The sequence below is a fragment of the Cetorhinus maximus genome, chromosome 2 (assembly GCF_964194155.1).
Source record: "Cetorhinus maximus chromosome 2, sCetMax3.hap1.1, whole genome shotgun sequence".
In the NCBI taxonomy this organism is placed as follows: Eukaryota; Metazoa; Chordata; class Chondrichthyes; order Lamniformes; family Cetorhinidae; genus Cetorhinus; species Cetorhinus maximus.
The window spans coordinates 14145458-14406468 of NC_135880.1; the positions used below are offsets into that span (position 1 = coordinate 14145458).

The 261011-nt window shown below is 42.9% G+C and overlaps 2 protein-coding genes across 9 annotated transcripts; one reads left to right on the plus strand and one right to left on the minus strand.

The window, feature by feature from the left end:
* The first annotated feature begins 4319 nt into the window (after positions 1-4319).
* On the plus strand, positions 4320-205193 carry clcn3 (chloride channel 3). Of its 6 annotated transcripts, none has more exons than XM_078561350.1 (14): positions 4320-4629; positions 66176-66351; positions 144989-145146; positions 153242-153341; positions 158961-159148; positions 160217-160339; positions 168485-168691; positions 171545-171625; positions 173491-174036; positions 177806-177992; positions 183823-184221; positions 188273-188489; positions 198410-198485; positions 202311-205193. In XM_078561350.1, the coding sequence occupies exons 2-14, from the start codon at positions 66192-66194 to the stop codon at positions 202467-202469; spliced, it is 2601 nt and encodes an 866-aa protein (XP_078417476.1). In that variant the 5' UTR covers positions 4320-4629; positions 66176-66191; the 3' UTR covers positions 202470-205193. The 6 variants fall into 6 exon arrangements, with proteins under 6 accessions (XP_078417476.1, XP_078417467.1, XP_078417493.1 ...); XM_078561341.1 differs by lacking the exon at positions 4320-4629 and adding an exon at positions 22933-23004; XM_078561367.1 differs by lacking the exons at positions 4320-4629; positions 198410-198485 and adding an exon at positions 22933-23004.
* A 7273-nt stretch (positions 205194-212466) lies between these two features.
* On the minus strand, positions 212467-237944 carry hpf1 (histone PARylation factor 1). 3 transcript variants are annotated; one of them, XM_078561420.1, is made up of 8 exons: positions 237775-237913; positions 232497-232662; positions 230296-230482; positions 229440-229538; positions 226782-226917; positions 221836-221923; positions 219023-219195; positions 212467-212793 (listed from the first exon to the last, which is right to left on the minus strand). In XM_078561420.1, the coding sequence occupies exons 1-8, from the start codon at positions 237835-237837 to the stop codon at positions 212662-212664; spliced, it is 1044 nt and encodes a 347-aa protein (XP_078417546.1). In that variant the 5' UTR covers positions 237838-237913; the 3' UTR covers positions 212467-212661. The 3 variants fall into 3 exon arrangements, with proteins under 3 accessions (XP_078417546.1, XP_078417535.1, XP_078417554.1); XM_078561409.1 differs by having other exon boundaries at positions 212469-212793; positions 226782-226932; XM_078561428.1 differs by having other exon boundaries at positions 212471-212793; positions 226782-226932; positions 237793-237944.
* Positions 237945-261011: the final 23067 nt, after the last annotated feature.

The window sequence follows — 261011 nt, forward strand, 5'->3', positions numbered from 1 at the left end:
GGGAAAATCTTCAACCAAATTCCAGAAAAGACTACAGTAAAGGAAGGCATGCAAAAAATCCTATGTTTACCAGAGTGCTTTGACAACATGGAAGGTCTGGACCAAGCCGAGAAGTAGCAGAACTGGCGTCACAGGTTTTTCAAGTACAGAACAGCATCAAGACCAGCAGAGATGACTAGCAAGGAGCTGGTCAGTAACTTACTCTACCCTATAGGCAGAACTGCAGACAACGTAATGGTCAGATTGGGCATTATGAAGGACAAGGCAACATGTAAAGTAGTTCTCAATACCTCTGATACTTCTTTTAGTCTTTGGAAAAACATTATCATAGGGAAAGCAAAATTTAACAGATGCACCCAAACACTAGGAGAGATCATAGATTCCTTTATAAACAAGCTCTATAGATTAATGGAAAATTGTGAATACAGTGCCCTGAAAGATGAATTAATTCGGGATTGCATTGTTGTGTGAGTCTTAGAAGAGACACTATTGGAATGTTTGCAGTCAAGGGAAGATTTGACCCTATCAAAGGCTGTGCAGATAACAAGGCAGAGAGAAGAGAGAAAGTAAAACAAAATTTTTATTCAAGGCGAAAAATAAATCTCGTGGAGAAAAGCAGTTAATAGCACATAAAAATTGCAGCCCACCTAACCCCAAACAGAAAAAGAGGAGAGGGCGCAGAAACCGCCATTATTCAGTGTTCTCATTGCGGCAGGAAAAGGCTTAATTGGCACAAAGAATGCCCCGCCAAAAATGCGTTGTGCCGTTCCTGCAAGAAGAGAGGCCATTTTAAATCAGTTTGCTGCAGCAAACATTTCTTAATAAAACAATTAAAGGAGAAACAGTCAAGAACAGATACCATTCAAGAAATTGAAGACATTCAGGAAGGTGAAGGAAAAAAAGAAACAGAATTACCATTCTAGGGAGAAATTACTGAATCAAATGGGAACTATTGTAGTGCAAATATTACGGTCAACAGACATAAAACAAACTTCAAATTAGACACTGGACCAGGAGTTTCATTCTTTCGGACACAGAAAAGTGGTTAATACAGGACTTCCTCCAGCTGTCGCCCATAAGACTCCACGGCCCAGGAGCCATTCAGCCAAAATCAAGAGACAGTTGACTGCTAAACTCCAAGACAAAGGAAGAGAAATCACAGAAACTTTGTATGTGATCCACAATCAAGAATGTTCACTGTTAAGTTGAGAAGCTTGCAGAGGTCTACAACTCATTTGGATCGGAGACAGAAAATTTCACTGTAACAGCAGGTGAAGGAACTGGACAAACTTGAGCAAGGAAAACACTGAGCCCAGGATCAAGCAAAGCTAGTATTAGAAATGCACCAATGTCAAAAGTTGCGTGAGGCCTTGTTCAGGAAAAACTGATCAGTTCACACATGAAAGATGAATCTGATGAAAAACGAGAACTCATGAGAACACTGGAGTGTCAGCCACAGAAAGTAGAACACTTAAATGAGGGCTTGAAATGTCATCTTCATATCTTGCTTGCAGGTGTCCTTGTAGTGAGGTACGGACACTCAGGAGCTCATGACCAAGTGGCCGATTCACCATACAGAAGCTCTTTGGGTAAATGGTTGTCATCCATCCGATGAACGTAGCCAAGCTAGCACAGAAGTCATTGATTTATCAATGAGTGTCTGCTGATGGAATCCGCACCCCCAGGACCTCTGAGTTGGTGACCTTGTCCTGCCAAGAGATGCTTTGGATATGTCTGAGACAGTGAAGGTGGAAACTGTTCAGCTTTTTCTCCTGCTTAGCATATGTTGGCTGTATAAGAGTGCGCTGAGAACACGAGCTTGGTAGACTCAGTTTCGTGTTCTCAGTCAGATTGCTTTTGTCCCACAATCTCTTACTCAGCTTGGACATAACAGCTACAGCTTTTGTATTGCTTTTTGTGTTGATTTCAGCGTCAAGTTACAGATTGTGATGATTATGGAGCTGAGATGTTTGAAGCTATCAACAACTTCTGGCGTCACATTGTCGATGCTCATAGATAGCAGTACGGCAACATCATGGACAATGACATTTGTCTCCCTGATGTTGATGGCTAAACCAAACTCTTAAATGCATGAGAGAGTCTCCCCATTCGCTTTTCCAGGCGTTCCTCAGTATGGATTATTAGTGCAACATCATCAACATAGAGCAACTCTCTGACGAGGACTTGGTACACCTTTGTCTTTGACCTTAGACGGGGAAGGCTGAACAGTTTTCCATCAGGTCTGGTATGTAAGTAGACACCCTCTGTAGATGACCTGAGGGCACAAGACAGCAGTAAAGAGAAGAATATGCAAAGAGGGTCCGTGCCAAAACACAACCCTGTTTGACCCCACTGCAGATCTTAAAGGGTTCTGTTGTTTCCCCATCACTGCTAACCATCACATTAAGCAGCTTTGGTGGGCAGCCAATTTTCTCCAGAAGCTTAAATAGACTGCTGCTGGGTCCTGGAGGAAACTATTACAGCCTGGGTTCAAACATAGACGAAACAGCTGAACTCCAGAGGTGTGGTGAGAGTGACTGCCCTTGACGTCAAGGCAGCATTTGACCAAGTGTGGTATCAAGAAACCCTAGCGACTGGAGGCAGTGGGAATCAGGGTGAAAATTCCCCGCTGTTTGGAGTCATACCTAGCGCAGAGGAAGATAGTTGTGGTTGTTGGAGGTCAATCATCCCAGTTCCACGACATCACTGCAGGAGTTCCTCAGAGTAGTGTCCGAGGCCCAACCATCTTCAGCTGCTTCATCGATGACCTTCCTTCCATCATAAGAAGTGGGGATGTTCACTGATGATTGCACAATGTTCAGCACCATTCGTGACTCCTCAGATGCTGAAGCAGTCCATGTCCAAATGCACCAAGGCCTGGACAGTATCCAGGCTTGGGCTGACAAGTGGCAAGGAACATTCGTGCCACACAAGGGCCAGGCAATGATCATCTCCAACAGGAGAGAATATAACCATAGCCCCTCGACATTTAATGGCATTACCATTGCTGAATCCCCCACTATCAACAGGGTTGCCATTGACCAGAAACTGAACTTGACTAGCCACATAAATACTGTGGCTACAAGAGCAGGTCAGAGGCTAGGAATCCTGTGGCGTGTAACTCAACTCATGACTCCCTAAAGCCTGTCCCTCATCTACAAGGCACAAGCCAGGAGTGTGATGGAATACTCTCCACTTGACAGGATGAGTGCGGCTCCAACACTCTAGAAGCTCAAAACCAATCAGGACAAAGCAGCCCGCTTGACTGGCATCCCATCCACAAACATTCACTCCCTCCACCACCGACACATAGTGGCAGCAGTGTGTACCATCAACAAGATGCACTGCAGAAACTCACCAAGGGTCCTTAGGCTGCACCTTCCAAACCCACAATCACTACCATCTAGCAGACACATGGGAACACCACCATCTAGAGGTTTCCCTCCAAGTCACTAAACATCCTGACTTGGATCGCCATTCTTTCACTGTCGCTGGGTCAAAATCCTGGAATTCCCTAACTAACAGCACCATTGTTGTACCTACACCACATGGACTGTAGTGGTTCAAGAAGATGGCTCACTACCACCTTCTCAAGGGCAATTAGTGATGGCCAATAAATGCTGGCCTAGCCAGCAATGCCCACATCCCGCAAATTAATATTAAAAAAAAACAGAAATGGATCGGGTGAAGTCGTGGGGGAATTTGGAAACAAGGTTGAGAACAAAAAATTGAGGTGCTGTTTATCTGGGAGCCAATGTAGGTCAGCGAGCACAGGGGAGATGGGTGATTGGGACTTGGTTGAGTCAGGACACGGGCAGCAGAATTTTGGATGACCTCAAGTTTTCAAAGGGCAAAACTTGGGACGTCGTTTAGAAGTGCATCAATTCTGATGGTAACAAAGGCATGGCTACTGTTCTTGCACATCGTTAACTCAGTTGCTCCCAACTTCCTCATGATCAGCTGAAGTGAAAGAAGTTAAGTTGATGCAAAAAGAACAAAACTACTGATTATTGTGAAAGACAGAGACTGCAGTGTGTCCCTCGCCAACAGCACCCCAACAAGAGTTCATTTGGTGACTCAGTTTATTGAAGTGGTATTTTCTTCAGTCAGCTGAACAACTCCTGGGACAGATTCCACGATAATCCTCAAAGCCTGATCAGCGTGTCACATGTTGACCCTCCGTTATTTTTACAATCTTTATTTTATAATCAGATGGACAGCATCAGGGTGCCCTGGAATCAAGTTACAAGCATGATTTGATGAAGCAGTCATACTCTTGAGAAGTCAGTATATTATATTGAGGTTTCAGTGAGGAGCAAAGCTGATTTTTGCAAGTTTTTGCAAAATTTGTGTGCATGCTGCCGGATTCAGTGTTTCTTGGTTTATCATTTATGCTGCAATAAGATGCTTGATTCAACAACCAAGGGTTAATAGTGTCTACTGATCTCATTAAGTGCGCAAAACCATTTTCTGAGATTTTTAGCTACTGAGTGATTAATCATTTCATGATTCACAAAAGCATTTTTAAGATAAACTACCAGGATATTCAGAACTGCAGATAACTCAGAACTGATTCTTCTGCAGTCGTTGTTTCAGGTGTCCTTCTGCTGTCAAGCGCCAATTTCTCTGGTGAGTTACTGATTCTTGTGGCTGAAATTAGGATTTGCATACTTACATTAAAGATGTTGAGACTAACGTCTCCGCTGACAATAATTTAGTTGCCATACTTTCTGGAGTAAACACCAAATGATTGATATTCCTGTGTAACACCTCGTCAAAGTATGTCGAAAAAATTTTAATCTTGTACTCCTTTTAAGCTTTCTTTTTTAAAAAAAAGAGCAGCTCAGAAAGACCCCTGCCTTCATATATTGCAGGAACTGTACTTTGAATTCTGCATTGAAAGCTTCAGAAATATATCTCCTTGGTGTCCAGTACAAAGTGAAAGCATGCAAATGTATTCTGTTTATTAAGATTTAGGACTAGTTTACCTCTACAAATTTGTTTTTAAAGATTGCAACAACAAAAGACAGAAGGACATTCATATGCCCTTCGTATCCTAGATAACACACTCTGTTGAGGTACAGAAGTCTATTTTTATAAATCTGATAGAAGTTTCTATTAGTATCATCATGCATGGATTATAATGGAAACTTATCGAGAGTGAAAACTTTATCATGAAGTAGAAGTACATACATAACTAACATGTTGGAGTTTGTAGCAAAATAGCTTTCCATCTGTGCATTATAGATTGATAGAAGTTCTTCATAAAATATGCTTTTGTCCCACTGGGGAAATATGACTAATAGCTTTCCATAATTCAGCAATGGTTTGCTACAGATTAATACGCATATGATTTAATCATTAATCCATAATTTATTTGAGTGGCATAGATATATTTTTAGTTTACTTACTCAGATTTTAAATTTCAGGGTTACATTAATACCATCCTGTCGATCTGCACTGTCAGGTTTCATCTTTAAGTGGGAAAAACAGCTTTGTATGAACAGAATTTTGCTGGCATCACCGTGAGATGTGAATGTCCAAATAACTCTTTTGCTGGATGGTACTTCAGAATAAAGATATGAACGAAGGCATGCTATGGTGATTAGGAGCTAGTGATGCTTACTTGGGAAAGGGTCAAGTCTAATTGCATCTTAACATGTATGTACTTTCCAGCTGGGATCCGTAGGCAACAGTGAGGGGTGGTAACACTAGATAACAGACCCTTGCCTGCGCCTTAAGGACCAGGAAAACTGAGGTCAATTGTTGTGCCTCACCCAAGATTGCCCAGGAGTCTAACTATAGTCTCTGCGCAGCTCAGTAGCAAACCAAGTTTGTAATTATCCAGGAATAAGAAGCAGACAAAAACATCATAATCTGGAAATTAGATAAGCACCTGAAGAGAAAACAATTTTCAGGGCTAAAGGGAAAATGCAGATGAGTGAGACGAACCGATTTATTCTTGCATAGAGCTGGCATGGACACAAGGGGCTGGATGGCTGCAATCAATTCTATGATGCCTTGAAATTTAATCAAATAAACAAATGAATGATTTCGGGGTGTACTGATAAGCATTTTATTCATGTGACTGCCTCTTTCAGTTAGTTATAGGCAAAGAAAGTGTGCTTTTTGATGACAAATGCAATAAGTTAGGATTATTTTTATATCAAAGAAGTTTCATAATGGTCATGTGATAGCAACATCCCAGTCTGCAAGGGCTTCGTTCCAGCGTAGTTATAAGACCACAGGAACCAGATTTTGCTGAAAAACTAATGATGCCTTAAACGATCATGCTGCAATTAAAACGCAAATCATCCAGAAGCTTTTAGGAAAGTAGAGAAACCCTCTGAACGGTGAATAACCAGAAATGGCACAAAAACATCATCTTGCACTTAATCTCATTTTGATTCTTATGGTTCTTGTATTTGCACATTAATTACCCATTTAACTCACCGCAGAAAGTTCTTTAGGGATTAACAATGTACGCACCCTTTAAATGACATGTAATTGGTCATGACTGCCAATCAACCTCTTTTGCCCAGGATGTAAACAATTATAAGTTTGGGGTCTCATTCCTTCAGGCGGCCTTAATTTTAAAATACTCTCTTCTTCCTTTCTGTTTCCTTCTTACCTTTTTCCGAATTCAACCTTTTTTACCTATTTCTCTTCCAGTACCTGATTTGACATTGGGTGAATTCAATCTAATTCACCCGGTATTCAGTTCTTCCATTGTTTATTTCTCAATTCTTAAATCTCGTTGGTTAAGTTTTACAGTTTGTCCTATTGTTTACCAAGGTCCCCGAGAGCCTATTCTCCTCACTGCACTGTTATCAGCTCACACTTCCAGCAACCTTGTGGGGGCAAAAAATATGAAACCTAGGTGTGCACAAACAAGTCTGTCAGACACACTGCAGAAATATACATACTATGGCCACAACAGCAGGTCAGAGGTGAGTGACTCAGCTCCTGACTCAGCAAAACCCTTCCACTACCGACATGGACCAAATGAGGAATGTTATGCATTCTTTTCCACTCACTTGAGTGAGTGCAGCTCCAACAGCACTCAAGTTTGACGCCATGCAGGAAAAAGCAGCCCAGCTGACTGGCACCCCATCCACTACCGTCAGCATTCATTCCCTCCAATCCCTGCACACTGTGGCTGGCGTGTCAACCATCTAAAAGATGCACTGCAGCAACTCAGAGGCTTCTTCGACAGCACCACCCCAACCTGAGACCTCCACCACCTTGAAGGACAAGAGCAGCAGGCACATGGGAGTGCTACCACCTCCAAGTCGCACACCAGCCTGACTTAGGAATATATCCCTGTTCCTTCATTGTTGCTGGGTTAAAATCCTGGAACTCGTCCACAGGCACTGCCCACAAAAAGGCAGCTCACTACCACTTTCTCAGGGTAACTAGGGATGGAGCATGATGTATTAGACTTATTAATGAGTAATAAGTCAGATTTACTTCACAGCCTAACAGTTATCCAATAATGATCATAATACAATCAAATTCCAACTAATGTTTGAAATCGTGAAACGTGGAACAGCTATTCAGATTCCAGTATGATAAGGCAGCGACCATCCACAGTAAACTGGGCAGTCTGTTAATGGCAAAATAACAGAAGATCAGTAGGACAAAAACAAATCAGAATTAAAAACACAACACGCTATAATTACTCACCAGGTCTGGCAGAATGTGTAGAAAGGAAATAGAGCTTATGTTACAGTTTTGTGACCTTTCATCTGAACTGGAAAAAGTTGGAACTGTATTAAGTTTTGAACATGTGAAAAGTTGTTCGGAGTGGGAGGTGCGTGGATGCAAGTAGCATGGAGGGTGAGGGTGGAAAGAAGGCAGCTGGTGGAATTTAAATTCAATTAATAAATCTGGAGTTGAAAGCTAGTCTCAATAACAATGACCATGAAACCATTGTTGATTGTTATAAAAACCCACCTGGTTCACTCGTACTTTGGGGAAGGAAATCTACGGTCCTTACCTGGTCTGGCCTACGTGTGACTCCAGGTCCACAGCAATGTATTTGACTCTTAACGGCCCTCTGAAATGGTGTGGCACGCCACTTGGTTCAAGAGCAATTAGGGATGGGCAGTGAATGCTGGCCTTGCCAGCGTCACTTGCATCCCATGAAAGAATAATTTTTTTAAAAATTGATAGAGGTGTTCAAAATCATGAGGGGGCTGGACAGAGTAGATCAGGAGAAAATGTTCCCGCTGGAAAAGGATCGAGAACAAAAGGGCACAGATTTAAAATGATGTGCAAAAGAAGCAAATGCGATGTGAGGAAAAAACTTTTTCACACAGCAAGTTGTTTGGATCTGGAATGCACTGCCTGGAAGTGTGGTGAAGGCAGGGGTCAGTGTTGGGACCACAACTTTTCACTTTATACATTAATGATCTAGATGAAGGAACTGTGGGCATTCTGGCTAAGTTTGCAGATGATACAAAGATAGGTGGAGGGACAGGTAGTATTGAGGATGCTGGGAGGCTGCAGAAGGATTTGGACAGGTTAGGAGAATGGGCAAAGAAGTGGCAGATGGAATACAACATGGGGAAGTGTGAGGTCATGCGCTTTGGTAGGAAAAATAGAGGCATAGACTATTTTCTAAATGGGGAGAGAATTCAGAAATCTGGAGTGCAAAGGGACTTGGGAGTCCTAGTCCAGGATTCTCTTAAGGTTAACTTGCAGGTTGAGTCGGTAGTTAGGAAGGTAAATGCAATGTTGGCATTTATTTTGAGAGGACTAGAATATAAAAGCAGGGATGTGCTGCTGAGGCTTTATAAGGCTCTGGTCAGACCATATTTAGAATATTGTGAGCAATTTTGGGCCCCGTATCTCAGGAAGGTTTTGCTGGCCCTGGAGAGGGTCCAGAGGAGGTTCACGAGAACGATCCCAGGAATGAAAGGCTTAACATATGAGGAACGTTTGAGGACTCTGGGTCTATACTCGATGGAGTTTAGAAGGATGAGGGGGGATCTGATTGAAACTTACAGAATACTGAAAGGCCTGGATAGAGTGGACGTGGGGAAGATGTTTCCATTAGTAGGAGAGGCTAGGACCCGAGAGCACAGCCTCAGAGTAAAGGGAAGACCTTTTAGAACAGAGATGAGGAGAAACTTCTTTAGCCAGAGAGTGGTGAATCTATGGAATTCATTGCCACAGAAGGCTGTGGAGGCCAGGTCATTGAGTGCATTTAAGACCGAGATGGATAGGTTCTTGATTGGTAAGGGGATCAAAGGTTACGGGCAGAAGGCGGGAGAATGGGGTTGAGAAACTTATCAGCCATGATTGAATGGCGGAACAGACTCGATGGGCCGAATGGCCTACTTTCTGCTCCTATGTCTTATGGTCTTATGGTCTTAGTTCACTGGTTGAGCACTTGTCTTTCAACGTCTAAAACAGATTTTCCCCTTTTCCCTCTTGACTGGGGTTTTCAGAGAGAAAGTGGGTTATAGAGATATGAGAAGAAAAGGCCTTCTAGCTATTATTGTGGATTTACTGGAATCTTCCACACACAGTCGAAAGAGGTTTTAGGTCTTGTGCCTTTCAGGCTAGGAGCTATTCTGCTACACTGCTTTCACATGAAACACTGGTCACCTGGTCAGGAGTCAATTAAAACATTGTTGCCAGGCAGCTCCCTTGGTCCAGGACTCCTTTTTGGCACCATCATGTCTTTCATGGCACACTGTGTTCCAGGACTGCAACATTGTATATATTTCTCATCCTGTTCCAGTGGACATGTCATTCAACCTGCAACCATTTAATTTTGTAAAATACACAATCCAACAGAAAATAAAAAGACATGTTCCTTACACTGTACACAAAAAGCAGGACAACTCCAACCCGCCTCATCAGACTGCTCTCCATCGTCAGTAAAGTGATGGAAGGGGTATCAACAGTGCAATCAAGTGGCACTTGCTTAGCAATAACCTGCTCACTGATGCTCAGTTTGGGTTCCGCCAGGGCCACTCGGGCCCTGGCCTCATTACAGCCTTGGTTCAAACATGGGCAAGAGAGTTGAACTCCGGAGATGAGGTGGGAGTGACTGCCCATGACATCAAGGCAGTATTTGACCAATTGTGGCATCAAGGTGCCCAAGCAAAACTGAAGTCAATGGGAATCAGGGAGAAAACTCTCCACTGGTTGGAGTCATACCTAGCACAAAGGAAAATGGTTGTGGCTGTTGAGATCAAGCATCTTAGTTCTAGGACATCACTGCAGGAGTTCCTCAGGGTAGTGTCCTTGGCCCAACCATCTTCAGCTGCTTCATCAATGACCTTCCTTCCATCATAAGGTCAGAAGTGGGAATGTTTGCTGCTGATTGCAGAATTTCAGCCCCATTCATGACTCCTCAGATATTGAAGCAGTCCATGTCCATATGCTGCAAGACCTGAACAAAATCCATGCTGATAAGTGGCAAATAACATTCAAACCACACAAATGCCCGGCAATGACCATCTCCAACAAGAGAGAATATAACAATCACCCCTTGACATTCAATGGCATTACCATCATTGAATCCTCCACTATCAACATCCTGGGTGTTACCATTGACAATAAACAGAACTGGACTAGCCATAAGAATACTGTGGCTACAAGAGCAGGCCAGAGGCTAGGAATCCTGCAGTGAGTAACTCACCTCCTGACTACCCAAAGCCTGTCCACCATCTACAAGGCACAAGTCAGGAGTGTGCCCACTTGCCTGGATGAGTACAGCTCCAACAACACTGAAGAAGCTTGACACCATCTGAGACAATTCAGCTCGCTTGATTGGCACCCCATCCACATACCTTCACTCCCTCCACCACCGACGCACAGTGGCAGCACTGTGTATTATCTACAAATTTTGCAGTCGAGTATCCCGCATTTGGGGACATCTCAGGCATCAGCAAACCCGAGGTGCAAAAGGCAAGCCTCGTCCTGGGAGAACCACCTTCATGATCATGGTCTTGCACTGCTGGAACTCACCAAGCCTCCTTAGATACCACCTTCCAAACCCATGACCTTCACCATCTAGAAAGACAACGGTAGCAGACACATGGGAACACCACCACCTGGAAATACTCCTGCAAGTCACTCACCATCCTGACTTTTTGTTTTATTTGTTCGGGATGAGGGCATCACTAGGCCAGCATTTATTGCCCATCCCTAATTGCCCTTGTTTAGAAAGCATTTAAGAGTCAACCACATTGCTGTGGGTCTGGAGTCACATGTAGGCCAGACCAGGTAAGGATGGCAGATTTCCTTCCCTAAAGGACATTAGCGAACCAGATGGGTTTTTATGACAATCAGCAATGGTTCCATGGTCATCATCAGACTTATAATTCCAGATTTTTTTTATTGAATTCAAATTTCACCATCTGCCGTGGGATTCAAACTTGTGTCCCCAGAGCATTATGCTGGGCCCCTGGAATACTAGTAGAGTGACAACACCACTATGCCATTGCCTCCCCTGCTACTTGAAAATATATCACTGTTCCCTCACTGTCGTTGGGTCAAAATCCTGGAACTCCCTCCCTAACTGTGCTGTGGGTGTACCTACACCACATGGACTGCAGCGGTTCAATAAGGTAGCTCACCACCACCTTCTCAAGGGCAATTAGGGATGGGGTATAACTGCTGGCCTAGCCAGTGATGACCACATCCCATGAGTGAATATAAAAAAATTTTTTGACCCCTTAAAACTGACAGCAATGAAAATAAGGAAATGGCGGTCATGTTGAATAATTATTTTGTATCAGTATATACTGTAGAGGAAAAGGTCAGCCTTGCACCTTTTTTGAACTACCTGGGAGCTTTCCCCATTGCTTTCTCCATGGCAATGCCTCAGCCAATGAAAGTCGACTTGTCAACCAACCAGCACCCTTTTCTCCTGTAATATAAATTGTTGTGATTATTTGAAATTTGGCATTCGTGTTAATATGTGCAAGGTGAAAACCTTCCGGAACATGTCTGTCTTTTAGGCAATACTCAGGTTCTGTATTACCAGGAAAAAGTGAAATCTTGTCCATCGTTTTTTTTCCCATTGGAGTTGAGTGAATTCTTTTCTTTTAAAAATGCTATTGGTCTCTATGGGGAATGTAATAAGGGTGGCTGAATACATTTAAAATTTTCAATTGATCAAAATAAGCCATTGTGGATTAGTAGAGGATGGACGATGCCTGACAAACCTGACTGAAGTTTCTGAAGACTGGATTAAAATCGTAACAGATGACTGTCTTTGGATGTTATTTATATGAACTTCCAGAAGATATTGGATAAGATCCCTCACAGGAGACTGTTAGCTAAAACTGAGACTAATGGAATTGAAAGCAGATTGAAAGCAAAATTGGCTGAATGGCAGGAGACAGAGAGCGGGGGTAATGGGTAGGTAGTCTAATTGGCAGGATGTGACGAGGGGTGTCCTCAAGATCTGTGTTGGGGCCTCAACAGTTCATTGTATTTGTTAACGACTTAGCTGATGGAATAGAAAGCCAAATTTGTTGTTGACACAAATGTAGCAAACATTGTAAGCTGTGTAGATAGAAGTATAAAATTACAAAGAGATATTGATAAAGTGGGCAAAATTGTGACAATTAGATTTGAACGTAGGCAAATGGAAAGTCATAAGGTCGTAAGAATTAGAAGCAGGAGTAGGCCATTTGGCCCATCGAGTCTGCTCTGCCATCCGATAAGATCTGATTGTGGCCTCAACTCCACTTTCCTGCCCGTTCCCCATTACACTTACTCCCTTTTCGATCAAAAAGCTCTCTAACTCAACCTTAAAAGGTCATCCACTTTGGAACTAAAAGCATAGAATTGAGTAATTTCTAACCGGTGAAAAGCTAGAAACAGTCCATAGAGACTTGGGGATCCAGATACATCGATCTTTAAAATGTCACAAACAAGTACAAAAAATAATCAAAAAGGCTAATGCAGTGCTAGTCCTTGTATCGAAAGGATTGGAATAACAAGTGGGTAGAAATCATGCTTCAGCTATACAAAGCTCCTGTTCCTATGCTCCACCAAATTCTGGCCTTGCCAACAATGCCCGCGTGCCGTGAATTAATACATTTTTAAAATCCTAAATTTTTTGCTATTCTTTAATGGGATGTGAATACCTCTGGCAAGGCCAACATTTGTTGCCCATCCCTAATTGCCCTTGAGAAGGTGGTGGTGAGCCACCTTCTTGAACCGCTGCAATGTGGGTACACCCTCAGTGCTGTTATGAAGGGAGTTCCAGGATTTTGACCCAGCGACAGTGAAGGAACAGCAATTTATTTCCAAGTCATGATAATGTATAGCTTGGAGGTGATCTTCAAGTGGTGGTGTTCCCATGTGCCTACTGCCCTTGTCCTAGATGGTCGAGGTTGCAAGTTTGGATCGTGATGTTGAAGGAGACTTGGCAATGTGCTGCAGTATTGTAGCTGGTACATACTACTGCTGCTGTGCGCTGGTAATGGAGGGAGTGCATGTTTAAGGTGGTAGATGGAGTGCTGATAAAGCAGGCAGCTTTCTCCTGGATGATGATGAACCTCGAATTGTTGTTGGAGCTTCACTCACCCAGGCAAGTGGAAAGTATTTCATCACATTCCTGACTTGTGTCTTGCAGATGGTGGACAGGCTTTGGCGAGTCAGGAGATGATTTAGTCATTGCGGAATTCCTAGCCTCTGACCCGCTGTGGTACAGTTGACCTTCTGGTCGATGGTAACACCCAGGATGTTGATGGTGGGGGATTCAGTGATGGTAATGCTCCATGAAGAGGAGATTGTTTGATTCTTTCTTGCTGGAGATGGTCATTGCTTGGTTTGAATGTTACTTGCCACTTGTCAGCCCAAGCCTGAAGGTTGTCCTGGCCTTGCTGCAAGCGAGCATGGACTGCTTCAGTATCTGAGGAGTCTCGAATGGCACTGAACATTGTGCAATCATCAGCGAACATTAGACATATTTTAAGTGAATTTTGAAAACTGATCATTTTTGAAAACATTTGAGCTTCATTTCTAATTATACTCAGCTGGACATTGGTAACAATGAATTGACTGCATCACAGTAGTTATAAATTGCATTTTAAATAAGAGCCTTCCTAATACACGGTTACAATACTACTGATCCTGAGCAATGCATTTTATTCCACGGTCCTTCTTGATTTTTAGCCACACCTTTCGATGCCAGCAGACTGCCAGTTGGAGACTTAGTGCAGCAATTTGGATAAGAAATTAATTAAGGCAATTATAAAATGATTGACAGATCCACTAACTTGTGTTAATCTCATTAATTTAATCCGTTGTATTTTTACAAAAGAATGAAATTGGAAGTAGAGTATCACATTTTTTTTCACAAATTGTTCTGATTGGATTTGATTTTGATTGGCTGATTGGAATGTTTTCCTTTTGCGAGAGATAATGGGAATGCAGCTCAGGACATTGGTGAGGTCAGATGAGATCATCCTCTGCACTTCTTTTGGTGGCTGAACAAGCCAAGTCTGGAAAGGCAAAGTTTGCCACAAGTGTCACACATGAAGTTGTCCTTTGCTGGTGGTGAGGGATGATCTCTGCTGATGCCTTGTTTCAGGTCTGACATCTGCTTTGGAGCTTCCAAAACCACATGTCGTGGTGGTGGCAGACTCCTATCCACAGTTGGTGTCAATATTTACATCAACCGTCAGTCAGATTTTCCCACTGGTCATGATTGAACTTTGCCAGAAGTGCGCCAGAAACCCCATTTACATGTGGAAATTGCCAGCCAATGTCTGAATTGATGTGGACAACTAGTGAACCATGCACATTTTTTTAAAGCAGCTAACATCAGCTGATTATACATAACAATCCTGATTACATGTAACAATCCTTATCCCAATAGAATTTAAGCTGCAAATTAGCAAATGAGAGCAACACTTGTGGACAGCTACAAAAAAATCAAATTGGTTTCTTGCAAACTTGAACAACTTCTGATGTTTCTTATAATGGTTTACGTTTGCATTCAGGGTTAATGGTTTTATCATTCTGCCAGTTTAACAATGTCCCAGGACAGTTACTTCTCCCAGTTGGTGTCAGCGATAGCTCAATTGGTAGCACTCTTGCCTCTGAGTCATTATTATGATACGGCAGGTGGTATTTGCCAGGCTGACCAAATCCACAAGGGAAACTTGGCCATGCTATCACAACGGTTTTGCAATTTGTATTTATTAAGAGAAGGTATGTGAATTGAATTCAGAAATAATGAGTCAATAAACACCTTTATGGATTTTAAAAATTAAATTAAAACATTTATTATCAAATGAAAAATGTTAAAACATATATACAAGATTACAGCTACACCGTTACTTAACATTATAACAAATCCCAAAATTCCTAATTAACCTGACTCCCAACTACATACTCCCTTTAAGGCAACACCGAAAATAGACTGTAAATGTAAAGAGGCAATCCAGCAAGGTTACCACAGCACCCACTCGACAGTGGAATTCCAAAGGCTTTTTAATACAACTTTTGTTACTGGAACAGCAGACTTCTGCAAAGTGACTAGAGGCTGTTTCCCCAAGTCTGTTTCACATGGTGTATCTTTTAGATCTTACATGGCCACCCCTGATGCAACCTTTCATCCTTCTTTAAATATATTCCTTCCTGTTTAATCTGTAAATCCCATTGTTTCCACGTGTCTTTGGAATTTACTTTTCTCATACTATAAAAATCTTTCATGTTGTCAATATGGCATTTTCCTTTCGGGAAAAATGAACGTAATAACCTTGCCCTATTTACCCCGTCAGTTGTAAAACTTTATCATGTTTCTTTGAGAACCAAACACCTCTCCACTTATCTTAAAATGCAAATTTCATTCACATCTTAAGTGCTGACTTTACCCTAGCTCACTCATTAGTATTGTAAATTTCTGACTCTAATTCAATTAAATCAGTCACACAGACAGGACCATCCACACACACACAAACATAAGCCGACTTTACAATACTTCACAATAATATTATGAAAGATACGGTAGTTTCATGATTTATATGAACGTACAAATTAGGAGCAGGAGTAGTCCAGTCGGCCCCTCGAGCCTGCTCCGCCATTTGATACCATAATGGCTGATCTAACTGTGTTCACAACTGTACTTTCCCACCTACCCCCTATACCTTTGGCTCCTTTGTCAATCAAAAATCTAACTCAGACTTAAAGATATTTAATGACCCTGCCTTCACTGGGCTGAATTTTACGTGCCCCCAGCGGGCGCGTTTCCCGTGGAGAGGGCATGTAAAATAGGGCGGGTGCCCATCCCACCACCTTCCCGCCCACCCCTGAGCTCTCCCCCATAATACAGGGGGGCGGGCAGGCACCAAAATTGGCAGCCCGCTGCCATATTTAAATGAATAATCAAGGGTCAATTAGGCTTGTTATCAAGCCAATTGACTCTGATAATACACTGCCCATGCCATAAAACACTTGGCGTGGGCAGCAAGGTGGGTGCGGGAAGCTCAATTTTTAAAATCAAACGTTTAAAGGACGGAAGAAAGGGTGTTCTTCGGGGCTGCCCTTTGCCGATCATGGGTGGCCCCCCCCCCTTAGGTCGAACACCCCCTCCCTTCCCACCTGCTCCCTCCCTTAAACCCACATTGTCCACCCCACCCCTCTCCCTGACCTACCCAAATCCTCCCATACACAAGACCCCGGACCTACTTGCTCCGGGGATTCATGGGCCTTGATTTTCTCCTTCTCCTGTAGCCCCGGTAGCTGCAACTGACACCATCTTGGCACTGCCGGGACTGATGAAGCTGCGGCCAATCGGATAGGCCAGCAGCTCCAGAGGATGAGACTTCTAAGTGCCCTGCTATAACCTCTTTAATAATAGATTCCAGATTTTTTGGTATGACAGATGTTAAGCCAACTGGCCTGTAGTTTCCTGCTTTCTGTCTCCCTCCTTTCATAAATAGAGGAATCACATTCGCTATTTTCCAATCTGATGGGGACCCTTCCAGAATCCATTTTAAGACCCAAGGATGAAATCCAGCAGGACCTTAGGACTTGACAGCCTTTAGTTCTAATAATTTTCTCAGTACTCTTTCCCTGGTGATTGTAATTGTTTTAAGTTCCTCTCTCCCTTTCATCTCTTGATTTGCAATTATTTCTGGGATGTTATTTGTACTCTCTGCAATGAGGCTAGGCACAAAATATCTGTTCACTACATCCACCATTTCCTTATTTTCTGTTATTAATTCCCCAGAATCACTCTCTAGTGGAGCAACGCTCATTTGAGTTACTCTCTTCCATTTTGAATACCTGTAGATACTCTCAGTATCTGTTTTTATATTTCTAGCTAGCTCTCCCACATAGACTAATTTCACCCTCATTATTTTTTAGTCATTCTTTGCTATTTATTTTATGTTGTATCCAATCTTTTGCCCTGCCACTAATCTTCATGGAATTGTACACTTTTTCTTTCAATTTAATATCATCTTTAACTTCCTTAGTTACGGATGATGTGTCTTTCCCCTGGAATATATCTGAGTGTTATGAAAAAGCTTTTAAATGTCTGCCACTGCATCTCTACTGACCTGTCCCTTAACCTAATTTCCCAGTTCACATTAGCCAGCTCTGTCTTCATACCCATATAATTAGCTTTATTTAAGTTTAAAACACTAGTCTTAGACACACACTACTCTCCCTCAAATTGAATGCGAAATTTAATCATGTTATGATCATTGCTACCTAGGGGTACATTTACTATGAGGTCATTAATTAATCCTGTCTCATTTCACATTCCCAGGTCCAGAATAGCCTGCTCTCTGGTTGGCTCTAGAACATGCTACTTTAATAAACTGTCCCAAGAACAGCCAATGAACTCATCTTCCAGGTTATCTTTGCCAATCCGGTTTGTCCAGATTATATGTAGATTAAAATCATCCATCATTATCGGCACACCTTTCTCACAAGCCCCATTATTTTTTCCTGTCTACCCCATCCTACAGTGTAATTATTGTTAGAGGACCTATAAGTACTCCCAGGAATGACTTCTTGCCTTTGCTGTTTTTGTCTCTACCCAAAGTGACTCTCCATCTTGATCTTTAGAACTAAGGTCATCTCACTAAAGTACTGATGTCATCTCTAACTAAAAAAACGAACTCACCTCCTTTTCCTAGCCTCCTGTCCTTTTGAAATGTCACATATCCTTAAATATTCAGATCCCAGCCTTTGTCATCTTGCAGCCATGTTTCTGTAATGGCTATCAGATCATATATATTTGTCTCTATTTAAGCTGACAATTAACCCGTTTTGTTATGAATGTAACGTGCATTCAGATACTGTCTTTTTACTATTTTTGCATCCTCTAACCTTATTTGCTGGCATACCTTTTTAAAAAAATTTGTTCATGAGATTTGGGTGTTGCTGGCCAGGCCCAACATTTATTGCCCATCCCTAATTGCCCTTCAGAAGGTGGTGGTGAGGAGTTGCTTTCTTGAACTGTTCGGGAGGGAGTTCCAGGATTTTGACCCAGCAACAGTGAGGGAACGGCGCTCTAGTACCAAGTCAGGATAGTGTGTGGCTTGGAGTGGAACTTGTAAATGGTGGCGTTCCCACGCATCTGCTGCCTTTGTCCTGCTCGGTGGTAGAGGTAGCGGTTTTGGAAGATGCTGTTAAAGGAGCCTTGGTGAGTTGCTGCAATGCATCTTGTAGATGGTACACAATGCTGCCACTGTGCGTCATTGGCAGAGGGAGTGAATGTTTAAGTTGGTGGATGGAGTGCCACTCAAGCGGGTTGCTTTGTCCTGGATGTTGTCGAGCTTCTTGAGTGTTGTTGGAGCTGCACTCATCCAGGCAAGTGGGGAGTATTCCATTACATTCCTGACTTGTGGCTTGTAGATGGTGGACAGGCTTTGGGGAGTCAGGAGGTGACTTACTCTCTGCAGAACTCCTAGCCTCTGACCTGCTCTTGTAACTCTTTATACTCTTAAGTTTGTAATCTGACCCTTCCTGCTACACTCTAATTATCATTACCTTTATTGCTACTTTGTTCTCTTGCCTTGTTCTCTCCCTGTAACTTATCACATCTTCCCTTACTTAATTTGTTGCCCCCACTATTTAGTTTAAAGCCCTTTCTGCTGCCCTAGTTATATGACTCACCAGAACACTGGTCCCAGGACAGTTCTGGTGAAGGCCGTCCCAATGGTACAGTCCCCACTTTACCCAGTGCTACTGATAGTGGCCCATGATTTGAAACTTATTTCTCCCACACCAATCTTTGAGCCATGATTTTCCCTTTGCCAATTTGCTAATGGCTTAGGTTATAACCCAGGATTTATTACCTTTTAAGTTCTGCTTTTTTAGTCCCTAGTGCTTACACTCCCTAAGCAGAACCTCTTTCCTCGTCCTATCTATGTTGATGATGACAACTGGATCTTCCCACTCCCACTGCAAGTCCCCCTCCAGCCGAGAGCAGATGTCCATTCAAAACTCTCAGCAAAGGAAAATTCCATTGAGAAATAAGGACTCTATAAGAAGGGTGCACCATCTGTGGCTAACTAAAGAAATTAAAGATAGTATCAAATTGAAAGAAAAAACACACTGCACTGTGAAGATTAGTGGCAGGTCAGAAGATTGAACAGTTTTTAGAGACCAGCAAAGAATGACCCCAAAAAAATCAAGGAGGGAGAAATTTGAGTATGAAAGACAGTGATCTAGAAATATAAAAAACAGATCGTAAGAGTTTCTACAAGTATTTGAAAAGGAAAAGAGTAGGTAAAATGAGCATTGGTCCTCTAGAGAGTGAGTCTGGGGAAATAATAATGGGAAACAAGGAAATGGCAGAAGCATTGAACAGATATTTTGTGCCTGTCTTCACTGTAGAAGGCACAAAAAGCATCCCAAGAATACTTTAAAATCAAGAGGTAAAAGGGAGGGAGGAACCTCTGGACCTGGTGACTTTTATCCTAGGGTCTTAAAAGAAGTGGCTGCAGACATAGTAGATGCATTGATTTTAATTTTCCAAAATTCCCCAGAATCTGGAAGCGTCTCAAAGGATTTGAAAATCGTTGATGTAACACCTGTGTGTAAGAAAGGAGAGAGACAGAATGCAGGAAACTATAGGCCAGTTAGCCTAATATCTATCAAAGGAAAAATGCTAGAATCCATTATTAAGGAGTAGGACATTTATAAAATCATGATGCAATCAGGCAGAGTCAACATGGTTTTGTGAAAGGGAAATCATGTTTGATTAATTTATTAGAGTCCTTTGAGGAAGTAACAAGCAAGGTGGATAAAGGGGAACCTGTCGATTTGGTGTACTTGGATTTCCAGAAGGTATTCAATAAGGTGCCACATCAAAGGTCACGACAGAAAATAAGAGCTCATGATGTAGGGGGTAACATATTACCATGGATAGAGGAAGAATCGGCATAAATGGATCATTTTCAGGTTTGGAAGCTGTTACTTGTGGAGTGCCATAGGGATCAGTGCTGGGGCCTCAATTATTTCCACTCTCTATCAATGATTTGGATGAAGGGAGTGAATCTATGGCAGGTAAAGTTGCTGATGACACAAAGATATGTAGGAAAGTAAGTTGTCAAAAGGACTTAAAGAGTCCAAAGTGATTTAGATGGGTTAGTGAGTGGGCAAAAAAATTGGCAGATGGAGTATAATGTGAGAAAATGTGAACTTGTCCACTTTGGCAGGAAGAATAAAAAGCAGTATATTATTTGAATGGAGACTGCAGAACTCTGAGTGATCTGGATGTCCTTGTACATGAAACACAAAAAATTGGTATGCAGGGAAGCAAATGAAATGTTGGGATTTATTGCAAGGGGAATCAAGTATAAACGTAGGGAAGTCTTGCTGCAGCTGCACAGAGCCGTTGTTAGACCATATCTGGAGCAGCGTGTTCAGTTTTGGTCTCCTTTCTTAAGAAAGGATATAGTTGTATTAGAAGCAGTTCAGAGAAGGTTCATTATACCGATTCCTAGAATGCAAGGGTTATCTTATGATAAGCAGGTTGGGCTGATACCCATTGGAGTTTAAAGAAATTAGAGGTGATCTTAATGAAACATTCAAGATCCTGAGAGGACTTGATAGGGTGGATGCTGAGAGGATATTTCCCCTTGTGGGGGTGTCTAGAACAAGGGAACAGTTTAAAAATAGGAGTAACCCATTCGAGACTGCGATATGGACAAATCTTTTCTCTCGTTAGTCTACAGAATTCTCTTCTCCAGACAGCAGTGGAGGCTGGGTCATTGAATATATTCAATAAGTTAGAGATTTTTGATCAACAAAGGAGTCAAGAGTGATGGGGCACAGGCAGAAAAGTGCTGACTCCAGAAAGGAGTTGAGGCCACAATTAGATCAGCCATGATCGTATCGAATGGCGAAACAGGTTCAAGGAGCTGAATGGCCGATTCCTGCTCCAAATTCTTGTGTTCTTGCCTTAATTTGATTAATTAGCTGCCTTCCTCTGTGGAACAAGCAGACTCCCTGATTTCCAGTCAGCTTCTAGGAATGTGCTGGCCGGCAATCCAGACATGGATCCTGGCTATTTTCCTGGCAAACCCCACCTCCAAATAGGTTTCCACAGGGTAGGGAAAATGCAGCGAAAGAGACTGGACAGTAGCAGAAGAGAAGTATTATTGCCCAGCAAGGGAGACTTTCCTTGATCTGTAACTTTTAATTTTATTTAAAAAATGCAAATTCAACAAGTGATAGGCTCTAAACAAGATGACAATAACACCAAAACTTATCACCAAACAGCAAAGACAAATAGCAAATACACCAGGGGCCTTTGGTGTTCAATTATCCTATTCAGTTACTCTGGAGCCAAACTGCCCTGTTCGGTTACTCTGGAGCTAAACTGCCCCGTTCGGTTACTCTGGGACTAAACTGCCCCGTTCGGTTACTCCAGGACTAAACTGCCCCGTTCGGTTACTCTGGAGTTAAACTGCCCCGTTCGGTTACTCTGGAGTTAAACTGCCCCGTTCGGTTACTCTGGAGTTAAACCGCCCCGTTCGGTTACTCTGGAGTTAAACCGCCCCGTTCGGTTACTCTGGAGTTAAACCGCCCCGTTCGGTTACTCTGGAGTTAAACCGCCCCGTTCGGTTACTCTGGAGTTAAACCGCCCCGTTCGGTTACTCTGGAACTAAACCGCCCCGTTCGGTTACTCTGGAGTTAAACCGCCCCGTTCGGTTACTCTGGAGTTAAACCGCCCCGTTCGGTTACTCTGGAACTAAACCGCCCCGTTCGGTTACTCTGGAACTAAACCGCCCCGTTCGGTTACTCTGGAACTAAACCGCCCCGTTCGGTTACTCTGGAACTAAACCGCCCCGTTCGGTTACTCTGGAGTTAAACCGCCCCGTTCGGTTACTCTGGAGTTAAACCGCCCCGTTCGGTTACTCTGGAGTTAAACCGCCCCGTTCGGTTACTCTGGAACTAAACCGCCCCGTTCGGTTACTCTGGAGTTAAACCGCCCCGTTCGGTTACTCTGGAGTTAAACCGCCCCGTTCAGTTACTCTGGAGTTAAACCGCCCCGTTCAGTTACTCTGGAGTCAAACCGCCCCGTTCAGTTACTCTGGAACTAAACTGCCCCGTTCAGTTACTCTGGAACTAAACTGCCCCGTTCAGTTACTCTGGAACTAGACTGCCCCGTTCAGTTACTCTGGAACTAAACCGCCCCGTTCAGTTACTCTGGAGTGAAACCGCCCCGTTCAGTTACTCTGGAATTAAACCGCCCCGTTCAGTTACTCTGGAACAAAAGGTCTAACGCTGACTGCAAGCAACGACTGTTGTGACCCCGCCCCCTCTTGCTCTTGCTGCTGCGCCTGCGTTATTCCGACGGGAACCGTGCGCCTGCGCATTACTAAGAGGAAGGCGCAGTGTGTGCTTTGCCCATCCCCAGCCAATCATGGGCGGGTCCTCGGAGCTTGGTTGGGGGGGCGGGGCTTGTGGGGAACGCGAGAGCCTAGTCTCGCGATGTCAGAACGTCAATTGGCCCAGTGTGCCATGACAACAGGAGCCGGGAGGATAATATGCAGAGTAGGTACAGTGCTGAAATGTTGATGGCTGTCCTTTCATGTGTGAGCAAACATGTCGTGCTGCTTTTACATTTTTTTTGTGTGGATGTTGTTCTCTTTTAAAAAAGGTGCCGGTTATGCATCAGCCCCTGTTTTTCGTGTCAGCTGGTTGGGGGCGGGTTAAAGTACTGTGTCTGGGGTGGGGGAGGGGCTGCTGGGTGCAGTGGGTTGTAAAACGGGAATAGTTTATATCGGGCAGGATGGCGTTGTACCTTGGACACAAATGCACCAGCAGAAAGGGGAGAAGGCCGTCCAGTTTATACCCCGACCCTCACACCCCACCACTGGGTACAGCTGTATGTCAGGTTGATTTTGCTCCTGCTGCATGAATGCAAACTGTCACTGCATTACAGCTGAGGGAGTAGCTGTCGTGGCTGAGTATGTTAATTAGTGTAGGGAACCAGTGCTGCCCAAAGCTTGGCCTTTCAGAAATTAAGAAAACAAAATAACGTTGTTCTCCTGTAAGTTCTCTTGAACAATGTTGGGCTGTGTTTAAAAATTCAGTAGCTTCCTTTCATCTGTATATTTAAGGGAAAGAAATGTTGAACCAGCTGAGCCACATTAATAATTTTTTTCAAAAGCCTGCATGTATTATAACTGAGTTCTGCATCCTTTGCAGATTTTTTTTTTTTGTTCGTTCATGGGATGTGGGGTGTCACCGGCTAGGCCAGCGTTGGTTGCCCATCCCTAATTGCTATTGAGAAGTTGGCGGTGAGCTGCCTTTTTGAACCGCTGCAGTCCATGTGGTGGAAGGTACACCCACAGTGCTGTTAGGGAGGAGGTTCCAGGACAGTGAAGGAACAGTGATATTGTTCCAAGTCAGGATGGTGTGTGACTTGGAGGGAAACTTCCAGGCAGTGGTGTTCCCATGCATGTGCTGCCGTTGTCCTTCAAGATGGTAGCAGTCATGCGTTTGGAAGGTGCTGTCTGAGGAGCCTTTGTGATTTGCTGCAGTACATCTTAGACCATAAGACATAAGAGCAGAAATTAGGCTATTCAGCCCATCAAGTCTGTGCCACCATTCAATCATGGCTGATAAGTTTCTCAACCCCATTCTCCCACCTTCTCCCTGTAACCTTTGATCCCCTTACCAATCAAGAACCTATCTATCTCGGTCCTAAATACACTCAATGACCTGACCTCCACAGCCTTCTGTGGCAATGAATTCCATAGATTCACCACTCTCTGGCTAAAGAAGTTTCTCCTCATCTCTGTTCTAAAGGTCTTCCCTTTACTTTGAGGCTGTGCCCTCGGGTCCTAGTCTCTCCTACTAATGGAAACATCTTCCCCACGTCCACTCTTTCCAGGCCTTTCAGTATTCTGTAAGTTTCAATCAGATCCCCCCTCATCCTTTTAAACTCCATCGAGTATAGACCCAGAGTCCTCAAACATTCCTCATTTCTTAAGCCTTTCATTCCTGGGATCATTCTCGTGAACCTCCTCTGGAGGTTCTAAATGTGGTCTGACCAGAGCCTTATAAAGCCTCAGCAGCACATCCCTGCTTTTATATTCTAGTCCTCTCGAAATAAATGCCAACATTGCATTTGCCTTCCTAACTACCGACTCAACCTGCAAGTTAACCTTAAGAGAATCCTGGACTAGGACTCCCAAGTCCCTTTGCACTCCAGATTTCTAAATTCTCTCCCCATTTAGAAAATAGTCTATGCCTCTATTTTTCCTACCAAAGTGCATGACCTCACACTTCACCACTTTGTATTCCATCTGCCACTTCTTTACCCATTCTCCTAACCTGTCCAAACCCTTCTGCAGCCTCCCTGCCTCCTCAATACTACCGGCCCCTCCACCTATCTTTGTATCATCTGCAAACTTAGCCAGGATGCCCTCAGTTCCTTCATCTAGATCATTAATATATAAAGTGAAAAGTTGTGGTCCCAACAATGACCCCTGCGGAACTCCGCTAGTCACCGGCTGCCATCCTGAGAAGGACCCCCTTATCCCCACTCTCTGCCTCCTGCCAGACAGCCAACCTTCTATCCATGCTAGTACCTTGTCTCTAACACCATGGGCTCTTACTGAGCAGCCTCCTGTGCGGCACCTTGTCAAAAGCCTTCTGGAAGTCGAAGTAGATAACATCTATTGGCTCTCCTTTGTCTAACCTACTCGTTACCTCCTCAAAGAATTCTAACAGATTTGTCAGGCATGACCTCCCCTTGATGAAACCATGCTGACTTTACCCGATTTTACCATGCACTTCCAAGTATTCTGAAATCTCATCCTTAATAATGGACTCTAAAATCTTACCAACGACCGAGGTCAGGCTAATAGGTCTATAATTTCTCGTCTTTTGCCTCACTCCCTTCTTGAACAGGGGGGTTACATTAGCGATTTTCCAGTCCTCTGGGACCCTCCCTTACTCGTGTGATTTCTGAAAGATCGCCACTAATGCCTCCACTATCTCTTCAGCTATCTCCTTCAGAACTCTGGGGTGTAACCCATCTGGTCCAGGTGATTTATCCACCTTCAGACCTTTCAGTTTTCCTAGCACCTTCTCCTTGGTAATGGCTACCATACTCACCTCTGCCCCCCGACTCTCTTGAACTTTGGGGATGTCACTCATCTTGTAGGTGTATACACTGCTGCCACGGTGCATTGGTTTAGAAGCAGTGAATGTTTGTCGATGGGATGACAATCAAGCAGGTTGCTTTGTCATGGATAGTGTCAAGCTTCTTGAGTGTCGCTGGAGCTGTACTTAGTCCAGTTCAGTTTCTGGTATTGGAAACCCCCAGGATGTTGATAGTGGGATTCAGTGATGGTAATGCCATTGAATGTCAAAGGGGTGACGGTTAGATTCTCTGTCGTTGGGGATGGTCATTGCCTGGCACTTGTGTGGCACGAATGTTACTTGACACTTTGTTAGCCCAAGCCTAGATATTGTCCAGGTCTTGCTGCATTTGGACATGGACTGCTTCAGTATCTGAGGAGTTGAGAATGGTGCTGAACGTTGTGCAATCATCAGTGAACACCCCCACTTCTGGACCTTATGATGGAATGGAGGTCATTGATGAAGCAGCTGAAGATGGTTGGGCCTTGGACACTACCCTGAGGAACTCCTGTCCTGGTCAACAGTGTTATCTGTGCAGGGTATGTGAGATGAGGGAGATCTGTAAAATAATGGAATTTAATCAGGTCTCTTGTCCCATGTATTCATCCATGCACAGAGCTACTTTTAATATCATTTTCTCCAGATTCCAAAAGGAGTTTGAGGGAGAGGATGTAGTCATTTGAACTGCACTGAATCAAGCTTCCTTTACACTTGACAAGCCACATGCTGGGTGAATTATAATATTCATTTCATTGTCAATCTAAAGAAAACATATCCCTCCTAATGTAACCTGCTGTTATTGCATCTGTTCTCCTGCTTTAAATGATGCAACTCATCAAGAAGGTGAAGGCATGTTTAGGTTTGGAAGCATTTCAGGGGGTTATAGATGTTAATAAAGTCCAACTGACCCCGCCCAGTCTAGACAAGAGTACTAAAAGCAAGTTTTGTGCGTGTGACTTTTTTTTAATTGGTGGAATTTAGTTGCTCTCTGGTTGAACATTTTCTACATTGAAAGTGTCAAATTTCGTGTTTGATGGTTTTAGCTGCAGTGACTTGTAACTTTGTGCTTTTGGCGAATTTGCTGTGCAAAGAGTTGATGGAAATTTGGTTATCTTAAAAAGATTTCTTGGCTTTAGCAGGTATGGTTTGTTGGTCAGGGTCGAGAGCGGGATAGGTGAGGTGGTGAGGTTTGGGTGATTCACTTAGACGTAATTAACATAACCAGCAATATTTGGAATAAGATTGGCAATTGTGGGAAGATGGTGATGTTGTGGTAATGTCACTGAATCAGTAATCCAGGAGGCCCAGGCAAATGCTCTGGGGACACGGGTTCAAATCCTGTCATGGCAGCTGGTGGAATTTAAATGCAATCAGTAAAAATAAATCTGGAATTGAAAGCTAGTCTCCGTAATGGTGATCATGAAACTATCATCGCTTATTATAAAAACCCATCTGGTTCACTCATGTCCCTTAGGGAAAGAAATCTGTCATCCTATCCCGGTCTGGCCAAATGATTCCGGACTCACAGCAATGTGGTTGACTCTTAACTGCACTCTGAAATGGTCCAGCAAGCCACTCAGTTCAGGGGTAATTAGGGATGGGCAACATCTGGGCCTTGCAGTGATGTCCACATCCCATAAAAGAATGTTTAAAAAAAAAAAATTCTCATGGGAAGGACTGGTAATGCCATTTTAAAATGAAGCTAATTTGATGATTGAACAACGGCTTGACAGGACAATGAAAGGAGTGTGCACGTTATAGGAACATATGAACAGGAGTAGGCCCCATAAGCCTGCTCAGCCATTCAACCAGAACATGGCTATCTCAATGCCATTTTCCTGCACTATCCCCATATCCCTTGATACCTTTCGTATCCAGAAATTGATCAATCTCTGTCTTGAGCATACTCAATGACTGAGCTTCTACAGCCCTCTGGGGGAGAGAATTCCAAAGATTCTCCACCCTCTGAATGAATAAATTCCTCCTCATCTCAGTCCTAAATGGCCTACCCCTTATTCTTTGTCCTCTAGTTCTTGACCCTGCAGCCAGGGGAATCATCCTTCCTGCATCTACCTTGTTATTACCACTTTTTATCAGATTAGATTAATTTTTGAAAAAAATCTTTAAGTAAAAGCTGGATGGGAAGAAAAGCCATGTTTAAAATTTACTGTGCAAGAAGTTTGGGACAGAATTTTGTTTTATTTGAAATTCCACAACCTTACACGGATGACCATGTGACCACAAATCTATGAAATTGTGCACTCACCGATCAATAGAGTTGATATGATGCTAAAGAGGTGCTGGAACGCTTATTGATTAGATGGTTGAATGGGCAGAAAAATGACACTGATTTCAACATGAGCAAATTTGATTTAATGAATTTTGATAAAAACATAAAAAGAAATCGTTATTCTTTGGGTGAAAGTTAGACGATGTGAAAGATCAGGGAGATTTAGGGATTTAGGTTCACAAGACCTTTTTGTTTCACCTCAAGTGGATATGATCATACAGAAATACTGAATTTTATAGCAAGGAGTGGAGAATTTAAAAGTCAAAAAAGAATGGGGAACCTGTCTAAAACTTTAGTAAACTGGTATTGGAGTAGTGTGTACAGTTTGGAGCAGGCACTCAGCAGCACCTAGAGGAGATTGAGAGGGGGACCCTGAGCCAGGCAATCAGCAGCACCTAGAGGAGATTGAGAGGAGGACCCTGAGCCAGGCAGTCAGCTGCACCTAGAGGAGATTGAGAGGAGGACCCTGAGCCAGGCAGTCAGCAGCACCTAGAAGAGAGTTGAGAGGAGGACCCTGAGCCAGGCAATCAGCAACACTTAGCACCTACCATTGCAGGAGAAACATAAGTTCATTGGTTGGTGAGAAACTGCTGTTAGGGAGTGTCATCAAGAAGCTGATAATTAGAAAAAACACATCCTTTTTAAAAGGGGTTACTTACGTTTAAGGAACAAACACAAGCAATCGGAAAATAAAGTTAAGTTGAGGCCAGGTAAAATAAAGTTGCTAAGTAAACCAAAGTAAAATAAAGTTAATACAAGGGAAGTAAATTGAAGCCATGGCAGGACAGTTTGGTCATGTGGAATGTGTGTCCTGCAACATGTGGGAAGTTGTGAATGCTACCAGTGTCCTAGGTGACCACATGTGCAGGAAGTGTCACCAAGTAGAGCCTTGAGCTCCAGGTTTTGGAGCTTGAATGACGGTTGGAGTCACTGCGGCACATCCATGAGGCTGAGAGCTATGTGGATGGTGCATTCAGAGAGGTGGTCACACCGCAACTTAGGAGCATGGAGGCAGAAAGGGAATGGGTGACCGCCAGGCAGTCCAAGAAAATAAGGCAGAGAGTGCAGGAGTCCCCTGGGGTCCCGGTCATCAATCGGTTTTCCATTTTGGATACCGGTGAGGATGTTGGTTCCCGAGTGCAGCCAGAGCCAAGTTTGTGGCACAACAGGCAGCTCTGCTATACAAGAGGGGAGAAAGAAGAGGGGAAGAGCAGTAGTAATAGGAGATTCGTTAGTCAGGGGAACTGACAGGCGTTTCTGTGGCCGTAGACTTGACTCCAGGATGGGATGTTGCCTCCCTGGTGCCAGGGTCAAGGGTGTCATGGGGTGGCTGCAGGACATTCTTCTGGGGGAGGGTGATCAGCCAGAGGTCATGGTCATTGTTGGTACCAATGACTTGGGTAGGAAAGGGAATGAGGTCCTGAAAGCACACTTTAGGAAACTAGAAAGGAGATTGAAAAACGGGACCTCTAAAGCCATAATCTCAGGATTACTCCCAGTCCCACGTGCAAGCGAGTATTGAAATAGGAGAATTGAGTGAATAAACACTTGGCTGGAAAGCTAGTGTTGGAAGGAGGGCATCAGATTTCTGAGGCATCTGGATGGGTTCTGGGGAAGTTGTGACCTGCACAAGTGGACGGTCTACACCTGAACAGGACTGGAACAAATATCCTCGCAGGGAGATTTGCCAGTGCTGTTGGGAGGGGGGGTTTAAACGAAATTAGCAGAGGGATGGAAACCTGAGGGCAAATTCAGAGCCAAGAACGGGAGATGCAGGATTAGTGAGTGACTCTGAAATACAGAAGCAGCAGTTAAAAAGTGTACAGCAGTGTTAATAGGTATATATGTAAATGCAAGGAGCATAATAAATAAAGCCAATGAGCTGAGGGCACAGGACACATGATGATGTCATCGCTGCAATGGAAACTTGGCTTGAGGAGGGGCAAAAATAGCAGCTCAACATCCCTGGATATAGAGTTTTCAGGCAGGACAGGGAGGGGGATAAGAAAGGTGGGGGTGTAGCATCATTAGTTAAAGAATCAATTACAGCTGTGAGAAGGGATGATATACCAAATGAAGCATCAAATGAGGCCATATGGGTTGAGCTCAGAAATGAAAAAGGGGCAGCCACACTACTAGGAGTGCACAATAGATCCCCAAATAGTGGAAGGGAGGTTGAAGAGCAAATATGTAGATTTCTGAATGCAAAAACAATAGGGCAGTAATCAACTACCCTAATATCAGTTGGGATATGAACAGTGTGAAGGGCACAGAGGGTGCAAAATTCTTGAATTGCATTCAAGAGAACTTTTTTAGCAAGCACACAAAAAATATATAAATGACTTAGATGAAGGGATTGAAGGGATGGTTGCCAAATTTGCTGACGACACAAAGGTAGGTAGGAAAGCAACTTCTGTTGAAGGGTCATTCGGACTCGAAACGTTAACTGTGTTCCTCTCCGCAGATGCTGCCAGACCTGCTGAGTTTTTCCAGGTATTTTTGTTTTTGTTTAGGTAGGAAAGCAAGTTGTGAAGAGCAAATAAGGAGGCTACAAAAGATATAGATAGCTTAAGACCATAAGACATAGGAGCAGAAATTAGGCCATTCGACCCATTGAGTCTGCTTCGCCATTCAATCATGGCTGATAAGTTTCTCAACCCCATTCTCCTGCCTTCTCCCCGTAACCTTTGATCCCCATGCCAATCAAGAACCTATCTATCTCGGTCTTCAGTACACTCAATGACCTGGCCTCCACAGCCTTCTGTGGCAATGAATTCCATAGATTCACCACTCTCTGGCTAAAGAAGTTTCTCCTCATCTCTGTTCTAAAAGGTCTTCCCTTTACTCTGAGGCTGTGCCCTCGGGTCCTAGACTCTCCTACTAATGGAAACATCTTCCCCACGTCCACTCTATCCAGGCCTTTCAGTATTCTGTAAGTTTCAATCAGATGCCCCCTCATCCTTCTAAACTCCATCGAGTATAGACCCAGAGTCCTCAAACGTTTCTCATATGTTAAGCCTTTCATTCCTGGGATCGTTCTCGTGAACCTCCTCTGGACCATCTCCAGGGCCAGCACATCCTTCCTGAGATACGGGGCCCAAAATTGCTCACAATATTCTAAATGTGGTCTGACCAGAGCCTTATAAAGCCTCAGCAGCACATCCCTGCTTTTATATTCTAGTGCTCTCGAAATAAATGCCAACATTGCATTTACCTTCCTAACTACCGACTCAACCTGCAAGTTAACCTTAAGAGAATCCTGGACTAGGACTCCCAAGTCCCTTTGCACTCCAGATTTCTCAATTCTCTCCCCATTTAGAAAATAGTCTATGCCTCTATTCTTCCTACCAAAGTGCATGACCTCACACTTCCCCATGTTGTATTCCATCTGCCACTTCTTTGCCCATTCTCCTAACCTGTCTAAATCCTTCTGCAGCTTCCCCGCCTCCTCAATACTACCTGTTCCTCCACCTATCTTTGTATCATCAGCAAACTTAGCCAGGATGCCCTCAGTTCCTTCATCTAGATCATTAATATATAAAGTGAAAAGTTGTGGTCCCAACACTGACCCCTGCGGAACTCCACTAGTCACCGGTCGCCATCCTGAGAAGGACCCCCTTATCCCCACTCTCTGCCTCCTGCCAGACAGCCAATCTTCTACCCATGCTAGTACCTTGCCTCTAACACCATGGGCTCTTATCTTACTGAGCAGCCTCCTGTGCGGCACCTTGTCAAAGACCTTCTGGAAGTCCAAGTAGATAACATCTATTGGCTCTCCTTTGTCTAACCTACTCGTTACCTCCTCAAAGAATTCTAACAGATTTGTCAGGCATGACCTCCCCTTGATGAAACCATGCTGACTTTGCCCGATTTTACCATGCACTTCCAAGTATTCTGAAATCTCATCCTTAATAATGGACTCTAAAATCTTACCAATGACCGAGGTCAGGCTAATCGGCCTGTAATTTCCCGTCTTTTGCCTCACTCCCTTCTTGAACAGGGGGGTTACAATAGCGATTTTCCAGTCTTCTGGGACCCTCCCTGACTCTAGTGACTCCTGAAATATCACTACTAATGCCTCCACTGTCTTTTCAGCTATCTCCTTCAGAACTCTGGGGTGTAATCCATCTGGTCCAGGTGATTTATCCACCTTTAGACCTTTCAGTTTTCCTAGCACCTTCTCCTTGGTAATGGTCACCATACTCACCTCTGCCCCCTGACTCTCTTGAACTTTGGGGATGTTATTCGTGTCTTCCACCGTGAAGACTGACGCAAAACACCTATTCAGTTCCTTCGCCATTTCTTTGTTCCCCACTACTACTTCTCCAGCGTCATTTTCCAGCGGCCCAATGTCCACTTTTGCCTCTCTCTTACCCTTTATATATCTAAAAATACTCTTGCAATCTTCTTTTATATTACTGGCTAATTTACCCTCATATTTAATCTTCTCCCTCCTTATTTCTTTTATAGTTGTCCTCTGTTGGTCTTTGTAGGCTTCCCAATGCCCTGGTTTCCCATTGCTCTTCGCCGCATTTTATGCTTTCTCTTTAGCTTTTATGCTGTCCCTGATTTCCCTTGTCAGCCATGGTTGCCTCGTCCTCCCTTTAGAATGCTTCTTCCTAGGGATGAATTTTTGCTGTGTCTCCCAAATTACTCCCAGAAACTCCTGCCATTGCTGTTCCACTGTCTTTCCTGCTAGGCTCATCTCCCAGTCAATTCTGGCCAGCTCCTCCCTCATGTCTCTGTAGTTGCCTTTATTCAACTGTAATACCATTACATCTGATTCCAGCTTTTTCCTCTCAAATTGCAGGGAAAATTCTATCATATTATGGTCACTTCCTTCTAAGGATTCCTTCACCTTAAGCTCCCTTATCAAATCTGCCTCATTACACATCACTAAATCTAGAATTGCCTGTTCCCTAGTGGGCTCCACCACAAGCTGCTCCAAAAAGCCATCTCGTAGACATTCCACAAATTCCTTTTCTTGGGATCCACTACCAACCTGATTTTCCCAGTCTACCTGCATATTGAAATCCCCCATGATCACTGTAACCTTGCCTTTCTTACACGCCTTTTCTATCTCCTGGTGTATCTTGTGCCCCACATCCTGACTACTGTTCGGAGGTCTGTACATAACTCCCATTATGTTTTTTTTAACCTTTGCGGTTCCTCAACTCTACCCACACAGATTCTACATCATCTGACCCTACGTCATTTCTTGCTATCGAATTAATTTCATTTCTTACTGACAAAGCAACCCCACCCCCTCTGCCAACCTGCTTATCTTTTTGATAGGATGTATATCCTTGGATATTTAGCTCCCAGTCCTGATCCTCTTGCAGCCATGTGTCCGTGATGCCCGCCACATCATACCTGCCAATTTCAATCTGTGCCACAAGCTCATTTACCTTATTTCATATACTGCGTGCATTCAGATACAACAGCTTCAGTCCTGTATTTCCCGTCCCCTTTCTCATTGTTGTCCCATTATCTGATGTGCTTGAAGTTAGATTCCTAGCCCTTTCCAAACACTCTGTCCTATTTTGTGTTCTGGGGACTTTAATAGCCTCTCCTGGACTCTCCTTTCTTTTCAGTTTTTTCATAATTTTCCATGTAGTTGAATCCAACCCCCCACACGCTAACCTGCTGCTTTGTTTCCCATTAGTCATACTTCTTGGAGTTTTACCCTTCCCTCCCCCACCCCCCACTTTCTAGTTTAAAGTCCTGTTGACCACCCTATTTACCCTTTTCGCTAGAACATTGGTCCCAGATCGGTTCAGGTGGAGACCGTCCCAATGGTACAGATCCCTCCTGTTCCAACACTGATGCCAGTGCCCCACGAAATGGAACCCCTCTTTCCCGCACCACTCCTTTAGCCACGTGTTTACTTCCCTTATTCTCACGTCATTAAGTAAGTGGGCAAAAGTCTGGCAAATAGAGTATAATGTGGGAAAATGTGAAATTGTCCATTTTGGCAGGAAGAATAAAAGAGAAGCATATTATCTAAATGAGAGATTGCAGAGCGCTGAGGTACAGGGAGACCTGGGTGTCCTAGTGCATGAATCACAAAAGGCTCATATGCAAGTACAACAACTAATTAGGAAAGCTAATAGAATGTTATCATTTATTGTGAGAGGAATTGAATACAAAGGAAGGGAAGTTATGCTTCAGTCGTACAGGGCACGAGTGAGACCACATCTGGAGTACTATATCCAGTATTGGTCACCTTATTTAAAGAAGGATGTAAATGCATTGGAAGCAGTTCAGAGGAGATTTACCGGACTAATACGAGGAATGGATGGGTTGTTTTATGACGAAAGCTTGTACAGACTAGGCTTGTATCCTCTGGAGTTTAGAAGAGTAAGAGGTGACTTGATTGAAACATATAAGATCGTGAGAGGTCTTGATAGGGTGGATGTGGAGAGGATGTTTCCTCTTCTGGGAGAATCTCGAACTAGGGGTCACTGTTTAAAAATAAGGGGTCGCCCATTTAAAACAGAGATGAGGCAAATATTTTTCACTCTGGGCTGTGAGTCTTTGGAACTCTCTTCCTGAAAAGGTGGTGGAAGCAGAGTCTTTGAATGTTTTTGAGGCAGAGGTAAGCAAGGCGGGTGATAGGTTATCGGGGATAGGTGGGATGCAGATTTCAGGTTACTGTCAGGTCAGCCATGATCTTATTAAATGACGGAGCAGGCTCGGGGGTCTGAATGGCCTACTCCTGCTCCTTCGTATGTTTGTACACAAGTACAACGAGAGGGGGTGCAGTTCTAGATTTAGTCTTAGGAACTGAAGCTGGGCAAGTGGATGAAATAGCAGTGGGGGACTATTTTGGAGATAGTGACCATAATATAGTTAGATTTAGCATCATTATGGAAAAGATAGAACAAGATTAAAAGTTCCAAATTGGGGGAACACAAATTTTACAAAGCTGAGAAGTGAGCTGGCAAGAATGGACTGAATACAGATACAAGAAGGGAAACTGTGTCAGATCAGTGGGAAACATTCTGCGGGCATAGTGTAGATGTCCCCACAAAGAAAAAGGGTGGTTCTGCCAAATCTAGAGCTGCCTGGTTATCTAGAAGCATACAGGCCAAGATAAAGCAGAAAAAGAAAACTTATGACAGAAACGACTTAATACTGTAGAAAGCCAAGAGGAAAGAAAGTACAGGGGTGAAGTAAAAATGGAAATTAGGAAAGCAAAGAGAAAATACAAAAAAATTATTGGCAGGTAAAATCAAAGAAAATCCTAAGCGCAATAAGCACAGTTGGTAAAGGCTGAGTTATTTAAAATCCCAGAGGGAAACTTTAAACAACTGTCATAACCTATATTTTCAATTGGTATGTTTTGAGCTGCAGCTCTAAATTCAGGAATAAGACCACCAGTTCTCAAGAAGTTTTTATATCAAACTAAATGAAACATTTATTAATTTACAACAAATTAAACACATACACACGGCTACAAATTACTACTGTCATAACTTTTTAACAAATTCTCAAATTAATCTCCACTAAGGCAACAATAACTAATGGACTTAACCAGACACCAAGCAAAGCACTTTCACCTTATGAATTCAAAATGAGGCTCCTTGCAATTTGATTCCTTTGCAGACAGTTGTAGGCTCACAGGTTTTGATCTTACATGCCTCTGCTCTACACACAGAAACTCCCTTCTGTTATACACAGCTCCTCCCTTTGAATGTAAATTCTTATTGTGTCACCAGGCCCTTTGAACACATTTCACAGTACCAGTTTTATTAGTAATATAAACATTACTTGGTGTCTCCTAGCTAGGTGCAAGATTTCATTCCCACTCTTGAATGCGCTATTGAACAAAATGCAAATGTACCTTCTATCTCTGTTTACATCTCAAAACTACAATACATCAAAGCACCCAGACTAACTGGCTTTAATCCAATTAATACACAGACTAAACCTCTATTTAATTTTTTTTCCAATAACATTATATACATTAACATCTCTTCCTGTCACACAGTGAGAGAAGTAGTACTGGAGGGACTGGCATCCTTGAAGGTGGACAAATCACCAGGGCTAGATGGATTGTATCCCAGGCTGTTGAAGGAAGCCAGGGAGGAAATAGCGGATGCTCTGAGAATCATTTTTGAATCCTCACTAGATACAGTGGAGGTCCCAGAACATTGGAGGTCTGCAAGCATTGCACCGTTATTTAAAAAGGATGTGAGGGATAGGCCTTAAATTATAGCCCTGCCAGCCTGACTTTGGTGGTGGGCAAATTATTGGAAACAATTCTGAGAGACAGGCTAAGTTGTCACTTAGAAAGACACGGATTTATCAGGGATAGTCAGCATGGTTTTGTTAGGCATCTTACTAACTTAATAGAAATTTTTGAGAAAGTAACAAAGAGGATTGATGAGTGTAGTGCAGTGGATGTTGTCTACATGGATTTCAGTAAGGAATTTGACAAGGTCCCACATGGCAGATTGGCCAGGAAAGTGAGATCTCATGGGATACAGGGGAAGGTGGTAGGTTGGATCGAAAATTGGCTCAGTGACAGGAACCAAAAGGTAAATGTCAATGGATGTTTCTGCAGATGGAAAATGGTTTCCAGTGGTGTTCCACAGGCCTCAGTGTTGGGCCCTTGCTGTTTATTGTATATATTAATCATTTAGACTTAAATGTGAGAGGCATGATTGGGAAATATGCAGATGACACAAAAGTTGATTGTGATATCAATAGTTTGGTCACGTGGGCGGAGAAGTGGCAAATGGATTTCAATCCGGAAAAGTGTGAGGTAATGCATTTGGGCAGGGCAAATAAAGTAAAGGAATACTCAATAAATGGGAAGTTAGTGAGTCCATGTTCACAGGCCCTTGAAGGTGGCAGGACAGGTGGACAAAGTGGTCAGGAAAGCATATGGAATGCTTTCCTTTATTGGGCGAATTATTGAATACAAAATCAGGGATGTAATGATGGAACTGTATAAAATGCTGGTTTGGCCACAGCTGGAATTTTGAGTACAGTTCTGGCCAGCACATTACTGGAAGGGCATAATTGCTGTGGAGAGAGTGCAGAGGAGATTTACAACAACGTTGCCAGGGCTTGAAAATTGCAGCTACGAGGAAAGATTTGATAGGCTAGGGTTGTTTTCCTTAGAACAGAGGAGGCTAAGGGGTGACCCAATTGAGGTGTACAAAATTATGAGGGGCCTAGACAGGGCATTCAGGAAAGACTTGTTTCTACTCGATGATGGGGTCAATTACCAGGGGGCAGAGATTTAAGGTGATTGATAGAAGGATTAGAGGAAACATGAGGAAAAACCTTTTCACCCAGAGGGTGGTGGGCGTCTGGAATTCACTGCCTAAATTGGTGGTTGAGGCTGAAATGCTCAACTCATTTAAAAGGTACCTGGATTTGCATCTGAAGTGCTGTAATGTGCATGGCTACAGACCAGGTGCTGGAAAGTGGGATTAAAATGAGCAGTTTCTTTTTCTCTCTTTGTGGCCGGCGTAGACATGATGGACTGAATGGCCTCTTTCTGCACCATAACTTTTCAATGGTTCTATTGAGGCAATAGAGAGGGTACATTACAGGGTACAGCTCTGAAGAAGTCATAAGGACTGTTTCTCTCTCCGCAGAAGCTGCCAGACTGGCTGAGTTTTTCAGCATTTTCTGTTTTTATTTCAGATTTCCAGCATCCACAGTATTTTATTTTAATTTTAGGATACATTATAGGTTCATTATGATGATGCATCGTATAAGGAAGCAGAGGAACAGGGGAGTTATTTAGTCTCAAGCCTGTTTTGTGATTCAGGATTATGTCTGATCTGTGACCTGATTCACTAAAGAGCTTTAGTTAATAAATATCCATCAAGCTCAGTTTTAAGATTAACAATTGATCTAACAATTGCTAATCTAACATCAATTGCTGTTGGTGGAAGAGAGTTGCAAACTTCTACCACCCCTGGTGTATAGAATTGTTTCCTAATTTCAAACCCGAAAGGTCTGGCTCTAATTTTTATACCTCTAGTCACAGACTCCCCAATCAGCAGAACTAGTTTCTCGTAATCTATCCTGTCTCTTACCCTTAATTAAACCCCTTCCATCATTGTCATCAGCTCTTATTTATTTTGCACACCCAAAGGTCACAATAAAAGGAGGCACATAAAAATTACAATATTAACAAAAAGTAACATTCTCATTTTCACTGTTCATAACTACAAACAAAAGATCGGAACAGCAGTCGATAAAAACATGTCATCTTCAGTTCAGCTGTTCCTTTCCCAGCAATTCAAGTTGCAATGTATTTATTTAATTGTCAGATAACAACAGGTGGAGGGTGTGGAAAAGACAGGGAACAATTTCATTTCAGAGAACAGTCTCAAAGGTCAGTGGATACGGTTTAACTACCACAATAACATGATACAAAACTTGGCAGAAATCGGGAAGCTTGAAGTTACTGTCAGAGTACTGAGTTGTGTTAGACCATGAGGCCTTGCAATCTGTAAGAAGTAAACTGATGTGTTCCCAGCTATCTCATAGGTGGATAAATGCAATTTCTCCATCAATCACGGTGGCAAGTAATAGAATTCTGAGTTAGAGTTTCTGTTTCATCCCAGTTGTTCCCATAGAATGACAGTCTAAGGGTACAATGAGCTAAAAGTAGCCCCTGAAAATGGGTGCGGAATTTGCAATGCAGAATTCACATGCAATCATTAAAATTAATGCAGGCAGTGTGCAAACTCTGTGCTACCTACTAATTTAAATCATTGTGGTGTGTAGCCCAGTTTTGAACAAAGGAAGAATTGGAAAAATTGGGTTTGTTTTCTCCAGAACAGAAGGGATTAAAAGGTGATTTGATGGTGGGACAGAGATTGATTGTTATGATACGACAGTAAATCCAGTATCATACCATGTGTCTACCAGGATGATTGAAGGCAAACTAGATGGACTCTGGTCTTTTTACATTTAGCAATTCCTATGTTCCTTTCAAGCAGATAGAAACAGTCATTTCTGGATTCTGGAATTTTCTGGATAATAGACGTCAGAATGTCGAACCACAAGTCTGTGAACCAGAACACTGTAGATATATTAACCTGAAACAGAAAACAATGATAAAACATTATAAAGCTAACATCTGGGAGCTTGTGCCAAAATTTGGAGAGCTATCTCACAGAGTAGTCAAGCAACAGCCTGACATAGTCATACTCACGGAATTATACCTTACAGACAATGTCCCAGTCACCACCATCACCGTCGCTGGGTATATCTCACATTGGCAGGCCAGACCCACCAGAAGTGGTGGTATACAATCGGGAGGGAGTTGCCCTGGGAGTCCTCAACATCGACTCCGGACCCCATAAAGTCTCATGGATCAGGTCAAACATGGGCAACGAAACCTCCTGCTGATCACCATGTACTGCCTGACCCCCGCTCAGCTGATAAATCAGTGCTCCTCCGTGTTGAAGGGGACACTGTTTTAAAATTAGCGATTGCCATCTTAGGACAGAGATGAGGAGAGTTTTTTTCTCAGAGGGCTGTACAACCTTGGAACTCCCTGCCTCCAAAGGCGGTGGAGGCAGGGGTCATTGAATATTTTTAAGGTAGAGGTAAATAAATTCTTGTTAGGCAAGGGAATCAAAGGTTATTGGGGGTAGATAGGAATGTGGAATTCAAAACACAAACAGATCAGCCATGATATTTTTGAATGGTGGAGAAGGCTTGAGGGGCAGGCTTGCCTACATCTGCTCCTATTTCATGTGTTCGTTATGTTTGGATGTAACACCACTTGGAGGAAGCACTGAAGATGGCAAGGCTGCAGAATGTACTCTAAGTGGGGGATTTCAATGTCCATCACCAAGAGTGGCTCAGTAGCACCACTACAAACTGAGCTGGCTGAGTCCAAAATGAGATAGCTGCTGGACTGGGTCTGCGGCAGGTGGTGACAGAACCTACAAGAGGGAAAAACATACGTGGCCTTATCCTCACCAATTTGTTGCCGCAGATGCATCTGTCCAGGAGCATCAGTAGGAGTGACCACCGCACAGTTCTTGTAGAGACGGAGCCCTGTCTTCACATTGAGGATACTCTCCATTGTGTTGTGTGGCACTACCGCCGTGGTAAATGGGATAGGTTTAGAACAGAGCTAGCAACTGTTAAGACTGGGCATCCATGAGGCACTGTGGGCCATCAACAGCAGCAGAATTGCACTTGAACACAATCTGTAACCTCATTGCCTGGCATGTCCCCCACTCTACCATTACCGCCAAGCCAGGGGATCAACTCTGGTTCAATGAAGAGTGCAGGACGGCATGCCAGGAGCAGCACCAGGCATAGCTAAAAATGAGGTGTCAACCTGGTGAAGCTATAACCACAGGACTACTTGCATGCCAAACAGCATTAACAGTATGCAACAGACAGAGCTAAGTGATCCCACAACCAATGGATCAGATCTAAGCTCTGCAGTCCTGCCACAACACTGGCATCTACCCGGCAATGTAGAAAATTGCCCAGGTACATCCCATCCGTAAAAAGCAGGACAAATCCAACCCGGCCAGTTACTGCCCCATTAGTCTACTCTTGATCATCAGTAAGGTGATAGAAGGTGACATCAACAGTGCTATCAAGCGGAAACAGAAATACCTGGAAAAACTCAGCAGGTCTGGCAGCATCGGCGGAGGAGAGCACAGTTGACGTTTCGAGTCCTCATGACCCTTCAACAGAACTAAGTAAAAGTAGGAAAGGGGTGAAATATAAGCTGGTTTAAAGGGGGGGGGGATTGTTGTCACAACAATCACCCCCCCCTCTTAAACCAGCTTATATTTCACCCTTTTCCTACTTTAGTTCTGTTGAAGGGTCATGAGGACTCGAAACGTCACCTGTGCTCTCCTCCGCCGATGCTGCCAGACCTGCTGAGTTTTTCCAGGTATTTCTGTTTCTGTTTTTGTTTTGGATTTCCAGCATCTGCAGTTTTTTGCTTTTATCATTAGTGCTATCAAGCGGCACTTGCTTAGAAATAGCCTTTCCACTGATGCTCAGTTTGGGTTCTACAAGGGTCACTCAGCTCCTGACCTCATTAAAGCCTTGGTTCACACATGGACAAAAGAGCTGAACTCCCGAGGTGAGGTGACAGTGACTGCAAAGGCAGCATTTGACTGAATGTGGCATCAAGGAGCCCTAGCAGAACTAACTGGAGTCAGTAGGAATCTGGGGAAAACTCTCTGCTGGTTGGAATCGTACCTAGTACGTAGGAAGGTAGTAGTGATTGTTGGTGGTCAATCATCTCAGTTCCAAGCATCACTGCAGGAATTCCTTGGGGTAGTATCCTTGGCCCAACCATCATCGGCTGCTTCATCAATGACCTTCCTTCCATCATAAGGTCAGAAGTGGGGATGTTCGCTGATGATTTCACAATGTTCAGCACCATTCACGATTCCTCAGATACTGAAGCAGTCCATTACAAATGCAGGAAGACCTGGACAATACCCAGGCTAGGGTTGACAACTGGCAAGCAATATTCATGCCACACAAGTGCCGGGCAATGACCATCTCCAACAGGAGAGAATTTAACCATCGCCCCATGACATTCAATGACGTTACCACCGCTAAATTCCCAAATATCAACATCCTGGGGGTTACCAGGGACCATAAACTGAACTGGACTAGCCATATAAATACTGTGGCTACAAGAGCAGGTCAGAGGCTAGGAATCCTATGGTGAGTAACTGGTGATATATTTCTGGAAGTGTAAACATGAAAGATACAGTATTTGGATAAGTAAAACAATTCTTTTTTGTTCATTCATGGGATGTGGGCATCACTGGCTATACTAGCTTTTATATACCTTCTGAGTCTCCAAAGCCTGTCCATCATCTACACAGCACAAGTCAGGAGTGTGATGGAGTACTTCCCACTTGCCTGGATGAGTGCAGCTTCAACAATACTCAAGAAGCTCAACACCAGTACAATGCAATCCACTTGATTGCCACCCCATCCCAAACATTCACTCCCTCCACTACTGATGCACAGTGGCAGCAGTGTGTACCATCTACAAGATGCACTACAGGAACTCACCAAGGCTCCTGAGACAGCACCTTCCAAACCCACGACTGCTACCATCTAGAAGGACAAGGGCAGTACATACATAGGAACACCACCACCTGGAAGTTCCCCTCCAAGCCACTCACCATCCTGACTTGGAAATATATCACCATTCGTTCACTGTCACTGGGTCAAAATCCTGGAACTCCCTCCCTAACTGCACTGTGGGTGTATCTACACCGCAGGGACTGCAGCGGTTCAAGAAGGCAGCTCACCACCAGCTTTTTAAGGACAATTAGGGATGGACAATAAATGCTAGTATAACCAGTGACGCCCACATCCCATGAATGAATAAAAAAGAATTGTTTTACTTATCCAAATACTGTATCTTTCATGTTTACACTCCCAGAGCACTGTATGAAAACGATGCCGATGATGTCAAGGGAACAGGTGATTGCATACATTGCTTTATTTCATCAGTAGTTGGAAGGGGTATAGAAGAAAGTGGCTGATCATCAACAGCAAGCGCAGTTTATTCAGGGTCCTGTGTTTCATCCAGTATCCTGGTGATGCTGATCAAGTGTGTGCACAAAATTTTCCAACTTCTTCAAACATTTGCTGCAGCATCATTTGTTTCATGTATTTTGGCTGTTCCTTTATTAATTTCTCTTGGATCCGGTGCATATGCATTACATCTTGCTGTCCTACAAAACTTCATTGCTCCAGAAAATGAATTAAGCGGGAGGCCAGATTTATTCCCTCCTCCGTTGTAATCTTCTCCTTATGAACATTATCTTCTTCATCACTGTTGTCACTATCCACAGAGCTAAGGTGTAAAACTGCCTCAATTACCTCCGAATATTTTATTTGTTGCATAACTGGAACCTCATCACAAATTCACCATATCACAATGTCTTCCTCGTCGAAGTCAATGCCTACATCGCTTTGCCTGTAGCAGCCTGACAAAATCTTTAGTATCTTAGGGCTACTAACTACAATGGATTGCAAGACTTGCATTATACGAACACAACTTTGGAGTTATGTTTAACAATTTAATACTGTACTTGATACCTGCCCTGCTTACTTTAAAACTGTACTTCAAAAAATGCTGTGCCCCGCATTAAGAAAGGGTTAAATGCTCATGATCTTTACTGAGCCCTAGGCTTTTTGATTTGTTGCAGCCCGAACAGTTGAGTGATGAGTCTGAGAGTTGCTTGGGTCTGATCAAAAATTTACAAACAATTGGTGTTTCTGAACAATAGATTTCCAGTCTGGAGAGGTTACAGTGTGTTAGGTTAAATGCAAAAGAATTACATCAGAAAGCAGAGGGTTGTGAAATTGGAATGCATGACCAGAATTAGTGATTGAAATAGAAACCATTTTCCCATTAAAATAGGCTGAAAGAAAACAGATTAAAGCAGAACAGAGCAGACGCATAGATTAGGACCGATGCTCGTGAAGGTTTAACAACAGGATGGACTTGGGCTGAATGGCCTGATACTGTATTGGCTAACCCAAAAGGGGATATTGGTTGATCCAGTATAATCTCCTCAAAAAGCTAACAGAAATGTTCTGACGTTGACGTGGTGTCTTTGATGAACGGACCACAGGAGACTCAGGTACAGGTTACGTTAGTTTATTCGAGCAATTGCAAGGAGGGCACCATCTCAATACAGCTTGAGACAGTACTCTGCTAAAGTACAAGTATTCAACATATTTATACATTATTGGTCACGTACAAGAACAGTTTCCAGATTCTGATCTCGTCAACACATAGGTTTACATTAAACAGACATCTCTGGTAACAAGTACATGCACTGTATGTCCCTATTTGTTTTCACCCAGGCAGAGACCTTCCCCTATCTGTTGAAGAGCAGACTTAATCTTAGTTGTTATTGCCATCCTCCGACCACAGTCCGGCTCCAAGGCCTTTCTGTTGTTTGCAGGCCCTTAAGGCTATGCAAGGTTCATCTGGTAACCTTTAACTGCCAATGTGCTTGGAGATTTTAAATAATTCATTCCCTTTCAATAAGTTCTTACTGTACCCCTATATTCCCCCTAATAATTACTGTATCCCTTTATTTCCCCCTAACAGTTCCATTTAAAGCAGGGCACAACTATTTTAAAAATAAAACCTCAAATCACCTGGTCTGGCCTACATGTGACTCCTGACCCACAGCAATGTGGTTGACTCTTAAATGCCCTTTGAAATGGGCCTAGCAAGCCACTCAGTTGTATCAAAATGTGACAAAGCCTCAAAAAAGGAATGATACCGGATGGACCAGCCAGCATCGAACTAGGCACCGGAAATAACAATGGCAAAATCAGGCCTGTCGACCCTGCAAAGTCCTCCTTACTAACATCTGGGGGTTAGTGCCAAAATTAGGAGAGCTGCCTCACAGACTAGTCAAGCAACAGCCTGACATAGTCATCCTCACGGAATCATACCTTACAGATAATGTCCCAGACACCACCATCACCATCCCTGGGTATGTCCTGTTCCACTGGCAGGACAGACCCAGCAAAGGTGGCGGCACAGTGGTATACAGTCTGGAGTGAGTTGCCCTGGGCGTCCTCAACATCGACTCTGGATCCCATGAGATCTCATGGCATCAGGTCAAACATGGGCAAAGAAACCTCCTGCTGATTACCACTTACCACCCTCCCTCAGCTGATGAATGAGTGCTCCTCCATGTTGAACACCATTTGGAGGAAGCACTGAGGGTGGCAAGGGTGCAGAATGTACTCTGAGTGGGGGACTTAAATGTCCATCACCAAGAGTGGCTCAGTAGCATCACTACTGACCGAGCTGGCCTGCGGCAGATGGTGAGGGAACCAACAAGAGGGAAAAGCATACGACCTCATCCTCACAAACCTGCCTACCGCAGATGCTTCTGTCCATGGCAGTATCGGTAGGAGTGACCACCGCACAGTCGTCGTGGAGACGAAGTCTCGCCTTCACATTGAGGATACCCTCTATCGTGTTGTGTGGCACTACCACCATACTAAATGGGATAGTTTTCGAACAGATCTAGCAACTCAAAACAGGGCATCCATGAGGCACTATGGGCCAGCAGCAGCAGCAGAATTGTATTTGAACCCAATCTGTAACCTCGTGGCCTGGCATATCCCCCACTCTGCCATTACCATCAAGCCAGGAGATCAATCCTGGCTCAATAAAGAGTGCAGGAGGGCATGCCAGGAGCAGCGCCGGGCATACCTCAAAATGAGGTGTCAACATGGTGAAGCTATAACACAGGACCACTTGTGTGCCAAACAGCATGAGCAGCAAGTGATAGACAGAGCTCAGCAATCCCACAACCAACAAATCAGATCTAAGCTCTGCAGTCCTGCCACACCCAGTCGTGATTTGTGGCGGACAATTAAACAACTCACTGGAGGAGGAGGCTCCAAAAATATCCCCATCTTCAATGATGGAGGAGCCCAGCACATCAGTGCAAAAGATAAGACTGGAAAATCGCTAATGTAACCCCCCTGTTTAAGAAGGGAGTGAGGCAAAAGACGGGAAACTACAGGCCGATTAGCCTGACGTCGGTTGTTGGTAAGATTTTAGAGTCCATTATTAAGGATGAGATTTCAGAATACTTGGAAGTGCATGGTAAAATCGGGTAAAGTCAGCATGGTTTCATCAAGGGGAGGTCATGCCTGACAAATCTGTTAGAATTCTTTGAGGAGGTAACGAGTAGGTTAGACAAAGGAGAGCCAATGGATGTTATCTACTTGGACTTCCAGAAGGCCTTTGACAAGGTGCCGCACAGGAGGCTGCTCAGTAAAATAAGAGCCCATGATGTTAGAGGCAATGTACTAGCATGGATAGAAGATTGGCTGTCTGGCAGGAGGCAGAGAGTGGGGATAAGGTCGTTCTCAGGATGGCGACCGGTGACTAGTGGAGTTCCGCAGGGGTCAGTGTTGGGACCACAACTTTTCACTTTATACATTAATGATCTAGACGAAGGAACTGAAGGCATCCTGGCGAAGTTTGCAGATGATACAAAGATAGGTGGAGGGACAGGTAGTATTGAGGAGGCAGGGAGGCTGCAGAAGGATTTGGATAGGTTAGGAGAATGATCAAAGAAATGGCAGATGGAATACAACGTGGGGAAGTGTGAGGTCATGCACTTTGGTAGGAAGAATAGAGGCATAGACTATTTTCTAAATGGGGAGAGAATTGAGAAATCTGGAGTGCAAAGGGACTTGGGAGTCCTAGTCCAGGATTCTCTTAAGGTTAACTTGCAGGTTGAGTCGGTAGTTAGGAAGGCAAATGCAATGTTGGCATTTATTTCGAGAGGACTAGAATATAAAAGCAGGGATGTGCTGCTGAGGCTTTATAAGGCTCTGGTCACACCACGTTTAGAATATAGAAATTAGAATATTGTGAGCAATTTTGGGCCCCGTATCTCAGGAAGGATGTGCTGGCCCTGGAGATGGTCCAGAGGAGGTTCACGAGAATGATCCCAGGAATGAAAGGCTTAACATATGAGGAACGTTTGAGGACTCTGGGTCTATACTTGATGGAGTTTAGAAGGATGAGGGGGGGTCTGATTGAAACTTAAAGAATACTGAAAGGCCTGGATAGAGTGGACGTGGGGAAGATGTTTCCATTAGTAGGAGAGACTAGGACCCGAGGGCACAGCCTCAGAGTAAAGGGAAGACCTTTTAGAACAGAGATGAGGAGAAACTTCTTTAGCCAGAGAGTGGTGAATCTATGGAATTCATTGCCACAGAAGGCTGTGGAGGCCAGGTCATTGAGTGTATTTAAGATCGAGATAGATAAGTTCTTGATTGGTAAGGGGATCAAAGGTTACGGGGAGAAGGCAGGAGAATGGGGTTGAGAAACTTATCAGCCATGATTGAATGGCGGAGCAGACTCAATGAGCTGATTGGCCTAATTTCTGCTCCTATGTCTTATGGTCCTATGGTCTTATAAGGCTGAAGCATTTGCTACAATCTTCAGCCAGAAGTGCAGAGCGGATGATCCATCTCGGCCTCCTTCGGAGGTCCCCAGCATCACAGATGCCAGTCTTCAGCCAATTCGATTCACTCCATGTGATATCAAGAAACGGCTGAAGCCACTGGATAGTGCAAAGGCTATGGGCCCTGACAATATTCCGCCAATAGTATTGAAGACTTGTGCTCCAGAACTTGCCCAGCTCTAGCCAAGCTGTTCCAGTACAGCTACAACACTGGCATCTTCCTGGCTATGTGGAAAATTGCCCAGGTATGTCCTGTACACAAAAATCAGGACAAATCCGACCCTCATCTCCGCCCCATCTGTCTACTCTTGATCATCAGTAAAGTAATGGAAGGGGTCATTAACAGTGCTATCAAGCAGCACTTGCTTAGCAATAACCCGCTACTGATGCCCAGTTTGGATTCCACCATGGCCACTCAGCTCCTGACCTCATTACGGTCTTGGTTCAAACATGGACAAAAGTGCTGAACTCCCAAGGTGAGCTAAGAGTGACTGCCCTTGACGTCAAGACCACATTTGACTGAGTGTGCCACCGTGGAGCCCTGGCAATGCTGGAGTCAATGGGAATCTGGGGAAAACACTCTTCTGGTTGGATTCATACCTCGCACAAAGGAAGATGGTTGTGGTTGTTGGAAATCAGTCACCTCAGCTCCAGGATATCACTGCAGGAGCTCCTCTGGGTAGTGTCCTCAGCCCAACCATCTTCAGCTGCTTCATCAGTGACCTTCCTTCCATCATAAGGTGATGATGTGGAGATGTTCACTGATGATTGCAGAATGTTCAGCACCGTTCACGGCTCCTCAGATACTGAAGCAGTCAGTAAGACCTGGACAGTATTCAGGCTTGGGCTGACAAGTAGCGAGTAACATTCGCACCACAGAAGTGCCAGGCAATGACCATCTCCAACAAGAGAGAATCGAACCATCGCTCCTTGACATTCATTGGCATTACCATCACTGAATCCCGCACAATCAGCATCCTGGGGCTTATCATTGACCAGAAACTGAACTGGACTGGCAATATAAATACTGTGGCTACAAGAGCAGGTCAGAGGCTAGGAATCCTCTGACAAGTAACTCACTTGCTGACTCCCTAAAGCCTGTCCAGCGTCTACAAGGCACAAGTTAGGAGTTTTTTGGAATATTCCCCACTTGCCTAGATTAGTGCAACTCCCACAACACCGAAGAAGCTTGACACCATCCAGGACAAAGCAGTCCGCTTGATTGGCACCACATCTCCAAACATTCGCTCCCTCCACCAATGACTAACAGAAGCAGCAGTGTGTATCATTCACCAAGGCTGCTTAGACAGCACCTTACAAACCCACGACCACTACCACCTAGAAGGACAAGGGCAGCAGATAGATGGGAACACCACCACCTGGAAGTTCCCCTCCAGGTCACTCACCATCCTGACTGGGAAATATATCGCCATTCCTTTACTGTCGCTGGATCAAAATCCTGGAACTCCCTTCCTAACGGCACTGTGGGTGTACCTACACTACATGGACTGCAGCGGTTCAAGAAGGCAGCTCACCACCACCTTCTCAAGGGCAACTAGGGATGGGCAATAAATGCTGGCCCAGCCAGTGAAGCCCATGTCCCGTGAATGTATAGAAAAAGTTAAAAACAAAAAACTTGGCAATGAAATATTATTTCCACTATTCACAATGCAGTCAAATCTCTGCATTGACCACAGCTTGTAGAAGGCCTTAAGTGTACGGGAGGATGCCATGTATTAACCCCAAGATGCTATTCAAAAGAAAAGGAAGTTGGAAGTGAAAGTCACCGTAGTCCCAGAGGACCATAGGCTGCTCACTCATTAGACAGAGAAGACTGGTGGTGAGTTTAACCTGAGGGTCACCACATCTCAGGTGAGGGACGAGGTTGAGAATGCGGGACCTTCATAAATGACCTCAGCCATTACGGGAATTGAACCCATGCTGTTGGCGTCACTCTGCTCGGAAAAGCAAGATATCTTTCCATTGCCTTGGCCAATATTCAACTGTCAAACATCACTAGAATAGATTGGCTGACAATTTTTCTCATCTGTCTTTAGAACCTTGCTGTACAGAAGTAACATTAGAACATCAGAAATAGGAGCAGGGGTAGGCCATTCAGCCCTTTGAGCATGCTTTGCCATTCAATGAGACCATGTCTGATCTTATACAACACCATTTTCCTGCACTATCCCCGCATCCCTTGATGTTTTTAATATGTGGAAAGCTACCGATCTCAGTCTTGAAAATACCCAACAACTGAGCCTCCACAGTGAATTCTAAGGATTCACCACGCCCTTGAGCGAAGAAATTCTTCCTTATCTAAGTTCTAAATGGCCTTTCCCTTATTCTGAGACTGTGTCCCCCCCGGTTGTAGACCACCCCCAGTCAGGGGAATCATCCTTCCTACATATACACCCGGTCGAGCCTTGTAAGAATTTTGTATGTTTGAATGAGATCACCTTTCATTTTTCTAAACTCCAGAGAATACAACCCCAGTCTATTTAATATTTCCTCATAAGACAATCCCTCCATCCCAGGAAATTAGCTGCTGTTGTTCATGAAACAATAATTGCACTTCGTCATATTCATTACACATAGAAGGAAGCTATTCGCCCCAAAAAGCCAGCTTTCTGTAGAGCAATACAATCAGCCCCATTCAACCAATGTTGCACATAGTGCTGCAAGTTTATTTCCTTCAAGTGACAATCCAGTTTCATTTTGAAGCCATTAATCCGCTTTCATCACCTTCGTAGGCAGTGAGTTCCAGGCCATTACCACTCACTGCGGAAAAGAAAGCTCTTCCTCACCTCACTCCCTGCAAGTCTTGCTTAAAACTTTAAGCCTTTGTCCCCAGCCATCAGCTGATGGGAACAGATTTTCTTTGTTTGTGTTATTTAATGCTGTCATAACCCCATGGCAGACTAAAGAAGTTCAAGGTTGTATTAGATCAAAGGAAGAAGCTTAAAAAGTTGCCAAAAATGTAGTAAGCCTGAGAATTGGGAGCATTTTGGAATTCAGCAGGGGAGAACCAGCTAAGCCTTTGATAAGGTCCGACATGGGAGACTTATAAAGAAGGCAAATGCACAAGGGATACAGGGTAATTTGATAACAAAAACAAAAATACCTGGAAAAACTCAGCAGGTCTGACAGCATCTGTGGAGAGGAACACAGTTAACGTTTCGAATCCGTATGACTCTTCAACAGAACTAAGGAAAAATAGAAAAGAGATGAAATATAAGCTGGTTTAAGGTGGGGGGGGGGGGTGGGACAGGTAGAGCTGGATAGAGGGCCAGTGATAGGTGGAGCTAACCAAAAGATCTCATAGACAAAAGGTCAAAGAGGTGTTGAAGGTGGTGATATTACCTAAGGAATGTGATAATAGGTGACATTAAGGGTAGAAAGCAGGACGAGCAAGGTACAGATAGCCCTAGTGGGGGTGGGGTGGGGGGAAGGGATCGAAATAGGCTAAAAGGTAGAGTTAAAACAATGGATGGAAATACATTTAAAAATAATGGAAATAGGTGGGAAAAGAAAAAATCTATATAAATTATTAGAAAAAAGGGGGATCGGAAAGGGGGTGGGAATGGAGGAGAGAGGTCATGATCAAAAATTGTTGAACTCAATATTCAGTCCGGAAGGCTATAAAGTGCCTAGTCGGAAGATGAGGTGCTGTTCCTCCAGTTTGCGTTGAGCTTCACTGGAACAATGCAGCAGGCCAAGGACGGACATGTGGGCAGGAGAGCAGGGTGGAGTGTTGAAATGGCAAGCGACAGGGAGGTCTGGGTCATGCTTGCGGACAGACCGAAGGTGTTCCGCAAAGCGGTCACCCAGTCTGGGTTTGGTCTCTCCAATGTAGAGGAAACTGCATTGGGAGCAACGAATGCAGTAGACTAAATTGAGGGAAGTGCAAGTGAAATGCTGCTTCACTGGAAAGGAGTGTTTGGGCCCTTGGACGGTGAGGAGAGGGGAAGTAAAGGGGCAGGTGTTGCACCTTCTGCGGTTGCATGAGAAGGTGCCGTGGGAGGGGGTTGAGGTTTAGGGGGTGATGGAGGAGTAGACCAGGGTGTCCCGGAGGGAACGATCCCTGCGGAATGCTGCCGGGGGGGTGAAGGGAAGATGTGTTTAGTGGTGGCATCATGCTGGAGTTGGCGGAAATGGCGGAGGATGATCCTTCGAATACGGAGGCTGGTGGGGTGATAAGTGAGGACAAGGGGCACCCTATCATGGTTCTGGGAGGAAGAGGAAGGTGTGAGGGTGGATGCGCGGGAGATGGGCCGGACATGGTTGATGGTCCTTTCAACCACTGTGGGTGGAAAACCTCGGTTAAGGCAGAAGGAAGACATGTCAGAGGAACTGTTTTTGAAAGTGGCATCATCAGAACAGATGCGACAGAGGCGAAGGAACTGAGAGAATGGGATGGAGTCCTTACAGGAAGCGGGTTGTGAGGAGCTGTAGTCGAGTAGCTGTGGGAGTCGGTAGGCTTGTAATGAATATTGGTGGACAGTCTATCACCAGAAATTGAGACAGAGAGGTCAAGGAAGGGAAGGGAAGTGTCAGAGATGGACCGTGTGAAAATAATGGAGGGGTGGAAATTGGAAGCAATATTAATACATTTTTCCAGGTCCAGACGAGAGCATGAAGCAGCACCGAAGCAATCATCGATGTACCGGAGAAAGAGTTGTGGGAGGGGGCCGGAGTAGGACTGGAACAAGGAATGTTCCACATACCCCATAAAGAGACAGGCATAACTGGGACCCATGCGGGTACCCATAACCACACCTTTTATTTGGAGGAAGTGAGAGGAGTTTAAGGAGAAATTGTTCAGTGAGAGAACAAGTTCAGCCAGACGGAGGAGAGTAGTGGTGGATGGGGATTGTTCGGTCCTCTGTTCGAGGAAGAAGCGGAGAGCCATCAGACCATCCCGGTGGGGGATGGAGGTGTAGAGGGATTGGACGTCCATGGTGAAGAGGAGGCAGTTGAGGCCAGGGAACTAGAAATTGTTGATATGATGTAGGGTGTCTGAGGAATCACGGATGTAGGTGGGAAGGGACTGGACAAGGGGAGAGAGAATGGAGTCAAGATTGCAAGAAATGAGTGCCGTGGGGCAGGAACAGGCTGACACGATCGGTCTGCCGGGACAGTCCTGTTTGTGGATTTTGGGTAGGAGGTAGGAGCAGGCCATCCGAGGTTGGGAGACTATGAGGTTGGAAGCTGTGGAAGGAAGATCTCCAGAGGAGATGAGGTCAGTAACAGTCCTGGAAACAATGGCTTGATGTTCAGTGGTGGGGTCATGGTCCAGGGGGAGGTAGGAGGAAGTGTCTGCTAGTTGACGCTCAGCCTCTGCGAGGTAGAGGTCAGTGCGCCAGACAACAACAGCACCACCCTTGTTAGCAGGTTTGATGACAATGTCAGGGTTGGACCTGAGAGAACAGAGTGCAGCAAGTTCAGAGAGAGACAGGTTAGAATGGGTGAGAGGAGCAGAGAAATTGAGACGACTGATGTCACACCTACAGTTCTCAATGAAAAGATCAAGAGAAAGTAAGAATACAGAGGGTGGGGTCCAGGTGGAGGGAGAATATTGGAGGCGGGTAAAAGGATCCGTTGAACTGGGAGAGGACTCCTGCCCAAAGAAGTGAGCACGGAGACGAAGGCAGCGGAAGAAGAGTTCAGCATCGTGCAAGGCGGATTCAAAATTGGCTTAGTTGTAGGAGACAGAGGGTGATGACAGAAGGATGCTTTAGTCACTGGAAGCCAGTGTCCAGTGGCATACCACAGGGACCTTTGCTGGGTCCCCTATTATTCGTCATTTATATAAACGACATAGATGACTATGTGGGGGGTAGGATTAGTAGGTTTGCAGATGACACAGAGATTGGCCGGGTGGTTAACAGTGAGGTTGAGTGTCTTGGGCTACAGGAAGATCTAGACGGGATGGTCAAATGGGCAGATAAGTGACAGATGGAATTTAACTCTGAAAAGTGTGAGGTAATACACTTTGGAATGAGTAATTTGTCAAGGAAGTATTCAATGAACGGCATGACACTAGGAAGTTCTGAGGAACAAAGGGACCTTGGCATGTGTCCATAGATCTCTGAAGGCGGAGGGGCATGTTAGTGGGTTGGTGAAAAAGGCATATGGGACACTTGCCTCAATTGAGGCAGAGATTGCAAAGGTAGGGAGGTCATGTTGGAGTTGTATAGAACCTTGGTGAAGCCACAGCTGGAGTACTCTGTGCAGTTCTGGTTGTCACATTATAGGAAGGATGTGATTGCACTGGAGGGGGTGCAGAGGAGATTCACCAGGATGTTGCCTGGGATGAAACATTTAAGTTATGAAGAGTGGTTGAATAGACTTGGGTTGTTTTCGTTGGAGCAGAGAAGACTCAGGGGCGACCTGTTCGAGGTGTACAAGATTATGAGAGGCATGGACAGGATGGATAGGGAGCAGCTGTTTCCCTTAGTTGAAGGGTCAGTCACGAGGGGACATAATTTCAAGGTGAGGGGCAGGAGGTTTAGGGGGGATGTGAGGAAAAACCTTTTTACCCAGAGGGTGGTGACGGTCTGGAATGCACTGCCTGGCAGGGTGGTGGAGGCGGGTTGCCTCACATCCTTTAAAAAGTAGCTGGATGAGCACTTGGCACGTCATAACATTCAAGGCTATGGGCCAAGTGCTGGTTAATGGGATTAGGTAGGTAGGTCAGGTGTTTCTCACGTGTCGGTGCAGACCTGATGGGCTTAAGGGCCTCTTCTGCACTGTGATTCTGTGATAAGAAAGAGAAAATAGAATATGAAAGTAAACTAGGGTGAAACACAAAAATGGACATAAAAGCTTCTATAGGTATGTAAAAAGGAAAAGATTAGCAAAGACAAATGTGGGTCCATACAGGTAGAGATAGGAAAATTTATGATGGGAATAAGGAAATGGCAACGAAACTAAACAAATACTTTGTGTTTGTCTGCAAGGAGGAAGATACAAAAGCCTCCCAGAAATACCAGAGAATCAAGAGTGAGGTACTGAAAGAAATTAGCGTTAGTATGAAAGAAGTACTGGAGAAATTAATGGGACTGTATCCCTGGACTGGATGATCAATATCCCAGAAAGAGGTGGCTTATAGAGATAGTAGGTGCATTGTTGATCATCTTTCAAAGTACTGTGGATTCTGGAACGGTTCCTGCAGATTGGAAGGTACAAAATGTTACCCCACTATTTAAGAAAGGCTGGGGTGGGAGGGAGAAAGAAAATCCGGAACAACGGACCTGTTGGCTTGACATCAGTTGTAGGGAAAATGCTAGAATCTATTATAAGGGATGTGACAACTAGATACTTAGAAAATAAAGGTAGGATTGGCCAACCCGGGCACTTACCGCCAGATCAGTCTACTCTCAATCATCAGTAAAGTGATTTGAAGGGGTCATCAACATTGCTATTAAGCGGCACTTGATTAGCAATAACCTGCTTACTGACTCTCAGTTTGGGTTCCGCCAGGGTCACTCAGCTTCTGACTTCATTACTGCCTTGGCTCAAACTTGGGCAAAAGAACTGAACTCCAGAGGTGAGGCGAGAGTGACTGCCCTTTGACATCAATACAGCATTTGACTGAGTGTGGCATCAAAGAGCCCTAGCAAACCTGGGGTCAATGGCAATCGGGGGAAAAGTCTCCACTGTTTGGAGTCATGCCTAGCACTAAGGAAGATGGCTGTGGTTGTTGGAGGTCAGTCATCTCGACTCCAGGACATAAGTGCAGGAGTTCTTCAGGGTAGTGTCCTAGGCCCAACCGTCTTCAGCTGATTCATTAATGACCTTCCTTCCATCATTAGGTCAGAAGTGGGGATGTTTGCAGGTGATTGCACAATGTTCAGCTCAATACACAGCTCCTCGGATACTGAAGCAGTCCATGTCCAAGTGCAGCAAGACCTGGACAATATCCAGGCTTGCGCAACAAGTGGCAATTAACATTTGCGGCACACAAATGCCAGGCAATGACCATTTCCAACAAGAGATAATCTAATCATCATCCCTTGACGTTCGATGGTATTACCATCGTTGAATCCCCCACTGTCAATATCTTGGGGGATTACCATTGACCTGAAGCTGAACTGGACTAGCCGCATAAATACTGTGGCTGCAGGAGCAGGTCAGAGGCTAGGAATCCCACGGCAAGTAACCCAGCTCCTGACTCCTCAAATACTGTCCACCATTTACAAGGCACAAGCCAGGAGTGTGATGGAATATTCTCCACTTGCCCGGATGTGAGCAGCTCCAACAATGCTCAAGAAGCTTGACACTATCCAGGACAAAGCAGCCTGCTTGATTGGCACCCATAAATATTCACACCCTCCACCATCGAACAGTGGCAGCAGTATGTACCATAGACGAGATGCACTGCAGGAACTCACCAAGGCTCCTTCGGCAGCACTTCCAAACCCACAATCACTATTATCTAGAAGGACAAGGGTAGCAGGTACATGGGAACACCACCACCTGGAAGTTCCCCTCCAAGCCAATCACCATCCTGACTTGGAAATATATCGCCGTTCCTTCACTGTCGTTGGGTCAAAATCCTGGAACTCCCTCTCTAGCAGCTCTGTGGGTGTACCTACAGCACATGGACTGTAGCGTTCAAATGCAGGTTCAAGAAGGCAGCTCACCACCACCTTCTCAAGGGCAATTAGGGATGGGCAATAAATGCTGGCCTAGCCAGTGACGATCACATCCCGTAAATTAATAAAAAATAAATTTATGAAAGGGAAATGATGTTTCACAAAACTGTTGGAGTTTTTGAGAAAGTAATGAGCTGAATAGATAAGGGGAACCTGTGAATGTGGTGGATTTGGATTTTCAGAGGCTTTTGATAAGGCCTCACAAGAGATGCGGAAGCAAAATTAGACCACATGAGATTGGGGGTAATATACTGACATGGATTGAGAATTGGTTAATGCGTAGAAAACAGACAGTAGGAATAAATGTTTGACTGGCTGTGACTGGTGGGGTACTGCAAGTGCTTGGGCTCCAGCTGTTCACAATATATGTCGATGATTTGGATGTGGGGATCAAATGTTATAATTTAAGTTGCTGATGATAGAAAACTACGTGGGAATGTGAGTTGTGAGGAGGATGCAAAGTGGCTTTGAGGGGATTTAGACAGGCTAAGTGAGTGGGCAAGAACATGACAAATGGAATATAATGTGAAAAAATGTGATGTTATTCACTTTAGTAGGAAAAACAGAAATGCAGAGTATTTCGTAAATGGTGAGAGATTGGGAAGTTTTGACCTAGGAGTCCGTGTGTCTAAAGTCACTGAAAGCTATTATGCAGATGCAATCAGGAAGGCAAATGGTATGTTGGCCTTTATTGCAGGAGGATTTGAGTACAGGAGTAAAGAAGAATGAGGTAATTTCTTACACGGCTCGACAGGGTAGATGCAGGAAGGATGTTTCTTCTGGCTGAGGGGATCTAGAACCAGGGGACACAGTTGCCGAATAAGAGGTAGGCCATTTAGGAAAGAGATGAGGAAGAAATTCTTCACTCAGAAGGTGATGAATCTTTGGAATTCTCTATCACAAGTCACTGAGTGTATTCAATACAGAGATTGATAGATTTCTAGATGTTCAAGGACTGGAAATTGACATTGAAGAAGATCTGCCAGGACCTAGTTGAATGGCAGAGCAGGCTTGAGTGGCCAAATGGCCTACTCCTGCTCATATGCCCCTTGTACATCTTTATCAAATCTTCCCTTAATTTCCTTTGCCTCAAGGAGAACAACCCCAGCTTCTCCAACGTAATCTTGTGGCTAAAGTCCCTCATCCTTGGAACCATTTTGGCAAATCTCCCCTGCACCCTTTCATCCTTTCTGAAATGTGGTGATCAGAACTAGATGCAATAACTCTAGTTTTGGCCTAACCAGAGTGTTCCACAGGTTCAGCATAACAGAATCACAGAATTGTTACAGCACAGAAGGAGGCCATTTGGCCCACTGCGTCTGCATTGGCTCTCCGAATGAGCAGTTTACCTACTGTCACTCCTACATCTTCTCCCCATAACCCTGCACATTCTTCCTTTTCAGATAACAGTCTGAATCTCTTTTGAATGACTCGATTGAACCTGCCCCCACCACATTCTCTGGCAGTGCATTCCAGACCTTAACTATTCACTGCATTTTTTTATAACTTCCCTGCGTTTGTATTCAATACCTCTATTTATAAAGCCCAAGATCCCTTGTGCTTTGCTAACCACTCTCAATATGTCCTGCCACCTTCAAAGATCCATGTACCCCGACATCCCTTGGTTCCTGTCTTTAGAAATGTGTCATTAAGCCTATATCGTCTCTCCTTATCCCTTCTGCCAAAATGTGTAAATCTCACATTTATCTGCATTAAATTCCATCTGCCACTTGTTTGTCCATTCTGCCAGCCTATCTATGCCTTATTTCAGTTTTTTGGTATCAGCCTCACTGCCTGTCACACCTCCCAAGTTTGATTTTATTGGCAAATTTTGAAATTTTACTCTGTGTTCCAAATTTCAAGCCATTTATATATATATAAAAAAAACCTTTGGGAACATCAATGTCTGCCCACCTCCAGTCTGAAAAAAACAACTCTTTACCATGACTTGTTGCTTTCAATCCTCAAGCCAATTTAATTTATCCAAGATGATACCGATCGTCTTATTCCATGAGCCTCAATTTTGTTAATAGCCTTTTATGTGGTACTTTGTCAAATGCTTTGTTAAAATCTAAAGCAGCAATATCCATTTAATTCCCTGTATCAACCTTATCTGTTACTTCATCAAAAAATTCAATTAGATTAGTCAAGCATGATGTGCCTTTTAAAAATCCATGCGGGTTCTCCTTAACTCATGTTACGATCCCAGCTGAGATTAACCCTGGCCAAGCCTGATGCCAGGGTGGAACCCAGCTATATAGATCCTAACTTTTATTTGTTTGTTTAAATATGTGGAAAGTTCCTACTGTACTGGAGTCAGCTAATGAACTTTTAACAAAAGAATAAAGCATTGATTAGACAAGAAACGATGAACTATATTACAATACTCCCTTCACCCACAACACTACCTATACAGATTTGTCAGGATAACACAAGTTACAAAACTATCTTATACTCTAATGCCCACAGTAAGTACACAGTCTATGTACCAGTAGGTATCCTGTGGTCAGATACACCACACTCTGAAACCAAGAGTGGTTTCAGCGGATGCCACCTCAACCAGATGCTATAAATCTTTCCTCAACTCCCCCCAGATGCTTGTCACACCATGAGCCAACCAGTCTCACTGCACTCTGTCTTTTACACGAGGGTTTCCAATCTCCACTCTCCAAGACCTCACCTTGAAATCTTCTCCCAAACCGAAACTTTCTCTCAGACACCTTCTGCAAGGGTTCACCTCCAGGGTTTCAGACTCTCCTTCCGATGTTCCTCTTCCCTGGGTCACCGCATGCATTCAAGCTGTCTTCCATGCACTCTCTCTCACCGACTCAGCCGTCACCAGAATCGCTGCTTCACATGCCCATAGCAAAGAGTTACAGATCTTCATTTGTCTCTTTGGACTTTCTTGCCTCTTGCAAGCTGTTTTCATTTAAAATCTGTTTTCTGCAGCTTTTGCCTGTTTAAATCTGAAGCTTGGAACCTTTCTCTCTACCCCTCACTCTTAACTTCACTTAATAGGTCCTTTTCCAGGTTCCTGTCCTTCCTCTGACTAGAAGATCTGCTTGGGAATTTTCCCTGTTCCTCTCCCCTGGATTTTTGGGTCTTTTCCTTAGCTTGGGACTGGCTACCCGTTCTTCTTGCTCCAGTCTCTCTCTGGCAGGTACTTCTAACCAGCTTTAGCTTGGAGCTGGCTATCTGCCTTTTCTAGGCTGTTTCTCTGGCAGCTATCTTCAAAACCAGCTGAACTCCACAGCTTCCAAATCAAAACTGCTGTTTCTAGCTTCTCTGTGTGTGTCTGTGGGAGGGACCTGCCTCTCTGGACTTCTGTTGCTAGGCAACAACCCAATTCTTCTGCTCTTTTTTTTTAACCTAGCTGCAACAGTCATAAAAAAACCTCATTAGAAATGCAGGCAGCTTTTTAAAGTGAAACTAAAATCCAATTTGACCATTCTTAACACACACATACAGAAATGCAAATCAAACTTAAACTTTAAAGCTAAAGCTCATTCCTAACATCCACAAATACCAATATAACTTACTTAAACTGTCTCTATTTCCTAACACTCAGGGGAGATAGTGGTGTAGTGGTAAAGCCACTGGACTAGTAAACCAGAGGTTCAGGCTAATGCCCTGAGGATATGGGTTCAAATGAAATTTAAATTCAATTGACTAATAAAAACCTGGAATTGAAAGCTAGTCTCAGTAACGCAGAATGATGAAATCAATTGTCATAAAAATAGGAACATAGGATTTAGGAGGAGGAGGCCCTTCGAGGCTGCTCCACCATTCAATAAGATCATGGCTGATTTGGTTGTGGTCTCAACTCCACTTTCCTGACTGCCTCCCATACTAGTCTCCCTTGTTTATCAAAAATCTGTCTCTGCCTGGAATAAATTCAATCACTCAGCTTCCATTGCTTTCCGGGGAAGAGAATTCCACTACTAACGACCCTCTGAGAGAAAAAAATTCCCATTTCAGTCTTAAAAGGGAGACCTCTTATTCTTAAACTGTTTTCCTAGTTCTAGGCTCCCATCAAATGGAAACATTTTCCTGGTATCCACCCGGTCAAGTCCTCTCAGGATCTTCTATGTTTCATTAAGAATACCTCTCATTTTACTAAACTCCAATGGGTACAGCTCCAACCTGTTCAACCTTTCTTCATAGTATGAGCCCTTCATTCCAGGAGTGAATTGAGTGAACATTCTTCAGTGAACGCAATTATATATTTTTTTCAAATAAGAAAGACCCAAACTGTACACAGTATTCCAGATGTGTCACCAATGCCCTGTAGAGCTACAGTAAAACTTCCCTACTTTTGTATTCCATTCCCCTTGCAATAATAAACAACATTCCATTTGCCATCCTAATCACTTGCTGTACCTGTGTACTAACTTTTTATGATTCATGTACCAGGACACCCAAGTCCCTCTGTACCACTGAGTTCTGCAATCTCTCTCTATTTAAATAGTATACTGCTTTTTTATTCTTCCTGCCAAAGTGGACAAGTTCACATTTCCCACATTATACTCCACCTGCCAAATTTTTGCCCACTCACCTAACCTGTCTATATCCTTCTGCAGACTTTCTATCTTCCCTTGACAACTTACTTTCCTACTTGGTGTCACCGGCAAATTTAGCAACCATACATAGCAACATTCGGACTCTTCATCCAAAGCATAGTTGAGGCCTCAGCTTCTGTCACAGCTTGCCAACCTGAAAAAGACCCAATTACCCCTGCTTTCTGCTTCCTGGTAGCTAGCCAATCCTTTATCCATGCTAATATGTTACCCCCCTACACCATGTTATCTTGTGTAGTAATCTTTGATGTGGCACCTTATCAATGCCATTTGGAAATCCAAGTGTATCACACCTACATGTTCCCCTTTATCGACCTTGGTAAAAACCCTTCTGGTTCACTAATGTTCTTTAGGGCAGGAAACCTGCCATGCTTACCTGGTCTGGTCTGCATGTGACTCGAGATCTGCTATTTGGCATGGAAGTGTTCAGTGCTAGTTGCTGGTAACAAGAGTTTTTTAAACTTAGCGAATGCAAATCCTGGGGTACCAAGTGATTGCTTCCTCATTAATTGAATTTATGGTGATTAGTCCACTTAGTCTGTAGAGGGGATACTCCTTGGTTATGAGGTGTCAGCTGTGGCTCAGTTCATAGCACCCTCGCCTTTGAATCAGAGGGTTGTGGGTTCATGTCCCACTCCTGGAAACCAAGAACTGTGAATGTACTCGAAAGAGTTACAATCTGTGACTGTTGATAACTCGAAAGAGTTACTCCTTGGTTATGTGCAGCATTGTTTGTGTCTCTCCAAGTGCATAACAAGTTTGTACTGGGGCCCCAGCTGTGGAGGTTGGCTGCAAAGGGACTCTGACTTGTCTTGAATCTATTTAGCAACGATCACTCCCACCGTGGTAGATCACTTTGACAGGTGGGGTTTGTCACAAGCAGCTCATTAGTGACTTTCTGTGTTTCCCATTCCTTGGTCCAAAGGATGTCTGCTGGTAGACCTTGCTCAGGGAGATTACTCCATATGGGGCACTGAGACAGAAGGTGGGCAGTAGGTGGATTGAATATATCATTGTGGAGTGGTAAGTGAGGTGCATCATGGATGTTTTCAACCAGCTTCTGGGTTTTTGTTGGTTGGTGGATGTGTGGGGGAGTAATGTTTGTTAGGACAGGAAGCCAGGAGAGTTGAGTGGAGAGTTCCAGTTATGATGTGCATTGTTGCATTCAATTGAATGTCAACAAGATGTGTGTGTGATTCCCTCTGCCAGACAGGTGCACAGTATTCTGCTGCGGAGTATGATAGGGAAGTGCTGAGGTCCGGAGTGTTGTGGCAGCTGCGCACCATGTAGATCCAGCAAGCTTGGTTAATAAATTGTTTCTGGTTGTGACCTTTACTGCTGTTTTCTTCAGATGTTCTTGAAAGGACAGAGTCCTGTCTAGAGTGACTCCCAAGTTTGTTGGGTTGGGTCATGCTTTAGTCTCTGACCATCCATGTAAATATGCAATACTTTTTTGACGCTGGCGTTATGAAGGTGGAATATACTGGACATAGTTTTAGAAGGATTTAATATAAGTCACCATGTGCTGCGGTAGTCTATCAACTTTGTAACATCTTTGTTAAAGGCCTGGTCCAGGGTGTAGAAGATTGGGGCTTGGGTGGCACAATAGATGTCGTCAGCACAGATGAATTTATTGGATGTGGTTGTTGGTGGGTCATTTGTATATATGTTGGACATGTTAGGGCTAGCACCAATTTAGCGAGGACACCATTGGATAAGAAAACAAAATGCACCATCTGTAAGAACTGAAAAAACAATGCCAGTAACATGCAGAACATGACAGTCCCGATCCCTTCAAGATCACCGAACTGGAGACAGCATTAAGGGATCTGAAATGTCGCACAGCAGCGGGATATGACAGCATTGCACCAGAATGCCTGAACGAACTCACCCCCGTGCTCGTGCCTGGCTGACTCAGTTCACCAATCTTCCCCATGCACTTCTCCCTTGTCCAAGATGGACAAAATCGCCTGTTGCGAAGGAGTGTTTCAACAACCGCCCTGACCCAGGTTGGAAGCGCTGTGGACAGCTTTAAGAGCAGAGCAGCGTGCCACACTGTATCATAGACAGCTGTGAGGTCCAGCAGCACCACGCCTATCTTCTTTTGAAGCCATTTTCGATGTAGGTGATGAGTGCCAGAACTGCACCCCTTACAGAAACCAGCTGGATCGACACTCAGGATGGTCTCAACTTCTGGAGATATGCGTTGCAGGATAAGATGCCCAAAGATCTTAAAACGAGCAGAAAGCACTGAAATTGGTCAATAGCTGGCTGCGATTGTGGGCTCTTTTCCGGGTTTTGGCATGACAATGAATTTTGCCGTACGCCATACCTTCGGGAGTGGGTTTATGCTGATGATTCTTGTGTAGAACTGAGTCAGCCAGGCACGGGCACAAGGGTGAGTTGGTTCAGGCATTCTGGTGCAATGTTGTCATATCCCGCTGCTGTGTGACATTTCAGGTCCCTTAATGCTGTCTCCAGTTCGGTGATCTTGAAGGGATTGGGACTGCCATGTTCTGCATGTTGCTGGCGTTGTTTTTTCAGTTCTTACAGATGGTGCGTTTTGTTTTCTTATCCAACGGTGTCCTCGCTAAATTGAGCAGATGGCGAGCAACTTGGTTTGGGGTGACTGATGGGTGATTTACTACAGTTGATTTATAAGATCCATCGCATCTTCCTTGCACTGTTGATGACTGGAAGGCAAAGATCAATATGGATAGGGTGACCATCAAGGGAAGTGACCCAGCAGAGGTCCAGTGAGTATTTCCGGCCCCATCTAGCTGAATGAAACATTCCCTGTTGCTTGGGGTCATGAATCAAGGTGAGGTCATTTCTGGAGGCCAACTCTAGGAGCTGCTCAGCATCATTGTTTGGTACTGAGTAACCCCAATCAGCGTGGTGGCTGTTGAAGTCGGCCATCAAACGAAACCTCATCATCCTGAGCACTAAAATCCACCAAAAATCTTAAATTTTGAGGTGGGGCAGAAATGCCATGTGTTACTAAAGGTCCAATATAGAATATAATGTCAGTTGCACACGCTTTAAGGATAAACACTGAACCAAATTCATTTTGGAATTAATTCATGTGGAAATAATTTTTTTAATTGCATGAGCGTGGTTAGGTAATGAGAAAGAAGGAAAAACAGCAAAGCATGTGACCTACGAGTGAATAGATGAAGATGGTATTGTGAAATGCCCGCTACAGAAAAAATGTCAGCTTACTGGGAGAACAGGGAGCATTCATCGGTGATGTGTTGTGGGAGGATAAAATTAAATTCCTCCCAGAATTGTGAATTTTTAAGGTGGAGCACTTGAGACAGGATTTGTCTTGCTTCGGTTTGTTTGCTGCTTTGCTTTGCCAACTGTTCTTCGCCCCATCCCTCCCCAACCTTCCCACAGATGCATACAGACAATTCTTATTGCTCACAGGCAGAATTAAGTGTTCTTGGTCAATTGTAACACTACTTGCTATAAAGTGGAGCCTCCTTTTCCCTACCCCGCCAGTGTGCCTCAAAGTTTATTTCAGGAGAGCACCACCTCCTGCCTGCAGTGTGAGTTTTTCCACTCCCTGAAGTAGCAATACTCAGGACCATCAAATGAAGAGTGAGGTTGCCAACCAGTGTAAATTTCTGTGTTATGGGTCCAAACTTGCTACCAACTTGTTTGAACCTGTTCCAATTCATTTCACATATGTTTGTCGAACTTGGTGAACACTTTACTTAACTTTGTGTGGCCTGGATTTAAATGTGTGTTCAGACTCTGTTTCCCCATATTTCAGTACAGTCAGTAAAGTAAGGAATTGCTGAATTCTTAATTTGACCCAGGACAAATTTCCCCTTCCTTCCCACCTTCATTTCGAGGTAGATTTTTTAACAGAGCCAATCTCTAGAAACTGCAGTTTGCTGCCTGATTTATACAGATTTTGTGATTTATAATTACTTTTAAGGATTTAAAATGTGGTATGTTTTTATATCGCAGCAGCTTTATTTTTGCTTTTGATGTAACCATTAGCAACTAACTGCAGGTGTTTTACTTGCCAGCTTTCCCTCTCTCTAGTGGCCAACTCTTTTTTTAAAAAAAATTAATTCTTGGAATGTGGGGGTTACTGGCATGGCTGGCATTTATTGCCCATCCCAGTTGATCTGGATTGATGTAATTGAGTGACTTACTTCCGGGTGCAGTTAAGAGTCAGTACTTCGTACTTGGTAAGGTTCCCTACATAGTCTTCACTAGGGAACTTCCATAGGAGGTGCACAATGAGTGCAGTCAATGGTTGCATTAATTAAAAAGGTTCAACAGATTTTCCTCAAATGAGTCTTTGGAGGGCATGGAAATTAAGGTTTGTGGGAGATTATTCCAGTCCTTAACTGTCCTTGGCGGGGTGGGGGGGCGTGGGGGTGGGGGGTGGGGGGTGGGGGGAGAGAAAGGAGTTAGCAAAGGAAGGGCATTGGGGTGTATACAGTTGGGACTATTGGTTGTGAACTTTTTGAGCTCAGTCACTTTTGGGCTCATACTGCTTAGAAATATTTAATGGACCATTGAAAATTTTATAGAGGCATGTCAACCTTTCTTTGGTTTTGGAGATTGTGCCAGCCTAATGATCTGACCAACTGGGAAACACTAGTATCTCTCAAGTAATTGTAACAAAACGAACTGCCTGGCATTGTACTTTCTTGAAGAGAATAATGTTTTTAGCAGTATATGGGTCCCAAGTGGCTATGCCACACTCTAGGTGTGGCCTTACTAGTGTTTGATACAGCATTTTGTTATGATACGCCAGGTGGTATTTGCCAGGCTGACCAAATCCACAAGGCAAACTTGGCCATGCTATTACAAGGGTTTTGCAATTTGTATTTATTACGAGAAGATTTGTGCACTGAATTCAGAAGTAAGGAGTTCGCTAACACTTTTAGAGATTTTGAACATTAAATTATATTTTCCTTCTTTAATCTGTAAATCCCATTGTTCCCCCATGCCTTTGGAATTTACTTTTCCCATATGCAAAATATTTTATGTTGTCATTATGGACAGCACTTTTGGGGAAAAAATCAACGTAACAACCTGCCTTGTTTATCTGTTAGCTGTAAACATCCTATCAGGTCTCTTTGAAAATCAAGCACCTCTCCACTTATCTTAAAATGCAAATTTCATTCACACCCTATCTGCTGAGACTTTACTCTAGTTCATTCATTAGCATTTCACATGCTCTTTTTACACCACACACACACAAACATAAGCCAACTTTACAATACCCCACAATAAAATTACAAAAAATATGGTAGTTTTGTGACATTTTCCATTACTGAGCTGAAGTCACTATATAAGTTCTATCACTATAGAAGTTCCATTTCATGAACCCAAGCACCTAGGATGCCTTGGAGGCTGCTTCTTGTCTTTGTACATTCTACAAATTATTATGGATGTGGATTCCTAAGTAACGGCATTCTTTAGTAATTTCGGGGGGGGTGGGAATCATGTATTGTGTAGTTGAGTACTGATGAACATTGAGCATTGCTGATTCACTTGAAGTTGCATTTCTCTGCGGTGAATTTCATTCCCCTTTTATTGCCCATGTTGGTTTGGGGCTGTTAGTCATGTTGGTTTGGGACTGGAGTCACATATGGGCCAGAGAGCATCGGATTTTCTTTCCTAAAGGTTTTTTTCAACAATAGTCCGACCACTTCATTGTTACTGTTTTTAAGATAGCTGCTTTTTATTTCCAGAATTTTAAACTTCCAAACTGTTATTGTGGGATTTAAACTCATGTTCTCTGGTTTGCTGGTTCAGTAACATGACCATGACAGTAAAAACCTGCCATTATTTTAACCTCCCTGTTCAAATGCTCACAAGCGATGTGTCAATTCCAAACTAATTAAGTATTTTCAGCACTGTTCCCTTTATAATAACCACATGTTTACCATGCTTCCAAAATAAAATGGACTAAGTTGTAGCAATGTTTGGACTTCTAGACAGCTCAAAGTTAATATACACTTTAGAATGATAAGTATAACTACATATTTCTCCCCTCTTCAGATCATCAAGGTACTAAATGGAGTCAGAACAATTGTTTTCTAGAGGATATTACCAGAACAGTTACAACAGTATAACCAGTGCGAGTAGTGATGAGGAATTGCTAGATGGAGCGGGAGTCATCATGGACTTCACAGGGTCTGAAGATGACAACTTGCTGGACGGTGATGTTTCTACAGGTGAATATTATGTTCTTACCCTGTCTGCCATTGCATCTGTGTAAAGTGTACCTAGCCTTGCATCGCTATTATGTTTGTTTTTGTTTTGCATCTCATCTAGCAATCTTGTATAATACTATAATTTAGTTTCCAACAAATATCATTTAATGGGTTAAAATGTACGTTAAATTGGTTGAACTTTGAGAATATTGTACTTCTAAAGTACGATTGCTATCACTCTTCATTGATTTATAATATACCTGAGCAGGCTTCCATTAGTTTTGCTCATAATGAGTCAGAGGTTTTATTGTTGCAACTGATGGGAGAAAACGTGCAAGTCTACTTTTAAACAATTTGGAAAGAAGTTTACAAGAGAACTCCTAGAGACATGGAAGTTTGATACGGTGCCATAAATAAATAAACAGGGGCTGTCTTTGATTTTTGTCTGAAATGGATGTTGAGTAACCTGCAGAAAATTGGCCTCAGGATTATGATAAATATCACAAATAAATAGATCTCAGCTTGCAACGTACTGTCCCGATGCTTAGAGCGGGTATGTTTGTGTGAACGTGATTTGCCCGCTATAAGCCATGGTTGAGAGTCAAATTAGGTTAAGTGAAAAGCTAAGATTATAGCAACTCTGGCCTGCCTCCAATAATGATTGCTGAGAATTACCTTATAAACCCTTTGTAGATGTAATGGAACAAACATTATTTTTAAAATGTCTCAGGAGCATAAACAGAGCTGCCTATCAAACATAAAAAATGCAGAGGACATGTAATTGTATTGAGTAGCTTGGTTTCTACTCGGGAATCTTCTATAGTATAACAAGTTCCAGCCTCTGAGTGAGAAGAGGTTCATGTCCCACTCCAGGGACTTGACGATTCAGTGTGCCATACTTGGGGAGTACTGCGCTGTCAGAGGTTCTATGTTTCGGATGAGGCGTTAAATCAAGGTCCCATCTGTCCTATCAGCTGAATGTAAAAGATCCCATAGCATTAGTTCGAAGAAGAGCAGGGGATTTCACCTTGGCGCCCCTCAATCAACGTCCCAGTCAAGCAATGCCTTGACTTCAAAATTCTCATCTGTTTTCAAATCCCCCTGTGACCATGTCCTTGCCCATCCCTGTCATCTCTTTCAGCCCGACAACCCTCTGATATATATGCACTCCTTTAGTTCTGGCGTCTAGTGTATTCCCAATTGTAATAGCTCCACCATTAGTAGCTGTGCCTTCAGTTGCCTGAGCCCCAAGCTCTGGAATTCTCTCCCTACAACTCCCTGCCTCTCTACCTCGCTTTCTTCCTTTAAGACGCTCCTGAAAATGTTCCTCTTTAACCAAGCTTTTGGTCAGATTAGCTAATATCTCCATATGTGGCTCATTGGCATACCTTAATTTATAATGGCCTATATAAGTGTAAGTTGTTGTTGTGTGCACATTCGTTACCACGTTTCCTTCCATTATAACAGTGACTAAACTTTAAAAGTACTTCATCCGTTGTAAAGTACTTTGTGATGTCCTAAATTTGTGATAGGCACTATATATATTAGTGCTTCCCAAATTATTTTAACATTTGAAAATTAATGTGACCCTGGACACCAACAAAAACAAAACTGCATTAAAGCAGCATATAATATTCAGTTTATAACTATTAAAGTTTGCATATTTTGGATAATATAAATATGAAAATATGTGTTTTAAAGCACTTTGTAAAAATGTTATTATTTCATGTAGTGATGTGGTTTTCATAGAAACATAGAAAATAGGAGCAGGAGCAGGCCATTCGGCCCTTCGAGCCTGCTCCGTCATTCATTATCATCATGGCTGATCATCCAACTCAATAGCCTGCTCCCGCTTTCTCCCCATATCCTTTGATCCCTTTCGCCCCAAGAGCTATAACTCCTTCTTGAAAACATACAATGTTTTGGTCTCAACTACTTTCTGTGGTAACAAATTCCACAGGCTCACCGCTCTTTGGGTGAAGAAATTTCTCCTCATCTCAGTCCTAAATGGTCTTCCCCGTATCCTTAGACAGTGACCTCTGGTTCTGGACTCCTCCACCATCAGGAACATCTTGCCTCCACCTACCCTGTCTAGTTCTGTTAAAATTTTATAGGTTTCTATGAGATCCCCCCTCATTCTTCTGAACTCCAGTGAATATAATCCTAACCGACTCAATCTCTCCTCGTACATCAGTCCTGCCATCGCAGGAATCAGTCTGGTAAATCTTCGCTGCACTCCCTTTATAGCAAGGACATCCTTCCTCAGATAAGGAGACCAAAACTGCACACACTATTCCAGGTGTGGTCTCACCAAGGCCCTGTATAATTGCAGCAAGACATCCCTGCTCCTGTACTCGAATCTTCTCGCGATGAAGGCCACCATTTGCCTTCTTTACCGCCTGCTGCACCTGCATGCTTACCTTCAGCGACTGTTTCAGTCAAGCTCTCCATATTCCCCAGTGACAGAAAACTCAGTGATGGCCCTATTCTCCTGCTTTCTGGCTCAGGATGGCTGCACATGCGCCCTGTTGCACTTTGCACCATAAAGATGGTGGCTGTGCGAACGCCCTGTTGCACATTGCCTCCCCTGTAAAGATGGCGGCCAGCAATGCATTCTGCTGCACGTTGCCCCCTATAAAGATTATACCTCCATTAATCTGGGCCTGTCACTGGGAGAAACCCTGCAGCTGTTGCTTTGCTTTGTGCAAATGCTGGACCCGTAGTTTCCTATTCGGGGCATATGGCCTGTACAAGATGTTTATGAAGCCTTCCCATCCACCCACTGGTTCATCGCTCTCTTCCATCACGCTTCGGAGAGAGGCAGAGTGAGGAGTAGGGCAAGGATGCCGCCTAGGCCTTGGTGGCGGTGTGGGGCACTGCCTCAGGAGAGCATGCTTGTGACCCCATCCACTGTTTCTGCAACCCCAATATAGGTCACAACCCAGAGTTTGGGAAATGCTGATATACCTGTAAGTTCTTTCCTTTTTTTTAAAGCCCTCAAGATGACTTGTCAGATATAAATCTGTACAAAAACAATAGGTGCATTAGTCATTTGCATATGAAAGTTTTCCTGATCATTAAGAATATAACATAAGAACATAAGAAATAGGAACAGGAGTAGACCATACCGCCCCACAAGCTTGCTCTGCTATTCAATACAATCCTGGCTGATCATTGGCCTTAACTCCACTTTCCTGCCCACTCCCCATATCCTTTGATTTCCTGACAGAGCAAAAATCTATCTATCTCTGTCTTAAATATATTCAACAATGGAGCATCCACAACCTTCTGGGGTAAAGAATACCAAAGATTCACAACACTTTGAGTGAAGAAAGCTCTCCTCATCTCAGTGGTAAATGATTGCCCCCTTATCCTGAGATTGTGCTGCCATGTCCTAGATTTTCAAGGCAGGGGAAATAACCTCTCTATGTCAAGCCCCTTCAAACTCTTGTATGTTTCAATGAGGTCACCTCTCATTCTTCTAAATTCCAGAGATTATAGGCCCATTTTACTCAGTGTCTCATCATTGGACAACCCTCTCATCGTAGAAACTAAACTACTGAACCTTTGCTGTACCGCCTCCAATACAAGTATATCCTTCCTTAAATAAGGAGATAAAACTCCACACAGTACTTCAGCTGTGGTCTCGTGAAAACAATGTACAATTGCAGAAAGATTTCCTTTTGCTTGTACTCCAACCCCCTTGCAGTAAAGACCAACATGCCATTTGCTTTCTTAATTGCTTGCACGTTAACTTTGTGTTCCTTGTAAGAGGAGACCCAAGTCCCTCTGGACATCAACATTTATAAGTTTTGCACCTTATTAAAAAAAATTCTGCTTTTCTGCTCTTACTAGCAAAGTGAGTAATTTCACACTGCCCCAAATTATACTCCCATCTGTTGCCTTTTTGCCCACTCACTTCACCAACCTATATCTCCTTGCAGCCTCTTGTATCCTCCACACAGATTACATTCTAACCTATCTCTGTAGTGTCAGCAAACTTAGATACAGTAAAGACTCCACCTTTCGCTACGTCCTCTTCTGAGAATTTGCTTATCTGCACAAAAGCCTTTGTCCACAGTTCACCCATTGCAGGCCCAAATTCACTTATCTGCGGGTTTTATAAATAAAAAGTGGAAGCCACCTTTAGAAAATGCTGAGAAAAGAAAAAGACACCTAAATAAAGTTTAAAAGAAAGGAAGGTATTTCCTGCAGTAGAAAGCGCGTGCTGCATATACATCGTCTGCTGTTGTTTGCATATGGGTGTGCCTTGTTGCTGCGATTTAATTCCTGGTCACCGTCCACCTCCACTCTCAGTTAAAGTGCTTTAAGTGTGACAAATTTTACTTTTTCTTGTTTTTTAAACAATTTCGCCAGTAAGTTTCTCTTTGAATTTATTAAAAACATAGTTTTTATTGCCTTTGATCCTTTATATATGTAAAATCTTAGGATGGCTGGAACCTATCTAATTGACTCCCATTGTAAAGTGTGTTCGTCATTCGCGATTTCACTGTTTGTGATATTTCATGGGAACGTAACCCTGAAAATGGCGGGACTTTACTGGACATGACTTTCACTTCGTCTAAGTCACTGATATAGATTATAAATAGCTGGTTTTGCGGCTGTCAGGAAGAGATATTAATGTATACAATGTTATTGGAAATTATTTTTTTCAAAATAGAAGTTTAGTCTGTGTGTGTGTTAATTGGATTAAAGCCAGCTAGTCTGGGTGCTTTGATGTTTTGAGGTGTAAACAGTAGGTAGAGGGCACATTTGCATTTTGTTGAATAGAGCATTCAAGAGTGGGAGTGAAATCTTGCACCTAGCTAGGAGACACCAAGCAATGTTTATATTACTAATAAAATAATTGGTACAATGAAAGGGTTCAAAGGATCTGCTGATACAATGAAAATTTATATTCAAAGGGGAAGGCTGGGTATAACAGAAAGGAGTTTGTGTGTGCGGGTCAGAGACATGTAATATCTAAGCAGCTGGAAGTCCACAATTGTCTGCAAAGGAACCAAATTGAAAGGAACTTCATTTTGAATTCATAAGGTGAAAATGCTTGTCTGTTTAAGTCTATTGACTATTGTTGCCTTAGTGGAGATTAATTTGGGAATTTGTTATAAGTTGTAATAGTAGTAATTTGTAGCTATGTGTATGTGTTTAATTTGTTGTAAATTAATAAATGTTTCATTTAGTTTGATATAGAAACCTCTTGAGAACTGGTGGTTGGTCTTATTCCTGAATTTAGAGCTCCAACTCAAAACATAACAATTGAAAATATAGGTCATGGCAGTTGTTTAAAGCTTTCCTCTGGGATTTTAAATACCTTTACATACCTCAGCCTTTACAAACTGCTGTGTCATAGCAGTGGCGCTCCACTGGTTACAGCCCGCCAACTTAAAAATGCCCCATTTATCCCTACTCTCTGCTTCTTGTCAATTAACCAACCCTCTATCCAGGCTAATATATTAGCCCAACTCCATGAGCCCTCATCTACCTATTAACCTTTTGTGTGGCACCTTATCAAGTGCCTTTTGGAAATCCAAGTATACCACATCTATTGGTTGCCCTTTAACTACCTTATGAATTACATCCTCAAAAAACTCTAATAACTTTGTCAAATACGATTTCCCTTTCTTAAATCCATGTTGTCTTTGATATTAATTTAAGACAATTTTGCTGAACTTAAGTCCAGTTTTTCTGCATATTATTTCAGTTTATATCTCTAAGATCAGGAACGGAAGAAAAGGAGGACAAAAATTGGAAGCTAAACCAATTTCTAGCTTTGTACACTCCTGCGTATAGTGGCCTTGCTGACAAATCACAAAAATGGCTTTGTAAGATGTATGCACAGATATATATATTGGGATTGTTGTTTGCTGCATCGTTGATTCTATTCAGCTGAGACTGACAGTGTGGGATCTCTTAAGTGTAGAGTTTATACTGATATCTTAATACATTGTGATTATTGAAATGCAATTTCCCAAAAGATGTACTCAAATGGTTCCAAAATAAAATGGAATAAATACATTAAATTAAATCAGGCTCAGACCTCTGACATGAAACATGGTTATGTGCAATTCAAACACTGCCATTATGTTAAGTTTAACGTTCTTGTGAATGTTTGTCGTCTTAATTTTGTAATGTTGCAAATCATATTTCTAGTACCAACTCCTCAGCTATCACAAATCCAAGGATTTTCAGAAGAATATTTGGAATGATATGTTTGATTCCCTTTTTCATTTTGGTAGATTTTGCAAACTAGTTTTTTCTTATTCACAGAACCTTAATGGCACAGAAGGAGGCCATTCAGCCCATGGTGTCTGCACCGGCTCTCCAAATGAGCATTATGACCTCGTGCCATTGCCCTGCCCTATCCCCGTTCCCCTGCACCTTGTTTTTATTCATATAACCATTTAATGCCCATGGACATTAGATGATTATTTGAGTACATTCTTTCATGGGATGTGGGCATCACGAACAAAGCCAGCATTTGTTGCCCACCCCTAATTGCCCTTGAACTGAGTGGATTGCTTGGACATTTAAGAGGGCAGTTAAGAGTCAACCGCATTGCTGTGGGTGTGGAGTTACATGAATGGCAGATTTCCTTCCCTAAAGGGACCTCAGGTCGATTTTGACAACAATCGATGATAGTTTCATCCTTATTGAAATTAGCTTTGAATTCCAGTTTTTTTTTTTATTAATTGAATTCAAATTCTACCAACTGCCATGGATTTGAACCCATGTTCCCAGAGCATTAGCTTGGGCTTCTGGATTACTCACCCAGTGACATTACCATTACACCATGGCTGATTTTAATTTTGCATGGACTTTGTAGTTCTTCACTGGAAATTTATTGATCTGCTTTCTTCATGTTTGATATGTTTCCTACTGGCTCAGGACTGATTTGTTGTTGATATTAGAAATTAAATTTGAGTCAAGTGAGCGGAATGAGAAATTTGCATGTAGAGAAGTATGATGTGAATATGTTAAGGTTGATAAAGCGCTCACTCAATGCAAGACTTTGGGCACGAATGTACGCTTGAGAGAGCAGTAAACCTTTCTATGGTATCTTGCCATTATTCTAAAGCAGTGCTTCTTTCTCTGAAGGTCATAAATTATGAACTTGACAGGCTGATAAATGGCACAAGACACTGAAAATTGAATAAAATGTTATGAGAGTGAAAACTTTGCCAATCTTAAGCAATTATTCAATTTGTAAATTCAAAGCCTGGTATGGGACCGAGGCATACATTCCAGAAAGATGCAGCCCTTGACTTATGTTGAAAAGGCCACCACAACCTTCAGTGCTCCTGAGCTTAAAAAAAAACCGACCATGGGTTCCAGTCCTGTATGAGATGACTTGTGTTGTGATACAGTTTCAAGAGCATTGGAGGCCCTTTGGTGCCTTGTCCCAGTGTCTGCTCTAAATACTCAAGTGTGGATTATGAATGTTGCCAGGCTGTTCGTTACCTGTGCAGGGGTTGAAATTGCAGCTAAGCTTGATCGTCTCATAACAAGTCACTGCATTTCAAAAATGATTCATTGTAAGTGAATCAGTTTGAAATGTTTCTGAGACAAGATGAAATGCTACATGAATTATAATTTTCTCCTCCTCTTCATTTAATGTCTACCTGTGTGCACTTTTTGACAGAGGTCACACGTTAGTGATCAGAAAGGAAAGCTGTGGCTGAATTTTCTTCAATCTTAATAGCCAAGAATAAGAAGCCATTTGCAGCACTTCAGGCCAAACCAGTGTAAAACCCAATGATCAGTGCTGCATTTATTCAGTCAGCCACTAGGGGAGTCCCTCGCACCACATATTTTGTTGCAGGACCAACACTGATAGGTTTGTGAACCCGTCCATCAGAGAAACCAAGTTGTTTGAAATCTGTAGACATCTGCAACATAGCTGTGCTTTTTAGAGATCCCATTTAAAATGTTCAGTAAGTATGACTGCTGCTTTTTAAGTTTGAGTTTTGAGGAAAGGCTGCACTTCTAAACATAGAATATTCTCCCTCCACTTAGACCCCTCCCTCTGGATTCTTACCTTCTCTTGATCTTTTTATTGAGAACTGTCGGCGTGACATCAGCCGTCTCAATTTCTCTGCTCCTCTCACCCATTCTAATCTGTCTCTCTCTGAACTCACTGCACTCCGTTCTCTCAGGTCCAACCCCAACATTGTCATCAAACCCGCTGACAAGGGTGGTACTGTTATTGTCTGGCGCATTGACCTCTACCTCGCGGAGGCTGAGCGTCAACTCGCAGACATTTCCTCCTACCTCTCCCTGGACCATGACCCCACCACAGAACATCAAGCCATTGTTTCCAGGACTGTCACTGACCTCATCTCCTCTGGAGATCTTCCTCCCACAGCTTCCAACTTGATAGTCGCCCAACCTCGGACGGCCCGCTTCTACCTCCTACCCAAAATCCACAAACAGAACTGTCCTGGCAGACCGATCGTGTCAGCCTGTTCCTGCCCCACGGAACTCATTTCTCGTTATCTTGACTCCCTTCTCTCTCCCCTTGTCCAGTCCCTTCCCACCTACATCCGTGATTCCTCTGACACCTTACGTCACATCAACAATTTCCAGTTCCCTGGCCCCAACCGCTTCCTCTTCACCATGGATGTCCAATCCCTCTACACCTCCATCCCCCACCAGGATGGTCTGAGGGCCCTTAGCTTCTTCCTTGAACAGAGGCCCCAACAATCCCCATCCACCACTACTCTCCTCCGTCTGGCTGAACTTGTTCTCACACTGAACAATTTCTCCTTTAACTCCTCTCACTTCCTCCAAATAAAAGGTGTGGCTATGGGTACCCGCATGGGCCCCAGCTATGCCTGTCTCTTTATGGGGTATGTGGAACATTCCTTGTTCCAGTCCTACTCCGGCCCCCTCCCACAACTCTTTCTCCGGTACATCGATGATTACTTCGGTGCTGCTTCATGCTCTCGTCGGGACCTGGAAAAATTTATTAATTTTGCTTCCAATCTCCACCCCTCCATCATCTTCACATGGTCCATCTCTGACACTTCTCTTCCCTTCCTTGACCTCTCTGTCTCAATTTCTGATGATAGACTGTCCACCAATATCCATTACAAGCCTACCGACTCCCACAGCTACCTCGACTACAGCTCCTCACACCCCGCTTCTTGTAAAGACTCCATCCCATTCTCTCAGTTCCTTCGCCTCCGTCGCATCTGTTCTGACGACGCTACCTTCAAAAACAGCTCCTCTGACATGTCTTCCTTCTTCCTTAACCGAGGTTTTCCATCCACGGTCGTTGACAGGGCCCTCAACCGTGTCCGGCCCATATCCCGCGCATCCTCCCTCACGCCTTCTCCTCCTTCCCAGAAACATGATAGGGTCCCCCTTGTCCTCACTTATCACCCCACCAGCCTCCGCATTCAAAGGATCATCCTCCGCCATTTCCGCCAACTCCAGCATGATGCCACCACCAAACACATCTTCCCTTCACCCCCCCCGACGGCATTCCGTAGGGATCGTTCCCTCCGGGACACCCTGGTCCACTCCTCCATCACCCCCTACTCCTCAACCCCCACTTATGGCACCTCCCCATGCCCACGCAGAAGATGCAACACCTGCCCCTTCACTTCCTCTCTCCTCACCGTCCAAGGGCCCAAACACTCCTTTCAAGTGAAGCAGCATTTCACTTGCATTTCCCCTAACTTAGTCTACTGCATTCGTTGCTCCCAATACGGTCTCCTCTACATTGGAGAGACCAAACGCAAACTGGGCGACCGTTTTGCGGAACACCTGCGGTCTGTCCGCAAGAAAGACCCAAACCTCCCTGTCGCTTGCCATTTTAACACTCCACCCTGTTCTCTTGCCCACATGTCTGTCCTTGGCTTGCTGCATTGTTCCAGTGAAGCCCAACGCAAACTGGAGGAACAGCACCTCATCTTCCGACTAGGCACTTTACAGCCTTCTGGGCTGAATATTGAATTCAACAACTTTAGATCTTAAACTCCCCCTCCCCCCATCCCCACCCCGTTTCTTCCCCCCCCCCCACTCTTTTTTTTCAATAATTTATCTAGATTCTTCCTCCCCCACCTATTTCCATTACTTTTAAATCTAAAACTAAAACCTTGTTAGCCTTTCCACCCCACCCCCACTAAAGCTGTGCTTTGAATATCCTGTCCTCCATTCTTAATTAGCACTTTTCTCAGACAAAACACCTCTTTGACCCTTTTGTCTGTGACATCTTTTGATTATCTGCTCATCTCCACAATCACCACACCCTCAATGTCTCTCTCTCTCTCTCTCTCTCTCCACCCCCCCCCCCCCACCTTAAACCAATTTATATTTCTCCCTTCTTCTAAATATGCTCCAGTTCTGCCGAAGGGCCATGAAGGCTCGAAACGTTAACTGATTTCTTCTCCGCCAATGCTGCCAGACCTGCTGAGTTTTTCCAGGTAATTCCGTTTTTGTTATAGAAAATCCTGACTTGAGTTTCAGTCTTTCGAAATGTTGTCCAATTTTAAGCACAATCCAATCCAGTTCTTTAGATTCAGTGTTTGGTCTGAATGTCTGATTTTTGCAGCCCAGAGGCCACGGTTAAAAGCAATATTGCTTTTCCTTTGAAATTTTAAAATCATTAAAGTCATTAGAATTTCTATAATTTTGAGGACAATTGTAATATTGTGATATTGAAGTAGAAAGTACAGTTGGGCAGCTTGGCTCGACGTGTTCTGTCACAGGATCTTTTTGGATTTTTGACACTGCGGAGTAGTCAAAGGCAGAAACATGATCATCTTTATAAGATTGCACTCAGAATTATTGTACATGTGGTCAACCTTACCATGGAGTGGGCCCACCATGCCTTAAATTCCTGGCCGACTTAGCGTTTTGCTAAAGCTTTGTACCGACAGGCAAGTGAGCAAACGATCTGGCTTTGAGATGGAAGTACAAAAAAGGCAGGAGTAGAATAAAGTGTAACCTACCCTGTAAGATAAATACCCAGTGTGCCATGATGTACCTCGCTCACTTTTGCTTAAAACTGTAAGCAAGATTAATATACTCCAAATCGTTGTTATTTACGAATTACATTTGGCTAATTGCAATTTTGATTAGTAAACTAAAAATGAGTAACAGACACCGTCATTGGACATTTGATTTCAATACCCATAATGGCACAGTGAATGTACATACGAACAAGGAGCAGGAGTAGGCCATTGAGCCCCTCCAGCCTGCTACGCCATTTAATAAGATCATGGCTGATCTGAAAGTAACCTGAAATCTGCATCCCACCTACCCTGATTTTCCTGCATCCCACCCCCTTGCTTACCAAGAATTTATCCACCTCTGCCTTAAAAATATTCAAAGACTCTGCTTTCACCACCTTTTCGGGAAGAGAGTTCCAAAGACTCACGACCCTCTGAGTGAAAAAACTTTGCCTCATCTCTGTTTTAAATGGCCGACCCCTTATTTTTAAACAGTGACCCCCTAATTCTAGATTCTCCCACAAGAGGAAACATCTTTTTGTGTACCTAAAACAAAAATTGCTGGAAAAACTCAGCAGGTCTGATGTTTTGCTTTTAGCTTATTTCTTTTTGTGTGTTTGTTGGTGAACTGGTAAGACAAAAAGCAGAGTGTGTTGTTGCCTGTGCTTTACTTCCTTGATTACTAAATGGTGGTTGATATTTGTTAAGCAAATGTACACCTGAAATACATTCATCTATATTGTGTGATTGTAAGTAAGACGTTTTTAATAAGATCAGTGTATCTTAAAGTGGTATCACCACAACCACAACTGTGGTTGGTTACTGTCATGAAGCTATTAATGTATATAATATTTTACAAAATATTTTTCTTTTAAAATAGAGGTTTAGTCTGCGGATATGTCTTAATTGGATTAAAGCCAGCTATTCTGGGTGCTTTGACATGTACTAGTTTTGATATGTAAGAGAGTGTGCATTTGCATTTTTTTGAATAGAGCATTCAAGAAGTGGGGTGAAAATTGACACCTTTCTAGTAGCTACCAAGCAATATGTTTATATTACTAATAAAATTGGTATTATGAAATGGGTTTTGTTGTTAAAATGTGAAGTTCAAAGAGGTTGTTGATACAATGAGAATTAACATTCAATGGGGCTGGTCGGTGTAACTTCAGTAGTTTTCGGGTGTGCAGGCAGAGGCAATGTAAGATCAAAAAGGCAGCTGCAAACCTCCAACTGGCTCCACAGTGCAAAGAACCTAATTTTGAGTTTGTAAGGTGAAAGTGCTTTGCCTGGTGTTTGGTTAAGTCTATGGGTTGCTGTTGCCTTATTGGAGAGTAGTTTGGGAATTAGTTAAAAGTTATTGTAGTAGTAATTTGTAGCCATCTGTATATATATTTTTAACCTGTGTAAATTAATAAAATGTTTCATTTAGTTTAATGTAAAACCTTGAGAACTAGTGCAAAAACAAAAATACCTGAAAAAACTCAGCAGGTCTGACAGCACCTGTGGAGAGGAACACAGTTAACGTTTCGAGTCCATATGACTCTTCGACAGGAGTTCTGTTGAAGAGTCATACAGACTCGAAACGTTAACTGTGTTCCTCTCCGCAGATGCTGTCAGACCTGCTGAGTTTTTCCAGGTATTTTTGTTTTTGTTTTGGATTTCCAGCATCCGCAGTTTTTTTTTATCTTGAGAACTAGTGGTCTGATTCCTGAGTTTAGAGTCGCATCTCAAACATAACACTTAAAATTATTGGTTATGACAGTTGTTTAAAGTTTCCCTCTAGGATTTTAAAAATAACTCTGCTTTACCAACTGCACCGGTCATAACAGTTACCAATTTCTAAAGAGCAATATCGAATAATGGAACAGATCAATCTAGGGGTGTAGATGCAATGAGAAAAAGAACTTGCATTTCTATAGCACCTTTCACAACCTCAGGATATCCTAAAGCACTTCACAGCCAGTGGTGCACTTTTTGAGTGTAGTCACTATTGTAATGTAGGAAATGGTGCATTGACCTTTCAAGGTGGGAATGTAACTGGAAAAGGCTACAGAAGAGGAAATGATTTCAGTTATTAGGGTTGTTGATTATAATAGCAAGGAAATGACTTTGAATTTATGAGGCATTGTTGGCAGATTCCTATGATAGGAATGGTATTAGAGCTATGAAAATATTGCTTCAGAAATTCATTAGCATGATACAAAGAATGGGTACCATCATGAAAAAAGACTCAATCGAGTATTGGTTGTAACAGAGAAAGTTAGGGGATGGTGAAGGGGTGTGGTCTAATATAAGTTTTCCAAATTACTAGAGGTGTTGAGAGAGTAAATAGTGAAAGATTGATGCCATTGGTTAGTGACTTGGTGCTAAGGAGATATAGACTCGGTATTATCGATAGAAGAATGTGGGAGAAAGTTATAAAAAATGTTTTCGCATAGGTTGTACTGGTTGAACTGAATGGGCAAAATTAATTTTTTTTGAATCTTTCACTTGACATGGCCTTTGAACATTTACCATGATTAACAAGTACCTTTGCTTAGCAAGTCCTCTGATCTCAGTGAGTTGAACTTGAACATGCAATCAAGGAGCTGGTTTGCATGGGGGAAATCGGGCATCGATATTACTCTGTCCTTTTCATCTTTAGGCCCTCCTTTATTCACAAATGGTTCAACAAGGTGCAAGCTGTCCTGCCTCTCAAGCTGTTACCTTTGTCTGACCTGTGAATTGCTGGTTTAAATCAGTTTCTTGATTCCTTAATCCTCTGCTGCACTCTGTGCTACTCAGTGTTGGCTGCTTATGGTCCATCCCTCTACTGAGGGGTGCTGTTGTCGAACACGCTATCACAGTCAGATCTGTAGTGCGATTGAGGGTTCTTATTTTGCTCTCAGGATAAATTGTCATAGATGTTTTTCACGGCGTTTAGTACAAACTCCCCTTCTGTGAAGGGAATTTTAATGATCTCTTACACAAGCTCTCTTGTGTACTGCATAAACAATGTGCAGTATTTTGTAATGCAGTCATATGCACACTATTGCTAAATGCATCTGCAGCCTTCACTCATGTACTTAAAAGCCACATAATTTTTCTTAACGTCCTGCTGTGCGTGAACTAATTTAAGAAAAATGAGGAGGCTGACAATGGTGAGAATTGGGGGAATATATTTTTACTTGCTGGCTCCAGAACCTGTGGATGTACTAAATAGGGTTGGAGAGACGGACAATCAAAGACTGTTACATTTGAAGGATGGATTCATCGTTCAATCTGTTTCTAGTCTGATCTTCTAATACAGTACTAAGTGCAGTACCACATATCAGAATGATCCAGCACAGAAGTAAGCCAGTCAATCCATTGTGCCTGTGCTGGCTCTTTAAAATTAGCCTCACTCCCCTGATCTTTTCCCATAGCCCTGCACATTTTCCCTTTCAAGTATTTATCCAACTCCCTTTTGAAAGGTAATATTGAACTTGCTTCCACCACCCTTTCTGACAGCGTATTCCAGATAACAACTCTGCATAATTTAAACCCCTGACCTTTTGCCAATTGCTATATCTTAAAGTCTATGTCCTTTGGTTACTGACCCCATGCCCAGTGTAAAGTTTCTTCTTATTTACTCTGTTAAAACCCTTCATATTGTGAACACATTTATTAAATCTCTGTTTAACCCTCTCAGTTGTAAGAAGAACAATCCCAGCTTGTCTCCAATTAACTGGTGTCCCTCATCCCTGCCATCATTTTAAAAAATATTCATTCAAGGGATGTGGGCTTCACTGGCTAGGCCAGCATTTATTGCCCATCCCGAATTGCCCTTGAGAAGGTGGTGGTGAGCTGCCTTCTTGAGCCGCTGCAGTCCATGTGGTGTAGGTACACCCACAGGAAGGGAGTTCCAGGGTTTTGACCCAATGACAGTGAAGGAACAGTGATATATTTCCAAGTCAGGATAGTGAGTGGCTTGGAGGGAAACTTCCAGGCAGTGGAGCTCCCCATGTATCTGCTACCCTTGTCCTTTTAGATGGTAGTGGTTGTAGGTTTGGAAGGTGCTGTCTAAGGAGTCTTGGTGAGTTTCTGCAGTGCACCTTGTAGATGGTACACATAACTGCTCCTGTTAGTCGGTGGTGGAGGGAGTGAACGTTTGTGGATGGGGTGCCAATCAAGCGGACTGCCTTGTCCTGGATGGGTGTTCTTGAGTGTTTTTGGAGCTGCACTCATCCAGGCAAGTGCAGAGTATTCCATCACACTTCTGACATGCGCCTTGTATTTGGTGGATAGGCTTTGGGGAGTCAGGAGGTGAGTTACTCGCCACTGGATCCCTAACCTCTGACCTTCTCTTGTAGCCATAGTTTTGATATGGCTAGTCCAGTTCAGTTTCTGGTCAATGGTAACCCCAGGATGTTGATAGTGGGGGATTCAGTGATGGTAATGCCATTGAATGTCAAGGGGGCGATGGTTAGATTCTGTCTTGTTGGAGATGGTCCCCAAGCCTTGATGTTGTCCAAGTCTTGCTGCATTTGGACATAGACTGCTTCAGTATCTGAGGAGTCATGAATGGTGCGGACCATTGTGCAATCATCAGCGAACATCCCCACTTCTGACCTTATGATAGAAGGAAGATCATTGATGACATTGATGAAGCAGCTGAAGATGGTTGGGCCTAGGACACTACCTGGAGGAACTTCTGCAGTGATATCCTGGAACTGAGATGATTGACCTCCAACAACTACAACCATCTTCCTTTGTGCTAGGTATGACTCCAACCAGCGGAGTGTTGTCCCCCTGATCCCATTGACTCCAGTTTTGTTAGGGCTCCTTGAGGCCACACTTGGTCAAATGCTGCCTTGATGTTAAGGGCAGTCACCCTCACCTCACCTCTGGAGTTCAGCTCTTTTGTCCATGTTTGAGCCAAGGTGGGAATGAAGTCAGGAGCTGAGTGGCCCTGCAGGAACTGAAGCTGAGTATCAGTGAAGAGGTTCTTGCTAAGAAGTGCCACTTGATAGCACATTTGATGACCTTTCCTGATAATCGAGAGTAGACTGATGGGATGGTAAATGGCTGGGTTGGATTTGTCCTGCTTTTTCTGTCCAAGACATACCTGGGCAATTTTCCACATTGCTGGGTAGCAGTGTTGTAGCTGTACTGGAACAGCTTGACCTGGAGCACGGCAAGTTCTGGAGCACAAGCCTTCAGTATTATTGCCAGAATATTGTCAAGGCCCATAGCCTTTGCAGTATCCAGTGCCTTCAGCCGTTTCTTGATATCATGTGGAGTGAATCGAATTGGCTGAAGACTGGCATCTGTGATGCTGGGGACCTCCAGAGGAGGCTGAGATGGATCATCCACTGTGAAAGTTTGAGTTTTTTTGAAAAAACTTTAAAAGAAATTTGAAATTGAATGCTCAGAGCTTTTGTTGATGAATTTTTATAAACATCATACTATAGTGTTTTGCTATTATGAAGTCTTAACATGTAAAACAGTAGTAACATGCATGATTAAGAACTGCTGTTACTATGTAACAGACATTAGAAGGAATAATTTGTTTGTGGTTTTTGCTGCTGGTTAGGAGGGACTTTTTGGTCAATCGTTTTTGTTTTTGTATATTTAGTTTTAAAAAAACCTGAATTTTTTGAGGCTTAATATTTTTATATAAAAACTCTTAACTCGATGAATGATAAACTTTAGTTCTCCCTGAGTTCCCCTCCCCTTCCTCATCTTAGAATGCCAAATCTGAGGGCCATCCTTAATGTTTGTTCATATCTGTTTTCCTGGTAATACAGAGCATAATGCCTCTTCTTCTAAAACATCTGACTTAATATGAGCAAATCCACGGGAGCTCTACTATTTGTACATAAATCTCCTTTCTCTTGAGCAAACTGTATAGGTGTTTTCGCATGTGTCTGCTGGCCAGTCAACACCGTATTTTGTTCATCATTTTTGTCTTATTAAAGTCAACTTCACCTATAACTGTTACTCCTCACGAGGTTTGCTGTCAAAATTTGTCTGATAATACATCTGTGAAGTGCTTTGAGGCTTTTTAGTATGTTAGAGGCACTATATAAATGCAATTTGCTGTTGAATTCCGATTTAACTTCAACAAAGAGAATAGAGAACTTCAAATGCGTAGCCCATGAACTCTAGTGGAGCCATTACTTTTGACGATAACTTTCCGAATCACTTCAGAGCAAAATAAACAAATGAAATCGAGACGCTTGGGTCTATTTTCAACAGGACTTCCAGACTCTGTTACAATGATCGGCCTCCACAGTAGGTCATGGAAATTTGTGGATAGTTGAGTTGATTCTTAAGTGCCTTCTGAAGTGACCTAACAAATCACTCAGCTGTATCTCTGGGAAAGGGCAGTAAATGCCCTCATCCGTGACACCCACATCCTGAGGGTGAAAATATATATTTTTAAACTTCTTGTTTTATTCACCAGTATAAACTGTGATCTGGATGCTAAGAAAGCATTATGTGTCATTTTCATGTGAAAATTGTAGGGGGTTTACTTTTCATTAAACCATAACTATTGGCAGAAAAACTTCTTTGGGGAAGTTTTTTTTTTCCCTCAAGAACTTCAACTTCTTGAGGGAAAAAAACCAGAAGTGAACAGATCCAGTTCTCTACTGTAGTTGGCCGAGCTCAGTTGCTTATTCAAGTAGACTTAAGAATTAAGGGTTGGGCATCATAAGCTTCCTGTAATATAGTAGCAGGTGCGCTTTCATCTCGCCCTGTGTATTGAAGTTGCTTCTTCTGCCCACCTTCGTAGATACTTTTATTGTGTTTATATAGATTGCAGATATTGATTGTTAGTAACAGTTGTTTACAATGAATGCTCAGATCATATTAGCATCATATGGAATTTGGGTGTGTACTCTAAAGATTTGCCTTGATGCTTTATATATCTATGATTTGGCATTTCAAAAGCAGTAGTTAGAGGGTTGCTATATATTGTAGTGTGGGTGGTACCAAGTGGTATAAAGGTTGGGAAAGAAGGGTTTATTTAGTGGTTTGAAACAAATCCGATCCTTTTTCAATTTTTATGAAGGTTTTACATTTGTTTCGACACAAGTTTCTATATAATTGCAATAATATAGCAGATGCATAAGTACAATGGAAATTAAAATAGGGAAACAACATGCAATCTGGAAATACAAAATAAAACTGCAAAATACTGGGAATCTGTAGCAGGTCAACAAAGTTTTGGAATTCCATCTCTAAACCTCTTTGGCTCTCTACCTCTCATTCATCCTTTAAGGTGCTCCTTAAAACCTATCTCTTTGATCAGGTTTTTGGCTATCTGCCCTTATATCACCTAACGCATTTTTTCTTCTGTCAAACCTTGCTTTATAATGATCCTGTGTGAATGTTCCATCACGTTAAAAGCACTATCATCCTAAAACATGGTAACACCTTGTATGTCGATGTCTCCCAGCTCTACCTCACCATCCTGCCTGTGTGTCAGACTGTCCAACGTGCAGTTTTGGATAGGCCACATTTTCCTCTAAATAAACAATGGAAAGACCAAAACCATTGCCTTTAGGTCGTGTAGTCGTGGCTTTCAAAAGGGAATTGGGTAAGCACCTGAAGAAAGAGAATTTGGAGGGCTACGGGGAAGGGGTGGGGGAGTGGGACTAGCTGAGTTGCTCTTGTAGCGAGCCAGCATAGACATGGTGGGCCAAATGGCCTCCTTATGTGCTGTAACCATTTTATGATTCTATAAATAGTTGTTGTCAGCTTTAGAAAAGAATGATGCATAAACTTATTGGGTGAAAGGTGTCCTGTTCTTATGCAGGGTCTGACCAGGAACAACTTACGTTTCTGTTTCAGATGTTGACTAACCTGTAGGTTTCATGTACTTTCTATTTCATACGAACATATGAATTAGGAGCAGGAGTAGGACACTCAGCCCCTCGAGCTTACTCCGCCATTCAATGAGATCATTTCCATTTTACATTAGCACAGTGATTGCCTCTATTTGGAGTGAAGCTACTTAAACTGCATCTGTTGATTTGCAACATAGAAGAATGGCCACTTGGATCCCATGCCTTTGATACCTTCATGCTTGAGTAATCTAATGCTGTGTTGGTCATCCTGCATGCTCTACTGACTTAGTTCATCCAAATCTCTGCTGCCTGAATTCTATCATGCGCAGCCCAGCCCCACTTATCCATCACCTCCAGCCTTGTTGACTCACATTGGCATCCAGTCTTCCTGCACTTCAAATGTACAATTTCTAATGTAAAAAACAAAATACCATGGATGTTAGAAATCTGAAATAAAAACAGAAAATGCTGGAAATACTCAGTAGGTCAGGTAGCCCCTGTGGAGAGAGAAACAGAATTAATGTTTCAAGTTGATGACCTTTCATCAGAACTTCTAATGAAGGGTAAATCAATCTGAATTGTTAACTTTGCTTTTCTCTCTTCACATATGCTTCCTGACCTGCTGAGTACTCCCAGCATTTATTGCAAACTCTTGTCATGCTTCTGTCCCTCCATGAAGTTGACCCTCCCTGTCACCATAATTTCATCCAATCGTTTAATCCTCCTCCTCTCTTCCTTTTAGGACTCTCTCTGAGCTAACTCTGCTAATGCTGGATATTTTTGGGTTCAAGCCCTGCCCTGGACTTGAGCACATAAAGTATTTGATGCATTCCTGTGGGAGCACTACATAGAGGTACAGGCCTTAGGATAAGGTGCTGTCTCAGTGGATATTAAATTTCTGCGTATTACTTTTGAAGAGCAGTGAGTTTTTTCTGGTGTTCTGCCCAACATTCTTCACTCTAGTAATGCCTCTAAATTAACTGGTTATTCATGTTGGAGATTTTTATGAGACTTTTCTATCTGCAAGATTACAGCTGCTTTTGCCCACGTACCAATACCATAGATCATGGCATATATAAGTCAACCTGGCATATAGACAGCCACATTTCTTTGGCCCAAAAAATCATGTTTAGGTCTACGCTTGCCATATACTTGTCCTCGGCCCAACCATCTTCAGATGCCTCACCAATGACCTCTTCTTCATAAGGTCAGAAATGGGGATGCTCATTGATGATTTCACAATGTTCACCATTCACAACTCCTCAGATATCAGCAAGACCTGGACAGCATTCAGCCTTGGGCTGATAAGTGGCAAGTAACATTCAAGTACCAGGCAATGACCATCTCCAACAAGAGAGAATCCAACCATCTCCCCATGCCATTCAATGACATTACCATCGCTAAATCCCCCACTATCAACATCCTGGGGATTACCATTGACCAGAAACTGAACTGGACTAGCCATATAAATACTGTGGCTACAGGAGCAGGTCAGAGGCTAGAAATCGTGCGATGAGTAACTCACCTCCTGACTCCCCAAAGCGTGTCCACCATCTACAAGGCACAAGTCAGGAGAGTGATGGAATACTCCCCACTTGCCTGGATGAGTGCAGCTCCAACAACACTCGAAGCTCGACACTATCCAGGACAAAGCAGCCCACTTGATTGGCACCCCAGCCACCACAATCAACATCCACTCCTTCCACCACTGATACACAGAGGCAGCAGCGTGTACCATCTACAAGATGTACTGCAGCAACTACCAAGGCTCCTTCGCTGGCACGTTCCAAACCTGCGACCTATATCACCTGGAAGGACAAGGGTAACAGATGCATGGGAACACCACCACCTGCAACTTCCCCTCCAAGCCACACACCATCCTGACTTGGAAATATATCGCCGTTCTTTCACTGTCGCTGGGTCAAAACCTTGGAACTCCCTTCCTAACAGTACTGTGGGTGTACCTATACCATATGGCCTGCAGTGGTTCAAGAAGGCAGCTCACCACCACCTTCTTAAGGGCAATTAGATATAGGCAATTAATGCTGGTCTAGCCAGTGACACCCACATCCCATGAAAGAATTTTGTAAAAAAGTCAACCCCCTTTTTCTGCCAAGACACGCTATACTCTCATTCGAAGTTGGCCTCAATTTTCCACCTTGAAATTGCATGTTTAACTCACCTTATTCATCGGCGCATGTGAGAAAGCAGGTGATATGGGCCAAGTTGCCAAGAAGATGTGCAGGAGTTTAAGACACATTGACACAGCAGATTGCGCTTTGTGGACGATGAACAGAAATGTGTCCTCCTGCAAAAAGAGTGACATATGAAGTTAGTTTCAATCTAAAAGTTGTAACTTTTGTTAACTTGTTAAATAACTACTGCCGTGAAAATTTGGTGTTTGTGAAAAACTGGTGCTAGAATGGAGGAAGAAGAAATCTGCCCTGAGGAAGATGCCCAGGCCCAGCCACTGGCCTGGTCTTGAGAAACATCTATTGGACTGGGTCCTCAAATCATCAGAATAGTTACATCATCACCAGAAATGCGATGCATATGAATGCACTTTAAGTGGGCCACATCAATCCTGAGTCCAGCAAAGATTTCGGAGCAATAGTTAGTTGGTCTAGCTGCTTTATGGAACGGAGACCAAAATCGCTCCGAGGTTATCAAAAGACGTCTGCCAAAATTGTCAGTTTCCAGTAATCCTTTATCAGACAGCAGCAAAAACATAAATACTCATTATGTCACATTGGCAACATGGATGAAACACCCATGATATTTGACATCCCCCAGCAACCGAACTGTGTGGTGGAAAGGTTCAAAAATAGTTCTGGTGAAAAGCACATGAGATGAAAAGACGAGATTCACAGTGATACTAGCTTACATGGCTAATGAAATGAAATTAAAGCCTATGATCATTTTCAAATGTAAAACTATGCTGTAAATCAAATTTCCTGCTGGAGTTATTGTGTGTGTCCATGACAACGGTCAGATGTGTGAGGATGGAGTGAAATTGTACATCAGTAATGTGTGGAATAGGTGTCCTGGTGGCCCATGTAAAGAACAGAGCTTATCAGTGTGGGGTGAGTTCAAATCCCCTAAAACTGATGAGATCAAGAGGCGCCTGTAAAGAAACAACACCCAAATTGCAGTTATACCGGGGGCCTAACGTCCGTAGTTCAACCTTTGTATGTAGCCCTCAGCAAGCCATTCAAGGATCATGTTTGTGCGGAATGGAATAGTTGGAAGGTGAATGGAGAAAAATTCTTCACAAAGAATGGAAATATGCATGCTGCCCCACTTGATGTTTTGTGTGGTTTCGTCTTCAAATTGTGGGATGCTATTAGTGCATAAACTGTCATTAGATCGTTCAAAAAATGTGGAATATCCAACTCAGTGGATAGAGAGGAAGATGATTTGTTGTGGAGGGATGATTCTGAAAATGAAAGTGCCAAATCTGATCCAGAGTGGAATCCTTATGATGATGCCTTGCCAAATTGACTCAATGGGTCGTAACTTCTGACGAGTGTCGGAAAGTGCTGATCCACAGAAATTAGAAGAAATAAATGCCTGTTCACCTGGTCTTGAAAATTGCACTGCCACTTCTGTTTGCCGGAGTTGTTTGAGGCCTGCATTGAAAGAATCCTCACAGGCCCCATGAAGTGTAGCTCCAGAGCATTCAAGGAGGGCACGCCCCCTTTTTTACAGCACTTGCTGCCGTAAAGCAAGTAAGTTTAATGGGCTAGGGAAATTGACAGGCCAGGGGCAAGGTGAGTGTCTAAGGTAAGTACATAGGATGAGGCGGTTGGGGTATTCGGGGGGCGGTTTGGGGATGTTCAGGGGGGTTTGGGGGTGTCCAGAGGTCGGGGATGTCGGGGGAGGTTGGGGGTGTCCAGAGGTCGGGTGGGGCAGTTGGGAGTGTCTGGAGGTTGGGGGTCAGGGATTGTCCAAGGGTCGGGAGTATTTGGGGGGTGTCGGGTGGGGGGGGGGGGGGGGGGGGGGAGGGGGGGGTGGGTTCTGGAGAGTGGGGGAGGTCTGTAGTGTGGGGGAGGACAGAGTCCAAAACCCCGGGGGTTTGGGGGGGGGGTGAGGTTGGTGTGGGGGTGAGGTTGATGTGGGGGTGAGGTGGGGTTGTCGGAGGTCGGGGGGGGGATGGCGGTGGGGAGTCTCGCGGGGTCGGTCTGGGTCATTATAATAGTTACCCAGAAGTTATAAGTGGCTTAATTTTTCTAACTTTTTCTGGGTAACTATTGGTGAAACCCCGGCAGAACCATCCGAAGTTTGTGATTTAAATCGTATTTTCAGATGGTTCCTAGAGCAGCGCAATTGTCCAGAGCAAGTGTGCAATCCTGGGGAGTTGCTGTTCAAACCCTTGCCTGGGAACTTGCCAGAGGGATTCCCCAGCGCATCTTTGGGGCACCCCCTAAATCCGACGCTGGGGAGCACGGAAATTACGGGCCAATGAATTCAGTGAACTCTTTGCGTCCAATGCTAAAGACAGTGAATAACGTTTTGATTGTGGATAAAGGTATCTTTGCACAATTAACTCAATAAAATGTGTCGCTTTGATTTATTTAATTTGAATTACCAGTGATTTTTTCACATTTCAAAATGGCAACCAACCAAGCCAACACCTGACGGTTCACATTTTTTACTTGGCGTATAAGTCGACCCTGTTTTTTTGAAGGATTTTTCGTGCCCTCAAAGGTCAACTTATTCGCCACGACCTACGGTAATTTGTTTTATGTTCCTTGGCTGTGAAGTACCTTGACATGCTGAAGAATGTTAGAAAATACTATTTACATGCAGTGTCTTTCTTTTTCTTTTCTCCATCTTGCCCTCAAACTATTCCTTGTTCATTCTCTCTCTCATTTTTTTCTAGTTTTTTCTCACGCTTTTTCTCTGCCCTGGAAGTTTATATAGGTAAGGACCCATAATGAAAATGTGAGCTCAACAAAATTTTACTGTGTGTTTAGTAATTGGTTTATTCTTTGACAGTAGAATACTGGTTGTATTCCTAAATTTAGAAAAGGTAATCTGCGTAAATTAGAACTGTCACCTTCAAAAACATTAGCTGACAGTGCATTTACTCTCCTGCTAAGCTTCTGTGATCAGTGAACTGGTAACCAGTAGCAACATGACAGGAGCAATTTCCTGTTGGTTACATCAATTTCCTGTTGCTTACATAGCCTATCACAGGACCCAAGCTCGTGCACAAGGCTGCATGCACACACAGTCTGTTTTCCTGAGCAAACATGGCAGCTTTGCTACTCTGCAGCTTGAGAGGGTAATGTGACGGATTTTCAGTGCAGCATATTTGCTTCTTTCTTGATATCGTATGGATATGCCTTCTGACCCTTACTTACCTTATGATGGTGGTGGTAGAGGCGCCATTCCTTTGCAAGAGATGCATAAAAGGGGTGAGTTCTATTTTCCAGGCTGTTTATCATTAGCCTTTTATAAATGTGGGAAAGTATACTTGACAGGCAGAGTATGTTGATGCCCTTTTTTTTAAGAGGGTCAGATTCTTCCTCTTTTACTGATCCATTTTGATGGCTTTGCTATTTTTACTCTGCAGTTGGAATCATTTTCACATTTCTTTGCCTTCCTGTTTCTAGGTATTCCTATTTTAGTTTGCATGAATGGTTTAGTCCTAACAGATCATGCTGGTCAGTTAGTGCCACCATCAGTGCTATAGATGATAGACAGATGCTGCTTTAATTCTTCAACACTTTCTCCTTAAATGAAATCTCTAGATGAAATTCAATATGTCAGACAGAAAATTTCACTGTGACTTGCATATCCACAAGGATATTCGTAAAGGCTCCTTATGATATGTATCCTGTTCATATTATTAATGTGCTATTGTTTTAAATTGTATTCAACGCCAGGCATTTTAAGTGCTGGACTAAAATGGTTTCACAAAGAAATCCAGTGTTCCATATTAATCTCGACACTGTAGCTCAATCTTTCTCTTTTCCCCTCCCACCTCCCTCACACCAGTGAAGCTTGGTTTCAGTCCAGAGGTTAAGAATTCAAATTGTATTTGCAGTATAAGGTGTGCCTCCTAGAGTCATACAGTTTTTTTTCTCTCTCTCTTAATTCTTTTGTTAATGCCGCATAAGCAGCATCATTCTTAGTCTGATATTGCGGATTTGTGCAGGGTTAATTCGGAACTGCTCTGGTAAAAATGACGCAGGCCTTGTTTGCAGTAGGTGGTGATTTAAAGTAGGTTAGTACGGTCCAAGATGTGATGCATTGTTGAAGTCTGGATCTTGGCATTTTGTTCTTTTTTTTTAGCATATCTGGCTTTGTTGCAGTTTATGGAGAAAATTTTCCGTTCAATAATTGATGTAATTTAGGAGTTCAAGTATTCACTGTATATGCAGGTCTCTATTCTTTATTTTGGAGAAGCTGTAGTGCCTTACATTATAATAAATTTGGTTAGTACTGGAAGATTGAGATCTGCTTGTTGTTTAATTGATCCAATTTGTTGACATGTAGTGTATTGTATAGTTCGGTGTTAACAATGGGGAAAAATAGATTTCTGGTTTCATTATTTTTCATGGACATCCTATTGGCTGATTATTGTAAGAATTTTTTTTGGTATTTTCTGCACTTTGTCTCTTTCTTTCAAAAGTGTACAAAAATGGCATTAGTTTTTTTTGCAGAAGCCTTTTCCTCTCGTGAGTGCTGATTGTTAATTTTGTACTGACTTCTGTCAGTTAAACCAAATGCTGTTTTCTTTGCAATTTTCTCAGCATCCATCGATAGTAGCAGTGCGTTGTACAACAAGTACTTGCTCTATGGAGTTTATAATTTGAAGTAACAATTGATACATTAATTCATTGAAACTGGTACTGGTGTTTAAAAGACAGAATTTTTTTTTCAAGATAGTTGTTCAAATTAGCTTATTTTCCTATGTGCCAACTGTTGATTGGGTGATATTGCTGCACCGGCACTTAAGAATCATGAAATGCCATTCCCCATTTATTTCAATAACACATAGTGCTTTTATAAGCCTTCGTAAAACCAACTCGTAATGGCTTGTTTGTCTGTGATTGTAGCTTTACAGACTAAAGAGTTGAGGAAGGACTCTGATCCTTCCCAATGAGTGTTGTAGGTTAACTGCACCTTTTATTCATAATACAACTATGCCTTGCTATCCTTTTTAAATGTTGGAAAGCAGACGGAGCAGTTATTTGACCTTGGGCAAGACCTGTTTCGCATGCATACCCTTACACTCTATTTCAATTCAAGATGATGGGAGTATCGATGAGAGTTTTCATCTGCAGTTCTTTCTAGAGTACTTCTAAACTTTATATGGAGAAAAAATATGGCATATAAAAGCTAATATATGCCTTACTTGGAATAAAGGGGTGACTGCCTTTTGTCAACTCTAGTAAGACACTGACGGCTTTGTTACCTTGTTTATTTTGAAACCTCAAAATGACCTTCATGTTCAAACAGTTTGAAGCATAGGCGATATATTGATTCAGTGGATCTGCTGTTTGATTCTGGCCAACTGGGATTTTGGATAATTTTACTCATATGTTTACTATTTGGATTATCATAGTGTACCTCCTTAATGAGGCTTGGTGTCAGATTTTGTTTGATGACTCTCCTGTTAAACACACTGGCTTGTTTGCCTATGTTAAAAGTGCTATATAAATACATGCTGTTGTTACCTATGCTCACAGAACCTTATTTGTTTGCCTTGTAGTAATCAACACTAAGTCAGGGAGAATAAGTAACTTTAGATTTTAAAATAAATCCAACAGTGTTCACCAGAAAGAGATTGTGTGCTATTGGTTTACAGGTAGGCAACTTCTGAGTTCGCCTGCACACTCCTCCTCCTCCTCCTTCAGGGACTATGCCCTAGGAGGATATTGGTGACTAAGGGACTTGCATTGGATTATGCTTGGCAAAGTACTGCAAAGGTTTGCTGGTGCCTTCTGCAATATGGCTGACCAGGAAACTCTCCCACTCTTGCCACCTGCCATCTGGAGCACTGGAAGGATTTACAGGCTGATAAACAATCTGTTTGGCTACGTTGTGAAAGCACCTTCCGTGGCCATCAATTCCTGGAGTGGGACTTGAAACTGGAGCTTCTGGCCCAGGGGTAGGGTCGTATTTCCCTAATCCCTCAATTTTTGTGTGGTCCAAATTTCTATTAATAACTCGACAGCAAACTCGAGATAGAATGAATTTAAAGGTATAATTTATTTGCACACACTCAAAACGTGGGAAGGAGGGTTTACTTCCACACTCAGACAGTAAAGAGTGGGATAGAGAAAAGAAGGCTTTACAGCACAGTGACCACAGAGAAAATAAATATTAGTTCACTTGAGTTCCAGAGTCCAGAATCTAAGTCCAATGAGATATTCCTTGATGGAGGTCAGTGGGCTGAAAACAGATTTTGTGGAATTCACTTTTCCGGTGGTGTTGACTTCACAAGATGAGATAGGCATGCAGAGATGAATCAGTCTTGTAGGTGATAGTACAGAACTTCCAACAGAAGCAGTATAGATGGGGCCAGGTGTTCAACCTGGGCAGAGCTCCTTTCAGTGTGGCTGCTAGTCAGATGCTAAAGAGCAGACTAAACTATTCAGTTCAGCAAGGCAATATTACATGTTCCACAAGCCAGAGGCCTCGGTCACATGATTCCCTCCTCTCCACCAGGCCTTCAACAAAGGATGTGTATCCATTGTCTGAACTTCGGCTGGGACTCAAAGACTGCTAAACATCCCAACCATTATAATATCATTAGATGTAGGAGCAGAAGTAGGCCATTCAGCCTACCGAGGCTGCTCCGCCATTCAATGAGATCATGGCTGATTTGATCATCCTTAATTCCACTTTCCTGCTTTTCCCCCAGAACCCTTGATTCCCTTATTGATTAAAAATCTGTCTATCTCAGCCTTGAATATACTTAAGGACCCAGCCTCTCCAGCCCTCTGCGGTAAAGAATTCTACAGATTCACTACCCTCTGAGAGAAGAAATTCCTCCTCATCTCTTGTCTTAAATGGGCGACCCCTTACTCTGAGATTATGCGCTCTGGTCCTAGACTCCCCCACAAAGGGAATAACCTCTCAGCAGCTACCCTGTCAAGCCCCTTCAGAATCTTATATGTTTCAATAAGGCCGCCTCTCATTCTTCTCAACTCCAACCTACTCAACCTCTCCTCATAAGAAAATCCCTCCATACCCGGGATCAACTTAGTGAACCTTCTGTGAATTGTCTCCAATGCCAGTATATCTTTCTTTAGATAAGGGAACCAAAACGTTCACAGTATTCTAGGTGTGGCCTAACTAGTGCCTTGTATAATTTCGCAAGACTTCCCTATTTTTATACTCTATTCCTGTTGAAATAAAGGCCAACATTCCATTTGCCTTCCCTATTACCCGCTGAACTTGTATGTTAGCTTTTTGTGATTCATGCACGAGGACCCCCACATCCCTCTGTGCTGCAGCTTTCTGCAGTCTTTCTCCATTTAAATAATATTCAGCTCCTCTATTCTTCCTGCCCAAGTGCATAACCTCACATTTTCCACATTATATTCCATCTGCCAAGTTTTTGCCCACTGACTTAACCTGCCTATATCCCTCTGTAGACTCTTTGTGCCATCCTCACCACTTGCCTTCCCAACTATTTTGTGTCATAACTTGGCAATAGCACATTCACTTCCCTCATCTAAGTCACTAATATATATTGTAAATAATTGTGGCCCTAGCACTGATCCCTGTGGCACTCCACTAGTTACAGGTTGCCATCCTGAAAATGCCACCCTTATCCCAACTCTCTATCTTCTATTAGTTAGCCAATCATCTATCCATGCTATTTTACTACTGCCAACACCATGGGCTCTTATCTTATTAAGTAGCCTTATATGCAGTACGTTATGGAATGCATTTTGAAAATCCAAATATATTACATCTACTGGCTCCCCTTTATCTACGCTGCTTGTTACCTCCTCAAAGAATTCTAATAAATTTGTCAAGCATGATTTCCCCTTCATGAAGCCATGCTGAATCTACTTGACTATATTATGTATTTCTAAATGTTCTGCTATTACATCCTTTATAATAGACTCTAATATTTTCCCAATGACAAATGTTAAGTTAACTGGCCTATAGTTACCTGTTTTTTGTCTCCCTCCCTTTTTCTATAAGGGTGTTACATTGGCAGTTTTCCAATCTTCTGAGACTTTTCCAGAATCTAAGGATTCTTGGAAGATTACCGCCAGTGCATCCACTATTTCCTTTAATGTCCTAGGTTGCAACCCTTCAGGTCCAGCGGACATATTGGCCTTTAGCCCCTTAGGTTTCCCTAGTACTTTTTCCCTAGTGATAGTTATTGTATGTATTTATTTCCTCCCCACACCCCCCCACTTTTGCCCCTTGATTATTTAATATTTTTGGAATGCTATTAGTGTCTTCTACCGTGAAGACTGATGCAAAGTATTTATTCAACTCCTCTGCCACATCCTGGTTCCCCATTATTATTTCCCCAGCCTCATTCTCTAAGGGGCCTACGTTCACTTTGGCCTCTCTCTTCCTTTTTATATATTTAAAGACGCTCTTACTGCCCGTTTTTATACTACTTGTTAGTTTACCCTCAAAATTTATTTTCTCCCTCTTTTTTTTTGGTCATCTTTAGTTGGTTTTTAAAACTTTCCCAATCCTCTGGCTTACCACTAATCTTTGCCACATTGTGTGTTTTTTCTTTCAATTTGACTTAACTTCCTTGGTTAACCATGGTCGGTTTATCCCCTTCTTAGAATCCTTCTACCTCACTGGGATATATTTTTGTTCTGAGCCATGAATTATTTTGAAAGGAACGCTTGAGGGGCTTTTTGTTTTAGCAGACCCACTGTTTCCTGCTGGCAGGCATGGGTTATCAAATGCAAACTGCCTTTGTATAGCTCTCTTTGAAGCTGGGCTGTGCAGCCCCCAGGTGATCGTTAGTGGCTCCTCAGAGATAATGAGGTGTGTGTTTTGCTGAAACTGGGATCATAGACAGACATAGGTTCAGCCATTTTAATGATCGTGTTCAGCCAAGGCCCAGTTTCGAAATTTAGTGGCGTCGTAGTCCATCACAGCTGTTTGTAACAATGAGCATCAAATGCTGGAAATTTGAAAATGTTGGAAATCTATTAAAAATCAGCCATGTGACCATGAAACTACCAGATTGTCATTAAAAGCCATCTGGTTCACTAACACCCTTTTGGTAAGGAAATATGTCATCCTTACCTGGTCTGGCCTACATGTGACTCCAGACCAACAGCAATGTATATGTCTCTTAACTGCTGTCTGAAATGGCCTAGTGAGCTCTCACTTCTATCAAGCCATTACGAAAAGTCTAATAAGAATGAAAGAAGACAGATCACCCGGCATGAACTTAATCACCAGACACAACAAAAGCCAGACGACCCTGCAGAGTTCTCCTCAATAACTTTGGGGACTTGTACCAAAATTATGAAAGCTGTCACACAGACTAGTCAAGCAATAGACCTACTCCCAGAACCATACTTTCCAGCTGACATCCCAGGCTCTTCCATCAGCAATTCTGGCTATGTTCTGTCCCACTGGCAGTACTCACCCACCAGAGTTGTATCTATCTGGGAGGGAGTAGCCCTGGGAATCCTGAATGTTGACTCCAGATCCTATGAGGATCAGGTCAAACATGGTTAAAGAAACCTCATGCTTATTACCACCTATTGCCCTCCCTCAATTGATGAATCAGCACTCTTCCATGTTAAACATCACTTGAACAAGGTATTGAGGGTAGCAAGGGCACAGAATGTACTCTGGGTTGGAGACTTCAATGTCTATCATATGAGGTGCTCAGAAACTCCATTACTAACTGAACTGGCCAAGTTCTAAAGGACACAGAAGTGTTGAGCGGATGATCCATCTTGGCGCCTTCCTGAGACCCCCACAGACATCAGACTTTGGTCAGTTAGATTCACTCACATGATATCAAGAAATGTTTGAACATAATGGGTACAGCAAAGGCTATGGATCCTTACAACAACCTGGCCGTGATGCTGGAGACTTGTGTTCCAGAACTGGCTTTACCCCTCACCAAGCTGTTTTGGCACAGCAACAACACTTCCTACTCAAAAAATATGGACAATTGTCCAGTTATGTCCTGGCCACAAAATGCAAGACAAACGTAATCCAGCCAATTAGTGTCACATCAGTTTATTCTCTTCATATCAATCATCAGCAAAGTCATGGAAGATGTCATTGGCAGTGCTATGAAAGCAGCATTTACTCGGCAATAACCTACCCACTGATGCTCAGCATGAGTTCTATTTGACCCATTTGGCTGCAGACCTCAATGCATCCTTGGTCTAAACATGGACAAAAGAACTGAATTCCAGAGCTGAGATGAGGGGAACTGCCCTTGACCTCAAGGCAGCATTTGACCAAGTGTAGCATCAAGAAGTCCTAACAAGATTGAAGTCAGTGGGAATCAGGGGAAATTCTCCACTGCTTTATCAATGACCGTCCCTCTGCCACAAGGTCAGAAGAGGGGATGTTCACTGATGATTGCACAGTGTTGAGTTCCATTTGCAACTGCTCAGATAATGAAGAAATCTGTGTCCACCTGCAGCAAGGTCTGTTCAACATTCAGGCTTGGGCTGATAAGTGACAAGTAACATTTATGCCACACATGTCAGACAATGACCATCTCCAACAAGCGAATATCTAAGCGCTTCTTGTTGATGTACTGTGATATTACCATTGCTGAATCACTTGCCATCAACATTTTGGAGGTTATCCTTGAAACTTAATTGGATGAGTCACATTAAAACTGTAGCTACAGGAGCTGGTGAGAGGCTGAGAATTCTCAAAGCCTTTCCACCATCTACAAGCTGAAAGTCAGAAGTATGATGGAATACTCCCCTATTGCCTGGATGAGTGCAGCTCCAACAGCACTGTAGAATGTGGACACCATCCAGAGCAAGGCAGCCTGCTTCATTGGCACCCAATCCACCCATTAAACATTCACTCCCTCCGCCACCAGCATTACAATGGCACTGTAGCAATTCACCAAGGTTTCTTTGACAGTACCTTCCAAAGTTGGGACCTCTACTGCCTAGAAGAATAAGGGCAGCAGGTGCACGGGAACACCACCACCTGTAAGTTCCTCTCCAGGTCACACACCATCCTGTTTTGGAAATATATTTGCTGTTCCTTCATTGTCACTGGGTCAAAATAATGGAACTTGCTAGCTTATGGAACTTGCTAGCTTACACCACTGGGCTGCAGCACTTCAAGAAGGTGGCTCACTGCAACCTCCTGAAGCACAATTAGGTGGGCAATAAATGATGGCCTTGACAGTAATATCCACATCTCATGAACAAATAAAGAAATGGCAGCCTGGTAATATAAAATTATCTAGTAGGAATTGGGCAGTGTTCATTAATTAATTACACTCCTATGTTGTTCCATTTTACTGATTTATTCGCGGAATGCTGGTGAATACATTATTCTCCAGCAGTACTCAAGCTCCATGCCCCACTGATCTAGCTATTTCATCAAGCACTTGGATCAATGTTGGATTATGAATGTTGACTCCATGTTACTGCATTAGTTTGGCTCTAGTACCTGACCAAATCAATATTATAACATTTTGTGTCCTATTTGGCAATGAATTGGACTTTGTTTTATTTTTTGTTTCCTTTCTTTTGTTTTCAGGTTAGTTTACATTTTCATATTGCAACTATATCTAGCACAGAAAACCATATCCGATGGGTGCCCGGGAAAATCAATTAGGTTTAGGTATAGGAACTGCTGGACACACAAAGAACACAGTCCTTCTAGTTCAGCTTCTGTCATCTTGGCCATTGCATGGTGCAATGATAATGGAGTTGTTGACTAATCATAGAAATTAATCTCTATCTATTTAAAATAAATTAGTGAAAGGTTAAATAAAGGTTAAACATTGAAGTAATAGTCTAAATTAAAAGCTAAAATATTACGGAAAACATAACAAAGCATGAGAGAAGGTAGAAGAAATGTATTTAAATTGTTAGTCAAACAATCTTCAGATTACACAAAAGACCACCAAGCCCAAGCATTCTGGCCAATAAATCCCGGGCTACATAATATATGACGTATTTTAGTTGACCTGTCGCATGTAAAGGCAAGTTTATTGCCTGGAGAAGCAAAACAAAAAGAGGCAGAAGCAAAATACAAGTCAGCAGCAAATTTGCAGAGCACCTTTGTGGTATGATGTCCTGATTAAGAGGCTGGTTGGCATGGGTTTTCTACCCCAAGCACCGACCTGTTTACCTGCCCCACCACCCCCAATGTTTTAAAAATGTAACCCCGCATTGCCAGCACCTACTGCTGGGCAGAAAATAGAAGCTATCGTTAAAGTTGCTATGAAGGTTAGAGGGCCACCTGTTACCAATACTAGAAATGCATTTAGTCAACATTAAATTTTGTGATTCATATTATATTGTTTCAGATTTCATGGTGTTGCACATAGTGACTGGAATTTTGTCAGCACAGACCCAAACGTTGGGGACAACGCTGCCTCAACCGTTTTTTGAGAACTCCGACAGCATTTTTCACTGTCCTGGCAAGGATTAGCTGCAGTTGGGGCTCCTATTCCTTTAAAAGACGTTCTGGATCCAAAAGCTGCTGGCTAATTGGAAGCCTGCAACTCAGCAATCTCAGCAGTGCCATTGGGAGTGGTGGCCGCTATGCGTGGAAGTTCAGGAGCAGGCCACTCTCACAACTGGCAACAGGTCTTCGGTTTCCAGGGCCAGCCAGACAATCACTGTTGTGGGGGGTGGTGGTCGCTAATAGCGGAGTTTGGTGGTTGGTTGGGGGGGGCGGGGCCAGGTGTTGGCAGTGGTGATGGGTCATGGGGTGCGCTTGTTGCTGCAGAGGCAGTCATTGCCACCGGGGCTCCCGTCTGTAGGCCACAGAGTGACTGTATAGAAGATGTCCCCCAAGCCTACAAGTAAAATGCCAGCAATGGCAGGAAGAGGCACTTAATTGACCGCTTAATTGGCTCAATTGGCCTTAGAGCAGGAAGGCCACCCTCTCCATTTCCTGCTACTGGTAAAATGTATGTCAGGATCAAATGTTGCGGTGGAGTGGGGTTAAATATTGGAGCTGGGATGGTAGAGGAGGGTTATAGCATAAGGGAAACAGGTTAGCATGTAGAGGAGGTGGAGGGAGATGGGAAGGATGGTGGAATAAGGTTCAAAGCTGGAAAAATAATTGTGGGATTGAAGGCTAGGGAAATGCAAAGTACAAGTGGGGATGGCAGAAAGGATATCTTTCTTCTAACTTTCACTTGCGGTCCTCTCTTGTATCTTGTCCAAAACACACTCTCAACAATCTGTTTTGGACTGAATTGTTATCTCTGTCTCCTTCTTTGAATTCCTGACACAAGTTTCATTCTGTTCTACTCTCTGCCCTGAGCTCTTCCCTGAATCCACAACCCCTCTTTCTGACTCTAAGCTCTGACCAACAGAGCTTCAAATTTTTTGATAAGCAATTATAGTTATTGTTATATTAAACTTATAAAAATTTAATATATTGTAATTGTTAAGATATTGTAGAATGAGCCAAGGGCCACACGCTGGTTGTGGCAGAAAACGCACTTGAAGGCTGTGAAACGGAGTTGCCCTGGGGAGGAGAATGAGAGTACCTAAGTTGGAACTTCACTGAGTGGTTCAGGTTACTGTGGCTGGGTGGTAAAATGATATTATATGGCAGATGCACTGGAATCGGGGTCAGAGAAACAAAATAGGATTTTGGGATAAAGTGGCAGTTTCAGAGATTAAAATCATTTTATTGATTTGCACCTTCTCATTCACATTTTATATGGCAGTGATTTATACCTAACAAATCCAACAGGATATGAGAGTGTAAGAGGAACAGCTAGAATTAGATCGGCAAATATAGAGAATTATACATGTGATTTGTATTTCAAAATTAAAATAGGAACCTTAGAGATTTTTACATAAAATAGTCAAAATAATTAAAATTAAGCTATGACAAACTGGTGAGAAATAAATAAAATGGGAAGCAACTCTGAAGGGAAGGCACTGAATTTTTCTCAGCAGAAGAAACTGGCAGGTGGGGGTGGAAATTTGTTCACATGGTGCTGGTTCAAGTGGTGCTACACAGACTTATGTTGATTGATAGTGCTGCTGCGTAGCCTTTTTCAGTGATATCAACAGAGAAACCTGTGCAGATAGCAGACAGCACTGTGGGCCTCTCCGGGAAATCGATGCAAGTCTGGGCAGTTCCGCTCAAAGCTGTATTCTGGAAACAAAGTTCTCCGTAGGTTGTTCATAGGCAAGAAGCCAAAGGCACTCAGTGGCCAGTTTGTGTAATTGCAATGTAAGAAGTTTACATTAGCAAATCCTACATCAAATGTAGGAATAGGAGATTTAATGGGGAAGCAATTGCCAGAAAGTGCGACAAAAATTTAACAAGAATTGAAGTAATACAGGCAGGAAGTGCATGCATGTATAAGTTTTTTAATATAGATAACTTGCTTACTACACACTATAGCAAGTAAGTTAGGAGAAAAGATGATCAGGCCAATCATTGAATGATATAGCACAGAAGGAGGCCTCATTGAACCAGTGTGCTCGCTCTTTGAAAGAGCTATCTAATTAGTCCCATTTTCTTGCTCTTTACATATAGCACTGCAGGTATTTCCCTTTAAGTTTATATCCAATTCCCATTTAAACATTACTAATGAATCTGCATCCACCACCCTTTCAGATAGTCCACTGTGATATTTGTTTTTATCAATTAAAACAGATACACTAAGATTGATGGTTGTTGAATGTAAAAGGAGAAAATCCTGATCCCTTTTCCCATCTATATGCCCTAGTTTCCTTATGAAATTGAACTGGAAATGATAATTTCCATTCATCGTGCCGATTTCAAAGGTCACCGCCTATTTTACCCTTGATTCAGTATCTGTCTCTATGAAAATTATATCCTTCTCCCTATTTAAAAACTTCTAACAATGTCCCCTTCCGTTACCTCTTTGGTTAGACTATTTCACCTGTTTGCTGTTCTCTGTATGGTGTTAAGTCATAGTTCTGTATTTTAGCCCAATGGCTGATTTGATATAATTTAGATGTTCTTTTGTGTATTCCTTCCAAGGCCAGAATGTTCCCCTTTTGGTATCGTGACCCAGAAGTGTACCCAATACTCAGTAGGGAACATGCTGTATGTGTGTTTAAAACTGCAATTGTCTGATCCTGTTTACCACACCACAAAACAACATACAAATGTATTAGAGAGGGAGAAAAGAGAGTCAACAAGATTGGTATCTAGTGTAAAATTGATGAACTATGAAGGAAGATTAGAGTTTCAAGCTCAATGATCTGGAAGGAGTTGAGCAAATGGACTGAAATAGTGGTGAGTACAAAAGCAGAAAATGATAAAAGCAAAAAACTGCGGATGCTGGAAATCGAAAACAAAAACAAAAATACCTGGAAAAACAGTTCTGTTGAAGAGTCATGCGGACTTGAAACGTTAACTGTGCTCCCTTCCACAGATGCTGCCAGACCTGCTGATTTTTCCAGGTATTTTTGTTTTTGAGCAGAAAATGATCCCCTTTCTACCTGTGCCCACTTTCCTCATAGGACTGAAAACATGTTGCTAAAAGCTGAACATTCAACTATGCTTCCCATTGTAGTCATTTTAAAAGAAAAAGTCAAAACTAGAAACAGCTAATCAGCCCATTAAAGCAATTTTATCCAGTACATTAATTCCCACACTACAGCAGACAGATGCATTTTGAAAAAAATTCATGGAATCATATAGCACAGAAGGTGGTCAGTCAGCATATTGTGTCTGTGTTGGCGCTTGGAAGGAGCTATCCACTTAGTCCCACTTCCCGGATCTTTCCCCATAGCCCTTCAAGTGTTTACTGAATTTATTTTTCAAGGTTACTATTGAATCTGCTTCCACCACCCCTTCAAGCAATATTTTGCAGAGCAAAGTAACTCACATTGTAAAAGAAATACTTCCTTATGTCGCCTCTGGTTCTTCTGGCAATTACCTTAAATCTGTGTCCTGTGTTTACTGACCCTACTGCCAGTGGAAACAGTTTTCCTCTTAATTACTCCAGCAAAATACTTGTCGCTTTTTAATGCCACAATTAAATTTCCTCTTAATGGCAAATGCTTCAAGGAGACCAATCTGGGCTTCTTTTAGTCTCTTAATCAAACCCTGGTACTATTCTAGTAAACCTCCTCTCCAAGGCCTTGACATCCTTCCTAAAGTGTGATACCTAGAATTGAACACACTTCCAGCTGAGGCTGAACCAGTGATTTGTCATTAAAACTGAACTCTGCTGTGTGGATTGCCGAGTTCATAAGTTCAATGAATACTGATTCACACAATGGTGGCGGGTCTAGATTGCCATGACATAGTGCTGCAGTGGAAATATCTATAGCTTCCTTAAGTGGAACATTGGTCAGTCACCATCAGTGGTGCATTCTGCATGGCAATGCCACTTGCCAACCAATCAGCACTCTCTTCACATACAGTTGTTTTCCCCCTTATTTAGGTATTCTTGCGAGTGTCCTGATGAATGCAAGACGAGAAGCTTTGACATGCCTCTTTTTTCAATAGTACTCAAGTTCTGTTCTACCAAAAGACTATTTCATACTTAATATACCTTAATTATCCCCCCTCACACTTAACTACCTTCTTTCCAAGCTGTAAAGCCTGAGTTTCTTTAATCTTTCCTCATAGCCTGTCCTCTTCACATTTCTCTTCTCTTCAAACTTTACAAAACAAGTAAATGTTTTTTTTTCATTTTATGTGGTGTTGCTCAGAATCCAATATTCTGAGAGTGATGTGACCTGTGCAATGCAAAGCCTCAATGGAAATTTTGAAGACTTTGTACTGCTCTGTTATAGGTATATAATCGCAGCATAATGCTTTTAATTGCTGCATTATGTTGTCTAGACATTGAAATTGCCAAGCCTCCTATCACACCCAGCTTCTAAGTTTTCTGCCAATTCATATATATTATTTGTATGCCTGTGCTTGTAGTTCTCATCTTAAGTGCAATTCTTGAGTTAAATTTTATTTGTCTGCTCAGTTCCACAGCTCATCTAAATATTTTATGCATTTAATTTCTCTTCTATCCTCCCTCTTCTAGCACCAGTAGACTTGCATTTCATTTCAATTTTTGTAATTCATTCTCCGACTATGTCTATCACTGGTATTGCTCATCCCAAGTTGCCCTTGAGAAGGTGATGTTGGATCACCTTCTTGAGACATTGCAGTAGCCTTCTTAATCTATTGCAGTACTTAAGGTGTTCTTTACAATGCTATTACGTCAGTCTTCCAGGAATTTGATCCAGTGATTCTGAAGGAATATCCAGGTAGATTAGAAAGAGCATAGGCCCAAGTACTGACCACTTCATGGCTCCAGCCTGACATTATAGAATCATCATAGAACAATACAGAATGGAAGGAGGCTGTTTGGCCCGTCAAGCATGTGCCAGATCATTAGAAGAACTACCCAATTAATCTCGCTCAGCTGCTCTTTCTTTATAACCCTGCAAATTTTTCATTTTCAACTGTTTACCCAGTTCACTTTTGAGAGTGGCCATTGAATCAGCTTCCATTTCTCTTTCAGGCAATTCTTTCCAGATTTTTGCCAGAAATATTGTTTTGTCCCTCATGTTGTCTTTGGTTATTTTTGCCAATTGCCATAAAGCTGTGCCATTCTCATGAAGTAATAAGCAGCTTTATGCAGCAAGGGAAGGCAGTATGCTCCCCAATTACAATTCAGTGTCAACTTGGCTCAGTCATGGGACTCTCGCTTCTGAGCCACAAGTTTTTGGTTTTAAACCCCATTTCGGGACTTGGGGCATAACCTACACTGACACTTTAATGAAGCACTGGGGATTGCTGCATTGTTAGAAGCTATCTGTCAGATGAGGCAGTAACTTGAGGCACTGACCTTAAGGTAGGCGCAAATGATTTCCTAACACTTTTAGAAATCCCTTTTCTTTTTCATTCAGTTTCCTAGCCATAATTCCTCTCGGCCAATACCTATGAAATCAGTTATTCATCTTATGAGCTGTTAGTGGGTAATTTGGCTGCCACATTTGATGATGCAACATTGAAGTCTCAAACAGGGGTACGTGGCCCTCATGGCAGCCACCGCCACCATCCACGGCTTATTCCAGCATCACTGTCCCCGGATCAGCTCAGCTTTTGCTGACTGCTGATTGGCAGTCATCACAGCTAAGATCAGACTAGTCAAGTGACCTGCCTGATGTCTCGCCTCTATCGTAAGCCAGCAATTTATTTATAAAGCTCAACATTAAAACTAAACTGCTCATGATATTTTAATACTTTTCAGTCTTCAGATCCAATAATAATACATTATTTTATGACTGTGTGATGCTTACTTTATTACCATTCTCTCCCAATGCTACTCATCCTCACACATACCCCTTTGCTTCTGAAAGGCATAAGCCAACTGCTCTGTTTGAATTATTGGCGCATGGGGATGAAAGTTTTGAGATGACTCCTGGTTTTGGATACTGTGAGGGTTCTCCAGTGAATACACATCACTGCTTTTTCTGCAGCACTGAAAGTGTTGGTCCCATTTAGTACAACCTACTTCAGCAAAGTTGGATTTTCAGCAGTGACATGAATGAATAAGCACTGAGCCAGGATGAACATTGATCATGTGTGCTCTTTGAAGGTTGAAAAGCCTTGGTCTTGAATATATGATGAGGTGAAATGTGAATGTAACTTCCTTCTTTATTGTTTACTTTGGAGTAAGGTAGGATGATTACCTTTACTTTTCCGTCCACCGCGCACCTTCTCCTCACCTAGCAGAAAGATGCTACTTGGCCTGACTGCACTCGATGCAACTTAGGTCAGGAAATCAGTGAAGTGTAGAGAATGGAAATTGTAACCTCCTGCCAGAGCATTGCCTGGTATTACCTCAGCCACTGCTTTTATTCATAATTCTCATCACTTTTGATGATTCTAAGATTATCCTATCAACCTTTTAAAGCATTGGACAACCTACATTTGCTTCTAGTTTGGCAGTAACTTTTATAGTAGCACGGCTTCATGTCAAGTAGAATTGTTTCAGTTCAAAGGCCAGGGAAAGCTGATGGCTTTCAGCAATCAATTAATTATGAGTCAGGTAATAGATCTTTCAAAAAGCACATTTATATAGATAATTGAAACGACCAGTGCTGACTTACGCGGTGAATTATTTATAACTCAATTGTAGTAAACTGGGATTGAAGTTGTTTTTCTAAAGCAGAACATGAAGAAATGTTAGTATGTGAACAGAAAAATCTGCCTTATAAATAGAGCAGTTTATTTTTACTTGTCTATCTTGTGAGGTCTACAAAGGGGACTGATAGTGGTGCTGGCACCAAATGTTTTCTCTTCTTTAACCTTCAAAGCTCTGAATGGCAATTAAAATTTACAAGAGGGCATCATGGTTGTTTTGAAGTACTTGCTGCATTGGGATTAAAATTGATTGCTTAAATGCTTTCCTTTCTTACATTTGTGTTATAACATGTTTTTGAATTACGATCAAAACCCTTTCAAATAAATAAATGCTGAGTTCATAGCTTTTATCAATTCAGCTGTTGCAAATTTTGGTGTGCATGGTGGTTTATAATTTTTGCCTGCCCTGTGAATTTGATTAGGAGCCCAGTACACTGTACAAATTTTTTTTTGTGTTATTTTTGCATGTTATTCATGTGTGTTGTGTGCCAGTGCCCAAGGTGTTGCTAGGAATTTTCCAGGCAATTTCAGTCTCTACCAGTTTTCTTTCTTTCCCTTAAGGTGTTACTTTGACCTAGTAAATTATGCCACCACATTAAATTTGCTAATAGGATCATAGGAGCAGGAGTAGGCCATTTGACCCTTCGAACCTGCTCCGTCAAACAGAGTGCAGCTGAGGAAACTGAGTGCAGACTTGGACTTTGGTGAGAGGGGGAGTTCGGTGAAGGGGGGGGTGAGGGGCAGGAGGAGGTGTTCATTTCCTTTTTCTGTTTCTCACCCTGTAGGAATTGGTTCTTGCTCTACTACAGGGAAAGGAGCTAGCTGTTTGGTGAGTGGCTAGGGTCTATTAAACATAGAAACGTAGAAAATAGGAGCAGGAGTAGGCCATTTGGCCCTTCGAGCCTGCTCCGCCATTCATCCAACTCAATAGCCTGGTCCCGCTTTCTCCCCTTTCTCCTTTGATCCCTTACGCTCCAAGAGCTATATCTAACTCCTTCTTGAAAGCATACAATGTTTTGGCCTCAACTACTTTCTGTGGTAGCGAATTCCACAGGCTCACCACTCTCTGGGTGAAGAAATTTCTCTTCATCTCAGTCCTAAATGGTCTACTCCATATCCCTAGACTGTGACCCCTGGTTCTGGACTCCCTCACCATCAGGAACATCCTTCCTGCATCAACTCTGTCTAGCCCTGTTAGAATTTTATAGGTTTCTATGAGATCCCCCCATATCCTTCTGAACTCCAGCGAATATAATCCTAACTGACTCAATCTCTCCTCATAAGTCAGACCCGCCATCCCAGGAATCAGTCTGGTAAACCTTTGCTGCACTCTCTTTATAGCAAGAACATCATCATTCCTCAGATAAGACGACCAAAATTTCACACAATATTCCAGGTGTGGCCTCATCTAGGCCCTGTATAATTGCAGCAAGACATCCCTGCTCCTGTACTCGAATCCTCTCGCTATGATGGCAAATATACCATTTGCCTTCTTTACCACCTGCTGCACCTGCATGCTTACCTTCAGCGACTGGTGTACGAGGACACCCAGGTCTCGTTGCACATTCCCCTCTCTCAATTTATAGCCATTCAGATAATAATCTGTCACCTTGTTTTTGCTACCAAAGTGGATAACCTCACATTTATCCACATTATACTGTATCTGCCATGCATTTGCCCACTCACTCAGCTTGTCCAAATCACACTGAAGATTCTCTGCATCCCCCTCACAGCTCACCCTCCCACCCAACTTTGTGTCATCTGCAAATTTGGAGATATTACATTTAGTTCCCTCATCTAAATCATTAATATATATTATGAATAGCTCGGGCCCCAGCACCGATCCCTGCGGTAACCCACCAGTCACTGTCTGCCATTCGGAAAAAGACCCTTTTCCTACTCTTTGTTTCCTGTCTGCCAACCAGTTTTCTATCCATCTCGACACACTACCCCCAATCCCATGAGCTTTAATTTTACACGTTAATCTCTTATGTGGGACTTTGTCGAAAGCCTTTGGAAAGTCCAAATAAACCACATCCACTGGCTCCCCCTCATCAACTCTACTAGTTACATCCTCGAAAAATTCCAGTAGATTTGTCAAGCATGATTTCTCTTTCGTAAATCCATGCTGACTCTGTCCGATCCTGCCACTGTTTTCCACGTGCTCAGCTATTAAATCTTTTATAATGGACTCTAGAATTTTCCCCACTACCTACGTCAAGCTAACTGGTCTATAATTCCCTGTTTTCTCTCTACCTCCCTTTTTAAATAGTGGGGTTACATTAGCTACCCTCCAATCTGTAGGAACTATTCCAGAGTCTATAGAATCTTGGAAGATGACCACCAATGCATCCACTATTTCTAGGGCCACTTCCTTAAGTACTCTGGGATGTAGATTATCAGGCCCTGGGGATTTACTGGCCTTCAATCCCATCAGTTTCCCCAACACCATTTCCCTACTAATACTGATTTCTTTCAGTTCCTCCCTCTCACTAAACCCTGTGTTCCCCAACATTTCTGGTACGTTATTTGTGTCCTCCTTTGTGAAGACAGAACCAAAGTATGTATTTAGTTGGTCAGCCATTTTTTTTGTTTCCCATTATAAATTCCCCTGTTTCTGACTTTAAGGGACCTACATTTGTTTTCACCAATCTTTTTCTCTTCACATACCTATTCTATTCCTAAGGTCTAAAATAGTGTACAAAGTGGTGGTAAAGTTAAGAAAATACATAAAAAAGCAACATAAATAAGTGAATAATATAATTAAGAAATTATTTAAAACACATTAAGGATGGCAGGACAGGTGATGTGTCAAGGCTGCAGCTTGTGGGAGCTCCTGGGTAACATTGTGCAGCTGAGCTCTCAAATGATTCAAATGTCTCGACGGAAAATTGTTCATCAGGTCAGTTCATTCTAACAGCATAATTGCTTGCTCAAGTGCTTTGTTAGCACTCAAATCCACAGAGAAACCAGCATTTTCAGTGCATCCAGAAAAGCAGAAATTGGGCAGTGAATCATGCACCACACAGTAATCAGAAATTGCTATATGTAGTACAATGCCAAATTTCTTGCCTTAATATATATCCAAGCCCATATTAGTAATCATTATGGTCACAGCTTGAAACATTGTGCACCCTTGAAGATGCTGTATTAAGTTAGGTTAAATAGGTGGTTCAAGGAAAGGGGAATGAAGAGATGTTGAGATGACGTGGGCACACGAAAATAAGGCTACTGCCCAGACTGATTTGGCAGAAAAACTTATTCCATATGGTAATTTCTATATAACTTTCTGTTTTGTAACCTGTCCAGAAATTAAAATAAACTCTTTTTACACGTTCAATAATAGGTGAACTAAATGAACTTGGGTCTTGGATTGTGGTGAAGCAATTTGAGTCTGCACCATGGGCGTGCCAACATGTTGAACTGAAGGAATAATCCACAATGTAATTATCATCCATTATTTGTCTGCAAAGTACATACTCGTATCTATTTAAAGAATTAAGCTAATTACAGAGTTATTTGTATCCAGACTGGTGGATGCCACTTTTTTGAGTCTTGGCACAGAAAAATGCTAGTTGTTTATTTTAACTCTCTCCCCGAGCACTCTCCACTGGTAGGAAAGACCGACTAGAGGTGGCAGCACAGTGATATACAGTCAGGAGGGAATGGCCCTGGAATGTCGACTCCAAACCCCATGAATTCTCATGCCATTAGGCCAGACATGAGCAAGGAAACCTACCACCTTCCCTCAGGTGATCATTTAGCACTCCTCCATGTTGAACACCACTTGGAAGAAGCACCGAAGGGGCACAGAGTGTACTCTGGGTGGGGGAACTTCAATGTCCATCACCAAGAGTAGCTTGATAGCAGCACTACTAATTGAGCTGGCCAAATTATGATGGCATTGAGAGAACCAACATGAGCCAAAAACCTAGTTGACCTGGTCTTCACCAATCCACCTGTTGCAGATACATCTGTCCATGACAGCATTGGTAGCAGTGACCCTGCACAGTCCTTGTAGAGAAAGAGGGGACACCCACCAAGATATCGGCACTACTAGCATGCTAAAATGAGATAGACTCTGAACAGATGTAGCAGTTCAAAATTGGGCATCTATGAAGTGCTGTGGACCAGCAGCAGCAGCAAAATCCTTTTCAATCACAATCTGTAACCTCATAGCCCGGCATGTTGAGCTTCATTGGAACAGTGCAGTAAGCTGAGGTCAGAAATGTCAGCGTGCGAGCAAGGTGGAGAATTAAAATGACAGGCTACCGGAAGCTCAGTGTCATGTTTGTAGACTTTGCCTTTGCATGACACCTTTCCATGCAAATGCAGGAGATCTAACACCTGCCCTTTTACCTTCTCTCCCCTCACTGTCCAAGGCCCCAAACAATCCTTCCAGGTGAAGCAGCGATTTACATGCACTTCTTTCAATCTAGTAAACTGTATTCGCTGCTCAAAATGTGGTCTCCTCTACAAGGAGGTGACCAAACACAGATTGGGTGACCGCTTTGCAGAACACCTCAGTTCAGTCCACAATCATTAACATTATACTTGGCGTCAGTAGCATATAGCATTTCTCCAGATGACCATCCTACATTGATACAGCTGGGTTGCAGTTTGGGAATGCCCACTATGGTGTAGAGCCTAAATGGTGTAGGGTTGCTTGCACCAGAAGGAAAATCAAGAGTCTTGGTGCACCAAGCAAGTAGCATGTGTCGACTCATGAAACTGGCTAGTCCTCTGTAACTGCTGGAGTCTGCTCTCCTGCACATGTTGCCACAGATGTAGTAGAGTGGGATGAGGCTCGTAAGAAGCAGAAACACGAGCATAGACAAATCACGTGTTTCTGTGCTGGAAATTCTATGTAATTTATTAAATGATTATAGATAATTAATGTGGAACTTAAAATTTAGCTAGTGCTTCTGCTGACATGTTGTTTCTTGGCAGTCTTAAGTATTCTGCTGAATGTGAAGGGAGACCATAAAACAGCTTGTTCAGCACACCAACTGTTCTGGAAAGATAGATAAAACATAATAAAAGCCAATTGGTGGGTTCAGAAATAAGTGAGGAATAGAATAAAGAAAGAGTGATAAACTTGTATAACACTTTTCTATGCTACAGTTAGAGTACAGTGTTCAGATAGTTTTTTGAAATAGCGGGGAGTTGAGGGCAATGAGGAGCTGGCATTAAAGAATTGAGGCCTGGGAGAGATCAGCCATGATCTTATTGAATGGCAGGCAGGTTTGAGGGGCCGAATGGCCCACTCCTGCTCCTATTTCTTATGTTCTTATGTTCAGTTTCTGGCATCCTATTATAGAAAGAACACGAAAACCATAGAAACAATGAACTTTGATTTACAGGATGATGCCAGGAATGGAAAACTATAGTTAAATGGAAAAGTTGTGATACAACAACTAAAACATGGACAAGGGAGGGATAATGGGGCGGAGAAGTTTAGGAGGGAATTCCAGAGCTTGAGGCCTAGACAGCTGAAGGCACATCTGCCAATGGTGGAGGAACAAAAATCAGGGATGTGCAAGAGACCAGAATTGGATGAGTGCAGAGATCATGGAGGCACGATTTTCACTGGAGCAGAGAAAGTGAAGAGGAGGATGAATGTACTTTTTAAAAAGTATGAATGGTTTTGAGAAGAGAGAATAGAGGAAGACTATTTACTTGTTTAGGGAATCAGTGCTGAAGGGTCAACAACTTCAACTGGTCTTAGAGTGAGGAACAAGAATAGCAGAAAGATCTTTATTCAGCTGGTTGACTGAATATGGAATACTTTGCTGCAGGAAATGGTGGAGACAGCCCATGGCACTTAAGGGGAAGTTGTGTAACTATTTGAAGTGGAGGAGGTTAGGTTACACAGCTATAAGAGAGAAAGGCCATAGGTTTAGTTTTGATTATTGTAGCAAACAGCTGGCACAAATTCTGTGGGATGAATGGCCTCCTTCAGCATTGTAAACTTCTATGGTTCCATAGTCTATGAAATGGAACTGTCATAGAGTAGGGCACAGTCTTTTCCTCTGCCCTTTTTGACTGGGCTCAGTTTTTAAAATAACTCTCTTGGCTTTGCATTGAGATACCATTAAAGACAAGGTAAATGCTATGGTCATAGCGCAATCCAGATTCATGGGGATGCTACCATGGATCATGGGTTGTCAATATGAAAGGACGCTTGATGGTATCTTTTTTTTACTAGAGCTGTCATGGCTGAGGGGTGGCTTAATAAAAGTTAAAATTAAAAAGGATCCCGATAGGTAATAGATAGAGATAGATTGGTTCTTTTTGCCTGAGACCAAATAATTAAAAGCGAGATTAGAAAAAATTGTTTAATATGGAATATGTTAACAATATGGAACTTGTTGCCATTACTGAAATGGCCTTTTCAAAGGAAATGAGAGGTATTTTCTCAATCAAGAGGCATATTAACAAAACAAAAATAAAAATACCTGGAAAAACTCAGCAGGTCCGACAGGAGTTCTGTTGAAGAGTCATATGGACTCGAAACGTTAACTGTGTTCCTCTCCGCAGATGCTGCCAGACCTGCTGAGTTTTTCCAGGTATTTTTATTTTTGTTTTGGACTTCCAGCATCCGCAGCTTTTTGCTTTTATCTCAGGCACATTAACAAGTTAGGAGAGCCAGCAGGAGAGTAGGATTAGATTAAATGGCACATATAAAGAAAAATATCAGAGCAGGCTTGATTGGCTGAATGACCTGCTTCTGTACTCTTGGATATTATTATTCCACTCTTGTTTAATGTGTGAAGTGATCTGTTCACAGGTCACTGAACATATACATCAGAGTGAAGCTCAACGCAAACTGGAGGAACAGCACCTCATCTTCCGACTAGGCACTTTACAGCCTTCCGGACTGAATATTGAGTTCAACAATTTTAGATCATGAACTCTCTCCTCCATCCCCACCCCCTTTCCGATCCCCCTTTTTTTTCTCCAATAATTTATATAGATTTTTCTTTTCCCACCTATTTCCATTATTTTTAAATGTATTTCCATCCATTGTTTTATCTCTACCTTTTAGCCTATTTCGATCCCTTCCCTTCACCCCACCCCCACTAGGGCTATCTGTACCTTGCTCGTCCTGCTTTCTACCCTTAATTAGCACATTCCTTAGATAATATCACCACCTTAAACATCTCTTTGTCCTTTTGTCTGTGACATCTTTTGGTTATCTCCACCTATCACTGGCCTTCTATCCAGCACTACCTGTCCCAACCCCCCTTAAACCAGCTTATATTTCACCTCTTTTCTTTTTTTTACTTAGTTCTGTTGAAGAGTCATACAGACTCGAAACGTTAACTGTGTTCCTCTCCGCAGATGCTGCCAGACCTGCTGAATTTTTCCAGGTATTTTTATTTTTGTTATACATCAGAGTGGTCACATTTTGATTCAAAAAGTGATTCGTTTTGGTAGGAAGATATAAAATGGGGCGCAGGGGCACAGGAATCTGGAAGTATATGTGCATAAATCATTGAAGGTGGCAGGGTAGGCAGAGAGAATGCTTAAAAAAGGATCCTGGACTTTATAAATAGGTGCATAGAGCACATGAGCAAGGGAGTTATGATGAACCTGTATAAAATACTGGTTCAGCCTCTCGTTCTGGGCACCACACTTGAGGAAGGATGTGAAGACATTAGAGAGAGTGCAAAAAAGAATGATTCCAGGGATGACGAATATCAGTTACATAGATTGGAAAGGCTGGGGCTGTTCTTGGAGAAGGCTAGGAGGAGATTTGATTGAGATATTAAAAATCAATGTTCAATTTAAACAAATTTTTATTATTTATTTAATTGTTTCCAGGTTCTAAAATTGCCAAACACGTTTTTTCCCAGTTTCATTTTTGTCACAATTTCTTTTTGTTCTGCTGCCCGCCCTCACACCTGTTTGTAAAATATCTCCCCTGTTAGAGGGGTGACCCATCCTGGGTTTTGTTCCATAAGAACAGGGTGAAAACTGCACCTCCCGCAATTCACTTTTCTGCTGAACTTGTCCAAAACACCTACCCGAGGTCCAGCTGAAATTTCAAACCCGAGCTCTAGGCTCCAAACAGAATGGCAGTTCTCTGTAGGGGAAATTTCAACAGGCTCTATATTCTCAAAGGCTGTATGTTTGAAAAGCAAAGCCTCAGAACTGAAACTTCAAAATGATAGTGAGGGTGGGGGGGTGGGTGGGGAAAGAAATCCGAAATGATAACCTGACTAAACGTGAGTGATGAAAGGTAGGAAAAAGTGTATATGAAGGAGGAATAAATTTTGAATAATGTCAACTTAGTAACTTATTCAGATAGATATTTTTATCATCATTGTTATTTCGAAATGTTTACATTGACCTGAGTAAAGAAGGGAAGTGGTGGCCGTATATCATGTCAAAATGCCACTTAAAGATTGCTCAATTTTATGTTGCTTGCTGGTTTGTAAATGATTGCTTGGGTTAAGGTTTCGTTGGCTTGTTCCTCATACTTTTTGCTACTTTTGATTCACTCAATTTTGTCAGTTAGATTATCATTTAAGATTTTTTTATCACCTCTCATTCCTGAGGCTTTGCTTTTCAAGCGTGCAGCCTTTGACAGATCTGATGCCAACTTCGCATGCTAGGTGCAAGCAGGGCCAGTGAGAGAAATCTTCTGGTGCATCTTCTGTTTCCAGGCCCCTTATTTCCACCGCCACCCCCCACCCCCACCCTTAACTCTTGGCATCTTCCATTGAGTGCCTTCGCAAAGCGATGTAATATAGAATAATGCAGCACAGAAGGAGGCCATTCAGCCCATCAAGTCTGTGGCAGTGCTTTTGAAGAGAAATCCAGCCAGACCTGCCTACCGCCCCCTACCCGCTGTTTCCCTATAATATTTTTCTCCCAAGTATTTGTCCAATTTTCTTTTTGACACTAATTTGAATTTTTATCCACCACAGAATCAGGAAAGGAGTGCATAGGAGTGCATTCCGAATCCTAACCACTTTTTGTGTGAAAATTTTTTCTCATGTCGCCTCTGCCTTTTGCCTATCAAATTAAATTAAATTAAATCTGGGCCATCTGATTATCGATCCTTCAGCCATTTGAAACAGTTTCTATTTATTCATAATTTTATACACCTCCGTCAAATCCCTTCAGGCTTCCTGGCTCAAAGGAGAACAACTCCAGCTTCTCTGGAATCCTTCATCCCTGGAGCCATCCTAGTAAATCTCTTTGAACCCTCTACAAAGCCTTCACATCTTTCCAGTGCCCAGATTTGGGAACCATAGACATGGTGGGGTTGAACTGTTTTAATAGGTTCAGCAAAATATCTTGGTTTTTGTACTCTATGCCTCTATTTATAAAGCTTATTTGAAGGCTCAGGCTTCAGTATGGTACACTTAACAACCACAGCTTTGTCAGGCAATTACACGTAACTTGGTTGTTCATATTATGCAATCAGCACTGCTTCTTTGAACCTGGCCTGATGCAATATCTGGACAGCAACATCCAAAAGACTTGAACGTCACAAGCACTGCAAACAACAATCGCATGTACATATGAGAATATCTTGAACTAAGAGTGTTATGATATGGCAGGTGGTGTTTGCCAGGCTGACTAAATCCCAAAGGAAAACTTGGCCACACTATCACAATTTTGCAATTTGTATTTATTACATGAAGGCTTGTGCACCGAAGTCAGAAGTAATGAGTCCACTACCACCTTTAGAGATTTTAAAGATGAAATTAAAACATTTATTAACAAAAGAAAATAAAACTTAAACACACCAGATTACAGTTACATGGTTACACTTAATTTTATAACAGTTCTCACAAGATTTCGACTTAACTAGACTCTCAAATACACAACTCTTTCAGCCAACACTCCAAATAGACTCTTAATCTGTAAAACACCTAGCAATATTACCATTAGCAGTTGCTGTTGCTGTAAGGGAGGTATTTCACAGCTTCTTTCTCCCTCTCACTCGACAATGGAACTCCAAAGGCTTTAACGCAACCTTGGCTACTGGAGCAGCAAACTTCTCCAGGGTGGCTAGAGGCTTTTTCCTTAGGTCTGTTTCACAGTGCATCTTTCAAGATCACTCCCCATACAGCTTTCCATCTTTCTTTAAGTATCTTCCCTCCCTTTTGATCTGTAAATCCCATTGTTTCAATCTTTCTTTGGAAGTTACTTTTTCCAAAATATAAAAATCTTTCATATTGTCATTATGGTCAGCACTTCTGGGGGAAAAAAACTTAATAGCTTTGCCTTATTTACCATGCCAGTTGTAAACATCTCATGTCCCTTTGAAAATCAAACAATCTCTCAGCTTATCTAAAAATTGCAAATTCCATTCACACTGTACCTGCTGAGACTTCACCCTAGCTTAGTCGTCTCCATTTCAAATGTCTGTTTTATACCTAACCCCTTTTGATTATTCAAATCTTGTAGTCTGACTGTCTGGATTTAATTAAACTAGACGCACGTACACGCACGCACGTACGCATAGATACGTACACAGAGATACGTACACACAAAGTCCCCATAAGCCTGCTTTAAAGTATCCCAGAGTAATATTAGGGAAAAAAAAATCTTTCCTTTTATAACAGTGACACATTCAATTGGTGCATGACTCCTGGTTTCACTTCTAAGTTTAAAATGGCAAACCTGCTTCCGATGTCCGACTCCCCCCATACCATCCCCGATGTCCAACCCCTCCCCCCATCCCAACCCAACCTCCGAACATCCCTAACCCCCAAATCCTTTTCACTTACCTTAGGCACTTACCTTCTCCCTGGCCTGTCAATTTCAATGGGACCTTTAAACTTACCTGCTTTATGACAACTGGTGCCGTAAAAAGAGGGGTGGGGGACAGGCATGTCCTCCTTCAATTCGATGTTGCTGGACTTCAGAGACAGCTGCGCTGCCTGGATCTCGCCCGGTCTGAGTTGGAAGGTTAGGCGAGACAGGCACAGAAGAAATTTGGTGTAGGTAAGTGGGCATTGAGTGGCAACCTTGACGCTGATTACCCACTGTTTGTCGGTTCTAATAATAGAATAAATGTAACTGCAAAAGGCCTGCATTTTAGTTTTAAATGTTTATAATTTCTCCATATATGATGGTGGTCATCCTTTACATGTTTGTAGAACGCCACCGTTGAAACAGTGAAGATGATAGTGAAACAAAAATAAAAATACCTGGAAAATCTCAGCAGGTCTGGCAGCATCTGCGGAGAGGAACACAGTCAACGTTTCGGGTCCGTATGACTCTTCAACAGAACGAAGTAAAAATAGAAGAGAGGTGGGAAGAGAGAGATATAAGCTGGTTTAAGGGGGGCGGTGGGACAGGTAGAGCTGGATAGAAGGCCAGTGATAGGTGGAGATAACCAAAAGATGTCACAGACAAAAGGACAAAGAGGTGTTGAAGGTGATGATAGTGACTTTGGATATGGTGGTAAGAGGCATAACTTGACTAACAGCCAATTATTGATTGATTAAACTACAGTAATATTTGGAAATGTTAATGGATAACCTCAGGGAAATTTGTAATACAGTGGTTTGAAGTGGAAAGCAGCTGTAACTGGTAAGTGCTTTTTGACTGAGTCCCTTGCTGACCATATGCTCTCTCAATAGCTATTAAAAGCAGTGCATAGTTCAGTTATACAGACCAGAAGGCTCTGAAATTGATCCTTCCTTTGCACCCTTTTAATTGAACTCAAGATGGACACAGTAGGAGATATCACAATTAACCTCAATCCCAACTGGCTGGGGAGTAAACAAATAGCTGGGATTCCTCTTTCATCACTATTCAGTGACTGTGTCTTTACCAGACAATAGGTAAGGTCAGGTTTTGATTTGGCTATGATTTCTGCCATGGTTGAATATCTTAGTGCTCCCACATGAAGAATGGGCACTTGGGCACAATCAAGGGCACCTACTGTCCGTCTAAGTCTGGCTTATTGCCATTAGGAGAAAACAATGGAGCGAAGAAGACTGAAAAGAGGAAAATATATGTTAGGCAGAATTTTATCAGAGGTGCGCTGTTCCTGATGGCAGAACGGAAAGTGTGCACAACTTCCACTCTCTTGCTTTTTCCTGTTTCACATGTGATTACAATTAAAATTTAAAGTTTCGGCGGCACGCACAGGAGACACATGTGATCATGCAGCAGGTAAGCTTTTTGGCTGTGAAAGCCTCTGTCAGCTGACAATGTTGTAGGCACGGGCGAGCTATAAAAGAGCCTCCTGGTCAAACAAGGAGTCTCTACACCATGGCCAAAACTTTCCTGCTGAACTCCATTGATATTAACATAAGTCTTATTGAGAGCACAAAGGTGGATAGGGTCTTTTTTCAAATCTAAATTTCACTTGCAAATATTCACATTGCATTGATTACACTTGATTCGCTTGTGCATCATTGTTATTTGTTGAGATTAGCTTAGTCAGAGAGCTAAATGTTCTGGCGCGCCTCATGATTGACATATTGATGGTTACAGGGTAGTTAGGGAATGTACCCTTTATTCCCTGTGGAAGAAACAGTTGTTTTTTTTCATTCACTCTTGATTGAATGCTCATGTTAGTGTCCAGTGTTGTACTCACCACTATATGAGACAATGCTCAACTTGCAGGCTCAGCTGGCCCCCCCTTCTATGTATTGTAATGGACATTGTCTGAGATCACTCTCAGCGAGGATAATTGAAATGTTGGAGGTGAAATTAAAGCCCTGTAAGGACTCAGCCAACATGCTGAGATGAACCCACATGTGGACAGTACTGACACTGCCCTTTAGGCCCCTCATTTTCTTACCTTGACGATGCCAGGCCCTTACCTTTTCAAATCCTTCATGCCCCGACCCCATCCTCTGTCCTCCCTTGGATCCCTCGTCTACTCCTCTGCTCCACTCTACAACAGCCCCCACACCTGACTCACCCTTGCTGGTCCCAAGCCTCCATGCAAGCCGCCATTCTCCTGCTCCCCTCCCTTGTGTTGTAGAATGAAACGATCACAGACACAACTGCACAAAATCGACTGGTGCATGCCACCTTTAAACAAAACATTACCCAGGTGCGACGAGAATCTCATGTACCACTGACTTTAGCTTGGAGGTAGGACTGCATTAAAAAGAAGTTTCACGCTAATGGCATGCAAATGTACTACAAGTACAAACCCGCCACAGGCCAGTGTGAGGCTCAGTATTGTTATGAGAATCAGGAAGGACTGCGTGCACTTTGCGTGTGTCATACTTATTTTGTGCTGTTATTTTTCTTTTCACAGCCTTGTTGTCATATATTTAGTCTACTGAGTTGAGATTACAATCTCTCAGCCAATTGTTCTAACCAGCTGAAACTCTAATGCTGTTCTGTTGATTATCCTTACCCCAAGGTTGGCTCACAGTTTTATGTGATCAGCTTCAAAATTGGTCCTCCCAGCTCTGTCGTGTCAAGCCTTCCTGCAGGTAGCATCTCTAACCACATCTTCTCTGCTGTCTTGTCTCAGTTTTTTGGTTCCCATTATTTCGTGAAGCCTGATTATTCCTGCTTTATATCATTTTCTTGTATTTCTAATTTGAGGCCAACTCCATGGTCTACCTTTTACTTCTTTGTTTGATGCCGTATATTTTATTAACTCCCTTGCTACCTATTTTCACAGTCTCATTTCCATTTTCCACACCAGTTTTCTCTGCAATTTTATCCCAATGCTGGTTGCTTTTCAACTTGACCCCCACAGCTTTCTTCCAAAAGCCTGACTTTCGCCATAGCTGAATGACTCCTGCTTCCTGAAGTGCTGATCACTCTCTTGCTTCAGTCTGTGATTTCAGCTAATCCCTTTTCATAGAACATTACAGTACAGAAGGAGACCTTTTCTTCCAGAAGTTCCAAAGAAGGTGAAAGAAAGGATAAGTTGGTGGGGAGAAAGAGGAGAGTTTGGGAAAATGTGGCAGAAAGTGGAGACTTGAGCAACACCATGGGAGATTTTCTGGTACCCTTCAAAAATAAAACTTAATCCAGTCATTTTGAAGTGACCACAGGAGAGAGAAACATTGGCTGGGAGCAGATTAGAAAACCCAATTTAATTCCCTACATAACATCATTGTGGTGCACTGTTCTCTGCGTAACATCATTGTGTGCGCACTATCACCGTAACGACTACAGTACTTTAAGAAGCAGGCCCATAACCACGATTTCCAAGATAACTAGGATGGACAATAAATATAGTCATGTCATGCCTGTGCACTCCTGAGAACCAATAAAAAAAAGGATGTCAAATTTGTTCTCAAAAATTCTGTTGCAGGCAATGCTGGTTTAATCATTCACTATTTAGTACGCTGAAGCAAACAGTGAAATTGATTTATAACTCCACAAATAGTTTCCCAAAACAGTAAAACCTAGAATAAGGTCAACATCAATGGTGGCTCATTTTCATCAAGCGATTAAACACCATGTTACTGTATTTGTTGTGCTGCAGTATTATCCTGTTCCAGTAAACTCAAGTTCAGTTGCAGATAGCCAATGTGTTGTTTGCACTTTATTTCTCTTGCTCTATTTGAGAATGATGGAGTGGTGCTGTGAAAACTTTCTTAAAATGCTAATTCTAATCACATTTCCTTTGATTAGAATTCCTGCATAGCCTTCCCTTCTCCATTTGTTTGTATGCCCACTGCACAGTCAATATGAGAAAACCTACATTAAATTGACCCAGCTCCATGTTGTAGCTGTGGTGGTATTTGGTTCAGTTCAGCTTCTGAGTGTTCGTGGCTGTCAAAATGTTAATGCTGGGAGTTTGGTGATGTGTTGCTGTTGAAAATCTTGGGGAAACGGCTGGGCTTTCAATGTAGAGGTGGTTGTTACCTGTTACTTTGATTACCTGCTACTTGTCAGCCCAAGCCTGGCTGTTATCCAGGGCCTGCTGCAGACTGGGATGGGCTGCTTCATTATCAAAACGGTTGTGAATTGAGTTGAACACTGCAGAATCACTATTGAGCAATTGGACCAATCAAATTAGCAGAGGTGGTATTTTTATGATAGTTTCCTGGACCAATACATTGTGAAATCGACTGGGGCTAAAGCGATAAAGATAATATGCAATGAGGCAGGGTTAATTAATAATTTCATAATAAAAGATCTGTTGGGGGCAAAGGTGATCATATTACAATTCAATTCCACGTTGAAAATGACATACTCCAGTCCCAAGTAAGAAACTTGAACAAAGCCAATTACATAGGTGGGGTGAACTGGCTAAGGTTGACTTGGTAAAAGGTATGGCAATAAATAAACAGTGGGAAACAGTTAAAGAAACAATTCTATATGTTCTCCAAAAATACATTCCATTAAAACAAAAAAACTCAACAGGAAATATCCATCTGTGACTTGCTAAGGAAGTTAAGGATAGTATTGAATTAAATTGGATTATTGCTGTTGGGAGGAGTTTAAACTAATTTGGCAGGGGGAGGGGACACAGAATGTGAGCAGAATAGGGACACATCATAATACAGTAAAACAATCAAGTCAGAGTGGGTACAGTTGCATTAAGTTTCAAGGGAGTAAGGCAAGGCTGGATTAATGCCAGAAGTATTACAGGTAAAACGGATGAGTTAAGGGTGAGGATTGACATGTGGAATTGTGATATAGTAGCCATCACTGAGACGTGGTTGAGGGAGGGTCAGGGTTGGCAGCTCAACATTCCGGGATATAGAATATTCAGGCGAGAAAGGGGAGGCGGTAGAAGAGGAGGAGGCATTGCATCATTAGTTAAGGAGTCAGCTACTGCAGTAAGGAGAGATGATATCTTGGAGGGGGCATCAAATGAAGCTTTGTGGTTAGAGTTTAGGAATAAAAAAGGGGCAGCCACATTGTTAGGTGTTTATTATAGAACCCCAGATAGTCAGCAGGAAACTGAGGAGCAAATATGTGCACAATTTGCGGAGGTATGTAAAAACAATAACAATAGGGTAATTATATTAGGTGATTTCAACTTTCCCAACATTAATTGGGATAGATATAGTGTTAAGGGTTTGGATGGAGTGGATTTCTTGAAATATGTACAGGAGAACTTTTTAGGTCAATATGTCAAGGGTCCAACAAGGGATGGCGCAGTGCTGGACCTAATTCTGGGGAATGAAGCCGGACAAGTGGTTGAGGTGGTGGTGGGGGAGCACTTTAGTGATAGCGACCACAACATGGTACAGTTTAAGCTTGTTATGGACAAGGAAATAGACAAGTTGCAAAAAATTGTTTTGGATTGGGGTAGAGTGGATTTTAGTAAAATTAGGCAGGATCTGGCCAAGGTAAACTGGGAACAGCTACTTGTGGGGAAATCTACAGAGGAGCAGTGGGGAGCGTTCAAAAAGGAAATGGGGAGGGTACAGGCTCAACATGTTCCCTCTAGGTGATAGGAAGGAGTAACAAGCCCAGAGAACCATGGATGACCAGAGATATTCAGGATACAATGAGAAGGAAAAGAGAGGCTTTTAGCAGGTATAAGGTGAGCAAATCAGTGGAGGCATTAGTGGAGTACAGAAAGTGCAGGGTGGAGCTTAAAAAGCAATTAGGAGAGCAAAGAGGGGATATGAGAAAGCTCTGGCTGGCAAAAGTAGGGAAAATCCCAAGATATTCTATAAGTATATCAATGGGAAGAGGATAACCAGGGAAAGAGTAGGGCCCATAAGGGACCAAGAGGGCAATCTATGGGTGGAGCCAGAGCACATCGCTCGAGTGTTGAACAAATACTTCACATCCATCTTCATCCAAGAGAATGAGGATGAAGGTATCTAACTCGGGGAGAGAGACTGCGAGGTTCTTAAGTAAATTGATATAGGGAGTGACAAGGTATTGGAGGTGTTGGCAGGCTTAAAAGTGGACCAATCTCCAGGTCCCGATGATTTGTGTCCCAGACTGCTGAGGGAGGAAAATGCAGGGTCTCTGACCCAAATTTTTACTTCCTCGCTGACAACGGGGGAGGTGCCAGAGGACTGGAGAACAGCTAATGTGGTTCCGCTATTTAAGAAGGGTTGTAGAGATAAGCCAGGGAACTACAGGCCAGTGAGTCTCACATCAGTGGTAGGGAAACTATTGGAGAAAATTCTGAAGGAGAGAATCTATCTCCACTTGGAGAGGCAAGGTTTGATCAGGGATAGTCAGCATGGCTTTGTCAGAGGGAGGTCATGCCTAACAAATTTGATTGAATTTTTTGAGGAGGTGACCAGGTGTGTAGATGAGGGTAGTGCAGTTGTTGTAGTTTATATGGATTTCAGCAAAGCCTTTGACAAGGTCCCACATGAGAGACTTCTAAAGAAGGCAAATGTACATGGGATACAGGGTAATTTGATAAGGTGGATTCAAAATTGGCTTAGTTGTAGGAGACAGAGAGTGATGACAGAAGGATGCTTCAGTGACTGGAAGCCAGTGTCCAGTGGCGTACCACAGGGATCTGTGCTGGGTCCCCTATTGTTCATCATTTATATAAATGACATAGATGACTATGTGGGGGGTAGGATTAGTAAGTTTACGGATGACACAAAGATTGGCCGGGTAGTTTACAGTGAGTTTGAGTGTCTTGGGCTACAGGAAGATATAGACAGGATGGTCAAATGGGCAGATAAGTGGCAGATGGAATTTAACCCTGAAAAGTGTGAGGTGATACACTTTGGAAAGAGTAATTTGACAAGGAAGTATTCAATGAATGGCATGACACTAGGAAGCTCTGAGGAACAAAGGGACCTTGGCGTGTGTGTCCATAGATCTCTGAAGGCGGAGGGGCATGTTAGTGGGGTGGTGAAAAAGGCATATGGGACACTTGCGTTTATCAATCGAGGCATAGATTACAAAAGTAGGGAGATCATGTTGGAGTTGTATAGAACCTTGGTGAGGCCACAGCTGGAGTACTGTGTGCAGTTCTGGTCGCCACATGATAGGAAGGATGTGATTGCACTGGAGGGGGTGCAGAGGAGGTTCACCAGGATGCTGCCTGGGATGAATCAAGGCATACAATGTTATGAAGGGCATGGACAGGGTGGATAGGGAGCAGCTGTTCCCCTCAGTTGAAGGGTCAGTCACAAGGGGGCAGGAGGTTCAAGGGGATGTGAGGAAAAACTTTTTTGCCCAGAGGGTGGTGACGGTCTGGAATGCACTGCCTGGGAGGATAGTGGAGGTGGGTTGCCTCACATCCTTTTAAATTACCTGGATGAGCACTTGGCATGTCATAACATTCAAGGCTATGGGCCAAGTGCTGGTAAATGGGATTAGGGAGGTAGATCAGGTGTTTCTCATGTGTCGGTGCAGACTCGATGGGCCGAAGGCCCTCTTCTGCACTGGTGATTCTGTGAAAAGAATAAGCCTGAGTATTGGGAATGTTTTAGAAACCAGTAAAGGGCCACCAAAAAGTTGATGAAAAGGGAAAAATAGAAGTTCGGTTGGAATGCAAGCTGTGTGGAGGACACAAAGCCTCTGCAAAGAAATAGAGAGATTAAGTGAGTGGGCTATAAGGTGGGAAATGAAGTAAAATGTTAGGAAATGTGAGGTAATTCACTTTGGTTGTAAGAATAGAAATGCAGAATATTTTCTAAAAGGTGTGAAACTTGTAAATGTTGATGTTCAGAGAAACTTTGGTGTACTCATACAAGGAACATATGAAGTTAACCTGCAGGTACAGCAAGCAATGGCGAAGGCAAATGGATGCTGGCCTTTATTGCAAGGGGATTGGAGTACAAGAACAATGGGGCCTTGCTATGATTGTACAGGATTTTACATACTAACACACAAATTAGAAGCAGGTGTAGGTCATTTGGCCCCTCGAGCCTGCTCTGCCATTTTATAAGATCATGCATGCCTGATCTGATTGTGGCCTCAACCCACTTTCCTCTCCACCCGTAACCTTTGATTCCCTTGTCAATCAAATTTTGGTGCAACCACACTGGAGTACTGGGTGTAGTTTTGTTCTCCATACCGAAGGAAGGATATACTTGCATCGGTGACGATGCAATGAAGATTTATGAGATTTGTTCCCTGGGATGAGAAAGTTGTCCTGTAATGAGAGGATAAATAAATTGCACCGATATTCTCTGGAGTTGCGAAAAATGAAAGGTGACCTCATTGAAATATAGAAGATTGTGAAGGGACTTCTCAAGATGAATGCTGTTTTCAGTTTCTTCAGGATCCCATTGCTAGATTTGCACTACGTTGGGTGGAACTCTTAGTTGTTTGTGGTTGTTTAGTAAATTAATGGTATTTTAACATAGTGACCACGTGTAATCTTCTTGCATTCTCTGAATTTATTGCACCCTCACGCATCTTCCTACAATTGACCTGCTGTTTCAGGCACTGCTGCACACATTTCTATTTTTACATATTCTCTAATTTTCTACCCTGATATCTGTTGTTGTGCTAGAAAGATTACATGATCCAAACAGCTGCAAAATGATCTGAAGTTTTACATTGATTGGTGGCCCTTGCTACTTTTGTCCATTGAATGGGCAAATATTTTACTGCATTTGATCATATGAAAAAGGAGCAGGAGTAGACCGTTCAGCCCATCGAGCCTCCTCTGCTCTTCAATAAGATCATGGCTGATCTGATTGTGCCCTAAACTCTACTTTCCTGCCTGCCCCACATAACCCTTGACTCCCTGGGAGACCAAAAATCTGCCTTTGACACCTTGAATATATTCAACGACCAAGCCTCCATTGCTCACTGTGGAAGAGAATTCCAAAGTCCATCGACCCTCTGACAGAAAAAAAATTCTCCTCATCTCTGTCTTAAATGTGAGATCCCTTTATTTTTAAACTGTGCCCCCGAGTTCCAGATGACCCCACAAGGGGAGACATACTCTCAGCATTTATCATGCTAAGCCGCCTCAGAATCTAATATGTTTCAATAAGGTCACCTGTCATTCTTCTAAACTCCAATGAGTATAGGCCCAACCTGCTCAACCTTTCATTTTAAAACCGCTTCATTCCAGGATTCGCTGAGTGAATCTCCTATGAACTGCTTCTGATACAAATATATCCCTCCTTGAGTAAGGAGACCAAAACTGTACATAGTATTCTGGGTGTAGTCTCACTGAAGCGCTGTGCTGTTGTAACAAGACTTAGAATGAATCAGATCATGCTGTTCTGGATAATCTGACATATTAGCCACACAGCACACAATTACAGAACAAATTTCAGCTTTTGTAGAAGTTATGGCGCATTACAGGAAGGCTTGTGAAAATGGCACAAACAAACTTTGATTGTTTAATTAGGTGCTTGCTTGAATCACGGGCCTGAATTTTTTCCTTGCCGGGTGGGCGCGATCGGCGGGCCCGGGAGTGGGTGAGAAATAGGCCCCCGACCGCGATTTCACACTGGCTGGCCAATTAACAGCCAGACAGTGTGAAATGCGTGCTGAAAAGCTCAGCACTGCCAGGGTGAGGGCGGGAAGAGACCGGGCGACGAAGTCACTGCGGGCGCGGGTGAGCACATCGAGAGAGCTTCCTGAAGGCAGAGAGCTGCCTTAGGGAGCTGCAGACCTGAAAATAATGAAATGAAGCACTAAAATGATGTCTCCAGGTTTTTATTTTTATTTTATTTCCTAATGGAGATTTCATCCTGCCCTTGGATGAGTTTTCATGAAAAATGTAAAGGCCGCCTGGCCGATTCGCCCATCTGCCAACCATAATGCTGGACGGGCCACGAAAAGTCACAGACAATTGCACTGTTAATTGTTTTAATTGCCTGCTTAATTGCCGGTGGGCATGCTTCCGACTTTTGCGTGCGCCCGCCGAGCGAAATATCGTGCGATTTTATGCTCGGTCAGATCGGGAGTGTGCCTGCCCGTGGAACGTAAAATTCTGCCCATAGTCATTTAGGGCACAGAAGGAGGCCATTAAGTTCATTGAATCCATGCCAGCTCCCTGTGCAGCAATCCAGTCAGTCCCACTTTCCCCTTTGGTCCACGTAGCCCTGTAAGTTTATTTCCTTTAAATGCCCACCCACTTTCCTTTTGAAATCATTTATTGTTTTCACTTCCACCATTCCCATGGGCAGCAAGTTCCGGGCCATTACCAAGTTACCCCTCGTATTCTCCTGCACCCCTTGCTCAAAATCTTAAATCTCTACCCCCTCGTCTTTGTACAGTCAGCTAATGGGAAGAATATTTTCTTGTCTACTATATCTATGTCATAATCTTGTACACTTTTATCAAATCTCCTTTGCTCCAAGGAAAGCAACCCAGTCTTTCTAACCTAACCTTGTAACTAAAATCCCCCATCCCTGGAACCATTTTGGTAAATCCCCTCTGCACTCTCTCAAGGATCCTTACATTCTTCCTTAAGTGTGGCAACCTAAACTGGATGCAATACTCTAATTGGGGCCTAATCAGAGCATTATATAGGTCCAGCATAATGTCCTGCTTTTGTACTAAATGCCTCCATATGAAGCTCACGATCCCATATGCTTTGCTAACCACTCTCTCTCAATATGTCCTGCCACCTTCAAAGATCAATGCACTTACACCCCCAAGTCCCCCTGTTCCTGCAAACTCTTTAGAATTGTACCATTAAGTCTGTATCGCCTCTCCCTATCCTTTCTGCATAAATGCATCATCTGTATTAATTTCCAATTTGGTGTGGCCAATCTTTTTGTATCTGTAGATCGAGAGACGACTGTGTGACATAAACAAGATGATTATTGTATTGTTGGTGGGTCATAGTAAAAATTGACCTGGCCAGGTTTTTTTTTATAACAGAATAAAGGAGTGTGCTCTACTGAAATTGAATTCTTAATTTATTCCTTCATGGGATGTGGGCATCACAGACAAGGCCCTTGAACTGAGTGCTTGCTAGGCCATTTCACAGAGCAGTTAAGAGTCAACATTTTGTGGGTCTGGAGTCACATGTAGACCAGACTGACTAGGGGTGCCAAATTTCCTGAAGGACATTAGTGAACCAGATGAGTTTTATGACAATCTCGTAGTTTCACGGTCACATGGCTGATTTTTAATTGCGGATTTATCTAACTAACTGAATTTAAATTCTCCAGCAGCCATGATGAGATTTGAACCCGTGTCTCCAAAGCATTAGCCTGGGCCTCTGGATTACTAGTCCAATGACATTACCACAATGCCGCTGTCTCCCAGAATCACAGAATCTTTACAGTGCAGAAGAAGACCATTCAGCCCATTGAGTCTGCTCTGGCTCTCTGAAAGAGCATTCCACCTAGTCCCACTCCCCCTGCCTTACCCCTGTAACCTTGCATATTCTTTCTTTTTGGATAACAATCCAATTTCCTTTTGAATAAATCGATGGAATCTGCCTCCACCACACTCTCAGGAAGTTCGTCCCAGACTCCATTTTTCCTCTCATCACTTTTACTCCTTTTGCCGATTATTTTGAATCTGTGCTCTCTAGCTCTTGCTCCCTTGTGTGGGAACAGTTTCTCACTATTTACCCTGACCATACCCCTCAGTATCTTGAACACTTCTATTAAGTCTCCTCTCGGCCTTCTTTTCTCCAAGCAAAACAGTCCCAACCTCTCCAATCTATCCTCATAGCTACAGTTCTTTATCTCTGGAATCATTCTTGTGACTCTCCTCTGTACTCTCTCCAAAGCCTTCACATCCTTCCTCAAGTCTGGCACCCAGAACTGGAGGCAGTTCTCCAGATGAGGCCTAACTAGTGTCTTATACAAGTTCAACATGACCTCCTTGTTCTTGTACTCAATGCCCCTATTAATAAAGCCTAAGATACTAAATGCTTTATTAACTACTCTCTCAATGTGCCCTGCCATCTTCAATGACTTATGTACATATACACTGAGGTCCCTCTGTTCCGGCACCTCCTCTAGAGGCCCTCCCTTTATTTTGTACTGTCTCACCATATTCTTCCTGCCAAAATAAATCAACTCACACTTCTCTGCATTGAACTTCATCTACCACTTGTTTGCCCAATCCACCAACATGCCTATGTCTTTTGAAGCTCACGACTATCCTCATCACAGTTGACGACGTTTCCAACCTTTGTATCATCTGCAAATTTTGAAATCGTGCCCTGCACACCACAGCCTAGGTTGTGAATATATATCAGGAAGAGCAAGGGTCCCAACACTGACCCCTGGGGAACTCCACTACAAAGCTTCTTCCATCTGAAAAACAACCATTTTATCACTATTCTCTGTTTCCTGTCACTCAGCCAATTTCTTATCCCAGTGTCTACTTTCCCTTTTATTCCATGAGCTAGAATTTTACTCACAAGTCTGTTGTGTGGTATTGTATCAAATGTCTTTTAAAAATCCATATACAGCACATCAACAGTGTTGCCCTTATCAATCTTTTCTGTTCACAGAATCACAATGCAGAAGAGGCCCTTCGGCCCATCGAGTCTGCACCAACACGTGAGAAACACCTGACCTACCTACCTGTTCCCATTTACGAGCACTTGGCCCGTAGCCTTGAATGTTATGACGTGCCAAGTGCTCATCCAGGTACTTTTTAAAGGATGTGAGGCAACCCACCTCCACCACCCTCCCAGGCAGTGCATTCCAGACCGTCACCACCCTCTGGGTAAAAAAGTTTTTCCTCACATCCTCCCCTAAACCTCCTGCCCCTCACCTTGAACTTATGTCCCCTCGTGACTGACCCTACAACTAAGGGGAACAGCTGTTCCCTATCCACCCTGTCCATGCCCCTCATAATCTTGTACACCTCGATCAGGTCACCCCTCAGTCTTCTTTGCTCCAACAAAAACAACCCAAGTCTATCCTCCTCAAAAAACTCCCAAGTTAGTTAAACATGTTTTTCTTTTAATGAATTCATGCTGGCTTTCCCTAATTATCTTGGACTTGTCTAAGTGACTATTGATTTTGTCCCAAACTGTAAATTCAAGAAGTTTCCCTACCATTGAAGTCAAACTGACTGGTCTGTAGTTGCCAGCTTTATCCTTGCACCCCTTTTTGAACAGGAGTGTAACATTGCAATTCCCCAGTCTTCTGGCACCATCCCTGTGTTTAAGGAAGACTGGACGATTATTACTAGTGCCTCTGCAATTTCCACTCTCACTTCCCTCAGTACCCTTGGGTGCATCTCATCCAGTCCTGGTACCTTATCTATTTTAAGTAAAGATAATCTTTCTAAGACCTTCTCCTCCTCAATTGTAAATTCTTTGAGTGTACCGGTTACCATCTCCTCTCACCTCGGTAGAACTGGGTAGCATATTCTTCCTTTTTAAAGACAGATACAAAGTACTCTTTTAACCCCTCCGTTATTCCTTCTGCCTCCATGTACAAGTCCCCTTTTTTATCCCTAATCGGCCCTACCCCTCTGAATGATGGTGGGCTGGGAGGAGTTACGCTAGCATTGGGGACTAGTTTTGTAATGGAAGAGAATGGGAGATGAACAGTTTAATTTTATTGGTTTTGCACCTGAATAAGCTACTTTTCCACCTTGATTTGGACAAAGCAGAAACAAGGCAGCTGTAAGTTTTTTTTACGAGATATTTGCATGTAGGTTTGTGATGTGAAGTGTTGTGTTATCCTGTCACAGCCACCAATGTAATATGCTATAATGACTTCAATTTTCAGCTGTCTGCAGTTTTTACCATCACTCTCTTTTTCTCCAGGTATTCTTTGCTGCAGTTGATTGTGAAATTCAGGGGACTGATCTTATATGTTGCCATGGTGGTTCATTTGAAACGAGTGTACAGAAAGATAATGAAGGAAGGCACAAGATTGATTTTGTCCCTTCCATCTTGCCTTCACAGCATACCTTTTCTTGACATACATTCAAATGCAATAATCAATCGGAACCCCGACATTACTCTAAATTAATCTGTTACCAAGTATAATCTTCTCATCTAGTTTAATCTATGGCTATGAATGCTAGAACTGAAGACACAGTTTCTGGTTCTAACAATGCTGGGCCTATATGAACGCACACAGTAGAGAATCCAGACTTGGCTTCCCACTGGCTGGAAGTCTTAATGAAAATTTAAATGGGATATTTGATGTTGTCTCCTTTCTACTTTTATTGCTGCCTTAAAGTCTCCGTGGTGGTACAGTTATTATTGCTCTGGACAAGATTACATTTTGTTGACTTCAGAATGTACTTTTTTATGAGTGTGTGTGCTTTTAAAAATTTTGTTTGAAGTCTGTAGAAAGAAATTCCTGACCACAAGCACACACTTAATCAGGAATGCTTAATCGGAATTCAGTTTCCATGGTAAAAAGGTGGAACAGTTCCAGTAGAACAGAGCTGTTTAATAATCAAATATTTTTTCACTCTGCATTTACTAATTAGTATTGCTGTAAACTCGAACATTGGCTCCATTTTAGACAGTAAGGTGAACCACATTAAAGGTGTCAAGTTTCTAACAAAATGTAAAGCTTGCTTTGAAAAAGAGCTTTTAAATAGCAAGTACATTTAAATTATTACAAAAATAGAATACAATGTATATTTTGTAAACTTGTCAGCATTTTCGTCATTGACTAGGGTTTATGCAATTATATGTAATAGCTTATTTTATGCAGTGCCATTTTTGACTGATGTTGTCACATTAATGGATTATGTTTTGAAAACAGTCAAAGTTCACATTTCACGTGAAATATTCTTGAAGTCTTAATTCTTGCTCAATAATTCTTTCTTTGCTTTCTTTGGAAAATTCCAAGCTCATAATGTGTTTTACACCACGTATTCTAACAGCTTCAGGCCCACTTGCTTGGATGCTTCTCAATGCTGCGCTGCAGATTACATTATAACATGTACAAACCAATAAAGAAGGTATTGCAGTGGCACCAACAATGATTTGTCTTTATATAACACCATCAATGCATAAAACAACCCCAAGGCACTTCATGAAGGTGTGATCAGGCTGAAAAAGATGCTGAACAAAAAGATAAGATATTAGGACGGATGACTGCTGAGTTTTACTCCATGCCTAAAAGGAGCAGAGAAAGAGATGCAGAGATTTCGGGAGGATACATCAGTGCGTATACTTCAATGACTGAAGGCATTGCTGTCAATGGTGGAGCAAAGGGAGTAGAGGATGACCAAGCAACCAGAATCAGAGTTCCCTGATGTTTTTATGATTGAAGGACGTTACATGGGAAAAGGGATGGGGCCATGTAGGGATTTAAACATGAGGAGGAAATTTCTAAATTTGAGACTTTGAATGAACTGGGAATAAATGTTGGTCAGCATGCGCTGTGGATGAATGGAACCTGGTATGGGTCAGGCTACGAGCAGCAAGCAGAGTTTTGGATCAGCTTGAGGGTGGGAAATGGAAGGCTTGGCTTGTCATGTGAACATTAGAATATTGGAGTCCTTGTAATAAAGGGATGGTGTAAGGATTTTTGAAGCAAAATGTTGAGGCACACACTGTTGTGGGTAGATGGAAGTAAGGGGTCTTTGTGCTGGGGAGGGATGTGCAATCAGAAACTGAGATCAGGGTCAAAGAGGATGCTGAGGTTGCTAGTGATCTGGTTCAGAAAGAGTTCATGTACACAGTTTATACCTTTCACAAATGACGAAGTATTCAGCTCCAGATCCATCTTTGGTCTCATTGTCCACCATTAATCAAGTAAGGAACAGAGTGTATCTGTCTTTCGAATGATTCAACTTACATAATTATCTTGAAATTTTGTTAGTGTTGTGGAAGAACAAAATCAGAAGCTAGAACTGGCTTCATTCAAATCGACCTTGTGACTGATGAAGTTTCCACCAGAAATGGATCCAACTGTCCTGTGCTCTTATTTTTTTGATTCCCTTGTGAGGAATTCCAGTAAAATAAATAAACATTTTTGCTGGTGCAATGTACTGAAAATGCAACCTTTTTTTAAAGAAAACTATGACAGTCAAATAAATTGCCCAGTTGTTTTACCAAAATGCTGTTTTATTCAGGGTAAAGATCAAATCGCTGATGGTTTGTATTGGAGTTTTGTGCAGATTGAATCATACAATAGCGCAGCACAGAAGAGTTCAGCCAATCAAGTCTGCGCAAGTTTTCAAAGAGCAGTCCAGTTATTCTCGTTCCCCATATCCCTGCAATTTTTTTCTCTTCAAATATTTACCCAATTCCCTGATGAAGGCTGCAATTGAATCTGTTTCCATCACCCTATCAAGCAGTGCATTTCAAATCACAACTTGTATAAAATACATATTCCTCATCAACCCTTCTGGTTCTGTGACCTTTGGTTATCAGCCCTTTAGCCACTGGAAATAGTTTCTCTCCAGTTGACCTATTAAAATCCTTCATGAACTTAAACACCTATCAAATCCCCTCTTAGTCTTCTGCTCTAAGGAGAGCTTTTATACAGAGTTGTATAGAACCTTGGTGAGGCTACAGCTGGAGTACTGTGTGCAATTCTGTTCGCCACATTATAGGAAGGATGTGATTGCACTGGAGGGGGTGCAGAGGAGATTCACCAGGATGTTGCCTGGGATGAAACACTTAAGTTACGAAGAGAGGTTTGATAGACTTGGGTTGTTTTCGTTGGAGCAGAGAAGACTGAGGGGCGACCTGATTGCGATGTACAAGATTATGAGGAGCATGGACAGGGTGGATAGGGAGCATCTGTTCCCCTTAGTTGTAGGGTCAGTCACAAGGGGACATAAGTTCAAGGTGAGGGGCAGGAGGCTTAGGGGGGATGTGAGGAAAAACATTTTTACCCAGAGGGTGGTGACGGTCTGGAATGCGCTGCCTGGGAGGGTGGAGGAGGCGGGTTGCCTCACATCCTTTAAAAAGTAGCTGGATGAGCACTTGGAACGTCATAACATTCAAAGCTATGGGCCAAGTGCTGGTAAATGTGGTTAGGTAGGTAGGTCAGATGTTTCTCATATGTCGGTGCAGACTAGATGGGCTGAAGGGCTTCTCCTGCACTGTGAGATTCTGAGAGCAACCCCAGCTTCTACAGTCTCTACGTGCAACTGTAATCCTTCATTCCTGGAACTATTCTGGCTAAATATATCTCTCTACCCTCTTCAAAGCCTTCACGACCTTCCTAAAGTGTGGCGCCCAGAGTTTGCAGTGACTACTCCAGTTTGGGTTGAACTGCTACTTTATGTAGGTTTGGCATAACTTTCTGGCTTTTATACTTTATTTCATTACAGGTCAGATATTCTTTATCTGAAACCCTTGGGGCGGATTTCATTTCCGTTTTCAGGTATTTTCGGTTTTTGGAGGTACACTGTATACGGTAGGCCTAGGTCTACTTACATTACAACAGCCTAAACCTAGGCTAGCTATAGTCTACAAATACTAGGTTGTTTCTCCATTTGCCAACTCCCATACACCCTACTTCTTACCTATAGTTGTTTGGCAGTACAGAAATGGAGTATTGCTGAAAAAGAGAGATTTTTTGTCAAAGCTTTTCATCTTGCACTCTTCAGGACAATTTGCAAGAAAATACCAATGTCAGGGGAAACAACATATTTATACTGTATGAGAAGAGACTGCTGATTGGTTGGCAAGTGGACTCTGATTGGCAGAGGCGTTGCCATGGAGCATGCACAGTTGATTGTGACTGACAGTTAACTGCCAAGCATTATTTGAAATTTAAACAAGGCAGCTTGACTCTGATTAGTCAAGACATTGCCATGGGGAATGAACCAGCACATGGCTGTCACTTATTTTGTTTAGTTGAAACAGGCACAATGTGTGTATATGTTCTTTCTGTCTGAAAGGAACAGGGCCCTGTGTATTAATATACGTAGATTCCAGTACATGCAAATGTGCCACACTTCGAGCCTGACTGATCGTAACATAGTTAATCACGTCCTGTAATCATGTCAGTGATATTGTAAGTCCAGGATTACAGTGATATTACTTGCAAATAAATTTTCCTAACTCTGTGGTTTTCAAACATTTTGGGAGGTGGGGAGATGGGTTGGGGGTAGCGAAATACTGAAATAATCCTAGGACTGTTTATCTGTAGCTCTCTAAGATAATCAATTGCCCCAGAAGAAGTGGTGCTATCGTTAAAGATTAAAAAAAAACACATGGTTAATATATAGCAGCGATATATACTAGCGTGTCAGCAAATGTAAAGAAAAAAGATAATAGCTGAACTAAAATTTGATTGTCTCGGGGCACCCTGCAATCCCTTTACAGACCTCAGTTTGAAACTGAAAGCATTAGTGTGCCACACAGTGAGCCTGCATGATAATCTTAAATTGATTGTTAGTGTAATTCTTAGCACACTCGGGATTTTCAGCAAGTGCTGACCAATTGCTTAATCACATCTAATGTTAGACACTATGTTCCGAGTTTTGCAAGCATGAGCCGGTTGAGTACAATCAGTACTCTGTCTGTAAACAGCCAAAGGGATGTGTTTTTTGATACATACTTGCTGACCAATCTCGAGTGTGCTAAGGGTCGGGGGGTTAGTCTGGTGAGGGAATAGTTGGGCCTGGTCAGCAGGGGTAGTCGAGTCAGGAAGTTAGTTGGTTGGGGGTGAAGTCGGGTCGGGTTGGGGATTGTGGTGCTCGGTTGCGTTACACTGGCTAATCACTGAATTAGACCAGATATTAACCAACATAACATCTCTGGGGTAAGAATGCAGATAAGTCCTGCATATCTGGCCCAAGTCTCTGACACTGAAATCAGTGTTGGAGACATTCGTGAGGGTCGCGGGCAGTGGAAATCAGTCCATTAGACATTTAAACTTCCCTGGAAATTACAGTGCATGTGTGTACCCTGAAGCACATCCACCAACTTAGGTCCAATCTTCAGTAATTCAGATATAGGAAGATTTGGGCTTTGGTTTTCCAGGACAGAAGAGTTATCCTTGAGTTCCCACATGAAGCAGGATGTGCACTCCATAGGACTGATGCATCCTGCCGTTAGATAAACAGAACTCAAGTTTAGTTTTTATTAATAGAAATACACAAATCAGCTGTTCCCCAATCAGCTCCTTTACTTATGCTGAGGCTACTTTTAGTTTTTTCTTAGCATACTCCATTCTGCGGCTCCCCTCACCCCCGCCCCCACCCCCAACTCCTCCTGGTCCATGACCTTTACCTCTGGGCTCTCTGAACTTGTTAAAAAAGAAAGATATTACCTTGTTGTTTATTCACCTGATTTACTAACCCTCAGAGCTCCACCTGTGTACTTGCTATGGCATCAATGTTAATTTCATTCTCTCAGAATTCCTTTGGTTTTTGTGGTGGACAGCTCCTCACTCGGGCCTCTGCTCTGACTGTGAATTCTTCCTTACTTTTTAAACACTGAGCACCTTTCCCGGTGCTCGGTGCTGACTGAAACCATTGAAGTATATGTGAGCTTCAACATCAGTTACCAATTTGTAACTGGGGCAGGAGAAACACTAACTTACCAGCCATGAAAATCTGCTATTTGAATAGATTGATAAGTAATATATTGCATCATAGTGTTTAGATGCTTTTTATTTGCATAGCAGTATATTAATCTGATGTCACAGTTTGTTGATGTCAAGTGTCGCTTTCTATGCCCTGATAAAGTACTCTGGAAGTAAGGAGAACCAGTGTTGAGAATATTATTTATTGATCTGTGCATTGTTGCCCACATTATTGAACACCAGCATCATTATGAGTTAATGCATCACTACTCTAGACTCTTTCTTTAATGTAATGTCTCTGAATAATGAGATTGGCTATTAAATTCCACAGCTCAGTGCCTGCTGTCCACCTGATTGTCAGCAACATGGGATATGAATGTCACTGGCAAGGCCACCATTTATTGCCCTGATTGCCCTTGAGAAGGTTGTGATGAACCACCTTCTTGAGCTGCTGCAATCACTGTGGTATCAGTACACTGGCAAAGTGCTATTGAGAAGGGAGTTCCAGAATTTTGACCCAGCGATAGTGAAGTAATAGCAATACCGTTCCAAGTCAGGATGGTATGTGACTTGGAACGTACTTGCAAATAGTGGTGTTCCTATATGTCAGCTGCCCTTGTCCTTCCAGGTGTAGAGGCCGCAGGCTTAGAAGGTGCAATTAAAGGAGCCTTGGCGAGCTGCTCCAGTACATCTTGTATATAGTACACACTGCTGCCACATTGTACCCGATGGTTGGGAAAGTGAATGCTTAAGGTGATGGATGGGGTGCGGACCAAGTGAGCTACTTTTTCTAGGATTGTGTTGTTGGATTGTTGTTGGAATGTTGTTGGAGCTGCATTCATCCAGGCAAATGCTGAGTATTCCATCACACTCCTGGCTTGTGCCTTGTTAGCTGGCAGACAGGCTTTGGGGAGTCAGGAGGTGAATTAATCACCTCACATTCCTGACCTGCTCTTGTAGCCACAGCATTTATATGGCTGGTGCAGTTAAGTTTCTGGCTAACTGCAACCCCCCAGGATGTTGGTGGTGGGGGCTCCAGCAATGGTAATGCTATTGAATGTCAAAGGAAGATGGTTACGTTCTTTCTTGTTGGAGATGGTCATTGCCTGGCACTTGTGTGGCATGAATATTACTTGGCACTTATCAGACCAAGTCTGAATGTTGTCTAGGTCTTATTGCATATGGACAGAGACTGCCTCACTGTCTGAGGAGTTGCAGATGGTGCTGAACACTGTGCAATCATCAGTGAACATCCCCACTTTTGGCCTTATGATAGAGAGAAGGTCATTGATGAAGCAGCTGAAGATGGTTGGGCCTAGAGCACTGCCCTGAGGAACTCCTGCAGCAATGTCCTGCGGCTGAGGTGATTGGCCTTCAACAACCATATCCATCTTCCTTTGTGCTAACTATAACCTTAACCAGTGGTGGGTTTTCTCCCTGATTTCCATTAACTTCAGTTTTTCTAGGGGCTCTTGATGCCACACTCGATCAAACACTTGCATGATGTCAAGTGCAGTCGTTCTCATCTCACATCTTGAATTCAGCTCTTTTGTCCATGTTTGGACCAAGGCTGTAATGAGGTCTGAGCCAAGTGTCCATGATGGAACGCAAACTGAGCATTGGCGAACAGCTGCTGATTACATTCCGTTTGATAGCACTGTCAACGACACCTTCTGTCCCTTTTTTGATTGAGATTAAATTAATAGGGTCGTATTTGACTAGATTGGATTTTTCCAGCTTTCTGTGGGCTGGGCGTACCTGGGTAGGCAATTTTCCAAATTGTTAGGTAGATGTGAATGTTGTAGCTGTGCTGGAAAAGCTTGGCTAGGGGCTCAGCTAGTTCTGGAGCACAAGTCTTCAGTACTACTACCTGTTGTGAGGGCTCATAGCCTTTACTGTGATCAGTGCCTTCAGCAGTTTCTGGACATCACGTGGAGTGAATTGATTTGGCTGAAGACTGGCATCCGTGATGCTGAGGACCTCGGAGAGGCTGAGATGGATTATCCACTTAGCACTTCTGGCTGAAGAAATGTTTTAGCCTTGTCTCTTGCACTGACATTCTGGGTTGCCATCATCAAGATTTGGATGGTTGTTGTTTCCGAAGCCTTCTGCTCTGGCTGGTTGTTTAATTGTCCGCCACCATTCACGACTAGATGTGGCAGGACTTCAGAGCTTATATCTGAACTGTTGGTTGTGCCATTGCTTATGCTTGCACATAACAGCTGCCCTCAAAACGTCTTTTTGATGTTTTTTAAAACTCATTTGCACTTCATTTACAATGCTGGAAACCCTTGCACACATCTCAAGGAATTAATCCAGAACCTTGTTGCAAATCTGTAGAAGAATGCTCCCGAGAAGGCTTATGTTTGAGAGTGTTATTGTGAATTTATTTTCCCTATCAGTTTCGAGAACCAGTTCTGCAACCTTGGCTAAGGATTCTGGAACTGTTTAAACATCTATTTGCATTGAACAGCAGATTCCACAGCACTGGGATTTTGTTTGTGGTAGCCACACCTCTATTTGGGGATAGTATGACAGCAACTAAGTTGCAGTGCCATATTTTAACGACATGTAAGACCTAAACCTTATTAAATGTTTTTTCTATCTGAAAATCTCCACCTGATTCGACGTGATTTACAAAGTTGAATAGCAACCTTGAGCTGCTCAGTTTGCCGCTGGCCAGAAAAGATACTCTATCGACAATGTTACGTTCACCACATTTGGTGCCATCAGGGGGAATGGCAGCAGCAAGCAATATTAGGCAAACGTAGTGTTACTAAAGCACCTGGTATCTTGTAACCCATTGCAAAGTGCCTGTGCTTTGCATTCTGCTTTGTCTTAATTCAGCAGCTGCCATACTAGATTTTGAAAAGAAAGCAGCAATTGCACTGATTCAATTCAACAACAACCCCGAGCAACTCCGCCAGTCTAACGTTTGGCAACTTCATTGACGAAGTTGCATTGCAACAACATGCTGCTTTATTAGTGGCAATTTTATACACTTATTGTCAAACTTTGGTTATCTTTTCATAACCTGCTTCAAAAATCAGCCTCTTCAACGATGGCAATAAATGCTGTTTATTGTATTCATTCCCTGCTTAAAAGCATATTCTGTTTGAGATTTTTTTTATATCATGGGACATAATATTGCAAGGTGATGTTAATTACATCTCTAGTTTCCTGAGAAGGTGGTAGCAAGTTGCCCTTGTGAACTGTTGTAGACCTTGTGATGACCCTCCCACGATTGTGCGAGTATAATTCACATTCGGCCAGAGCCATCTGACTAATATAACACAAACAAAAGGATTTTTGTTTTCTTAGTTTAAGCAATACATTTGTTTAACGATGTTGCTGTTGGGTAATCTTTGCCTAAGGTCATTGCACAGTTTTCTTTTTGCAACATAGACTGGAATGGTTCAGGGAGGTGGCTCACCACCACCACCTTCTCAAGAGCAATAAATGCTGGCTTTGCCAGCAACACCCGTATCATGTGAATGAATAATAAAAAAAAATTGCAAAATGCAGTGTATCTTCTGTTCCCTCTATAACTAGAATTGAACCTGAGGACTCTGAGGGCTGCAAAGTGATTGGACGATAAGGGAGGAGATGGAGTATAATACGGGCAAGTGAGATTATTCACTTTGATACGAAGAATAGAAAATCAGAATTTTTTTAAAAGACGTGAAATTATTAAATGCTGATGTCCAGAAGGACTTGGGTATCCTCGAATCAGGAACATAAAGTTAGAATGCAAGCAAGCAAGCAAGCAATTAGGACGACAAATGGCACATTAGCCTTTATTGCAAGGTGTTTGGAGCACAAGAATAAGAAAGTCTTGCTACAATTATACAGAGCTTTGTTGAGATCACACCTGGAATACTATATGCAGTTCTGGCCTGCATAACTAAGGAAGGATATACTTGGCTTACGGGTGGTACAGCAAAGGTTTACTTAGATGGGTACCTGGGATAAAAGAGCTGTCCTATGATGAGAGGCTGAGTAAATTGGGCCTATACTCTCTCGAGTTTAAATCCATAGCCTCTGGTTGCTGACCCTCTTTCCATAGGAATTAGTTGCTCCCTTCTCGTTCTGTCAAAGCCAGTCATGATTTTGAATATTTCTTTTATGTCTCCCTTTAGCCTTCTCTGCTATAGTCTCTCCCTTGTGTCCTCTCCGAGCTCATTTTGTCCATGAGACCCACCTTTATTCCTACCAGTTGCCGACCACCTAACTTCCCTTCCTTACCCCCCATGCTAGATGATATTATTAAGGGTTCTCTCTCCTCAGTTACTGGCCCACCCAGTTCTGTTATTACACTTCTTTTTTGAGAGCTCTATGCTGTGCAGTGCTGCCACTGCCGTCAGCTGCTGCTTTTTCTCTTGTCTGCTTTGCTTATTACTGATATATGCTACTCCCACTATTTTTTATGTCCAAAAATATGCTTTACTGATAAAATATCTAAAAGAACATTCCAAGACATTTCAAAATGGTCATTACAGAAAGTGCAACTATATTCAACTTTTCTCCATAGAGCATGTTGCGCTCTGAAGTGCTTCAAAATGCCACTCCTGCTTTTACTACTGAAACACGCTTCTTAAAAAAAACCCAAAATCACGCCCATGACAATGATTGCCACAAAAAGCCTTCCCCAAATCTGTGGCTTCTTACAGATTGTAACAATTACATGAATAGTTCATTAACATATGAAAACATAAAAACAAAAAACTACTGCGGATGCTGGAAATCCAAAACAAAAACAGAATTACCTGGAAAAACTCAGCAGGTCTGGCAGCATCGGTGGAGAAGAAAAGAGTTGACGTTTCGAGTCCTCATGACCCTTCAACAGAACTGTCAGAAGGGTCATGAGGACTTGAAACGTCAACTCTTTTCTTCTCCATTAACATATGAATGTTGTTTCAATGGGGAAAATCCTGGCTATATCAGGTCAGTTTCACACCAATCAAAAAGTTCTCTGGTTCATGAATAGTCAATTAACATACGAAGGCAGTTTTCATGGGGAAGATCCTGGTTATCATTTCGTTCTAATCAAAAAGTTGACTGGGATTAGCATTTGCAAGGAATGTGGGGGTACATTCAGACGTGGTGGCTCCAAATCTGTAGATATTATTTACAGTTTTACAGTATGTAGATGCATACCCATTGTGTAGTCTGATGGCTTTGTTAACTACCCCTTGACTAGTACATTGGAAAAGTCACTCAGTATGCGTAATGTCAGGTTTTCAATGTCTCGTGGAGTGCTAGGAGGCAGAGTTTGACCAATTTCTGAAAATTGTCCACCACAAACAGCCTTTGCTGTGAAATGTTGGCTTCTTTTAAGTTGAATGCGTTCTTGCTGAAGGACCGGCAACAGTAAAGGCAGCAAATACAGCAGTCCAGTAATTATGCTACTAGGCTGGAGTTTGAGAGTTCAAACCCCGCCATGGAAAGTTATAGAAATGAATTTCGTAAATTTAGAAATTTGTCGCTAGCCCCAGAAAATTGATTAGCTTCCAGATTGTTATTAAAATCCCAACCGGGAAGCAGCTACTATACCACCCCCCCAGCATAATTGATAGGCCCCTATGCTGTCTCCAATCTATTTCACGCACTTTTGCTCTCACCCCTTACCCTCCCTCCCTCTCAGAATGAAGATAGAGTTCCCCTTGTCCTCGCTTTCCACCCCACTAATAATAAGTTGGTACCCAGGGAACATGGGCTTGATGGTTGGAGTGGTGAGTGAGGTGGGTTTCTTGCCGGTTGACTATGCCCGCATTCCTGTGTGCGAGTTTTTTTTGCGAGTAATTCATGTTTTGCCCAGGATGGGCCTTCCATTGTTGAGCTGGTATATTTTTGTTCCTGGTCCTGTTTCTGAGCTTTGTTGTCCCTGAGAGAATCCATTTTCCAGTGAGTTTTTACAGTTTGGACCAGGGGCCTGGTGATCAGGGTTTCCACATCTTGATAGCTTTAGTTAGCAGGTTTTCACAGGACTAACAGATGAAGGTTGCTCTCTCCATCCCAACCAATGACATAGTGTGGCGCACAGGCATGCTGTGGAAACTCTGCAAAAGCATCTGGTGTCTGAAAATCCTACAAAATGTTTCATGTGTACTGTGGAGATCAAATCAGGCCCCCACACATAACTAACAACAGGTTTCCACAGGGATCAGTTCTTGCACTGACCCTTTTCAACAGTAACCTCCCTCCCGCAAAATCACAGCTCTTCGCATGTGTCGACAGCTTGGCTCTGGCTTTCCAGGCTAAAGAACTTCAGGACATTGAGAAAACATTCACTGAAGAGCTATGTTCCCTGGAAGCCTACTTCAGAAAATGGAGACAAAAGTATAATCCCTGGATGCTGGAAATCTGAAATCAAAACAGAAAGTGCTGGAAGAAAAATTCTGCAGACCTGGCAGCATCTGTGGAGAAAGAAACAGAGTTCACGTTCAAGCCCAATATGAGCCTTCTTTGGAACTGCCGAAGAAAACTCAGAAAATGGAGACTTCTATCAAACGCTGCCAAGACCGTTGTTTCAGCCTTCCATCTAAACAATTCGAAGGCCAGGGAAGAACATTCTGTGGGCGACCACTCACCCATGACCCAGGATACCATGGCATTACCTTTGACTGTACATTGACCAACCAGCAACACCCCCAGAACAAAGGAGCCAAGGTCAAGATGAGAGTGAATCTCATACGGAAACTGGCAAGCACCACATGGAGCAGCAGAGCCAACACACCTTGCATTGCTTCACTTGCCCTGGTCTACCAACAGCAGAGTATTGCTACTCAATTTGGCTCAGGAGCTGTCACAGAAATGTGGCTGATATCCACCTCATGGAAGTCATGAGGATTATTTCTGGGATGTTGAGACCAACACAGCTCGAGTGGCTTCCAATGCTAGCTGTCATGAAGATATTAATGTATATAATGTTATTGGAAATTATTTTCAATTGGACTTGTAGTAGGGTCTGTGCCTGTGGGTGTGAGTGTGTACGCCTTGATTAGATTAAAGCCAGCAAGTCTGGGTGCTTTGATGTATAATAATTTTGAGGTGTCAAACAGTAAGATAGAGAGTACATTTGCATTTTGTTGAATAAACCATTCAAAGCCTGGGGGCGAAATCTTGCACCTAGCTAGGGGACACCAAGCAATATGTTTATATTACCAATAAAATTGGTACTATGAAAGGGGTTTTAATGGTAGAAGATATGGAGTTCAAAGGGCCTGGTGATGCAAAAAAGCGTTGAATGGATTGTTAACCTTGACATTGAACTATAACTGCTTTCCCAGCCATACAAATAATAATAATACCACACCAACCTCCATATTCAACGGACCATCCACTGCCATTCCCACCGCCTCAATGTGATGCCACCACGAAATACATCTTACCCTGCCGTCTCCTTTCAGCATTCTGAAGGGAACATTCTCTTTCTGACACACTGGTCCACTCCTCAGTCACCTCCAACACACTTCCCTTTCTGACAGCACCTTTCCTGGTTATTATAGTTATTTAGGGGCTCGACACGGTAGATGCAGGAAGGATGTTTTCCCCTGCTGCAGGGGTGTGTGGCTCTAGAACCAGGGACACAGTCTCGGAATAAAAGGTAGGCCATTTAGGACTAAAATTAGGAATTTATTCACTCAAACAATGGTGAACTTTTGGAGTTTACTACCCCCGAGGAGACTCGTCATTGAGGATGTTCAAGACAAAGATTGATTGATTCCTAGATATTAAAGATACCAAGGGATATGGGGATAGTGTGGGGAAAATGGCTTTGAGGTTGAAGATCAGCCATGATTTAGTTGAGATGCAGGCTTCAGGGGCCAAATGGCCTACTCCTGCCCCTATTTCCAATGTTCCTATCATAGTTGTGTACTTTTATTTATTTCTATTTATTTATTTATGTTTATCTATTGCTGCGGTTATGTTGTGGTCTCTCCCGCCTGTGGATGCTATTAAAATTTGTGCTGTTGCTCCTATTTGTTTTTGATGCATTTCATCCTGCCTCCTGAAAGATGATCGGGCGAAGGAGAAGTAATGAACATAAAATAAACTTAATCCCTATGATGCACTACCTGCAAAATTGGAGCATGTAGGGAGGTTGGCAGTACATGCTGGCATATTATGGTTGTTGCATTTGAGTTAAAAAGATGGCACTGGCAGGGTAATAGGTTGCTCCATATGAAATATTAAAAAATGTAATGATCACTGACAAGTCTGTGAGATTATTCCAGGAACAATGTCACTTTAAAAGAAAATACACTTCGAAAACACATGAATGATTAGGTGTTTAGAACAAGTTTAATGCTTTTTCTTTGTTTTAATCTTAAAGGAGCCAATTATACGATGACAAATGGAGGTGGTATAAACAGCACAACGCACTTATTGGACCTTTTGGATGAGCCTATACCAGGTGTTGGGACGTACGATGATTTCCACACCATTGACTGGGTGCGAGAGAAGTGCAAAGATCGAGAAAGGCACAGAAAGGTGGGTAGGGTACAACTAATAAACCCATGTTGATAATTGCGAAAACTGGTCTGCAAGCAATCCTTCAATTCAGTAGATTTTGATATATTTTCATTTTAATAATCAAAAATTTCTGTCTTTTCCTAGCTGCATCTAGTCCTGAGGCTTTTCCATCAGTGATGGCAATGCCAGTCTACAGTAGCTATTTTAGGAGAGTACGTGAAGATACCAGTTTTCATTCTCTGCGGATTGTAGAGTTTGAGTTTTTTCACATAATGTTCCTGGGTCTCTCTGTTTCTGCACTGCCTATAAAATTGTAGCATTTAGTTTATATAACAGCTTCGCATTCTTCCTACCAAAATGTATTACTTCACGTTTCTTCCCATGAGTGGATCACATTAAAAATTATCCACCCTCTCTTGTCTAACTTTGTTATGTCCTTGCTGCATACTTCTCATTCTCAGATACATTGCCCAAGTTGCATTATTCATGTATGAGCCCTGATGCCAGCAGGACTGTCCTTCACACCTGTGGTCTACCAGCAGCGGTTGCCGGTCAGATAGGAACTAGGAGTAGGAACAGTGGGTGTTCTTTTTTATTTTGACTTTCCCCATAAACATGGGAAGATTATTTATACACCCAGTTCAACTGAAATCAGTTAACTCAGCGGAGAACAGCAACCAAACTTGGGAACTGCACTGCTCTGCGTGCCTGAGCAGCAGACTGGATAATCCTGCAAACCCAGGTGGAGAATCAGGAAGTCAGATCTATTAAACTTAAGTGAAAGTGGCTGCAAGGCATTCACATGTTATCAAGCCGCCTGATCACGAAAAGCTGACTGAATTTTAATTAATAGTTTTACAAAAAAAAACAGACATCTTAAGTCGTCCTTCCAAGTGCTAAGTATAAAATGACGAACTGGTGTCTGGAATGCAGAGCATGTTAATACATTAAAGATGCCTCAGTGAAATGGAAATGGCAGAGAAAGCATTTAAGTCGGTTCATTTACTGGAGTATAGTTAGTTGAAGTCTTTATTCAATTTCCCCCTGGTATCAACTGAAATGGTCTGCATTTCAGTAAGTGCAACAGATAGTTTGAAATGAGTCTACAATTTTCCCTAAAGTATCTCATACCTACACAACTCAGGTAAATTTTGTCTTAGCATGTTGGGCATCAGGGCAATTGCACTTGCATCAGAGTTCAAGTTTTCTGCCTGTTCAATGATGGTATAACAAGAAGAGAATGTATAATGCAGAGCTGTTGGTATTTTCTGCGTTTTCTAGTGCACTACCGTGGAGTGATGGAATTTAGGTTTAAACCGTAAGACGTAGGAGCAGAAGTAAGCTATTCGACCCATTGAGCCTGCTCCATCATTAAGTGAGATCATGGTTGACCTGATAATCCTCAACTTTACTTTCCTGTCTTTTCCCCATAACCCTTGATTCCTTTACTGATTAAAAATCTCTCTCTCTCAGCCTTGAATATACTTAATGACATAGTCTCTACAGCCCTTTGTGGCAAAGAATTCCACAGATTACCTACCCTCTGAGAGAAGAAGTTCCTCCTCACCTCTGTTTTAAATGGATGCCCCCTCTCTCTGAGATTATGCCCTCTGGTCCTAGACTCTCCCACAAGAGGAAACAACCTCTCAGCATCTACCCTGCCAAGCCCCCTAAGAATCTTATATGTTTCAATAGGGTCACCTCTCATTCTTCTAAACTCCAATGAGTACAGTCCCAACTTACTCAACCTCTCCTCATAAGAAAATCCTTCCATACATGGGATTAACCTAGTGAACCTTCTCTGGACTACCTCCAATGGCAGTATATCTTTTGTTAGATAAGGGGACCATAATTGTTCACAGTATTCTAGGTGTGGTTTAACTAGTGCCTTGTATAGTTTTAGCAAGACTTCCCTATTTTTATATGCCATTTCCTTTGAAATAAAGGCCAACATCGCATTTGCCTTCCCTATTCCCTGTTTAACTTTTATGTTAGCTATTTTGGGATTCATGCATAAGGACTCCCAAATCCCTCTGTGCTGCAGCCTTTCTCCATTTAAATAATATTCAGCTCCTCTATTCTTCCTGCCAAGGCACATAGTCTCATGTTTTCCCACATTACATTCCATCTGCCAGGTTTTTGCCCACTCAGTTAACCTGTCTATATCCCTCTGAAGACTGCCTGTATCATCCTCACCACTTGCCTTCCCACCTATTTTTGTGTCATCCGCAATCTTGGTGATCGTACATTCACTTCCCTCATCTAAGTCATTAATATATATTGTAAATAATTGTGGCCCCAGCACTGATCCCTGTGGCACTCCACTAGTTACAGGTTGCCATCCCGAAAATGCCCCCCTTATCCCAACTCTCTGTCTTCTATTAGTTAGCAATCCTCTATCCATGCTAATACATTACCCCCAACATCAGGGGCTCTTACTTATTAAGTAGCTTTATGTGCGGCATCTTATCGAACGCCTTTTGGAAATCCAAATATATTACATTTACTGGTTCTCCTTTATCTATCCTGCTTGTTACCTCCTCAAAAAACTCTAATAAAGTTGTTAGGCATGATTTCCCCTTCATGAAGCCATGCTGACTCTGCTTGATTAGATTATGTATTTCTAAATGCTCTGCTATTACATGCTTTATAATAGACTCTAACATTTTTCCAATGACAGATGTTAAGCTAACTGGCCTATAGTTACCTGACTTTTGTCTCCCTCCCTTTTTGAATAAGGGTGTTACATTGGCAGTTTTCCAATCCTCTGAGACTTTTCCAGAATCTAAGGATTCTTGGAAGATTACTACCAATGCATCCACTATCTGTGTAGCTACTTCCTTTAATATCCTAGGATCCAACCCATCAGGTCCAGGGGACATATCTGCCTTTAGCCCCATTAGTTTCCCTAGTACTTTTTTTCTGGTTATAGTTATTGTATTTATTTCCTCCCCTTCTTTTGCCCCATGATTATTTAGTATTTTTGGAATGCTACAAGTATCTTCTACTGTGAGGACTGAAGCAAAATATTTATTCAACTCTTCTGTCGTTTCCTGGTTCCCCATTATTATTTCCCCAGCCTCATTCTCTAAGGGGCCTGTGTTCACTTTGGCCTCTCTCTTCCTTTTATATATTTAAAGAAGCTCTTACTGTCCTCTAGTTTAGCCTCAAAGTTTATTTTCTCCTTGTTTTTTTTTTGGTCATCTTTAGTTGGTTTTTAAAACTTTCCCAGTCCTCTGGCCTACCACTAATCTTCGCCACATTGTATGTTTTTTCTTTCAATTTGATACTGTCCTTAACTTCCTTGGTTAATCATGGTTGGTTTATCCCCTTCCTTGAATCCTTCTTCCTCACTCGGATATATCCATTATAAACTATTAACCTGCTAAACCGCTTTCCCAGTCCACTCCAGTCAGCTGTGCCCTCATTCCATTGTAATTACCCTTATTTAAGTTTAGCACAGTTGTTTCCGACCCAAGTTTCTCACTCTGAAACTGAACGCTAAATTCTACCTTATTATGGTCACTGTTTCCTAGGGGATCCTTTACCCTGAGATCATTTATTAAACCTGCCTCATTGCACATTACCAAATCCAAAATAGCCTGATCCCTGGTTGGATTCACAACATATTGTTCCATGTTGTTCTAAGGCAAGGTTTATGGCAGAGATGTGTGGGGGGGATCTGAGCCAGGGCAGACTGAGTGAAAACTTGAGCATGTCAACAGTATTCAGCTTTAGTAGCCTTGGCAGAAGTTTGAGAGAAAATTTTACTTACCTAAAAAGAAGAATCTAGATGGCATGATGATTTTGCACTCAAGAAAAGTGATGTTGCAACTGCGATATGAAACAGTTTCCTGTTTTAGACAGCCTGTGTCAGCACTGTCTATAGCACAGTCAGCTACTAAGTAAAGTTCCCTGTGCATTCTAACCAGTGTGCCATTTTTATTCCTTGTGTGAGTCATGTTTGTGAATTCTGTGGGGGAAATGCACAATCAGATGCATAGATTTTTGAAGGTGGGGGACATATTGAGGGAGTAGTTCACAAAGCATGCAGGATCTTCTTCATAGAGGCATTGAGTACAAAAACAGGGATTTTTGCTGAGAGAGAAAAATTATAAGGGGAGGGCCCACCATCCATAGTTAACTAAAAAAGTTAGACAGTATCAAACTTAAAGAAAAAGCATATAATTACGCAAAGATGGGTGGCAGTTCAGAAGATTGAAAAGAATATAAAGAACAGCAAAGAATGGCAATAAAAGATTAATAAGGAGGGAAAAATTAGAGCATGAGAGAAAGCTAGCTAGCAATATAAAGATGGATTGTAAGGGTTTCTGTAGCTACTTAAATAAAAAAAAGTTTAAAAGGTGAGCATTGGTCCTATAGAGGGTCCGTCTGGGGAATTGATAATGGAAAGTAGAGAGATGGCGGACGAATTAAACAGGAATTTTGCTTCAGCCTTCACTTACATCCCGGGAATAGTTGTAAATCAGGAAATGGGAGGAATTTGGGAAAATTACAATCACCAGGGAAGTGATATTGAGCAAATTGTTGGGGCTGCGGACTGACAAATCCCCAGGTCCAGATGGACTTCACCCTAAGATCTTGAAAGAAGTGAGATAGTTGATGCATTGGTTTTAATTTTCCAAAATTCCTTGTCTTATGAGGAAAGGCTGGACAGGTTAGGCTTGTATCTGCTGGAACTTAAAAGAGTCAGAGGCAACTTAATTGAAACCTTTAAGATCCTGATGGGTCTTAACAGGGTGGATGTGGAGATGATGTTTCCTCTGGTGGGAAAATCTAGAACTAGGGTCACTGTTTAAAAATAAGGGGTCCCTCATTTAAGACAGAGATGAGGAGAAATTTTTTCTCTCAGAGAGTTGTGAGTCTTTGGAAATCTCTTCCTCAAAAGGCGGTGGAAGCAGAGTCTTTGTATAGTTTTAAGGCAGAGCTAGATAGATTCTTGATTAACAAGGGGGTGAAAGGCTGTCAGGGTAGACAGGAATGTGGGTCGAGGTTACATTCAGATCAGCCACAATCTTATTGACTGGCGGAGCAGATCAAGGGGCCAAGTGGCCTACTCCTGCTCCTAATTCATATGTATGTTCATATGAACATTTATCAAACACTAGTTAGGTCAGAACAAATTATAGCCTCCAGTTACAGTCACCACACTTTAGGAAGGTTCTGAGGGTCCTTGATAGTGTGCAAGGGAGCTTTCCCAGCATGGTTCCAGGATAAGGGAATTTAGCTACAAGGTTAGGTTGGGGAAGCTGGGGTTGTTCTCTTTGAAGCAAGAAAAGTTGAGGGGAGATCTTATTGGGGTGTACAAGATTGTGACAGGTTTAGATAAGGTAGACAAATAAAATATGTTCCCATTAGCTGATGGTACAAAGACTATGGGATATTACAGATTTAAGGTCTTGGGTAAGGGATATGGGAGGTTGGGGAAGAAAGGAAGGTGGTAGGTTTTTACATAGTAAGTGGTAATGATCTGGAGCTCGCTGCCTATCTGGCTGGTAGAAGCAGAGACAATGTATGATTTCAAATAGAAAATTGTATAGGCACTTGAGGTAAGTAAACTTGCAGAGTTATGGGGATGGAGTTGAAGAATGGATTGCTCTCTATGGATTTGGTGGGCTGAATGGCCTCCTGTACCAAAATGACTGTATTGTAAAATGTCTGTGAGCTAACTACTGTATCTCACTATTTCAATGTGGTGAAAGAGTCCTGTGTTATCTCACTGTACCACCCAGCCCCGCAGAAACAGAAGGGCAGTGAACAAGCCCAGTGTGCTGCCTAACCTTCAGGAGGTAAAGTGCAGTGTGCTAACGCACTGTACTACCCAATCTCCATTTAAAAAAAAACTAACCCACTGTACCACTAAGTTGCAGCAACAGCAGTGAAAAAGCAGAGAATTAACCCACCCTACCCCCCAGTTTCAATTAAATAAAGTGCAGTTTTTTAAATCATTGGGGTAGAAATTCATGCTGGGCTCTGGCGCAAAACAAGAGTTATCATATTGTCTGCAGCAGAACTGAATATCAGGCCAATACGAAAATGATTTAAAAGGTTAATCAGGAGAAAGAAATTGGAGTATGAGAGGAAGCTAGCTCGAACTGTGAGAACGGATGGCAAGAGTTTTTGCAGGTATTTAAAAAAGGAAAATTGTAAGTAAAAAGAATGTTGGTTCTCTAGAGAGTGATAATGGAGAGTGATAGTAGGTGATAAGGAAATGGTGCATGAATTGAACAAATATTTTGCTTCTGAGTTCCCTTTAGAGGATACAAAAAGCATTCCAGTAATAGCTGTAAATCAGGAGGCGAAAGGGAGAGAGGAACTTGGTGAAATTACAATCACTAGGAAAACAGTACTGAGCAAACTGATGGAGCTGTGGGCTGACAAGTCTCCGGGTCCTGATGGACTTCATCCTAGGGCCTTAAAAGAGGTGGCTAATGAGGTAGTAGATGCATTGGTGTTAACTTTCCAAATTTCCCTAGATTTTGGGAAGGTTCCATCAGACTGGAAAGTAGCAAATATATCCCCTATATTCAAGAAGGGAGAGAGGCAGAAAGCAAGAAACTATGGACCAGTTAACTTGATATCTGTCAGGTGGCAAGGTGCTAGAATCGATCATTAAGAGGTTATAGCTAGGCACTTAGAGAAACTCAAGGTAACCGGGACAAGTCAGCATGGTTTTGTGAAAGGGAAATCATGATTAGCCAATTTATTGGAGATCTTTGAAGGAGTAACATGGGCTGTGGATAAAGGGAAGCCTGTAGACGTGCTGTACTTGGATTTCCAGAAGGGATTTGATAAGGTGCTATGTTAAAGGTTATTGCGGAAAACAAAAGCTCATGGTGTAGCGTGTAATATATTAGCATGGTTAGAAGATTGGCTGATTGGCAGAAAACAGAGAGTATGCATAAATGGGTTTTTTTGGCAGGATGTGACAAGCGAAATCCCACAGGGGTCTGTGCTGGGGCCTCAACCTTCTACAATTTATATCAGTGACTTTGATGAGGGGACCGAAACCATGTTAACTAAATTTGTAGATGTCACAAGGTAGGTAGGAAAGTATGTTGTGAAGAGGACATAAGGAGGTTGCAGACAGATATAGATAGGTTGAGTGAGTGGGAAAAAAATCTGTCAGGTGAAATATAATGTTGGAAAATGTGAAGTTGCTCACTTGGCAGGAAGAATAAAAAAGCATAGTATTACTTAAATGGAGAATGGCTGCAGAATTCCAAGGTACAGAGGGATCTAGGTGTTCTAGCGCATGAGTCACAGAATATTAGTATGCAGGTACAGCAAGTAATTAAGAAAGCTAATGAAATGCTATCCTTTATTACGAGAGGAATTGAATATTAAAGTAAGGATGTTATCCTTCTGTTATAGAGGGCATTGGTGAGACCACATCTCAAGTATTGTGTGTAGTTTTGGTCCCCTTATTTGAGGAAGGATGTAAATATGTTAGACAGGTTTTCTTGATTCCACTGTACTTTAGAAGATGGACGTGGGTGAGTCCAGAACTAGGGGGCACTGTTTTAAAATTAGGGGTCACCCTTTTAGGACAGAGATGAGGAGAAATTTTTTCTCTGAGGGTTGTGCGACTTTGGAACTCTCTACCTCAGAAGATGGTGGAGGCAGGGTCATTGAATATTTTTAAGGTGGCGGTAGATAGATTCTTGTTAGGCAAGGGAATCAAAGGTTATCGTGGGTAGATGGGAATATGGAATTCACAATGCAAACATATCAGCCATGGTCTTATTGAATGGCTGAGCAGGCTTGAGGGGCCAAATGGCCTACTTCTGCTCCTCTTTCTATGTTCGTACCTTCGTATGTTCATAAGGGATTAAGAGCAATTGTTGTCTGTGTTTGTCAATGCAACCTTAATCTCCTTAAAGTGCTATTTGGTCACATCTTTAAATTGAGGCATATGTGCAAGTTGCACCTGGATTTGTAGTGTGACTGCAAAAGTGTTCAAAACTATCGAACTATGTTAAAATTCTTTGTGAAACTATGTGTGCCATTTGTGACCTCCATGCTATGTAGGAGGGTCTGTGGCAAACGAACCCTAATGTATAAGATATAATTCAATATTTATTCATTACAGATTACCAGCAAGAAGAAAGATTCTGTGTGGGAGTTTATAAAAAGCCTGTATGATGCTTGGTCAGGATGGCTGGTCGTAACGCTGACTGGTTTGGCATCAGGTAAGGAAACGTCAAGAGCATTACAGATCACAAAGGTATATGATGAAGATCATTTTAATGTGAAAGGTAGCCCATTTGAAGTCTAGTAATCTAAGTCTTAATGAAACTTTTTAATATTGTGATTTTTAAAAAAATGGAAATATATAACCAATTGGTAAAAGTAAGGTGAAGGTGATATTCAAATACTGAAGCCCAGAAGTATCTGAACTATGAATTGTCTTTTACTGGATTTTCAGGAGCCACGTAAACCAATTGTGTTGCTGACTTTGCATCATTTTAATAACTGGCATGAAGGGTACAAAAAATGTTACGTTATGATATAGTTTTAGTGGTTAATATTGTATCGCAGCATTTTTATAGTGCAGAAGGAGGCCATTTGGCCCATCATGTCTGCACTGGCTCTCTGAAAGAGCATTCCACCTAGTCCCACTCCCCTGCCTTATCCCCATAACCTTGCACATTCTCTCTTTTCAGGTAGCAATCTAATTCCCTTTTGAATACCTCGATCGAACCTGCCTCCACCGCCCTTTCAGGAAGTTTGTTCCAGACTCCAACCATCCTCTGGGTGAAAAACATTTTCCTCGCATCACATTTACTCCTTTTGCCAATTATTTTGAATCTGTGCCCTCTAGTTCTTGATGTTCTCTTGAGTGGAAACAGTTTCTCACTATTTACCCTGTCCAACCCCTCAGCATCTTGAATACCTCCATCAAGTCTCCTCTCAGCCTTCTCTTCTCCAAGGAAAACAGTCCCAACCTCTCCAATCTATCCTCATAGCTACAGTTCTTCATCTCAGGACAATACTGCCAACGGGTTTTATACTTCCAGCTGTGGTTTAATTGTGCTTTTATGCATTTTGAAAGTTGATTATGTAAGCTGCATAAAGGAGGATTGAAATATTGCTGAAAAGAGAGACATGTGGTCGAAGCTTTTTGCCTTGCACTTATCAGGACAAATGCAAGAAAAGCCAAATTTTAATTTATACTACAGGAGTAAAGGATTCTGGTTGGCAAGTTGACTCTGATCGACTGAAGCATGTTGGAGAAGCGACAGGGAACTATAGGCTACCCAAGCTCCCGGGAAATTAAGAAAAGGCGCAAGGCTTGAACATATTCCTTTTGTTCCTTTTCTGCATGACTCTTTTTTTCTCTCACTGCTCTTCAAATTGTATCATAAAATCTTTTAAATCCACCTGAACGGGCAAACGCGGCACTGATTTAACAACTCACCTGAAAGGCGGCATCTTTGACAATGTAGCATTTACAATATCGTACAGTACAATATTGAGCATGCTCAGGTTTTGGAGAGGGGCTTGAGCCCATAGCTCTGCTGGCTCACTTGATGTATTTTACTGAGCCAAACTGACACTTCAAATGTCGTTAAATAGGTTTTGAAGAGACTCATGAAGGAGAAGGAAGAGTTGTAGGTTGGGATAGCTGAAAATGGAGTAGAGGGATGGGGCTGCTGATGAGGTCAGTAACAGAAGAATGGAGAGCGCATGTAGGAATACAGGGTTGAAAGTGGTTGTGGAGGTTGGAGAGTATGTGATGGTGGGTGGGATTGTAGATGAGAACAAGAATTTTGAAACCTATATGTTGTAGGCTGGAAGTTAATGATGGTTCATGAAGACAGGGTGATACAGGAATAGACTTAGTACAGAATAAGGAGGAGAGGCAGAGTTTTTGGATTAGTTGCACATTATGAATGATGAAACTCAAGAGGCCAGTGAGGTTATCGCTGAGTCAAAATCCTGGAACTCCCTCCCTAACAGCACTGTGGGTGTACCTACACCACCTGGACTGCAGCGGTTCAAGAAGGCAGCTCACCACCACCATCTCAAGGGCAATTAGTGAAGGACAGTAAATGCTGGCCTAGCCAGCGATGCCCACGCCCCATGAATGAATAAAAAAAAAATCTTGGGAGTAGAGTCTGGAACTGACGTATGTAGATAGGGTTTTGATAGCCGAGTTTGAAATAGATTGTGGTGGATAGCAAGGGGTTTTAAGCTCAGCTGAGGACACTGAGCCCACACATCATTGAGCTTCTGCTGAATGAGCTCTCAGGGAGATAGATGGAGTCAAATGCTGAGGTGTGGGATTTGGGTGGGTATCAAACAACATGACTCTGCCCTTGCTGTTGAGTTGAACTTATACATGTACTGGTGGGTTAGTTTTAACCTAGTAATGATTAACTAGATTGAACTACAGTTGTGGCATGTATTCGTTATTTTTGGGTGGATGCAAATTAAGCAGTAGTATCAGTGTTCTGACTTGAAAGCACTTGATGTGGTTCAAAATAATCATGCTGTATTAATATTTCTAATGTTCATTAAAACTTCTAAAAGAACCATCAAGGTAATTTATTTTGTTGAATTTCAAAGTCCTTGTTCATATTTCACAGCTTCTATAAGTAGCTGTAGTCGTCTAGCACTGATTTTAAACAACAAGGCTGTCATTCCACTCTGTACTTGTGAATACTTTATTCTGTGTGATTTGTGTCATATTTATTAAAATAGAAAGTTAACCAATAGTTCATATGCTGCACAACATGCCTACCTTAAGATGGAACACCATCTTCTCAGCTGCCTTAACATAAAAGCAAAATGCTGCGGATGCTGTAAATCTGAAATAAAAACAGTAAGTGCTGGAAAAACTCAGCGGGTTTGACAGCATCTATGGAGAGAGAAACAGAGTTAACGTTTCGAGTCCAATATGACTCTTCTTTGGAACTCTCTCTGCTGCCTTTGCTGCTTCCCTCTTTTTCCCCAAACCCACTGGGCTAAAATTCCACTAAGGTTTCCCTGCCCTAGCCTTGAACTCGCACTTATCTTCAGTTTCTCTCCTATCTCTTCTCATGACCTCTCTGAACTCATCTTGTCTTAAGAGACCCACCTACTGCTCCCCCGACACTATTCACACTGAACTGCTGCCCCCCCACCGCCCCAACTTCTCTTCCTGGCCCCCATCAGCTGATATTAGCTCCTCATTTACTGCCCCTTTCTCATTAATCACCACTCTGCTCAAAAAATTAACTGTTGACCCCTCCATCCTTGCAAACTATCACCCCATCACTAACAGCCCTTTCCTCTGTCACCCAATCTGTGTACATCTTGCCTGCAGCTCCATATTTGAACTCCACTAATTAGGTTTGTAACCTGCCACAGTACTGAAATAGCTCTTAACAAAGTCACGAATTGCATCCTGTTTTGCTTTGACAGAGGTAGACTATCCCTCCTTGCCTTCTCAATTTGTCTACGGCTGTTGACACTGATAAATTGCACAATTGTCTTCCAGTGCCTTTCCAATGTTTTCCAGCTGAGTGGGACTTCACTCGGCTCGTTCCATTCTTAACTATAGCGTTGCAGCTAGAGATTCACTGTCATGACTTTATCTTGCTACTCCTGCACCGTTATCTATGATAACCCCCAGGGCTTTCTCCTATTTCTCATTTACATGTTGCCCCTTGGCAACATCTTCTGAAAACATGGCATCAGGCTGACGGCAACCAATTCTACCTCACTGCCACCTCCCTCAGCCTTTCCACTGGCTTTAAATTGTCTGACATCCAGTACTAGATGAACAAGAATAACCTCCAAATAAATATTTGGAAAACCAAAGCCAATACCTTTGACCACAGCCACAAATTTATTTCCCTAGTTACTGACTCCATTCCTCTCCTGACAGCTGCCTGAGATTGAGCTGTACATTTCACAACCTTGGCTGAAGCACTGTACCCATTAAATTGTGTTGCAATATAGGCTGTCCCTCTTGCCCCACCCATTCTTTCTTAAAGACTCTCCTTAAATCTCAACTCTTTGAAAACTTTGAGCCACACCTTCTAATTTTTCCTGTTTTGGCTTGGTGCCTGTTTTTCCTTACACCTCCATGCAGCACATCAAAACATTCTTCTACGTCAAAGGAGCTATATAAATGCAAGCCATTGCTAAATTAAGAAAAGTATAGAGAGTATGTTGTGCGCAAGCTGTACCATCCAGTGGAAGGAACTATCTACCAATATTAAGTGTAAAGCTTCAAGTGAACATAGACAAGATAGTGGAGTTGGCGGATAGATGGCAGATGAAATTCAATGTGAAGAAGTGTGAGGCAATGCATGTTGGTAGACAGAACATGGACAGGCAATACAAAACAAGGGGTGAAATTTTGAAGGGGGTGCAAGAGCAGAAGGACCTGGGTCTATATGTGCTTAGATCATTGAAGGTGACAGGACAGGTGGAGAGAGCAGTTAATAAAGCATATAGTATCCTGGGCTTTATTAGTAGGGGCATAGAGTACAAGAGCAAGGAGGTTATGCTGAATTTATATTAGACACTCATTAGACTTCAGCTGGAGTATTGTGTACAGTCTGGGCGCCACATTACAGGAAGGATGTGAACACATTGGAGAGAGTGCAGAAGAGGTTTACAAGAATGGTTCCAGTGATGAGAAACTTCAGCTATGAGGATAGATTGGAGAGGCTGGGACTGTTCTCCTTGGAGAGAAGAAGGTCAGGAGAAGGTTTGATAGAGATGTTCAAAATCATGAGGGTCTGGTAGATAGGGAGAAGCTGTTCTTGCTCGTAAAAGGATTAAGGATGAGAGGGCACAAATTTAAAATGATTTGCAAATGTGACGTGAGAAAAAACTTTTTAACACAACAAGTGTTTCGGGTCTGGAATGCACTGCCTGAAAGTGTGGTGGAGGCAGGTTCAATTGAGGCAATCAAGAGGGCATGAGATGATTATTTGAATAAAAACAATGTGCAGGGAACGAGAAAAAGGCAGGACAATGGCACTCGGTCATAATACTCATTTGGAGAGCTGATGCAGACACATTGGGCCAAATGGCGGTCTCCTGTGCCGTTAAAGTTCTGTGATTCTGTGATTTTTCCTTAAGGAACAATTTCATGGAATATGTTTTTGCCCCTTGAAGATACTTTTCCAAGTCTGCCTTGAATACCATTTGTTTAAAGGCACTGGGCTACTTGTATTTAGACCTTTTTGATCTTTGAATTCATTGCTCAATATAGGGGAAGTTTTTTTTTTGCAAAAAAAAAAAAGAACTTGACAACTAAAAGGAGGTTTCATGCTATTGGTCTTTGTTGTTCAACATGTGAATCTCCTGCTTTCATACATTCAGGTCAGATTGCTAGTCTTCTGAGTGCCAGGATCTCTTGTGTAATACAGAGACCTAGAATCCAAATGCACAGGTCCAGCTGCCTATACTTCTTACGTTGTAGCATGCACAGCCTAACCACCATTTTGGCAAATTTCTGGATGCAGGTTCTTGTTGGTCTGTGTGTAGTTGTTATTGTTTCCATTCAGGAGGGGTAGCTGACAGAGAGAGAGAGAGAGAGCCCTGTCTTTTCAATTCGTTGAACTGCAGCAAAGTGTACCTGCCTGATGTTATGCTAATCAGCCAAATATTCAAATTGGTTGGCAAAACAGATTCGAGGGGCTGAATGACCCATTCCTGTTCCCTTGTAGCAAGAAAAAAGCTGGGTTTTGACAAGAATATGAGTATCCCTTGAGTTGTGTTAATTATAAAAGGGTGGGACAGTAAATCACTGACTTTTAAGTTGAAGAGAACTAAGCTCTAAAGATATACCATCTAATGATTTTCAGGTGCCTTGGCTGGTTTAATAGATATTGCTGCGGACTGGATGACTGATTTAAAAGAAGGCATATGTCTGAGCGCAATGTGGTTTAATCACGAACAGTGCTGCTGGGGATCCAATGAGCCAACGTTTGAAGCAAGAAACGAATGTCCTCAGTGGAAAACATGGGCTGAATTAATAATTGGACAAGCGGACGTAAGTTGATTCCCAAAGGCCTATTACAAATATTAAAAAAACAGAAATTTACTGGCACTTAGAAAGTCTTGGTTGGTTTTTGTGGGGTGTTGGGAGAGGGAGGGTACTGGAGATTAATGTATGAGTCACCATTTTCTTTCCAGAAGATATATTTTTCTGGTTGAATATTGCCATCAGTTACTGAGCCATGTCATCTATTTGAGGAGATCCATCATACCCAAACTCATTCTGCCCTCATCTATACCCTCACGTAGATACCTGCTTGATAGCACATGCAACCATGTTTTTCTCCTGTACTCCATGGCCTAAGAGTGTTGAGGCCAAATGTAGCTCTCTCATGGCCCTGACTGAGACCATGCTATTCATTGAATTGCAAACAATCTACACCCTCCCCAAATTGTGCAGTTTAATCATGGATTTGCTTAATGGGCTCACTATAATCCCACTGAGCAAAACTGTTTGAAGGCCTCTCCCATGTTTAAGTGTGCCCGGTCGCCATGTTTCCCACCACAACATAGATTAAATTCCACTCACAATTTCCAAACATAGACTCCATCTGCTATGAAGCAAAACATACTCTCTGGTGCACTCCATATATAGGAAGAATGTACGTCGGTATTAACAGTTTGATTATCATAGCCCGAAGATTGATTGGAGTTGCAAGTAAAATGATGACCTTGCAAGTTGGGCAAAGGAACGTTAGAATAGTAGAGGGAACGCTGTCCTCTGCAGTGAAAGACCTGGGTGCTTGATGTTGATTAGCTTTCTGAAATAAAAGTGTTCAATTTTCTTGTGCCAGTTTCACATGCTTCAATTAGGATATTAAAAAAACCACAAGAAATAAATTGAGCTTACAGGAGCAGGAAGGATTTTTTGTTTAACTATATAATTATCTCAAGAACACAATAGCAACTGTGGTTGTTGAAGAAAGCAAGAGTAAAAATAAAATATTTAGCAGTTTTGTCCTCTGTTGAGCCTTGTGATTCTGGTTGGATAAAGGATGAACAAAGTCCTCAAATCTTGTTGGTTGCGTTTCATTGGAATTTTTTAATGTGCAATGTTTTCCAGGGACCAGGTTCTTATATAATGAACTACATTATGTACATTTTTTGGGCCTTGGGATTTGGCTTCCTGGCTGTTTCCTTGGTGAAGGTATTTGCTCCATATGCCTGTGGTTCCGGAATTCCAGAGGTGAGATCCAATAATACTTTTTGAAATTCACCTTAGCAATTATTTATTTTGATAAACTCACTTTACCAACACAAAGCAAGAGTTTATTATTGGGAATGTTTTTTAAAGATTTGCTGGAAATCTGCTGCAGGTTTGTTAGCACCTGAAGAGGAAAAAGGGCCAGTTAATGCTTTGCATGATGGGCCAAAAATGTGTCTCTTCTGTGCTGTAAGATTTTATGATCGTAAAGGTTCAGGTGCAGGCTTCTTGTCAGACCTGGAAGCTGAAGATAAAAGAATCTCGTAATGAGACTGAAACATAAGGAAAAGCACCCAAATCTCAGGAATGATGTCTCCCATTGCAGGCCACTTAATGGGCTTAATGAGCAGCAGGAAGACTCATGAAAAGTTGAGAGATGAAAACTGGTGGATCATTGTGCAGCAGTCTCCTGTGACTTTCACCATTAGAGACTCCCAATCAGGAGGACAAGCTCCTCAAGGTCTATCTTGTTTGTGGCTATGTCATGCTTTGTTTCATTTTTAAATGAGAAATAAAAGTACATGAATCATCTCTTAGAGTCAAAATGTTTAGCAATTCCATTCTGTGTCATAGATTTTGACAGACAAAATTACCCAGATTGCGTACTGTAAAATTGACAGTGTTACTTTTGACCATTGACATTGTCGAATTATGTTGTTTAATATTATTCAGTGTATTTTTCTTCACTGTTTTGATAGGTCTTCCACAGTATTAATAAGTAATCTAAGACAATCCCTAAAGCAGTGCATGATGCCTTGAGAATGCAAGAAAAAGGTTGTAGAGCAATGATGAAAATAGTTAAGAAACAGTTACCTAAAATATGACGGCATGAGTTAGTAGACCAACATTTAACTTTGGATTCTGAATTCAGATCCAGCCCAAATTGATGTATTGAAAATTCCGTCTCTCTGCTGTTTGGAATGATTAAGTTAAATGAGTTGGAGAGTCTTATTCAAGTTCTCCTTGGACTTGGATGCCCCAAGTACAAATCTGGCCACCATTTACAATTAAACTAGTGAATTAGTAGTTGCATGTAATGCAATTATTAAATTTTTTAATAAGGTCTGCTATTTAGTTTAGGGCAATAATCATGGGTGATTTTAATATGCATATCGACTGGACTAATCAAATTGGCAAGGGTAGCCTCGAGGGAGAGTTCATAGAGTGTTTTAGCGATTGTTTCTTGGAGCAATATGTTGTGGAACCAACCAGAGAGCAGGCTATTCTGGATTTGATTTTGTGTAATGAGATGGGATTAATTAGTGATTTCATAGTAAAGGATCCTCTAGGGAAGAGTGATCATAGCATGCTAGAATTTCAAGTTCAGTTTGAGAGCAAGAAACTTGAGTCCCACACTTGTGTTCTGGAGTTAAACAAAGGTAACTACATAGGCATGAGGGCAGATTTGGCCCTAGTGGACTGGGCAGGAAGACTACAAGGTAGGACAGTTGATGAACAGTGGCAGATATTTAAGGAGATATTCAATTCCTCCCCAGTAAAATACATTCCAAAGAGGAAGAAAGATGGTAAGAGGGGGAAAAAGCATCCAGGGCTAAGCAAGGAAATTAAAGATAACATAAAGGCAAAAACTAAGGCATAACAAATTGCAAAGGTCAGTGGCAGTCTCGAAGATTGGGAAACTTTTAAAGATCAACAAAGAGTTATTAAAAAAATAATAAAAAGAGCAAAGGCAAATTATGAAAGAAAACTAGCGCAAAATGTAAAAACTGATAGCAAAAGCTTCTACAAGTATATAAAAGGAAAGAGAGTAGCTAAAGTGAATGTTGGTCCCTTGGAGGATGAGACTGGGGAGTTAATAGTGGAGAACACAGAAATGGCAGAGACGCTTAATCAATATTTTGCCTCAGTTTTCAAGGTGGAGGACACTAGTACTGCCCCAATAGTAACAAGTAGTGCAGAGGGTATAGAGAAAGAGGAGCTTAGAGCAATCACCATCACTAGAGAAAAAGTACTGAGCAAACTATTGGGATTAAAGGGTGGCAAGTCCCCAGGACCTGATGGCCTACATCTCCGGGTCTTAAAGGAAGTGGCAGCGGAGATAGTGGATGCATTGGCTATAATATTCCAAAATTCCCTGGATTCTGGAAAGGTTCCAGTGGATTGGAAAAATGCTAATATAACACCCTTATTCAAAAAGGCAGAAAGTAGGAAACTATGGACCAGTTAGTTTAATGTCTGTCATTGGGAAATTGTTGGAATCCATTATTAAGGAAGTAGTAATGGGGCATTTGGAAAGTCAAAATGTAATCCATCAGAGTCAGCATGGTTTTATGAAGAGTAAATCGTGTTTGACTAATTTGCTAGAGTTCTTTGAAGATGTGACAAGCAAAGTAGATAATGGGGATCCTGTAGATGTAGTATATCTGGACTTCCAGAAGGCCTTTGATAAGGTGCCACACAAAACATTAATACACAAGATAATATCACAGAGTTAGGGGTAATATATTAGCTTGGATAGAGGATTGGCTAACCAACAGAAAGCAGAGAGTCGGGATAAATGGGTCTTTTTCTGGATGGCAAGCTGTAACTAGTGGGGTGCCACAGGGTTCGGTCCTTGGGCCCCAACTATTTACAATCTATATTAATGACTTAGATTCAGGGATAGAAGGTACTATAACTAAATTTGCAGATGACACCAAAATAGGTGGGAAAGTAAGTTACAATGAAGAAATAAGAAATTTACAAATGGACATGGACAGGTTCGGTGAATGTGCCAAAATGTGGCAGATGGAGTTTAAATTGGATAAGTGTGAGGTTATCCATTTTGGCCGGAAGAATAAAAAGGCGACTCATTATTTAAATGGAGAGAAACTTCAGAATGCTTCAGTGCAGAGGGATCTGGGTGTCCTCGTGCATGAATCGCTGAAAGCTAGTATGCAGGTACAGCAGGTAATAAGGAAGCCAAATGGAATTTTGGCACTTATTGCTAAAGCAATAGAGTATAAAAATAGGGAAGTGTTGTTGCAACTGTACAAGACATTGGGCGCACCTGGAGTACTGTGCACAGTTTTGGTCCCCTTGTTGCATTGGAGGCAGTTCAGAGGAGGTTCACTAGATTGATTCCAGAGATGTGGGGTTTGTCTTATGAGGAGAGATTGAGCAGTTTAAGCCTATACTCGCTAGAGTTTAGAAGGATGAGAGAAGATCTAATTGAGTAATATATGATGCTAAAGGGGATAGACAAAGTCGACGTGGAGCGGATGTTTCCCCTTGTGGGGTATTCTAGAACGAGAGGCCATAGTTTTAGGCTAAGGGGTGGTAGATTTAAATCAGAGATGAGGAGGAATTACTTTAAGGGTTGTGAATCTGTGGAATTCACTACCTCCGAGTGCAGTGGATGCTGAGACGATGAATAAATTTAAGGAGCAGATAGACAGATTTTTAATTAGTAACAGGTTGAAAGGTTATGGGGAGAGGGCGGGAAATTGGAGTTGAGGCTGAAATGAGATCAGCCATGATCGTATTGAATGGCGGGGCAGGTTTGAGGGGCTGAATTGCCTACTCCTGCTCCTAGTCCTTATGTTCTTATGTATGTTATGTTCGAAAACAGTTTGTTAAACAGAATAAAAGAGCTTTACTCTGTATCTAGTCATTCTGTACATGGCTTCAGATTGCTTAATGGTGAAAATGGCAAAAATGTTCCTTTCCTCAGCAAGTCAGACTTTGACTACACCTTCTGTCCCCTTGGATACTTGAACTTTGAATCCAGCCAGGGATCAGGCTATATTGGATCTGGTAATGTGTAATGAGGCAGGTTTAACAAATGACCTCAGAGTAAAGGATCCCCTAGGAAACAGTGACCATAATATGGTAGAATTTAGCATTCAGTTTGAGAGTGAGAAACCTGGGTCAGAAACAACTGCGCTAAACTTAAATAAGGGTAATTACAATGGAATGAGTTGACTGGAGTGGACTGGGAAAGCAGTTTAGCAGAAAAGACGGTTGATGAACAATTGCAGACGTTTAAGAAAATAATTCATGACTCTCAACAAAAATCTATCCCAGTGAGGAAGAAAGATTCATGGAAGGTGATAAACCAACCATGGTTAACCAAGGAAGTTAAGGATAGTATCAAATTGAAAGAATGTGGCAAAGATTAGTGGTAAGCCAGAGGAGTGGGAAAGTCTTAAAAACCAACAGAAGAAGACCAAAAAAAACAAGGAGAAAATAAACTTTGAGGCTAAACTAGCAAGTAATATGAAAATGGACAGTAAGAGCTTCTTTAAATATATAAAAAGTAAGAGAAAGACCAAAGTGAACATTGGCCCCTTAGAGAATGAGACTGGGGAAATAATAATGGGGAACCAGGAAATGTCAGAGGAGTCAAATAAATACTTTGCATCAGAATTCACAGTAGAAGATACTAATAGCATTCCATAAATACTAAATAATCAAGGGGCAAAAGGTGGGGAGGAAAAAAATACAATAACTAGGGAATCTAATGGGGCTAAAGGCCAATAAGCCCCCTGGACCTGATGGGTTGCATCCTAGGATATTAAAGGACCTAGCTACTGAGATAGTGGATGCACTGGTAGTGATCTTCCAAGAATCCTTGGATTCTGGAAAAGTCCCAGAAGATCGGCGAGCAGCCAATGTAGCAAACTTATTCAAAAAGGGAGGGAGACAAAAAACAGGTAACTATAGGCCAGTTAGCTTGTTGGAGTCGATGATAAAGCATGTCATAGCAGAGCATTTAGAAATACATAATCTAATCAAGCAGAGTCAGCATGGCTTCATGAAGGGTAAATCATGCCTGATAAATCACCAGAGGCATTCGTGGAGTACAGAAAGTGCAGGGTGAAGCTTAAGAAAGCAATTAGGAGAGCAAAGAGGGGATATGAGAAAGCTCTGGCTGGTAAAAGTGGGGAAAATCCCAAGATATTTTATAAGTATATCAATGGGAAGAGGATAACCAGGGAAAGAGTAGGGCCCATAAGGGACCAAGGGGGCAATCTATGGGTGGAGCCAGAGGACATCACTAGAATGTTGAATGAATACTTCACATCCATCTTCACCCAAGAGAATGAGGATGAAGGTATCGAACTTGGAGAGAGAGACTGCTAGGTTCTTGAGCAAATTGATATAGGGAGTGACAAGGTTTTGGAGGTGTTGGCAGGCTTAAAAGTGGATAAATCTCCAGGTCCAGATGATTTGTGTCCCAGACAGCTGAGGGATGCAAGGGAGGAGATCGCAGGGGCTCTGACCCAAATTTTTAATCCCTCTCTGGCCACGGGGGAGGTGTCAGAGGACTGGAGAACAGCTAATGTGGTTCAGCTATTTAAGAAGGGTTGTAGAGATAAGCCAGGAAACTACAGGCCAGTGAGTCTCACGTCAGTGGTAGGGAAACTATTGGAGAAAATTCTGAAGGAGGGAATCTATCTCCACTTGGAAAGGCAAGGTTTGATCAGGGATAGTCAGCATAGCTTTGTCAGAGGGAGGTCATGCCTAACAAATTCGATTGAATTTTATGAGGAGGTGACCAGGTGTGTAGATGAGGGTAGTGCAGTTGATGTAGTTTATATGGATTTCAGCAAAGCCTTTGACAAGGTCCCACATGGGAGACTTCTAAAGAAGGCAATGCACATGGGATACAGGGTAATTTGATAAGATGGATTCAAAATTGGTTTAGTTGTAGGAGACAGAGGGTGATGACAGAATGATGCTTTAGTGCCTGGAAGCCAGTGTCCAGTGGCGTACCACAGGGATCTGTGCTGGGTCCCCTATTATTCGTCATTTATATAAACGACATAGATGACTATGTGGGAGGTAGGATTAGTAAATTTGCGGATGACACAAAGATTGGCCGGGTGGTTAACAGTGAGGTTGAGTGTCTTGGGCTACAGGAAGAAGTAGATGGGATGGTCAAATGGGCAGATAAGTGGCAGATGGAATTTAACCCTGAAAAGTGTGAGGTGATACACTTTGGAAGGAGTAATTTGACAAGGAAGTATTCAATGAATGGCATGACACTAGGAAGCTCTGAGGAACAAAGGGACCTTGGCGTGTGTGTCCATAGATCTCTGAAAGCGGAGGGGCATGTTATTGGGGTAGTGAAAAAGGCATATGGGACACTTGCATTTATCAATCGAGGCATAGATTACAAAAGTAGGGAGGTCATGTTGGAGTTGTATAGAACCTTGGTGAGGCCACAGCTGGAGTACTGTGTGCAGTTCTGGTCGCCACATTATAGGAAGGATGTGATTGCACTGGAGGGGGTGCAGAGGAGATTCACCAGGATGTTGCCTGGGATGAAACAATTAAGTTATGAAGAGAGGTTGGATAAACTTGGGTTGTTTTTGTTGGAGCAGAGAAGACTGAGGGGCGACCTGATCTAGATGTACAAGATTATGAGGGGCTTGGACAGGGTGGATAGGGAACAGCTGTTCCCCTTTGTTGAAGGGTCAGCCACAAGGGGGCATAAGTTCAATGTGAAGGGCAGGAGGTTTAGGGAGGATGTGAGGAAAAACGTTTTTACCCAGAGGGTGGTGACTGTCTGGAATGCACTGCCTGGGAGGGTGGTGGAGGCGGGTTGCCTCACATCCTTTAAAAAGTACCTGGATGAGCACATGGCATGTCATAACATTCAAGACTACGGGTCAAGTGCTGGTAAATGGGATTAGGTAGGTAGCTCAGGTGTTTCTCATGTGTCGGTGCAGACTCGATGGGCTGAAGGGCCTCTTCTGCACTGTGATTCTGTGAAATTTCTTAGAGCACTTTGAGGAGATAACAAGAAGGATAGATGAAGGGGAACCAGTAGATGTAATAAATTTGGATTTCCAAAACATATTCGATAAGGCACTGCACATAAGGCTACTTAATAAGATAAGAGCCCATGGTGTTAGGAGTTGTGTATTAGTGTGGATAGAGGATTGGCTAACTAATAGAAGAATATAATACTTTGGATAAGGTGGGCATTTTCAGGATGGCAACCTGTAACTAGTGGAGTACCACAGGCATAGTGCTGGGGCCACAATTATTTACAATATATATATTAATGACTTAGATGAGGGAAGTGAATGTACTATCGCCAAGTTTGAGGATGACAAAAATAGGTGAGGATGACACAAGGAGTCTACAGAGGGATATAGACAGGTTAAGTGAGTGGGCAAAAACTTGGTAGATGTAATATAATGTGGGAAAATGTGAGATTATGCACTTTGGTAGAAAGAATCTAGGAGCTGAATATTATTTAAATGGAGAAAGACTGCAGAAGGCTGCAGCATAAAGAGATTTGGGAGTCCTTGTGCATGCTTTGTGTGTCCTTGTGCATGAATCCCAAAAAGCTAACATAAAAGTTCAACAGGTAATAGAGAAGACAAATGGAATGTTGGCCTTTATTTCAAAGGGAATGTAGTGTAAAAATAGGGAAGCCTTGCTAAAACTATGTAAGGCACTTGGCACTAGCTAGACCACAGCTAGAATACTGTGAACAATTTTGGTCCCCTTATCTAAGGAAAGATACACTGGCATTGGAGGCAGTCCAGAGAAGGATCACTAGATTGATCCTGGGTATGGAGGGATTTTCTTATGAAGAGAGGTTGAGTAGGTTGGGCCTTTGCTCATTGGAGTTTAGAAGAATGAGAGGCGACCTTATTGAAACATATAAGATTCTTAGGGGGCTTGACAGGGTAGATGTTGAGAGGTTGTTTTCTCTTGTGGGTGAGTCGAGGACCAGAGGGCATAATCTCAGAGTAAGCAGGCGCCCATTTAAAATAGAGTTGATGAGGAATTTCTTCTCTGAGGGTAATGAATCTGTGGAATTCTTTACTGCAGAGGGCTGTAGAGGCTGGGTCGTTAAGTATATTCAAAGCTGAGGTAGACAGATTTTTAATCAGTGAGGGTTATGGGAAAAGGCAGGAAAGTGGAGTTGAGGATTATCAGGTCAGCCATGATCTCATTGAATGGTGGAGCAGACTCGATGGGCCGAATAGCCTATTTCTGCTCCTATGTCTTATGGTCACCACTGACTGATATTACAGTAGTTTTCAAAACTAAATTTCCAATTGTGGCAGTCGGACACTGTGCTGAAGTTGCTTGTCTTTTGAGAGCATGTGTCGTCCAAGTCATTTACATTAAATTTAAATAACCTGTGTTTTTCTTTTACAGATTAAAACCATTCTGAGTGGCTTCATCATCCGAGGATATCTGGGCAAATGGACCTTGCTAATTAAAACAATCACTCTGGTTTTAGCTGTTGCCTCAGGGCTGAGCCTTGGGAAGGAAGGTCCCCTCGTTCATGTCGCTTGTTGCTGTGGTAATATTTTCTCCTACCTGTTCCCCAAATACAACAAAAACGAAGCAAAGAAACGAGAGGTAGCGTTACTGCATTTCTTTTTGCAATTTTTACTGAAAAAACACATTTTGTTTTCTTGCATCAATTAGACAGTAGTTCTCACAAGCATGCTTTGATTCCTATGACCTCAAAGATATATTTTTGTAGATATTTTGCTGCAAATAAAAGTTGCATATTCCAACTGAAATAAATCAGTTTATTGGATTTAATGCAAACTCATGATATGCTACCATTTGGATTGTTGGAATATTTAATTATTTTAGCCTATAGCAGCTCCTTAGACTTTACAGGTTGGATTTTGCCACGGTCTTTGGATCCCCAACATAGGGTCCAAATGGGAGTCCCGAGCCCACACTTGCCAGTAACAACACTAGCTCAGCAATCTTCCAGGGGTCAGCCTCTTAATTGGCTGCCTCCGGAATCACTGCCCTATTAAGTACAGCTGGTGGGCTCTCTGCTGGAAGCCCAATGAAAGGGCCAGCAGTTCAGGTGCCTTGACATCCCTACCGGGAGAGGTGGTCCTTGCTGAGTCAGAACTTTCGAAGTGTATTTTCTTTTTGTTTTGGATTTCCAGCATCCGCAGTTTTTTGCTTTTATCTTAGTGTTTAATTGACTGCCACTTCTCTTCAAGGAATGCCTACCTTGAAGAAGTTTTGCTCTTCTCTCCGTCAGGATTTTCGTATCTCTCTTTTGCCTTGTTCACCTTTATTGCTTTCCATTTCTCTCCTGGTGTTTGATCTTTTCGTTATCTCCACCTATCACTGGCCCTCTATCCAACTCTCCTTGTCCCAACCGCCCCCTTAAACCAGCTTATATTTCACCCCTTTTCTATTTTTCCTTAGTTCTGTTGAAGAGTCATGCGGACTCGAAACGTTAACTGTGCTCCTCTCCACAGATGCTGTCAGACCTGCTGAGCTTTTCCAGTTATTTTTGCTTTTGTTTTGGATTTCCAGCATCTGCAGTTTTTTGCTTTTATCTAGAACAATGGGACCCAGTTTAAGAATCAAAGGCTTCCCTTTTAGGATGGAGATAAGGAGAGATTTTTTTCTCTCAGAGATTTGTTCGTCTGTGGAATTCTCTTCCCCACAAAGCAGTGGAGTCTAGGTCATTGAATTTATTCAAGGCTGATTTAGATAGATTTTTGATAGACAAAGGGAGTTGAGGGTCATCGGGGGGAGCACGCAGGAAAGTGGAGTTGAGACCATAATCAGGTTCAGCCATGATCTTATCAAATGGTGGAGCAGGCTCGAAGGGCCAAATGGCCTACTCCCACTCCTAAGTCCTGTGTCCCTATGTTCATCCAGTTGTTGAATGTTGAATCTTGCTGTCTGCAGAGTTCCAACACGAACAGTTTGCATGACAATCACTGCATTTCAGAGTAATTCACTGTATAGGAAGCATTTTTTTTTGAGGTGTGATGAAGATTGTGAATTGTGGCTGACTGTGTCTTTATACAGAGCTTTTAAATTATTTATTTGAAATCCATCCTGTTCTGAAATGAAAATTTGTCTCAAGTTAAAAAGTAAATACAATTTATCTAACATTGGTATTTCCTGCAAAGCTCAGTGATTGATAACTTCAATGTGCTTTTGTGTTCAGAGTACACATCTGTTGCAGCACGATGTTGGAACTTCAGTATTAACTGTGAAATATGCTAATTTTTATTGTCGTGCATATTATTCACAACACAGAAACAGGTCCACGGCAGTGGTTATGCTCAGACGAGTTGTCTTCAACCCTGCTTCACCTCACCCCTTTAATATATCATTGTATTCCTTTCTCCTTCGTGTGTTTATCTAGCTTCCTCTTAATTGCATCTGTGCTAACCTCAACTATTCCACCCAACAGCGAGTTCCACAATCTAATCACTATCTGAGTAAAGAAATGTTTCTTGAATTTCTTATTGGGTTTATTAGCGACGATCTTATTTTTATACCTAGGCCTGATCAACATCTGAAACATGTTCTCTAAGTCTACCCTATAAAATCTTATACATAATCTTAAAGGCGTCAGCCCTCCGTCTTCTACTTTCCACTGAAAAATTAAACTCTTGGTTTCTGTCATCAAGTCCAGCACACTTAAATACACTGTAAACAGAAATGTCCCAACACTGATCCCTGTGGTACCCCTTGCCATGTCCACACATCTCCATTCACAACTATTGGCACATCCAATTTCCAAACCAACTCAAGAAGCTTGCCTCTTGTTGTGTACCACCCCACATTATTGAGTTACTGCCCATGTGGCATGGCATCAGAAGCATTGCTGAAACCTGAATCGATCACATGACTGAATTTCTTGAGTTATTTTTGCTCCTTGAAAGTGAAAATGCCAGAAAAAGTACATGGCTTAGCCAGGGTTTCTCCCTTGGCCAGCATTTGCTCAGCAATCAGACACCACCTTAAAAGAAGTTAATCAGCCATTCATCTAATTGTTGAATGTTAGATCCTGCTGTGTGCAAAATTGCTACAGCATGTTTGCATGGAGATTTTATCTTTGTAATTTAACTTAATTGCACAAGTGAACTCTTGCTTCGTTCATCTCGAGCGGAATAGAAGCCATTTAAAACAAGGATTTTTCAGTTTTATCTCTTAACTTTCTATTAATATCCTTAACACATGCTATTAATTTAACGTTGTCGATTACAAAAGCTTTTGACACCATAAATTTGGTAAGACATGACAAGAGAACAGGAAAAAATAAATGTCAAATAAATCGACTGTCTTTTTTAACTTGTGAGACAAATTATAGTGCAGCTTCAGTGGATTTTAGGACCTAGTCCCGTTGTGCCTCTTATTTCAGAAAGCTTTCAGTGTAAGTCAGGTTCATTCAAGTTAATATAAACTAACAGACTCTGACATTGCTTCCCATAGGTGTTGTCTGCAGCATCAGCAGCTGGGGTATCCGTGGCTTTCGGTGCTCCAATTGGTGGTGTCCTTTTCAGCTTGGAAGAGGTAATGAATGATTATGCATTATTTAGCAGCAAACATCTACCCTGCAAACATCTCAGGGTATATTTACAGTAGTAAATGCCGTATACTACTATAAGTACAGTAGTAAATGTACACATTCCAGTGGTAGGTAATTGGAGTATGAAACAGTTTTGTTGCTCGCAAGCCGTAGTGTTAAATGTGAAGCCAAAGCCTGATCTGATTTCTGAGTAAAATGGAGTGAAACTACCTCTTCCAGGGAGTTTTGTTTGGCTGCTGGCAAGGCTTTGCGTGCAGCCAATGCATATTGGACGATCACACACAGCACACCTGCACTTTTCTAATATGTGCTCACACAGTTTACACCTATACCTGGAGACAGGTATAAAGGGACTGTCCAGAGGATCCTCAACTTCGCTGCAGTGTGTGTCATTTTGGCTTGGGGATCAGCAGGGACTTCACTCGAGAGTTAAAGTAGAAGCAATCAGGAAAGATAAAGAGGAAACAGAAGGGATAGACTGATTAGAAGTCAAAGCACATGAAACAGACAGCAAAGAGAAGCAGAAGAAGTGAAGAGAGGAAATTTTATATTTTACAGCAGCAAATCGAACTTTTCTTGCATGCATACATGACAAGAAGTGTTGAAGCAGCACAATCAACTAGAAACCTTAAGAGAATGAGAGAAGGTAGTTTCCTGGGAAGTAATCATTTCTGACAAAACTGAAATTTGTATTTATGAATAAAAGGTTCATTATTGAGGGAAAGTGCATATAAGTGTTATCCATGTTAATGTTTTGAGTTCTTTTGTGCCATTTTCCTTGTACGATGGCCTGATGGTGATTTCTTTAGACTGCATCACTTGTCTTTTCGTTATATGCTTTTGCAGCCCCAGGATTGAACAGTTAAGCCAGTTGCTCGAGGATTAAATGTAATCCAGTGCTGCTCTCACACGCTCCCTTGAGATCAAACCAAAATAACTAAGTATTTTCTTTACAAAACCTGGTAAAGTTTAAAAAAATCAATGAATTAAACTGATAAAAGAGTGAAAAATAACTATGATTTATAATATATGGTTGGTTCATCAAGCTCTTGTATTTAAGAAAGTGTCTAGTCCTGCACTTTGAATTACTGTTGCACAGGTTATTCATGCCCCTTAGTAACAGAATGGGACCTTGAATCATATTCCTCACTTGATTCCTCTGAAGGGGGGCAAAAAAGACAGCTTTTAAAGATATCACTGAACAAAATTGCAATGCTATTTTAGGACAGTCCAAGTAACCTTGCATGCAAGGTTTAGCCAGTTTTAATATGCAACCATAACAAAACCTCATTTGGTCTAAAACATTCTGATAGAATTCATATTGCCTGTTCCTGATATTGCATGTATTTTTATCACCTTGGTGAAGGTCAGAGAGGAATTTTCCAGAATTTTTTTCCTTATTGGTCCTGGGTTTTTCTCCAATCTTTTGCTTCTCTCAGAAGATTACATGACTTTGGGGAGGGTAGGAACTGTCTAGTCATGATGCTGCAGCCATCATGGGCCATGCTTGGTGGACCAGACCTTTTTTAACCTACCCACCATTTTAATATATTCATATGAATGGCTGAGATTAGTTTAGAATCCCATTTCACTGAACACCTCCAAACAGCACCCAGCCTTTACACTCAACATTTTGACCTAATAAATTAAATCATCGGAAAATAAGCCCCTTTATAAGGAAATGTATTTCAGGCACTCAAAAGAAACATAAATTTCCCCATTATTATCAATCCTTCTAAATGGTTTTTTGCGATTTAATGTGACCAGTTCATTGCAAATTCTTTATTGAAAAGCTTTTGAAAAATTGAGATGTCCTTTTTGATTACCATTTAAAACCTTTTCCTTTCAGGTTAGCTACTATTTTCCCTTGAAAACTCTCTGGAGATCATTTTTTGCTGCTTTAGTGGCAGCCTTCGTCTTGCGTTCCATTAATCCTTTTGGAAACAGCCGCCTGGTCCTGTTTTACGTGGAGTATCACACGCCGTGGTACTTGTTTGAACTGATCCCTTTCATCCTTCTGGGTGTATTTGGAGGGTTGTGGGGAGCCTTCTTCATCCGCGCTAACATTGCTTGGTGCAGACGTCGGAAAACCACAAAGTTTGGGAAGTTCCCTGTCCTGGAAGTTATTACAGTGACCGTTATCACCGCAGTGGTCGCCTTTCCTAATCAGTACACAAGGAAGAACACTAGTGAGTTGATCAAAGAACTTTTTACTGATTGCGGGCCTCTAGAATCTTCACCCCTCTGCGATTACCAGACAGATGCAAATGTCAGTAAACTGTTGGATGACATTCCGGACCGACCAGCTGGTCAAGGAGTTTATGATGCCATAGGAAAATTGGCCTTGGCGCTTATATTTAAGATTATTATGACCATCTTCACATTTGGAATTAAGGTAATCCATTCGTTATGATTGTTTTATCCTCCAGCTAAGTACAAAGTTTAGCTGTTCACAGGAGTCTGTTCATTTGGCAATTCATACCCTCAATGGTACATTTAAAACAACTGGTGTTTTTAATTTTGATACGAGTGGACTAAATAACAACATCTATATATTTAGCCGTTTCAACCATTTTGGTCTAAATCCAAACAACATGTGGCCAGATCCAGAAGGTGAAGATGATAACAGGCATGAAGGGTATCCACTCCCCCTTCCTAAACATATGCGTGTTCATTCAGCAAATAACTAAGCCAAGCAGAAAGAGAAGGTAACAGATTTAGTCCTAGGTCTGTGCTGAGTCAAGCGGTGAGTTGATTTCGCAGTGGGTGTGCTGCAGTTGGCCCCTGTCTTCCTGGATCTTGAGGAGGGCAAATTGGCTGGTAGTCTTATTCCTGATTGTCCTGTAGTCCCTGTTAGAATTGTAAAATAATTGTGCAACTCAAGGTGACAGGTGATGGTCCTGGCTGTGAAGGCCCCCACAATTGAATAGTGTGCCTATTCTCACACATGAAGAATTCAAACCTTGTCCTGGTACCAGAATATTAGGAAGGCCATTTGGCCTCTCGGATCTACTTCACCATCATTTAGTTCTTAGCTGAACTGGAGCTCAACTCCACTTTCCTAACTTTGTTCCATATTCCTCTTTCCACACCTAGCTAACATTTATTTCAGTCTTGAAAGTTTTAATAGCCTCCCAGCACCCACAGCCTTCTGGGGGAGAGAGTTCCAAATTTCTACTGCCTGCTATGTGAAAAAGTGCTTTTTTTTTTAACCAGTCATTGTGTGAAAAAGTACTTCCTGATTTCATTCCTGAATGGCCGAACACCAATGTTAAGGATGTGCCCCTTTCTTCTTGATTTTCCCGACCAGAGGAAATGGTTGCTCTGTATCTACCCTGTCAAATTCTTTTAACATTTTAAATGCCTATAAAAGATCACCCCTCAATCTCCAATACTCAAAGGAATACAGACTAATTTTATGCTACCTGTCCTCATAACTTAATCTTATAAACTCAGGTGCCATTATAGCGAGTCTGCATTCTAACCCCCTTCATGGCCAATATATCCTTCCTAAGACGTAGTGATCAAAACAGATACGATCTGGTCAAAGTCCCATACATATGAAGCAATACTTCTTGCACATTGTATTCCAGCTCTCTTGAGATAAAGGTCATCATTTGATTGTTTATTTTGTACCTATTGCCTTCAAACAATTTGTTTGCTTGGACTCTAAGATCCTCTTACTCCTTTACAGTCCCTAGTTATTCACTATTTAGAAAACATTCCAATTTATATATTTTAAATGTTGGGAATCTGGGAATTGTCGATATTTAGAGGGATCTGGGTGTCCTTGTACATTAATCACAGAAAGTTAACATGCAGGAACAGGCAAGGAACTAGAAAATCAAATGGTATTTTAGCCTTTATTACAAAGGGATTGGAGTATCAAAGTGAAGAAATATTATTACAATTGTATAGGGCTTTGATGAGGCCACTGTGCGGAAGGATATATTGGCCATAGAGGGGGTTGGAATGTAGCCTTGCCAGAATGGTACTCAAGTTTATAAGATTAAGTACTGTGTACAGTTTTGGTCTCCTTAAAAGAAAAAGAAAGACTTGCATTGATATAGGCTTTCCTGACCACCTGACATCTCAAAGCGCTTTACAACCAGTGAAATACTTTTCAAGTATAGCTACTGTTGTAATGTAGGAAATGCAGCAGCCAATTTGCACACTGCAAACTCCCACAAACAGCAATGATAAATCTGTTTTTTGTGATGTTGCTTGAGGGATAAATATTGGCAAGACACTAGGGATAACTCCCATACTCTCCTTCTAAATAGTGCCATGGGCTTTTTTACCTCCCCACCACCCCCCAACTCTGAGAGGGCTACGGGGCCTCAGCTTAATGTCTCATCCGAAAGGTGAGACCTCTAACAGTGCAGCAGTCCCTCAGTGCTGTACTGAAGTATCGACCTTGATTTTTGTGCACAAATGCTGGAGTGGGACTTGAACTCTCAATCTTTTGATTTAGAGGCGATTGTGCTACCAACTATATATTTATCTTGAAGTACAACGAAGTTTCATGAGACTGATTCTTGAGATGGGATTGTCCTGTGAGGAGTGACTGAGCAGACTAAGCATATATCCGCTAGAATTTAAAAGCACGAGAAGTGATTTCATTAAAACATATAAAGTTCTCAATCCTGATAGGAAACCTGCAGAGAGGCTGTTTCCCCTGGCTTAGGAGTCTGGAACTGAGGGCCACAGTCTCAGTTTAAGGGGTTAGTCATGTAGGACTGAGATGAGAGGTTTCTTCACTCAAATAGCTGCAGATGTTTGGAATTCTATAGCCTAGAGGGCTTTGGATGCTCAGTCATTGAGTACATTCAAGGTTAAGAATGTTAGATTTCAACATACTAAGGGAATTGAGGAATATGGGAATAGTGCAGGAATGTGGAGTTGAGGTAGAAGATCAGCCATGATTGCGTTGAATCATGGCAGAACAGTCTTGAATGGCCTACTTTCCCTCCTGTTTCTTATGTACTTGCAATCAAAGTTGATGACCTTATACTTACCCACATTGAACTCCATTTCCCATAATTTTGCCCAATCACTTGCCTATGTCCATTTGCAACTTCCTGCCCCCATCTTACTATTCCTACTCACTAGTCCTCATAACTTTGTCATCTGCAAACTTTTCTGTTTCTTCATTCTAGCCATTAATAGATACGCTGAATAGATGAGACCCTGGAACTGACCCCTGGGACCACTATTGTCCATAATAAAAACAGAAAATGCTGGAAAAACTCAGCACGTCTGGCAGCATCTGTGGAGAGAGAAACAGGGTTAACATTTCGAGTCCGTATGACTCTTCTTCGGAACTGTTTTCCACATGCTATCTTGATCGTCACTCTCTGTCTCCTACTGCCCAAATCAAAAGACCACTTTCAATTCTATTCTCTCTCCTTTTTGCTAATAATCGCCTATGTGGAATCTTATCAGAAGCCTTCCGGAAATCATAAAAATAACATCCATAGGTCCTCCCTTGGTTGTGACCTCAAAAGATTCAACTGATTAGTCAATCACCTAGATTAGGCCAGTGACTGGCACCCATGGAGCTGTGTCACCATAGGGAATTGGCGTCTTTCCAGGAGAAAATTAGCTAACTAGTTAAGTTAAGCCACTTATGATAAATCACTGTCATGGATGATAAATTGAGTTATTACAATATGACGTGAAACAGTTAAAAAAAATATTGAGAGTCTGGACAGAGGCTGTGGTTTAAAACAGTATTCCAAAGGCCTGGAAGGGACTTTGCATTGGCTGCCCAAAGTAAATGTGTAATTTACACTGTCCTGGTCCATTGTATTTGTCTGAGAATGTGAACTAGAGTAAAAAGTGAGCATTAACAACAAACTTGGAGGAGCAGCATGGCCATGCTAAATGTTGGCCTTCCAGTACATTCTGCTGATGCTGAAAGGAGGCTGGATGTTTCTCCACAGTTTAGGTAAGAAATGGTTAAAAATGGTAAATGAAAAATCTTTTAAACCCACAAGAGCTAATGAGCTTCAATGGATATTGTATGTGTGCAACAAATCAAATGGAAGAGATCAATGTTGACATAGCCCGTATTATGTAGCATAGCACTAAAATCTTCATAAAAAAATACATTAGCTTGTTTGATTTCTTCATACCGTATTTTGGGGATTTTTTTTCTGCAGGTACCTTCAGGCCTCTTCATACCAAGCATGGCAATCGGTGCCATTGCTGGTAGGATTGTGGGGATTGCAGTGGAGCAGCTGGCATACTATCACCATGACTGGTTCATATTTAGCCAGTGGTGTAATGTTGGAGCAGACTGTGTTACTCCAGGCCTATACGCAATGGTTGGTGCTGCAGCTTGTTTGGGTAAGTAATCTTCATTGGCAGTGAAGAAATTATATTTCTGAGAGTTTTTCTGAAGATTTGCATAGCAGAAAAGTGTATGGTTTAGCTGGTAATTACACAAGAGTTTTGCTAAGGATAAGGAAGGAGAGGTAGAGGGCAAAACATGTGAAGAGCACCATCTATAAAAAGTTATCTTGTGTTCCTTGCCTGCCACTGGAATGGATAGATATCTAGAGAATCAATCCACAATTCACTGCATGCCAAAAAAAAAGGAATCAATTATGGATAAAAGCAAAATACTTCGGATGCTGGAAATCGGAAACAAAAACAAAAGTAGCTGGAAAAACTCAGCAGGTCTGACAGCATCTGCGGAGAGGAACACAGTTAACGTTTCGAGTCCATATGACTCTTCATCAGAACTAAGGAAATATAGAAATGAGGTGAAATATAAGCTGGTTGAGGGGGGTGGGACAGGTAGAGCTGGATAGAGGGCCAGTGATAGGTGGAGGCAAAGGAGAGATTGCCAAAGATGTCATAGACAAAAGGACAAAGGGGTGTTGACGGCGTTGATATCAGCTGAGGAATGTGCTAATGGTGACATTAAGGGTAGAAAGCAGCACAAGCAAGTGACAGATGGCCCTAGTGGGGGTGGGGTGGGGGGAAGGGATCGAAATGGGCTAAAAGGTGGAGATGGTTTTAGATAGACAGGTAATTAATTGATCTCTGAAGCAACCCTAGATTCTGATTGATGCAGATTTTTTTTATTGCCATAATCCGCTCACTTATTTGCAAGGCAGTTAATTAGAATTTCAGCTTAAACAACAGCATATGCCTAAAGATATTTACCCATATTGCTTTCCAATTTATTTTGCAGCACTTAGTTTATAAGCATTGAGTCATAACATTTAGGCTATTACAGTCATTTTGGGCTTTTGAGTGCTGATGAGCTCTTGCTATATTTATTCCCAGCAATAAGCAATGTCAAATGCAAGATATCTGTCTATGTTACAGTTGTCCCTTCATATTTACTAAAGTAGTTGTTGCACCATTAGCCAAAATGCAGTGACAAGTTACCTGTTTGCCTCCAAGGACGACATAAAATACTTATTTTCCAAAATTCTGATGTTGACAACTATTCCTGCACTAAATACTGTTCAGCCACCATCCCCATTCTTCCTGCCTATACTGAGCTTCTGTCTCCAAGCATGCTGAATTTAAAATCCTCATTCTTCACCTAAAAATCTATAAATTACCTCTTAAAATGTAACTTGGTAATGTATTTAAGCCCGTGTGCCCTCTATTCTTTGTCCTTTGGTCTCAGACAACCACAAAAGTCAATCATCTCAGCCCCTGACATCGGAGTTCCTCAGGGAGTGTCCTAAGCATAAACATATGGCATGCTTCATTGATGAACTTCCCTCCATCATAAGGTCAGAAGTGGGATTGGTTGCGGATGATTGCAAAATGTTAGGTTCCGTTTGCAACTGCTCAGATTATGAAGGAGTCCATGCGCATATGCAAGAAGACTGAGATGACGTTCAGGCTTGTGCTGATAAATGGCAAGTAACATTTATGCCACACAACTAGGCAATGACCAACTCCAAAAGGATAGTCTAACCACCTCCCTTAACATTAAATGGCATTACCATTGTCAAATCTCAAGGGCAGTCAGAGATGAGCAACAAATACAAGCAAATACTTGCAAGCAACACTCGCATCTTATGAAGGAATATAAAAAAGAACTCCTCACCATCAACATCCTGGCAGGGGGGGTCACCATCCCCCTGAGGAACTCCTGCGGTGATGCCTTGTGCAGGGTTGAGCAACAAATGTTGGCCTTGCCAGTGACATCTGTATCCTGTGAAGGAATAGAAAAAGAAATCCCCCTACCATCAACATCTTGGGGGGGGGGTCACCATCCCCCTAAGGAACTACTGCAATGATGTCATGTGCTAAGATGATTGACTTTTGTGGTTGTTTGAGATCAATGGATAGAGGGCGCTCAAAGCTAGTATAGCTTGAAGAGGTCATTTATGGATTTGTGGATGAATAGTGAGGATTTTAAATTAAGGAACTTAATTGGACTGCCACACAAATTCTGATGCTACAACAGTAGGTCAGCAAGTGATTCATCTCGTGACTCTCCAAAGCATATCCACCCACATGCACTAAACACAAGTCGGAGAGAGTGCGATTAAATACTCTCCGCTGGATTGAAAATGTGATGGAATATCCTGGATGAGTGCAGCTCCAACAACACTGAAAAAGCTTGACACCATCCAGTACAAAGCAGCCCGCTTGATTAGCACCCCATCTACTAGCTTAAACATTCACTCCCTCCACCACCAACACACAGTGGTTGCAGTTTGTAATGTGCAAGGTGCACTGCAGTAACTTGCCAAGGCTTCTTCAACAGCACCTTTCAAACCAGTGATCTCTACCATTTAGAAGAACAAGGTCAGCAAGCACAAGGGAATGTCACTATCTCTGAGTTCCCTTCTAAGTCGCACACCATCCTAATTTGGAAATGTATCACTATTCCGTTATTGATGCTGAGTCCTGGAACTCCCACCCAAACAGCACTGCAGGAGCACTACACGGGCTTCCACAGTTCAAAAAGGTGGATCACCACCAATTTCTCAAGGACAATTAGGGATAGGCAATAAATACTGGCCATGCTAGAGATGTACACATCCTGTAAATGAAAAAAAAAAGTTAGCACGTTAGACTGCTTTGCCTGTGTTTCTTGTTTACTGGGGCCATAATTTGTGCTTTAAACCTTTGGGAGTAGAGCACTCTGCAATTTGAAAATGCTCTTCTCATTTAAAAACCAAGCTCATGAATTGCAGAATTCCTTCAATAGCATTACACAGGTTGCAGAACCTGTTTCACAATCATTACTGAGACATTCAGGAGCATGCTGGTCTTTGCATTGCTGAAGTTGGAACTTCAGGTAGGCGTTGACATCTCAGAGCCTATGCTATTCCAAGTAACTGTTTAGTTTCCCTCTTCTGGAGAACATCTCTACACCGATTCCTCAGTTACATGATCGACCCCTAAAGTGCCACGTGCCGATCTGCACGTTTATGATTCTTTGCCTGAAAACCCGAGCACTGCTGTAACATTCAAATAAAAACTAGCGCCGGCAGCAGCTCTAAAGAAGAGAGGTGGGCTTGTAGCAGCTTTGTTTTGATAATAGACCAGCCCACAGCTTTAGTTTCATGGATTAGTTTGACATAAATTTGCATAAAAATCCAAAGCTGTGTGTATGTTCATCAGGTGATTATCTAATCAGTGGAGGAAACACGAGATAATAGGTAAAATGTGAGCCTTGAAATTTGCCAAAAGGAGTGAAACTCTAATACAATGTTGACCAAAACGATTGATTGAAAACTGCCATAAAGAGCCCATTTGCCAAGCAAATTAGATTAGACCCATCACCACCAGATGGCAGTTCAGAACATTTTGTTAGCTGTACTTTGGAGGTGACCTTTGTTAATGAGGAAGCTTCAGGCTACTTCCCTAAACTTGCTAAAAACAAGTGATGAGTACAAATAATTGAAGTACTGCCAGTAAGTTTGAAGAGGGTGCTCGATCTCCCACCATTGCAGATTGGCAAAATATTCTGTATTGTGAGGAGTGCTGCCTGTGACATTAAACCAAAGTCCCACCTTCCATGAAATTCAGCCCTTCATGTCAGTGCTGGAGAAGAGAGAAACTCAGCTAATCCCACCCCCTGACCCTCTCCCCAAAGCATTGCAATTTTTTTTCCTCTTAGATGCTTGCAGATGCTCATGCAATTCCCTTTTGATCACCCGGGTTGTATCTTCCTCCGCCGCACTCTCAGAGAGCGCATTCCAGATCCTAACCACTTGCTGTGTAAAAATGTTTTTCCCCACCACGTTGTTGGTTCTTTTGCCAACCACCTTAAATTGATGTCCTCTGGCTCTCCACCTCTTCGCCTTTCCTTGATTCTAGCAATGGTATCAAAATAGGAGATTTGGGCGTTGAAAACCTACAGAGTGTTAATTGACTCGTGCTAATGACTGCTAAAATAATTTACATAGGAATTTTACAAAGCCTATGAACTAGCCCACTAAAAATACCGCAGCGCAGAGCATCAAATCATTAGTGTTCTTGTCCTTGGATTAGAATAATCTGCATGTTATCAGAGCAATTTCTAAACCTAAAGGAGTGAAAGTAAGGACTACACAGCAGGTCCATCAGTACCTGTAAAGAGGGAAAAAAACAGGTTAACATTTTGGATGGAAACTCTTCGCCAGATTTCTGGAGAGACTTGTTAGAATGTTTCTTTTCAGATTTTGCAGCTTTTCAAAAAATGAAGTTCAAACTTGAAGATCCCAGTGGGCTTTGAACTTTGCTGGCGGAGATGTTGCAAAACAGGAAGCGCTTGGGTCAGACAAACAAATATTGAATTGTGCATGTATGATGCAATTTTTGCGGAAAGATTACAGAAGCATTTCCTGTTTGCCTGCAATTTCTTGTCGGACCCAGATCTGTGGCGTGCTTCACAGCAGATTCTAAGGTCGTCACCTGCCTGGAGAAATTGAGTTTGACGTGCTTGAAGCTCATATTAAACTGTTGCTCCATGTTATCTTGTTGAGCTCCATTCTGGGAAAGTCCTGTATCGGTCAATGAATATGCTATTCTGACGACCTTTGACCCAGAAGCAGTACAGTGAGGAAAATTTGTAATTTCTTGAAAAGGTCTGTGGAATCTGTAATTGTTTTTAAGAATGCGTGAAAAGGACTTTTAAGGGTTTGCATCAATTGTAATTTCCTTTGGTAATAAAAAGTATTAGTCCATGCGACCCTTGACCTGGAAGCAGTACCAACAGAAGGAAGTTAAGAAAGAAGCCATGTGGCTGGCAGACACAAAGGAGGGCTACAAGTAAAGGAGCTGGAGGGTGAAAGCAAACAACATACAGCTGCAGTCACAAAGAAAAAGTGCAGACAGATCCAGAAAGAGGAACACAGAATTCTTGTGAGGAGAAGAAGCAAATCTCTCTCAGGAAGAGGGTTGCATTTTCTGTTTGGCAGAAAAGGAGACAGGAGCTCTTTGGAGGTACTGTGTGAGCTGGCTAAAAAAGTCTCAAACCTGGAAAGCTGCGTGAATAGCTTGAAGACGCTAAAGAGCTTGGTGTTTTCCTAGAAGTGGCCAAAACTTGAACCAGGGTATTATTGGTTGGTCAGTTGAAAAGGAAATCTGGAAAGCTACACCATCAGGACTTTCATGACCCGAGGAAGAGAGGATTTGTAGAAGTGTGCCTTGCTGGTGATAATCATACCCTTGAAACTTGAAGGTAAAAGCTGTTGTCAGATAGGACTTCTGACCTACCCTGCGTGAATAAAGAACAGCATAGTGAACAACTGTGCAGCTACACGGTGCCACATTTGTGTGGGGAGTGATGCAGGGTGCTGGTCGTCCTGTTAGACATACCTATGTTGCATTGACTATTTAAAAAGCAATTACCCTTTTAGTTGAAATATCATTCACCTTCATGTTCCTTCATGTTTAATTTATATTGATTCTGATTTGTTTTAAAGTGGAAGTTATAAAAAGTGAAATCTGGTTGGTAATTTCTTCTCTGGGGGTCTTTTTGAGAAATTTGGTTAATTTGGTTCATTGGTTCCCCACAGGGATTGTAACAATATACAATGGTTATTATAAAAAGGATGACTTCTCACCAGTGTGAAATTCTCTCTCTGTTCCTCACCATAAGTGTGAAGGAGATGTAGTAGTTTATTGAATGCAAAATGTGACAAAATAGGGGACGGATGGAGAATGAGTGTACATATTTTTTAAACTAATTTTTTCCATTGTTTTATAGGTGGTGTGACGCGGATGACAGTTTCCCTCGTGGTAATTGTATTCGAGTTGACTGGTGGACTGGAATACATTGTCCCTCTCATGGCAGCTGTAATGACCAGCAAGTGGGTGGGCGATGCATTTGGCAGGGAAGGCATCTACGAATCGCACATCCGCCTGAATGGATATCCATTCCTGGACGCTAAAGAAGAGTTCACTCATACAACGTTGGCTGCGGATGTGATGAGGCCTCGGAGAAATGAGACTCCTCTTTCGGTCCTGACGCAGGATGACATGACAGTTGAAGACTTAGAAACGACGATTAATGAAACGACGTACAACGGTTTTCCTGTGATTGTATCAAAAGAATCTCAAAGACTAGTTGGATTTGCACTACGAAGAGATATAACTATTGCATTAGGTACGGGTTGACTATTCCCATGTATCTTCAACAGTGTTACGATGACATGCATATGTGGAATCTGCTAGTTAAATAGTGGACCTGAACTTTTTAGTTAGGATTTGTGAGCTCACTTCTCAAGAAAACCCCATGACCTTGCCACCTCATGTGGACTTGTTAGTCCCATTGCATCATTCACAGATAAGGCCATCACTGTTCACTACCTTCCATCATTCTCCACCCATATCCCCCTCCATGTCCCAGACCGACCTCCTCCTGAGTCCACCCCTGGACAAACTATCCTCCGATTCACTTACAGGTGTATCTTCAAAATCCCAACTGTTTAACCTTTGGTCTTCTATTTTCCACAACACTTCTCCAGCTATTGATTTGCTCAACCACACTCTTACCTCCACCTTTGATGACCCAGTCCCCAATTAAACCATTACTGTGCCTCGCCCCGGCTGCTACCCCCAAGTACAGTTCTCATCTCCACTTCATTGCCTAAGGAACACAAACTGAAAAGGACATGGTGGATAGCTGGTTCAGCCATCCACTGCCAGATCCGGCTGAATCAAATAAAGCACTATCAGCATCTGCTCTTGTCTGCTGATTTGTTCACTACTTGGAATGCAAAGATAATCCCTGGCTTCTTTTCTATACTGAAAATTGCCTTTTAAACCCTTCTCCGCTGTCTCATCTACCCTCACCTTGAATAATAGGGGTAAAGGAGCTCATGCACATCTTTGTTGCTATGATCGAGACACTCCAATCAGTTGCATCTGTCGTGTTCTTGCCATCTACTAGCCAGCCCACTGGGCGAAACTTGTTCTAAAGTTCCCCCCTGCCTGAGCCCTGAACTCTCATCTTTCCCTAGTTTCTTTCCTAACTTCCCTCAAGCCCTCTCCAAGCTCATCTTGTCTATGAGAATCACTCACTGCTCCCTTGAACCTATACCCACTAAAACATCCCCCCCTGGTCCCCATGTTAGCTGATATTGTTAATTGTGAGGTCCTTGTCTCTTTTAAATCAGCCATCGTCACACCTCTCAAAAAAAACCCTTGGCCCCACCATCCTTTCGAACTACTGCCCGATCTCACAACATCACTTTTCCAAAGCTCTTGAACGTGTTGTCATCTCCCAAATACGTACCCATCTTTCCCAAAACTCCATGTTTCAATCCCTCCAATCGGGTTTCCGTCCCTGCCATAGTACTGAAATAACGTTTACAAAGTCATAAATATGTGGCTTTGGCATGGTTGAGCACACCATCCTCCTCCAGTTTGCCTCCACTGTCATCCAATTGGAGGGGATTGCTCTCAGCTGATTCACCAGTGCATCATCTGCAATGGCTTCTCTGAATGGCCTACCCCTAATTCTGTTTCTTGTGTTCTAATGACCTTATGATTTCCCTGCTGTTGCACCATTGTCTCTGCTGTCCCCCAAGGATCTATCCTTGGCCACCTGCTATTTCTCATCTACCTACCCCTTGGCAACGTCAACCAAAAATACATTAGTTTTCACATGGATGCTGATGACACTCGGCTCTGCCTCACCACCACCACCACCTCGCAACTCTTCCACTGTTACTAAATTATCAGACTGCATATCTGACATCCAGTACTGGATGAACAGAAATTTCTTCCAGTTAAATATTGGGAAGACTAAAGTCATTGTTTTCAGTCCCCACTCCAAACTCCCTAGTTACTAACACCATCCCTTTTCAAGGCAACAGTCTACAACCTTGATGTCATATTTGGCCCAGATATGAGCTTCCGACCATATATTCACATCATCACTAAGGCTGCCTATTTCCATCTTAGTAATATCACGTGACTTTGCCCGTCTTAACTCATCTGCTGATGAAACTCTTATTTATGAATTTTTTAACGCTAAACTTGACTATTTCAATACGTTCTTGGCTGGTCTCCCACATTCTATCCTCCATAAACTTGAGGTCATCCAAAACTCTGCTGCCTTTGTTTTAACTAACACCAAGTCCTTTCACCTCTCACCCTGTACTCCTGGTAAAGCAATGCCCTTGCTTTTAAAATTGTCATCCTTGTTTTCCAATCCCTCCATGGCCTCGCTCCTCCCTATCTCTGTAATCTCCTCCAGCTCCACAATCCTCCCTGATATCAGCGTTCATCTAATTCTGGCCTTCAGGGCATTGGTGAGACCGCACCTTGAATACCTTGTGCAGTTTTGGTCTCCTTATTTAAGGAAGGATGTAAATGCATTGGAAGCGGTTCAAAGGAGGTTTACTAGATTGATACCTGGAATGAGTGGGTTGTCTTATAAGAAAAGGTTGGACAGACCGGGCTTGTTTCCATTGGAGTTTAGAAGAGTGAAGGGTGATTTGATTGAAGCATAAAAGATCCTGAACATCCTTGACAAGGTGGACGTTGATAGGATGTTTCCTCTTGTGGGTGAGTCCAGAACTAGGGGGCACTGTTTTAAAATTAGGAGTTGTCCTTTTAGGACAGAGATGAGGAGAAATTTTTTCTCTCAGAGGGTTGTGCGACTTTGGAATTCTCTGTCTCTGAAGGTGGTGGAGGCGGAGTCATTGAATATTTTTAAGGCAGAGGTAGATAGATTCTTGTTAGGCAAGGGAATCAAAGGTTATTGGGGTTAGATGGGAATGTGGAAATCGAAATACAGGAAGATTAGCCACGATCTTATTGAATAGTGGAGCAGACTCAAGGGGCCAAATGGTCTACTCCTGTTCCTATTTCTTATGTTCTTTTGAGCGTTCCTGATTTGAAATTGTCCCATCATTGATGACCGTGACTTCAGTTGCCTAAGCCATAACCTCTGGAATTCCGTCCCTACTCTACCTTGCTTTCCTCCTTTAAGGCACTTCTTAAAATCTACCCCTTTGACCAAGCTTTTGGACATCTGACTTAATCCCTCCTTTAAGGCACTTCTTAAAATCTACCCCTTTGACCAAGCTTTTGGACATCTGACTTAATATATCTCTTTATGTGGCTTGATGTCATTTTATTTTATAATACTTCTGTGAAGCACCTTGTGGAGGTTTATTACGTTAAAAGTGGCATATAATTATAAGTTGTTATTGAAATCATTCTTCTGCTTTGTCAAATGCTGTAACCTGATACCATTGCTATCTGCAGTGTGTGATGGAAGGCATTATAGACACAATTCATTCAGTTTTTCTTGTTCAGTTCTTCATTCCCCCACCCCCCCTTTCTTTCCTCATTTCTGAAGATTGTCACTACACACTGTTGCAGTTCCACTGGAAGTTTTCCAGCACCTCACCTGTCATATGTGTTATAATGATATAAGCACCAATCGCTCATAAGGGATTGTGAGTTAATTTATTAAGAACAGGCACATGTGAACATATATACATGGATAGAGAGCTTGAGGATATCAGAGCTGCAGAGCTGTGTTCTGTCAAATTGTATGACACACTTCCCTTAAAGTGATGGCATGCTGCTATCCCTTGAAGGCATATTATAACATTACCTAATATTAGTGAATGGTACCCAAGTGACCATTCACTAATATGTGAACCTAAACAGTTGACAGGCCATTCAGCCATGGGTGCATCACAAGTGAGTTCTCTTAACAGGACAGCCACACGTAAATATTCCAGCAGCCATCACAGAATTGTAATTTATAGCCACAGGATACCATCTCCTTCCAGCCAGGGACGGTTCATGGCACAGAGGAGGTCGATATAAATTGGAAAGGGGAGAAAATAAGGACAGCGGAAGCCCTGAAGTAGTCATTCCTGACCATGTCTCCTGCAGTAGATTGCTCTCAGTGCAGCCATTAAGTTCTTGATTGTTACTGCACACTGATTGAAAATAACAAGTGCAGGTACTGTTTCAATAGACTGTAAATTATAAAGTGTAGTTAAATGGTGCAAAAAGAATGCTTGCTGAAACAATCAAAAGCCCCACATCCCGAGTTACTGGCTGTGACGGGAGAGGGCAGGATGTGCAGTGGAAATTGGAGAACAACAAAAAAACCACAAGCAAAAAATGATATCTTTTGACTGCTGTGGTTATTAATTTTGTGATTTTCTTTGCTCTCACTTGTTTAGAAAACGCCAGAAGAAAACAAGAAGGTATTGTCAGCAGTTCAAGGGTTCACTTTACCCAACACGCCCCAACGCTTCCAGCAGACAGTCCACGTCCACTGAAGCTACGGAGCATTCTTGATATGAGTCCTTTCACAGTTACAGATCATACACCTATGGAAATTGTGGTGGACATCTTTCGGAAACTGGGCCTGAGGCAGTGCCTTGTAACTCACAATGGGTAAGTCTAATGTGGCTCTGAATCACACCCGAGAGAAAATGTAATGCATGTAGTGGTTGTGGTTGCAAAGACCAGTTGGGATGTCCGTATTTGCACTGTGGTTTAATACACAACTTAAAGCGACGTTCCTGTACATTTTTAAAATGGGTAGGTATCTATACCTATAAAAAGTAGACAACACAAGATTCTGCTAGAAATGGAGATGACTAAGACGTTTCAAACTATTTATATACTTGAGCTGAGAAATCAGTTAAGAGGGTGGGGATGTGTAAAACTTTCTTTTTAATTTGAAGGTGTTGCAAGCTAATCTGTTTTTTTTCCGGTGTAAGAGGGTACACAGTGGAAAGTTCAGTCCATTGTCGTTCACCCTACAGACATACATGCACAGACACAGACACAGAGACAGGATTTGCCATCATTCTTTAGGAAAGAAGCTCACTCCCTTCTGCAGCCAGTTTAATAGGTGATGCTCTCCCTTTTTGTTGTCTACAAGGCTACGTTCTCTTCTGCTCTGAATTAAACTGCCCTCCTAGTCTTTATGTTTTCCTGTCAACAGTAGTTTTAATTGTCACCTGTTCACCACAAAATAGTTTGTTGTTTCAGTTTTTTTCCTCCATCTACCTATTAAGATGGAAGTAGTGTAAGTAGTGTATATGATGTTACAGGTAAGGAGAATAAAGGAAGATGCTCTGTAATTTACACATGCAGTACACAGAAGAAATCCCCCCCCACCGCCTCCATATAGTTTTCTTAACAGTATGTCTTCACTTAAATTTTGATGTTGCTTGTGTAGGCGTTTTGGGGATAGGCAGTAGATCTTGCTTTGTATCAGTACTCAGAATGGCAAGAAGATAGCCCAGTTTTTCCCCCAGGGAAGAGGAATAACAATGATGAGGAAGGGGATAGGAGGGGAGATAAAGAGAAGATTTCTCCTTATTATCATCAGCAGGGAAAAAAAAATCTATTTCTTACTCTGGAATGGTCACATTTCTTCTAATCGTGGATCTTTCCTAACCTCCCACCCATTTGTCACAAAGGCTGAATTCCAAACCACTTCAGGAGATGCCTCACTGCCACTCAATTGTTTCAGGGTTATACAGATTGAATGCTCTGATTTCTGAATGTAGGGGAAAGCAAATTTGGGCATGAAACTGCCTGCAAATCCTGCAACTAATGACATTCACATTGTCTAATGGAAATCACTACTGAAGTTAAATCTTCTTACACAGTGGTCACTGACATGAATGTCTGAAGGTCAAAATAAAATTGGAAGCAGTCAACATCTTTAAAAGGGTGGTTTGCAGAGTTGTAGATTGCAGCTACAGCTTCCGCTTCATCTCACAATGTGAACAATTGAAAGCACACATTCCCTGATAAGTAACAGATGTGCACACTTTGATTTCTTCTGTGCTTCAATTAAAGAAATTTCAAAATATCCAGAATCTTATCATGGCTGCAAGATAATTTCACCAAAAAGGAACAACTTGATTCTTTATTCCCGGCATCAACAATACACCAACTTGGCATTGTCAGTTAACAGAAGTTCCAGGTACCCCTCTATTTTTAGTGTTCAAACATCAAGACCAGCATTTGTCGCTCGTCTTCAGTTGCTCTGACAAGGAGATGGTGGGCCACCTGCTGCAGTCTGTGATTATTTTTATTCATTCATGGGATGTGGGCATGACTATCAAAGGCAGCATTTATTGCCCACCTGCAATTGCCCTTTAGAAGGTGGTGGTGCGTCGCCTTCTTGAATTGCTGTAGTCAGTGTGGTGAAGGAACTCCTACAGTGCTTTGTTAGGGAGGGAGTTCTAGGATTTTGCCCCAGCGACAAAGGAACGCATATATTTCCAAGTAAGTATGGTGTATGATTTGGAGGAGAACTCATAGGTTGCTGTGTTCCCATAAGTCCGTTTGCTTTCTGGATGTTAGAGGTTGCAGGTTTGGGAGGTGCTTTTGAAGGAGCTTTGCTGTGTTACTGCAGTGGAGTTGGCAGCCACTGTGTCCTGGTGGTGGAAGCGAGTGAATGTTTAAGGTGGTGGATGGGCTGCCAATCAAGCAGCTGCTTTGTCCTGGATGGTGTTGAGCTTCTTGAGTGTTGTTCGATGAGTGCAGCTCCAAGCAAGTGGAGAGTGTTCCATCACACTCCTGACTTGTGCCTTGCAGATAGTGGATAGGCTTCGGGGAGTCAGGAAGTGAGTTACTCATCGCAGAATTCCCAGCCTATGTGGCTGGTCCAGTAAAGTTTCTCGTCAGTTGATGAAGTTATCCATTCCTGTAAACAGTAAGACCTGGTATCCAGCCTTGGGTTGATGAATGGCACGAATGTCATCTGCCACTTTAATTGCAAGTGGAGCTGAACCCTGTGAATCAGTAAACAGTTCCATTTCTCATCTCATGAGTGAAGGTCATTGATGAAGTAGCTGAAGTTAGTTGGTCTAGGAAACTCTGAGGAACTCATGCAGTGATGCAGCCTAAGGCTGAAATAATTGGTCTCCGACAACCATAATCACCTTTCTTTGTGCAAGGGAAGATACTAGTCACTTATGAGATTGGGATTGGGTTATGTGGGTAAAACCCATGCATCAACTGATGATGCTTTCATTCTCATGGTGTTTAGGGTAAAATAGTAACTGAAGGAACATCCCTAGCTGGTTGTTGAACATGAACTATCATGATGGCTGAGATTTGACCTGGCTTCTCCAAATGGGCATGTGAAGGGAAATTATCTACTTCCTCTGCGCACTGCTGGGAGCACATATTAGGAAAATGTGCACCTGTAACCCATTAATGGTTGGAAAATCATAGGTTGTATGCCACAGATTCTCTGGAGGCACAGTTCCACATCAAGTATGAAGATGTGGAAGAATTGCTCTGTGCTGCTCAACGTTAGAGCTAGCTGAGCTTTGCACACCCCCTATTTTAAAGGACTGATTTAATACAAATAATGTGGCACAGCTTTCAGCTGCCTAGAACCTAAGCTATGCAATTCCCTCCCTAAACCTCTCCCCTAAACCTCTTAATAATGAGAAACTAGGAGCTGCAGAGGAGCAAGGGGCTTTACACGTCCATGTACACATCACTCAAGCTAGTCCATAGGTATAAATAAGAATCAAAAAGACCGGGCTGGAGTGAAAAATTGAGAAAGTGACATTTCTGTTGTACAGAGCCTTGGTCAGATCCCATCTGAATTAGTATGCCCATTTGTAGGTACCAAACCTCAGGAAAGTATTTTGGCCTTGGAGTTTACAGCCTAGATTCACCGCAATAACACGAGAGTTTGAATGACTAATTTATGAGAACAGGTTTATGAAACCTTGGCTGTTATTCCCTAAGTTTGGAAGGTGGAGGGGTGATCTAATCAAGGAGTGCAAAATGATAAAGCAAGTCGACGGCATAGGTAGAGAAGATGTTTCATTTGCTGGGCAGTTCCAGAACAGGGGAGCATAAATCTAAAATAAGCTAGGTTACTTAGGAGTGAATTCAAGAAACTTCATTTCAGAAAAATAGTAGTAGACATCTGGAATTCTTTCAGCCCCAAAAGACTGTGACTGCTGGGACAATTGTAACTTTCAAGACTTGAGAGTGATGAATTTTTGTTAAGCAAAGGTATCAAGGAATATGGAAGAAAGGCAGGCAAACAGTGTTGAAGCACACATCAACCATGATCTATTGAACGAAGGAACAGGAATTAGCAACCCACTCCCGTTCCATTGTTCCTAGAATTGTTGATAAATATAGTTTTCATGCACATGTATGTTTCCTTCTGTAGAGCAGACAATACCGTGATAATACTGTTTCAACTTGGACAAAAGAACCCCACTGATCCGAAGTGCAAGAGAAACATATGTTGGACATTACAAATATTTACAGTGTAGAGACAATTAACATGTTACAAGACACAGTACAAGCAGCCCTGGTAGAAAAAAGGCATTGTGCATATTCAGACTAATCATTTGATTCTTTGGAAATCAGAAAGATCAATTCCATATAACAAATACATTTTCTGTTTGAAGAGCTGCTGGGATGACTGGTTTGGAGAGGCAGTAATTTAGATAGGTAATACTGCACTGCAGTAGCTGACCGCATCAAAACTACACTGCAGCACAGCTTTACTCATAAAGCTTTGTGCAGTGCACTGAAAGTCAATTTTAATTCTGTTGAAGTTAAATTAGATAGTGGACAGATAGCGGTGCTGGGGACAATCTAGCATTTTGCCAAAGTAGATAGCATTGATTGGCCTTTGTAAGATATTAAGGCGATGGGTTGAAGTTTTGAATCAATTTGTAGATGCCCCAGATGTTACCTATGTGCATAGAATACAGGAAAACTGAGATGTGAAGGGATTTCTTCTCTCAGAGGGTAGGAGTGTCTGGAATTCTCTACCCCAGAGAATTGGGGAGACTAGATCACTGAAAGTATTTAAAGAGGAGGCAGATAGATTTTTGAAATATCAGGGAGTTGAGGGCTATGAGGAGCTGGCACAAAAGAGGAGTTGAGGCCTGGGGCAGATCAGCCATGATCTTATTGAATGGTGGGGCAGGCTTGAGGGGCCGAATGGCCTACTCCTGCACCTATTTCTTATGTTCTTATGACTGTGTTATAATCTTAAACTGACTCACTCTCTTCATGAAAGCTGATCCTTCTCAGTCATTCTGAAATATCTATCCAGTTCTTCCTTCCATGCTCTCTACTTCCACTACCTCCTGGCATTCTGTTTCGTACATTCACCATCTTCTGCATGGAGTAGTTAAATCTAAGCAGTCTGTGCACCTCCTCGAAGCGGGAGCCTGTTCTTCCTAGTTCTAGAATTTGGGATAATCTCAAATGTATTATCAGATTCATTTGATCTATTCCTGTAAGGAATTTGAATTTAAAAAAAAAAATAAGGTTCTCATCCTCTTTGCACATAGCACACAATTCCTGTAATACTTCTCTTGTCATATTTTGTTGATAGCACCTTTACTATAAAACACAATGCCCTCTGATTCATCATGAGCTATGGGAGATCTGTGAATAGATGCATAATCCATGGATATGAATTTTGCTGGATAACAACACCCTTAAAACTCACTTTTTAATGAAAGAAAGTCTTTTAGAAAATATTCCATCCTATTCTAGTCATTTGAATTACCTGTACAATTTTGACAATGTATTTGTCATAAATGACTCATACTAATATTTTTTTAAAGACACAAATTGATGAAAGACTTGTATTTCTTCCCTGGGCTTATGCATCCCTGGCAGCGACTGGGACAGTAGAAGGTGAACTAATGGATCTTAATCCTTTTTTGCCTAGCAAATTCCTACATTTCACCTTCAGCCCGGAGAATCTGCTGGTCTCTGCTCATGTTGTTCCAAAAGTATTTAAGGAGAAGCAGGAAATCATACTGCCAACATGCTGACACTAAGGGGTGGAATTTTTCTCCCCCCCGCCCCCTCTCTCCATTCTTAGTGAAATAAAAATATCTTTCCACTTTTTACTTGTGTCTACTATCGCACTAAGATTAATAAAGAGAAGAATTGGAATCCCTAGATGCTGCTTACTATGTAGGAAATGTATTGTAGATTTCTGGTTGTTTAAAAAGACACTTTTAGTGTGGTGTCTGTAAATTTATTTTTGCAATCTCTTGGTGTGAGCACCCTCTGCTGACTGAGTTACATGCTGCACTGCCTCTGTGATGACACAGTACCTCAACAGCAGGTTAGGTCATTTGTCTGTGTTTCACACTGCGTCAAAATAAGTTAGTCGATAGGAGTGACTGTGCAGCAGCCAAGCACATCACAGTCCTTCACCAATAAGCTGCCTTAAAGGTTTTTGAAAGAACCCGATGGTCCGTTCCTAAAGTTTTTCTGTGTATGAAATCTCAGGTCTGACTCATGATGCAGTTCATTCAGTTCAGAGCTCAAAGCTCCAGACCACAAATGCTGCCAACCTTGGTCAATCGATCTATGTGCCAAAAGAAGACCAAGGGAAGGTTAGATCTTTGGAAACTTATGTTTATTCATTTTTATATTAAAAATCATGAGGAACTTTGCATTTAAGCTACAACCATTGGTAACCTAAAATTCGTATGGTTTGTATTCAGGTATTCTGCCATTGCAATTAAGAAACACTTCTCATAAACAATGTCATCAGTTTTATTGTATTTGACATTATGGTGAGATTGACATGATTGCAAAATTAATTAAATTAACAGGGTCAGGAGATCTGACGGCATCTGTGGAGGGAAACAGAGTTAATGGGCAGAATTTTCTGTCTGCCGGGTGGGCGGGCCCGACCCAATCTCCGGTGGGCGGGGAGACGATCCCCGCCGGAGAAGTGGGCCCCGCCGCCATTTTATATGGGCAGGCCAATTATGGCCCACCCAGCGTGACGTCCGGCAAGAAGTGCTATGTGCTTCCTGTGCGGGCGGGTGGGGATTCCCAAAAAGCGAGAGTGCGCTCTTTCACGCTTGCGCACGAATGAGCGCACATCTCCCTGAGGCTAAGTGCTGCCTCAGGGAGATCGCTTACACTTTTTAAAAGATTAAAAATAGAAGAAAAAATTCCCTAGCATGTCCCCCTCATGAGATGGGGCACGTTCATACATTACAGTAAAACTTTATTAAACTTTTTAGAACCCTGCATGAAACCTCATCCTGCCGCTGGATGAGGTTTCATGTTTTTTCTATTTGCCGCCAGGGCTCCTGGCCTGCCCGCCAACCTTTAATTGTTTAAATGATCCTGTCAATGGCCTCAATTGGCCATTGACAGGTCGGCGGGCACACAGCTGATTTCGCTGTGCCCCCGCCTTCCTGAAAACTTAAATGGGACGGGGTGACATAGGGGATTCCGCCCGACATCATTCCGTGTCATTTTACGCGTCGGCGAGCGGGCCCTGCCCCCTGCTCACCGATGGCAAAAATTCTGCCCCATGTTTCAGGTCGACTTGACTTTTCATCATATATGAGCTCTGGCGAAAGATCATCTCAACCTGAAACTATGCTGCAAGACCTGGATTTCCAGCATATTTTTTTCGTTTTTATTTTAGGTTTCCAACATTTGCAGTATTTTGCTTTTGTAAATGAAAAGATTTTTGTTCTAATCGTGCTATACTTTTCCACTGATATCTACTCAGTTTATTTTTGTTTTTCTGTAACATCTCATCAAAACTGGAGTTGTGCATCTCGATGTTGTTACTCTTCAAGTAGTAGTTAGCAGTTATCACATATGTCTGATTCTATTAGTTATTGTATTAACCTTTTAATGTCAAAATATTTTATTAATTGTAGCACCAGTTTTCTGAAGCGTTTTCTGTTCTGAATTTTGTTGATTTGGGAGTTTTTACAGTAAAAGAGATAACATTTATTTCTACACACAGCTACATCTATAACGCTAGAGATTGAAAAGGGATAGCGAGTCACCTACATAGTATGACATGAATTTAGAACAGCAATGTCTGGCACTATTAAAATACCTTTACTGTAGTGCACTCGCAATTGGAAAGGGAGGGGGATTCGGATCTGGATGGGAATAGGGTCAAACTTTCGGAAGAGTGGCAAAAAGTGGAGCTCTGCAGGTAGACGCTCCCAAAGTGGAGAACAGATATAATGAGGCAGAGGGAGGGATTTGGGAAAAGAATTCTAGGGTTCAGGACAGAGGTGGTTACTCACAGTGCAGGGTCAGATAATGTACAGAAAAGCAGAATTCAAAGAGGGGAGGACATAATTAGGGCGCACAGGGCTGGAGATTGGATCGACCAAACCCACGGACGTATTTGTCATTGATGGTGAAAATTTTGAATTCTATATGTTAGGGCTGGAAAGCTGGTGAGCATGGGACAACAGGGGAATATATCATTCCACTACTTTACCGTTCACTTCAAGAAAGGAATTTTATCAAATAATGTAGTAAGATACGTAGCACATGTTGGGGGGCAGTTTTAAACCTAAACTGCTAATCGGTGAAACTACTAATACTGGGTTTTGCACCTCCGCCTGATGTAACGCACTATTGAAGTGAATGGAGTAATATCGGGTGCAGAAGTAAAACCAACTCGCACCCAATTCCATCAAACTGGTGAAAAAGTTAAGTTAAAAATTGACCTAAGTTCCCCGAGCGACAAGTTATCAGAACCCTACTATAAGTTACTGTATCTGAATCTGGCTTAGATTTGTGGTAGAATATTATCTGTCTGTGAAATCCACCTGAAGTCATTGCGTTTCATGAAAAGAAAAAGACTTGCATTCATTTAATGCGTTTCATGACTTCAGGTGTCCCAAAGCACTGTAAACCAATTAAATACTTTGGAAGTCTGGGCGCTACGGTATTCTTCTTGTAGTGTACATGGTGAAAGATCAGATTCTCCATTCATTTTAAATGTTGAGTTGTATCATTTTTTTTAACAAGAATCTGTTCGAGAATTAGGTGCTTGTAGGGAGGAAGTGCAAAATGGGTTTCAGGAAAATTTAACGTGCTCTTAGAACCGATCTCTTGAAAAGTATTTCAGGCAAGTAACTATTTTCTGGCAATAACTCTTCTCGTCTTTTAATAATAATTTCAGGAGCAGTTGCAGTGGGCTTTGATCTGGTGAATAGAAAAGGTCAATCAGTGCTTTGGTGATTTTTTTAAAAAAAAGTATTCTGTTCTGGCCTTTTCTGTCTGCTTTTCATCCATTGTTGCCTTTTCTCTGCTGATGGGTGGCCAAGAATCTGCTGCGAGATTTCTGGAGCTGCAGACGGTTGTCTGGAGATCTGCAAGAGCAGCCCAGAATGACTTGCTCTCCTGTGATTGCCTCCCCCACTGTCCCACCACCCTGCATCTGGTGAAGTGACCGTCATTTGTCCAGGGCCTGATTTCTGTTCATTGCTTCCCCTAACAGTATTGTTACCATCAATGATCTTGCATTGTATAAGGAGTCGTGCGACTGTGCCTATGCTGTATCACTCTGTGTCCCCGTGCTGCTTGCACTTCCGATTTTAATTCCAGTTCATGCTGTTCTTAGCAGAACCATTCAATGCAATGCTGTAAATTCACTGCTTTTGACTAACTGGTGCAGGTTGTCATTACCATATGCTACCGGTGTAACTGAATGGCCAGCTCTAACTCCTTCAGTTTTTAGCCATTCTTTTGTTTCTCGCTCAGCCTGAGATGCTAACACTGCTGTGACTTATCAAATAGGATGGGGGGAAAGAATTGTTCTTAACGACTGTTTCAGAAACAAGTATCAATAAGTCTATATAAATCTGAGCACAACAATGTTGATACTGAAGTGAGATTAAAATTTTTGATGAGAACTCCAAAGGTATTGTACACATTTCTCCACCCCGCCCTCTCCCCTATTTTTAAAAAAGTTTAATCTCAGGCAATTTGTGTTTACCATCCAGAATATTTACCTCATTGAACATAGCACATCGGTGTAGTCACATAAGATTGTGACCACTGAAGTGAGATTTCATAAATAATGTCTTAAATTGCACCGTGTGGATATTAACTTAAAGTTTTTTAATGCATTCACATATTTTTAACTGAGGTGGTTAGTATATTAGGTATTAGTACATTACAGCATAATTTCAAAGGCAAAGAATGCAGCTGATGGAATAACACTTACAATTTCAAATCGGAGGCCTGGAGACTACAACACTGTAACAAATGTAGCACCAATAGTGTAACCATATCCTATAACCCTAATCACCTAAATTAATAAGACACGGCTATCAATTTCTATTGACTATGTGGGGCGTTACGCTTGATTCAAAAGTTTAAAACTGCACAGGGGAAGTTATTTTTCTTTTTAGCTTTTATGCATTTCATTTGCTGCATTTGTGTTGTGCAATTTGCTCTGAATTATTTCCTGCAACCTATTTGCTGCTGTACAAACATGATTTGCTTCTTTTTATTGCAAAACGCAGTCATTAGCATAACATGGTCTGTTTCAGGAATATCTTGGGGATCATCACAAAGAAGAACATATTAGAACACCTCGAGCAACTAAAACAGCACGTCGAACCATTGGTGATTAGTCATGGCAGATCTGCTAATTAGAGGAGTAAACTATTAAAAAAAAACTGCAGTGAGAGGAAGCATGAAACCGTGATATGAAAACTATTGAAAGTCCCACTTACTCAGAATTCTTTTGTATATGGGAGTAGCTGTGATGATAATTGACTACAAAACTGGAACTATAATAATCTTATAGTCGTATCAAAACTGTGTTGCTGTGAAGAAGCCTTTGTCTAATTTTTATATGCTCCCGAATAAAACTATTGAATGAGCCAAAATTTCCTCCAACTAAAATTCTGTCCCTTGACCACTCCTTCCGTCCCTGTCAACTGTCTGAAGCTGAGCCAAACCCACACTCAGCCTTGGTTTGTGTTTGACACCAAGGTGAGCTTCTAACTACGTATCTGCTCCGTCGCTAAGGCTGCCCATTTCCTACTCCATAATGTCGCCCAACTCCAATTCTGCTTCACCTGCTGGAACCCTCATCAATGCCTTTCTTCTAGACTTGGCGATTCTCCTGATGGTCTCCCATCCTCCACCCTACGTAAACTTATGCTCATACAAAACTCTGCTGCCTGTGTGTCACCTCACTCCTGAGCCTTGTTTACCCACCACCCCTGTTCCTGCTGACCTGTACTGACTCTAGGTCCAACAATTCAATTTTAAAATCCCCCTTCTTGTTCTCAAGTCCCTCCAAGGCCTCATTTCTCCCTATCTGTAACCACTTCCAGTCCTATGAGCCTTCGAGTTCTCTGTTCCTCCAATTCCCCCTTGCATATATCCCCTATTTTAATGTCTCTACCATTGGTGACCGCACTTTCAGCTGCATTCTGGAATTCCTTCCCTAAGCCTCTCTGTCTTTCTACCTTTCTCTCTTTCAAGATGTTCCTCAGCACCTGCCTCTTTGACAAAGCTTTTGGTCATCTGACCTGATATCTCCTCCTTGGTGTCAAAAATGCTTTTATTGTTACCACTCTTGTTAGTCACCTTGGGGATGTTTTGTTATGTTAAAGGTGCTTTTTAAATGCAACTTTTTGCTGGATTAAATTCCCGACTATCGGTGACTTTTTATTACCGGCTGAGAAAGTTGTGGGGTACAGATTGTTTGCTCTTTTCTTTTATTTTCTCACAGCCATGTGCTTTAAGTGAGCCCAGTCTGACCATGTGCTCATTTTCCATTGCACTGTTTGTTTGACCACTGCTGCAACAAAAGGAAAGCGAGTAACTAGACAAAAGTGTCTGTGGTTCTTGTTTTTCTGCAATTGCAGCCTCTTTTGATTTATAAGCCACCATGTGTATGTATATGTTTTAACATTATTATTCATTGACAAATTAAAGCATACATTTTTTTTTTGGAGTGCTGACACAGCAGGGTTAATTGAGTAGCACAAACTACTTCCTCCTAGCTGAGGGTGGAAGGTCTCAGAATCACACCTGAAGGGGTTGCAGTAGCCCTGTTCACCCTCCATACCAGTCCCACACTCAATGGCAGGATCAATTGTAACTCTTTTAAAAAAATTTATTCTTGCATAGTTAAAAAGGCCAGCATTTATTGCCCATCCCTAGATAGCCCCTTGAGATGGTGGTGGTGAACTAGCTTCTTGAACAGCTGGGTTGAGTTATGTGTGGTGGGAGGCACCGTTTTCTCTGAATCAGGGAGGAATTTTCCAGAGTATCTTTCCCCTCATTGGCCGCAGAATTTGTCTCTTTTTTTTGCCACTTCCAGGACATTGCATGACTGGGAATGAAAGAGGTGGTTGGGAAGGAGCTGGTTAGCAGTGTTTCGTCATGACGCTCTTAGCCATCATGATGCAGAGCAGGCTTGATGACCAGCAGGTCTTTTCCTGGCTCACATGTCATATGCCTACACTCGTATCACCTTGTAAATGCATCAAGATAATTTCAGTGTGCTGGTGCTGAGATGCAGTTATGCCTGGTGACCCGAGCACACTGGCCTGAAGCACTAGCTCAATGCTGAAACCATCCTAATGACCCCTGAGTAGAAGAAACATCTTTAGTGCCTTCAAAAGGTAACTCAGGCATTTGTTGAATAATGGGGTCAATTTCAACTTAACTTGTCAGGCAGGGAGCCCACAGGATTGGGTGGAACGCTGTTTTTGCACCCAGCTCAAGATCATACCCCGTTGACTTCGCTGGAGAGTAAACTCGGGCAGGGGGTTAAAGCCAGCATTGCACCCAGTCCATCAGTTGCCCGATGGCTAGGTTAGGTCAAAATTGCTTCATTTCATTTTCCCCCACCTTCAGACTGGCTCCACTTCACTGTTTTTAACTGAGCTTGTGGCTAGGCCATTTGGTCATGATCCAGACGAATAGTCATTGGTCGTGTGCTGCCACTGGCCGCTGGCAGACAATATACAAGTGAGATCAACCTTGGCACCCTCTAACAAGTCTAGGGACCAAATGATTGGTGATTCCAAGAGTAGAGATTGGAGCTGTCTGTCCCAATAACAGGGTCCAGCATTTCCCAGGTGTGATTTAAAAAGGAGAGGCTTGTGGGTGTCTGCTCCAGCACCAATGTAGTAAAACTGCAGGTATATCTACCAAGGTGAGCTTTCCTCCTTTGCTTTCATGTGACTTTTTTGCTTCTACACATATTGCCTGTACTGTCCTGGATCAAAGCCCAGTCCATCTGCCCACCAATGAACAGTGCAGGGCACTAGTAACTGGCCTAATCTTTGAGAGTTTATGATGCACACCTCAACTAAGGTCCCTCACCACCATAAATCATTAACCCGACCTTAGACTCCCATGGCTTGGTTGTCTTTTTGTTACTTCATATAACTTACAGCTCAGAAGCAGGCTATTTAGCCAGGGTGACCTACTCTGTTGTTCATGTTCCACACAAGCAGAAAATGCAATATTTGTTGAAAACACAAACGAAAAATGACTGCGTCCTTTAGTGTGTCATTTAGTGTTTGTGCGTGGCTGGGAGTACTACAGAGAAAACTTTTATTGCAAATCTGTGCATTTATTTTTCAAATTGTGCACAATGCTTTTTTTTTATATAGCAAGTTATTATAGATTCCGGCTAGTATTCATACTTTGTGATTAAATTGATTTTGCTGTTAAATTTTAAAATTGGGTTTTTGTTTTGAGTTTTTGCTTCTCATGCCTTGTCACTTTACAAATGTAGTTGCATGCACATTATGCTTTATGCTTTATAGCTGACAGTCGAGACTCCTACAGTGTAAGAGCCTGTTCAGCTCATAGCCTGCATCTTCCAGTTTGTTTGGTGTTTTACACAGTGGAATTTGGTACGTATCAAGTATTGACTCCCCTCCCCAGGTTTAGGCGCCTATGATTTGCTTTCGCCAAATGTTAGCTAATCCAATTAGCTGTAGGAACAATCAGTGCAGTATCTCTCCTCCCTCACCCCGTATCCAAAGATGCTTCGTGCTAAGTTTGTTCATAATTCACGTTTCATGCATCCTGCAGCTGTTAGATTACTAACCAGATCAATAGGTGTTGCGGCCCTTTTTTTTTTCCTCCATTCTGCTTTCTTCCCCTCAATAATTTTGTAGGAATTGCCCCATCTCCTTGCCAAATCCTGCTGCTAATGCCACACACTATGCTTATTTGAACCAATGAAATTAACAAAATAAACCTGAACTGTTGTTTCTTTCGTTATCAAATTTCCAGGCGTTTCTATTGGAGTTTTGGAGCCATCTTCGCCGATGGGATTAGCATCATTTCCCCTGTCATTTTCTGCCCGCTTTTTTCCTATCCTGTCCTGTACCTGTACCTGTACCTGTACCTGCCGGTGCTGCAGTTCCCATCCTCCCCACTGAACAGTATTCTTCCGTTTGTGCCTTTCAGGCGTCTCCTTGGCATTATAACGAAAAAGGACATCCTCCGTCACATGGCTCAAATGGCAGACCAAGACCCCGAGTCAATCATGTTCAACTGAACACCATCGAGGAGGATCCCAAGGAAAGTGAGGAAGAGGTCCACCTGTTAAAGAGCACAGCGATCTGACCGCTCCAAAGATTTCAGCTCATCAGCATCGCAGAAGGAAAACTAAAACAACAGCATCTTTTTGCAGTTCAGTTGGCAATGAAAGCTCCTCTGATGTAGGAGTTTCTCAAGAGTGGCCCACTTCAGTATTAAATCTGATGTCCATTACTTTTAAAAAAAAATATTCTATGCCTAAATATTTCCACATTTCAGATTTTTTAGTTGTTGAGAAGTGCTATTAAAGGATAAAGATATAGTGGTGGTGGAAAATATGTTATATAAATGATTATTTTTACCACACTTGAACCACTTTGCTCATTCATTGATTTGTTGGTGTCTCCTGAACTGCACTGAAGCAAGCCATCTCCTACACACACCTCCGGGGTTGCATCTTAATACGGAATACAGTTTGTTTCAGAACGATTTGCAACTCGAGTCTTGTGCGAGTTTACATTTAAGTTCAGCTCTGCTCATTTTCTGGACCTCTTAACCACTTCTACACTGGGAAAGCTGAAAGGGCCCTGGGATCTCGCTTTGTGCGAACACCTTCACCAGTGAAGCAGGCAGTTGCCCATATGAGGAGAGATTCCAGATTGTGAGAGTGAACCTGGTCAGAAAAGCACTAAGTGTAGTGTTCACACTGAGAGCAGACTGTCCACGACATGCGCACCAAATGGTACAAAACCAAAATCAAAAGTTTTAAGAAAAAAGCACTTCTCATATGTTTTGACAAGGCAGTTTGGTTAGCAGTTTGTGGAGGAAGCAACTTTTATCCATTCTGTGTTTTATTTTTCAAACAAGTCTTTTAAGGAAGTTCCGAGGGTCTGTTAATGAAGAACAGCTTGATTTTGCTTAAATGGAGCTTGATCGCTACACCCCCCCCTTTCATGACAAGAAGATGCATGGTAGTCATTTGTTAATTGGCTCTGTCGTACGTTTAAAGGCACATAAACATTATGGACATGGTACAGTGCAAATAATTGCCTATGTGTCAGATCTGGGTTAAGAGTGTTCCAGTCTGACTCTCGCCACTGTTTTAATGCTCACCTACAATTAATTGGAATTATTCTAGGTGGAATCATTCACAAGTTTTTTTTTCTCTCTCTAGTTTTTAGTAAGTTATTGTGGCAAAATGTGTTTCATCCTCAGGCAATTTTTTTTTACTGTTGATATCAATGGTTGAGTCCTGCTATTGAAGCTATCTTGAATGTGTTTAAAGTTTGGCTTTAGCACTTTGAATTCACATTATTATGACCGTTAAGGCGGGTTTACAAATGATTGGGATCATCAGTTTCAACTAAATTGGCTTCAAATGATACAACTCTGGCAAAACTGGCATTATTCAAGCATCAGCTTTTTAAAGAAATTAATCTATTTATTTTAGGGTACTTATTTTACAAAGCATCTCCTAAGTAGTTGTTTTTAAGGATTTATCAGACTAAATATAAACTTTCTTGAAAAACAGTTGTAACTTTTTAAATGACTTGAAGTTTGCACTACACCTCCGAAAATTTGAATATAACGGTAGCCTACACTGTCTATGTACAGAATTAGAAGGATTTGATTAGCAGATCCCATATTGTTTTGTCATGCTTCTGATAGGAGACTGAAACTTGGTGAGCATTTTTAATAGACCTCGAGCTTGTGTGAGAGAGAAGAATTTAAACTCAGTGTGAGCTATTTTCAAAATGATTGAGTGATATCAGTTAATTGCTTCCTTGCAATCAATCGTACATCCTGGACCATTAATTTAGCAAAGAAATGTAGAAAATCAGGAAAATCTGCATAGGAAAAAAAATTATACGTGGATTTTACAGAGTCTCCAAATAATGAAATCCACACAGAATTCAACAGCTCTCTTATGCAAGATGCTTTTAAAAGACTAAAATTGCAGCATTTTGAGGAAGTGTTGGATTGATTTTTCAACTCCACATAGTCGATAACTGTGAATTTTAAAAATAATAATAAATACTGTGCAAATGCTGGAAACCTCAAATTAAAGAGAGAAATGCAGAGTGTCAGCAGCTGTCAAAGGAGAAGACAAGCTAATAAATGAAAAGGCATTTATTTCTCTTTTGGTATACAGACGGTGAACAAATTCGGCTCTGTCAAATCTGGAAATGATAGGCTACTTTTCTTCTCCTTGGATATTGCTGTGTCACACACACAATTCTCAGAACTGAAACAAGCCATTCAGCCCAACCGGTCTGTTCCAGCATCTTATGCTGCACACTCCTCCCACCCTATTGGCATAACCTTGTATTCCCTTCTCCCTTGTGCATGTATCTCATTTCTCTTCTAACGCATTTACGCTGTTTGCCTCAAATCCTCCTTGTGGTAGCAAAGTTTCTCGTCCTCTCCGATCTCTGGGTAAAGAATGCCTACCATGTATCTCCGGCATTTTCTGCTTTTACATGGAAAACTGTAGCGTCTACAGTAGTTGATGAAACTTCCTCTCCATCCTCACACCTGCCAGATATAGTGGGAGATTTTAAAGCGAGAGCCCGTGAGGTTGGCTCCTGTATCCAGCTTGTTATCTGTTGCCTTGCTTTCGGTTAATGAAGAATGCTTCGTCTTTGTTAACCTGTGATGTTGCCTAGAACTGTACTTAATACTGATCCTGGATGTTTTTTATTTATATTTGGTGTGTTAGAATTTCAGGTCCTTAAGGTGAGCTTAATTATGGTTACTGTGAAAGTTTGATTGTATAATATATTGTATTAAATTCTCTGTCAAAACTGTAAATCTTTGTTGGGAGTTTTTTTTTGGGATGTTGCCACACCTTGTGGTATTTTGCAATGTTGAATTTATCCTTTTATTATTCAATCAGAAGACTAAATCAGAATCATGTTGGGCAGAGAAGGCCCTAGGTTCCATTTTTGATTATTAAATTATCTGATTTCAGGCTGTTTATAAGTTAATTCTTGAGATATGAACTAAATACTGGGAAGACTGAATCCATTGTCTTTGGTCCCTAGCCACTGACTCCATCCCTCTGCCTGGCAACTGTATGAGGCTGAATCAGTTATTCGCAACCCTAGGGCAGCATTTTCCCGTCAGCGAGCTGGGGCGGGGCCCACTCGCTGACGCGTAAAGTGACGCGCGGTGACGTCGGGCGGGTGTCCCGACGTTACCGTGCTTCATTTTGATCCTCAGTTTGACGGACGCACAGCGGAGTCAGCTGCGCGCCCGCCGAACTGTCAAGGGCATATTAAGGCCTGTTAAAAACTAATTAAAGTACTGAACTGAGCTGCCCGTCCAACCTTACTATTACCAAGGAGAAGGTGCTAGGAAAACTGAAAGGTCTGAAGGTGGATAAATCCCCTGGGTCAGATGGATTATACCCCAGAGTTCTGAAGATAGCTGAAGAGATAGTGGAGGCGTTAGTGGTGATCTTTCAGGAATCACTCAAGTCGGAGGGTCCCAGAGGACTGGATAATCGCTAATATAACCCCCCTGTTTAAGAAGGGAGTGAGGCAAAAGATGGGAAATTACAGGCCGATTAACCTGACCTCGGTCGTTGGTAAGATTTTAGAGTCCGCTATTAAGGATGAGATTTCAGAATACTTGGAAGTACATGGTAAAATAGGGCAAAGTCAGCATGGTTTCATCAAGGGGAGGTCATGCCTGACAAATCTGCTAGAATTCTTTGAGGAGGTAACGAGTAGGTTAGACAAAGGAGAGCCAATGGATGTTATCTACTTGGATTTCCAGAAGGCCTTTGACAAGGTGCCGCACAGGAGGCTGCTCAGTAAGATAAGAGCCCATGGTGTTAGAGGCAAGGTACTAGCATGGATAGAGGATTGGCTGTCTGGCAGGAGGCAGAGAGTGTGGACAAGGGGGTCCTTCTCAGGATGGCGGCCGGTGACTGGTGGAGTTCCGCAGGGGTCAGTGTTGGGACCACAACTTTTCACTTCATACATTAATGATCTAGATGAAGGAACTGAGGGCATTCTGGCTAAGTTTGCAGATGATACAAAGATAGTTGGAGGGACAGGTAGTATTGAGGAGGCGGGGAGGCTGCAGAAGGATTTGGACAGGTTATGAGAATGGGCAAAGAAGTGGCAGATGGAATACAACGTGGGCAAGTGTGAGGTCATGCACTTTGGTAGGAAGAATAGAGGCATAGATTATTTTCTAAATGGGGAGAGAATTCAGAAATGTGGAGTGCAAAGGGACTTGGGAGTCCTAGTCCAGGATTCTCTTAAGGTTAACTTGCAGGTTGAGTCAGTAGTTAGGAAGGCCAATGCGATGTTGGCATTTATTTCGAGAGGACTAGAATATAAAAGCAGGGATGTGCTGCTGAGGTTTTATAAGGCTCTGGTCAGACCACATTTAGAATATTGTGAGCAATTTTGGGCCCCGTATCTCAGGAAGGATGTGCTGGCTGGAGAGGGTCCAGAGGAGGTTCACGAGAATGATCCCAGGAATGAAAGGCTTAACATTTGAGGAACGTTTGAGGACTCTGGGTATATACTCGGTGGAGTTTAGAAGGATGAGGGGGGATCTGATTGAAACTTACAGGATACTGAAAGGCCTGGATAGAGTGGACATGGGGAAGATGTTTCCATTAGTAGGAGAGACTAGGACCCGAGAGCACAGCCTCAGAGTAAAGGGAAGACCTTTTAGAACAGAGATGAGGAGAAACTTCTTTAGCCAGAGAGTGGTGAATCTATGGAATTCATTGCCACAGAAGGCTGTGGAGGCCAGGTCATTGAGTGTATTTAAGACCGAGATAGATAGGTTCTTGATGGTAAAGGGATCAAAGGTTACGGGGAGAAGGCGGGAGAATGGGGTTGAGAAACTTATCAGCCGTGATTGAATGGCGGAGCAGACTTGATGGGCTGAATGGCCTAATTTCTGCTCCTATGTCTTATGGTCTTAAGGTTGGCGGGCAGGTGAAGAGCCCAGGCGGCCTTCGCATTTTTCATAAAACCTCATCCACGGGCAGAATTGAGATTTCATGAAGGATTTATTAATTAAATAAAAAAATTTGAAAAAATTCATTGACATGTCCCAGCTCATGTGACACTATCACATGAGGGGACATGTTTTAAAAGCTTTTTTCTCCCTTATTTAAATTTTGAAACCTGAAACTGAACTCCCTGAGGCACCTCCGTGCCTCGGGGGGGTGGTGGGTGGTGGGGGGAGATCTCTGCGCTCTTTCGCACGCAGGAAACCACTCAGGGAATCCCCCCACCCACACAGGGAGCACTAAGCACTTCCAGACGAGCGTCACGATGGGCGGGCCTTAATTGGCCTGCCCATGTAAAATGGCGGCACGTCTCCGATCGGGGGCGCTGATCGGGTTCGCCCCTGCCCCTTCCCACCCCCGCAGAACCCTCCCGACGGGTGGAAACCTCTGCCCTTAGTTTCGTATTTAACCCCGAAATGAAATTCAATGCGTCCATCCATGCCGTTACTAAGACCTCTTCTTTCCACCTCCCTAACATCTCCCGACTCTATCCCTCTGCCAGTTCAGCTGCTGCAAGTCTCAAACATGCATTTGTTATCTCTAAATTTGAATATTCTAATCACTCCCGGCCGGCCTCCCGCATCCTACCCTCTGTATGCTTGAACTCTGCTGCTTGTGTCCTAACTCACACCAGAAGCCTACGTCGGCTTCTGTTCACAATGCCTCAGTTTTAAAATTCTCACCCTTGTTTTCAAATCACTCCATGATTGGTCTCAATCTCCCTATCTCTGTAATCACCCATAACCCTCTAGAATTTTTGCACTCCTCTATTTCTGGCTTCTTGAGCATCCACGATGTTAATTGCTCCACTATTTGTGGTTGTGCTTTGCTTAGGAATTCTCTTCATTAATCTTCCTACCTCTTTGATCAACATTTTGGCCATCTACCCTTTTAAGGTCCAGAGTCAAAGTTCGTTTTATAACCCTACATGTTGCCCCTTGGGACACTTTACTCACTATGTGAAAGGTGCTATATAATACACTTGTTGAAAAACCAGCGTTTACTGCTCATCCCTAGTTGCGTTTGATAGGAAGGTGGTGGGCCTTCTTGGTCCGCTACAGTCCACATTCTTACTCCCCCAGCACTATTAGGTCGTCAGTTCCACAGTTTTGACCCAGTGACAATGAATGCTTGGGCGGCAATAGAAACATCACAATCAGCTTTGCACCTTCACTGTCCGTTATCTGCCCTGGAATGCATGCTACTTGGATAGGATCTGGCTTCTCTGATGTCTACGAGCTTGTTGACACGGATTAATTAGATTTATAGAATTGTAGGATAGTACAGCGCACAAGGAGACCATTTCGCCCATCGATTCTGTGCCAGTAGGCATGAAGAAGTGGCCACTTGCTAAGAAACTGGGGAACACTGAGCCTCTGGAACTCGATCCTTCAGGAGGGATGGTGGGAAGAAATTAAGCAAAAAAACAACTGCTCTCAGTCAGGCATTTGCTTTCTGTGCCAGTAGTTTTTTTTTGTTCTGATTCAAAACTGTGAAAGCTACATCCATTTTTATTTCACATTTTCTTACACAGGGTTACATTGTGTATGAAATGATTGAAAATGTGATAGGGTGCTAATAAACTCAAAACTGCGCTTTTTTGTAATGTCTTCCTGGTGCTGCATTTATTTACCATCTTGAGAATGTGTCTACCTTTGGTGAGAGACTGTTTTACAAAATGGCTTCCCATTTTATTCTAAAGATACCTCTTATACTTTTATTTCCGAATAGATATGGCTCTCTCTCATTTCTGAATCAGAAGGTTGTGTATTCAAGTCTCACCAGAAAGACTTGAGCACATAATCCAGGCTGTCACTGAGGGAGTGCTGCAGCGTTGGAGGCTATAAGACCGTAAGACGGAGGAACAGAAGTAGGCCATTCGGCCCATCGAGTCTGCTCTGCCATTCAATGAGATCATGGCTGATCTGATAATCCTCAACTCCACTTTCCTGCCTTTTCCCCATAGCCCTTGATTCCCTTACTGATTAAAAATCTATCTCAGCTTTGAATATACTTAATGACCCAGCCTCTATAGTCCTCTGCGGTAAAGAATTCCACAGATTCACCACCTTCTGAGAGAAGAAATTCCTCCTCATCTCTGTCTTAAATGGGTGACCCTTTCCTCTGAGATTATGCCCTCTGGTCCTAGACTCTCTCATAGGGGGAATCAACCTCAGCATCTACCCTGTCAAGCCCCCTAAGAATCTTACATGTTTCAATAAGGTCCTTCTAAACTCCAATGAGCACAGGCCCAACCTACTCAACCTCTCCTCATAAGAAAATCCCTCCATACCCGGAATCAACCAAGTGAACCTTCTCTGGATTGCCTCCAATGCCAGTATATCTTTCCTTAGATAAGGGGACCAAAACTGTTCACAGTATTCTAGGTGTGGGCTAACTAGTGCCTTATATAGTTTTAGCGAGACTTCCCTATTTTTATACTCCATTCCCTTTCAAATAAAGACCAACATTCCATTTGCCTTCCCTATTACCTGTTGAACTTGTATGTTAGCTTTTTGTGATTCATGCACGAGGACTCCCAAATCCCTCTGTGCTGCAGCTTTCTGCAGCCTTTCTCCATGTAAATAATATTCAGCTCCCCTATTCTTTCTGTCAAAATGCATAACCTCACATTTTCCCACATTATATTCCATCTGCTAAGTTTTTGCCCACTCACTTAACCTGTCTATATCCCTCTGTAGACTCCTTGTGTCATCCTCACCACTTGCCTTCCCAACTATTTTTGTGTCATCTGCAAACTTCGTGATAGTACATTCACTTCCCTCATCTAAGTCATTAATATATATATATAATAATTGAGGCCCCAGCACTGATCCCTTTGGCACTCCACTAGCGACAGTTGCCATCCTGAAAATACCCCCCTTATCCCAACTCTCTGGGCAGAATTTTGCCCTTGATGGGTGGGCGGGCTCGACAGCGGGCAAGCAGCCAATTGCCGCCGCCGAAATGGGCCCTGCTGCCATTTTGAGTGGGCGGGCCAATTAAAGGCCAGAGGTTTGGAGGTCTGCGAAAGTTGTATCATTGTTTAAAAAGGGTGTGAGGGATAGATCAAATAATTTGGGGCTGGTCAATCTGACTTTGTTCATTGGATGTGAGCGTCGCTGACTAGGCCAGCATTTATTGCCCATCCCAAATTTCCCTTGTTCAGAGGGCATTTAAGAGTCAACCACATTTGTGGGTCTGGAGTCACATGTAGGCCAGACCAGGTAAGGTCAGATTTCCTTCCCTAAAGGACACAAATGAACCAGATGGGTTTTTACAACAATCGGCAATGGTTTCACGGTCATTATTAGACTTTTACTTCCAGATTTTTTATTGAACTCAAATTCCACCATTTGCCATAGCAGTATTCAAACCCAGATCCCCAGGGCATTACCCCAGGTCTCTGGATGACTAGTCCAGCAACAATACCACTACACCATTGCTTCCTCCATTATTAGGATCAATTGTGAGACAGAGGATAAACTGTTACTTAGAAAGGCACTGATTGATCAGGGATAATCAGCATGATTTGTTAAGGGAAAGTCATGTCTTATTAACTTAATTGAATTTTTTGAGAAGTAGATTTAATGAGCGTAGTTCAGTGGATGTTGTCTACATGAATTCTAGTAAAGCATTTGGCAAGGCCCCGTATGGCAGACTGGTCAGAAAAGTAAAAGCCCATGGGATACAGGGGGAAGGTGGCGATTTGGATCCAAAATTGGCTGTGACAGGAAACAAAGGGTAATGGTCGATGGATGTTTTTGTGAATGGAAAGCGGTTTCCAGTGGTGTTCCACAGGGCTCAGTGTTGGGCCTCTTACTGTTTGTGGTAAATATTAATGATTTAGACTTAAATGTGGGAGGCACGATTGGGAAATTTGCAGATGACACAAAAATAGGCAGTGTAGTTGATAGTGAAAAGGAGAGCTGTAGACTCCAGAATGGTTTGGTTGAACGGGTGGAAAAGTGGCAAAGGGAATTCAATCCAGAGAATCATGAGGTAATGCATTTGGGGAGGGCAAACAAATCAAAAGAATACACAATAAATGAGAGGGGTTGAGGAAGTGAGAGACCTTGGGGTGCATGTCCACAGGTCCCCAAAGGTGGCAGGACAGGTAGATAAGATGGTAAAGAAGGTACATGGAATACTTTCCCTTACTGGTTGAGGCATTGAATACAAAAGCAGGGATGTAATGATGGAATTGTATAAAATGCTGTATTAAAGGCCACAGGTGGAATTTTTTTAGTACAGTTCTGATCACCATGTTACAAGAAGGACATAATTGCTCTGGAGAACATAGAGAGATTTACAAGAATGTTGCCAGGGCTTGGAAATTTCAGCGATGTGGAAAGTTGTTGTTTTCCTTAGAACAGAGGAGGCTAAGGGGTGACCTGATGGAGTTGTGCAAAATTATTAGGGGCCTAGGTAGGGCAGACAGGAAAGACCTGTTCCCCTTAGCTGAGGGGTCAATTCAGGGGGTGTAGATTTAAGGCGATTGGTAAAAGGATTAAAGGGGACGTGAGGAAAAGCTTTTTCACCCAGAGGGGGGTGGGCATCTGGAATTCACCATCTAAGTTGGTGATTAAGGCTGAAACGCTCAACTCATTTAAAAGGTACCTGGATCTACATCTTAAGTGCTGTGACCTACAAGTGGAAAGTGGGATTAAAAATGGGTGGCTTGTTTTTTTCAGCTGATGTAGACACCATGAGCTGAATGGCCTCTTTTCTATGGTTTGTACTCCGTTACATACAGAGTAGTTTAACCTATAAACAGGCACCATTGATGCAATCCTAATGTTTCACAAGATAATGTTTTTACCTATTGCTGTTCACTAGATAGCAGGATTAAAGTTCCAGCTCACCCTGCCTTGGAAGAGCAAGATCTTCTTCTGTAATAATGCTAGTTATTACTTTTTGATAATCACTTGCAGGATTTGGGGGATATGTAGGAAGAGATTAATGACATTCAAGCACCAGTAAATTGAAGCCAGTACATATTCTTCAGAGGGAAGTTTCTGCATTGGTATGTGCGTCACTAATGGTAAAGCTACAGGACTCCGTACTATCCTAAAACTTCAGGAACAACAGCAAAGGGTCTTTATTATAGAAAAAAAACACTACATTCATTATTTAAAATACACAAATTACAATTCAGACAAAACATTCTAGCTTATGCACTAAGTTTGTGAATTCAATACTTTGTAAACATCCACAATTTTGTTTTGGCAAAAAAAATCAGGCATTCAGTTGGTCCAGATCATCCCAATTCCTGTTGGCCAAGTGAACCTCAATAATCTCAGCAAACAGGGGCCTCTTCAGGAGCTTGTAGGCCAGTGGTAACAACTGCTGCACTACTTTGTGAAAGTACTGTAACAGGAAGCGACAGAAGAAAGTACATTTGTGAAAGAGCCATAATCCCAAAGAGATCCGTTAAGTCCTCCTTAATAAAGTCATGTCAGTATATTTGTTTAACGTTGTCAGTTTAATTTTAAAGTCATTTGCCACAGACTTCCTCTTACTCTCTGGTCTACCCCCCTCACGCTGACATTACTCTACTGCCTGCCTCCCTCATCGAGCCGTGCCCTCGGGCCTGACCCCAGCCCCCCCAAACTCCTGCCCCCCGTTTCTTACCCAGGGTGGTTTCAGCTATTCCGCTCCTGGCTTCATGGTTGGCTCTGAACCAAAGCTCCAGGGCTCCATCTAGTGGCAGAGGTTAGTCAGTGCGGGTGGTCCCAGGATTCCAGCAGCTTCCTGCACCAACTGACGTCTGCCACTAGATGGAGCCTGGTCAATCTAAAAATCACTGAGGTGAGTGTAATTCTTTAACATTGTGTCACAGGTGCTGTATTTCTTTCACAGTTAAATGATTTATTTTGCAATTTGGGAATGCACAGTGCTGCACACGTACAGTACAGTACAGTATTTCAACTTGTGCATAGGTTCTTTTGGATATTTGTCACCCAGAAAACCAAACTCTGGCTCTAACACTGATTCCCACTGGAATCTGTGATTCGCTTAAGGTTACAATTTTCAGGAACGTAACCATAACCTTAAGTGAGGGCTCCCTGCAGTGATTTATTTATGAGGCGCCTAGACAGAGTAGGCAGTTACCGCTGTACTCGGTCTATCTGAAAGCGAGCACTTCCACCAACATAAAACCCTTTAATATCGCACTGGTGAGGCAACCGTGGTGAAGCTGATCTTTAAAAAAAAAAACAAATCAATCATTCACTTATTGGAATGTGGGCAAGTTCAGCATTCATTGCCCCATCTCTAATTGCCCCCGAGAAAGTGGTGCTGAGTTGCCTTCTTGAATCCTGGAGCCTGGATCGTGAAAATAGGGAGGGCCCAGCAACACTGAGGGAATGAGATTTAATTCCAAGTCTGGACGGTTGTGACTTGGAGGGGAACTTGCAGGATGCGATGGTGCCCCCATGACCTTGCTGTCCTTGACCTAAGTAGTCGTGGGTTTGGAAGGTGCTGTTGAAGGAGCCTTGGTGATTGGTTGCAGTGCTTCTTGTAGACAGTACACACTGCTGTCACTGTGCTGGCGCTGGGAGGGAGCCAAAGTTGGAGGTGGTGGATGCGAAGCCAATCAAGTGGACCCAGATGGTGTCCAGCTTCAAGTGTTGTTGGAGCTGCACTCATCCAGGCAAGTGGAGAGTCTTCCAACAAAATCCTGACTTGTGCCTTATAGATGGGAATGGACAAACTTTGGGGAATCAGGAGGTGAATTACTCACTGCAAGATTCCCCGCTACTTCTGTAGCCACAATATTTATGTTACTGGTCCAATTAAGCTTCTGGTCAATGGTAACTCTCAGGATGTGGAGGATTCAGAAATGGCAATGTCGTTAATTGTCAAGGAGAAATGGTCAGATTCTCTCTTGCCCGAGAGTGTCATTGCTGGCACACATGTGGCGCAAATGTTACTACCCACTTCTCAGCCTAAGCCCAAATGCTGCCCAGGTCTTCTTGTGTGCAGGCACTGGCTGCTTCAATATCTAACATCCTTCAGACTTCTTAAAAAATTGCAACTATAGAGAAGAGAGACCTCTTGAGATTCCTTCAAGCATTGGTTTGCCCCCACCCTCTTCAGGACTATGACTAATCCTGTTGTGTGGCTAAATGCTGAAATTTCATCTTGTACAACTGCCAATGTTTTCCACTGGGAGTAATATCATCATCGTCATCATCCTCAAACTACCTGTGATTAAGCCACAGCTCAAAAGCGGCTTGGCAACTAATCAATTTAAGCAGCACTGGTAAAGGCAACCCAGAGCTGCAGAGAGTAGAATTGGGCTGGGAATATGATCGAGCATCCAATGGTGTGTCGCTCACCCACCCACCTCCACCTGAGCTCCGAGCAGCAATGAAATCAGGAACCCTGAACAGGTTTTTTGCCTTTCTAATGAAGGGTTACACAGCACTCAGTAAGGTTCCACACCAAAGGTTAATGCACCAGATAAGGGCTCATAGAATAGGGGGTATCGTGCTAGCAAGGCTGGAGGACTGGTTAATTGACAGGAAGCAGGGGAGGGGAAAATGGGGGGGGGGGGGTGTGGAGAAATGGGACACTTTAAAGTTTATAGACCAAGTAGTGCTGGGGCCTCAGCTATTTACCATGCATATTAATGGCTTAGATGAACCCCCCTGTTTAAGAAGGGAGTGAGGGAAAAGATGGGAAATTACAGGCCGATTAGCCTGACCTCGGTCGTTGGTAAGATTTTAGAGTCCATTATTAAGGATGAGATTTCAGAATACTTGGAAGTGCATGGCAAAATAGGACAAAGTCAGCATGGTTTCATCAAGGGGAGGTCATGCCTGACAAATCTGTTAGAATTCTTTGAGGAGGTGATGAGTAGGTTAGACAAAGGAGAGCCAATGGATGTTATCTACTTGGACTTCCAGAAGGCTTTTGACAAGGTGCCGCACAGGAGGCTGCTCAGTAAGATAAGAGCCCATGGTGTTAGAGGCAAGGTACTAGCATGGATAGAGGATTGGCTGTCTGGCAGGAGGCAGAGAGTGGGGATAAAGGGGTCCTTCTCAGGATGGTGGCCGGTGACTAGTGGAGTTCCGCAAGGGTCAGTGTTGGGACCACAACTTTTCACTTTATACATTAATGATCTAGATGAAGGAACTGAGGGCATTCTGGCTAAGTTTGCAGATGATACAAAGATAGTTGGAGGGACAGGTAGTATTGAGGAGGCGGGGAGGCTGCAGAAGGATTTGGACAGGTTAGGAGAATGGGCAAAGAAGTGACAGATGGAATACAACGTGGGGAAGTGTGAGGTCATGCACTTTGGTAGGAAGAATAGAGGCATAGACTATTTTCTAAATGGGGAGAGAATTCAGAAATCTGGAGTGCAAAGGGACTTGGGAGTCCTAGTCCAGGATTCTCTTAAGGTTAACTTGCAGGTTGAGTCGGTGGTTAGGAAGGCAAATGCAATGTTGGCATTTATTTCGAGAGGACTAGAATATAAAAGCAGGGATGTGCTGCTGAGGCTTTATAAGGCTCTGGTCAGACCACATTTAGAATATTGTGAGCAATTCTGAACCGCGTATTTCAGGAAGGATGTGCTGGCCCTGGAGAGGGTCCAGAGGAGGTTCACGAAAATGATCCCAGGAATGAAAGGCTTAACATATGAGGAACGTTTGAGGACTCTGGGTCTATACTCGATGGAGTTTAGAAAGATGAGGGGGGATCTGATTGAAACTTACAGGATACTGAAAGGCCTGGATAGAGTAGACGTGGGGAAGATGTTTCCATTAGTAGGAGAGACTAGGACCCGAGGGCACAGCCTCAGAATAAAGGGGAGACCTTTTAGAACAGAGATGAGGAGAAACTTCTTTAGGCAGAGAGTGGTGAATCTATGGAATTCATTGCCACAGAAGGCTGTGGAGGCTAGGTCATTGAGTGTATTTAAGACCGAGATAGATAGGTTCTTGATTAGTAAGGGGACCAAAGGTTAAGGGGAGAAGGCTGGAGAATGGGTTTGAGAAACTTATCAGCCGTGATTGAATGGCAGAGCAGACTCGATGGGCCAAATGGCCTAATTTCTGCTCCTATGTCTTATGGTTTTATGGTCTAAGAGACCAAGAGTAATGTGTCCAGGCTTGCTGCAGCTAGGTGGGAATGAGAGTTTTGAGGAGAACACAAAGAGATACAGTGAGGTTAAGTGATTGGGCAACAAGGAAGCAGATGGAGTATAATATGTGGAAGTGTAAGGTTATCTACTCCAGTAGCAAGAATAGAAGAGCAGAATATATTTTTTTTTTGAAAAAAAGGCTTGAAACTTTTAAACATTGTGTTCCTTGTACCAGTAGGTCAAAGTCTCTCTCTGTCATTCAAAGTTAGCATGAAGGTACAGCAAGCAGTTAGGAAGGCAAATTGCATGTTGGCCTTTACTGTTAGGAGACTGGAGAACAAGAAGAAGAAAGTCTTGCACATCGTACAGGTGTGGCCTTACCAAAGCTTTAGCTCAGTTCACACAGCCTTGGTCTCCACATCCAAGGAAGGATATACTTGCCTTGGAAGTGGCAGAGTGAGGGTTCACTAGATTAGTTCCTGGGATGAGAGGGTTTATCATGAGAGGCTGAGTAAATTGGGCCTATATTCTCTGGAGTTTAGACGAATTGAAACATACAAGATTTTGAATGGATTTTGACAGGATAGATGCTCAGGGACCGCTGCCCTTATCTGGGAATCTCCAACATGGGGCATTGCCTCTGGCAAAGGGGGCCGATCATTCAGGAATGAGAAATTTCTTCACTCAGAGGGTCATGAATCTTTGGAAATTTTTTTTTACCCCAGAGGGTTGTGGATGCTCCACTGTTGACTGTATTCAAGGCTGAGAGACAGATTTTGATCTATCAGGGAATCAAGGAATCTGGGGAGTGGGCAGGAAAGTGAAGTTGAGGCAGAACCTCTGCCATGATCTTACTCAATTGCAGGAACAGGCTTGAGGGGCTCATCCACCTCATCTTTCTAAGTTCTCAATTAGTCTTCACATGAAATCACTTTCTTTTGTTTTAATGGCATGGTGTTAGGGAGGGATGCAAGAGGAAAACTTAGTGGATATCCAGGTTTCTTGGCACAACTGCAGCTGAAGCAAAACAAGATGAAGCGACTTATTCCCCCCCCACTTCGTTCACAGGATGTGGGCTTCACTGGCTGGGTCAGCACTCATTGCCCATGAGGTGTTGGTGGTGAGCTGCCTTCCGGAACCGCTGCAGTCCATGTGGTGTAGGCACACCCACAGTGCTGTTAGGGAGGGAGTTCCAGGATTTTGACCAAGCGACAGTGAAGGAACGGCGATATATTTCCAAGTCAGGATGGTATATAGCTTAAAAACAAAAAACTACTGCGGATGCTGGAAATCTAAAACAAAAACAGAATTACCTGGAAAAACTCAGCAGGTCTGGCAGCATCGGCGGAGAAGAAAAGAGTTGACGTTTCGAGTCCTCATGACCCTTCAACAGAACTGAGTATAGTTAGGAGAGGGGTGAAATATAAGCTGGTTTAAGGTGGGGGGCGGTGGTTGTAGGGACAAGCAAGCAGTGATAGGAGCAGATAATCAAAAGATGTCACAGACAAAGGAACAAAGAGGTGTTGAAGGTGGTGATATTATCTAAGAGAATGTGCTAATTAAGAATGGATGGCAGGACACTCAAGGTACCGCTCTAGTGGGGGTGGGGTGGAAAGACTGACAGGGCATTATAGGGTATATAGCTTGTTAGCCGAGGTAGCCCGTTTGTTCTCAGTCCCTGGGGATTAGTCAAGTCATGCAGAATTGAGGTAGATGAGAAATGAGCTCATGTCAATTTCGCATATTGCCCTTGATGGTCAGTGTGTGTGTGTGTGTGTGTGTGTGTGTGTGTGGGGGGGGGGACAGTTCGGGTTGGGAGTCTCCGCATAATTCCATACCAGGCAAAATTCAAAGTCTCAACTGATTTTGTATTTAATTAATATCTGGGATATGGGTGTCACTAGCAAGGCCAGCATTCATTGCCTAGCTATGGTTTCTCTCGATACTGGTGGTGAGCCTCCTCTGGTTAAGGTGCTCCGACAGTGCTTGTAAGGCAGGGAGTCCCAGGATTTCGACCCAGCGATGATGCAGGGATAGGCAATACATGATGGAGTGCGAGATCCGACAGGGAACCAGGAGATGCTAGCGTTCCCCTCTGCCTGCTGTCCGAGGTAGGAGGAGGTCACGGGTTTGGGCAGCACTGTGAGAGAAACCTGTCGGAATGTATGTGTGCGCGCGCTTTGGCTATCCCAGCCAAGGGAAGATAGTTTAACAAAGGGCGAGTGTGGGTTGGGGTGGGGGGGTCGTCATAACATTCAAGGCTATGGGCCAAGTGCTGGTAAATGGGATTAGGTAGGTAGGTAGGTCAGGTGTTCCTCACGTGTCGGTGCAGATTCGACGGGCCGAAGGGCCTCTTCTGCACTGTGAGATTCTGTGATTCTGGAGGGAGGGAGGGAGGGGGTCATCTTGAAGCTGCGGAGCTACCTCAGGCACCTATATTTATGCGTTTAAAAACTTTCACACGGTTAAAAAAAAAAACAATGCTGAACCCCATTTGCATCTACTCACGTGGGACCCGTAACAGAAGAGATCAATTCCTAGTTCGTATCCCATTCCGTAGTCACATTCATCATTCGCAAACTGAACGTAGGTTATTATTTCTTGGATTGGGGCAAAAGCTTTAATCCGAGCTTCATCAGTTGGTGCTTCCACAATTGCTTTACAGATCTTTTTCAGACTTCCTATTGGTTTTTTTTTGGAAAAGACGACACTGATTATTTCTCCTAATCACAGGATGGAAGGAAAATTGTACATCATTCCTGCACTTCTCTAAAAAGGTAGTTTAAGAAAAACTTACATTTACATAGCGCCTTTCATAACCTCAAAAAGAACCTTGCAGCCAATGAAGTACAGTTGAAGTACAGATATCGCTTTAACGTAAGAAACGTGGCAGCCGATGTGTTACACAGCAAAATCCCACAAACGGCACCATGGTGGTTGAGGGATAAATATCAACCAGAGCGCCAGGGAAAACTCCCCTTTGAAAGAGCCTCGGTGGGATATTTTACATCCACGTGATAGGTCAGACGGGGCCTCGGTTTAACCTCTCTTTTGAAAGACAGCACCTCATAACAAAGGGGTGTCAGCCCAAGTGTCTGGAGCTGGTGCTTGAACCCACAAATCGTCCGGCTCAGAGAGAGGAGGTGAGAGTGCTAACCACGGAACCATGGCTGACGACACAAAACGTTACAAATAAATCCTTAGTATTGCCTGAGCTGTGAAGATGAAGGGAAAAAGAAGGGGCTGTATTGCCCTAGGCAGACCTGGGAGATCTCACGTCCAATTCTCCATTCTATGCTGAATTATTCACGATTTCAAACTAGGTAACTATAAAGGAGGACTGCAACTGCCCTCAGCATCCTTGGGATGTTTAGGGACAGTGAAGAGATCTACAAGAGTTTTTGCATTTATATAACAACTTTAAACATCAAAAAAAAGACCCAAGGTGCTTCACAGAAGCCAATATCAGACATTTAAATAAAATGGCGCTAGACCATCGACTCTCCTCTCATAATTCAGCAGAACAAGAACAACGCACAGAAGCAGGGAAGTAATGCTGAACCTTTATAAAGCTCTGGCTAGGCCATATCTAGAGCACTGTACCCAGTCTGGTCACCGCACATGATTGGAACAATAAATTTCAAAATGATAAGCTGCAGTCAGCGGTACAGGGCTGGGCAGCAAGGGGTTAATTTGGACATTTAGTGAAAACACAGTGACTCATCAAAAAGGGTTTGCACATTGACAACCACGATCTAGAAGTCTGATTACCCAATACAATGGTACAAAGGACAAATCATCAATACAATAAACTCAAGGAATTATGCAACCACCACAGACAAAAGTAGTGGAACAGGGTCATTCAAACCCTCATTAAATTTGGAGCCAGGTGCTGTTACTGTGCCACCTCAACCAGCAGGAGAATTGCTCAAACAATGAGAACTGGTAATATTCGTCTGGATACATCTTCCATGTTTCAACCAGCAGGAGCTGATGACATTTGTCTGGACTTTGCGTGGAATCAACTAAATGGACATTGGAACAACAGGAAATATGTTTTGCCATGCCCGAGTTAAGTTATTATAAAAGCAGAGCAGGTCTGAGTATCTGGGCTGCTGTTGGAAGAAGGGTCAAGTTTGGTCACCTTGACTCAGGCCTATAGTCGATACCGGACGGGTCAGCCGCGTTGGGGATTGTAAACGTTTCCAGCCATATCGTAGGGATATTGAGACAAAAACAGAAAATGCCGGAAAAACTCAGCAGGTCTAACAGCATCTGTGAAGAGAAAGACAGAGTTAACCTTTTGAGTCCGTCAGGGCCCCTTTATCGTAGTGATATTGGTCCGAGGGTTTTGTGAAGCTTTGGAGCGAAATCTTGGTGTTTTTGGTCTGAGCGGGGTTTTTCTTCCCTTAAGGATTCAGGACAGGAGGTGGCGTTTTGCCTGCGTTTCTGTAAGTTTTAACCGAGTTATGGTGACTTTGTGTTGGGTACTGGGAATAGGTTGTTTTAAATTTGGGGTTTTGTACTGTGGGGCTGTGGGAGATTCAGTAAAGCGATTGTGAATTATCAGAAGAAACTTGTCTCGCTGGTCATTCTGTTCAAGCCATACACTTGTGAATCTGGTGTCACGAACTTGAGTGTGGGGAGGGTCTCCTTGAGGGCAAAGAGGAACCTCCTTCACAGGGATGAGGGATTTTAGTTACAAGATTCTGTTGGAGAAGCTGGGGTTGTTCTCCTTGGAGAAAAGGAGACTGAATAGAGGTGTACAAGGTTATGACAAGCTTAGACAAGGTAGGTAAAGAAAAGCCATTCCCATTAGCTGATGGTACAAGGACTGGAGGGCACAGATTTAAGGTTTTGGGATAAGATATGCAGGGATGGACTTTAAAATACAGCAGAAGGTAACGACCTGGAATCTGGTGCCTATGGAGGGTGGCAGAAGCAGGGACGATCAGTGATTTCAAAAGGGTAATTGGATGGGAAGTTGAGGGAAATAAACTTGCAGAGTGATGGAGATGTAGGAATGGGACAGACCGGATTGATGGAGGGGCCGAATGGCCTTCTTCGCTGCTGTCATGACTCTAGTTTTCCATTCCAATTCAGAACATGCCACACTGAGATGCCGCTATTCTATTCCTAGAACTTTTTACTCATCACATGGGAACTGAAGTCGACCTGATTTCCAAGCTCCAAAAGTTAATAATGAGAAGACCAAAAGTACACCAGTCAATGACTTTCCATTGCAATTTATACGTAACTACTGATGTATTTTCAGGTTTTCATTTACAAAAGGGGGAGGGTAAAGAATAATACAGACGTACCATCGGTCTCAGGGAGCTCCCGGTAACCTACGCCGGTTTTATCTATTGGGACAACCAAACCAGCACCATGAAAAGTTCTGGTAGCAATCTAGAAATAAAAGATAGATGAGATATTCTGCAATGTAAAAAAAAGGTCACACTGATTCCGAAACAACGCATTAATGTTTAGCTAAACGTTGAACTGCACAAATTGTTCATCCATTGAACAAACATCAACTGCATCTTGCTGCACTGACAGAATATTAATCAGGTTAGAGAAATGATTACATCAAAAGACACAAGACTTTGGAGGGCCGACAGCTTTGTTTAGTAACTGCACGTGTGATCAAAGGTAGGTTAGTGCAACACCAGCAGTGTTGGGGCGGGAGGGGGAAGATGGTGGCGTAGTGGTAATATCACGAGACCAGTAATCTAGAGGCCTGGGCTAATGCTCTGGGGACATGGGTTCAAATCCCAACACGGCAGCTGGTGGAATTTAAATTCAATGAATCAAATCTGGAAGTGAAAGTTAGTCTCAGTAATGGTGACCATGTTAGAAACCCATCTGGTTCACTTATGTCCTTTAGGGGAGGAAATCTGCCACCCTTAGCTGGTCTGGCCTACATGCAACTCCAGACTCATGGCAATGTGGTTGACTCTCAACTGCCCTCTGAAATGGTCTAGCAAGCCACTCAGTTCAAGGGCAATTAGGGATGGGTAACAAATGCTGGCCTTGCCAGTGATGCTTACTTCTTAAAAACTTCTTTCATGCGATGTGACTTATGGCAAAGATTCAAGAGTTAGTGAAGCCAGTGCCTCCACTACACCACAGAAAAAGAAGCAGAAGATGAGTGAAGACTTGATAAAGGATTATCTAAGCAGTAAGTAAGTGTTTTTTTTTAAAATTACCACCATTCTGCCAAAGAATGTGCAGCAGAATTTTGTGCCACGTGCACAGCCCGAAGGCAATGAATCTCTCGTGACATCGCTGGGGTCTGAAGCATAGCGCAATGCGTATGCTGCTAACTCACCGCGCACTTTCCACACACACTGCCCTTTGCAAGTAAATCCTGGCAACTGCAGCTTAAATACAAGTTCTTGGGGATGGGGGAGGCCGTTGTAACATTTGCAAATTTCAGGCTCGAGGTCAATTAAAAAGATCGGTTCAGACCGTTAAGAAAACTGAACGTCCGCCGTGCAACGTCTGGTATGCGAGGCGTGCACTACGTGAGAGCTACTCCGGACTTGTAAAAGCTTTAGACGATTAGCGCACATTTCCGAGTCTGGGACACATTTCCGTGCGCGTCTCACAAATTACGGAAAGGGAATACCGGAGGGCTGCAGCGTCCTGGAGACACAGGGAGTAAAAAGGGGCCTGGAAGCAGATTGCTGCAGTAGAGGAGGCTTGGGTGGGAGTTACTTCGCTCCAAGGGTTGCGAATCTTTTGGAATTCTCTACCCCAGAGGGCCGTGGATGCTCTATCGTCGAATCCATTTAAGGCCGGGATAGACGGGATTTTTTTTGGTCTCTCGGGGAGTTAAGGGATACGAGGAGCGGGCGGGAAAATGGAGCTGAAGCCCGAGGTCAGCCACGATCGTAACGAACAAGGGAGCAGGCTCGATGGCCCATAGGGCCTACTTTAGCTCCTATTGCTTGCACAGACCCGTTTGGGCCTGTTCCCATGGACACAATTTTCATTCGATGTCTGTACACATCAAAATCTTAATGGAAGCAGCTTTCAAGTATATATTGACTTCAGACCTCAGTCAGTTGACAGGAAGATGACTTTGTATAGTCTTAAAGGTGACATACACTTATAATTTTACATAGTATAGCGTTGCCGGCCTTACTCCCTCTGACCTATCGTAACCATCACAACGGTCAATTTCCAACAACATATTGGCATGTTATTGATCAGAAATAAGAAAGTCACATCTTTGTATCCAATTGCAGGGAATAGTGCTTTTCTTTAAAAATAAAAGGCCTCACGCAGAACCCATTGTATTTTATATAAAAAAGGGCCAGCAAGGAGTACCGGACATTCCCTGGAGCTGTTCTGAGCTGCCTCTCTTTCATCCCAAATCTTACAAAGGCTTGCTTCAAACCAGACAATTCGGGAGTATCATAAAGTCACGATTAACCGGTCTCAGCACACACTCAGGTTAGGGCTAAAAGAAAAGAAAAATGGGCCATAGTTCGGCTGCTCTTTCAATATACCCATGTCGGAAAGCAATGATCTGAACATTGGCTGAAGAAAGAATCAGACTTGCTGCGGGGTCCCGACTCCTCTCCATTACCTGCTCTGCCCCCGCCCCCACCGCCGATCAACTAGGCCTGCCCAAAAGGACAAGATGTCCCAAAATCACTTTACAACCCAATTAAGTGCTTTTGGAGGCACAGTCACTGTCCATAATGGCGGAAAAGGGGCAGCCAATTTGAGACAGTAATGTGACAATGACCAGATAGTTTTGTGTTTTCAATCACAAAAGCAAAATACTGCGGGTGCTGGAAATCTGAAATAAAAAAAAATAGAAAATGCTGGAAATGCTCAGGAGGTCAGACAGCATCTGTGTGGCGGGGTGGTGGGGAAAGAGAGAGAGAGAGAGAGAGAGAGAGAGAGCGCGCGAGAGATCAGCCACGGTCTTGTTGAATGGTATAGCAGGCTCGAGAGGCTGAATGGCCTACTCCTGCTCCTAATTTGTATGTTAATGTACCAGGTTGATGATGACCCTTCATCACAACTGATAGAAAATGGAATAGGTTAGCAGTGAATTAAATACTGATGCAAAGCAAGATGATGGATGAAACTGGAGGCTGTTCTGAATGCTTTCTAGCTTCAGTTTTGGGTATGTAAAATTCCACCAGCGTACACCTAGAATCCTTTGAAGACACCGGGTATTAAAGGCATCCGGTTTCCTTTCTCGGCAGGTTTTCGGGTTCCAGGTTTCACATATTGGAGAGTGGAGAGCATATTTGCACTGTAGGACCCAAGCTGTGTTTTCATGGAAAGCTTTTCACTGTTAAAAATCTTTTTCAGTTTGTTGAAAGCTGATGATGCTTTACCTATTCTCGCGCTGAGCTCTTTGTCCCTGGATGTTAATGGACCGGCCCAGAAGTCCTCTCCGATATCAACTGCAAAAGATGCTTCAGCTGACTTGCCATGTCACCCAACGTCAGGTCATCGCTGCCCGCACATTAGGTCATGCGGTGGACTCCTGTCGGACACAAGAGGAGGACGACCCAGGTGAACTGGCACCCAGACATTCAGTCGAGATCTGGTCAATATGGTCAATAGATGCTGGAAAGACACATTGGCTGTGGACAGGAGAGAATGGGGTACTTTGTCTGCCTCTTGTGTCTCTAGACACAGGAGCTACAGAGTCCAAGTAAGTAAGTCAAAAGCCAATGCTGGATTTCCTATTTCCATTTCTGTACCTTTCCTCAGTTCTGGTGAAGGGCCATCATGGATCTGAAATGTTAACTTGTTCCTCTCCACAGATGCTGCCTGACCTGCTGAGTATTTCCAGCATTTTCCACGTGTGTTTCAATGATGTTGGTTATGTAGGGATAAATATTGGCCAGGGGGCCAGGGAGAACTCCCCTGCTTTACTTTAAAATAGCACTGCAGGTTCTTTTGCACCCACCCGAGATGGGCAGATGGTACCACGGCTCAGCGTCTCGTCCAAAAGACTGCGCAGCACTCCCCCAGTCGTTCACTACGTGGGCTTGCACGCAATGAATGACCATTCGTTTCAGACGGTGACAGGCAGTCACGGAACCAGAGGCAGAGAATGTGGGCTTGGCGGAGGGGTTGGGAGAAGGAACAGAAATTGGTAGGGGTAAAAAGGGAAGGTTTAGGGGAAATGGTGGGGGGGGGCAGGAAAATTAGATGGGGTGAAATCCAACTTTGGGGGCAGCACTTTAGAGGTGGTTAGCAGATCAATGTCCAATTGATAAAAGCAAAAAACTGCGGATGCTGAAAATCCAAAACAAAAACAAAAATACCTGGAAAAACTCAGCAGGTCTGGCAGCATCTGCGGAGAGGAACACAGTTAACGTTTCGAGTCCGTATGATCCTTCAACAGAACTAAGTAAAAATAGGTGAAATATAAGCTGGTTTAAAGGGGGATGGGACAAGTTTTCAACGTAAACTGGAGGAACAGCACCTCATCTTCCAACTAGGAACTTTACAGCCTTCTGGACTGAATATTGAGTTCAACAATTTTAGATCATGAACTCTCTCCTCCATCCCCACCCCCTTTCCGATCCCCCTTTTTTTTCTCCAATAATTTATATAGATTTTTCTTTTCCCAGCTATTTCCATTATTTTAAAATGTATTTCCATCCATTATTTTATCTCTACCTTTTAGCCTTTTTTGATTCCTTCCCCCCACCCCACCCCACCCCCACTAGAGCTATCTGTACCTTGCTCGTCCTGCTTTCTACCCTTAATTAGCACATTCCTTAGATAATATCACCACCTTCAACATCTCTTTGTCCTTTTGTCTGTGACTTCTTTTGGTTATCCCCACCTATCACTGGCCCTCTATCCAGTTCTACTTGTCCCACCCCCCTTAAACTAGCTAATATTTCACCTCTCTTCTATTTTTACTTAGTTCTGTTGAAGGGTCATTCGGACTCGAAACGTTAACTATGTTCCTCTCCGTAGATGCTGCCAGACCTGCTGAGTTTTTCCAGGTATTTTTGTTTTTGTTTTTAATGTCCAATTGAAGTCTGTGAAGAGAGGCATTCAGATCCAGAGGATGAAAGGCAGCCAGTTCCCCAACACCTGGTCAGTGCTTCCGGCCACAGTTAAAATTTTACCCTGAATGTTTTCAGACAGTGGGTTACAGGCAGAAGGTCCTTTCGGGGGGGGGGGGGGGGGGGGGGGGAGTCACAAATAACCAGAAACATAATGCCACATCTAGGGAATCTGGAAGTTCTGGAAGTACGGTACAAGAGCTTACCTTCCTATCTCTTTGTTTCATTTCTTTAGTTTTTTGCTCTAGGGAATAACCTAATTTCTTCGCTACCGCAGTCAGTTTCGACTCGAGCTCTTTCAAAACACTGCTCTGACTTTTATTACTCACTTCCTTCAGTCTTCTGGACAAAAGGAGGCTGGAAACCAAAAGTGGCACGGGATGGAAAAGGAGAAGAAAAACAAAAAGGGAAAACAGCTAAACTTAGAAACATTCTGCTACAATTTTCATTCAATTCTCCCCCCCGCAGCCCCATTCCCCCAACCTCCCTCCACCACATCGAAATAAAGGCTAAAGCTACGGGAGGTCTAAACCAGGACAGGCTCCAAAATTCCACGCTAGTCGGAGCAGCTGAGCAAACAAAGAGGCAACGTAAAGGGCCGCGTGCAGCCCTTCACACCACGTCCCTTGGGGTGCCCCTTTCCCCGACCCCCCACAACCGGACCTAGAGTCTCTCCCTCAAAAAAAACAACTCAGGGCCAGAAGCGTTGAACATTGACAGAACTTTGCCCCACAGTGAAACAAGTTCACAATGCTCTTCTGGTTCAGATGGGTTCCAACCAAAAGAGGAAAAAAAAAGTTATTAATGACAAAAGCTTTGCTCAAAATACTAAAGGTGTAGTAGAGGGTAGCGGTTACGTTAGACAGTTAATAATGCAGAGGATCGGACTAATAAATCGAGAGATCGAGGGTTCAAATCCCACCACAGGCAGTTTGAAAATGTGAACTCAGTTTAAAAAAGGCTGGAAATAAAAAGCTGATATTAGAAGAAATGACTCTGAAGCTGTTGTGCTGGTCATAAAAATCCGACTCGGATGTAACTAGTGCTGGGCCCTCAACTTTTTGCAATGTATATAAATGACTTGCATAAAGGGACTGAAGGTATGGTTGCTAAATTTTCTGCTGATACAAAGATAGGTAGGAAAGTAAGTTGCGAAGAGGATATTAGGAGGCTACAAAGGGACATAGGTAGGTCAAGTGAGTGGGCAAAGATCTGGCAGATATGAAATTGCCCACTTGGATGGGAAGAATAAAAAAAAAAGCATATTATCTAAATGGTAAGAGATTGCAGAGCTCTGAGATTCAGAGGGATCTGGGTGTCCTAGTGCACGAATCACAAAAGGTTAGTATGCAGGTACAGCAGGTAATTAGGAAAGCTAATAAAGTGTTATTGTTTATTGTGAGGGGAATTAAATACAAAGTAGGGAGGTTATGCTTCAGTTGTACAGGGCATCGGTAAGACCACATCTGGAATATTGTGTACAGTATTGGTCTCCCTATTTAAGGGAGGATGTAAATGTTAGAAACAGTTGAGAAGGTTTAACTAAACTAATACCAGGAATGGGCAGGTAATCTTATGAGGAAAGGGTGGACAGGTTAGGCTTGTATCCGCTGGAGTTTAAGAGAGTAAGGGGTGACTTGATTGAAACATATAAGATCCTGAGGAGTCTTGACAGGGTTGGTGTGGAAAGGATTTCCTCTTGTAGGAGAATCTGGAACTAGGTGTCACTGTTTAAAAATAAGGGGTCACCCATTAAAGACAGATGAGAAGAAAGTTTTTCTCTCAGAGGGTAGAAGGTCTTTGGAACTCTCTCCCTCAAAAGGCAGTAGGAGCAGAGTCTTTGAATATTTTCAAGGCAGAGCTAGATAGACTCTTGATAAACAAGGGGGTGAAGGGTTACCGGGGGTAGGCGGGAGGATACAGTCAGATTAGCCATGATCTTATTGAATGGCGGAGCAGGCTCCAAGGACCGAGTGGCCGATTCCTGCTCCTAATTCGTACGTTAGTATTACTATCTTCTAGGGAGGGAAGCCTGGTGATCTTACCCAGTCTGAACTATATTTGACTACAGTTCTGTATCAAAGTGGTTGACTCATATCGAGTTGTGTCAAACTAGGTCCTTTCTGCACTTAGGCAAGAAGAATGTGTTCATATATGGTTGTCAGAAGGGAAAAGCGAGAGGAAAAATAAATGTGTACTTCGTATTCGGTAAGAAGTTGCTCTACTTGCAGATTGGGATTCCAATGGAATTCTATGCATGTTCAGCCTGTTTACAGCCTTCCAACTGGAAAAATGCATCATTCCTTCAAAGGCAGAAAGAACTTGCATTTATATAGCATCTTTCAAGACCTCAGGAGATCCCAAAGAGCTTTAACAGTCAATTTAAGCATTTCTGAAGAGTAGTCACCATTGCGGTTTAGGAAACTCCGCAGCGAATTTGAACACGGCAGGCTCCCAAAACAGCAATGTGACACATGACTAGTTTTAGTAATGTTGGTTGAGGGATAATATATTGGCCAAGACACCAGAGAGAACTTACCTGCTCTCTGAAATAGTGTTGTAGGATCACTGCGATGGCAGACAGGGCCTTTTTTTTTAAATAAGTGTCTCATCTGAAAGATGGGTACTTCTGACGATGCAGCACTCCTTCAACACTGTACTGGAGTGACAGTCTAGATTCTCTGGAGTCGGACCTGAACATACGATCTTCTGACTTCGAATTGAGTGTGCTACCCACTAAACAAGAGGCTTTACATTCTGTTCCTTGAACTAAATTTCAGCAATTCTCTAACCGCCATCCATTTAAAAAAAATATATATATTGCCTCAACACATCCAATCCCGAAGAAACTGAAACATACTTACTTTACAGAACTGAACAAATTGTCTCCCATCTGAACCACTGAGCAGCCATTCTTGGCCACGTTTGCACCTACGAACACTGGCAATTCTTCTGGAGTATCCCTGTAAACACCACATACAAAATAGTCACCGGTGGGTGATGGAATACTTTCCATTTGCCTGGGTGAGTGCAGCTCCCACAACACTCAAGAAGCTCGACACCATCCAGGACAAAGCAGCCCGCTTGATTGGCACCCCATCCACCATCTTCAACATTCACTCCCCCCACCACCAAAGCGCAGTGGCAACAGTGTGTACCATCTACAGGATGCACTGCAGCAACTCACCAGGGCTCCTTAAGCAGCACCTTCCAAACCCATGACCCTCCACCATCTAGAAGGACAAGGGCAGCAGATAGATGGGAACACCACCACCTGCAAGTTCCCATCCAAGCCACTCACCATCCTGACTTGGAAATATATCGCCGTTCCTGCACTGTTGCTGGGTCAAAATCCTGGAACTCCCTCCCTAACAGCACTGTGGGTGTACCTACACCATATGGACTTAAAAAAAAATTCATTCATGGGATGTGGCCATCGCTGGCTAGGCCAGCATTTATTGCCCATCCCTAATTGCCCTTGTTCAGAGGGCAGTTAAGAGTCAACCACATGGACTGCAGCAGTTCAAGGCAGCAGCTCACCACCACCTTCTCAAGGCCAATTAGAGATGAGCAATACATTCTGTCCTGGCCCATATTCCAAGAGTGCTTTCTTCTTCAGAATCCCTGAAACCTCAATGACTCAGTTGAGTCAGTCCAATTCAATAGAAACAGGGCTATTCCCCCCTCCCACTGAGAGAAACGTGCCTGTGCCACGATTACCTGAAATAGCCAAGGTGATGCTGAGTTTCGGAGTCTCCATTGATGACGGTCTGAAATTCAGGGGGGTCATAGAAGTACCGCCAGTGCAGCAGGTAATTAGGCTCTGGGTTTTTTGTTCCTTTAGGTTTTCCTGCCAGGATATCAAAAGGCCCAACAAGTCGCAGTCCAAGGCTCAACTTCAGTGCTTCTGTTTAAAAAAAGGATGAGCAACAGTTTAGCTCTGCCAGAACTGAATCCTTCTGCATAAACTGCGCATTCCCCCTTTCCATCATACCCTCCCCGCTTCAGGGTGGGAGTGAGCTTGCTACCTCTTTTATTTATCACTCTTGTGGGCAGCATCTTTGAGCCAGGAGACTGTAGGTTCAATGCTCACCTCAGGGCTTGAGCACAAAAGTCAAGGCTGACGCTCCAGTGGCAGCGCTGAGGGTGTGCTACACTCCCGGTGATGCTGCCTTTCGGGTGAAACGTTGAGCCAAGGCCCTGTCTACCCTCCCAGGTGAATGTAAAAGATCCCATGGCCGTATTTCAAAGACCACCAGGGGAGCTCTTCCTGGTGTCCTGGCCAATTTTTATCCCTCAACCAGTTTCGCTAAAAAATTGATCGTTAATGCTCTTTGTGGGACCTTGCTGTGCATTTATTGGCTGATTTCCTACATGGCCATAGTGACTATGGCTATTCAGCTGCATGCGGCTTCAGTACAACCTTGCCCACATGCATACACTTCCAGTCAGACAGGGGGGAAAAGGGGCTGGGAAATGATGATCTCAACAAAAGGAGTTCCATCCAACTGTCAACCCTTCTTTCATTAAAGGGCCTGGTCCCTAACTGTAGCATCCCTTCCCATCACCCTTTGCTAACCAAAATCAGCTAAATTACAGCACACTTCATATTGGTTGAGCGATAAATGTCAGCCAGGTGACCAGGACAAGGCATCTTCAAATAACGCCATGAGAATCATCTGTATGTCCACCCAAGAGAGGGCAGACGGATAAATGAGAAGAAGGTTCTACAGAAAAAGTGTGTGCAATAGAAGTCCTGGAATAAGAGGGGAGAGGGGGCCCTAATAGAGGTTTTTGTAGACAATGACACGTTTTGATAAGGGTAGGAAGAGAAAAGCTATTCCCTGTTGGCGAATGGGTCAATAACAAGAGGTCATAGACATAAAAATCATTGGTGAAAAACCTGAAGGAAAAATTTGTTTACTAAAGTTAGTGGGGTCTGGAACATTTCTATGTGAAAAAGGTGGTAGAAGCAGATTCGTTAAATAATATTACGAGGGGGTTGGACAAATGCTTAAAGATGAAGAACTTACAGGGTCAAGGACACAAGACAGGGGCGTGGGTACTAAGCATGACTGCTATTCCGAAGAACCAGCATAAGTACAGTGGGCTGAATGGCCTCCCTCTGTGCTGAAACTTTCTATAATTCTTTTATGTCCAGCCAGGCAGGGGCTCAGAACTTTGTGAATTGAGAAGGCAGTTTGGTGCTGAGCCGGCTGTAGTTAAGAACAGTAATGTTGGCACTGATTGGCAGTGGTGGTGGGGAGCAACTTCCATGGACCATTTTCGCCCTTGGCCTCTCCCGATGCTCTTGAAATGGGATAAATGAGTTGATTTTATTGAGATTGATGTTAAAGCGTGCATTAATAGCTTTAGAATAGAAAACGTAACAATGTCTTTCTAAGCAGGATGGCAAATTTAGCCAATACTATAGGAATGATGGGCTCCTTGGCCAAGGATAGTTCCAGAGTCGGCTAGCCCAGCAGTTGTAACAATAACAGCTTTCACAGACAGACATTCATTGCTGAACAGGACAAGGAGAAGGAGATAAAGGGGGAACTGAAGGCCGTACCCAAGGTTGGGGTGGGGGGTGGTGGTGGTGAGATAACGGGAACATCTGCCAATAGATTAGCATGGTTGGTTTAGAAATTAATGAGAAATATAATTCTTATTTTCCTAGTTTTCATTATGAAGATGTGCTACAAAGCCTGTATCAAAGGGAGAGGCACCATAGATGGCTGTGGTTCTCTCTCTCTCCAGCATTTGCTTGAATAAAGCCTTTGCTTACTGGAAACTCGGACTCGAGTGGTCTCTCACACCACAAAACTCTTACACAGCTAGCCACAGATGTCTGGCTTGTCTCACTGGTGTGTTGTGGGCATGATACAGGAAAGGTCGAGAGGGGTGGGGGTGCCACGTACCACACGGATTCCCTGGGTTTAGCTTCTCGCAGAATTCCCAGAAGTGATAAAAATCTTCCGGCATCGGAAGCTTGTAGCGACCCTGAACCTCCTGTCGCAATTCTTCGGGAACGCTGATATTCTCTCCTCGGTTCTTCTTACCATCTTCAGGCACCGGATTCTTAGACTGAGGACAAAATCACGCAAAAAAAAAAAATATATAATTTTAGACAGTTTTGGGTGCGGCTGTGAACTGAATAGATTCAAGCAGTAACACTATAATACGCCCAAAGTACTGGATCAGGTCTTTAGGATCTGACAGGGAACAAATCAAGAATGTGAAATACAAAATATAAAAAGGAAAGGACTTCAGATTCTTGGGGCAGAGGAACCAGTTCTAGGACAGGAGGGAACCTCTAACAAGATGGACAGGCAGCAGCTCAACAGGGATGGTAGCACTGGCCTCGCAGGGAAGTTACCTTTCTCGTTTGTCCCTCGAGGTGAAGATGACCATGTTCATCATCTGGGGTGTTTGGTGGGGTTCCGGTGGCTGCGTAGGTGACTGCTCAGGCCAATCTGTGCCTGGGAGGCTCTGCTGTGACCAGCACAGGATTCCACGGGCGATTGTGTTTTGGACGAGCTGCTGATTTCGGGATTTCCCCTCGGGTTTTATTTCTCTGACTCTGGTACACGTTTACTTTTCGAAGGCAGCCGCACCATCTTTTTATTTGATTACTCCAGGTGCAGCGATCCTGAGCAAGCCGCTCCCAGGAGTTGAAGTCGATATCAAAACTCGTAAGTGAAGCCTTCAGAGTGTCCTTGTAACGCTCCCTTTGACTGCCATGAGAGTGCACCCCAGACTCAAGCTCTCCATAGAAGATTTGCTTTGGTAAAGGAGCGTCAGGCATTGTGGCTACATGACCAGACCAACTCAGTTGTGACTGTCTCAATATGGTGCAGATTCTTGGTATGCCAGCTCGGGTGAGCACCTCAGTGTCAGGTATTTTGTCCTGCTGTCTGATCTTCAGAAGCTTCTGAAGGCAGCTCAAGTGCAAGTGGTTGATCTTCTTGGTATGACGCTGGTATACAAAGTCTCCCCTGCGTAGAACAGAGTTCTCAGGACTCTATACGCTTTCAGTTTTGTAGGCAGACTTACTTTTATTTCTTATGTTCTTCACTCCCAGACTGATATTCGAAGTCTGCTGAAGGCTACGCTTGCTTTGGCAATTTTTGCATGCGGCTTGTTGTCAATATAGACAGCTCAAGAGAGTGTGTGTTGCCGGGGAAAGTGAACTTATCCACTGCTGACAGGCTCTGGTCATTGGCTGAAACACTGGGCTGAGAGATAGGGCTTTCCTGAAGAAGGCTGGTACATTACTCATGCTGATTGTAAGGCCAAGGTCGTCACATGCATTGGAGAGGAAGTCCATACTACATTGCATGTCCAGCTCTGAACCAGCATCTAGTGCATAAAGAGGGAATCGTGATGTATGCCCTTGGAGACCTTGTTCTTTGCCTGGAGTTGTCTCAGATTGAGCAGCTTCCTGTCCATGCAATATCTGATCTTGATGCCAGGATCACCATTACGGAAGGCACTGGAGAGCATGGAAGAGGAAAACACGAAGAGGGTTGGCACAGCCACACAGTCCAGTTTAATTCCATTAGTGACTGGGGATAGGTCAGAAGATTCACCATCATCCAGGACACACGCGAGCATGCCGTCATGGGACTGTCAAACAATTGTGATGAAGTTCTCAGGACAGGTGAATCTCTCCATTACCTTCCAAAGACCCTCATGGCCGACTGTGTCAAAGGGCTTTGTTAAGTCAATAAACATGGTGTTAAGGTCCAAGTTCTGTTCTTGGCATTTTCTCCTGGAGCTGTCTGTCTAACCGCGCACACGTTATCAGGGCTTCCTCAACCTTTTCTGAAACCGCACTGACTATCTGGCAGCAGATACTGCTCGGGATAGTGTAGTAAATGGTTCAGAAGGATTCTAGTGAAGATTTTACCGGCAATGAAGAGCAGTGAGATTCCTCTATGATTGTCGAGTTCCTTTCTGCTTGTACAGATGGACAATGGAAGCATTTTGTATTCATGCAGGATGGTTCCTTGTTCCCACAGACTGAAAGAGTTCAATGAGCTACTTCACCAGTCATTGACCTCCAGCCTTGTGGACTTAACTGGGATAGCATCAGCTCCTGGAGCTTTGCCACTGGACAGGAGTTTGTTTGCGTTCATTGTTTGTAACATCATGGAATGGTCATCAAGAGAGCAGCTGAGGTCACTTGCGGCAGGCAGCCTGTTGAATGCTTTTTCATTGATGGATAAAGGCCGACTGAGGATGTGGTTAAAGTGCTCGGCCCATCTTTCTGGAATTTGGGCTTCTTCTGTGAGCAGTGTTGACCCGTTGACACTGAGGGATGGTGATGAACCAGTAGGACTGGAGCCCGTTGACAGGTTTCAAAGCATCATAGCATCTCTTCCAGTCTTTGTGGTCTACTTACATCTTGAGTTTGTCTGCCTTCTGACTCAGCCAAGTGTCTTGCAAGTCTCGGAGCTTTCATTGGTCAGGCCTACAGGTGTTTCGTGAACCTCCTCTGGACCCTCTCCAGGGCCAGCACATCCTTCCTGAGATACAGGGCCAAAAATTGCTCACAATATTCTAAATGTGGTCTGACCAGAGCCTTATAAAGCTTCAGCAGCACATCCCTGCTTTTATATTTTAGTCCTCTCAAAATAAATGCCAACATTGCATTTGCCTTCCTAACCACCGACTCAACCTGCAAGTTAACCTTAAGAGAATTCTGGACTAGGACTCCCAAGTCCCTTTGCACTCCACATTTCTGAATTCTCTCCCCATTTAGAAAATAGTCTATGTCTCTATTCTTCCTACCAAAGTGCATGACCTCACACTTCCCCACGTTGTATTCCATCTGCTACTTCTTTGCCCATTCTCCTAACCTGTCCAAATCCTTCTGCAGCCTCCCCACCTCCTCAATACAACCTGTCCCTCCACCTATCTTTGTATCATCTGCAAACTTAGCCAGGATGCCCTCAATTCCTTCATCTAGATCATTAATGTATAAAGTGAAAAGTTGTGGTCCCAACACTGACCCTTGCGGAACTCCACTAGTCACCGGCCGCCATCCTGAGAAGCATCCCCTTATCCCCACTCTCTGCCTCCTGCCAGACAGCCAATCTTATAGCCATGCTAGTACCTTGCCTCTAACACCATGGGCTCTTATCTTACTGAGCAGCCTCCTGTGCGGCACCTTGTCAAAGTCATGATAGGAGCGTACACACTGATGAAAGTTGCTTGCCTGTTGCCGTGCAGGTCAAGCTTAAGCACCATCAGTCAATCATTCATACCCATGGGAAGGCACTTCAACTTACTGATAAGCTTTGCAGCCGTGAACTATCTTGTCAGATTCACACCTTTTCTCTTTTCCAGGCCGCCCCAAGAGAACGTGTTATCTGCACAATTTCTTTGAGCTGACCCTCCTCAGGTAGGCAAGTCTCACGGAGGGTGATGATCTGGGCATTGTACCTAGCCAGCCCTTTACTAACAAGAGCAGTTCTCCTCTCAGGTCTGTCAGCTGCGACACTGTCCATGAGGGTGCACACGTTCCATACACCAATGGTGACCAGTGTCATCTTTATTTTCTTTTCTGAGATTGACTTACGACCGTGTTGATGGCAGCTGGCCAGCGAGGTGAAGCAGACAATATTCAGCCCCTTCCTCAGGCTAGTGAGGTGACCAGCGTGATCTTAAAAAGGGCTACACAGTGGTTCAGGTGGCTGCCAAGTTCCACTCCTGCTTCCTTCCAGGGAAAATCAACCCCATGGCCTGAGCCAACTGTGTGCAAGCTCCCAGTAAATCCACACCTGCTGCTATGTCGCTTGTCCATCGCCATGGGACTGGTGACAGCTAGATAATGGATTACAGATAACAGAAAGGTGAAGAGCATGACTTGGCATGAATTGGCTTAGAGTGAGCATCGTCAGCCTCTCTCTCATCCTGACCTATCATGGTCCAGTGACAAGATGAGTTGAGATGGTTCAGATTCAGATGCAGTGGGTGACCAGGGCATCTTCTGTGTCTTGGTGAGCTTGACACATTCCACAACATGGTGCTGTTCCGCCTTAGACTGGACTCATCCACTCAGTCCATTGGAATCAGTCTTCATATGCCAGGGATACAGAAATCCCCAAGTCAGTGGGTAGGAGACCTGACAGCTGCCCTCACCCTGGTTTGGCCCATCCATCAAAGCGGTTTACCAGGGTGTGGCCGCTAATAGCTACTTAGAGCCACAGGTGAAAGCTGTGTGGAGGTTTGGACCAATACAGGATGAGCACTTGTTACGAACAGAGGTGAGAGAGAACTGAAACCCCTTCCCTTATTGTTCATAATTAGTGTATTTTTGAAAAGGAAGAGCCTTGTGTTTCTTAACCCCTAGGCGTGTGGACAATTTGAGTAACCAGCAGCAAACTTTTTATGGGTTTAAATAAAGTGGATTATTTATTCATATTTTCACCCTGAAAATCTAACCTTATGTCACTCACTCCCCTACTCTCTCTTGTTCCCATGCGTCAGCTGCCCTTGTTCTTCTAGCTAGTAGAGGTCGCGGGTTTGTAAAGTGTTGACTAGGGAGTCTAAAAGTACAAGTCTGTCCTTTTTGTTCTAGGCAGGGTAAGTTATGCTGTGGTACAATCTGAGTTTGCAACCCAGACCTTAGATTTTGGACATGGTGTCACGTCAACCCAAAATGACATTATGCAGATTGCGGCAAATTCCAATGGACACATTGCAGGGTGACTGGGGGGGGGAGAGCAGGGGCAAGTGGGACACATTACTCTTACAAAAAGGTGTCGGTACAGGCACGATGGGCCAAACGGCCTCCATCAGAAATTCTGTTTCATCCTTCCCTCTCGTCCAAACAATTCAGCTTGTGTTTTTGTTGTTGTTGTTGTCACAGGGATAATCTGAATATAAAGCCCTCGCACTAACGCAGGCCAGGCCAGGCCAGGCCCGCGGTGGAAGGGGGCGCCGGGCGGCCTCACTCAATCCAAACCAGATTTTAGGCAGAAACTGCTTCAAAAGTTTTTAAATATATGTTTTGAGTGCGATATCCCGAGCAGCCTTTAGGAAGACAATGTTGTCAGTAACATCAGTGAAACAATGTATCTAAGGCAGGTTGCAGTCAGTTGCTGCTCAGTCCCCCGGGATACTTTGTTACATTCACAGCTATTTTTTGCTACAAGATGCCTCACTGAGGACAGCCCTGCATTTACTCACGTCCCCTCCATTCATTACCTCGGAGCTTCGGGAGGCAGCTTTCCTCTTCCCGCGTCCGGCCATGGTCAAACAAACCCAACTTCACCAAAGCGGCGGGACAGACACCAAAATCCACCCCGTTCGACCGACCCCCCCTCCGCCACAGGCCGCTTCCCTCCGCCTCCGGACCAATCAGGCAGCACTGCTCCATACACCAACCGCGACGCACGGTCACATGAACCAATCAGTCAGGGAGCTCTGCCACAAGAACCAATCAGAGAGCACCACCACATGAACCAATCAGGGAGCAACGCCACATGAACCAATCAGTCAGGGAGCACTGCCACATGAACCAATCGGGGAGCACCGCCACATGAACCAATCAGGGAGCAACGCCTCATGAACCAATCAGAGAGCACTGCCACATCGACCAATCAGGAAGCACTTCCACATCAACCAATCAGGGAGCACTTCCACTTCAACCAATCAATCAGGGAACACTGCCACATGAACCAATTAGGGAGCACTGCCATATGAACCAATCAGGATGCAATGTCACATGAACCACCCAATCAGGGAACACTTTCACATGAACCAATCAGGGAGCACTGTCACATGGACCAATCAATCAGGAAGAACTGCAAGATGAACCAATCAGAAAGCACGGTCACATGAACCAATCAGAGAGCACTGCCATTTAAGCCAATCAGGGAACACTGCCACATGAACCAATCTGGTAGCACTGTCGCATGAACTAATTGGGCAGGACTGTCCCTGTCCTCTATTTGAATTTATTTCGGAGGTTAAATAGTGAATTGTCCATCTCTTGATAAGTATATATGGAGAAAGTGCTTCACAATGAACAATGCAATATGAATATGCACATCAGAGCATGCTATTACTGCTGATGTGAGAGTCAGCAGGAAAATAAGGCACAACAGGTGCCTTTGCTTCTTAAGTGACATGGACACCAAGAAACCTTCCTCTACTCGAACACCCACACACCCCAACATATTTCAACTCACTCCCATTACACTGCTTAACTGAGACAGCTTTATCATCCAATACACCTACCACTATAAGAAATAGGAGCAGGAGAAGGCCATTCGGCCCTTCGAGCCTGCTCCGCCATTCTGATCGTCCAGTTCAATAGCCTGCTCCCACTTTCTCCCCATATGCTTTGACCCCTTTCGCCCCAAGAGCTATATCTAATTCCTTCTTAAAAACATACAATGTTTTGGCCTCAACTACTTTCTGTGGTAGTGAATTCCACAGGCTCACCACTCTCTGGGTGAAGAAATTTCTCCTCATCTCAGTCCTAAATGGTCCACCCCATATCCTCAGACTGTGACCTCTGGTTCTGGACTCCCCCACCATCGGGAACATCCTTCCTGCATCTACCTTGTCTAGTCCTGTTGGAATTTTATAGGTTTCTATGAGATCCCCCCCCTCATTCTTCTGAACAGCAGCGAATATAATCCTAATTGACTCAATCTCTCCTCATATGTCAGTCCCATCATTCCAGGAATCAGTCTGGTAAACCTTCGCTGCACTCCCTCTATAGCAAGAACATCCTTCCTCAGGTAAGGAGACCAAAACTGCACACAATATTCCAGGTGTGGTCTCACCAAGGCCCTGTATAATTGCAGCAAGATATCCCTGCTCCTGTACTCGAATCCTCTCGCTATGAAGGCCAACATACCATTTGTCTTCTTTACCACCTGCTGCACCTGCATGCTTACCTTCAGCGACTGGTGTATGAGGGCACCCAGGTCTCCTTGCACATTCCCCTCTCTCAATTTATAGCCATTCAGATAATAATCTGCCTTCCTGTTTTTGCTACCAAAGTGGATAACTTCATATTTATCCACATTATACTGCATCTGCATTGCATTTGCCCACTCGCTCAGCTTGTCCAAATCACCCTGAAGCATCTCTGCATCCTCCTCACAGCTCACCCTCCCACCCAGCTTTGTGTCATCTGCAAATTTGGAGATATTACATTTAGTTCCCTCATCTAAATCATTAATATATATTGTGAATAGCTGGGGTCCCAGCACCGATCCCTGGGGTACCCCACTAGTCACTGCCTGCCATTCGGAAAAAGACCTGTTTATTCCTACTCTTTGTTCCCCGTCTGCCAACCAGTTTTCTATCCATCTCAAAACACTACCCCCAATCCCTTGCACTTTAATTTTACACGCTAATCTCTTATGTGGTACTTTGTTGAAAGCCTTCTGAAAGTCCAAATAAACCACATCCACTGGCTCCCCCTCACCAACTGTACTAGTTACACCCTTGAAAAATTCCAGTAGATTTGTCAAGCATGATTTCTCTTTTGTAAATCCATGCTGACTCTGTCCGGTTCTGTCACTGTTTTCCACGTGCTCAGCTATTAAATCTTTTATAATGGACTCTAGAATTTTCCCCACTACCGACATCAAGCTGACTGGTCTATAATTCCGTTTTCTCTCTACCTCCCTATTAAAATAGTGGGGTTACATTAGCTACCTTCCAATCTGTAGGAACTGTTCCAGAGTCTATAGAATCTTGGAAGATGACCACCAATGCATCCACTATTTGTAGGGTCACTTCCTTAAGTACTCTGGGAGGTAAATTATCAGGCCTTGGGGATTTATCGGCCTTCAATTCCTTCAATTTCCCCAACACCATTTCCTTACTAATACTGATTTCTTTCAGTTCCTCCCTCTCACTAAACCCTGTGTTCCCCAACATTTCTGGAATGTTATTAGTATCCTCCTTTGTGAAGATAGAACCAAAGTATGTATTTAGTTGGTCAGCCATTTCTTTGTTCCCCATTATAAATTCCCCTGTTTTTGACTGTAAGGGACCTACATTTGTCTTTACCAATCTTTTTCTCTTCACATACCTATAGGAACTTTTACAGTCAGTTTTTATGTTCCCCGCAAGCTTACTCTCGTACTTTATTTTCCCCTTCTTAATCAGTCCCTTGGTCTTCCTTTGCTGAATTCTAAACTGCTCCCAATCCTCAGGTCTGTTGTTTTTTCTGGCTAATTTGTATGCCTCTTCCTTGGATCTAATACTATCTCTAATTTCCCTTGTAAGCCATGGTTTAGCCACCTTTCCTGTTTTACTTATGTGTCAGACAGGAATAAATGATTGTTGCAGTTCACCCATGCGCTCTTTGAATGTTTGCCATTGCCTATCCACCGTCATCCCTTTAGGTAACATTTCCCAATCCATCATAGCCAACTCGCGTATCATACCATCGTAGTTTCCTTTATTAAGATAAAGTCTCAGAATCAACTACGTCACTCTCCATCTTGATGAAGAATTCTATCATATTATGGTCGCTCATCCTCAAGGGGCCTCGCACAACTAGATTGCCAATTATTCCTTTCTCATTACACAATACCCAGTCTAGGATAGCCTGTTCGCTAATTGGTTCCTCACCGTTTGGTCCAGAAAACCATCCCATATACATTCCGGAAATTCCTCCTCTACGGTATTTTTACTAATTTGATTTTGCTCAATCTATATGCAGATTAAAGTCACCCATAATTACAGATGTTCCTTAATCACATGTGTCTCTAATTTCCTGTTTAATGCCATTCCCAACATCACCACTACAGTTTGGGGGTCTATATATAACCCCCATTAACGTTTTTTGCCCCTTAGTATTTCTCAGCTCTACCCACACAGATTCCACATCGTCGGAGCTAATACCTTTCCTCACTATTGCGTTAATTTCCTCTATAACCAGCAATGCAACTCCACCACCTTTTCTTTTTTGTCTGTCCTTCCTAAATACTGAATGCCCCTGGATGTTCAGTTCCCATCCCTGGTCACCCTGTAGCCATGTCTCCGTAATCCTGACTATATCGTACCTGTTTACATCTATTTGCGCAGTTAATTCATCCAATTTATTGAAAATGCTCCTCGTGTTAAGGCACAAGGCCTTAAGGTTTGTCTTTTTAACACTACTTGTCCCATTCCCACTATTTTTCAGAAGCCCTGTTTAACTCTTGCCCTTGATTTTTCTGCCTATTACTTTTCTTATTCCCCTTTCTGTCTTTTGTTCTTGTCCTTGATTCCCCCTCCTCTGACTCCTTGCATAGGTTCCCATCCCCCTGCCATTTTAGTTTAAACCCTCCCCAACCACTCTCGCAAATATTCCCCCTGGGACATCAGTCCCAGTCCTGCCCAAGTGTAACCCGTCCAGTTTGTACTGGTCCCACCTCCCCCAGAACCGGTCCCAATGTCCCAGGAATCTGAAACCCTCCCCCTCACACCATCTCTTCAGCCACATATTCATCTGATATATCCTGCTATTTCTATTCTGACTAGCACGTGGCACTGGTAGTAATCCTGAGATCACTACCTACTTTTTGACTTACTTCCTAACTCCCTATATTCTGCTTTTAGGACCTCATCCCTTTTTTCATCTATGTCGTTTGTACCGATGTGTACCACGACCACTGGCTGTTCACCCTTCTCCTTCAGAATGTCCTGTAGCTGCTCTGAGACATCCTTGACCCTAGCACCAGGGAGGCAACATACCATCCTGGAGTCTCGTTTGCAGCCACAGAAATACCTATCTATTCCCCTTACAATTGAATCCCCTATAACTATTGCATTCCCATACTTTTTACTCCTCCCCTGTGCTGCAGAGCCAACCATGGTGCAACGAATTTGGCTGTTGCTGCTTTTCCCTGAGAGGTCATTCCCCTCAACAGTATCCAAAGCGGTATATCTGTTTTGCAGGGGAATAGCCCCAGGAGATTCCTGCACTCCCTGCCTAGTCCTCTTGCTCTGCCTGGTGGTCACCCATTCCCTTCCTGCCTGTGGACTCTTAACCTGTGGTGTGACCACCTCTCTATACATGCTATCCATGTTACTCTCCACGTCGCGGATGCTCCACAGTGTCCCAAGCCACCGCTCCAGCTCCAAAACTCAGGCTTCCAGGAGCTGCAGCTGGAGACACTTCCCGCACACACTTCCAGGGCACTGGAACTGTTCTCGACTTCCCATGTAGAGCAGGAGGAGCACACCATGGCTTTGAGCTCTCCTGCCATGACTTACCACTTTAAATTAAATGAAACCTTTGGGAAGATACTTAATATCAAATAATATCAATTACTCTCGGGCCCTTTTTCCCTGCTCCTCATTGTTACAGAATATAGCCCTTACAAACGATGAACCACAAAATAAGGCCTTGAAAACTATTAGGATAAAAGTAGTAAATACTTACCCGACCGTACTCAAAGGATCACCTCATTCCCTCCCTACTGAACTCCCTCAGTCACCAAACTCCAACTTAAGCACTGTACTGCAGCCCAAAGCAGCACTCCAGTGCAAAGTCAGCACTGTAAGATGGCCTGTTTTTATACTCTCTGAATCTAGCTTCTGAAAACCTGTTTAAGCCAGTTATCTAATTAACTAATTGTAGCTGCAAGCAGAGCCTGTATAAAGCCCGTTTCAAAGCTGGCCTAAAACTCACCTTCTTCCTACCCAAACAACAACTTCTAGTTAATTACTAAATTAAAGAAAGACTAGACTTTAGATAGAAATTAACCCTTAAATTCCCTCAGTCACCAGACTCCAACTTAAGCACTCTACTGCAGCCCAAATAGGATCTTGGCTGATCTGATTGTCGCCTTAACTTCGCTTGGCTGTCCGTCCCCCATAACCCTTGACTCCTTATCTATTTAACTCAGCCTTGAAATAAGAACATATGAACATGGAGCAGGAGTAGACCACTCGGCCCCTCAAGCTGGCTCCGCCATTCAGTAAGATCATGGCTGATCTGATTGCAACCTCCCACCTACCTCCGATAACCTTTCACCTCCTTGTTAATCAAGAATCTAAAACTATTCAAAGACGCTGCACTTCCAGTGCAGCAACATCCAAATGTGTTCAGTCTTCAACTTTATCGATTGTTGAAATGAGTGATTGAAAGGAATAGGGATTTATTGATGCAAAAGGAGAGGTTGGTCTTGATCCAAAGCCTATGAGATGTCTAGGCACTGTGTTTGAAAATGGCAGGCGAAAGGGCATAATTATGGCAAGAATCAGAACGCAGAAGCTAATGCATAGAAATTTGTCAATTCTTTTCCTTTCCTTCAGTTTCCTAATATATCAGTTTGGATAAAATAGACAATTTGCTCCTGACAAAATGTGCTTTTTTTCAAATAAACTGGGGCACACAGTCAGCAAAAAGACACATCAGAACACTTCACTTAACAGATTGTCACCACCCTTTGAGATTGTATAAAGTAGACTTGCTTTTTGGTATGGTTGGATTTTAAAGCCATTTTGAAGCTGTTTTCCTGGCTCTAGCAGTGAGTGTATTGGTCGTGATTACTGACAATTTAAAACCTCAAACCCATTTTAAAATATCTGCATATTTGTTTGTGGGATGTGGGTGTTACTGGCTAAGCCAGCATTTACTACCCATCCCCAATTTCCCTTGTTCAGAGGGCATTTTTATGGGTCAACCACATTGCTGTGGGTCTGGAGTCATATGTAGGCCAGACCAGGTAAGGATGGCAGATTTCCTTCCCTAAAGGACTTTAGTGAACCAGATGGGCTTTTACAACAAAGGTTTCATGGTCATCATCTGCCATTGTTGGATTCAAACCCAGGTCCCCAAATCATTACCCTGCATCTCTGGAATACTAGCCCAGTGACAAAACCACCATGCCACCTCCTCCCCTTGCATATATATTGCAACATGTGGCCAATATGGTGAACTGATCACCAAAAGTTTGGCAAGCAATGAAATCGTATTGGACAACACTGATCTAGGCGGTAGAGATCGTGGGTTTGGAGAGTGCTGTCAAAGGAGCCTTGGTGAATTGCTGCAGTGCATCTTGTAGATGGTACACACTGCATTGGTGGTGGAGGGAGTGAATGTTTAAAGTGGTGAATGGGGTGCCAATTAAGCGGGCTCTTTGTCCTATATGATGGCGAGCCTCTTGAGTGTTGTTGGAGTTGCACTCATTCAGGCAAATGGAGAGTATTCCATCAACCCCCTGACTTGTGCCTTGTAGATGGTGGACAGGCTCTGGGGCGTCAGGAGGTGAGTTACTCGCCACAGAATTCCCAGCTTCTGACCTGCTCTTGTAGACACAGTATTTATGTGGCTGGCCCAGTTAACTTTCTGGAAAATGGTAACCCCTAGGATGTTAGATTCTCTGTTGTTGGGAGATGACAATTGCTTGGCATTTGTGTGGCACGAATGTTTCTTGCCCCTTATCAGCCCAAGCATGAATGTTGCCCAGGTCTTGTTGCATGTGGGCACGGACTTCTTTAGTATCTGAGAAGTTGCGAATGGTGCTGAACATTGCGCAATTATCAGTGAACACCTCCATTTCTGGCCTCGTGATTGAGGGAAGGTCATTGATGAAGCAGCTGAAGATGGTTGGGCCTAGGACACTACCCTGAGGAACTCCTGCAGCAATGTCCTGGTACTGAGATGATTGACCTCCAACAACCATCTTCTTTTATGCTAGGTATGACTCCAACCTGATTCCCATTGATTTCAATTTTGCCAGGATTCCTTGATACCACACTCGGTCAAATGTTCCCTTGATAATCAAGAGCAGGCACTCACACCTCCCTTCTCAATTTCAGCTCTTTGGTCCATGTTAGGGCCGTGTGGCACTGGTGGGAACCAAACTGAACATCGGTGACTGGGTTATTGCTGAGTGAGTTGTATGTCTGCTGTAAGGTAAACAATCACAACTTGTCGGCATAACTTTTTAAAATCCTGTTGTGGAATGTGGGCATCACTGGCTCAGTCAGCATTTATTTCCCATCCCTAATTGTCCTTCAGAAGGTGGTGGTGAGCTGCTTTATTGAACTGCTGCAGTCCATGTATTGTAGGGTCACCAGCACTGTTATGAAGGGAGTGCCAGGATTTTGACCCAGCGACAGTGAAGTAATGGTTATGTAGTTCCAAGTAGGTAGGGGGTGCATGCAGAGACAGGGCACTAGGCCTGAGTGAGACGTAGATGGAGTGTGGAGTTGGGAATTTGGTTCACGTGGTAAGTTTTTCTAAAGTTTAAATATAAATTAAGTGTCAGGCCCTGACATAGAACTAACAACGTTCAAGTGAGTTAAATAGCCTTGTTAAACAGGGTCGTGGCAGTTATCTGTCAATCAACTGAAAGTAGTTGGTTCAATAGGAAGGGGCTGTCTGGTAGTGGTAGTTATCTAGCAATCAGCTGAAAGTAGTTGGTTCAACAGGAAGGGGCTGCCTGATATATTTTGGAAACTTTAGTACAGGATAAAATCAATAGTCACTTAGACAACTGCAGGATAATTAAGGAAAGCCAGCATGGATTCATTAAGGGAAAATCATGTTTCACGAACTTTCTGGAATTTTTTGAGACAGTAACATTGAAAGTTGATAAGAGAAACGCTGTTGATACGGTGTATATGGATTGTCAAAAGGCATTTGATACAGTGCCATACACCAGACTTGTGAGCAAAATTCTAGGACATGGAATAAAAGGGAAAGTAGGCATTTGGATAAGAAATTGGCTGAGTGACAGGAAACAGAGTAGTGATAAATGATTGTTTTTCAGATTGGAGGAAGGTTTGTAGTGGAGTTCCCCAGTGTTGAGACCCTTGCTCTTCCTGATATATATTAGTGACCTAGACTGTGGTGTGCAGGGCATGATATCAATATTTGCAGATGGTACAAAGATTGGAAATGTCATCAACTGTGATGGGGATAGTCTTGAACTTCAAAAGACATAGCCATGTTGGTGGATTGGGCAGACAAATGGTAGATGAAGTTCAATTCAGAGGAGTGTGAGGTGATTCCTTTTGGCAGGAAAAATATGGTGAGACAGTATAAAATAAAGGGAGAGCCTCTAAAGGAGCTTCAGGAACAGTGGGATCTTGGTGTATACATACATAGGTCATTGAAGATGGCAGAACATGTTGAGAGAGCATATAGTATCTTAGGCTTTGTTAATAGGAGCACTGAGCACAAAAGTAAGGAGGTCATGTTGAACTTGTATAAGACACTGGTTAGGCCTCATCTGGAGTACTATGTCGTGTTCTGGGCGCCATTCTTGAGGAAGGATGTGAAGGCATTGGAGAGAGTACAGAGGAGATTCCCGGGATAAAGAACTGTAGCTATGAGGATAGATTGGAGAGGTTGGGACTGTTTTCCTTGGAGAAAAGAAGGCTGAGAGGAGACTTAATGGAGGTATTCAAGATCCTGAGGGATATGGACAGGGTAAATAGTGAGAAACTGTTCCCACTCAAGAAAACATCAAGAACTAGAGGGCACAGATTCAAAATAATTGGCAAAAGGAGTAAATGTGATGTGAGGAAATTTTTTTTTCACGCAGAGGGTGGTTGGAGTCTGGAACAAACTTCCTGAGAGGGTGGTGGAGGCAGGTTCGATTGAGGTATTCAAAAGGAAATTGGATTGCTACCTGAAAAGAAAGAATGTGCAAGGTTACGGGGATAAGGCAGGGGAGTGGGACTAGGTGGAATGCTCTTTCAGAGAGCTCGATGGGCTGAATGGCCTCATTCTGCACTGTTAAGGTTCTGTGAAGATACTGTGATTTTTTTTTATCAGTCTCCAGTTGTTGGTGAGCTTTTCCTTCCTTGCATAACCCTTAAGTATCTAATACACAGGAATAAGAGAAGGAGCTGATTGGTGAGTAAGTCCGCTTTACTTTCTAGTCTCCAGTTTATACTAAATAGTTAAAATGTAAGCTTAAGGAATGGTGGGCAGCTCAGCCACACAGAATACCCAACTGGCATGTGGGAGTCATGGGCACTTCACGTGCCCAGACGAGCACATGTGCAGGAGGTGTCACCAAATACAGAAACTTGAGATCTGGGTTTCGGAACTCGAGTGGCGGCTGGAGTTACTATGGCACTTCCGTGATGCTGAGGACTACATGGATAGCACATTCAGGGAGGTGGTTAGGAGCGTCAGGCAGAGAGGGAATGGCTGACCACCAGGAAGTCTAGGAGGGCCAGGCAGGTAATTCAGGAGACGCCTGAGTCCATCTCGCTCAAAAACTGGTTTTCCATTTTGGATGCCGGTAAGAGTGATGGTTCCTCAGAGCAGGTGCAGCAAGGGTCAAGTCTGGGGCACCATGGATGACTCAGCTGCAAGGGCAGGAAGGAAGAAGAGTGAAAGAGGAGTAGTGGTAGGGGATTCGATAGTTAGGAGAACAGACAGGTGTTTCTGTGGCCTTAGACATGACTCCAGAATGGTATGTTGCCTCCTTGGTGTCAGGGTCAGGGATATCACAGAGCGGCTGCAGGACGTTCTTTAGGGGAGGGTGAACAACCAGAGGTCGTGGTTCATACTAGTACCAATGACATAGGTAAAAAGAGGGAATGTGGTCCTGAAAGTGGATTTTAGGGAGCTAGGTAAGACATTAAAAAGCAGGGCCTCAGAGCTAGTAACCTCCAGTGCCACGAGCTAGTGAGCATAGAAATCGGAGGTTAGAACTTATGAATGCATGGCTGGAGAGATGGCGTTGGAGAGGGGGGGATTCTGATTCCTGGGGCATTGGGACCAGTTCTAGGGGAGCTGCAACCTGTACAAGCCACAGTTCACACCTCAATGGACCTGAGACCAAAATCCTTGCTGGGAGGTTTGCTGGTGCTGTTGGGGAGGGTTTAAACTAGTTTGGCAAGGGGGTGGGAACCTGAGGGTAGGCTCAGATGGAGGAAAATCAGAATTGGTAATGGATGGCAGAAAATCAGTGAATGAGTCTGGAGGAAACAAAAGATAGAAAATAAAAAAGAGTTTGGCAGTGCTCAAGGGCACACACTTCAATGCAAGGAGTATAACAAATAAAGCAGGTGAACTGAGGGCACAGATAGAAATGTGGCAGTATGATATCATAGCTTTTACAGAAACATGGCTTAAAGAGGGACAGGAATGGCAGCTCAACATTCCTGGTTATGGTGTTTTCAGACAAGATAGAGAGCAGGATAAAAAGGGAGCAGGGGAAGCAATTACAGCTGTGAGGAGGGATGATATGTTAGAGCGCAGCATATCAGTGCAAAGCTTAAGGCTGAAGCATTTGCAGCCATCCAAAGCCAGAGTTGAGTGGGTGATCCATCTCGGGCTCCTCCTGAGGTGCCCAGTATCACAGATGCCAGTCTTCAGCCAATTCAAATCAATTTGAGCTCTTCCTCATGTTCCATTTTTATTCATTGTTTTACCTCCAGCTTTTAGCCTTTTCGACCTTTTTCCCGCCACCGTCCCCTCCCCCCACCCCACCCCCACTAGGGCCATCTGTCACCTTCCAGAGAGCTTACCCTGGTCCTGCCATTATCACATTCTGCTTTCCACTCTTAATGCCACCATTAGCACCTCCTTTAGCCAGCACCAACACTATTAACAACCCTTTGACTTTTTGTTTATGACGTCTTTTGCAATCTCTCCTTTGCCTCCACCTATCGCTGGCCTTCTATCCAGCTTCACCTGTTCCATCCCACTTAAACAGTGTATATTTCACCACATTTCTACTTCCCTTCAGCTCTGAAGAAGAGCCTTATGGACTCGAAATGTTAACTTTGTCTTTCTCTCCACAGATGCTGTCAGGCCTGCTGAGTTTTTCCAGCATTTTTTGTTTTTGTTACTTATGTTAATGTCTGCGTTGGTCTTAAGGTCTTGCAACGCTGTGGGACATTCGCGTTGCATGTGAAAGTCGGACAGGTTGTTTGGAATCGCGCAATGTGCGTGCACTAGATCAGCTGGGCGTGCTTTCAAGTATTCAGCCCCTTCAGTGGATGCTGGTTTGTGGTGGGATAATTGGGAGTAGAGGAGTTTGAACTGAGCTAATACCTCTTCCCATTAGATTTGGGATGGAAGCACATCAAAATTGAAACCGTGCCCAAGAAGAAGCTCCTTGCTTTCTGAGTGTACATGGTCAGAAAGATTTGTTACGTGTTTAGCGGTGCTGTTATTTGCATTGCCAAACCGCATCTGTTTAAGTGAGTTTATGTGTGGGTGTGTTTCAAACGGGTACTGTTTGCAGTGCGGTCATCTGTTGAAGCAATATAGCAGCATAAATGGATCAAATCAAAAAATGAACGAAACTTGTGCACCTCAGACCAAACGCAATGTAGGGCACAGCCTAAATTAGTAACCTTATTACCAATTTATTCAATCCCATCTTGCATAAATGCTCCCTCAATTGTGGGACTGTGTCTCACTTTAGCATTATTGATATGTTTTGAAATGAAAACTGGCGCAACCTTGGGTTTAATACAATCTTGGAGAAATTCATTAGAATTTCCCTGCATGTCCCTTATGCTGTTCTCAATGGGCAAGGTACAGACTGTACCCAACCAACCCATGTTTGCAAAACTCAATACACAGCGTTCAACATTAGATGTGATACCATGATTGGACAACGTTTGCTAAATAATCCTCAGTGTGCTAAAAATTACGCTGACAACCAATTTAAGATTGTCAGTTTGACTCACAGTGTTGTGTATTTGTGTGTACTGGAAGCTACATATATTAATAAACAGGGCCCAGTTCTTTGCAGACAGATCGAGCATATACACACATTGCACCTGTTTCAGCTAAACAAAATAAGTGATAGCCATTTGCTGCTTCATTGCTCAGGGCAATGCCTTGACCAATCAGAGTCAAGCTGCCTAGTTTAAATTTCAAACAATGCTTGGCAGTTAACTGTCAGTCACCATTAACAGGTGCATACTCCATGACACCGCCTCTACCAATCAGAGTCCACTTGCCAACTAATCAGCACTTTCTTCTCATACAGTATAAAGTTGTTGCTTCCCCTGACATTGGTGTTCTTGTGATTGTCCTGATGAGTGCAAGAGTGCAAGCTTTGACAAAATCTCTTTTTTCAGCAACATTCAAGCTCTGTACTACCAAATGACTGTTTGTATAGTTAACATGTTCAAACAGGCTGACTGAAGTTCATATAAAGCACAACAGACAAAGCATGCAAGAAGTTAGTTGATTCATTGAAACTCTTCCTGTGTTTTGAACAACCCTAATGTTTTTCACCTCAACCGTGCCTCACTAACTTGTAAAACACAATTTAGTTTGTGAAAACTCTTCTAATACAATTTATACAACTGCCCAGATAAATAATTCCTGCTGTAAGTTGAGCAAGTGATCTGGCAGGTTTGCCACTCTAAGAAATTCAGCAAATGTCTACACTTATCAGGTCGAAAACAATTTATTGCCAGATTACTGTGGTTTTGCTTTACAACTCTGCTGCTTGTATCCTAACTCACATTAAGTTCCATTCACCCATCACTCCCTTGTGCTTGTCATATTATTGTAATGATATAATACCTTGGGCTTATTTACTGTGCAAGACACAAGGCACCAATCGCTCATAAGGAGATTGGGTAAACAAGTTGTGGGTTCATTTAATAAGACTAGGCACATGAGAACAGTTATACATGGGTATAACGTCTAAAGGCATCAGGGCTGTGTGTATGTGCTTTGCTCAAAACAAAAGTGAAACTAAGACTGGATAACATGACACATTTCGCTTTTAATGATGTCATGTTGATATCTCTTTAAGGTATATTACAACATTCTCCTTTCTTTTTAAGGATACTTTCCCCTTCCAAAGAGATATAACTATTTACAATACATGTTCATGTTTAGTTACTATTACACAATTGCTGAATAACTGATGACTCTATTAGTCTCTAAAGCATAAGGGTAATCTATTGGTATTCTGTACCTGCATTTTTATTGTGCGCATTGATAATCTTCTCTTGTAGTTTTAAAAGTTTCTTCCTGTTTTCTGAGTGAGTAGAATGGGTACGAGTAGGTAAAGTGGTACACACTGGTCTGCCAAACATGAGCTTTGCCGGTGATGAAATTGTTGCACTTAAAGGTGTTGCTCTCAGCTTGGGCTGTTTATGTTTGGGCATTAGGGATTTCACTGTGTGAATCATTTGTTCAGCTGGGCCATTAGATTGAGGGTAATGATGAGAAGAAGTAGTGCGATCTATATTCCACTCCTGACAGATATCCTGAAATGGCATACCAATAAATTGTGCAATGTTATCCATAATGATCTCTCTAGGCACATCAAATAACTGAAAATATTACTTAGAGTGTGCACCACAATTGTGCTTGACATATTGTGCAATTGTCAATTAATGGAGTACTTGATAAAATTGTCAACAATGATGATGAAGTCAGTGCCACAGACATGAAAGAGGTCAGATGTGATTCTGGACTGAGGATAGGTAGGAAGTTCATGTGGAATCAGTGGTGCTTGATGCTGACTTGGCATATGCTCTTGACATGTCTCACACTTCTTGATGACGGCTTCAATGTCATTGTTCATACCCGGCCAATAGACTGTCTCTCTTGCAAGTCTTCTCATCTGATCTATGCCCGGGTGTGAGTGATAAAGTTGTTGAAGAATATCAGGTTGCAAAGATTCCAGTATGATTGCACAATGTTCAGCACCATTTGCAATTCCTCAGATACTGAAACAGCCCATGTCCAAATGCAGCAAGACTTGGACAATATCCAGGCTTGGGTTGATAAGTGGCAATTAACATTCACGCCACATACGTGCCAGGCAATAACCATCTCCAACAAGAGAATGCAACACTGAAACATGGACATGACATCCACTGTCGGGTCTGGCCTGGTCCTGCTCTTGTCTGCCAGAACTGCACACTACTTCAGGATTATCCTGGAATGCAAAATTAAGCCCTGGTTTCTCCTGTCTACTGTAAACTGTAGTCTTCAACCTCTCTCCCCTGCCTTCTCCACTCTCACCTCCCACAATAAGCGCGTGGAGCTGATGGACCTTTCTGCCGATTGAGATCATTTGATCAGCTGCCTTTGCCGTGTCCCTCCCTTCCACTAGCGCACCAGATCAAACTTCTTATGAGGTCCCCCTGTCCTAGCCCAGGGCTCACGCCTTCCTCTGGTTTCTTTTCTATCGCCCGTCAAGCCCTCACCGAGCTCACCTTGTTCATGAGACTCACCTCCTGCTTCCTCATCCTATTCTCACTAAACTGCTGACCACCCTCCTGGTCCCCATGTTAACTGATACTGTTAACAGTTCTCTCATTCAGGTGATGCCCCTCTTCAAATCTGCCGACATCACCCTTCTCCTCAAAAAACCACCCCTTGACCCCACCATACTTGCAAGCCACTGTTCCCAGTTCAACCCCCTTTCCTCTCCAAAATCCTTGAAGATGTTGTCACCTCCCAAACTGTGCTCATCTTTCCTGGAATGATATGTTTGAATCCCTCTAATAAGGCTTCCGCCCTCAACACAGTTACCTCAAGGGCTCTTATCAAAGTCACCGATGGCATCATTTGTGGCTGCAACAAAGGTAAGTTATCCCTCCTTGTCCCGCTTAACCTGTCTGCAGTCTTTGATACTTCCTCCAATGCCTCGCCTCTGGCGTTCAGCTGACACCTCATTCTATTCTTATTTATCTAAATGTAGCCAAAGTACCACTTGCAATGGCTTCTCTTCCTGCAACCACATCATTTCTCTGGTGACCCCCAAGGATCTATCATTGGCCCCCTCCTATTTCTCATATACATGCTTCCTCTTGGCAGTGGATGGCTAAACCAGTTGTCCGTGTTTCAGGGTTGCATTCTCTTGTTGGAGATGGTCGTTGCTTGGCACATATGTGGCGTGAATGGTACTTGCCACTTGTCAACCCAAGCCTGGATATTGTCCAGGTCTTGCTGCATTTGGACATGGGCTGCTTCAGTATCTGAGGAGTCGTGAATGGTGCTAAACATTGTGCAATCATACTGGAATCTTTGCAACCTGATGTTCTTCAACAACTTTATCACTCACACCCGGGCATAGATCAGATGAGAAGACTGACAACACCGACCTCTACCTCACCCCTCCACTCTCGACCCCTCCACTGTTATTAAATTATCAGACTGCTTATCTGACGTCCAGTACTGGGCGAGCAGAAATTTCCTCTAATTAAATATTGAGAGGACTGAATCCATTGTTTTCAGTCACCACCATTCCCTGTCTACTGACTCCATCCCTCTCCCTGATAGCTGCTGGGGACTAAACCAGTCTCTGCACAACCTCGGTCTTGTATTTGGCCCTGAGGAGAGCTTCCAACCACATATTTGTGCCATCACTAAGACCACCCATTTTCACCTCTACAACATGATCTGACTTCATCGCTGCCTCGGCTCCTCTGCTGCTGAAACCTTCATTCAATGCACTCCAATGCACTCCTCCTGGTTGGGCTCCCACATTCTTCTGTCCGTAAAATTGAGCTCATCCAAAACCCTGCTGCCTGTTTTCTAACTCGCACCATCCCATTCACCCAACGGCAGTGCTCACTGACCAACATTGGCCGGGATTTTCCGGCCCTGTCGTGGGTGGGACCTGCCACGGGTGAGGTGGTGCCCCAGCCGGAAGTCCATTGACTTACTACAGGACCGGAAGATCCCGGCGGAAAATCCCGCCCGTTGGCTCTCAGTCAAGCAACGTCTTGATTTTAAAATTCTCATCCTTGTTTTAAAATCTCTCATGGCCTCATCCCTCTTTCTCTCTGCAATCTCCTTGAGCCCCAAAATCCTCTGCGATATCTGCACTCATCTAATTCTCGCCTCTTGAGCATCACCAATTTTAATCGCACCACCATTGGTGGCCATGTCTTCAGCTGCCTTGGCCCTAAACTCTGGAATTCCCTCTCTAAACCTCTCTGCCTCAGTAGCTTTTTCTTCCTTTAAATATAGATCTTTGACAAACCTTTGGCCATCGGCCCTGATTTCCTTATATGGCTTGTTGTCGTATTTTAAATTACTCCAATGATGTGCCTTGGGACATACTATTGTGTCAAAGGCAGTATATAAATCTAAGTAGTTGTTGTAAGTGGTTGTTTGGCCCTATGCCAATTCTGTCTGACTTCTGCTCCTGTAAAGTGCCATGGAACATTTTACTACGTGACAGGCACTATATGAAAACAATTTGTTGTTTAAAATTGATAAGGACGCTGAGAAGGTGGTTACTGGGTGCACCTGAGTACACAAATCAATGGCCCTAGACACAAGTGAAGGACAGTGTACCACCAAAATATACCACATGTAGGTATAACAACAACACAGGAAATAGGAGCAGGAGTAGGCCATTCGGCCCCTCAAGCCTGCCCCGTCATTCAATAAGATCATGGCTGATCTGTCCCAGGGCTCAACTCCTCTTTCGTGCCAGTTCCCCATAGCCCTCAACTCCCCGATGTTTCAAAAATCTAACTACCTCCTCTTTAAATACTTTCAGTGACCTAGCTTCCACAGCTCTCTGGGGTAGAAAATTCCAGACATTCACTACCCTCTGAGAGAAGAAATTCCTTCACATATCAGTTTTAAATGAGTGTCCCCTTATTCTGTAACTATGTCCTCCAGTTTGAGATTCCCCCACTAGTGGAAACATCTTCTCAACATCTACCCTGTTAAGCCCTCTCAGGAACTTGTACGTTTCAATAAAATCACCCCTCAGTCTTCTAAACTCTACTGAATAAAGGCTTAACCTGTTTAGCTGTTCTTGATAAGTCAACCCCTTCATCCCAGGAATCAGCCTAGTGAATCTCTTTTGAACTGCCTCCAATGCCAGTATATCCTTTCTTAAATACGGGGACCAAAACTGTACACAGTATTCCTCTGTGCTGCACTTTTTTGGAGTCTCTCTCCATTTAAATAATAGTCTGCCTTTAGATTCTTCCTACCAAAGTGCATGACCTCACACTTTCCTACATTAAATTCCATCTGCCAAGTTTTTGCCCACTCTCCCAACCTGTCTATATTCCCTTGCAGATTTCTTGTGTCCTCATCAAACATGCCCTCCCACCTATTTTTGTATTGTCAACAAATTTGGATAAATTACACTCTGTCCCCTCCTCCAAGTCATTAATATAGATAGTAAATAATTGAGGCCCTAGGACTGATCCTTGTGGCACTCCACTAATTACATCTTTCCAACCTGAAAAAGACACATTAGTCATATTCATAGAGTCATAGAGGTCTACAGCACAGAAAAAGGCCCTTCGGCCCATCAAGTCTGCACCAGTCAAACAAGCACCTAGCTATTCTAATCCCATTTTCCAGCACTAGACCCATAGCCTTGTATGCCATGGCATCGCAAGTGCACATCCAAATACTTCTTAAATGTTAATAGAGCATCTGCCTCTGCCACCCTTTCAGGCAGTGAGTTCCAGATTCCCACCACCCTCTGGGTGAAAAAATTCTTCATCACATCCCCTCTAAACCTCCTGTCCCCTACCTTAAATCTATGCCCCCTAGTTATTGATCCCTCCACCAAGGGGGAAAGTTCCTTCCTGTCTACCCTATTTATGCCCCTCATAATTTTATGCACCTCAATCATGTTCCCCCTCAATCCCCTCTGCTCCATGGAAAATAACCCCAGTTTATCCAACCTCTTCTTAAACCTAAAACTCTCCAGCCCAGGCAACTTCCTGGTAAATCTCCTTTGCACTCTTTCTAGTGCAATCACATCCTTCCTATAATGCAGATTCCAGAACTGCAAGCAATACTCTAGCTGTGGCCTAACCAGCGTTTTATACAGTTCCAGCATAATCTCCCTGCTTTTATATTCTGTGCCTTGGCTAATAAAGGCAAGTATCCCACATGCCTTCTTAGCCACCTTATCTACCTGTCCCACTACCTTAAGGGACCGGTGGACATGCACACCAAGGTCCCTCTGATCCCGACTCCCTGTCTTGTGTGTGTTAACCAATCCTCAATCCGTGCCCCTAAACATTACCCCTAATACCGTGAGCTCCTATCTTGTGCAATAACCTTTTACGTGGCACCTTATTGAATGCCTTCTGGAAATCCAAATACACTACATCTACCGGTTTCCCTTTATCAGCTCTGCTTGTTATATCCTCAAAGAACTCTAGTGAATTTGACAAACATGGTTACGAAATGGGTTAGCAACCTGGCTTAAATCTTGTTAATTGTACAGTAATTGGGTATTTGAATGTACTTAGGTGGTGACATTAGGGGATTCACTTGTGCTCCTACATATAAGAGCAGACTGAAACTGTGGTTGTTGGATTTGGGGGCACATGTTTGTAATGTGTGTCCCTGTAAATAAAAGCTTATCAGTGTGTAAAGACTAGGCTCCAATTCCTTCACTGCCTGGCCATCTACAGAGTAACATTTTTCATGATAAAAATGTTGTGTGTCTTCGTTCCACTCCAGGATTTGAACACATACAACTGGGCTGACACTCTAGTGCAATGCTTGACAGTGCTGCACTATCAGGGGTGCCACTGTTGGGATGAGATGATAAACCAAGGCCCTGACTACCTTCGTCGGCAGATACAAAACATGCAATGGTGCATGTTTTGAGGATGAGCAATGAGCTGTTTTGGGATTTGGGCCATATGATTTCCTTCAAACACCAACACCAAAAGAGCTCATTGCTTACATCTTATTGCTGTTTGTTGGATCTTGCTGTTCGCCACTGGCTGTCACCCTTCACACAAAAAAAAACGATGACTGCTCTTCAGATCAATACTGGCTGTGTGGTGCTTTGGCTAATCTTGAGAGTGTGAAAACCTTCATATAAATGTAAGCTATTCTTTGCTCACTGGTGCACTCATTTTAAGCAAATGCTGCAGCAAATTGCACCTGCACAGCACTTCAGTGACAGCATTGCAGTGTTGGCTTATTAAGAGAGCTCTACAGGAACAATATCAGTGCACTTCATACCTTCGGACCACAGTCCCAAATACCTGGTTGGCAATCACTAAAACCTTTGTAGTTGTCAATACATACTTTTTGTGTTGTGATCTGTCAGTATGTATCAGTGTAGATGTGTTACTGCTGTTCGCCAAGTGTTAAATCAAACCGGAGAAAGTTAAGATCTGGCTGACATGGCCGTTTTTTTTTACCCTTTTATGCTGAGTGCTGCCAAAGCCCCTTATTTTGGCATGGAGTTCCAATTGGCCGGGGCCAATACACGTAGAGTGGCGACATGACCTAATTTTATATGCAGCTAACTAGAGGCACCACAAAGTAGCTGACCTGCAGCAGCCCTAGAACAGGCATAGTTAATACAACAAGCTCACAGTAACTGGGATACAGGAACACAACGATCAACTATGAAGCCGCGGGAGAGCTCTGAAATGTGTGTGATCTTAAAGCTTAACAACTCTCATTTTGTGACACATTTCTCATGAAGTTCATTTTTCTTGCTCAGCTTTCACTCTGTCACTTCCCATCGTATACACCCCACCCCCCCACTGCTCCACACCCACCACCACCACCCCTCCCTCTACCCCACCAGATCCCCCAACCCCCGGCACTTTCTTTTCCAACAACTCTCTCTCTGTTCCAGGGAGTTCTCCCTAGTGTCCTGGCTAATACTTATCCCTCAATCAACACAGAAAAATAGATGCTCTTGTCATTACCTCAATGCTGTTTACTGAGCACAAATTGGCCGCTGTGTTTCCTGCAATACAACCATGACAACTCTTCAAAGGTGCTTCATTGGCCGCAAGGTGCTTTGGGGCATTCTGAACACGTGAAAGGCGCTATGTAAATGTGTCTTTTGCTTGCCTTCTGTGTGCTCTCTTTGAGATTGGTTAGATGGGCAACTCCCCTACCACTTGGCCACTGCAAATGAAGAAACGTCTTCCGTGTGAAACTAAAATGCCCAAAGCTAAATCCTTGCTGTTGACAAGCTGAAGAATACTCCCTTTCACAAGACATGTCTTGTAGCTCCTAACCAGGAATGACATCATTTCAAACTACCTTGCATTTCTATTTGTGTAGCCATGGTTCAGCTGGTAGCACTCTTACTTTTGAGTCAAAAAAGGTTGTGGTTTCAAATTCCACTCTAGAGGCTTGAGTGTATAATCTAGGCTGACACTCCAGCGCAGAAATAAAGGAGTGCGGCATTGCCCTACATTACAACAGGGGCTACACTTCAAAAGTGATGCATTAGCTGCGAAACACTCTGGTGTGTGCTGAGGCTGTGAAAGGCGCTGTATAAATGTAAGTCTTTCTTCCTGTCTTTTCACTGCCCGGGATTCCTTCTTTCAAGAAGGGGAGTTAAACTGAGGCTCCATCTGCCCTCTCAGGTGGGTGTAAAAGGTTGCACGGTTCTCATCACGAAAGGGTAGGGGCTTCTCCTCCGTGTCCTGGCTAACGTTTAACCCTCCACCAGCAGATAACACAGTTGGTTTTTTTTTCTCTGAGAGCTCACTGTGTATGCCGTGTTTCCCTGCATTACAAATTGTTGCCAGGACTGGAAAATTACAGCGACGAGGAAGGATTTGATAGGGGGAGTTGTTCTCCTTGGAACAGAGGAGGCTGAGGGGTGATTTAATTGAGATGTGCAAAGTTGAGAGGGGCCTGGATAAAATGGATGGGATGGGCCTATTTACTTCAGCAGAAAGGTCAGTGATTAAAGAGCATGGATTTAAAGTGATGGGTAGAAAGATTAGCAGGGAGATGAGGGAATAGCTTTTCATCCAGAGGCTGGTGCGGGTCCGGAACTCACTGGCTGAAAGGGCAGCAGAGGCAGAAACCCTCAACTCATTTAAAAGGTGTCTGGATGTGCACCTGAAGTGCCCTAACCTGCAGGGCCAAGGACCCAATGCTGGAAAGTGGGATTAGGCTGGGTGGTTTGTTTTTCAGCTGGCACAGACACGATGGGCCAAGTGGCCTCTTTACTTTCCATGATTTTAACAGTGACAATACTTCTAAAGTACTTCATTGGCTGTGAAGTGCTTTGTGATGTCCTGAAGTTGTGAAAGATGCATGTACATTTTCAAAAACCAGATGGAGTTTCAAACAACGATCGGTGATAGTTGTCAGGACTAGTTTTATATTCCCAGATTCATTAATTAAATTTAAATTCCACCAGCTGCCATGGTGGGGCTTGAACCCATGCCCCCCAGGGCATTAACCTGGGCCTCTGGGTTACTAGTCTAGTGACAGCACCACTACACTACACTACCACCTTCCCTTGATTACATAATATGTGTGTGTGCATGTGTTTTTTTCTTATTCAGCTCAGGCCATCCCACTCATTGCTTTACAGGATTCATCCACGCACATTGGTAGATCCATCACTCAATATTCCATCAATATTCCAGGTCAACTGTACTCCATATCGAGCACAGGTTGATCTGCCTTCCTCAAACAAGATTGTGGAAATTATAAACCTCCTGGTCAGGAAACTATCGCAGGAACATAGGAACAGGAGGAGGCCATATAGCCACTCGAGTCTGTATTGTAATTCAATGAGATTCTGACTGATCTGTGACCTAACTTCATTTACCTGTCTTTCCTTCCCCCCCCCCGATCCCTTAATATCTTTCATAGATAAAAAATCTATCAATCTCAGATTTAACAATTGATGTGGCATCAACTGCCATTTGCAGGAGAGAGTTGGAAACTTCTACCACCCTTCATGTTTAGAAATGTTTCCTAATTTTACTCCAGAGAGATTTAGCTCTAATTTTTAGAGTCTGCCCCCTAGACCTAGGCTCCCCGGCCGGTGGAAATAGTTTCTCTCTATCTGCTCTGTCTGTTTCCTTCAATTTTAAAGTCCGAGATTGATAGATTTTTTGTTGGCTGAAGGTATCAGGGGATATGGAGTAAAGAAAGAAAGACTTCCATTCACGTAGCACCGTTCACAACCACGGGACGCTCCACAGCCAAGGGAGCACTTTTGAAGTGTATTTGCTGTTCCACAGCAGCCAATCTGCACCCATCAAGCTCCCGCAAACAGCAATGCGACAATGACTTGATCCTTGTTTTTCTGATGTTGTTTTTGGGATAAATATTGGCCCAGGACAGCAGGGATGACCCCTGTCCTCTTCTTCAACGTAGTTAGTGAAGTGGGATCTTTTAAGTCCATGTGAGAGGGTAGACGGGGCCTCAGTTCACCTGAAAGATAGCACCTCTGACAGTGCGGTGCGGTCCCTCAGTACTGCACTGGAGTGTAAAGACAGGTAAATGGAGCCTTCATACATTCAGATTAGCTATGGTCTCACTGAATGCTGGAAGAGCCTGGAGTGGGGGGGGGGTCACCTCCTGTTACTCTGTCCCTGGTCAATTAGGTGTCAGCTGTAGATCCCCATTTTGCCTCTGAGTCAGGTTGTCGTAGGATCAAGTCTTGTTCCAGACATTGGAGCACAAAATCGAGGCTGACACTCCAGTGCAGTACTGAGGGAGTGCTGCACTGTCAGAGGTGCTGTCTTTTGGATGAAATGTTAAACTGAGGCACTGTCTT

Bases quoted from the DNA above. Each gene is read 5' to 3' on its own strand.
- clcn3 (XM_078561350.1), top strand. From the start codon at position 66,192: ATGGAGTCAGAACAATTGTTTTCTAGAGGATATTACCAGAACAGTTAC. The intron at 171,626-173,490 runs GTAATGAATGAT...TTTTCCTTTCAG, and splicing joins TCCTTTTCAGCTTGGAAGAG to GTTAGCTACTATTTTCCCTT. The intron at 177,993-183,822 runs GTAAGTAATCTT...ATTGTTTTATAG, and splicing joins TGGTGCTGCAGCTTGTTTGG to GTGGTGTGACGCGGATGACA.
- hpf1 (XM_078561409.1), bottom strand. From the start codon at position 237,837: ATGGCCGGACGCGGGAAGAGGAAAGCTGCCTCCCGAAGCTCCGAGGTA. The intron at 230,483-232,496 runs GTACGTGGCACC...TTTTTTAAACAG, and splicing joins AAACCCAGGGAATCCGTGTG to AAGCACTGAAGTTGAGCCTT. The intron at 226,933-229,439 runs GTAAGTATGTTT...TTTGGTTTCCAG, and splicing joins AATTTGTTCAGTTCTGTAAA to CCTCCTTTTGTCCAGAAGAC.